The sequence below is a fragment of the Chroicocephalus ridibundus genome, chromosome 22, assembly GCF_963924245.1.
Source record: "Chroicocephalus ridibundus chromosome 22, bChrRid1.1, whole genome shotgun sequence".
Lineage (NCBI taxonomy): Eukaryota > Metazoa > Chordata > Aves > Charadriiformes > Laridae > Chroicocephalus > Chroicocephalus ridibundus.
In genome coordinates this window covers 5,056,571-5,288,183 of record NC_086305.1, presented here as the reverse complement: position 1 = coordinate 5,288,183, position 231,613 = coordinate 5,056,571, and the positions used below count along the sequence as shown (strand labels likewise).

The window sequence follows — 231,613 nt, the reverse complement described above, 5'->3', positions numbered from 1 at the left end:
GGAAATGTTAACGTAGAAGAGAATCACTGGCCTGGGGTGAGTTTTAGCCATCGCTGGCCAGGCTGGGAAGGACTGGGAAGTCTTTGCAGGTATCGGTTTTTCCAGTCACCAGCTCCCGATTGACCTTCTTGAATTTTCATGCCACGAAAATTGCAATCAGCATAAATTATATACATTGGCACGTGGGAAAAGAAAAAAAGTCGGGGGGGAAAAAAGCATTAAATACATGTCTTAGTCCTGCATTTGTTGGCTACAGGGAGGAGAGAGGCAAGTGCAGAGAAGTATAATAATATCTGCTGTCTGCATAGGCATTTTCAGTCTCTGGGACTTCAAAGGGAATAAAGGCCAGTTTCCCATCTGGTGCCCGTTGCCAGAGCTCTGCAGGAGCCGCCGTGCCCTGTGCCGTGCTCCCTGCCAAGATCAACATCCAGAGCCGAGCCGCGTGTTTTCCAGTAAAAGGAGCAGATGAGCAAGTGCGGTGCCTCGGGGTTGGCTCCGCAAGGCCGACCTAGCAATAGAAACGCGTTGTCTAGATGATCAGCCCACATTAGAGTGTTACTAGAGATTATCCAAATCAAATAAATTGCCAAATACTAGTGTAAAAGTTAGAATTTTAGTTTGGCAGAGGTTTGAAGAACTGTCCCGTCTGCTGCCCTTAGAAAAGGCAGGTCGCGGCGTGAGAGCTGGCAAGGGGTTTGTGGTGGCAGAGTCTGGCTGTGGACAAGCTTCCAGAAGATACCAGGCAAATGGGGAATATTCAAGAAATCATAGAATCACAGAATGTGTTGGGTCGGAAGGGACCTCTAAAGGCCACCTAGTCCAACCCCCTGCAGCGAGCAGGGACAGCTTGAACTAGATTGGGTTGCTCAGAGCCTCATCCAGCCTGGCCTTGAATGTCTCCAGGGATGGGGCCTCCACCCCCTCTCTGGGCAACCTGGGCCAGTGTCTCACCACCCTCCGTGTAAAGAACTTCTTCCTCATGGCTGATCTAACCCTGCCCTGCTCTAGTTTAAACCATTCCCCTTTGAAGATGCCTTTCCATCTTAGAGTCGCTCTTAACAATCAAAGCTTGACGTTACCATTAAATTGTGCTGGTGACGGGAGGTTGTTGGAGGGGGGCAGTTGGCTGCAGGTTAAGCAGCCTCCAGCTCTGTTGATGATAGGCTCGACCTCGAAGGGAGGACCGAAAACTCCACAGAATCCATTTTGTTCCTGTCAGCGAAGACACCCAGATATCGCAGCAAGTTGAAAATGCAGAGGTATGCATGATTTTGCTAAAACCTCCAGCTAATGGTCTGCTTGGATCCCTCACAGTAGGACCGCAGCACCTTGGCTGTCTATGCCTGGGAAGTTGCAGCCCGTTGACTACTACGATGTAAGTCACCTTTTCCTGAGTGTCAACACGCTCCTGGAGGGATTTAAAAGACGTGTAGACGTGGTGCTTAGCGACATGGTTTAGTGGTGGACTTGGTGGTGTTAGATTAACGGTTGGACTCGATGATCTTAAGGGTCTTTTCCAACCTAAATGGTTTTCCAATTCCTTCATGTTTCTACCCTGCCTTGACATCCGCAGGTATTTAACATGCTGCAGCAGAAGATGAAGGTGGAGAAGAAGATGAAGGTGGAGGAGGATGCCATTGAGGACAGAGGCATCCCTGACAAGACAAGAGCGGTAGGATCAGTGCCTTGTCAAGGCCCAGGATAAATGCAGATTGGGGCCGTGAATTTAAAAGATGGGTCTGCGTGGTGCCGAGGGACGTGGTTTAGCAGTGGTTGTGGCAGTGTTGGGTTCATGGTTGGACTCGATCTTAAAGGTCCCTTCCAATCTAGAGGATTCTATGTTTCTATGTCAAATCGCCCAACTGTGGTTAGAAAAGCTGGTGAACAGACAACACGCTGCTTCCTGAGAGGGGCTGGTTGGTCGGCGAGGCACAGGCTGTCTCTGCCGAGAGCTGCGTTCTTCACCTTGGCCACGGGTTTCCTGTCACCCACGGAACATCACTCTGCTTTCTGCTGAAAGAGAAGTTGTTCCATTTGCAAGTTCTTTCCCATCTCAAGCAAAGAATCGTCTCTTCGTACAGCTGTGGACACAGAGAGAGTGGAAATACGTTTCTTCTTCAGCTTAGTCATTCCCCGCATGGAACAAGTCCTGACCTAAATGACCCACGAGAGTTTACACAACTTTTCACTTTTATCACCCTTCCCCATCCAGCCCTGGCATTGGATCTGTAAGCTATTTTGGGCCACCATTGCTCCGATAACGCTCACGAATTTCCAATTCCAGAGTCACTGGGAGCCAGTGACTCAACCCGAGATGTCGTTGCACTTTGGGACATTGACTTGAGAGATAACAGGGCCGGGGCCGGGGTGGGGGGCAATACACTCGTTCAGAAATTTCCACGTGAAGCGCAACAAGAGGAGAACGAACGCACTGAGGCAATACGCTGGTGAAGACGCCGTGGCGAGGAAGGAGGGGAGGCAGAAGAGTCTGTTTATAGCGTAGTAATTTCTAAACTAAGCAGCTCACGTTGTCTTTCCCACCACGGACTCGCAGCATCTTTCTGGCCGTGTGAGAGGGTCTACAGCAAAGAGGTGTAGGTGTCGCTGGAAAGAAAAAAAACAAACCCCAAACCAAAAAAACCCACACACAATAAAAAAAGACAGACACGCACACACTAAAATCATCCTCCACCCCCCCCCCAAATTAAGTTCTAGATTCCGGTCCAACTCTCAGCTGTCACAAATCAACGTAACGTCAGCAAGGCTGAGGAGTCCTCACCAGAACACGCCACCTGATAACTGACCTGTATCTGCCTCAGTCTGTGATAACGCGACTCTTCTGCGGTTTTCTTCTCATAAATAAAACTGGAGCAAACAGTATTTGCTCTGTCATAGGCACAAACACTTTTTTGTTTTGTTTTGTTTTTTAATGCTCACTAAAACCCGCGTGCTAGTGGATTTTGAAATGATGCGGTACAGGCAAAGGCTGTCCGTTGTTTTACGCAACGTGCGAAGTTTAGTGTGTGGCATACGCATTTATAAAGTGTGAAGGGCAGCGGAGAATTAGAGTGTCTACCCTATAAAATAATTTAGTTTGATGCTAGGTATCACCTCTCTTCAGAGGTCTTGCCTATGTCCTCTGAACGTTAAAGCTAAAACCAAATCGCGGTGCTATTTATGTGCCCAAATTCTTTTGAAAAAGAATTTGAGGGAAAGCCGTTTGCTCCGAAACGGGACGCACACGGAAATCAGACGTGCAAGAGGGAAGTTGTTTCCGGCAGCTGAGAAAAAACCAGCTGCGTCTCCAGAACTTCAGTAAACCGAAGAATTACATCTTTTTCTCTTGCTGCTGGAGGACGAGGACGGCGGGTTTGCTCCCCTGTCCCCAAGCCCAGGGGCTCTGTGGCAACGGTGTCACAATATTTACCGGGCAGGTCTAGCCCGAAGCAGAACAAGGCTGTGCCCTGTCTGCCCTCCCCCTTTCACCTGTGTGGTAACCGGGAAAGGGATGAATGTGTAACCAGAGAGACAGCAACACGTGAACACGCTCTATCGCTTGATTGCGCCCAGTCCCGATACCGCCCCGTGCGCCGTGAGGAGACGACGAGAAGTTGCTGGTGGTGGTTGACTGTCGCTGGAGCGCGGCGCAAGACCCGCGCGCCTGCAATTCCGGCTGAAATGTTAATAATCCACGGGGCTACTTAATGTTTTTTTCTGGGGTTTTTAAACATCAACTCCCTGGAGTAAAAAAATTACAGAACTCTAAAATGCTGACGGTCGTGAGCGCGTCCACCTTCCCCGCACAAACCTTTCTGTTTTAATATTCAGGTTCCAAACTTCCGTACGACTTTTTGTCCCAGTTCAGGATGGAAGAAGTGACCTGAAACACTGAAAACACTCGCGAGGTAGGCAGACAGAAGGCGGATGTCCTCCCACAGTCTGGTTTTCAGCCTAAGTCCTCCCCAGTTACCTGGTCAGCAGACGAGTCACACTGCGTCCAGCCCTGTGGCCTTTGTCCCGTTGCTCCTCGTCCTGAGGACGGCCAGCGCTGCCCATACAGCCTCCGCAGCACAATTCCCAACCGGGATTTATTTTGTAGAAGACAACTGTCCCTCATCCGATGGCTCGAGGAAATCATGCTATAGCAGTTGAAGTAGTCATTGCCTCTCACTGTCCCCAGGGACTCACTTCGCTGCGGGTTGAAGCTACAAAGCCAGGCTTTGCATCGAGGTGGCCAAAGCAAAAGCACCTGTAGCTTTCTCTTGGCTTTTGGCAGAGTGTTGGGATGGAACGGTGAGGACAGGCATGGCAGTTCTCTATGGCCTGTCCACCAAAACCTTAAAAGACTCAGCTACAGCTCCCTTAAATACAGCTGAAAGGGTTTGCTGCCCTCCTTCTTCCAGCAGGCCACTGGTACAGAAACACAACAGCTCTTCCCACCTTGCCGCGTGCAGTCAGGCACCTCAGACAGCAAATCACACCGCTGCCAGATCCAGCAGATGAGGAGTGAAGTTCTCATCCCAGGCTCCAGGAGATGAGGAGCGAAATTCTCATCCCAGGCTCCAGGAGACGAGGAGCAAAGTTCTCATCCCAAGCTCCTACCTGCAGCCCTGCAGATTTGCTGATGCACAAACGTTTGCTAAATCATCGCAGGCAAAAGCAACTAGTACAGCTTAAATCATGTAAATAACATGTCTAAATTGAGGTAGCTGGTTTTGCCCAATAGCCGTTTCAGTGATCGTTTCTCAGTTTCGCTGCTGGGAACATTCACCTCCAAAACGCACGAGAAGGTGGTGGGAATTTAGGGCAGTGATCTTTCCACCAGCATATCTACATCTGGGAGGCAAACTGCCTTAGCGCGAGCCACCGAGAGAGGCGGTGACTGACTTCGCTGGCTGCAGCCTGGGCAGCGGTCACACACGCTGCTCCGCCAGGAGAGACGTGGGGAAAATAACCCCATCTACCAGGGATCAACAAACTGATGAAGGTGTAACATCTTCGACCACAAGTTGTCTGTTGCTAATATGAACTAGAAGAAAGAACCCCCAAACAGGGCTGGTTTTGCCATCATGCCGCGTTCATGCAGTGCATTTTTGGAAGCAGAGGCAGGGACAGCTCGGAGGTCAGGGGGTTGTGTTTGGGGTTTGTTTTTCTGCGCTCCCAGAGAACGTGGCTGCACCGACTGAAGGTGGAAATATAAACTAGGTCCTCCTTGGCCTCACCCCTAGCAGGTGTCATTGATGATGATCTCCAGGAACCTCCTGCCTGGCTTGTGCCCTGCCGTGCCGTGCCTCCAGCAGCTCTCAGGACAGTTGAAGTCCCCCATGAGGACCAGGACAAGGCGGCTCCTACCTGTCCGTAGAGGTCGTCAGCCGCTCGTCCCTCCCGGTCAGGCAGCCTGTAACAACCACTACGATGCCACCCTTAACCTGTCTCCTCTATAATCCTCACCCACCCGCAGGTGCTGCAGAGCCTGTAGCCCCTCGTGCAGCGCTCTGGCGGTGGGAGCCGTCCCACCACGTCTCCACAGCCCCAACCAGAGGGTAGCCCTACAGCCCCTGCGCCCCACGCAGGTCTCCAGCTCCTCCCGTTTATTCCCCGTGCTGCTGGCATGACAGGACACTTCAGAGAGGCACCCCAGCACGCTGACTTCCTAGAAACAGTTTTGGGGATTTCTCCACGACGGTGCCTTATAAGCAGATGTTGAAGGTGACAGCGCTTAAGCCATTTTGCCGATTTTGTGATCCCTTCCCCTCACATCACCCAGGCCCTTGTCCGTCACCCCCACCCAGGCTGCGGGTTCCTCTGTCCCTCCCCATCATTCGTAGTGCCCGTGGTTATCTGGGAAACAGGAGGAGACTCATCCAAACTCGCTGCACAAGAAAACAGCCTCGTCCCATGTAAGAAGATAATGGATTTTGCAATAGTGGATTTTCTTTTAATACATCAGCGATAAAATATAACTTCACGATGATTTTAAATTGTGATGCATTGTCCGGAACTTCCATTGAAACCTGACGCCAAGGCTATTCAGTCATTGAGAGTTTAATTGCACAGATATTGCCTCCATACAAAAGTCGTGTTGACAGATGGCATATTGATTTAGTTGTATCAATATGACTATCTTTGATTACATCCAAGTTGTGGACACAACCTCCTCTAGCTCCTGTGAGCTGAGCAGGTGCCAGCTCTCTGCAGGGAGTGCCTCACAAAAACCCCACAGCCACTGGTTTTTCCATGACCGTACCCAGTGCTTTTTGCAGAATTTCCAGACGGCTGTGGCCAAAGCAAACAAGTAACGCTCCAGATCAATGCTTAGTCCTTTAATTCTGCGGAAAAAAAAATGTCCAGGGTTGGGAGGGAAGAGAGCATTTGAGTTTCTAGCTGTGCTAAAAACCTGTGTAGGGGGAAGACACGAAGTTGAGAAGAGTAACCCCGTTAAAGTCCACGTCCTCGAAACGTCGAGCGGAGAAGCCTTTGCGGGGACTGTTGTGATCCTTGCTGCCACCCAAGGGAGACAGAAGAAAGGGCAGGGGAAGAGCTGAACACCCTTTCTTCTTTCTTCTGCACCCCTGTCTGCGTTCGGGCTGGGTGAGGCTGAGGGGGAGCGGAGCTCTGGGATGCTCTCAGGACAGGACACGGCATCCCAGACCATGGGAGCAGCGAGAGGCAGCCTGGATTTCATCTTCCCGCTGCAGAGACGCGTGGGCAGAGGAGGATCTTTGCCACCGGGAAATTCCCGCATGGCCTTGGCACAACCACACTCGACGGATTTCTCCTCTCAAGCCCAGCCAAAAGCACTGGAGAGGGCTGTTGTCTGACCGGCAGCAAATTCAGAAATGTGTAATGTGGAAGACAACGCTCCTGGGGCCGTGGCTGGAGCAGGCTCCCCTCCCTCAGCAGTATCCATATGCTCCGGTGCTTGAGGGACACGGAAAAGCCATCGCGTCAGTTTGCTTCAGTCCCTCTGAAGAAGTTTCCTCAGGAGGAGGTGGTGTGGACATTTACTCTGTTCTCAAGAGCTTCTCTTGAGCAACCACCTCAATGTAGGGTTGAGGCTGCCCCATCCCTGGAGGTGTCCAAGGCCAGGTTGGATGGGGCTTGGAGCAACCTGGGCTGGGGGGAGGTGTCCCTGCCCAGGGCAGGGGGTGGGCTTTAAGGTCCCTTCCCACCCAAACCAGTCTGTGACTCTCTAATTCTACCTTCCTACACAACCAGAACCTATCCCATCTGCATCACGACTTAAAATCATTGTGAAGTTAAATTTTATCGGTGATATATTAAAAGAAAATCCATTATTGCAAAATCCATTATCTTCTTAGCTTGCGTGGGATGATGCTGTTACCACAGTGGTAGAGTGGGCACAGAGAGCCACCGGTCCAGGCTCCGTGTATTTTCCACCGGACACACTGAGATGTTGAGGGATGTTGGGTTGTTTAGCATCCATATTATCACACCATATTATCATCCTAAGTAATTTATTCTAATTAAAACACTAAACAACTAATATCCCTCAACAGAGATCACTCGGCAATAAAACACAGCACGGACAGGGGGAACCCGACACAGAAAGCTTTCAGGTAGGGAAGTGCTGTGTGGGTTGGTACCTGTATAAAAATAGGGATTTTCCCCATTAAAACTGGCTGAACACAAGCAAACTACTTTTTTTTTTTAAGCAAAAAAACCCCAAAGGCAATTTTTTGGTTTGGTTTGGTTTGGTTTTAATCTTCCGGGCATTTTTTTCCTTTTTTTCAGTAAAACAATTCAAGGGAATAGCTTCGGTTAAGCTTTCATTACCAGCAACCAAAACCAACAGTATTTTTCAGGGATAAACATGACATTCCAAAGGATCCCACCACCCTTGCAGGGCATTTGACTAGTTTTTCTCAAAAGACTAGTTTTTTCTCAAAATCTCCCTTTAGCGAAACCAAGTCCAAGGGGTGGATCGTTCCAGCGGCGTTGGATTTTAGCTGAATTCCAGTTTGCTTTGAGGACCGTGCCCTCCTGTGGGTATCTGCTACAGCTGCAGCAAACGTCCTGCTTTGCGAGCAGCCTCCCTCTTTCTTCACCAGCGGCTTTCTAAAGAAAAGATGAAGATTGAAAAGACTGAAGATTTAAATCAGGCTCCTTCCCTCCCCCAGACCCACCCCGGTACGGCGCAGGCTGAGAGGGATGGGACCTGCTTCATGCAACAGGGTGCAAAAAAAGGAGGAAAAATGAATTCCGGTGATCAGCTTGACACAAGAGGTGACAGGCGGGTCCCTTGATTTAAAGTATCAGCCCTGTGATTACTCCTCAGGTTCCCAGGAGGGAACTGGCTAACTTCTGAGGTTTGTTTTATCGAGGGATTGTGTGTTGGGCTTTATGGAGAATTTCAGGATATTGCTGGCAGGTTAAGACAGGGAACCTCCGCTTCGGGTTTCGTATAATAAATGACATCTTGGAAAGAATAAGGGCACATCCCAAATGCGTTTTACATTTCTTTTGCAGATGCCGTGCAGTGGGGAATCGTGCCCTGAAAACGAAGGCGGTAACAGATCCGCAACACCGGGCTGCGGGTGACGCTGCGCCGGGAGGGACCGCAGGCTCGTTAGGCTCTCGGTCAACGTGAGCGATGACTCAAAACCAACATGATGCAATTCAACATGGCCAAACGCGACGTACGGTGCTCAAGCAGGAACAAGCGACCACAGCATCGCAGGACCCAAAAGAACTATTTATGTAGCACCTCTGTAGGAAAGGCATAGATTTTAGAAAACAAGAGATTGAGAGAAGAAACGAGAACAACCCTCAAACAAACCAGAAGGAGCTATTAAGATATTAATCTCATCTCCATTTCCCAAGGTAAAAGCAGATGTTTCTGTGCATTAGGTGACGTCTCAAAAACTATTCAATCCCTATTTTCTATTTTACTGTTTATTAAGCAATGCCACCCTCACCTAAAGGCTGATCTTTTTAAATATCCTTAGCCTTAAGGGTCTGCAACCCATTAAGAGAGACTCATTTTTCTTTGGGGCTTCTCAAAATCTCCCCCGGCACATCCTTGGTGCTCAGACACACAAGTCTGTGAATTTTTCCCGTATAAATCTCGTAGTAACCTCTGGGAAGCCGGAATATCAGCCCCAAATCTGCGACAGACCAAACGCTAACCAGCCAGCCCAGTCTCTCCAATTTATATTTTCTTGCTCAGTCACTTTCTCTCCGCCTCTCCCTTTTCCAGCCACTCCTTTCCTGATATGTTAGGTAAGAAAACTAATAATCCTGTGGGATTTGGAACTGGCTGTGTTATTGGAGTCTCCATGGGTACGAATTCCACACACTTCCTTGGCTTAGGCTGGGACGTACTTTTCAGAAAACGCTACAGCAAAATACATCATAAAAGCCTTTTATTGCAGGTCAATGAGGTGATCCTGGAAATCCTGAAGTGTCCGATGGGGGTTTTTTCAAAGCAATCGAAACGTGCACGTGGTGATTCTGCTGGGTTTAACGCGGTGGGGGGGTGGTGCGGGGAACCACCGCCAAAATCCCTCACAAATAAAAGTATTCCGTAAAGCTCTATAAAAAATGCAGCTTTCCTTGGCAAGCATCTGCCTTCCAAACCCAGAGAGAGGAGCCGGGTCCGACCTCGAGCACGTGTTGGTTTTCAGAATTCAAATAAACAATTAAAGCAATTAAAGCAAGTGTCTTAAGCCACCTCGGATCTATACATCATTTTAAACTTCCGAAAAATGTCCGGAATAAAGGACCGGGTTAACTCGGTGTGGGGCAGCCCAGCTCCGAAGCGGCGAGGTTGGGGGGGGTGGGTGGGAGGTGGAATTACCCGCAGTAAGAGGCAGGACACATCCCCACTTGGGTTTTTTTATCCCTCCATTCGTAATTTCTTTTTTAGGAGCAAAAAAATGAATTAAACCTTAACCGCAAAGCCATGACCAGGGCCACCATCATCATCATCATCCCATGAAGACAAAGAGAAACTTCTTAGACTTCGAACGACAAAACCATCTTAACTTTCAAATATGTTTAAATTCGTCACCTGTTACAAAAGCGAGGTGAAAAAGAGAAAAATCATCACCTGAATTGCAATGGCCGTGTTTTCCTCACTGTCTCTACCTTAAGGCCAGACACAAAACCTCAGCCTGCGTGAAATGCCCGAAAACAGGAGAATTTGGCCATTCTTTGCAAAACGACCAGGAGAAGACGGCTCAGCAGGAGCTGGGGTTCTTGCAACTACTTAATATTGATTTCCAAGGGAATTGCTTTACCTGCCTGGAAAGGTTTGTACGTGCTGATTTGTTTTTATAGGAATCTGTATCCAGAGGAGCATCCCAACCCTGCAGGGGCAGAATTTGTGCTGCCCGCTACCAAAAAATCTCTTTTTTTCCCCAAAAAAGTGAAGGAATAAAGGCTTTCCTTATGGCTTGATTTAAGTCTGCATGCGTTCAGGACAGCTGCCACTGCCAGGGGGAGTGCTGGCATTCCAGGTGTCCGGACTGGAAATGTAAACCCAAGGCTACAAATCTCCTTCTTCACCCAGCACCATGTTTCCAGTCTCTCCTGGACACCCAGGGAAGGGATTTCAAGGAAACCCCACCTGAAATCTGCTGAGCTTCCAGCCTGAGCCTCTCCCAGGGGTGGAAGCAGGGTGGATGGATAACGTGGATTCTCACCGAAGGCAGAGCCGGGGTGTTCATTTAAGGGCAGAAAGAGCAGAGCCGAGGGACGAGCTGCTTTTGCATTTCTCTGCATCCAGAGGCTGTAGTTTAGGCTTCATTTTCCCTCCACCACCAACATAAAAATATCAGGTTTTCCGTCCCACCCATGAGCAGGCGCTGTGTGGGTTTTCCCTGGTGCAGTATAGAATCACAGAATCATGGAATCGTAGAATCCTAGAATGGTTTGGGTTGAAGGGACCTTAAAGCCCACCCAGTGCCACCCCCTGCCCTGGGCAGGGACACCTCCCACCAGCCCAGGCTGCTCCAAGCCCCGGCCAACCTGGCCTTGAACCCCTCCAGGGATGGGGCAGCCACAGCTTCTCTGGGCAACCTGGGCCAGGGGCTCACCCCCCTCACACCAAACAATTTCTGCCTCACATCTCAGCTAAATCTCCCCTTTTTCAGTGTAAAACCCTTCCCCGTCATCCCATGGCTCCCCTCCCTGATCCCGAGTCCCTCCCCAGCTTTCCTGGAGCCCCTTTAGGGACTGGAAGGGGCTGGAAGTTCCCCCCCGGTACCTCCCAAAGCCTTGTCACGCCACACACATGCCAGTACTTGTATCTGTGGGGTGAGCGGATCCTGTGGATGTTCCGGGCGGGCACACGGAGCCGTTCCCTGTGGCAGATGTCTCCTCCGGCTGCACTCTGGCTCGGCACGGAGCTCCCTGGCAAACACGCCAGGCTTTTGGGGCTCGAGCCCAGCTTTTTGTGGACTTAACCTGTGCTTTAAGACCCGTGACCGAGGGTCCGTCAGGAGGCGTTTGCTGTGAGACCCATAACTCTGTGTCACGGGACAATGACGCTGCTTCCATCCTCGCCCGTCACATCATCCCGGGTTTTTGGGCTGCAAGTGGTGCTGGTGCCTCATTCCACTGGTGCTGGGGCGGGAATCAGGAGCGTGTGCCTGTGCGTAAGGCTGCTGAGCAGCAATGTACTTATATTGCTATAATTTGCACTAAACCAGGCCCCCAAGCCCGCTTTTTCCATCAATTCCCCCCCCTCGGTCGGCTGTGACTTCACAGCCGGTCGCTATGGAAACGGTTCGATGTCACGGGGAACCGGGAGCTCAGGTAGGGAGAAACTCGGAGAAACCCCCCAGCGCGCCCGAGCCCACGGGAACTTTTTAATATTAAATATGAATATTTAATATGAAACATCAATATTTAATGGCGGGGGGAGAAATTAACTTTTTTTTGTTGTTTTCCGCTCTCACAGCGCCGCCGGATGGCTACGTTGTACCCCCCCGCCCCGCCGCCCTGTGTCCCCCCCCCCGCGTCCCGCCCCGTGTCCCCTCCCGTGTCCCCCCCGTCCCGCTCCGTCCCACGGCGGCCCCACGCCCACTTCCCCCCCCCCCGCGCCCGCCCCGCGGCTGAGGCGCCAAAGCGCGCGCCAACTCTCCGCCCCGCCCCTTCCCCGCCGCCATTGGCCCGTCCGCGCCTCTTCCCGCCCCCCCGCTGACGGACAGCCGCTCCGCCAATGGTCGCGGGCAGGGTGGGCGGGGCCGGGCGGTGACGTGCGGGGGAGAGGGTAGCAACAGTTGCCTCGAGACCCGGCGGCAGGCGCCATAGTGACCGTAGCCCTGGAGACTGTTACTTGCCAACGGCAGCAACGCGCGGCCCCGGCGGCCGGAGCCCAGCGCAGCCCGCGGCGCCCGGCGGGGAGGGCAGGTGAGCGGGGGCCCGGCCGCGGGGGTCCCGCCCGCTGAAGGGGGCCCCGCCCGCTGAAGGGGGCCCGCGGCGGGGGGGGGTTTGGGGGTATGGGGAAGGAAGAGGGGAAGGGGAGGGGGGTGTGAGGCCTTCGGGGGTCTGTGAGGCGCCCCTGGGCCTCAGAGCGGGTCCCTCCGGGTGTGCCCCCCACACACTCCCCCCCCGTGCCGCCCCCGGAAAGTTGGGAGCGGCGTCGGGGCCGGGCGGAGCGGGGGAGGCGACACCCCCCCCCCCCCCCCCCCCACACACACACACACACACACTCCCCGGGGGCACCGCCCGCAGCCCCGCTCCGCGCCCTGCCCGCCCAACACCCATCCGAGCCGGCGGGGGGAGCGGGCAGCACACACACACCCACCCCCCTCCCCAGTCCCCAACTTCCCCCCGGGTCGTGTTTTCCCCTTCCCCCCCGCCCCGCGCCGAGCAGCGAGTCCGGTTCAGCAACAAACCTCGGCTGGCGCAGACCCCGCGGGCTCCGGGCCCCCCCCGTCCGAGCTGGGAAGGGGGGACACAGGGCGCCCAGACCCTCTGCCTGCTCCTTAAGAAGGTTCTCTACCATTTGTGTCCTCTCCGTTCCTCCCCCCCCGGGCACTCCTCCCTGTCCTGACGGGGGTGTGGGGGGGTGGTTTCAACTCCAGCTCGTCCCTTTAGTTTGCCGGAGCTCTGAAATCCCCGTGCTTGCTTTCTTGTTGGAGCGAAAATTGCGAGGAGACCTATTTTGAAGCATCTGCCGTCTATTCTTGACTCGGTTTCTCCTGTTTGTTTTGAATAAAGTACGTTGTGAAACAAAACTCGTCTCCTGTTAAAGCAGGATTTTGTGTATGTGCCTATTTCAAGCATGAGTTCCTGCCGCCTGATTAAATCTTTCCATTCTTTGACTTAGATACTACTCTAAAGTCTTTTTTTAGTTTTGCTATTGAAAGAAGCAGATCTTACTAATCAAAGAGCAAAGTGGAATAAATGTTCCTTTTTAAAAATTTACTTTATGTTTTTGGGCTTGGAATATCCTTCAACTGACCACGCTCAGCTTCAGATTTGTTTGTCAGACAAGGCTTTTCTCATCCGCTCCTGCCCAAACTTTTCAACTCTCCATCTCGGTTACAAATCATTTGAGGATAGAGAGTAACTGCTGGCTTAAAAAAAAGAAAAAAAAAATTCAGTCTCAAAATATAAATAAGCCTTTAGCTCCCAAGGAGTGGGGGGGTTCCTTCTGTGCCTCTGCTGTTTGGCTTTTCGGTCTGAGTTTGCTTCAGTTAGTTTAAGACTAATTCAATCTTAGGTTTTATTTTAAAGTTGCACATCTTGTGGAAGGTGGGCAGTGTGGAAGGGAAGGCATGACGGGAGGCCCTCTCATGGTTACCTCTGTCAGGATGGGTTCAATCAGGCTCTGAAGGTCTTTTTCTGTGTTGAGGGAGTTGAGGATGAGCAAAGTTTGACTTCTAGAGGGCTGAAGTCAGGCGAGGAAAAGCCACAATTTGTGGGTGTTGGCGATCTGACATCGTGACTGGGATGTGGTGGCTCCTGCATTGACGCTTACTGTTTCATTTAGAAACTCTTAGTTCATATTTTAAAAAAAAAAAACAACACATCCAACTGGTTCTTTACCTCTCAATATTGCTGTCCCGAGGGACGTGACATTTATTTGAATTTTGTGAGATGTTTTGCATTTGCCTTTCGGCGTATACAGATGTTGGCATGCTCCGTTTGTTTGGTTGAAGCCTGTAGAGTTCATGTTCTCAAAGGTGTTCCCATACCAGTGAGGTTGGGAAATACTCATCTTTTTTAAATGGAATCTGGGTTCTCAGGTAACTGCAGCACCTTGGCCTTAAGGGTGGAAGCACACACAAAAGCAAGCGGCGGGGGGAGGTTGACAACTGGAATTTCTTTGTCTCCCGCTTGCTTTCCACAAAACAGGAATGATCTCAATGCGTTCAATGATCCCAATGTGTTCGTGGATGGTGATAAGGGCATCCGCTGCCACAGAGGAATGCAAGAGCCAGGTCTCTCGGACTTCATGTGGGGCTTCCACAGACAGTCCCTGCTTTGCATTTCCCTGCTGTGCCATTTGCATCTCATGAATTCCTCTCATAGCACCGTGTCCCTGTCCTGGGGCCCTGTGTGTCCCTGTCCTGGGGCCCTGCATGCCGGCTCCGCTGGTTGTGGAAGGGCACCAGTGAGTGCAGAATCCCAACGCTGCGCTGCAGCAACCGGAGAGGCCACAAGACCAGCAGGCAACGCGCTTGGGGCCGTGGCCACGGCCCAGTGCAGCAAATTCTCCCTTAGCATCAGATCTGCCCTCTCAAAGAGCACTTTGTAGGTTTGGCCTATAAATTTGTAGGTTTGGCATATAAATGGAGGTGCATCTTCATCAAGAGACTGGGCACCACGTGTCCCATTGAGTCCCCCGCAGCAGGGGTGGGAGGGAGGGACTGGGTTGCCCATCTCAAAACTTCAATCTGAGTGTGGTCTGGAGAGAGCCGCAGTTAAAGCATGTGTTATGTATGTGGAGGTACATTAAAAATACGCTTTCAGTATATTTTTGCATGTGTAAATCTGAAATGGTAATTTAAGGCTGTAATTGTTGAAGACGTGAGCAGCCAGTGCCACTGATGTCGTGTGTCCTGGCTATCTCTTGGGGTAAATTCTCCAGTTGAGAGTATTCTTTGACGCTAAAAGTCACCTCTGTACTTGTTACCCTCTCTGTGACAACTTCGGGGCTGCCATAAATGTGAAGCCTCAGTCAGTGGTTAATAACTGTAGCTTTTCCTAGCTCGATCGCAGTAAAATAGATGGCGCCAGTCATTGTCTTTAAATAGTCTCATGCTTGTAACACCTCAGAGCATTGACAGCTGTTACGTTTAATCACAACATGTTTTCGCTTTTAATACAGGCCTGTAAACATAGCTGTTTTAACGTATTCTAGCATATTTTCCCTGTTCAGTTTTAGTACTCCAGAGCTAAAAGCGTCCTGCGGAGTCCCAGCGCAGGCCGGGCAGTGCTGATTCAACAGGCGTCTCTTACCACCCGGCTTCTCAGCCAAAGTTTCTGCTGGAGGCTGCCGAGTTATATTTAAACCAAGTTTTTCTCCCCCTCCCTCCAAACAAATGCCGGCGCGGCTCAGGGCTGGCTGCCGGCCAGCTGGAGCGAAGCACTGCACGGCCCAGCGTGCCAGGGCTCGCCGTGGGTGCCGCCGAAAGGAGCGCCTAAACCTCCCTGTGTGTGTCAGCGCCGGGATCCGGGATTATGTTTCTTGATATTTGAAACATATGCAAGGTTTCCTTCTGTAATCTGTGCTTTCAGACTCGGTATTTTGTCTTATTTGGACTGGCAGGTCTTTATTCTTGTGTTGAAGCCTTCGCAAATCCACCTTATTGTCTAAGAATGTGCTGGCTTTCTTATGTTAGGCTGTTTCCGTCTAAGTAGCATATGAACTAATCAAGCCATAAATACATAAATAGACAACAAAAACATTTATTCAGTGCAAGCCATGTACCCCTTAATACACTGAACAAAGAGGAATCCTTTTGTACGGCGCACTACCTGCAGAAAACCACTTTTCTTAACACAGAAAGCACGGAGGAAATTATTTCAGGGCACATCAGTCCACAAACTGTTCCCCGTTAGGGGGGAAAGGAAAAAAAACAAAAACGAAACAAACCCACCTTCAGCTTTGGGTCATGTTTTCATGAAAGGCGGCTATGTCTGCATTTCACCAGCTAAAACAGAAGGACTAGAAAAGTTTAAATTTCCTTAAGTCAGCTGACTTGTTAAACCAATATATAGTTATGTATAGACATGTGGTTTCCTGTCAATGAATGCAGAAATCTTCCTCTTCTGATCATATTCCTGCTTACTTATGGCACAGGGTGGGTTAGGCAGTATCTATCCAGCAGTAAATTACGAGGAGTATTTTAAATTGCAACAGAAGCGAGAGTCTTCCCAAACCGAACTTTATAAACTTTTGTTCTGTTGAACCCGTATTACACAGGAGCTAAGAGCTGTAGAAATGCCAGATGAAGGCATTTGAAAAGTAATTTAAAGGCAACTGATAAGCTTGCCTTTTTCCTAAATTAGATTTCTGTTAAGAAATTAAGAATTTTGGAGCTTAATAAATGCCAAAGAAGTCTCAGCATAGTACAAATGTCTCGTAGCGATGAAGCTTTGAAAGAGATTAACAATTGAACACTGCAGTTGCTTTCAAAGAAACGGGGGTCAGAATGCTGTGCCAATGATGACTTTATATAGCCAATGGAGAAAAAATAAATCAGATTCTTTATTTTCTTGTCACAAATCCATACTCTGCTGAAGGAAGTCCTCAGGGTCTCTGGCAAGAAGCTGACAGAAGAAATAATTGCATTGACTGCAGCGATATTCCTCACTGCTGCATCGTTTAGTTCATTGATGCATATTATGACCGTCCAATCTCCACAAATGATTTTTTCTGTTTGAGGTGGTTCTTCCCTGGCTTTATGTGCGGGAATGTCTGAGTGAGGATGAGGACAATAGACAGCGGGTACCTGCGTGTAGGCTGGGATGAAGATGAGTGGTTTGAGACACGTCCCTGTCTTCTGTGGCAGAGTGACTCCGTGCTCAGACTTCTTCAGGGCATCTCTAGTTTTTACAAAGTCACTAGTCCTTCCAAAGAAAATGCAGAACACGACCAGAAATAAGAAGGCTTCTGTGGATGCCCCTGTCTCCAAGATATGTGTAGCAGCATCTCTCCATGGAGACCAGCACCTGCCCTTCAGGAGTTGTCCTGCCTCTCGGGGCAGCCCAAGGTGAGCTGACAAAAACACTTTTCTGGTGCTTGCTGCACCTATGCCGTGAATTTTGCTACCATACGTAGTGCCGAAAGAGGGTGTTTCCTCTCTGTGCCCTTGCCAGCTGACGCTGTTCTGCTGTGAGAAATTCGCAGTGTGGCTCAGGGTTTCCAAAACGTTGCCTGCTGATAGGAAAGGACTGGGGTTGTACGATGGTATGCGTCAGCAAGCGCCAGGGTTTGGGGCAGGAGGCCTGCCTCTGGTCCTGCTGCCGCCTCTCTTAGCTGTCACGTGGCTCCTGGTGTGGTATACAGATGGAGATGTTGGGGTGTGAAATTATATTTTTCCCCATCCCCTCTAGAGAAGAGGTTCATTGCTGGATTTACTTTTCTCCTGTACAGCTTTGACATGCACATTTTTGCCTTTCCCATCGGGAACTGAAACCATGCTGGTACGCGCCTTGGCGGGCTTATTATGGATCAGTGAATCCTTGTAAAGTCCATGTGGCATGAGTGAATCTGGGTGTGAAGAAAGATCATTCTGTCTCCATAGCTGAGTTTTCTAAGTGCCAAAGTTGTTCGGAAGCGCTAGGATAGAATCAGTGTTGAATCCATGCGGTGATGCAGCAGTTATTCAGGAGTTTGGAATTACATGGTTGGTGGTTCGTGGAGGTTAACGCAAGGCAAAGGGCCCCACTGAACTGAGCCCATAATTAAGGATACTCCTTCTTTTGGAGATGTCACTAGCTAAGACTGACAAGAAACATCACGGGAAGAAGAGAAAGGAATAGGCGCAGGTGGAATGATTATAAGCAAACAACCTAAGCATAATAAGCAATTTCCTTAGCTGCCACCTAGTTAGTCATTGTGAGACTATTCTTTAGTATCAGTTTAAGATCCCATTGCCACCATGACAACCCTGGAACTCTTCTGGGTAATTTCTGTCTTAACACACAGCTGATCAAACATTCACCTTGTTTGGGGAATTATATTAGTTATTCTGTTTCTTCTAATCTCTGGTGTACGGCATCTGGGATGCTGGGAGTTCAGCGAGCTTTAGAAAAAGGAACCTTGTGCTGACAGATAATACCCTTACCTGTGCTAGGTAAGGCAACGTTTTAGGAGGGACCTAAAACTTCATCTTTACGAGCATAATTGGGAGTGTAAAAGAAAATTCTGATGTGGTATGTTAGTCCACAGCTAGCCAGCTTTGAGTAGAAGGTGTCACCTCCGTCATACGCTTCGTTAGTGTGCCTGTGTGTGGATGGTGGGGAACCAAGCTGAGGAGCTGCCTGACCTCAGTGTGACCATTGTGAAATCGCAGAGCAACTGCCTGTGAAGTTCCTGTTCTGCTGGTCTGTCCTGAGTAGCAAATATACTGTGTTTTATGAGTCTTTTGAGTTAGACTAGCCTGCCTTTGTGTACCTGAGCGTGTAGACAGTGGGACACTTTACAAGGACTCTTTTTTCCCTAAAACAGTGTTATAGTGATTAGAGAAACCAGGGCACTGAGCATTTAGTTTTCATTGTTGTCATATATAGGCATCCAGCAGCCCTACACTGTGATGCAGTGATGGCCTGACACAACACTGGTTGAAAGTATTATGTTCGCTTGATTTGGAAAGGTTATTTGTGCTCGTTATTATGCATACGTCTTCTAGAATGGCACCTTTTGGAAACAGTGTTCAAAGGCACAGTCCAGATGATCTGAGCATGTTGCATCTGATGATCGCTTCTGCACAAAGGATTTCCCATGTTGTGTTGCTCACAGGACTGGATGCCATCGTAATGGAGCTCTAATCAATCAGCTCATGGGGAAAAGGCCTTTTTCTTTTCCCTGCTTGGCTTTCTCCAAGATCTGATCCTGAGCTGAACCAGTGCATGATGATGTGTGGGTTGGATTAGTGTTTCTTGCGGCTGGGGTGGGTTGACTGGCTGGTGGCGGACAATTTCACTAATCTTCAGCATCCTCTACTCGGTGTATAAATGAGGCTGTGGGACTGGTTAACAAGGCACAGGGACAGTAACTCCAAATGCAAATGGCATTCCTCTCGCCATCGCCCCGTGGTGGTGGTGGCGGCAGAGGGTTTCACCCGTGTCCAAGAGTTGAGTTTACACCTGGACAAAGCAGGGCTTTGCTGAGAAGGGTGGAGAATACAGGTATCCCTGCCTTCCTCGGGCAAACGTGCCTTTTCTTTGCTGCTTAGCCAAACCTTTCCAGTTTGCTCCAACCCAGGCTACAGCTGGAGAAGGGAAGGATTTGGAGATGTATGGATTAGACGGACAAATAACCCGTCTCCATGCAGCTTGGGGATGCTCATGGGAAACGAGGCTGATGGATGGATTCTGCACAGTTACTCCAGTTGGTTCAGCCAGCTCTGGGGCCTGTCTGGCAAACAGGCACTAGTCTTGTATTCTCTCTTGTCTGTACTGTATTCTTATTTGGGCAGCAAAGAGAATTCGTGCATAGCCTCTGGTAAGATGAAGCTTGCAGAAAGCTGGGAGGAAGCAAGTTCTGAGATAAGGCCAACCTCTCGGTGTGTTGTAGGTAGGCTGTTCATCAGTGTTGTCACCTTGCGGTTCTGCAAGGATATCTTTCTCCGTCTTTCTCCTCCCCCAAGCTGTTTTGGATGGTACAGTCAAAAAAACAACTTGAAATCCATCTCAGGGCTGCGAAATGCGGGGGTAGATGTGAATAAGTGCATGCGGGCTAGTTCTGTCTAATTTATCTTCAGTCCTTGCATTTAAATAAAATATTTTATGTGCTATGCAAGCCCCCACCCCCTTCCCCCTAAAAGAAGATCTTTTCAAATGCAGATCTTTTTAAATATTCATGACCTTAAATGACCAATCATGGGAGGAAATTTTTCTTTAATAGGTACAGATAATAAGCGAAATAATGACTTCTGGTCACCAAGCTAATCTTCAGAGCTTCCTTCTTCCTAGCAAATATTTATTCTTCTTAATATGATAGATGGGCACCATTGTTCAGAAGACTTGCACCCAGCAGGAAAGTGAAATACCCTCCACCCAGGTCCTAAAACCCTTGAAGAAACAGGGGCTTTCCTGCAGGCTACTTCTCCTCCGCAGTTGTTTGAACTCAGAATGTAGATTTTTCTAGATTAATTGCCTTCCCCCAAAATACAAAATTCACCCTTCGTGATTTAGGTATCAGCTTATGTTCACCTGCTGAGGCTGACAACTGCTGCAGCTCGAGCTGGGCAGCTTAGCCTGGAGATCTGTTGGTGTCAATGTTTTCCTTTAGGAATAGCATTTCCTATGGTAGTTCCTGTAAGATTGCTCCCAACACCGTGATCAGATAATACTCACCAGAGAGGAGCCACTGGCAGGCAGGAAGCACTCAGATGGTTAGAACTGCTGCTTGCTGTGCTAATAAATGGACTTATTTAAATTTCAGAGCATTGTCTTGTATGCTGCAACCATTAGAGATAATTGTGTAAGGTAAGGAGTTGCAAGCCAGATAATTCATGTTTCAAATTATACTTGAGCAGCAAAAGTGCTTTTTGATTCTCACCACTGCTGTCTTCTACATTTTCATTCTTCCCAATCTAGATGCTACTCAGAACTTTAAAATCTTTTAAAAAAACCCAATCAAACAAGCAAAACACCCCCCCCAAACAAAGGAAAAACCAAACCACCAACAGAACAAAAAAACCCAACTGGTTTTTAGATAAAAAGTGCATTCAACATTTCTGTAACATTTAATAAACTATGTGTTCCTGGAGGTTTCCTGGCTGCTGAAATGTTGAGTCAGTTCATCATTTAATCTTTCTTGAGGTGGAGGCACTAAGTAGAAGTAGCTTCTTTTAGACTTATTATCTAATATCAGTTAAAAACCATGAAGGTTTGAGCCGTTGCAGTGCCAGGAAGCCCCAGTGCACCCTGATAACCCATTATCCTGGGTGCGGTACAGCAGAGCAGTGAGGCCGGTCTCTGCCCCGAAGTGCTCACAGTGGTTTCATGGGAGAGGCAGAGCAAAGATTGTCTTCTGACGAAGCTGGGGGTTAATTATTTAGTGCTGGCAGTGTGTTTTATCCGTCACAGAAGCCTCCTCTGCAGTCCCCATCCAAGACATTCCAGTGCGGTGCCTCATCAGCTGCTGCTGCGTCATCCCGGTGCTGTTGGGAAGAGCCGTAGCCACAGCTGCTCGTTACTAGGGAAGAGCCCGATGTGCCTGGAGTGAAGGATCTTCAGGCTATTTGAGATACATAACCCTTTTAGAGATCAACCTCACTGAGAGCAAACAGCCTCCTTTGCCCTCACGGAGGAAATGCATGATGTGTGAGCTATCATGTTGGTGCTCCATAAACTACAAACTCCTACTTTTTAGAGTTGATTTTTGGGAGTCAGTATCAAATTGTATCTCTCCCGGTGTGAGGACAGAGCATACGCGAGTGTGGGCCAGGCAAAGCCTTTCTGTTTATTCCTCTGTATCTATTGTCATGGTGGATTTCAGCTGAGCCAGGTAGCGGATTGCAGGGTAACTCTCTCCTAAATACAAACTGTGGACCAGGTACTTTTCTGCATCTTTTTCATGGATGCAATCGCTGATAAAAACATGATCTGCCCTTATTGTAATGCTCAGGATTTTTGAAGTCCCCTACTGTTGCCCTGGAGGGAAATGTGTTTTGTCTTTAGCTCCACAGGTACCCTGCAAGCTCTGTCTTCCTATCTCATTTGTAAAGAGCGCTAATCATCACCTCCTTGATCAGGACTGAAAGGAGACATTTTAATATCAAAACATCTGAGGGGCTGTCTGTCGCAATAAAATCTCTCTGTATGGTTAGAAAGGGTCTGGGGTTATATCTATATCTGTGTATGTGGAGATACATGTATATTTTATATATATACACACACGCACATATATAAAAATATACCTGGATACGTACATCTATATACATTATGATAGAGTGTAGTTCCAAGAGTACACCATGCTGAAGGATGTTGATTCCAGGTTTCTGATGCAGCTCCTTGCCTCTGGACCTGGTCCTTGCTGGGGTTTCCGAGCCACCGTAGACTCTCCTGTGGGACTGTGCTCTGAGGCATGAATTAGTCTCTGATCTAGCAAGTTCCATCTTTTTCTGATCTGGAATCCACATCTAGTGGTACTTCTGAGTTTGTTTGGGGAAACCTTGCTTTATTTGCTCCGTGCTTTCATTTCCATTTTCCGTTAGGGAAAAATTCAATACCTGCTTTTTTTTCCAGGAGCCAGAAAGTTGAGATGGGTAGACTTGTAAGGATTAACATTTGTGAAGTGCTTTGAAATCCTCAAGTGATTGCTGCTTTACTTGCTGATCAAAATCACACATGCATTTTTTTGGATGGTGTCGTTATTAAAGGTCTTTTCCAACCTAAATGATTCTACGATTATCCTTTCTCTGGACGCTGTGAAGGGGGACACGCTGCACGGCTGAGGCTGCCCTGTGTCCTCGTAAGAGAAGCTCTCGATGCGGTTGCTCCCCGGGATGTGCACGGGAACGGTCCCCTAGCAGAAGCACCTCCTTGGAGGATGTGACCCCACCGGTTTGCTCTGCCGTCTTCAGAGGGCTGGCAATCTTGCAGGGGCTGGCTGGTGAAGATGCGGGGACCATGCTCAGAGCCATGTCTTGCTCCTGAAAACCTGAGAGGGGGAAATCAACCAACCCCTCGAGAAATTATTTATTTAGAGAAATGCGTCTGGGGAAAAGAGCGATTGGGGCATGTCTTGCAGAAGTGACTCCAGTGTCATTCTGTAGGCTTGTTACGATTGTTACAACTCTTGTTGCAATTCAAGTGAACGCACAGGTAGAGCGCTCTCAAAAAGTGAATTTTGGAACAAAAATATTTGGGAGCATGAACTGTAAACCAGCTAAAACTGTTGTTCCGTGCTGCTCTGTTTGCAGCACCCGATGAGAAACAGGAGATAGCTTCAGCGACACTCCCTCTCTTTGCACGTTTCAAGAGAGAATTTAAATCGAAGATTGATTTTTTCCAGCTGTATTGTAACCTCACGTCCTTAAAACTCAAGCTTTTTTCTTAAATGCCACCAAATAACTGAATCAATACATCATACATTGCAATTCTTATTCATGTTCCCCAAAGAATTACTTCATACTTGGGTGATGAGCCTCTTATTAGTGTATCATTAAGGAATTCTTGTGATAACTTTCATTTTGGCAGCTACTTGGTTGAATTTATATTCTGATGTTGGACAACAAAATGTTCCACAGTGAACACTGTGAATGCATCTCCTGGTTTCTAACGGCTTTCCTCATATATGAGAGTTGAATTACGTGATTCGATAGAACATTATGCAATAGTTCTGCTGGAGCAAAGTAAATTGTCTATGGATTAGCTTCTACTTCACACTTCTGACTTATAACCGCCCTAGGCTAATAGCGAATTGAAAGTTGGTAAGAACTGATAGCCTGTGGCCTCTATGGCCTTATTTTTATACCTTTTTCTCAGGTTTATGAAAATTTTACTAATTTTCTTGCATCAGACAGTTAAGATAAGGGTTGAGCTACTGCCTGTTCCCTGGAAGTCTGATTTTTTCCCCCAAACCAGCAGTAGCATATGCTGATGAGTTAGAGAAGGTTTGTAATAACATGGTCCAAGGATGTAATAACAGAGGATTTTATTTTTAAAAGTCTAGCCCCCTCTCCACCCCCAGAAATCATTCTCAGCTGGGTACAGCGAGTTGACTGTGTTATTCCTTTGAGACAACAGTGTGTTGAAAATCTATTTTGGAAGGTAAACTGATCTCTGTACTGATGCCATTTTATGAGTTTATAACAACAGTGGGTGTTTTCCCACTGCAGAAGCACAAACAAAGTTCTCCCTTGGACACACGTGTGCACACACCCGTGGAACTGGAGATTAAGGCTGCAAATACAAATTTTTTTTTAACTTTTATTTTATTTTCCTTTTTGCAAATGGCTTCTGGCATCATTGCTGTATCATTCCTAGAGACAGCAATGTCTCTCGTGAACTTAGCATCAACTGCTTGTAGTATTCCTTTGGGTCCGTTTCTTGAATTGTATTGTTGAAAGATCCCTCTGTAGCTTCACATCAGGGTTGGAGGGTGAACCAGCTGACTTTTTTGGCATATAGTGATTGTCGGAGGAAAAAAAAATAATCTGCTGTGAACGCTCAGCTGAACAATGTGCATTATTTCTAGTGGAGTGCTTTTTGCCTGAGCAAGATAACTGCAGATGCAGAGAAGATGATGGTGTTTTCTTTTTTCCCTCCATTTGCAGAAAGTAGAAATTCTCCACTAAGAAAATTAATGTCATACTTGATTTTTAAAAACTGCTGTTAATGTCTTGATTGTATGTACTCCTCTGACCTACACCACGGAGCTCAGCCCATTCCCTTTTGGTTTACAACACGCTGAATAAGAACAGGAACCGACCCTTCTGTTTTGGAAGATTGAACTGGAAATTCAGGATCAACAAAATCTACTTTTCTGGCTTTGAGGCAGGCAGATGGGCTCATTTAACGTATCATTTGCTGAAGTTTATTTTGACTGAAGTCTGATGTCAAGTAGCATCCCAAGCAAATATTCAAGAATAAAATACCATATTGCTGACTTACAACTCTGTTGCTGTTGGTTTAAACTAACTATGGTTATAAAATCACTCGTATTGGCAAAGGTTCTGTTAGCAGAACAGTAATTGTTTGTATATAGTATTTTAAAGCAGTTTGTTTTCTGCTATTACGTTAATGGAAAGCATGTTTTGACATCTTCCCCTTAGCTCCCTGGCTAAACTGTCTGGATTTGGAATTCCATCTGGTTGCACTGAAGAAACTCTTCCCTCTATTCCCCACTCGAATCTCTTCTGGGTACCTAAAGGAGCCACTGAAAGGTGAACTGTTTTTTACGAGAACAAAGCATTCTCCTTTTAAAATTGGCAGTGCAATGGCCCTTACTGGCTACCTGCTGAACTGAGCCTCTCTGGAGGTATTGGAAGCTTTTTAAAAATGCTTTGAGTTGTTTGAAGCACGTTTGGCACGTAAATACCTACAGATCGTAGCCCATGAGAGACGCGTGAGTCAGGGAGCAGGGAAGGGTGAGTATGGATGTTGTAGAAACCCCAGTCCAATACTTTAGGGTAACAGAATAAACTGATATTTCATTTGACAGTACCAAAACCCATCCATAATTGATGCTCTTCGACCTGTCCTCTCTCCCCTTCATAAATGTCTTTTTTTTTCTTCTTTGTCTTTTTGGGGAAGAATGCTGAAAACAGGGGGGTTTACCATATGGAATGGTGAGATTCATGTTAGCGCGTCTCTTCTGGTTTTCTTTTTAAAGACTGGTTTATGCAATTCAGTCAATGAAAGGAAAATTAACAGAGAGCAATAATGGGTCGATGGCTAGACAGTTCATAATTTATAAAGGAAAAAAAAAAGTGAATCCCCAATACCACTGGAAAATATGAATGCTGACTGATTCCTCCGATGCTTTTGAAGTTGTGCAGCTCAGACAGGAGAATCGGTTTGAGGTGATTTAATCAAGACACCCATGCATCTCTGGCATGGAAAAAAAATCCATTGAAAGCTTCGCAGCCCACGCAGAGGAGCAGGGTCTTGGCTCTTAATGTCTCAGACCATCTCCCTCTGCTTCCTATAATGACAAATCCTCATTGTTCGTTGCCGCTGATGGTTCGGAGCAATTCAGTGCTTCTTGCACTGTGCTTTGTGCAAAAAACCAGAACGAGTCGATGCTTCCGGCAATTCTGGAGGATGCTTAAAGCCGCAGTATTCAACTGGTGCTCCTGGAGGCATGGCTGTCCAGGTGCTACAGCTCCTTGTACCTCCTCCAGAATTCCTGACAGCAAATACCTGCTTTTTACAGAAGTCTTTTAAGTCAGCTGGGGTGTCACTGTGAGAGAGGATGACCTTGCTTATAACAATAGCGAGTTTTGTTAATCCTTGCACTGTTAATTAAGCTCTTCGTGTGAATTTACAAACATCTGGGTGGCCGAGGGAATACCACATTCCTCCGGGAACCTGGCAGAAGAGGCCCGATTCCTCCTTCCCCTACTCCATCACATTCATATGATTTAAGAATTAAAAGCTGTGCAACTCGTACTGGGGAGGGATGGAGCATGCGGGGGTCATTGCTGTGAGATGAACGCAAGAGTGTGGTGCGGGTGTTTTGGGGATGGAATGGCACAGGACACTTAAACTCTGCCTGATGAACACGCGTGGCAGGCTGTTGCCATCTGAAATATCTATTAAAAAAAGAATAAGCTGGGAAAAAAGGTCCCAACCACTGAGCCTGCGGTCACTTGCTTTGTCATGTCAATTCTCTGTCCTGTGCAGTCACCCAGGAGGAGATGGCGATGCTTAGGATATTGCTTCTCACTCGGCCCTTTCTGCTCCTTTGTAAAATGTTGTATCATATAAAATGTGCTCTCTTACAAAATTCGGTTCGTATTTTGGACTGCGAGAGTATTCCTAGAAAACTTTTCTCATTGCTAATGTTGCAGCACTTTTCTTCTAGTATTTGCTTTGCTGATTATTTGGCCTTAGGAGGGTAGTTACTTTGTTCTCAGCAGCTGACGGCTTTCCTTTCTAGAGGAGATGGATTTGTTTTTTCCGTCCCTGAATAATTTAGATACTATTGATAGCTTAAAAACACTCTTTTGCAGAGTAACTAGGTACTTGTGTTAGACTGCAAATGAAAACTCTTCTGTATTTCCACCTGCAAATTACAAAACTGCTGCCAGAAGTTTACCATAACAAAGCTTTAGGGACTCCAATTTAATTTTCATTTAATCAATTTATTTTGTGGAGGAAAATTCATATCAAATCTGTCAGTCCTTTTAATAGGTATGTTTCAGAAATGAAATGATGTCTGACTCCGGTTCCAAATGTGCTGTGAGATTAGTGTTGGAAAAAAAACCCAACCAAACCAAACAACACAATTATTGCTTCTCTTAATTGTGAAATGGGCAGAGTCATTGTGTATAAAGAGATTTGTTTTAATTTTAAAAGGTTTTGTCATCCTCAGCTGTAGCCCACTGTTGTTGCTTACGGGTGCAGCCCCAACCCAAGAAATGTCTCATAATTTGAAAAACAAACATTTTCTGGCTGCCCTGTATTAAAGAAAACATTTAGCCTGAAAATTTGAATTAAGATGGTGACATAAATCAATAGGATGCTCTCAGTTGAGGCAAATACTAATTTCTTTCTTTGGAGCACGGCAGAGTGAGGTGTGATACAGAGTGGTACCCGTCGTCATGGGCTGTATTGGGAATAGTGTGGCCACAGGACAAGAGGCAATGGCCTCAAGTTGCTCCAGGGGAGGTTTAGGATGCATATTTGGAAAAAATTCTTCCCCAAAAGGGTTATCAAGCATAGGGACAGGCTGCCCAGGGCCGTGGTGGAGTCGCCATCCCTGGAGGGATTTAAGAGCCGGGCAGACGTGGTGCTGAGGGACATGGGTTAGTGGGGGTTGTGGCGGTGTTGGGTTGATGGTTGGACTCAACGATTTTAAAGGTCTCTTCCAACCTAGACAGTTTTATGATTCCCTGAAAGGATGCGCGTGTAGGGGAGGAGCGTGTAAAGATGTGAAGCAAAGCGCGCCTGAGCTTCTCATTGCTCGCTGGCTGGTGGCTTGGCTGAACATTGCCATTGCTTGGCAGTGTTTTGGCTGCAGTGGGGCCTTCTGCATCTGAAGAGAGAGTCTGATACCAGGACCTTCTGCTGCTGGGACCTGCTCTGGAGCTGGACTCCTCCCCAGGCTCTAGAGGTGTGTGGCTGCTCCAGCTCCTGCTGTTGCTCAGTTTGCAAGTGGAGGCATTCTTAGCATTCCTTCCAGTCTGCATGGTAGCTACACAACATCTAATTACACTTCTCCACAACAACTAGACAGCAAATTAACATTATAATGGATCTTAAGGTTTGGTAATTACTCAAAAATGTCATTGGGCTGGAAGAGAGCTGGGCCCTGCTGTCAGCAGCCTTTCCTCCCAGGGCAGTGGTGAGCAGCCGCTTCCTTCTGCCTTTGGAGTCTTCCTGCAGGTGAAAAATTTGTTGTCCTGAGGGCTTATAGTCCATAGCAGCATCTTCCTCCTCTATTGCAAAGGGTTGTTCTGGTAATTACTTTGGATACAGGCTTGTCACCAAAGTTTGGGAGCAGCCTGTCGAGGGGAGCCGAATACATCACTGAATTTCTTTGCTGACCTGAAGTGTCCCTGCCATTTCTAAACACTGGCAGCTGCTGCTTTCTTTTGTCCTGTCCTGACTGATTTTTTTTTTTGTTGTTTCTTCGGGCAAAATGTCTACTGAAATTGCTGGAAGAGTTGCCTTTGGCAAAGATGAGGGTGCTGCTTGCCAAATGGTAGGAGAACTGACTGGTTCACCTGAAGGGAGTGGAGCAGAAAGCCTCGCGCACTGTGTAGTCTCTCAAATTCTACCTTAGCTTGCCCTTGTGCAGGGCAACAGCATCCTTTTGGCTGTCCATCTGCCCTACTTTACAGCTTTGTGACCTGTCCTGGCAGAATCAAGGCCTTATTATCCCAGGAGGGATTATCCCCTCCCATGGGATGCCTCTCCCTATTGAAGGCCTGGATGCAGCAAGAGCAGTGGGGATGTTTATATTGCTTCCCTCCGAACACTAAACTTAAATCAGGATTTTAGGCTCCCCTGCATAGGCAACGCAGAGGCAGTTACCTCCAGGGGTTGGTTCAGAGCTGCGTCTCCCAGTATACCAAAAATTAAGGCTTCAGCCCCTAATGAGGGTGCTTGGGGTAGGTGGTGGGTGCTGGAAATCCCATGCATCCCGTAGCACCTGCGTCGAGAGCATCCTATAGGTCAACTGGGTATGTTCAACCCTTACACGGCTTTAACTGTTTCCAGCTTAGTTTAGCAAGCCCTCACTTTTGGGAAAAGATCCGTCTGCTCTGAATTGAGGTTGCTGCCTTTTTCTAGAAGCGGTGGGGGGGGGGGGGGGGGAGGATCGAAATAATAGTTAATACTTAATGCATATGAGCAGCAATGCTGCTCAGGTTGCCTAGCAGCCAGTTAGACAAGCAAGAGAATAAAAAGGGCTGTCTGAGTGAATGTGGCTGGAGCTGGTTCCTCAGTTTGCGGGTGGAATCTGACCCATGCAGTCCGTTTTTTTGGGAGGGGGAGGAGATGGTGGAATTTACCACTAATGGATATTTTAGCTCTGTCGGCTCATCTCTATCCACTCCCCCACCCCCATCTGTTTTTCCTTTTTGGTTTTTCAAGTGTAACTTGGAAAGCTTTAGCCAAAGGGAGGTGTTAAAGTTTTGTATGGTTTCTGGAGATGGAATGGGTAAAAAAAATCTCTCAAAGTGACTTTTTCCTTCTATTTAGGACTGTAGCTCTAGCAGTCTGGAGATCATTAGCATTTCGCGGCCTCTGCAATGTACTGCTCAGCACATGCAGTAAATGCTGTATAGACTGGAAATAGCTCCTGCAGTCACACTTAACGCTTCTAACATTGCTCTTATTCTTGCAAGAAGTGGATGTACATTTCGTTTTCTGGAAAGCAAAAGTCGAAAGATAGATACTTTGAAAAAAAAAAAAAAAGGGGGGCTTGAGCTGCTGTATGGCGGCAAATAACTTCTCCCTCCCCCATGAGGCCAGAAATTCCCCAAAGTATAAGGTTGGATTAAAAACCACTATGAGATAAAAATAAGGAAGGCTGACTGTTTAAATAACGACTTTCTGAAATTGGGCTCCTCTTTTTACTTTTTCAGTAAAAGTTGGAAAGCTTGAAACCCTTTTTCTTGTCAGGCGTAGCTCTGGGGGGGTAACAGAACTCCAGCAACGAAACCCTAAAACTCCCCACTTGAGATGAGAGATGTCAGCTCTCAACTTTAATGTGTTTTCCTCATCCCAGGGGTAACTTTTTTAGCATATTAAAGCAGGAATGAGGGCACTTAGCAGAAAGGAATGGAATGAGAAGAATCTTGGACTTCATTTGCCCATCTTAAAAAGGAATAAGAAGTGTCTCTTTCAGGGCAGCTAGTTGCCTTTACACTCTGCAATGAGTTGATAGGTCTTGGGTCAAGGCCAGCAAAGACATGTAATTTTGGTGGACGGACCAAGGAGTGAGGGGGTTTGGGCTGGCCTTGCGCGCTGGCGTTTGAGTAAGACCAGAGTTATCAAGAGGTTGGTCACGTTCATCTAGACTTCTGCTGCTGTCGTGGCCGAGGTGTTCCTCTCAGCCAGGGTTATCTTTTCAAGTCCTTTGCTTGGCCAAATATTGCAATGTTAAAGCATCTTTTAACTGTATTTCACACACCTTGGAGATGCTGACGCTGAAGCTTACCATAAGGCAATAGGTAGGATGTGCAGGGATTCCGTGAAGGAGCTTATTTTGAGTTTATTTTTTTTATGTTATGAGTGCAAATGCTACCAGATCACCTCAAATAGCTGCAAATGATGCGTATTTTATCCCTTTGCTGGGGAGATTCTTCACGTTCTGATATTTCTTGATTTTTTTTTTTTTTTTTTTTTTTTAGTTGTCATTTTTAAGCTGCCAGGCTATGCCAAACTCCTGGCTGTCTTGCATGAGTGTCTGCACGCTGTTGAATGCTGCTCTGAACATCACAAGAAACAGATCAGCTGCCTCCTTCACAACGTTCCTGGGTCTGCTGCTCTCATGCAAGAGGTGTGTGAGCCCCCCCGGAGAAGGAGATAAATGCAGCCAAATGCTAGAAGATGAAGGAGCAGTCTGGGGGCTGAGGTCAGCAATAGTTTGAAAAAAAAAAAAAAAAAAATCCTCAAACAAAGAATTTTTGAAAGACCTTATTTTAAAAGCGGCCAGTGCTATGACTTGTTATTATTTATCCAGTGGATGAAAGATTTCTGCTTTTCATGACATCTGCCTCGGGGAAGTGGATGCCTTGCTGCAATTGTGGCGCAGAGCCCTGGAAGACTCTGCCTTTAGTAGAGAAACGCCAAAGGAAGCACTAAAAGCACGTGGAAATCAGCAACTTCAGTGATAATCTTTATGGTTAATTGCTGTGAAGGTGAACTGATGTGATGCCAATGCCTAAGCTTAGATTTAAAAGTTGGAGGGACAAATTCTGCCCAAATTCTGCTCCTATTGAATTTGGGAACCTGTGACAGCAGCATGTGGCCTTAATGACAATCAGCCAGCACAGCAGAACTTTTATGTTTTAGATCATACCACTGTACCCAGGACAATGATCTGTTTCCACCAGCCCAACAAAAGGCTGTCCCTATTTTTTATTTCCACAGAGAGAAAGCTCTCCCTTAAAGTCCTCAGAGTGTTTCTAATTTTTTTTTTTTTATGATTAGTTGCCTCAAATTTTAAAGTTAAAAAAAAAAAAAAAAGGCAAAGCAGAGAATTTAAACGAGTTTCCCGTGTTCATGAAACTACAAGAAAACATCTTTCTGGTGAGTTTCTCCTCTTCATTAAATCGGAGGACGCTCAAAAACCACACACGCCCTCTCGGAAAGCTTATTTCCCAGCCAGACTATCTTTCCCTGGACTCATAGATACCACCAAGAAAAGGAAACCTGTTTTAAGTAAGCTAAATCCAGCTGTAAAGGGATCAAAATTCTGCTGGGAAACTTCTAGGAATCTACAAATAGGTGGAAAAAAAAAAAATTAGTTGAAAAATACTTGCTCAGGGACTCGTGTGTTTTTGGGAAGCTCTGGCCGTGCGCTGCTTCCCTGGGCAGCAAACTGGGGACGTGGGGGTTTGCGTGATGACGGGTTACAACTGCCTCCAAAAGAGGTTAACTCCTTAATAATATTTTTAAAAACACACACAAAAAAAGGTTCCTTTCCTGGGCATCTGCTTTGAGGAACGCTGTCGAGCCTATTAATCCGTTTAGCCTGAACTAACAATTAAATAAAAGAAAATAAAACCAAAACAAAGCACCAAACCCCGCAGTTCCCTCCCCCCCCCCCCGTCCCCCCCCGCTTCGCAGTTACTATAGCAAAGAAATTATTTGTCAGTCCTCCCGGGCTTCTGAAAATACCCGCTGACATATTTAGTGCGCGTTCGCGGCGGGCGGGGATGGGGATGGGGATGTTTGGTTTGGGAAGCGCTCCCCGCGTTGCCTAGCAACGCGCCCTGGACACGGGAGGGGACCGCGTCGCTCATGGCAACCGCTGTTGCTCCCCAAACAGCCCGGTCCCCGCATCCCTCCCCCCCGCCCCGCCTCCAGCATCGCCTCCTCCACCGCTTCGGGTGGGCTCCGGCTCCTCGGTTGCGCCCTGCGGGGGTCCCCCCGCCCCCGTAACCCCTCGGAGCAGTCTCAGGATTAGGGCTAAAGCCACCCCTCCACCCCCCCCTCAATTAATTTATGATTCAAAAGGACTTAAATCTTCCCACTCGGCTTGTTGGGCTCTAAGCACAGCCCTGAGCAGCGCAGCGCTGGAGGACGAGCTTTTAAAACTGCAGCTTTGCTTTGCACGCTTACTGAATGGGGAAAAAAAGTTGTTTTCTAGGCATTATCTGACCCCCCCACTCTGGCCACACTACAGACAGAAGGAGCTGTCTGTCGGAAAGCCACCCACTCGTGTCTCCGGGCCAAAAATACTGCCCACAGGAATTTGTTGCCTGGATAAAAGATATAACTCGGTTAAATTCTGGTTCGGTAACAGTCAATTGTCTTTCTTTGGGAGAGCGCGAGCTATTAGAGCGGTGTGGGATTGTTGCAAGCCTTTATCTTCCCCATTCCCCTAGAATCCGGGCTGTCCTGTTACTGTCCTCACCAAAAATACAGCGGTGCAGAATATTCAAATCCATATTCCCAAACTGCATTTCTTGGGGATCTAAAGCAGCCTTCTCATTTCTTTGCCTTTCCAGGATGAATTGCGTGTCTCTAGATAGTTCGTGTCTTCTCTCTGGGGTCTTGTTTAGTCCTGGAGCCTGCAGTCCCGGTCACCGATAGCTGTATGAACCTTCAGTTTTTCACAGGAAAAAACCCAGCTCGTTCCCCCTCTTCACTGGTAGCGGTGCGCTGGTTTGCAAAGCAGTCGCTTCTGTGCCATTACTTGCTGAAACATGTGCTGAATACTGTGCTGGAACAGTTGAATAACAACTGTGAGGTTAGTGTTGGGACCCCCACCCCGTGCCAGCCTGGGGCTCTGCTGAGCACACTTGTGAATTCACATAGGCAACGCGGATCGGGAGCTTTGTCCGGTTTTACTGCACGGGTAGAAGCAGAAGCATCAATAAGCACATCCCAAACTCTCGTGAGAAAAGTTTGCACATCCCCCTGAGGTGGTTTTGGTGGGGCACCATCACGTAAAGGGCGGGACCCCATTTTGCCCCCCGTGGTGGTTCCTCCCCAGTAACACCAGTCCCTTGTCAGGGCAATGCTCCCGGCGTGTGCCGAGTCAGCACAGCCTGGAAGAGCATCTCCTGTGCAGGTGGATGGATGGTGGAGTCCGAGCTCATGCAGACGTTTGAGAGAGACAAAGAAGCTTGCCCTTAGAGTCAGGAGAAAGCAGACAAGCCCTCCTCCTCCTCTTCTCCTCCTCCTCCTCATGCCCGCCGGGGCACTACCTGCCTTTCAGAGGGAAAAGTGACCACTTCTTGTTTCTCCCCTTGCTCCAACTCTCCTTTCTGGCTTCTCAAACTACCCACTACAAACCGGCAGGAACGCTAATGCTCGTGACTGCTTGTTTATCCCCTCGTGCCATGTTTCCCGTGGTGGAATCTCTCCCGGAGGCCTCCAGAGCACTGGCTCAGATGCTGCTGTAAAATCCGAGATGAAGTCGTCTCTTCTCTGAACTGCCACAGTTTATGTTTGTGGCTTGTTCTGCTTAACTTCATTAAGTACCACAATGCTTGTGAATGGTGCTATATAAATAAATAACAATATACTGGACTGTGTTGGCAGCGGTTACTTCTGTATTTGCTGTTCGCCGGGTAGACATGATGGAAACAGCTGCTGCTGCCGCCCCACATCTAAATGAAATACTGCAGCAATCTCCCACTTCACACTTAAATTGCCAAAAGGCGGACTGGTTTTAATACCATTGAAAGGATCATCTAGTCTAAACAAGTAAAAAGCGATGGCTGATGAACATACAGCTTTAAATTAAGCTGATCTCTTGGGATTAAAGTAAGTGACACATTCCATAGCTTTCTGCCATAGGATAAGCTATAAAAGCGAGCCTTGCAAAACGCAGCCGAGTACCTAGGTTTGCAGTTCCTTCTTCCAAAACGAGCCCGGTTCAGTCAGGGGAGGATTAGCTGTACCCAGGAACCTGGGATCGTCCTGGGAGCACGCAGGAGCAGAGCTACAATCCACAGGGGCAAAAATAACCAGATGTTCTGGTTTGGTTGACAATTGAAACTTTAGGGTTTGCCCTAGGAAGGAACCTTTGAAATGCTTTTGTGCCAGATTTTTGCTTTAAATACTCTTTTTCCCCTGTTGAATCACAGCCCTGGGAAACCCTTACAGTGCACGTTATGAAAAATAAAGGAAAATTACTAATTTGAGCTCAGAACTTGTGCTTGCTTTCAGCAGGTAGCGCCAATGCATATGTTGCAGCAGTTAATAGGGAAGAAACAAGGGGTTTTGAGCAACTTGTTGACAGGCTTTTGCTGGGCTGGAAATCTGGAAGCTGTTGGAGTTTTTCTTAAGAGCAAACAGCTGGGACGGGTGCAGGTGGGTCTGTGGGAGACGGAGGGGGAGACGCGGCACGGCAGTAAATAGGCCCTGTGCTGGCCCCTGTGTTTCTCAGCACCAAAAGGGATGCGTTTAGAGCTGAAGAAATCCAGTCCTGGCTTTTGACGCTCAGAGAGTGTTCGTATTATTAACCCATAAAGAAAACGGGACAGGTTTTTGTACGGGTGGGAGGTTCGCGACGTTACTTTGCCCGTGTTCAGGTCCGAGATCCGTGCACATGGGATTTGTCCCCAGGCTGCCCCCAGCAACGTTAAACCATCGCGGCTTCTGCTGTTCAGCCTCAGCTGGCCCTTAAGGAAACTCCAAATTATCCGGCCAGCACAGATACATTCCTCCCTCTCTTCTGCCTCTCGGAAAGTTACTTTTAAAGAAACAGCAAAGATTAGTGAGCTGCTGTTACGCAACAATTATCTGTGTGTGTATATATCTATTACTTGACTCGATTCCATGAAATCTAATTAAAGACTAAGTGTGTGTTTGTATTTTGGTATATTATTAACTATTGCTAATAAAAGCCATTTCCAAATTTGTATTTTTCCATGAGGACCAGGTTTCTGAAAAAAACCCCCAGCTATACTGCCTGCCGCCCTTGAAACGCGTGTTTTGGGTTTATCTGTGTTTCCAGGTAACTAGAGCTCTTAGACAAGCAGCATTTGCCTCTGGTTTAAATTAATTTAACCTAATCAGTGGAAGGCTCTGGTGCCTTCTCTGTTTATAGCATTTGGAAGCAATGTAATAAGCAGCCTCTCCAGAATCAGCTTTTTATCAAGTTCCTTCTCATGTTTGCTTCCCCCTTCCATCCCCTCCACTTACCACCGCTTATTAAAAGGCTAAAGGTTGTGACACGCAGTTCAGGACGCTCTTTAGCTCCTGTTAGTCTGGAAGAGCTCGCGTTCAGAGCTCGCGTTCTCCTCCTCGGAGAGGCCCAAACCTCTCCCCCAGCCTCTGCTGGGAGGGGATGCTGGTTTATGCGAAAGGCGAGTGTTGCTCCAGCCTTCAGGATGCAAAGGGTACAGGATGCTTGTTGCTGCTAGCGGGGATGCCGGGCAGCATCCCACAGCATCCCGCAGCATCCCAGGCTCTGTGGGGCACCCGCGTGGCTGTGGGCGTTAGGGGCTGTCCTCGGCACGGCATGAGGGGTTTTGGTGCCAAAGCCAAGGTTTTGATGAGCCAAGACTCTGTCCAGTCCTAACCTGCTCCTGCGTTTCTTGGCTCCCTTTGAAAGCCAGAATAGCAGGCTCTTCTTCCAGGGCTTTTAGAGCATTAAAAAACCAGGCAATACCGTAGCTCTCCTAAGTCAAGCTGGCATCGTGATTGCCAGTTGTACAGGATTTTGGACAAGGATGAAGTTCAGGTGCTCGGCACCCAGACTTCTAAACGCTTTGAGCTGCACCCGCTGCTGACAGCCGCGTCGGGAGCTTTGTTCTCCAGCCATCGCTTGTACGGTCTGAAGGAAAAGATAACTCCCAAACGTGGATGCTGGTAGAGCAGGTTCTCTTTGGCTCAGCAATCCCAAAGCGAAGAGTTTCTTTTGGAACCACAGATGGGTGAGCTGGAGTCATGTTTTTCCAAAGAGGGTGCAGAGTTGGGGCCGTACTTGGCCCTTGGTCTCAGCTCAGAGCCGCGTTCTGGCTGCCTGCAGGTCACCGCTCCGGTGCTTCTCCGGCTTCTGCAGTTCATGGGCGATGGAAAAAAAAAAAAAAAAATTCCTGATTGGAATTTCAGGGGAATGCATGTTTTTTCTTGGAGATGTCGTGCTTTGGAGACGTGCACAGCGGGGATAAAGGCTGCGTGCGGAGGCAGGGAGCACGCTGGGTGCGATTTTGTGCTCTAAGGGGGTGTCGCTCGCTCCATGGTGTTTTCATTCACATCAGATCAAACAATTTCTTCTTCCAAAAAATGAAACACTTCCTTTCTCTGCTCTGGCTAAAACACAACTAATGCCTTTTCAGGCAAGGCAGGTTATTAAATAGAGACCAAGCCAAAAATGTTGAATGAAATGGAAAATATTTAAGAAGGTTTTCTTTAGTAAAATAAATGCGGCGTAGTGTGGTGGATAAAGTTGATGGATAGTGTGCATCTACTAGAAAAGAAAGTCAAAATCTGCAATTCCCTGCATTCCTATTAGTATTTTCAGTCCTTTTGAGAGCATTGAGGATTCTCAGGAGTGAATGTATTAAATGTAAAAACCAGAGTTCCGTTTTCTGTAATCAAGGGAAAAAATACCATTTCGAGCCCACATAGAACACAACGGTTAAATAGCATTTTTATTTCTTCTGAATTCAGTTATTGCTGTTCTGGTTTGCCTATTTATCTAAGCCCCAAGCCAACTAAACCTGAATAAAAGTTCCAGAAACTAAATAACTATTTTTAAATGTAAGCCTTCCTTTCAAAGTATGCAAAAAATGCATGAAACCAACCCAAAAAAAAAAAAGGCAAAAACCTGGGTTTGAATTTTGATCCTACCAGGTCAATGTTAGGGATGAGATTTTTTTTTTTTTCCTGAAATTAAACTACAACCTTCCCATTATTTTCAGTAAAATACCAGATACCAGGAGATTTCTGTAACAAATTCCTAGCTTGTGTATGGAAATGTGACCGTGTGGGATTCCCTGGTTATTTTCCCCCCCGGGCAGCCCGGGAGCCCCTCAACAAACAAAATTCGGAGCAGAACCTGCGCCCAGCTGGGCGCCCTGGCTCTTGGGGGTACTCAATCTCATTAATAAAAAAGCAAGCGTAATTATAGTAGATTCACCTGGAAAAAAGAAACTTTTCCCGCCTGTATGTTTTAATTTGAAAGGAAAGCCGTGAAGTACATCCTTCAGTCGTCAAAAATCTGAGTTACCACCGCGTCCCGGACTTCCAAGGCAGTTGTTTTCCTGGCCGATTTTTATGCCATTTAAATCCCCTGTGTGAAGAAGTTGTTAAACCCATTTACAGTGTTGGTGGTTTGTTTTTTTTTTTCTTGCCAATTTACAAACGGCAAGTGGAGGGGGGGTGGAACTACCTGTCCAGTAGAGGTAATAACACCCACCGGGGCTTACTGGGAAGCTTAAATATAAGTAGCTGTGAGCAACTTTGTCCCATCGACTGTTCTTAAAAACAACAACAAACTCCTCATTGGAAGATATTTTCCTTTCCCTCCTTTATATCCCAGTATAATATTCTATTTCAAAAGTTCTGCCAGAAAAAAAAAAAAAGGATGTAATAAAGGAATTTAAAAGGTTTAAATAAGATCAAAGGATGACCAAGTAAGCTTTGAAAAGCAAATTGAATAAAATAGTTTATGATCTGTTTCATCTTCGAATGAGCAAGTGATTCACTGAAACAGTAACAACTTTAGTGCTTTGAAATCAACACTAGCATGATTGTATGATTATTCTGGCTTTAAAAAAAGCAGTCACTGGTTGCTGGTGTAGGGTAGCTGATATGTTTTACAGTTTCACCTTCAAAAAATAAAGATATGTAAATACAAGAGAGCCAAGACTGTGCCAGTCCCGCTCCAGATTTATGTAAGGCTGCTCTTAAAAAATAAAAATAAGGTGGGGGGGAGAGTTATATTCACTTCCAGTGGTGTCATTTTCTTCTAGAATAACACCCCCAAGTAGGTTGGCCCCAATTACAACAGAAGCGACCCTGGGCCTGAGGAAGGCAGGGACTTAAATCCTCTCTTATTTGGAGTCTGGGAGCCGCCTGGGGTGCTCGGCTCAGCCCCACGGAGCGAGGACCCGAGAAAAAAAACTCCAAATATTTCCCTGGGGCAGATTCCCTGCTCTGGATCTAATCAGCAGCAGTTATTAAGACAGTTTGAGGTCTCGGCGTTTAGCTCCCAACCGTTTTTGTTTGAGCGTCGAGGAGCTGATAGTTTATATTAAAACATTCTGTGGAAAAATAGTTGCAGTTCCTCCTCGTCCCCTGGCTGGGAGAGCTCGTGGGCTGCAGCGGCGGCGAGCACCCAGGGGCACCCCTCCTGCTCCTGGGGGCTCTCGCGGAGCCCCCCCTTCCTCTCCCAAGCTCTTTTTGGGAGCCTGGGGAGCGGTCCAGAGGATGCTGCTGCATTCCCTTCTCGGCACTGGAAGGCAGGAGAAAGCTGTGCCATACCCTCCTGCTGCCCCCTCCTTTTCTCCCCCCGTCTCGCTGCGAACTTCAATGTGAAAAATATTTTGAAATGCTCCTCTTATCTCTGTTTTCCCAGCATTTTGGAGCTGGTTTAGGCAGGAGAGCTTAACAAAGGCGAGGCTATTTACATGAAGGTAACGTGGCTTATGAATGAAACAGTGACAATTGGAGTTTTTATCAACCCTCGAGGCTTGTAGTATTACTACTTGTCTTTCTCAAACGCATTCAGACTTTGACAGCCCTCTGAGACCGGTGCTCAAAAAAAAACCTTACCTAGGGGAGTATTGTGGCTTTTTTAGGAGTGGGAATATTAAAGTGCGGGGAAGGGGAAGCATCCTGTTCAAGGTCACAGAGCAAACTGGTGGCAGGACCAGAAATAGCACCCAAAAGTTATTAGTTTTTTCTGTATTTCCTTTCCTGTCAAGCTGTTTGCTTGGATACCGAGATAGCTGTGTGTAAACAGAAGGTTTCCAGAGCGCAGCAGCCTTGTTATCTGTCTGATTCATTCAGTGATGATGCAATCTGGGAGCTGGATTTCTGCAGTGCCTTCCACGGTCATGATGCTGCACGTGACATTCCCGGCCGCGTTGAGCAACCAACTGGAGTTTCAAACTTGTCTCCACCTGAAACGCCAATGTCTGAGTAAGGCCCTTCTCACCGGGGTTTTATTTTTTATACGTGGTCAGGTTCTGTCTTCTCATTCCCCGGCAAAAATAATGGACTTGGCTGAACCTGGTAAGGAGCCCTGGAGCTGAGAAAGATCCTCTCTGTGACACCGAACTGACTGGACACAGAAGTGTGTCTGGTTCTGGGCTCCCCGGTTCAAGAAGGATGGACAACTGCTGGAGAGGGGACAGCAAGGGGCTGCCAAGATGACAAGGGGACTGGAACACCTCTGTTATGAAGAAAGGGTGAGGGACTTGGGTCTTTTCAATCTGGAAACAAGATGACTGAGGGGGATCTTATCAACGCTGATAAATACTGAAAGGGGGGGTGTCAGGAGGATGGGGCCAGGCTCTTCTCAGTGGTGCCCGGGGACAGGACAAGGGGTAACGGGCACAAACTTGACCATGGGAAGCTCCATCTCAACACGAGGAGGAACTTCTTTGCTGTGAGGGTGGCAGGAGCCCTGGCACAGGCTGCCCAGAGAGGTGGGGGAGTCTCTGTCTCTGGAGACATTCCAAACCCTCCTGGATGCGTTCCTGTGCCACCTGCTGTGGGTGACCCTGCTCTGGCCAGGGGTTGGAGGAGATGGTCTCCAGAGGTCCCTGCCAACCCCGACCATTCTGTGATTCTGTGACCCACCGTTGGCTCTGTTGACTGCTAATTAGGTTCTCAGTGTGTGCAAACTCCCCAGTACCATGGGGGCTGACGAGCTGTCAGGCTTCCACCGGCTGTCAGAAACCACGGGACACCTTTTAATAGCTTCTGTCCATCACCTGTGCTACGAGAGAGGTCCACTGTTCTCCCCCTGCCAGGAGTGGGAAAGAAGCATGGCTGGGATGAACCTCTCTTCCTTAGACCACGTTTAAGAGGAAGGCAGCAAATCTTAGATCTTTGGGAAACAGGAAGGCTCGCTTTTGAGCCACTGAGTCCTTGTTGGGAGAGGGTGATCAAGAACCCTGTAAAACTTCCTCCCCCGTGGGAGGTAAAAAATGAGATGGAAGAAGAGCGGTGAGTCCTTTCATGGACATTTGCCTTAGGGATGTGTCAGAACTGCCAAAGAGCTGCAGAAGCAGAGGGCCGTGCTCCGGCAGCCGATGTTCATTAACGACCTACAAGAGTGTTCCTTTACATGCACAACTCCCAAGCAGAGGGAAGAGCAAGAGTTCGGATGCCATATTTCCTCTCCTGCTTGAAAGCCGATGCTTTATCCATACGCAGCCTTGGCTCGGGTGCTGTCACTTGGCAGCTCTGCTCCCGGGATGTCGGCAAAGCTTTGTAGCACCTTGTGATGGTTTCTCGGAGCGTAGGAATTCTGTTTACGTTGTTCAGCTTTTCGTCAGCGCAAGTTAATGTTAGCAGATGGCACGCACGTATCTGTCTCCCCAGTTCTCAGGAAATGCAGGATGGCTTTAATGGGAAATGAATTATTCTTTATCCAGGATGTTTCACTGATAAACAAAATAATAAGTAGTCTTGTACATGTGCCTTGGGGGACCAGCACTTGCGTGGCTGTCTACCTTGTCTGGAAGTACCAGCCACAGATTTTGTCGGGGTCTTTGTGTCTGGCTTGGTTGTCATCATTAACAGAGCCTGCATTTTGTAACAAACCTGGAGATAGTGTTGGTGATTTATTTTGGCAGCAGACAATTCATCTTCCACCCTGCAGACCCTGCTCTGGTCTCTTTTGGCCACTGAGGGAAACCAGAAGACAAAATTTATCAGCAGAGATGAGTAGGTGGTAATTTTGAGATAGTGTCCTTTTCTGATTATAACCACACTTGAGAAGAGACCTTTCTGTAGCCCTGAAGTGCCGAGATCTCACCCTCCCGGAACCATTCTCAAATAGAACATTAAAATAGATTTGACATCTTACCCACCTTTCTTCTGTAACCTCACCATGCTATACTTTTCCACTCGCAAAACCCTAGAAAGCTGTGAACCGGAGCCCTGGGCACAAATAATAGACAATAAAATGCCCTTGGAAAAGTGAGGAGAACATGTATGGTAAAAGTGACCCCTCTCTTCTCCTCGAGCATCTTCACGTGAGCTTTATAAACCCGCCTCCTTTGCCAGCAGTGCTGGCCAAATCTTTAGTTGCAAATAATTTTGGGCTGGGACAGGCGGGAGGCTATTTCGTTAATTTACTGCGAGAATTATTATTTTCATGATCCCACAGCGCTAATTGCAACTGGTGTCTTCTCTCGAATTGGTTTTGGCTAAAGCCCACGGGGAGGAGAAGTGGAGCTGCAGGGAGTGGGGTTGGGCACGTCTGCTATGGGCTCGAGGGCCACGAACAGTGATAAATAGTGACTAAATTTCTTTACCTTGTTTCTGGGTCGTTAAATTAATCTGGTAGCTGTATTTGGAGCAGTGACTCTGTGGGTTCTGTGTCTTCTCTTTCTCCTGGATGCAAGAAAGAAAATGGGAAAGAAAATTACTTGCAGGCTATGGGGTTTCGGGGGAGTCAGGAGAGTAATTGGTGTAATTTGCTAATGGGTAACATGGGAATATGGGTCAGCACTGACTGGAAAAAAGTCATAAAAACCTGTTTTATGAAGAATCTAAGTATTTGGGGTTTTTTTCAGTGGCTGAAGGAGAACAAACAGGTAACTTTTGTAACTTCACCTCCCCCTTGCATTTCTTTTTTCACAAATGAGCAGGGTCCAGCGTCTCTCGGTTTCTCATTTTTCCTTTTGCCTCTTAACTTGCACAAAGTTGAGGAAAAAGTTTAAATATTGGATGGAGAAGGGAAATAAACCAGAAAAGATTTCACACGGTTATTTGGAGGCTATATTACGCTCAGCAGCGAGGCTGAGAAAGGAGAAATGACACTCATCAAAATCTGGATGTTTCTGAATCTTTTGGTTGTGAGGTGACAGCAGAAACCCTCCTAAAATAGTTTTCTAAACAGGAACTTTCACAAGAAATGGAGAAAAAAAGGCCTCCCCACCCCTCCATATTACATCAAAAACCCCAAAATGACATTATCTGCTCTTGGGAAGCACCACTGCAGCAACCCTCGGTGTCCCTGGGGTGGTCGGGCTGTAACATGCCCCGTGGCCCGTGGGGGACGGACGCGGGGAGTGGGGACAGTGCCCTCAGGGAGCGAGGAGCCCCGGGGGATGGAGAGCCTGTGCTGCAGGGTAGGCGCTCGGCCCTGCTCCCCTGCCACCTCCCCGTCCCCAGGACATCCCCGCGTGGCCCTTGGGATGCTTCCCAGGGTGGCTGAGTGACGCTGGGTGAGTGCTGGGGACCCGGTGATTTGAAGGTGCTGAGGGCATCGGCCCCGTAGGGTGGCAGGGAGGGAGCTGGACTGGAGGGCGATGGCGTGTGTGTGCTCGGGGACCTTGGTGACACTGATGGGATTTTGGGGCAAGGACACGGATGGGAGAGTAGAGGTAGTTCTTTGTGGGGTTGGTTTGCAGGTTTTAATATGATGCACAATCGCTGTTCTTCTGTTTGTGTTTGATTATCAGTTGTGATTCTAAGCCCAAATTGACCGCCCCACTTTCCAAATGAAAGCATTTGACTTGGAGGGGTTCAGCCTGGAGAAGAGAAGGCTCCAGGAAGACCTTAGAGCCCCTTCCAGTCCCTAAAGGGGCTCCAGGAAAGCTGGGGAGGGACTCTGGAGCAGGGAGGGGAGCCATGGGATGAGGGGGAAGGGTTTTAAACTGGAAGAGGGGAGAATGAGATGAGATCTGAGGAAGAAGAAATTGTTTGCTGTGAGGGGGGTGAGCCCCTGGCCCAGGTTGCCCCAAGAGGTGGGAGATGTCCCACCCCTGGATGCATTCCAGGCCAGGTTGGATGGGGCTGTGAGCAACCTGATCTAGATGAAGATGTCCCTGCTTATGGCCAGGGGTTGGACTAGATGACCTTTAACGGACCCTTCTATGATTCTATGAACTCAAATTGACGACCCCAAATATCCAAATGAAAGCATTAGCCAAGCTCCAGGCATGTACTTAGATTTGATTAATTTTTTTTTTTGCAGTAGTTAAAACATGATAAGGCAGAGAGGGAGAAAAAATGATTTTTAAAACATGCTCTTAGTCTTCCAGATCTCAAGTTATCCTCACTGTGACACAATAATTTTCCAACGCTACTTTTCGGTTATATTTAGAAGTGCATTTTCTGTTCCTTCCCTCTCCTTTCTGTGGAACAATTGTGCAACTTTCTTTTTTTTTTTTCTTATTATAATACCGTATTAAAATTAGCTGCAAGACTAAAAAGAGTCCTGTGTAGGAAGGTAGCTACCTTCCTTCCTAGCGATCCTTCCTTGGATCTTCCACTGGGATTTTGTTCCTGATTTTGTTCCGGCAGGTTGCCGGGGCGTTCGCTGCGGCGTGGGGCTGTGCTTTCCCCGGCTGATGTCTCTCTGCTCTCCCCAGCAGTGAGCATGCAGAGTTCAGAGCCTGCGTCGGACGCAGCAGCTTCTGTGGCACTTCACACTTCGGCAGCAGCCCAAGCTCCGGTGGTGCAGCCCGTGCCAGCGTCGCAGCAGGTAACGTACGCACAGCTGGGAATGCCGTTTCCATGGAGAAGAGACCTGGTTTACTGGCAGATGTATTTTAATCCCAAGGTTTTTGTATGGAGGAGAGGATTGTTAATCAGCTCGTTGAGGTCGTGGGGAGAACTTGTTGCTGGACGTTGTGTTGATAAAGGCCGTAGATATTTCATGTGTTCGCCCTATGAGCATGTAAACTTTAAAACACAGGGTTTAGATTTTAACTTAGCTACCCAAGGAAGTCATTTCATGCCAGTTTGGTGTTTGCTTCCAGTATAATATCCTCTTGTCGTTATTCGGTTTGTTAATAAAAGCATGAGAAAATGAAACTCTCCTTAAAGGCATCTCTGCAAATAAGGTACCGAGCTCAACAGAGAAGAGGTGGGGGGAGCACTCATGGAGTGGGTGGAGGTCTCCTCCTGTGGTGGGTGGATCCTGACATTTTAAATTGGGGAGGAGGGATTCGTGATGCGTGATTCATATACATGAATATGATGCGCTTGGGAGGTCTCCTGATAGGAGAGAAATGATAACTTCTACTGATGAATGAAAACTCTCTCGTGCAAAACGGGAAGGGTTAAGTAAAACTGGTTCCTTTTTATGCCATTTGGGGAACTATCAAAAGAAGTTTCTGTCACAGGAAGCTGGAGGGATAGGAGGATGGGTGGGTGTAACTTAGCTACACCCTTCTCTGATTCCCAAGTGAGCAGAAGTAGCTGCCATTGGATGCTGATGAAAAGGAACAATTGAAAACTGTGAATTAGTAGGAGCATTTGATTCACCAGGAGACTTGGACATTCACGCGGTGGTTGGCCAGCTCGCGGTCGACTTTCAGCCTTCCCATCTTCCATTGCTCTGGGTGACATTTCTTCTTCGTGTTGTAATGATGTGGGTATCGCTCATCAATAGTGCCAAGTATCTTAGGGATCTCCAGTCACTCGTGTGAATTTGTCTGTGACGACCTGTTAAAGAAGTTCAGAAAACCTATCGGCTTTGGATTATGGAATTACCCATCCAGCCTTTGCCAGTGCTGTCGTCATGAATATCGAGTGGAACTCCATGGATTAAGGAAGACCCAGAGGATCATGGAATATTGCTGAAGAGGAGGAGCATCCAGAGCCTTCCCTTCTCACCAGCAGCACAAAGAAAACACTAGGAATGAACTGCTGGCAGCATGACTGGTGCGAGGCGGAAGCCTTTGGTGTTGTTGATCACTGGTCTACCTTTCAGTGTGAGCGAAGGCTGTATGAACAGGATGGCCTCATCTTACAGGTTGGGGATGGTTAATATTTTTGGTTGGAAGGTTGTAGGAGCAACCGGTCAGGCAGTGACAAATTCCACAAGCAGCTGAGCTGGGCAGCTGTTCAAAGGAGATGTGTCGCTTGGTAAAAGCAATGACAGCGAATGGGTAAAAAATAGGAGAAAGGAACGGATCTCTCTGAGCCTTTGGTGTAGGTGGCATTGCCAAGGCCTGGCCTGAACAAGGGTTTTGAATGTTGCCATCGTGCACTGACAGCCTCTTTTGGAGAGAAAAGGGACATGGTGATGGCTGGCCTAAGTGTACGTGTCCTTATCTCAGCTGCAGGAACTCCAGTCTGTCCAGGCTTACTGAAGGTCAGTCTGGGGACTGGTGTTGTAGAGGCTGCCTAGAAATCTGGGCAATTACCATATTCCTATAATTCTGCTAGAATAGAATTTCTGGCTGGTTACAAAGGGCATGTTGGGAAGGTGCCAGAGGGCTAAAAATCATGAATATATATGTATAAGGTAAGCCAGTAATTGGCGAGGTCTTTTCTAGTATTCACCTGGGGTCGTTTTGCAGTTTTCGTTCTGTTGGCCCAGTCTGGTGGGTATTTTTAAAGCCTCAAGCCACAGAGGATGACTGTCTCCTCGGAGAAGGTCCTCGGCAGTTTAAAAGGCCATACTGATCTTTGGCTTGAACGTTTCCTTTCTTACGCTCACACCGGTGTCCCAGGCTCTGCTCCCACAGGCCTCACCGAATCCTTTCTTTCCATCCACCACGTCCCCACGCTCGTTTGGCTGTACCTGCAGGGTGCTGGGCACTCTACGAGACCTGTGTCCAACCTCAAACTGAATGCCAAGCGTAACACGAAGAGCAGGGGACGACGGAAATGCCAGGGGAGGGGTAGAGGACAGAGCTGGCCACTGCAAGGCAACACAGAGCATTTCTGTGCCCTTGGTGGCACTGAAGGGAGGTGCAGAACCATCCGAGCTTCGGTGCTGGTAGAACCCGTAAGGGCTGTGGTGCCTTGGAGAGCGCGATTTGATGTTGCAGGAGGCAGAGCGCGGTTTGGTGTAGCAGCTGTGAGAAGAAAGTTTACAGCCATAGGAGGAAAACGTGAATGTGTGAGGAGTGGTTCTTCTTTAGCTGCGACCGAACCTCATGTTGAGCTCCTCTCCTCAATCAACTGTTTGCTGTTATTTCCTTTAAGATGATCCGTGTTAGAAAACGTGGATCCAGCTTTTCCCAGGTTCAGGGTACTGAGTTGAGGCTGGCGTCCGGTGCAGATTGCATTGGAAGGGTGGGGACACAGGGGGGCCAAGTAAGGGTACTGCTACCTCTGGAGAAGGAGGGAGGCTTTCCATGAAAGTTTGAGAGAGAATGCCTGACTCCCCTGTGTTACAGACTGAAAAGTAAGTGTTTGTTGCTGTATTTTCTTCTTTCAGAGGGTTTTGGTCCAAGCAGCAGGCTCCGCTCCCAAAGGAGCGCAGATGCAGCAGATCTCTGTTCCCAGAGTTCAGCAGGTTCCACAACAGGTAATATCTGCGGGGTGAGACGCCACGCAGAGACCCCTGCGTCAACAGGACCCCGTGTCCCACGTGGCATTTGAACCTGTGCCAGATACCTGCTTAGGAAAATCATAATTAGAGGGTTGTGTGCAATTCGAGAACTGGAGATCACTGCGAGAGCAGCTTTCTCCGTCTCTCTCTTCCTTTCTAAGACTGATGGCAAAAGAAACTCTCAAGATATTTAAAATTTAGAAAGACCCTTTACTGTAGCAGTTGTCTTTCATACATTTGAAGATTCGATGGGTGCTTTTAATTGCCATTTAAAAGCAGTCCTCCTCTCTAAAGATGTTTTTAGAGGCGCAGTGTTTGGGATTTTTTTTAATTGCACAAATAAATGTACTGACTGCATGTGGCTTCGTAGAAAGGTTAGGTGACAGAGAGCCATGCAAGTGTTTTTCTTTATCTGAACTTTGCCTTTTGCAGTCCTTGTTTCCTAAGAAACCAGGCATATGCGGTGCTGCTTCATGTGGACAGTGAGTCTGACTCTCTTGCCTTTTTCCTCTGGCAATTTTTTATTTGGTTGCTCAGTTTCGAGAAAAAAAAAAAAACCCAAAAAACTTGACAGAGGGCATCTACATCCCGCCCAGACCAACGAAAAAGGGGGCCGGGGTGCAGACGGACGCTGCCAACCTCCTCTCTGAAGGACAGGCTGCAGCGTGATCTCACCCTCATTAGTCAGCGGAGAACCAGCCCTGAGACACGTGTGCAGAGGAAACCCAGCTCCATTGTTTCCACTGCTCATGGAGCAACTACTTATTTATTTATTTTAATACGACCTTTTAAAAGAAATACGTCCTTTGGGATTCCTAAGCATGCGGGGGTTTTGTTTGTTTTGTTTTTTCTTTTTTCTGTTAAAAAGAAAGTCTAAATGTCAAGGTAAGGTTGGAAGTTGTTTAAGGGTGTAATACGCAATTTTTCCTGCTGTTCCTGGGCAATAACATGCCCCTAACTCAAGTTTATGCTGCTCGTTGCAGGTGCAATCCGTGCAGCACGTATATCCATCCCAGGTCCAGTATGTGGAAGGAGGAGAAGCTGTTTATACCAATGGAACCATGTAAGAGTCTCTTCTTGGCCATGTTCCTGAGCCCTTGGGTCCTCCCAGGCTCCTTCCACCCGGTTGCTGCTGCCCGCCATAAAGAGGAGGAAGAGGAGGAACAACCATTTCACACGCTACGTTGTGTGCATGGGGGTAGTTTCAGCCAGCCTCCACCCTTGGAGGAGGTGTTGTCCTCACGGAGGGGCTGTTCGCCAGGGAATCCTGATGCATAAATGGCCTGATATTTCCCTGTGCCCGTTGTGTGGTGAGGTGGGGCGGCTTTAGGAACCAGAGCATAACTGCTAGAGGAAGAAGGGGGGTTTGTAAGGTTTCCTCTTCCTCCTCTCTGCTGTGCCCCCTGCTTTGAGCATCCCCTGCTGCCCCCGGGATGCTGTCAGCCTTCTGCGTGGAGGTGGCCGCAATGGCTGCAGAGCGGCTCCTGCGCTCTGCCCTGGCTGTGGCTGTGGCCTTTTGCTCCAGGGCCCTCACAGGACTGATTAACATTGTCACAATTAACGTTGTGACTTTTACAGCACAGGGTGCCGTTTCAATGGCGCAAATCCCACCGACAGTGGAGTTGAATTTTTTTTAAAAGGTGGTTCAGATTGTGGAAGCTGTTGTCCCTGAGGTTAGCTCTGCAGGCTCCTCTCCGCCTCCTGACCCTGTTGTTCCTTTGACAGACGAGCCACCTACTCCTACAACACCGAAGCTCAGATTTACGCCCCCAGCAGCGCAGCGTCCTACTTCGAACCGCAGGGAGGTGGAGCTCAGGTGACTACAGCGGCATCCTCTCCTACAGCCATTCCCTCTCACAACATGGTGGGCATCACCATGGACATTGGGGGAAGTCCGATCCTCTCCGGCTCGGGAGCCTATCTCATTCATGGGGGGATGGAAAACACTAGACATTCTCTGTCACATACTTCACGCTCCTCTCCAGCAACGGTATGTAGCCTTGCAGATGTTGCAGCTCGGGGGCCAGGAATTATTCCAAGGGAACTGAAAAACCTTCAGAAAATAAAACTTCCTATCGTTCTCACTGTCTATATGTCTGTATAACATGCCGTGCAAGTGCAAGGGAGAGAATAGACACTGGTGTACTACAGATATTCTTCAACGGGAGTTTGGAATGTCTCTCTTGCTGGTGGGCAGAGGCTGGTCAGACTTTCCGAGTGGATCACTGAAATGACGCAGCAGGGAGATAAGAGAAAATTCTCGGGGGGTTTGGTTTTTTTCCCCCGAGCAAAATGTTTTGGCTTTCCAACTCAAAAGAATTGTCTACATTTACGTTTTCTAAGTAGTATAACATCTGAACACGGGTCTTGGCTTACCCAAAACAAAGAAATATATAAATACATTTTTAATTATGAAGAGACCTGAAAAAGCCATTATTAACACAGCGGATAATTAGCACATAAAGTATGTCAAGCTGAGCGTGCCAAACGCACAGTGATCGAAAAGTCTTTGTATATATCTCCTACACCATTGTGTATTCTGTCCATGCCATATGTTACAGAAAATGTATTTTAGGGATAATACTTATCAAACAGAAATGTTTTAGAGCTCTCATTGTTTTTAATGATGCCGGGGTGCTACAAGCACAGCTGGACAGCTGTGTGGGACGCAGGGGGACACAACTGTTCACCCAAACCAGCCTTTCTGCAGCCAGAGCTCCCAGGGCTTTTCTCTGGGAATCTCCCAGGCTCAGGAGCGGCTGCTGCCAGGAGCGGGTTGTTCTCTGGGACGCCTCTCACCTTCCTTTCCAGACTGACTTACGTGTGTTTCTACGTTTGTATGTAAACATAATTACAAATGTAGGTGTAATTCAGCCCATGTGGCCAGATTTTAAAATGTGAACAGCACCACCCAGGGAGAAAAACAGGAGCCGTTTGCTACCGAGTACTCTTGAAAATCTGGCTGGTTTGGTCATACTTTCTTTTCCCACTGTGTTTTAGAGTCTAGACTTCACGTTTTTTGAATCCTTATGCCTTGAAAGGTTGGTTGCCTTTGATCCTGGAGTAAATGTGCTCTGCCTTAGGTAGAAGTAGGGGAAAAGTCTTCAGCTTTGGGCGGAAAATGGCAGATGCCTCTGGATTAGCTGGGGTTCGTTTCTTGTGAGGGATTGTGTGTGTGTGTATTTTAACTGTTCATCGTTAAAAACTAGCATTGGACCATCTTCTGATTTTTGCTCAAGCTGGTTATTTTGAAGGAAGTAGCTGCTGACCTTGTCACCTGCGTGGGACTGCATCTTGCAAAGCTGCACAACATTACTCTTGGGTTTTGGTTTTTTTGGGTTTTTGGTTTGTTTTGTTTTAAATTTCCAAGCCGGAGTAGAATATGTGTCAATAGAAATGCCCCATGAACAGATTTAGTTTGTAGCTGTCTACCACGTGAGATAAAGCTGTTCAGCAAAAAGAAAAAAGAAAAAAAAAAACCAAACAAATTTAGGAAGTGACCTTTCTGAAGATGCATCTGAAATAAATTCCCGCTGTTGCATGTAGGGATGAACTTTCTGAAGGTATTTTCACACAAACTGTCTGTGACCCTTATGGAGGGTGAAAATGGTGTGTGGAAGACAGGATAGGGATGTGTCCGTGGGTGGATTTCAGTTCTTTCAGCGCAGACCAGGGTCGGAGGGGGACAGAGCAGAGCCGTGATAACTGCTTTGGATATCACATAACAATGGGTGGATAGCGGAAGGCTTAAGGAGAGCAATGACTAAATCAAATCAATGGGTAAGAACGTTATTTTTCATTGCTACGTCTTGCTTAAACAGAGAATAGGAAAGGCTGGTGTTGAAGAGGCCAGAGAGGCTGTAGTTCTGGCAAAATGTATTTAGGGCAGGATTAAGAGCTTTGTGGAGAGAAAGAAAAGTACAGCTCCTGCAGAGGCAGCCGAGGAAGCCGTAAGGTTTGCTTTTGGTTTGGAGGTGTAGTGCAGAGGGGACGGATGGATGGATGGACAGACGGACGGACAGATGTCAAAGTGGCCAGCAAAGTGAGGGCTTGGCAACGTGAGAGGCAGCTGCAAGAAATGGAGAAGCGAGAGGGCTTGAGGCAGAGCCGCCTCTGAGACCTCGAAAGCAGGGAGAGTGTCTTCGGAGGAGACGGGGAACGAGGTAGCGCTTCAGAATTAGCAACGGTGTAAGCGCTGCCTCAGGAGGTTGAGGGATGTTTGGTAAAGACCATGTGTACACTAAAATAAAATCTTCAAATATTTAAAGAAACCCATCTTCCATATCTGCTGGAATAATGAAGTTCTGCTCCATTGAAAGGGCTAAAACAGCACACGAATCAGCCCCATTCAAAGTCTGTGCCAATAGAGCACTGTTAATCCTCATTTAAATTAGGCTATCCCAAGAGAGGAAATCCTTGAGACCTCCCATAAGTGGGTCCTCAGAGCTCCTTGCCTTCGTGCGGGGCTGTTTAAGAGCTTTGGTCTCCATAATATTTTCTTCTGCAGACGCAAGACGTCCATTTGTATGGGACACTTACCAAAATGCCAAAGGAGAGGCGGCGTTTCTGGGCTTGTGTAAGAGGCGTTGCTCAACGGGCACCGCGCTGCTCCTTGAACAGAGGAAGGAAACGGTGTCTCCCTCTAACACTGACTCATTTCCTGAAGGCTGCCTCAGCGATCAGTCTTTGGTTCCTCCTGATACATCACGGTGTGGCAGTTTTCTCAAAAAGCACTGACATATAGTCTTAGACTGACCCTTTTTTGCATTCACTGATAACTTCTCGAGAAGTGCTGCGGTGCTGGCGCTTTTGGATAGAAACCAAGGGAGGTTCTGGAGGTGCTTGGACAGAGCAGCACCTTCAGACACGGGCCTGGCACAGGCTGTGTCTTTGGTCGTTGAATGTGACTTCAGAACTTAGATGGGATTTGTTCCGTCCTATCACCTTTCTGACAGAGCTGGGGTTTGTAAAGGGCTGGTTTTATCTCTACCACTATCTTCACCCTGCTGGGAGTCGGTGCAAACCGGAGTAGAGGGAGCAAACCAGTCTGTGAAGGAGGCCGCTGAGACATCCTTGTGCAGATGCAATGCTTTGTGCGTGTGCCTATGGAGGAGCGCGGGCCCGTGCTGTTAAATGAGGCCAGATGCTGGAGATAGCTGCTGGCTGCTGGTTTCCGTGGCTGATGTGTGCCGCCTCGTCCTGCCTGCACCAACAGGTCCCAGATAACAGGCCTTTGAGAACATCTACTGGAGAGAAATGGCAGGTTCTGCTCCTGCCACTCCCTTAATGGGGGGTGGGTTTTTTTTTTTGGTTTGGGGTATTTTATTTTTTTTTCCTTCCTCCCTTGCAAAAAGCTTGTGCTGAGGAGCACTAGAGCTCTGGGGCCCGCAGGCATGCGTTAAGTAGTTTGCCAGAGGTTGCCAAGGGAGCCCCAGCAGCAGAAAGCAGAAGCCAAGAAGGGTTCAGGAGAGGGTCCGGGCACGGGGCAGCAGCCGCAGCTGGGCTGAGTGTAGAAGAGAAGCCAGAGAGCGGAAAGCGAGGGGGCTCTTCAGGGACCATGGCTCCACTTGCAGGAGCTCTGAGATCCGTGGAAATGAGCACGAGTAGCATCCAGATGTGCCAGCCTGTCATGGTGGGAAGAAGGTCACCTCCTTGAAACCTCGCTTCTTCCTTCGGAGTCCCGTTGCAGTGCTCCTCAGGAGCAAAGAGCTCTCACCCATTCCAGCTTACGCATTCTGTGTGTCAGCCCTCCTTGTGCCCCGGTTTTCTTTAGTTGCCGTTAGTTTTTTGTCAAAATTTGAAGACATAATAATAACCAAAGTAATTACTTCCAGTTTTTCTTGAAAGGTCTGGGTAAAAATGCACCTTCTCTGGAGCAAACCTTTGACGTGCTGCGGCGTATCTGGCTGGCGGTGGTTTGGTCTAGGCTTGAAGGGGAAAGGAGAAGGAAAACTGCTTTTCTTTTTTATATATGGGCAATGGATACAGTGGAAGATCAAAAGCCCCCTGGTCTCGCTCTTTCACCCTGGTGGGGATTCTTGCCGGGGTGTTACCTTGCATGCCGTGCCATAACGTCCCTGCAGCTTCATCCCATAAGGACTGCGCCTCATCTGTTTGCCTCTTTTTCACAAGCTTGATATAAAGCATTAATCATTCAAATATTAAAAAAGAAATAATAATCCTGGCTGTTGCTAACTGTCTGATTTCCTTTCTTTTTCTTTTTCCCTTTTTTTTTTTTTTTTTTTTCCCTGTGCACATTTTCTTTAGCTTGAAATGGCGATTGAAAACCTACAAAAAAGTGAAGGGATTACATCACACAAAAGCAGTTTGCTCAACAGCCATGTAAGTTGCAATCGGAATTTACAACCTCTTTCCCGCTTTGGTAGGAGCATTATTTGTCACCCTTTGGTATATTCCGCAGCACGAGCCGCTCAAAGCAGCCCGTGATTCAGCCGTGCTGCCTAAAGCAGCCCAGTCCCAAGAACCTGCAAAAAGTGCCACGACGTTAATCACGTTTGTTGATGAGCTGCTCCGGATTCTGTTAACTGCCTCTCCCCTGTGTTTATTGATTTCGTCTGCCTTGCAATGGAAATTGCTGGCAATTAGATGAACGCATTTGAGGAAGTTCTTTCCTTTCCCTGGAATTGAAAGACAGCTGGAAAATAACGTGGAACTCCACAGCAGTAGCTCGGAGTGAATCATGAGAGATATCCCTTAGATAGCGCGTACCAAAAGCTGCTCCGGTGAATGCCTTTGTTGCCTCTCTCTGTGCCTGAGGAAGACCGTTATGTTACAATGCTGCGCTCAAGCCATTTCTAGACCTCTCTCTTCTCGCTATGCCAACAAATTCCCTGCTTTGTGTGAAGTTCCCACTGTTCTACTGGGCCTTCTGCATCCTGGTTTGTGGCTCCCATGCAGGAATGCTTGACGGTGAGCACATGCTTGTGTGAGATTTGGAGGGTCTAATTCAAGTCCCGTTGAAGTCATCGGACTTGCCTTGACTTCGTTGTGGTTTGGATTAGGCTGGAGCATGTTCTGCCCTGATAAATCACAGTGCACAAAGTGGTGCTTCCTTATTCTAACAGATTTCCTTTTGCTTTGCGTTTGGGGGCAGATCTGTTGTCATTCTTAGGTCCTGCAAAAAAAACCTTTGCCCTTTTCACCCTAGAGAAACAGCCTGAGAAAATGAAAGGAACGTTAAACCTAACGACGTGGTTCTCTTAAGCTGGTGTTGAACTCCAAGCCAGGGCTCCTGGATGAGCTCGGTTCTTATTTCAGCTTCTAGAAATGGAAGGTTCCTTGTTGTAGTTGAGGAAACACAAACCTGCAGGGTCAGGCCGGTAGTTGCTGTTCTCAGCGGCTCTGCGCATCCTTCTGTCCCGTGCTGTGCCTCGGGTGCCGCGCAGGTTTGTCTAAGGACGATGTTGCTCTGCAGTATTTTTCTTGTTCCTCCCAGTGCAGAGAGGGACAGAGCGGAGCAGGACGGGGTGGGTCCTGATGTGGTATTGAAGAAAAGCAGGAAAAGGGCAGAGGAAAGGAAGTGAAGGTAGAAAAGCGATTTCAACGGGCCGCAGGCTGTGCAGGATGGCGGTGGGGCCCGATCCAGCCTCTGATCGGATCTTCCCCACACTTGTCTTGCAGGGTAGAAGAGCATAACGTCTTTCTTCTCAGGCCGTGGTTCATAGTTTGGCATAAGGCTTAAGTTGTCTTACAAATTCTAAAGCAAATAAAGTACTTGCTGAGCACGTGTGTACACATCAGCTCGCTGCTGAGGGTGACGGTCCACACACAAGCGATGTGCTGCTGCCCCGGGCAGCTCTGGGGCTGGGTAATTCCCTCTGCCGAAGTGCAGAGCATCAGCCAAGGAAACCTGCGGGGCCTTTTCTGCCCTGTGCAGCTCCAGTGTCCTTGCTCTGCCTTCCCGGAGCATGGAGCGGTGTCTGCGGACGTAGGGAATAACGAGGAGGCGATGGTCCGAGCAGTGCCTGTAGGGAACGCAGTGTGTTGCAGAACCGGATCAGGCAATCTCTTTTCAGAGCTGGAGGGAGGTTGGCGCCGGTGCCCGGGGAGGCTGCGCAGCCTCTGCCGGGACTCGACCGAATGTCCCATTCCACTGGAGTGAGGGACCTGACCTCCCTCGGAAGTGAGCCCTGGTCTGAGGCGGGAGCTGGGCTGGAATCACAGAACCATCATCAAATGGTTTGGGTGGGAAGTGACCTTCAGAGGCCACCTAGTCCAACCCCCTGTCCTGAGCAGGGACATCTTCGACTCCATCGGGTCCAAGCTGACCTTGAATGTTTCCAGGGATGGGGCATCTCCCACCTGGAGACTGGAGACTGCTAGGGCTTGCTCCCAACCGCAGTGTTCCCACCTCTTTACGTTAAAAAAAAACACAACCAAACAAAAGGCCAAACAGAATCTATCCCAAACGATGGGTGACTGACACACGATGTTGTCAGGCTTGTGCCTGAGGACCAGAAAGTGAAGCAGGAGGTGACTGTGGTTTGTCAAGGCTGAAAGGAAAATACGAGCTTGACAAAAGCTAGTGGCCCAGGAAGCTGGTAGATAATGCTAATTGCCCTGTTAGTTGGGACTTAATTGCTTTTAGTCTTAAGGTTGCAGAGTCTTTCATTAAGTGTTCCATCCCTTGTTCTGAACTTCACATTTTGCAAATCTGTTAATCCTCGGGATAATGGTTTATTTTGTTGCTGTCAGCAGATGTTTTGTGCCAGGAATCTTTGGTTTGGTGTTTTCGTTTGGTTTTTTTTTTTTTAAATAAAAGGAAGACTAAAGGTATCTCAGTCAATAGGGAATTTTTTACATAATGCTGTTTAAGCAAAGTCAATGTGAACTGGAGCCACGCTTGGTAACTTAATTTAGCCTCAAAAACCCTCTGAGAGGTTTATTTAAGTGCACTCGAAATATCAAATTTAGAAGCCCAAGCTAATGGTAATGCCCCAGTGACACACACCGTGTTTCTAATGAAATTACGTCAATCTATTACTGTTACCGAAAGCGCTCTGCTCATGAGTGTACTCCGGAGTCTCTGGGTCAGAGGATTACTTCTTTGCCAATTAGGAGCTTGCAGGTGATGCAAAGAAATTTGAGAAAAACGACTACAATTTTTGTACGCGAGTGCCTGATGCTGGGCGCATCAGGAACCGGTCGGATGCTGTAACCTGCCTGATGCCCTGCAGCTCCCAGCCCAGCCATAGAGCTCCTAGGGGCAAAATCTATTTTTTCCTCACTGCCTATAAAACCAAAAACCCCCCAAACCCTTCGAAATACCAATCAAAAAACCATAGGACTTCTTCCCTGTGGGTGAGTGGCTCTTGGGTAGGTGCTGATGGAGTTTTTCCCCTGAGCAAAAGATCTTACCCCCAAATGGCGTTTAGGTGGAAACACCTAAAATGAGACTGAACAGAGAAATAGGAAAACTATTAAAGGGAATAATTCTCCCTTGGCCGGGGGAGGGACGTAATGACCTAATGAAGGGTGAATCTCCTGCTCGGGGGAGAAAGGCAAGCTAAAGATGATTTTTTTTTTTTTTTTTTTTTTTTTTAAATCCAAACAAACAGTCCATAGAAATACAGTTAAAGCAGAAACGAGGTGGCAAGGTTCCCCCGTAGCGCCTCGAACAAAGGCAGCAGCACACGGCTGCACCGGGATTTTATTGGAACCTGATTGTAATCTAAACAGAAAGGAAACCGTAGAATATCGTGTCATTGTCCCAACTGAGCAAAATTCAAAAAGTAAACGGAATAAGGGACTCAGATGGAAAGAATCTTTAACGTTCTCGTTGTAAGTGCCCGGTCTGTTATTACTAATGCAGGAAGAGCAAAAATAACGTTTGGAAAATTATTTATATTCTGACAGATTTCTTTTTTAAGCCCTTTTGTGCGTTTCGTAATGAATTTTGAACTCAATAGTGGGAGTTCATATTGTGAAACTCGGTAATGTTTAAAGCAATATAAAAAGACACTTGCAGAAAAAGAAAGCTGGAAGATGAAGGGAATATTCTAGAAATATCTGGCACTAGACTAAAAATGTCCAGGATCAAATGTAACCGAGACAGTTTTACCTATTTCTCAATTTTCCATAGTAACATGCAACTTTATTTTTTTTTTAAGGCTTGGAATTAGAACAGGTTTAGAAAATAATTAGCTGATCCACATTCAGTATCTCTCACGGGATAAATAAAATAAATTTTTAAAAAAATTTAAAGAGAAGAACCTTCTTAATCATTAATCTTTCTTCTCCCAGCCCATGGTCTGCTCCAAAGGCCACCAAAACCGACGGATCCAGGCGTTTGAACTTGTGGTTGCTTTGGAACAAACCCAGCTAATGAATGAAATAAGATTTAAGTGTACGGCTTGGGATTCAGCGCATTTTTTACGCAGCAGAGGTTTCAGTTTGGATATGTGAATGGCAAGCGCGGAACAGAGAGCCGTGGGTGCTGAAAGGCCTTTGTGTCAGAGCAGAGTCGGGTACGAAATGCCTAAACTGAAAAGAACTCAATGGAGTGAGGTGTCAGGGATGTCCTCGCACTTTTCAGGTCGTATTTTCACGGAGTTACTGTTATAAAACTCGAGTAAAATAGTGGTGAACCGGGACCCCACGGTTTCCCCGAGAGAAAAGGGGAGAAAAAAGCCAGGTAGCGGAGTACGGGCGGGGAGGATTTAAGCATGGACCAACTTGTACATCCGCCCGCGTGGTTCAATCCCGCTGATTTCTAGGCTTAGGTTTGTGCTTAATTATGATATGCAGTTCGTTGTACGGAGATGGTGGGGCTAATATTTTGGCAGCCGTAGCCTGAGTGTGTTTTGCCCCTGCTCGGGTGCGAAGGCGGCTGCTGGGGGTGGAGCTGAGCCTCCTCCGTTCACAGGGACCCGGGCCTGGGCGGAGGGGGGAGTCCTGAAAACGTGAATCCCAAAGGTCCCTAAGGACAATGAAAGGGCTTTTACCAAAGCTATTGATTTTAGTCCATTTGTACATCCGGTTCCTTCAAAAATTCACTTAATATAACACTTGCTTTATTGATGCTGAAGTCATTTAGCCAATTAAAGGAGATTGAGGTTTTTGTTTTTCTGCATTTTAATTCCGGGCTTGACATTTTGTGCCGGGCCTGCCCTTTCCCATCGGCTGGGTATAAATATTTTATAGCTAATTGCAAACTTTAATCAATGGGAAAGTCAGACAGTCCATTTTGAAAAATAGAGGGAAACACTCGGATTTTTAAGGTTGCTTTGGTAACCTTTCATTTTTATTGTTAAGGAAACGGTTGCAGACGTGCCAATCTTCAAATTAATAAAGACTTTGGAGCATGTTTGGGGCTCCTAAAATTTATTGCTCTTAGGCTGTATCTTAACTTTTCCATCCTTGCATCAAACAAGGCCTAAGTTTTTGCTGAAGATTTATTTTTAAAAACCAAAACAGACAGTCAATAGAAATAAAGTTCGTAACATCTTTATCCCTAACATCTTGATTCTTGGAAAACACAAGTTCTTACAGCTTTATTTTGGCTCTGCAGGAATTCATCCCGATCCCAGGTGGAGGCTGAGATGGCAGGCGCGCTGTGGTCTAAGGCTTTTGCAAAATCTGGCGGCATTTTTGTTGGGTTATTACTTGGGCTGGGGATCCTTTTATCCGTATAAAAACGCAACCGGTGGAAATGATACAAATTAACTCAGCTAAATTAACTACCCAGCATTAAGGTCTCACGAACTCTTCGTGTCAGATGGGCTCTCCTGGTGTTGAAGTGTTGACAGTTTGACGCAGCCCGTTCCAGCCCTCTTTAGACTTTCACGTGTTCTTTACTTATTTGTGCTTTCCATACCTAAAGCTCCAGTGGTTGTTGGACAACTACGAGACGGCGGAAGGCGTCAGCCTTCCCAGGAGCTCTCTCTACAACCATTACCTGCGGCACTGCCAGGAGCACAAACTGGATCCGGTGAACGCCGCTTCCTTCGGAAAGCTGATCCGCTCGGTGTTCATGGGGCTGAGGACGCGCCGCCTGGGAACCAGGTTGGTATGAATCTACATTTAAATAGAAAAAACCAAAAAACTCCTGCAACTTCGCCTACGCATACTGAGGACCTACCGAGCATCATTTAGCAGGCGTGGGTCTTTCTTCCCAGATCTACAGAAACAACCAACCGTGATGTTGTGGGGAAAAAAAAAATTGCTGTTCTGAGGCAGAGCAGTAATTTCCGTGTGTTGTTGTGAGGCAAAGCTGCTCTCTCGCCGTGAGTCAGCGGTGCGAGAGGCTGGACAATGCAGTTCATTTCAGACGCGCTCCAGGTCTCTGATGACAGCGCTTTCTCCAGCCACATTTGGTCCGAGTCCATTTCCTACAGAGGCTAAGAATATTTCATTTGAACCTAGGTTTCTAATCATTCTGTTACCGTCTCAAAAAGGTGAAATAACTCGTCTTTACGATTGCTGCTGTCAGCTCCAGAGCCCAAAATTCTGGTGCGGTGAAACGGTTTCTCCCTTTGGATCCAGTGGAGTTCCTCCATCGCGGATGAGAACAGAACCTGTGCCTGCCTTTGATGCAGAGCGGCTGGACAGGTGTTACAGGTGTCACGCCTGATGTCTTAAATTCCCAAAGCGGCTGGCTGACTCTTGTGACAGAATTTTTTTCTTTTAAAACATCAAAGGTGCATATGATGTTACAACAAAAGCGTAACATAGGAAAGCATTTACATATGTGTCCTTCAAAGGAGCATCCAAAGTACCTGCACAGCTCGCACAGCTGAGTTTGCATTTTATCCCAGCTTCTAATTTAAAAAAAGGCAGCTAAGACACTAGAGAAACAGCGATTGCTCGGATTGTGGAAGATTTTATAATAAAATTCTAGCTTAGATACCCGGGCTTCTAAACAAGAACAAAACCAGATGTGTCTGGGGCATTCCATGGCTGGAATGTGGAGGCAACAGCCGTAGGAAGAGCAGGGGAGAGTTTGGATTTCCGTAGATTGGTTCAAGTGCAAGAGCTTCGAAATCATTTCTTTAGAGGAGAGAAATTCTTTAATCCCATCAAGGATTAAAGAAAAAACCAACAAGCCAAAAACCCACTTAACGCTGCAAACATGCAGGCTGGGAAGGATACAGAAAACCTCAATAAATATGGAAATAGCTGTCCACCATTATTTTCTTATTCATTCATTTAGATTATAAACGCAGCCGTTATTTAATTTGCAGGCACTTAAAATCACTTAAGGCATGGCTGAAGTGTACTTCGTACCCGAGCCCTTTGGCGACAGTGACAAAGACCGAACGATTCAAAGAGAAAATGCCCCCAACCAGGAAGAAAGGGTTAATTCTTTGACAAATATTCCTCTCTTAATTTTCTCTATGTAATTTTCCAATGGGAGCCATCACAGGATTTAAGGTGCCTTCAGACCATGTCGTAGTGACGCGGCAAAGGAAGTTTAAGTGTCCCCAATATGGGCTCTGGAGACGCGGCTGCCGCTCCCTGGCTCCGGCTCTTCTCCCGCTGAGGACCGGGCTCAGCCCTCGTTAGTGACAAACTGGCTAAAGCCGAGTTGGACAAACTGTGGTCACGTATCCATGGCTGCATAATTGCCCTTCTCGCTCCCAAAAGCAAACGCTTGGGGATTGAAAAATTCCAGTTTGGTGGAAAAAACCTGAACTGACACATCTGTCGTAACTGTGATGGAAAGACCTTGTCCCAAGGAGCACCGCAGCAGCTTTGCTGACCAGCAAAGGGAAAAGAATTACAGCCTCTTCTGCTCGCAAAAAGCTTCCCGTTTTTACAAAAACTACAAAAATGAGCGGCTGCAAGAGCAAAGCCACATCAAAGCCTGTTGCCGGTGCTGTGAAAGCGCTGGCAACAGAAAGACATTTTTCTTATCATAGTTGACTATTCAGTCAGGCTCGTTCTATCCAAGTCTAGATAAAGATGGAAGTTTGTTTTTATGGAAAAAACAAATCCTTAAACCCTAATCAAATAGCAAAGCGTCCCCTGAGGCCTTTCTGTCATTCTGTTTAATCACACTTTGTATTGTAACACTTGTCTCCTCTTCTCCAGTTACCATGGGTTACTTGGAACAAACCTTGCCGGGTTTTAAATGTGGATGTCACTGAACTTTGGGACATGTGGTTTTAAATTTTATAGGGGATGATGGCATTCGTTAGTTCATTAGTTCAGCCATTCAAATAGCGCTTGGCAGCGAACCGCTGTGTGCTGTCAGAAGTAGGGTGTATTGTCAAAACAAGCCTAGGAGTAAATTGCAGGGCTACGATGTCCCTTCCATTGACTGGCTTCCACTGAGCAATCTCACCACTGGTACTTCCAGGGGAAACTCCAAATATCATTATTACGGGATCCGACTAAAACCAGAGTCTCCGCTGAACCGTTTGCAGGAGGACACCCAGTACATGGCAATGCGGCAGCAGCCCATCCACCAGAAGCAGAGGTAGGTGCTCCTCGGAGCCGCCGCAGGCACGGTCCCTTCCCAAAGGAGGCAGCAGACCCCGGCTGGGGAGTGGGCTTTGCCTGGGAGCACAGGGAGCGTGTGGGACAGTTCAAACCCTGGAGCTGCAGGAGTGCCAGAGCTGAGCGGTGGAAGAGGGGGCTGCAAGTCACTGGCCACTCTGAGCAGGGGAAGGGTCCAAACCCAATTCTGGGGGAAGCCCCATCCCTGGAGGGGTTCAAGGCCAGGTTGGACGGGGCTTGGAGCAACCTGGGCTGGTGGGAGGTGTCCCTGCCCAGGGCCGGGGGTGGCACTGGGTGGCCTTTAAGGTCCCTTCCCACCCAAACCAGCGTGTGATTCTGTGAAATGGCCTTTATCTGCCCGGTGCTCCAGAGAATGCCACCACGTGTGCCCCTCTTCACTGCCTCCCCCCAACTGTTTTAGGACCTCGGCTATGGAGGTATTTGTGCCAAATCAGTGTAAAGGACTTGGGGGCTTGTGTCGTGTTTAGGTGGGTTTTCGGTTTTGTTTGGTGTTTTTCTGTTGGTTTTTTTTTTGGGCAACAGGGCAGGTTAAGCAGTACTGTGGTTACTCTTGTGTCTGAGGGATTTTGAATATAAACCACAATGTGCAAAGGAATTTGGAATTGTCTCCTGGAAGCACAGCCACTTCTGGTTCTTGCTGGAGTGAAGAAGGAGCAGAAGAATTTATTTCTTCAGCTCCCACAGGGAAAGGAAATATAAAAGTCAACTCCCCCAACCACTCTGCTTCTCCTTTTCTTTTTCTTTTTTTTTTGACGTCACCTTGAGCAAACTTCTTAACCCCTTTAATTCTCTCTTGGGGAGTGCTTTTCAAAAGGAGGTGCTCATTTTCCTCCTCCAGGAGGTGATATAAATGGTCGGCCCTCACAACGCTGGCCTTGAGTGCAACCTCCTGTATTCCATGATGAACGCAAAAGCCTGACTGTGTTGCAAATACCACGGGCGCGTTTGCTCGTGCCCACGTAAATCCCAAACCGTGCTCTCGATGCAGGTACAGACCGGCCCAGAAGATGGATGGCATGGCGGAGAGCGGGTCCAACAGTAACCCGCACGCGACGCCCGAGCAATCGGTTGCTGCTCAAAGTCAACACCATCAGCAATTCATAGGTGAGGAGACGGCCTTAATGTATGAGATACATCATGTTTAGGCTTAGAGCTTTAAGAGGAAGGAAGGTCTTGTCCAGCAAGCCTGGCTGTTCTGCATTTGTTTGCTTTTCTAATAAATCTACAGTATTATATATTATAATATCTATATTATACATAGTGTGTGTTCTGATAAGCTCTTGTAACATCAGACTCGCTAAGTTTATTTGCTAACTCCCATACCCACAGGAAGCCTTTTTCCTTGTGCCGTCAGGTCTGTCCGTTCCCTCTAAGTATGTTTTTAATCCGACTGGCTTTATCCGTATTGGACGGGAGAGGCGGAGGTCCTGACGAGCCTCCTGAGACAGGCAGCCGGAGGGAGAAGAGCCATCCTCTTCCTTGCAAAGGCTGCAATACGCGCCCGACTGCAGACCACCCGTACGGACCTTCTCCTTGGGAGACAAGCTCCCTGGCTTTGCCCATCGTGGATCTACGTGTCTCCATCGTTGGAGTAGAGACACCAAATCCCAGCCAGCGCTGAGCCTTCTCTGAAATACAGTCGCTCCTCTCCAATTTTATTTTCCATTGTACTCTCAAAATACCAGAGAGACATTTGTCAGGCTTCAGAGAAAATCTAATGGGAAGCGTGGTGGATGAGGACAATGTATTCTTGTTTCTTTTATTACAGAGAGAAAGAAAACATTTTCCTTTCCACGCTGAACAAATGGGCCGCAGTTGCCTGCTTTTTTCCCGGTATAACAGCCTGAATTGGGAAAGTACAAGATTATCTGTCTCATTTCTCCTGTTTCATCCCCGGTTGAAACACGAAGGGTAGCAACCAGCGACAGCAGCGCCTTGTGCTCATCTGTAATCCTGCAGAACAGAGCGCTCCGAACTCTCACCATCTTTCCCGATTTTTTGCTTTTCCCTAGATGTAACCCACGTCTTTCCCGAGTTCCCAGCCCCGGATCTAGGTAACGTGCTCTTACGAGAAGGGGTCACCATGAACGATGTGAAAACTCTGCAGCTTCTTTACAGGCGACACTGCGAGGTGATTCCTTTGAATATTTTTAATGGATTTATTAGTGGATGTGGGACATAATGCACATGCTTATCTCATGTCCTGCTCATAGGAAAAGCTGGAATATAATAGGGAATGCTTGATTTGCTAGGTATTACAACTCAGGTATCGCACGTGATGTTATTTTTTCATTGTGTGACCTGGTTTATGTCCTGTTGATTATTGAAACAATGCCCTTTCCTTTTTTTTTTCTTGTAAATGACTTCTTCTAAATGGCAGCACGTGAAATTTATGCTTATACTGTGTGACAAAATGCTGGCAGAGCAGCTAATGAGTTGTGGTCTTTGTTGTTAGGCGACTTTGGACGTTGTGGTGAATCTTCAATTTCACTATATTGAGAAACTGTGGCAATCCTTCTGGAGTCCTAAAACACCCTCTAGTGATGGCTCTGCTGCCCTGCCGCCCAGGTACGCTGCTGTGCTTCGATTGTTTCCCGACGCTCTGCTCTACGGTGCTATTTCTTTTAAAAACGCATAAAGTGTTTTCACCTTCATTAAGCATTTTGAGGGCTCCGTAGGACTTGAAAGTGTTAACTTCCCTGCAGAATCGGCACGAAGAGTGTCAGAAGTCTCTAAGATCGGAACGACCATGCGAATTTCAGCCCTCCGAGGAAAGCACCTGCTCTGATTCTCTCCGTCTGTGTGCCTTTTACCTCCTGCAACAAGTGCTCATCCAAAATGCCGAGCGCGTTCGGATGGATGAGGACGGGGCGATGCTTTCCTCAATGGCCAGCAGGAGCAGGCAGGAACGGGTCTGTGTCGTTAGACGTCAATCTTGAGTGACGTCCCGGCCTTAGAGGCTTTAGCGACATCCAGACTGAGTCGCTGCTTTGCCCGGCTGTCCAGATCTTGAAAGTGCCTCGTGTTTTGAGGCAGATAATGGCAAACGAAGCTGCTCTGATCTTTGTACTCCTGCCTGGCTCATTGTTAACTGCCTTTTCTTCATCCTTTGTGCGTTGGTAGCCTGCTGCCAGAGGGATGGAAATAAGTGAAAATAGAGAAAATTGGAAAGGTGAAGGTTTCTTCTGAAAATCTGTATTGTAAGTCTGTGTTGTCCGCTTCTACTGATTCTATAAGGACTTCCGACACTGACGTTTTATACTCAGAAGAAAAATGGTAAAAGTTGGAGTAATAAGCAAATACCCCATAATAATCTGTGGAATATGTCCCTGTAGATGTTACCCAATGGATATTTTCCCACAAAGAACCACTGTAGCTGCGTTTGATTGTTTCAAAACCTCTTTTACTTAAGCGTACACCTCCAAGGCGCATCGCAGCCCCGCGGGGAGAGCTGTGCTAGGTCCAAACGGGCTCACTCGGGTACCGCAGGCAGCATTTCTGCAGGGCTCTCTCTAAACTAACCCCCCTTGCTAAGGCTGCCTGCTCCCGTACCTCTCTGTACCGCTGCTAATGACCAAGATGACAGGTAAATAAAGCACTCCCTCCCCCTGCTCTCTCTCTCTACAAACATAAAACCAATGTGGCAAACGGAAAGTATGGTAAAATGCCGAATATGGTTCCACTTAACAGAAATTTTAGGTACTTGATGGCCAATTTCTCCATGGGAGTGTTCTAGGGAGTATGTCTGGGGAGTTCATTTGCTAAAACCCCTCGGGCAGAGGCTATAACTACCTCTTTATAGTATGTCCAAGGCTTGGCTTTGGGCGTGGGGAATGCGTAATGCGTGGGGAAAGTCCCTTGCAAATTCCCAGTTCGCAGTGTAACGTCTTAGCAGCTCTGCTTTGATGCTCTGGCAGTGCATTAAGGCTTCGGTTTTCTCTGCTTGCTCTGTAACTAAATATCTTATGCCTTAATCATGCACAAGAAGTTTCCATACATCTATAAAGTGAAAATAGCGCAAGCTTGATTGACCTCCTTCAGTTAGAGACGAGATGTTCTGTTCTCAGCGAAACACCAAATCTTTTTCCTTCTGAAAACATGCAGCATTTGAAGGTGTTAAACACCCCAAAGTGTTGGTAGGAGCCGTCAATACCGGCTAATCTGCTTAAACAATATTACATTTTGTCCCCACTGCTAGAGCTAGGGATGGTTAGAGCACGGGGAGGGATGCGAAGGTTTTGGACACAGCTGGGTGTGTGAGGAGGCAGGGGCTGCAGTGACCGTAGTGCAGCACAATGCCCCGGCGCGTGAAGCGCGGGCCAAGCACAGGGAGATGTGGGTTTGAGGGAAAACTGGTCAGAGCTCTGACCCCACGGACGGAGAGGAGTTTGCAGCCTCAGAGAGGACTTGTACAAACGATCAGGTGTTTCCTTCTGAAAGAAACATGAAGGGCTTTTTTCTGCTGAAAAGTTGGGTCAGGGATGGAGAGGGAGGGTGAACGCCCTGAATGCAAACCTGCAGCTAACGCCACCTCCCTCCTCCTCCTCCCGCAGCGAAGAGGAACACGAAGGGACCCTCCCCAAAGACAAGCTGATCACTCTGTGCAAATACGAACCCATCCTCAAATGGATGAGGAGCTGCGATCACATCTTGTACCAGGCGCTGGTGGAGATTCTCATCCCAGACGTGCTCAGGCCGGTGCCCAGTGAGTATCCTCCAGCGTGGTCCAGAGCCCAGGGGCGCTCCCGGCTCCGGCTCCGCTCCTGCTCCTCGCAGGGCTGAGTCACGGGATGCTGTGTCTCACCCACAGCGATCCACGTCACTCACTCAGTCTGGCTACCACTTGCCACAAAGATTTCCATTGTAAAAGCTGATTTAGAGGGGTTTGTTTTGAATACAAGCTCAAATATTGTGGCAACAGCAATATCGCTCCTGCGGCATTGCTCGCTCCGCGTCACCGGTGGCCCCTGGAAATTCCCATGCTTTTTCAAATTGGGTTTATTGCATATCACATCTCCTGACGTTGGCGAGGAGTCGAGGTAAAATCAGGGGCTGAAGGCACAAGTCAGCACGGCTAATCCTTGTGAGATATTCCTTGGAGGTGCTGTCTTTGTTTATGTAGGACCATCCTGTCCTCTACAGCACCTCCTGGAAATGTGGGGTCAACCGTTGTTGGGGAGATCAGCGATGGGATACCGAGGGTTTTCTCTCTGATTTGGCTTTTCAACGAAGTGCCTGCGTCGGTCTCCCCCCGGCCGCAGCTCAGCCCCGGGCTGGGTTGAGCAGTACGGGAAAGCCACGTCCCTCTGAGCTGTTGCTGTCAGGCTGCATGCTGGGGCACACGTGTGGCTTTAAAGAGCGTATTTCAGCATTTGGAAAATGCTCAGAAGGACCATGAATAAGAAAAGGATAAGAAAGAGTAAGGATAAGAAAATAAGGATAAGAAAATAAGGATAAGAAAATAAGGATAAGGATAAGGATAAGAATAAGAATGAGTAACAACATTAGAGAATAAGAAAAATTTGAATGTGTCTCAGGACCCAGCTGATTTCCTTGTTGCTAAACCAAGATCGCAGCTAACAGACGAGAGGCTGCGCTTTCCGCAGCAGGCCTAAGCTAGAAAGTGATGTCCAGAGATGACAGGGAACAGCCTTTCTAACTCTGCAGGCTTCTTTGCAGGCACCCTCACACAGGCGATCCGTAATTTTGCCAAGAGTTTGGAAGGGTGGCTGATGAATGCAATGAGTGAATTCCCCCCCCACGTTGTCCAGACGAAGGTAAGCAGAGGAGCACGGCGCCGGTCGGGGCTAGGAACTGAGCGCGTGTGTGTGTGTCCATGTTGCAGTTTTCCACAGCGACTGGAAGTCGCTGGCGGGGTTTGTCCAAGCGTCCTCCAGATTAGCGCGGTGTAATGAATAATTATGGACCGGTAAGGAGTGGGAGGACGCGTAGGGCAATTCCTTTGTACCAGAAGCTGATGCTGCTCTGTCCATTGAGCCATTCCTAGGTCCTGAGATTGTGGATAAAGCTTTCTAAGAAAATCTCTGCACTGGGATGAAGCTGGCCTACTACTAGAAAGTAGAGGGCACCTCAGGGACTGAGGGGCATTGCAGAGATTGAACCTCAGGCTCCCTCTCCTAAAGCCGTGGATTCTTGCAGCCTGTTCTCACCTTGCTGGTCTCTGCCAGAGGCAGAGTGTGAAAACCTGTTAGTTTAAAGAAAAGAAATGCAGAGGCTGGTTTGCAAGGTGCAATAGACGCTGCAGAAGTGCTGCTCGTGTATGCTTTGGAGGGCGGCGTGGGTGGGACTGCGCCTGCGACCCCAGCTGATGTGCGGTGTGTGCTTGAGCTCAGCATCGAGGAGAGTTTGCCTCCGAGCCCCGCGGCCTCCCGCTCGCGGTGCCCTGCGTGCTGTCTTACAGGTCGGGGTAGTGAGTGCCTTTGCGCAGACGTTACGGAGATACACGTCCCTGAACCACCTGGCTCAGGCCGCCCGGGCCGTGCTGCAGAACACTTCCCAGATCAACCAGATGCTCAGCGATCTCAATCGGGTCGACTTTGCCAACGTGCAGGTAACTTACGGTAGCTTTTCCTAGGTCGTGTTGTCTAGAACTGGGACTCTCTAATGAGGTTGTCCCCTGGTAACCAGCACCTTATTTCCAACACTAAGGAGCAATTAAATGAACAATATTTAATGGGTTCGGTGTTACTTTTCCAGGTAAGTGTGCCATCTCACTGTGAATAGTGGAGAAGGTAGTAAGGAACTTCTGTAATAGGTTCCTTACCAACAATTAATCGGTTCTAACAATAATATTGTACTGTGGTCTGGACACATGGGAGGAGACGTGGTTCAAAGCTGGTTTGGAGCCCTTGTCTACTAGAAATGAAGTTGAATTCCTGGGTTGGGATGCACCAGCCATGCAGGCTTAGCATAAGTAACCGTCAAACCCTTCTTGCCGAGCAGGAGCAAGCCTCGTGGGTGTGCCAGTGCGAGGAAGGCATGGTACAGAAGCTGGAGCAGGATTTCAAGCTCACCCTGCAGCAGCAGAGTTCTCTGGACCAGTGGGCTAGCTGGCTGGATAACGTTGTCACACAAGTCCTGAAGCATCACGAGGGCAGTCCCAGCTTCCCCAAGGCAGCCCGGCAGTTCCTGTTGAAATGGTCTTTCTATAGGTACATTTTCTTTCTCGTTTTGGAGATATTTCTGCATCGGGGTTAGGGCGTCTAAATAGCTCCTTGAAAAGCCGAGGCCGAGTTCTTTACTTCCATGCAGCTCTGGTTAACTGTTGCTTTGCCCTGGTACAGAAGGGAGTGTTGTGTCTCCTGTATCCTTTCAGGATGGGGGTAGGATACTCCATCAACTAATTTCTTAATGTGCTTTGATACTCTTGGGTTAGAGGTAGAAACAGGGCACAGTGTCCCACAATACCTTCAGGGTCAAGATTTCACATCGGCCATCGTGCCAACATAAAACATAACCCAAATATTTTGTTTCCCGGCCATTTTCCAGCTCCATGGTGATCCGTGACCTCACCTTGCGCAGTGCTGCCAGCTTTGGTTCCTTCCACCTGATTCGCCTGCTCTACGATGAATACATGTTTTATCTGGTAGAGCATCGTGTTGCCCAGGCAACAGGGGAGACGCCGATTGCTGTAATGGGAGAGGTGAGAATTGTTTATTCCCTAGAAACAAACCCAAACTAAGCGGCGCTTAAAGAGACAGGCTTGGTTCACAAACCGCACTGCGTCCTGGACGTGTTTTTCTAACCATCTTTGACAAAGGATTTACTGAGTTGTTTTGAGCACCTGGCGCAAGGATCCAGCTCCTTGAGCATCCTCCATCCTGGCTCGTGGGTTTTGGGGCAGTCGAACGTCAGCTGGGCTTTGGGGGCCTGGAGGAGGGAAGAAAAGCATCTCTCCACTTCTCCCCATAACCTGTGGGTACCAACCCTGACTTTGGGGGTCCCACCAGGGCAAAGTCCCATCAAACACAAAAACTAAAGCAAGCGAAAAAAAGTCCAGAACTTGCTTTCCCTGCAACTTTGAGTGATACCAGTCACTGAATTTCTTCAGCCCTCTGCAAGCTCCAGAGTTACATGCTCAGTTTGCCACTCTCTGTATTTGACTTGAAGAAGAGAAGTGATGGGTTGTTTGTGGTGGTGGTGGTGGGTTTGGAGGTTTTTTTTAACAAACCAGGCAGCGAATCTGGCACCTGGCTTGCAGGCAGGTCCTGTCCTGCCCAGCTGAAGCCACTTCTAATATTTCACCCTGAATCGCCCAGATTTAAAAGGCCCCCATCGACCTGTGACAGCAAGGTAGAAGCTACTGGTGAATTAAAACTGATCTCATTTGTTCCTTGAAGTTCATAACTGTTTTCTTCCCTCCGTGGAGCTCGTGTGGGGCAGCCAGGGAAATCAACTGCATCCCCTCCCTTCCCATCACGCCCGTGCTGTTGCCCCAAGGCGCTGCGAGTTCCACTATTCCCTGCAAAATTTCTGTCTTTATTAGGAATATGAAAGGCAGAGAGTGGCTTCCAGCAAAACCCAGCTGTGGGAGCCTTTCATCCTTCAGGTTTTGCCTTTCCTTTAAACTCTTGCAATATTTCGGTTCTCCAGGAGGAGGCTGATTCTTCCCAGCAAAAGGGGGTGAATCGTGTCCTTCCATTCCCAGCTCGCCTTGTAACTCCCGCTCTCCTCGGTTCCTTCTGCTGCCCAGCTTCACTTGACTTTTCAGCATTACCGTTAGAGCAATTTAGGGTTTCAAACCTCGTCGTAGAGGGAGAAAATACATCTCCAGAACCCGATATAGCCCCAGCTCTCTGGTTACGCGTGGCACCGTGGCCTTGCCAGCCCAAGCGCTTTCCTGACGTGAATGCAAAGGCTTTGTAGAGGGGTGGGGTGATGCTGGAGTGATGCTGGGGTGATGCTGGGTGATGCTGGGGTGATGCTGGAGCGATGCTGGAGTCCCAGGAGAGGGGAATTAGCTGCCCTACAGGCGCAGAGAGCTGGAGAAAAGGCACCATCCTTTGGAGATAATGTAGGGTGATATTTATCACTTTGGGAAGTCAATTCTGTAAAGGTCGTACTGGCAGTGAGATGATATAAATAAGGAAGTATTTTTATTTTTTTCTACATTTGTTATAAAAATGATAGATGCAGCTAGAGCTGAAGGGGAAACGAAGGGGATAAGAGCAAAAGCGTTGAACCTAGAAGCAGAGAGGAAGGCAGGGCCAGGAGGTTTGCATGATAACTGCAAGCCTGACGCGGGATTTCCTTCGGTATTTCCGTACGGTTTTGTTTTAGTCGTCGCTGTGGGAAGAACGGCGGCTACGGTAAATGAGACGGAAGAGTCAGTGGCAGCTGAACGTACTTCGGTCATACTGAGCAAAATTATCTAATGGCCTGGTATGTCCCTGGCCGGTGGCCCAGCAGCAAAGTGGAGGGTTTAAACGGAGACCTGATAAAATTACAGCCGAGCTCTGGACCTGCTGAAGTCTGTGCCAGATTTACCGTTACTTTAAAGGGTGGCAGGCTTTCAAATAATTCCTGGTGAATCACACAAAACTATTTCAAAAGCCCAAGAAATATCTAGGCTGAATGAATGTTACATTCACAAACCCGAAGATGTAGCAATTTTTGGCCAGATCTGTCATCGCTGTGGTACTACGTGAACTGTGTTTAAATGACTACGAGATATAAGCCTGAGAAAAAGCAAAAAAAAAATTAAAAAAAAAATCCCTAGCTAGATATATAAAAGCATCTTGAGTCCCAGATGATGTGGACACTGCCAAGTTAACGAGGTTGGTTGGCAGCTGGGTCTGGGCACTCAAATTAGTCTAAGAGCAAGTTTTCTGTGACTTGGGAGATGGAAAAATTTCTCCCTTTGTTCCAGAGCTCGATCCTGCCCCGGATTGTTCCGTGTGGTGTTTGCCCAGAGGTTTCAATGCCAGCGGCAGACTTTTCCCCAAAACCTGCGCTTGGTTTTGCTTTCTGCCCTTCGCCGCCGGCCCTGCTGACGCTTGTGGTTTCTCCCAAGCTTAAGCTGCTCCTTAGAATTGCTCGGAACTAGATGCCAAGTTGCAGGTTTGGGCGCCTCGGGTCTCCCCAAGCCTCACTAACCTTGTAACTCCTTTTTTCTTTCAGTTTGGCGACCTCACGTCCCTGTCCCCAGCGCTGCTGGACAAAGGTACCTCCTCTCCCTCCAGGAAAGTCCCACTGGGTCGGGGAGTGAATGGCTGCGGGAGGGGGAACCTCCTGCTGGCTCTTCCCGGAGGAAGAGGAAGGGAAGAAGGACCTCTTCCCCGCCGGTCCCCACTCTGACTGAGACTTGTCCTTTGCAGATGACATCAGTGACCTGGGCAGCGAGGTGGACACGGACTCCCGGAGCGTGGGGGAGCCGCTGGTGAAACGGGAACGCAGCGAGCCCGGCCACTCGCTGCAGGAGATCTGAAACGGGGATTGGGCTTTTCTCCAGCTGGACGAAGACATCTGGAGCCAGGTTTGACGGTCGCAAGCCTGAGTCTCCCCGTATCTGCGTTATTAGTGCCTCTTAGTTTCTCTTTACGTTTACTTGTGTTTGAGGACGGGCTGCGGGGGTGAGCCCGGGCGGGCGGTGGGACGGGGCTGGTTTGGCCGCCTGCTTTCCTCCAGCGTCACTGCTGGCTTGAGGGCCGAGGTCCGAAGTCTACTACCGAGCGATGGAAGCCTCCGTGGTCAGCAGCAGATGGGATGTGCCTGTCCTCTCCAGCCTGAGCGTGGCAGGCAAACGGGGCTTTCTCTTTCAGGGAAAGTGGTTTGGGTTTCTTCCCCACTTCTCAGACTTCACTGTGATACAAACTTGAACCAATCAGTGCCCAAGAAGAAGGAAAAATACCTGACCCGTCTCCTCCAGCCTTTCAAGACAAGCTGTCCTGGCTCTGACTTTGCCAAATCATTCGTGCCGGGGAGCGCAGGACAGTTCGTCTCTGTCCCACCCGCCTGGGGAGAGGGCTCCAGGCTGCACATCCATCTGGTCCCGGCAGAGTTGGTGCACGTGTGTGCTCCAGGACTGGTACGTGCACGCTCCGGGACTGCGGGACACGCTCCGGGACTGCAAGACACGCGTTCCCACCTGCTCCCGTGTCTCCCCAGCCGGGCGTTTCATCGCTGATCCACGAGTGCTCCTGGGACACTGTCAGGCCAACTCAAGATACCAAAGGACTCTGAGGAAGCGGCAGCTGGTCGCAAAGCGTGTTCGTTGCCCCCTGCGCTCTGATGCCCACAGGCCATCCCAGGGGCAATCCCGTTGCCCGGGCAATCCCCATCCTCGCCAGGGTACCCAGGCAGAGGGCAACTGGTCCCGTGTCCTGGGTTTTGTAAAACTCTCGCTTGATGTCCTGCTAAAACGTTGAAGGTCGGGTGCAGCTGCCCGTGGGGCTGTGTCCGGAGCACGGGCGAGGGTGTGCGACCGCAGTGCCTTAGGGTGGGCCACCGTGCCCGCTCCCCCCGCTCCGGGCGAGCCGGCGCAGCGCTGCCTGCTGCTCCGAGCCCGATGAAAGAGAAGAGCCCGTCCCGTGTAGCAGCGAGGGGCTCTCCCGGGCCCCGGCTTTGCTCGGCGCTACGGTGCCGTTTCCCCTTGCTCTGTCGCTTTGCCTCCTGCGGCGGCGTGGGGGCGGCTCCCGCGGGGCTGCGCTGGGGGAGCTTCTGCCCCGGGGCGGGGGGTTTATTCTCCTTTTCCGTGTCCTGTGCGTCGGGGCTGACAGGGACGACAGGGCAGAGCTCAGGGGGGAATCTGCCATCAAGCCAAACCGCAAAAACAAAGCCCTGGGGCAAATCTTTTCTGTGAATAAAGGCCGTGTCATAAATAGCTTTTATTATCATTATTATTATTATTATTGTTATTATTATTATTTCTAATGATACAGTATTTGATGTGAGCTTTTCCAGGGGCCTTGTGTACATTTGCATCAGAGTATATTCTACCCAAATATATTATTTACTCTTTCCAAATGGTACTAAGGTAGCTGTGACACTTTATTGCTAATGGAGAGTAAAAAGAAAGCGCGTGTAGTGGCACATCTTTCCCTCTTACTGTCCCGTGCTGTTGTCTGTCAGGGTGATGTTTGTCTGTAAATGCCTCATATCAAAGTCGCAGGAGACAAGTGAGAAAGCTGCATTTGTCTGTAAATAACGACAAGTCGATACTCCCGGGGTCAGAGTCCGCGCTTCGGATCCTGCTGATGCGATAAGATGGTCTAAAAAAAACAACTGAGCAACCAAGTCTTAACCTCCCCTGCTCCCACCGAGCGCCATGGTATCTTCAGCTGGTGCGTTGGCTCTTCTTTGCCCCAACCCAGCCACCTTCTGCTCACCGCGGCCGGGCAAACGAGATGCTCCGGAGCTGTGCAGCGCCGTGCGAGGAGTCTGGATAACCACCTACACCCGATCTGCACAAAATTCCCGGCTAAACCTGAATAGCAATAAACATGTATCCAATGCTCAGGCCTGTACAATAATTGTTGTGGTCCCGCTTCTTCTTTTAATCGCTGAAAGGAGACGTCAGGCACATGCTGCAGCTTTGCAGGGAGATGCGGGAGCTGCGCAGGGCGGTCTAATTAAAGCAATTTTGGCCGAGGACCCGGTGTCTGCGGGGAGGCAGAGTCACCGTGAAGCGGTGGCTGGTTCGTAGGGATAACGTGCCCATCACACCGGAGTTCACGGAGGGGAGAAGAGGCTGAAAGATCAGGCTGCTGCTAAGCACGGAGCTGCAAGAAGCATATTCTAATTACGCTTCCAGACTAATTGTGGAGGATGGGAGCAGTGAGACGGGGATGTGACGAGGGACCGATCATTCCTGCTGTGACCCCTCGGGAAGGGGGAGGCTTGGCCTCAGCCTCTCTCCCTCCGCGTCCTTCTCGCTCCCTTCACTCCCCCTCTGGATTACGCCCAGTCCTGCGGGGATGGGGGGTCAGGCGGAGCCTCCTCCTTCGGACGCTGTGTCTCGGGGCTGGAAGAAGGGGGTTATTCCCCCCTGGGGAGCTGAGCAGTCCCCCCGGCCCCGAGCACACCGGGCTGGAAGTGGAAAGCAAAGCACAGATTGAAAAACACACGCATGCAGAGATTCCGGCTGCGGGGCTCGGCCGATGGGAGCCCAGCGAGGGACGGGGAAGCCGGGGTGCCCACACCCCCCTGCTGCCTACACCCCCCCTGCTGCCCGCACCCCCCTGCTGCCCGCACCCCGCCTGCTGCCTGCACCCCCCATTGCTGCCTGCATCCCCCTGCTGCCCGCACCCCCCCTGCTGCCTACACCCCCCCTGCTGCTCGCACCCCCCTGCTGCCTACAACCCCCCACTGCTGCCCGCACCCCCCACTGCTGCCCGCACCCCCCCTGCTGCCTACACCCCGCCTGCTGCCTGCACCCCCCACTGCTGCCCGCACCCCCCTGCTGCCCGCACCCTTCTGCTGCCCGCACTCCCTGCCGCCCGCACCCCCCTGCTGCCTACATCCCCCCCGCTGCCTACACCCCCCCTGCCGCCCGCACCCCCCTGCTGCCCGTATCCCCTGCTGCCTGAACAGCCCCCGCTGCCCGCACCCCCCTCCGCTGCCCGCATCCTCCTGCTGCCCGCACCCCCTCTGCTGCCTGCACCCCCCCGCCTGCCCGCACCCCCTCCTGCCTGCACCCCCCTGCTGCCCACCCCCCCCTGCCGCCCGCACCCCACCTGCCGCCCGCACCCCGTCTGCTGCCTACAGCCCCTCCTGCTACCCGCAAACCCCCCTGCTGCCCTCACCCCCCCCCGTTGCCCGCACCCCCCGGCTGCCCGCCTCCCCGCTGCTGCCCGCCCCCCCCCGCTCCCCCGGGACCGGCGGCACCGCGCGGGGGCAGAGGGTGGTTCGCAGCAGCAGCATCGACGCGCGCGATTCCAGTTGAGGGAGAAGTTGCGGGGTTGAGGGGGGGGTGGGGGGGGTGTCAGCCCCGCGGCGTCCCGGCGGGCAGTGGGTCTACCTCCCACCCAAACCCCGGTGAGGTGTGTCCTCGTTGTCACCCGCCACCAAGTGCCACCCCTCTCGGGGACGGCGGCTGTTGCCAGCTCCCCCCCTCCCCGCGCAGCCCTTGGCCCCCTCCCTCCTCCCAGGACTTTCCCACCCGCCATCTCACCCCCCCGCAGCTCCCGACCAGCAGAGAAAGCCGGGAGGTGGCAGAGGAGTGACACCAAGTGCGACAACCCCCAGGGAAACCAGGGGAGTGTGACATCCCGGGCGCCGTTTGGCATCGCTGGTCCCTGTGACTCGTCCCAGAAGGTCAGTGGTTCCCAGTGACAGGACGAGGGGCAACGGGCACAAGTTGGAACATAGGAAGTTCCGATCGAATGCACGGAAAAACTTCTTTACGGTGAGGGTGACAGAGCCCTGGAACAGGCTCCCAGGGAGGGTGTGGAGTCCCTTCTCTGGAGACTTTCAAGACCCGCCTGGATGCAGCCCTGGGGGATGTGCTCTGGGCAATCCTGCTCTAGCAGGGGAGTTGGACTAGATGATCTCTGGATGTCCCTTCCAACTCTGAAGTTTCGGTGATTCTGTGATTCTGTGAGCTCCAGCCGGACGGTGCGACACAGCGGGGACCCACCGGCAGCGGCTGTGTCCGGCCGGGGCAGGGGGCTGGGGCAGGGGAGGCCGCAGAGCTGCCGCCGGGGACCAGCCTGCCCGTCCGGGAGCTGCTGCCAGACTGGTGACAGTTTTGAGAGCTCGGGGTGATGCGTCACCAGCCCTTGGCCGGTCCTTGTCACCGCAGGGCACAGCAACATCAGCTCAACCCCGTGCCCGGATGGAGGGGCTGAGGGGCAGCCGGGTCAGGCCCCCGGCATCCCCCCCTGCAGGCACAGCCCTGGTTCCCGACTGCCTCCGCAGCCCCCTGTGCCCTGGCATCGCCCCCCACCCAGCAGAGCCACCCCCACCTGCCCTGTATCCCCCCCGCTGCTGCTCCACCAGCCCTGTCCCCATCTCCACATTGTCCCTCCCGCTGCTGCCCAATGTGGGGCTCAAGTAACGGGGGTGAGTTTCCTTCCAGACCTCCTTCCGGATGCGGGGAAGGCGGTGGACGTTGTCTGTCTGGACTTTGGCAAGGCCTTTGACACCGTCCCCCACAGCATTCTCCTGGAGAAGCTGGGGAATCGTGGCAGAGACAAGGGTACTCTTCGCTGGGTCAAAAACTGGCTGGATGGCCGTGCCCTTGGCGTGCTCTTGGCGGCCGGTCACCAGTGGTGTCCCTCAGGGCTCAGTTTTGGGGCCGGTTTTGTTTAATATCTTTATCGATGATCTGGATGAGGGGATTGAGTGCACCCTCAGTAAGTTTGCAGATGACACCAAACTGGGTGGGAGAGTTGATCTGCTTGAGGGTAGGAAGGCTCTACAGAGGGACCTGGACAGGCTGGATCCATGGGCCAAGGCCAGCTGTGTGAGGTTTAATAAGGCCAAGTGCCGGGTCCTGCATTTCGGTCACAACAACCCCAAGCAGCGCTACAGGCTTGGGGCAGAGTGGCTGGAAAGCTGCCCAGCAGAACAGGACCTGGGGGTGCTGGTGGAGCCAGCTTGACATGAGCCAGCAGTGTGCCCAGGTGGCCAAGAAGGCCAACAGCATTCTGGCTTGTGTCAGGAGCAGTGTGGCCAGCAGCAGCAGGGAAGTGCTGGTGCCTCTGTGCTCGGCGCTGGTGAGGCCTCACCTCGAGTGCTGTGTTCAGTTCTGGGCCCCTCTGTACAAGAGGGACATTGAGGTGCTGGAGCGTGTCCAGAGGAGAGCGACCAGGCTGGGGAGGGGTCTGGAGACCAGGGCATGTGAGGAGAGGCTGAGGGAGCTGGGCATGTTCAGCTTGGAGAAGAGGAGGCCGAGGGGAGACCTCCTTGCCCTCTACAACTCCCTGGAAGGAGGGTGCAGAGAGGTGGGTGTTGGGCTCTTCTCCCAGGTGAATAGTGACAGGACCAGAGGAAATGGTCTGAAGCTGCGGCAGGGGAGGTTTAGATTAGATATCAGGAAGAATGACTTTACTGACAGAGTGGTCAGGCACTGAACAGCCTGCCCAGGGAGGGGGTTGAGTCACCGTCCCTAGAGGTGTTTAAGAAACGTCTAGATGTGGCACTTCAGGGCACGCTCTAGTGGCACAGATTGGAGGGGTTGGGTTTTATTTTGGTGTGTGCATGGTTGGACTCGATGATCTCAAAGGTCCTTTCCAACCATGAAGATTCTATGATTCCCCATCTCGTACTGAAGCTATGGGACCACCCTGCCCCACAGCGTCACCCCCTCCCTGGGGTTCACCCCATCCTTGGGGCTCTTCTCCTCCCTCTCATTGGGGTGGGGGGCGTTTCTGCAGGAAGAAGGACGTCCATCGGTCACTCGGGCAGCACCAGGAGCCCAGGCAGTGCCCTGGATCGAGCCGTCCCTCCACCTCTGCGTGACTGTTACCGTCCCTGCGTGAGGCAGAGAAACTGAGGCACCGACCGAGATGCCTCATGGCAGCAGTTCACTGCCCTGTCGGGTACCGCTGGGTACCAGCATCGCTGGGTACCGGTACCGCTGCCTCTGCCCCCACTCTGCCCGCCCGGCCGGGCTCCGCAGCCCCGGCAGGAGGATCCCGGCTCAGCTGGGGCTGTTTAACCTGCAGACAGGTTCCACCTGGTGGGTCTTGGTGGGGGTGGATCCGTAACCACCCACTGGGGCTCTTGCTGGGAGGCTGCTCTTATAAACCAGCAGCCTGCTTGCCCTGGAGAACTTTTTCTTTCTTTCTTTTCCTTCCTTTTCCCTTTGTCTTTTAGGAGCCTTACTTTGGCAGTGGGGAGGGCGGGGGCCTCCAGGTCTCTAGGATGTAGTGCCAGGATTTTCTTCCCCCTCCCAGCGCTGCCCAGCAGGTAAGGGCACAGCAACGAGCTGCCTGCGCTCCCCGTCCCTGGGCTTGGGGGCTGCAGCCCAGAGCAGGGCTCTGCCCCAGGGGCTGGCTGGAGGCAGGAAGCCTCCCAGCGGTGTCCTTCTCCTGTCCCAGATGAAGGACAATGTCATCACGGAGCTCTGGGGTGGCTCGGGGGCTCGGTTCCCAGCCCAGCTGCAGCACCTCTCTGCCGGTGCAAAGGAATTCCTTCCCAGCTCCACATCTCCGTCTGCCACGGAGCAGCTCGCTCGCCCTGCTCAGCCAGGAGGACTTCTTCCAGAGCTTCAATGGGTACGTGGCCGCTGGGATGTGCCTAAGGGCTGAGCCCTGGTCTTGCCTTGTGTTTGTCCCCAAGGGAACGTGTCCCTTGTCTGGGATGGGTTTAAGTTCATGGTCTAGCACCGGTGCTCCCAGCACGGGGGGGTTTGTAGGGTGCAGGCTGGTGTTGCTCCCCCGCAGACAGGACGAAGCCGTGGGTCTCCCCGGTGTCTCTGCCACTTGCACCACTGCAGCTGGCGCTGGGCAGTGCTGCTCATCCCAAAGGCCACCAACTCACGCCTGCGTCCCTGCTGCTCTGCCAGGAGACTCTGCAACACGAACGATGTTTTGAGGGCTGATCTGTTGGACCGCAACTACTCCATCCCCGACCCCCAGCTGGTCCGGAGGATTGTGTCCCAGGTGGAGTTCTACCTCTCTGACGAGAACCTGGCCAAGGATGCTTTCCTTCTGAAACACGTCCAGAAGAACAAGATGGGCTTTGTGAGCATCAAACTGCTGACGTCCTTCAAGAAGGTAGGCAGCCCATGGCGCCGGCCAGCCCGGGTGGGAAGTGGCCTTTGTGTGGAGGATGTTTGGGTGTCTGGGTGTGCTCTGGGTGTCTCTGGTGGGGTGTCCAGGGAGGTCCAGCCTCTTCCCAGGCTGTGTCCCACTGAAGCACCGGTGGAAAGCGCCACTGAAGCTGGGCTCTGCTCTCTGCCCCCGATGGGGAGCTGCTGCAGCTCCCCAGCCAGGGAGGGTGGCTGGGGAAGTGGTGGAGAGTCCTCAAACCACCCCCAGGGCTGGATTTACCTCTTCAGCCCGCGGCTTCCCTGGGCTGCTTTGGGAGAGACCATCCCTTAACCAAAAACCTGCAGGGAAGCGCTGGTTGTGCGATGTCTGGGGAAGCTGTAGCTTGTTGCCCCGGTCCAGGGGGCACCGGGGACCTTCTGCAACCCCCAGAGATGCTCACATGAAAGGGTGATGCTGCCTTGCCATGACTTCAGGTTGATGGTGTTGCAGCCCACCTGGAGGATGGATTTAGGGTGGTCCCTGCCTGGAGAAACTCATGGGGATGCAGTGACCCCCTCTCTCCCGCAGGTTAAATACCTGACGCGTGACTGGCGGCTCACGCTCTATGCCCTGAAGTTCTCGGAGCTGCTGGAGGTGAACGAGGAAGGCACCAAAGTCAGGCGGCGGGTCCCCATCCCCGATTCCCTGCTAAGCATCCCCCCCAGCAAAATGCTGCTGGCCTGGGAGCTGCTGCCGCCGGGGCAGGATGTGCTGCCGCCGCTCCAGAAGAACTTCCTCGAGACCATCACCAGGATGTTCAGCCCCTTTGGCGCCATCGCCTCCATCCGCATCCTGCGGCCGGGCCGCAAGCTGCCCTCAGATGTGCGGAAATACACCTCGCGCTTCCCCGAGCTGCTGAGCAAGTGCTGCGCGCTGGTGGAGTACGAGAGCCTGGAGAGCGCCCGCAGGGCCTTCGAGGGCCTCGGCCGCCAGAGCCGCCTGGGCGGCGAGAGCATCAGGGTGGTCCGGCTCTGCGGGAAGGGCTCCAAGAAGAAACCCGGGGCTGAGAGGGAGGCGGCGGAGGAGCTGGTAGACCAGCTGGGTTGGAAGGCGCAGGCAGCAGCGGTGGCATTCCCCTACGGCATCGGGGACTCCGTGCTCTGCAGCTCCCCGGAGTCGGATGGTGCCCTGGCATTGCCATCCCTCTTCCTGAACAAGGATCCCTTGGCACCCACCTGGCCCAGCAGCGACTTCAAGCCCGGCGACTTCGGCAACACCTTCACCACATCGCTCCTCACCAACAAAGCCTTCCCTCCGCTCGGGACAGGCTTGAGCATCGGCAGCTGCTATGGCCTCCCCTCCAGCGCCGAGAGCCCCCGCGGCAGCGGCTGGGGCAGCAGGGAGGGTCTTTGGGCACCCTGGCCCAGCAACCCCCCTCCTGATGCCAAACCTCCTCCTGGTAATCCTCTGGCAGAGAAGAGGGTGCCTGAGCACCTCGCCATGCGGGACGGGGTGCTTCGCCTGCCCCACGGCCCCGACGGCACCAAGGGCTTCCCCAGCAGCTTTGGGAGAGGAGAGCTTGTCCTGCGGCACTGACACTCCTGTACGTTTGGGTTTGGGTTTTTTTTTTTTTTTCTTTTCTTCCCTTTTCCGCCTTCTCTGGCGCAGAGCAGCTCCCCGCGGCCCCCGGGAGCTGCGGGCAGTGGCGGTGCAGCTGCTGCAGGGGACGGGAGTTTTGGGTGCAGGAGGGTGCTCGGGGCGGGGGATTGGGAGGCCGGACGCGGAGCAGCAGCGGTGCCAGGAGCTGCGCCGGGCCCTGCCGAGGCCAAGGGGACTGCGCCCGCCCGGGGCCCGCAGCGGCGCCCCCCGATGCTGGGGGTGCCCTGACGGGGACCGGGGACCTCCCCCCACACCTTCTGCGCGCCGGACCCGCAGAGGGGCTGCCGCTGCCCGAAGGCGCCCTTGGCTGCGTTGGCCCCGGGCTGTGGAGCTGGGAGGGGGAATGGGCAATAAAGAGCTGGGGTTTTCAGGCACTTTTGGCCCCCGCCGTCATTTCTTTGTTTATTTCTTTCCTTATTTCCCCCCCCGGCTGGTGTCGGGGCTGGCCAAGGCGCAGGCAGAGAAGGGGAGGAGGGTCCCTGCCTGGCCGGCAGCTCCCCCCTGGCCGTTGTGGGGGTGATTTGGGGTGATTGGGCAGCGCAGGGAGGCAAAGCCGGGCTGCGGAGCCGCGGACGGGGGTGACTGTCCTGAGGCTTTGGGGGCTTTGCCCCGAGGCCTGTCCCCGCGGGAGGGGACGCTGGCCGGGGTCCAGCCGAAGGCCTGGCAGCCCTTGTGGTCGTGTGTGTCCGTCCCCTCCCGCTCCCCAAGGTCCGTCCTTGTCCCGGGGGCTCCGTGCTGCTTTCTGCGTGGGGCCGTGTCCGTGGGTCCGGCGGGGACCCGTCTGTCCTGGCTGCCCCTGGGGAAGGGGACAGGGGAGTCCCCCCCCCGCCACTGCCACCCCGCTGGCCGTGACTCGGCCCTGGGGGGGGGGGCTCGGTGCCCTTCGGGGTCCTGTGTGGGGCTGTGGCACCTGGTGGGGGCCGATTCCCGCTGCCCCCCGCGCTCCCTCCCCTCCCAGACAGGCACGGAGCGGGGCTGGAGAAACAACTTTTAATGGAAAAACATGAGAGAAAAGGCCCTATCGAAGCTACTCTAATCCCCCCTCCCCTAAACACATCCCTCCCCCCAACTACACTGCCCACCGCAACCTCTAATGGAAAAAGAGAAAAGGTCCTATCAAAGCTACTCTAACCCCCCCTCCCTCAAATGCCCCCCTCTCCCATAAACCCACCCCCCCATCTCTCAAAATACACTACCCCCCCTTTAAATAGACCTGCCTCCCCTAAACACACCCACCTCCCCAAACACACTGCCCGCTACGACTTTTAATGGAAAAACAGGAGAGAAAAGGCCCTATCGAAGCTACTCTAACCCCCCCTCCCCTAAACGTGTCCCTCTCCCCACCCCCCCAAACACACCACCCCCCCAGATACAGTCCCCTCCCTTAAATCTGCCCCCCCACCCCCTTCCCCTAAATACAACCCTCCCCCCACCCCCCAAATGCCCCCCCTCCCGTGCCCCTTCATCTCCGTCTCCTCGCTGGGGGGCGTCTCTTCCCCCCCGCCACCCCCGGCCTGTCCCCCAGAGCCCTGCGCTTCCTGGGTGGCAGCGATGGAGAGTTCGTCCAGCGCTTCGTCCCCCGCTTCATCCCCTGCTTTGTCCCCTGCTTCTCAGCCATGGTGGGCTGGGCTGGCGGCAGCTCCCTCCCCGTGTCCCCGCACGACTCCTGGGACTTCGTCCTGGAGAAGATGTCTTCCAGGACGACGACGGCCTTCCGGGTCACCTCCACACCAAAGTCGTTGACAGGCACCTCCTGGGGCACTGCAAGGTGGCCGGCTGTGTCCCCGAGGGCTTGGCTGTTGGGGACAGCAGAGGGGCTCCTGGGGACATCGCTCTCAAGGTAGCCGGCCGCGTCCCTGAGTGCTTGGCTGTTGGGGACAGCAGAGGAGCTGCTGGGGATGTCGCCCTCTGTCCCGTAGAGGAATTCTTCTAGGATGCGGGCACCCTCCAGGAGCTCCTCCATGCTGTAATCCAGCATTAGCAGGTCCTCGGGCAGCGAGAGGGAGTCGATGTCGCAGAGGGGGGCGGCTTCGCCGGTGCCACCGGGGTCACAGTCCAAGAGGCTCAGGGCCTCCTTGAGGGACACCTCATGGGGCACGGCAAGGTGGCCGGCCGCATCCCCGAGGGCTTGGCTGTGGGGGACGTCGCTCTCCCAGGAGTTGTCGCTGCTCGAGGAGGTGTCATTCTTTAGGGAGATGGTGTCGTAGTCTGTGATGTCCTGCTCTGAGTAGGTGATGTTCTTCGGGGAGAAGGTGAGCTCTGGGAAGACGTCGCTCTCGGAGGAGATGTCGCTCCTGGGAGAGATGTTGCTCTCTGGGGAGCTGATGGTGCTCGAGGAGATGTCGCTGCCCAGGGGTGTCTGCGCGGGGGAGGCCCTGCTGGAGCTGTTGGTCTCTGAGGACCATTCCTTGGTGTTCTCCAAGGCAGGGATGGATGTTGGCAACTCAGTGGGTGCTGGGGCCACTGCTCTCCCCTCTCTGATGGTGCCACCGGGGTCCCCAGGTGTGGTGATGGTGGTGTCGGGGTCCTGGGAGACCTCCACCGTGTCCAAGGAGGAAAAGAATAGCCAGAGGGGCTCTTGGAGGAGCGTGTCCTCGGTGACATCAATGTTGGCATCCAGGTGGCCAGGAGCTTCGTTGTGGGGGGCAGCAGCAGGGCTGGGGGGGAAGTAGGTGCCCGTGGGGACGCAGCTGGCAGGGGGTGCCCCCGTGGAGGTGGCCTCGAGGTGCTGGCGTCCAGGGATGGAGTTGAACAGCAGCGGGGGGGCTGCGGGCACCGCTGTGCCCTGGTGGCCGTATGCTGGGTGCTGTGTCAGTTGGGGCGGTGTTGGTTGTCCCTGGGGGGTGCCAGGGGCTGCCCAGGCCGGGAGGGTCCCCCAGCCCCCGGGGCCCCACAGGGCAGCGCCTGACGGAGCAGCAGCGTCGTGGCCGAGGGTGGCGGTGGCCGGCGCAGGCACGTTGGTGACGGTCCAGTTGATGTTGAAGCCGCATGGGGCCCTGTGCAGCCCTGTGTGGGTGGGAGGGAGCCGTGCTGGGCCGGGGGCACCCTCCGGGGCACCCTCCGAGCCACCCCCCATGGCCATCAGGGCACTGATGGTGTCAGGGTGGCAGAGGGGACAGGGGTGCCATACCTGGTGGTGGGGCCTGTGGGGCCGCCCGCACTGGGGGTGCCCAGGCTGCAGGGAATGGCTGCTGCTGCCCGGGCAGTGGGAACAGGGTGGCTGCGCCTGGAAGAGAGACAGGAGCCATGGCCGGCGGTCACCTCCTGGGCTCTTGTCCCCGAGAGGTGGCCCCAAGTATTGTGGAAATTCTCAGGAACTGGGATTCACTGGGCAGGCGAGGGCAGGGACACTCAGCCGGGCTTGCTGAGCCCCCGTGCCAGAATTGCCGGGGGGGGAACAGGGGAGGTGGGGTGGTGAAGGTGACCGTGGAGAGGGGAGGGGGAGGCTGAAGGTGCCCAGGGTTCTTGAACACCAATGGTGTCGGGGTGGCAGAGGGGACAGGGGTGCCATACCTGGTGGCGGGGCCTGTGGGGCCGCCCCCACTGGGGGTGCCCAGGCCGTGGGGAAGAGCAGCTGCTGCCCGGTCGATGGGAACAGGGTGGCTGCGCCTGGAAGAGAGACAGGAGCCATGGTCACCTCCTGCGCTCTTGGCCCCGAGAGCGTCCCCGGGCTGCGGGTCGGGGTCGGTCCCTGCCTTGGGGGTAGAAGGTTTGCGGGAGCATTAAAGCCTGATGGCTCTGGGGCGCCGGGGGAGCACGGGGGCCGCGCAGTGGGAGCCACCAAGGTGGCAGCGCCATGGTCAGTCCCCTCAGTCTCTCCGCTGCTAAGGACTCTTTGGCGTCTCCAGGATGGAATGTTGGGGCTCCCTGTGCTCCGCCCCCTCCCAACGGCCCCCCCAACAGCCCCCCCAGCTCCTGCTGGGGAGGGAAGGGGCTCGGGGGGGCTGGGTGTCCCCGGCTCCTACCGGGGGCTCTGTGTGCAAGTGCTTTTTGCTTTCAACAGTATTTTTCAGGGGGCAAAAGGACCAAGTTGGTTCAGCCGAGCTTTGTGGGGACGAAGCTGCACCCGCAGCCTCCTTGTGCCACTCGGCAAATGCCTCTGTGACTGTCGCCTGTGCTGCGCTGCCTGGAGTGACGCAGAGACAGGAACAAGGACCTGGAGGGTGCGAGGGAAGGTCACGCAGCATCCCTCGGTGGCACGCTCCCCTGCCCAGCCCTCCCTCAAATCCTGCTCTCGGGTCTTTTAGTCTCCTCATTGGGAAACAAGCAGCTCTGGGTCCCCCTCGGAGGGGGCTGTAGTTCCCCTGGGTGCGTGACACCGGGAGGAGACGGTACCCACCGCTGCATGCTCCCAGAAAAGGCCGGGATTCTGCACAACATCCCATGACGAGATGCTGGGTCTCTTTGTGCTCTGCAGGACCCCAGGGACTGGGTTAGTTCATCCCCTCCTGGCACTGGGGAGGATTTGGCACTACCAAGGACACCCCGGTAGGAACAGAGGCCTCTCGCTCCCGCTACGTGAACAGCGTGTGGCGTGGGGGAGCCGGGACAACTGCCGTGAGCTGGAGGCCAGAGATCCCTCCTGGCCTGTGTCCTGTTCATTAAACAGATTGCTCTCTGTTAGCGAGGCACCTCTGGCTGCAAGATCGCGTGAGACCATCTGCTGTGTAACTTGTGGCAGGGACCGATGCTGGGGGCGTGAAGGCAACTTCTGAAAACGTAAAACTTTTATTTCATTTCAGAGCGCAGCTGAACAACCCCGTTCCTCGACACGCATCGTCCTAACGCCTCCTCTTGACCCAACGCCACGGGAAAGGGCCTCCTCAGCCCTATCTGTAGGAATTTGCCTTGTGTTTAGGCAGGAAGGTGAAGTTGGTAGGTACGGCTCCCAGCAGCAGCTCACTAGAAGAAAGAAAAGAACAAAAACAAAGCAAAAAATAAACAAAGGAGAGGTTTGTGTCCAGTACAATAGAGCCACCGGTACCCTGTTGTATGGCCCTGTGGCTCTACAGCGAAGGTGATGGCAGTCAGATGTGTCAAACCAAGCCTCTACCCTCCCGAAAATTTAGGGCTGCTGCACAAAACCGCCTCCGGTGCTGAGCTTTAACCTGCCCCTGTCATGATATAATGACAGCCTGCGGAGGCATAATTTAGCCCTGACCTGAAGACGCCTGCTTTAAGGTTAAAAAGTCCTCCCAGCTAAACTTTATCCAACAGCAGCAATGAAAAAATGAACTTGTCTGGTATTAATTTGGGTTCCTCTCATTAAGGAAGCCATGCAGGATCCCAGCCCGGAGGGTCCATCCTTGCTTTATCCGCTGCAAGGTTTAATTGGTTTCATGGCACCGGATCCCAACAAGGATTTAAAATGATCCGGTTGCTAACAGACCTGGTTGCTTTAACCCTGAACCCCAGCACTGGAGGGACGCAGCCTCCCGACAAGGGCAATGCCCCTATTGCTGGGCAGTCACCCAGAATCGGTGCCAAAACGGGTTCTGAAGTTTGGTGACCTGAAGACCAGCCTCACCCCTGGCAATGCCCTGCCGAGAGTCAGCAGGAGCCACTGAAAAGCTCCTCCCCACCTCTCGCCGTGCCTGTGCAGAGCCAAAACCCTGCCAGTGCCAGAAAGCATTAAGGGCAGATCCTAAAATGATGGAAGCCAGTTCCATTGGGATCAGATCTGTCCTTGCTTAAGACTTCAGCTATTTCACCCTCTGGAACACACATTGTATTTTCAGTGCAGAGCCATTTTCTTTACAGTCAAGGAGGCTTAACTTATTTCCTGGAGGCTGCTTCAACGCAGCATCACGACAACTTTCCGTAAGACATGTCAGAGAGAGAGTAGCCCAGCAGGGCACAGAACGGCACAGCAGGAGCCTGGATCTACAGCCCAAAAGCAGAAATGGAGTGTGCTCAGAGAACCCGGCTCCTGGTTAGCGTCTCCTTCAAATGAGAGTTAAGGAATAAACCTAAATTGCTTTGAAATGTTGAGTTCTTACGGCTATAAATGGCTGTTACCTGGCACTGTAAAGACCACAGGTTACAAAGCTTCGTGCAGCCTAATGCGGGCAGGTTCCGCTGGAAAAACGACATTTAAGAATCCGGATCCCACTCGATGTACTGGTAACGTGGTTTCAGGCAGCTGTTGCCAGCACTGACCAAAGGGATGAGGACTGGCAAAACCAGAGAAGGCCGTAGCCATGCTCTATTTCTGCTAGTCTCTGTTTCCGTGAGACGGGAAATAGCAGCTGGCTGCTCCAGCTCTCCTTTTAGCTGCCTTTGAGCTTGCGAAGTCATTTCAAGGCAGTGCCTGAGGACTCGTAGGTGGGGAGAAAAACAGTTCCCTGCACTGTGTTGCGTGAACTCAGAAATCGGGTAATGAAAAATGGGGAAAACGCTCATCTCTCCTAACCTGGGGATGGGCACCGCGTCCTGCTTGGCATCTGCACGGGCCCGGCAGGGTGGGACTGTGCGGGCAGAGCCCGGAGGGACGTGATGCTGAAAGCCTGAGACATCCCAGCGCTGCGCTCTCCTCTGTTGCTCCCTACGACTGTCCTGGGATGAAGAGCGTGTCATGAGAGAGGTCAGCTCGTCTCGCTTTGCAGCGGGCACGGGACGACCTGCTGAAGCAGATACAGGGACCGAGCCAGCTCTTTGTGGCAGCTTCAAGCTCAGTTAAAACCTCAAAGTGAAGCCCTGGTTAACCCTCGCTGCTTCCTCACAACCTCTCTAACCGATGGGAAAGCGTCATCACCCTCTCTCTGGAGGCTGCACGCAGGCACAGGGACTTTGTGGGGCTCTGCGACGTCCCTTCCTAGCAATTTAAATGAAATTCTGTGCTTTATTACCTTATTCTAATCCAGTCGTCCACGTTTTGGCTCGCCATCAGTGTCTCCAGATAGTCTCTCCCCACGTAGTAAGGCGGCCGCTCGTTAATTTTCTGAGGTAGGTGTTCTAATAAGCCAACTGGAATATACCTGCAATGGAACGCAACGGCGCTGTGTGCTATTGTTCAAGTGACACAGGCTTGCTGGGGTAAAGCTCCTCTCGGCTCCTCTCACCTGCACAGGAACGAGAGCCATTCCAGCAGGAACTTCCTGGTCTTCTCCACTCCCTGAGTATCCGACCCCCAGTGCTCAAGGCCATAGTTGGTGAAGTCTTTGAGGATATCAAATCTCTCGCTGGAGGAGATATCCCAGTGCCTCTGCTCCTTAATTTCAGTGAAAAGCCACGGTTTGATGAGTGCCCCCCTGGAGACAAAAAGAAACGTGCTTTGTTATTCCCGTGACTGATGCTTCTGAAGACGCCAACTCATTTAAGAGACCTTCCAGCACTTATTTGCCAGCCAACGCTGCTCTAATTTCCTTTTCCAATTTCAATAGGAAGCTGCTGTTAGTTCCCCCAGACGCAAACTGATTTTACCAAGTTTTAAAGAGTAGTTTCGCAAGGAGGAAACTTCTCGTGTGTTGGGTTTGTTTAGGTCTTTTTTTAAATTCCTTTTTTCCTCTTGCACCAATAGAGCTCAGAAGCAAAGGGGAAACACAGGCACTTGCCTTGCAATCATAATTCCCGACACACCCATCTGCATGGCCCGATCAGCATCTTCGTAAGACAAAATATCACCGTTTCCTGTCCGGAAGGAAGGGAGAAGGCAGAGGTCAAAGCGCTACACGAGGACAAGTCACAATGAGTTAATGCAGGCATGGGATAAAACTCAAAATGGACACAGGGTCCAAAGGCCAGAGTGTCCAAAGAGGCTCCGGGGCTCACGTTTGGAGGCTCCCAGGGATGTTTCGGATTAATGTTCCCTTACGAGGAAAAGGAGAGGTTTCTCCTCTCTTCTGCTCCACTCCCAACTCCTACCCGGCAGGTTCAGCTGGGGCTGTCAGTGCCGCGGTGCCCAAGGGAGAAAGCACCCGCTAAAAACCAAGGGGTTTGTGTCCTGCCTGTCCCTTCCCTCCTGCTCCGCTCAGTGCTGTCCCGCCTGGCCCCCAGCACACGGGCAGAGCTGGGCTGCGCAAGAGCTGCTGGTAATTCACTCCATCGTACCACCACCAGCAATACGGATCCTCCAACCTTTCCCCCAGGTTAAATGTCCGTGGGAGCCTGGTTTTTAATTTTTTAAAGTTTTTTCGAATGAAACATGTGGCACTTTCAGTCCACGTGACCAAAGAACAGAAATACCCACCAAAAAGGGGCATGGGGCTTGCGATTTTCGCACATTCTGCTATGTAGTCCCAGTCAGCACCCCTCGTGTACCGCTGCTCCCTGGATCGGCCGTGAAGCTGGAGAAGAAAGTCACAGAGAGACCTCAGCGAACGCCCCGGAGGAGGCAGGGCAGAAGGGGAGCACCGGAGGAACGTGCTCCAGCAAAGGCAACACCACCAGGTAAAGGATCCCTTTGGATGTACAGCCCGGCCAGTGGCTAACAGACCAGGCTGCAGAGGTGGCCAGCAGAGCCGAGAAAGGGCTGGATGCTTTCTGAGTAATGTGTTGGCTATTTGCAAGCCAGAGCAAGAAATGACTGTCCCAAGTGAAAGCGAATATTCACTGTGGGCAGGAACAACTCATCCCCATGCAAATGAGACGGTCCCATCGCTTCCCCAGCCCTGCTGTAACAAGGCTCATTTGGCCGAAGTTTCTGTTCCTGAGCACTGCAGGAACCATCTCCCTTTGTAACGGAGACAAGGCTCAGGAGCACCTCAGAAAATGCTCTCTGCATCTGAATTTGTCTCCATTATTAGCAGAAAGCACTAAAAGGCAGTACGCAGCTGGGCAAAGGTGTTTGAAAGAGCTGCTCAGCTGTGGGGAAGGGCAAGGTCACCCCCACATCGTGCTCTGGGCTGACAGGCAAGCGGAGTTCCCCGGGCACCACCCACCAAGCTCACGCCACAGCAAGGATCCCTGTACCGTGACCATGGACGCTCCCCACTCCCGGATCTTGGGGATTATTTTATGAGCCACATTAATCTTTTCTTGCACCCCCGTCCGTATCTTCACAGTCAGTGGGACGTCCAGCACCTGCAGACATGGGAGAGGGAGGCCAGGCTGAGGCAGGAGTCGGCCCCATCAGCTCATCCCCTGCTGCCGGCAGGTGCTCCAACTCACCGAGTTCATCCCTCGGACGATCTGTTCAAACTTGTTGGACCGAGTCATCAGAGCACAGCCTCCTCCCTGGGAGACAAAAAGGGGCAGAGTCAGGACTTTCTGCCTCCTTGCACAGTGAAGAGCCTCCTTGGAGCTGCTCAACAGCAGCCCTCTCGCTGCTCAGGGAATGCAGGTAGGACTCAGAGCACCTCAAGATTTGGAGAAAAGGGACCCTTCAACAAAAAAACCCACAGCCCTTTTCCCTTCCAACTTCTGCCTGCTGCCAGTGAGACACAGCTCACCATTCCCTGCTCCTTGTACAGCTTATTTGCCTTCTCGCTGAGGTCTAGTGCCCAGAAATGAACCGGGAGCTCTGGATCAGACTGGCAGGAGCAGATCGGGTAACAGGAGATGAGGCAAAAGACAAGCATCTATTGAATGAGGGAAAATGCGCTGCAGAACGTCTTCTTACCTTCTTGTAGACCAGGTCAATGGGACACCCGACATTGATGTCCACAAAGTCCACTTCAATTGTCTGGTTCAGGAGCTCTGCGCATTTGGTCATCGTGTCTGGAAACGCTCCCTCCAGCTACCAGAGGGGGACAGGTTGCATGAATTCAAGCAGCAGCTTTTCTCCTCAGAAGCGAGTTATCATTTCTTTGGTTCTCAAGATGATAGCACCCACCTGCACCCCAAAAATATCTTCGGTGTGATGCCGTTTGAGGAGAGCCCACTCGGAGGACTGGCCCTGAAGCAGGTTTGTGCACACAGCCATCTCTCCACAGGTGACGTCTGCCCCAAAGCGCTTGCATATCCTTCGGAAAGGGAGGTTACCGCACTGACAGAGACAGCAGAGAGATGGTTTGTCAGGAGATTTGCTCTGTTCCAGATGTGGCAATGGCAAATTTGGACAAAAGGAGAGAATTATCCACCTACCGTGGTCAGCGGAGCCAAGTAGAGCTTGCCTTGGATTTCCAACTGGAAAACAAGAAGGATGGAGGAGCATGTTAGGAGAGCTGAAGCAGCAGTGGTTAAACAGAAGGATATTCCAGGTAGCAATTGTAGCACTTGCCTTGGCTAAATGTCAGTGGGAAACCCAGGAAATCACTGGTTTTTCTTTGAGAACCCCAACTATTCCAAGAGAATGTATCACTTGGAGAAAAGAACCAGAAACTTGAACCGCTCCGTTTGTTTTCACTGCTCAGCTTGGAGAAAACTCAAAGCAGTTACAGATATAGAGGGATGCAAGACTGGCTAAAGGATGCAAGGACGGAGGTGACGAGGAGAGGAAGGAGGCAATGCTCTCACCCCAGGAGAGCACTGTGCAGTACTCACAAACCAACCAGCCCCAGACTAAGCTCTCCTTGCAGATCATTTCCACCTTCATGACAACTGAGCCCCTGCTCTCCTTCCCGTGCAAGGGGCGGCAGCTTCTCTTGGTTCTCACCCCTCCAAGGACACCACCACAGCCCCAGGAGCTCACCGTCCCGCATCCTTCCCCTCTCCTGACAGTAACACGGTCCCCAGGCAGCTCTGTCCCCTGTCTGCCTCTCACCCAGCAAACAGGTCTCTTCTGCCTTCCCAAGCACAATCTCAACCACTCGGCAGGGACACGAGAGACGGCAGCCCTCAGCCAAACTCTCCCTGCTCACCTTCTTCTTCTCACATGACCGCAGCTTTATAACATCTTCATCTGTCAGCGGGCCCACCGTTTTCATGGAGGAAGCCTCCTCACCGGCGGTGGGACTCTGCAAGGCGTCTGGTTTGGGATCTTCCCCCTGCTCCGGTAGCGCAGGACATTCAGGACCGTCTCCCAGCCCCTCCTGGGCTGTTGTGCAGTTGGACACCTCTTGCTCCTCTGTGGAACGCTCCGTGGCTTTGCCTCCCTTCCCACCATCCCCGTGGGGCTTGCCCAGACCACGGAGGTACTCGTCAGCCTTCCTGAAGCTAAACTTCCTCTTGCGCAGCTGGTGCTGGAGCTCCTTGGAAAGGTTGTTCCTCACCAGCGACTTTCCTTCCCACTGCTTGGCCAGGTCCGTGTTGACGATGTTCTGGTAGCCATCCCCGAGGTGGGCCTGGGCAAAGCGGCAAGTGATGCCGTAAATGCACTTGCCGAAGGTTTCGAAGAGCACACAGCTGCGCCCCAGGTCAGCCGGCTTCGTGGCCATGTACTCGCCGATGTCGTGAAGGAAGCGGCACCGTGGGCCAAAGTAGCACTTCTCCACACACCCCTTGAAACAATAAAGAGGAGGTTAAAACCTCTGCCCTCCGCTCGCCTGCCCGGGCACGGCTGTGCCCTCCAGCACAAGCGAGATGAGCCTGTGTCTGCCCCGGCCCAGAGAGGAGCCAGAACTACTCCAAGCACCCACCACTCCCCGGGTGATGTTGGGTGCCCCACAAAACGCTCCCAGGAAGCCGACTGCTGTAACGTGCCGCAGAAGGACAGTCACATACCCACTTGAGGGGACATTTTAGCACTACCGCTTCAGGGAAGCTGACACTTTACTTCTCCCGCTCAGCTCATGCGGCATGTAGCAGGGCCCGTGCACCCTACCTGCGTTACCGACGGGCACAGCCTGCTCTGCTCGTAGTGCTTGGGCTTCATACACGGCCTGCTCTTGTTCTGCCCCCGGGCCCGCTTCCGCTCCGCGGGCTCCTTCTCCGCTGCTCCCACATCCTCTCGGCTTTCCCCGTCCTGACCGAGGTCCTCTGACTTCACCCGTTTGGCGGGGGGCTCGCTCTGGCAGCTGCCGACCTCCTCCTCCTCCTTGACCTTCTCTTCCTCCTCCTCCTCCTCCTCACCCCCGCCGCTGGGCTCGCCCCGGGCCCGCAGGTAGGCATGGAACTGCTCCTTGGAGGTGAGGAACCTGCGGAGACACCGCACCCCTGTCACCCCAGCCATGGGGGGAGCGGTGTGACAGGGCCATGGGGGACAGGGGGCTGCTGGGGGGACAGCGGGGCTGGGCATGTACTGGGGGGGTAATGGAGAGGCTTGGCATGTACCGGGAGAGCGTTATGGAAAGGCCATACATGTACCTGGGGGGTTATGGGGGTTACTGCATGTACTGGGGAGGTTATGGAGGGGCCTGGCATGTACCAGGAGCTATGGGGGGTCTGGGCATGTACTGGGGGGGGATTGTGAGGGGGCCTGGCACATACTGGGGCATTATGGGGGAGCCAGGCATGTACCGGGGGGTGGTTATGGGGGCCTGGCACGTACTGGGGCGGTTACGGGGGCTTCAGGCACATACTGGGGGGTTACTGGGGGGGCCAGGCACGTACCCGGGGGGTTATGGGGGGTCTGGGCACGTACCGGGAGGTTATGGGGGGGGCAGGTAAGTACCGGGAGACCGGCGGGGCAGGGTCAGGGCCGGGTGGGACAAGGGCCGCCCTGGGCCCACACTCACCGGGCGCGGACCGGCGCCACCCCGGACGCCGCCGCCGCCATGCTGCCGCACGCGGGGATGACGCCGGGGGCCGGGCGGGCCACGTGACGGGGGCGCGTCTGTGCGGGGCGGGTATAAAAGGCCCGGCGGCGGCCAGGCCGCCTCAGAGCGGCGGCGGGGCCGGGGTCTGTGTGTGCCCGAGCGTTGTGTGTGTCTGGACCGGGGGCGGCGGCCGGCCGGGGTGTGCGAGGGGCCGCTGAGGGCCGTGTCCGTCCGGCTGCGGGAGGCTCTGAGCGCTCTGCGGGGGAGCAGGGCCTGTGGGCTGGGGGCGGCCCTCAGGAAGGGCCTGGCCGTGGGGGCAGGACCCCCGGGGGAGGGGCTGTCCGTGTGGGGAGGGGCGGCCGGTGTGTGGGCCTTGCACCGGGGAGAGGTGTCGTCCCGTTTTGGGGCACCTCCTGGGTGCTGACCTGTGAGGCGTTCGGGATGAGCAGCAGCTGCTGTGCCGGGGGAGCAGGGCTCATCCTGGCTCGAGGGACAGAACACCCCCCCTAGAGGCCCCCATCTGGTGACCTCTGAGGGGTTCTGGGCTTTGGGGCTTTGGCTCTTCTGCCTCCTGCTGGCTGTCAGCTGGAGAAGGTGGAGCTCTCTGCAGACATGCAGGGCGCTTGCTGTGGTCTTTTTTAATGTGGGGTTTTCTTAAGCAATAAATGCAAGGCCTGGTTGCTCAGGGCTCAGCCGTCTCCCGTTGCACAGAGGTGTAAATCTGCTTGAAGCCGTCCCGTGGGCAGAATTCTGTTGTGGCTGCTCCGGCAACAGGGTTTTCCACATTACCCCTTGGAAGGATTTTCAAGCTCAGCCCAGCTGAGGTGTGAGAGGGCTTTGTGTTTTGGCTGCTGGTGCCCCATGGGAGGAACTGTTTTTTGCTCCTCCTTTGGTGCAGGCCGTTGTGCCTTCTTCCTGCTGTGGGCAGGCTGCAGGATGGATGGAGGAGCCGTGGGACAAAGCCCCCTTGTCTCTGGGGGCTGGGGTCGTTCTCTGGCATGGGCTGTAGCCAACACAAAACTCACTGCAGATGTTTGGTGCTACCACACGTTCCTGGTGGGTGTATTAAGGAGGCTGTGCTGCTAATGCAGCGAGCAAGGGCTGGTGCCCATGAGAGTGCAAAGTCTGCCCTTGTGTTTGGTGTGTGGGTGGGAGTTCAGACTGAAAGACAGAGTGATGTGACAAGTGTGGGGTGTTTGGTGTGAGATGGCACTTGCTGACCTCTCTTTCCTCCCCTATAGCTGCCACATCTTCCCCATGTGTTTGGGACCCTGGTTACAGCCTTTCCTGGTCCACAGTCATAGAATCACAGAATGGTTTGGGTGGGAAGGGACCTTAAAGGTCATCTTGTTCCAACCCCCCTGCCCTGGGCAGGTACACCTCCCACTAGACCAGGTCCCTGCATGCCAAAAACAGCCAGTGCCTTGCCTGTGATCCTCTTGGCCTGTGATGGGTGTGCATGGGCCTTGAGCAAGAAAGATCTTCTAGCAAAATCTCATTGATGTGTCATGGGGTGTTGTGTTCGGAGCTCTCGTGGATGAGGTTTCCTGTCCAGCTCAGACTCGCATCCCTTCCTTTGCAGTTATGCTCCATCATCTGCACAGCCTTGTTGTTTGACTCATGCTTGGCCTGGACAAGAGGGTGAGAAATAGCTGTGAAGTCCAAATGAAGAAAGACCTGTGCCCCGTCTTCTTTCCTGTCCCCTGCCCTGAATCCAAGGGCTTTGCCAGGCCCTTTTATCTAAAGTAGAAATTGCCTCTTTGTTTCCATGCATACAGGGAAGTAGGCTGGAGCGCAGTTTCAGCCCTACGTTGTAGCGTGGGTACCAACAAGGGGAGGCAGATGGTAACTTGTGGTTTTGTCTTTAGGGGCTGCGAGAAGCTGGTGAAGAGCAGCTGTGCTTGTGGTGTTGGGGAATTAAAACAGCATGAGTTTGTTCATGGGCACGTAAGAGTCGTGTGTGCACGTGGGCCAGAGGTAAGACTGCATGTGGAGCTTTAATTTCACTGTTTTCCTGTTTTGTGCTGCCGTAGTGCAGTTTGCTGCAGCTGCTCCATCAGAAATGCCTTTTGGGAGGAGCTGGGAGCCCCGTAGAGTGCTTTTGCCATTGCCAAGGGTGGGCAGGTTGCATGATCAAGCCAGGCTGTTGTGAGAAGAGCTTTTGGCTGATTGGGTATTAATTAGTTTTGGAGTGAAATATGAGGAATGCAAAATACTATTTTAAGCTTCAGCTTGGCTGAGAGAAGGAAGGAAGGAAATGAGGCCCTGGGGATTAATGAAATGATTTCACTGATGTTTTTGTGGGGCAATAAGCCTGGAGTCAGAGTGCTTTTGACTCACTGTACTCAGCTGAGGTCACAGACTTTTGCATCTAATCCCTTCCTAGGGCACTGGCTGGGTGGTTTTATGAGGCTGAGCCTCGGGCAGGCTTCCCAACAGACCCTGGCGAAGGGTCTGAGTGGAGCACAAAGCCCCTGGGATTGCCAGCTCTGCCACAGCTTCTTGGGTGCGGAATGAGAGCCAGCTGCAGTGTGTGTGTGTTGTGTCCCCACAGCTGCTCCTGCCCGATGTGATGGGGCTGAGCCACACAGCTCAGCAGCTTGATGTTCAGCTGTGGTGGCTAAAGGATGTATACAAAGAAAACTGGCAATCTGTGAGGCATGGAGAGGTGCTGCTCTTGTTTGGCTGCTTTAGTTCTTACACCCCTTGTCGTAATCGGGTCATACCAAGGTTGGAAGCGGGGCCAGGGGAGTGAGGAGCTGTGAATCCTGTGTTGGGGCTGCCGGAGCTGGATGGCTTTCATGGGCGAGTATAGTGCTTGGGTCGCCAGAGCTGTCGCCTCAACATCCTTCAGCAGCACTAAAGCAGCTTTGAAGAAAACCAATACCCAAGAACTTGCTGGGAAAGGCCAAGTCAGGAAAAAAGGGAAGGTTGATTGCAGGAAAGTGTGATACATATACAGGGAGAACTAAGTCAGAAAAAGTTCAGCTGCTTCGATGTCCAAGTTAAACAAAGCACATGTATTAATGAAAATACCCCTTCCACGGGCTCCTGCACAAAAGTCGGATGTGTCAAGCCCCTGGTTCTGGCTACTACACCCAGGCGTTAGCTGAAAAATGAGGTTCTGTAGCAGCCCAAGAGGTCACCTCTGCAGCTGCAGCGGAGTGAGAGCAGGGATAGAAATCTGGGCTGGTCACATTTGTTTGGATGCCTTTCATAGCAGTGCAGTAGTGTTCTGACAATCTTTGCTGGTTAATCATGTAAATAGGCAAAAGGCACAGAGGGCAGGTGTGAGATTTGCCGCTGATGTATGGGCAGGGTAGCTGGAGTTGGAAGTGAACCATCGGGTCCTATCCATCTTCTGGTCAAAGCAAAATCCATTCCTCTTGTCTATTGTCTACTCTCTTATCCGGTCTTGTTTTTAAAGCCCAGTGCAACAGAGCTTCCAGCCTTCTGCAAAGGAGACTATTCCCATTGCTCATAAATCTACTATCAGGAAGCTGTTTCCAAGATTAAAGCTTAAATATTTCCCCTCTCCAGTTTCATGCCCCAGCTCCCAATTCCCTCCCTGCTATAATCACCAGGTTTTGGTTTCCTACCAGCAGCTGGCGCTTGATGTGGACACATGCTGGGGTCTCCATACCCCACACCAAGACCCCAGAAGCCACCGTGCCACGTCTGTCCCAAGAAGATCTGTGGTGGGACGCTCTGGAAATGGGGTGTGCTCCTCAAATGCTTGTAAATGGCTCAGCCAGGCTTTGGGCAGGCAATTGTATAATGGCGTTTAGAAAAATATCCCTTGCCGTATTTCCCTCTTGGCTAGTTTAAGAGCTGCTCAGAGCGCTGACTTAGCGTTTGGCCCATGGATGGAGTAGTTAAAGGTCATTATCTGGGCAAGGCTTGTGTGGTTTTTGGGACAAACTGTCAGTGCACTGGAAGTGGACTGGAGTTCAGGGTCTGCTGTGGATATCGTACCACCTATGGCAGGAATGGTTGTTCCTGAAACTGCAATAATAAACCATGGTGGTGAGCCCTTGGATCTGCAAAATCTACATGGTGTGCGGGCAGGGGTTTCTAACGGAGGAGTGAGCAAGGGAAGGAAACACACAGGATGTCTGGGAGCAAGGGAGCAGTGTAAGATCCCAAGTCTCTTGGCTGTGGCACTCAGCCCTTCATTAGTAAAGCTTGGAGAAGACCCCAATTCTTTTCATCAGACCCTAAAATAAGATGAAGCCAAGGCACCAGTCACGGGAGAGGCTGATTTCTTGGCAGAGGCAGCTCTGTGTGATGGAAGAGGCAGGATGTAGCTTTCCCCAGCGCCCCTGGGCACGGAAGCAGGGGAGGGTCCCAGTTGTCCCATTCTGGGAGCTCTGGGGGGCTTTTCACACCAGCCTTTCATGTCCCTCCCAGCCTTCACTGCCCTTGACCCTGCCATTCCCAGAGCCATTTTGGGGCAGCTCCTTGAGTTGGTAGGGGGAGAGGCTCCTGTGAGCAGCCCTTCTCTTCTAACCTCTCCTGTCACCTGAAGTCACCCCATCACTTCTCCCTGCAAGCTGGCTAATTTCCAGGGTCTCAGTCCTCTGTTGGTACTTCAGGGGAGTTGAGGATCTGGACAGGAAAGGTGCTGGCCTCTTCTAATGCCCTGTACCACTGGATAAAATCTTCTGTACATTCTTGATTTTTATTTTTACATGAAAAAGCAACACTGAGATTTCCTCCTGACATTTAACTCAGTCAGTAAGTGACAAAAGGAATAAACATTCCTGTTTCACTGGGACAAAGGCTCCAAGATCCTGCTGTGACTAAAATGTTTCATCATTTCCGAAGTGAAGTGTTTCAGTGGGGGGGGGGGAGGAATAAGAAAAGAACTAAAAATGACACGTTTCAATGTTTTTCTAATTATTTTCTCTATTTTGGCTGAAGCTATTAGTCAAATTTGGCCCCACTTCACAAATAGCTTTGGAACCTTCCAAAACGTTTATTTTGGTGACTTTTCCCGTCATTGGTTTGATCTCTGCCCTGCTCGCCAGTGCAGTGCGTGTTTCCGTTCACCCCTGAGCGCTTTCCTTTCAGGTTTACTGCCGAGACCTGCTTTGGCACCCCAGCACCGCGCGACTCCCGCAGCCGCCAGCCTTCCCCCAGGCAGACTGGGGCTGCCTCTACCCTTTCCCACAGTGGAGGTATGTCGAAATGCACACGTGTGCACGTTGGGTGTTCCCATGTGCTCACACCACAAGACTCTTGCTCATCTCTGTGTCTCTCTCTTACATGTGGATGGAGCCTCAATGCCACACGGTGATGGTGCAGGATCTGTTTCAGAAGGCTGATCTGGTGCTGTCCAAGGAGTTCCACCCCGTGACATACCTAGACTGATCCTCCATTCCAAGTCCTTCCCAGTCGCTGGCACAACATGTTTGTTGGATTCCAGGTAAGCAATGTTTTTCTCCCCAAAACCCGGCTGCTATGAGCGTGTTGCCTTTGCAGCTCAGCAGCAGTCCTGGAAACGAGCTGGAGAACTTGCAAACCAAGGAACGGCGCACAGGCTGGGATCTTTGCTGTTGCCTCTGTTTGTCCTCATGCCTGCTCTGCCTGCATGAGTCAGAGGAACAACATCTGTTGATTTTTAGGGTCACAGATGGCTTTGTTTATCTTGTTAATCGTGAGCGTGGCCTGTGACTGACACATGGCTGCTTTCAGTGGTGGGTACTGAGGCTTAGAAGGGACATTCTTCAGTTAGTCAGTTTTGGACCTTATGTTGCATCCACTGTGGCTTACTCCATGCGTGGCCCAGGGAACTGCTCTGCTCAAGGGTGGATGTTGCTCCAGGGCTAGTGGAGAGGTGGCAGAGCCCCATCCCTCTCCTTACGCTTGGGCACTGCCCAGCCTCAGGAGGAGGGCTCTGCAGCACCATCTAAAGCACAGTGCTCTTCAGGTCGCTGAATTTGTGTTGAGCCAGTTGTTTCTTAGCATCCTTTTGCTCACCTTTCTTCTCGAGGCGCCTCAGTGAAGGGGCTGCTTTGAATTGCCTCTATCCTGATCCCTTCTACGTATGAGTTGGTTGTTGAGCCTGTAACTTTGGGACAAGCAGATACTCTAAAGATAAGCAGGGTGGGTCACTCATGCCACTTCTGTCACTCACTCAGTCGTCCTCAGCATCCTGCTCGAAATACAGATTTCCAAGAAAAAAGTCCTGCAACTTCATTTAGTTTTGGAAAAATAAAATCTCAGTGCTAGTTTTACCCAAAGCCCTTCTTAGCATCTGATTTTTTGCCAGCTAGGGTAGATGTATTTTTTTTTTTTCCCCCTTCCTTCTCCTGACTAGAAGGTAGAGAGGACTGATGCATTGTCACCTAAACTTGGAGCAGCCTATGCTGCAGCAGCTGATGAGGTTTTGCAAAATTAGAACCATCCCCAGTTTTTCCCTTGTCTCTTGGTATGATGGTGTGCCAGTTTTTCATCCTGCCTTTGTTTCGGAAGAGTCACCATATGCCTTAAAAAAAAAAAAAAGTGTTGGAGTGAGTTGTCCTTGCCTGCCTTGAGTGAGAGATACTCCTGTGTGTGTCAAGGACCTTGCCCAACTGATGGTGGGGGGAGGTGTGTCCCCTTTGTCTTAAGGGATTTATAGCCACACAGTTTCATTTCTGTGGCACTCCAGGCTGCTCGGGGGATCACACTAGTGCAGTGACTGCAGCGTTTCTGTGCCAGTTGCTTGCATTCAGCTCCACTGCAGGGCACACGCTTGGCCAGTATCACTGTAACTTAAAGGCTGGCTCAGCCCTTTCATGACAAAGAGGCAGCTGTGGACATGGACCCATGCAAACGAGTGGGAAAAGAGGGAAGGAAACAGGCAGTATTTTCCCCAGGAAACTTTGCTGCTTTTTGAGATGGAAAGATGTCACTTCACTCTTCCTTCCTGCAGCACAAGGGAGAGTGAGTGAACCAGCTTTGGTTTAGCAATCCTAGTATCGTATGTGAGCTTTAGGGTGCTCATACAGGACAAACCATCCCTTCTGGCTTTTTGCTGCACTTCAACAGCTGCTGGCAGCTCTGCTTATGCTGTTGGAGGGTGAAGGAATAGCAGCACTGAGAGCAGCCATTAGCTTTTTCCAACTAGACCTTGGCAATCCCTGGGATATGAAGAGTCCAGAAGGAAGCAAATGGGCTTTGGCTGGGGTCTTGGAGCCTGAACGTGAGCTGCGCTAACAGAACTCACTGTACTGGTAGGGAAGTGAGGAGATTGCAATGTTTGCAATGAGCCCTGACACTCCCCTTCCTGAACTGGAAAACTTCCTGCCCATTTCTCTCTCCCCCTCTACCCCCAAATCCCTTCTCAGCAGGGACTAAGACACTTGCTTTCTAGGCTGGCTTAATACTGACACGAGATTGCATCCGCGTGTGTCAGTATGTATGCTTCCTCCCCCTGCAGCCTTCCCCCTGCTAATGATAGTTGAATCCCTTGGCTAATTTCAGCAGCATTTGGCAGAGAGGAGATGTCTCAAAAGCACCGAATTCCTGCAAGTTTCACAGGAGTGGCTGGTTTGGTTTAGTACCCAGATATGTGCCCCCTGTCAGGGGTCTTGGTCAGTTGGCCAGCTGGCAGAGTTGGGGCTTGGTTGGCACATACAGCTCAAAGCCAGCTGCAGCGTACTCCGGTTCCTCCACGTTATGGTGGGGAGCAGATATAGGGTGATAGAGGGCACTGCAGGGGAAGAGTAGGGGATACCTGGGGGGAATGTGTGTGGGAATATGCATGTGTGAGATCTGGCATTGCTGCAGCGCAGGGGCTACCACAGGTATGGGAAGGAGCTGTGATTATTGATGTGTGAGGAGAGATAGGGGATCTATAGGACATCAGTCCATAAGGGCTTCTCCCACTCCCAGTACAGCCCCTGCTCAGCAAAGCAGTGGAGGACACGTTCTGTGTTAAAATGTACAAACAGCTCGATGGAAACACTAAGAATATAACCTGGCTTTAAATAAAAAGCTGAAAGCTGACCTAAAGTGAGTCAGTGATAGGTAGCCAGAGCCTATTCGTGCTGGTTTTGACCTACAAGGCAGGATTGCTAGCAGAAGCACTCAAGCAATGCAAGTCTGCCCAGCTGTAAAACTGCTATTCCATAGTGTCATACAGTTTTAAGAACAGGTGAAGAGTTTTCCAAAGCTTTAAGGAATGTGGTGCCCTTTCTTGGTTAAAGGGAGAATCATGGTTCTCTAAGTAAGTGCTATTGAAAAGCTCAATCCATTTCTCCCCACAAAAGCTCTGTATTTTCCCCCTCCTTTCTCCTGCCCCAGGAGGTGTTCCGCACCAGGCAGCGTTTGCCGAACTTGGCTTTGGAGAATCCGTCTCCCTGCAGCTGCTTTTGCTGCTGCATCTCTGCAAATCATCAATATTCATGTGCTTCATTGGCAGAGCCTCTGAAGGGCTCTGGAAATCTGGAGCGGGATCCAGCGCTGGAAAAGCCTTTCCTGCATGGGGTCAGGGAGCAGCGGGCTGTGTGTTTGCCACGAGAGGGGGTTATGAGCCTGCAAGAGCCTGGGAGGAGTGGGTGCTGAGGGTGCTGGGACTCAGGGCAGGGTGCCCTGACAGGTCCTGGCTGGAATGGGCATCACCCTCCGGCGGCACCAAGCAGCTTTGTTGTGTGCTTCAGTCTGCTTGGGCCACCCTGGCGTGAGGTCTTGCCGCAGGGATGGGTTGCAGAAGGCGACTTTATCTCACTCTGCAGGCTTTGCCACAGCTTCATCCCATTTTCCCTGTGGAGGATGGGATGACGGTGGATTAAGATGCGATAAGGCCTGATAAGCGCTGAGGGATGGTTAAGTGGGGTGGTGTTTAGGAGGAGTTGTGGCACCTGCCGCAAGGCAAATGGTGAGGCAGAAGCACGTTTGACAGGGAGGAGCTCAGTCCTTGTTTGCCCACAGGGTCTTGCTCCTGGATGACCTAGTCCGTGAGAGCTAAAGCAGAAGGTGATTTTCCTGACTGCAATCTGGATAAGAAAGGCTTCGCACACCCTCCCTCCTCTCGTCTGGATAAAAGCATCGCTTACCTTGAATGGATTTTCCCGTGAGCTGCCTCCACTGCCTCGTACCATTCTCTCCTTTGCGTTGATGCAACTATTTGTGTGATTGCAGAAAACCAGTTTGAGGAACTGATCTGTCTGATCCTGTTTATTTTTGTCCCCCTTTCCCAGGACAAGAATACTTCCTTCGCAGGAGTTGCTTGAGCGTGTTGTGTTCTGGGGTCTGAGCTAACCTTCCTGCAGCCAACAGAACTGAAACTAAATTACCCTAGCATATTCCCTTGTACCTTTCTCTGCTGTAATATTAAAAGCCCTAATTTCTCCTGCGAGGTGATCTCCAAGTCATTGAAGCGGATACGTGTACAAAGAGCTTAAAGATGTTTGGTTTCAGCTTGAAATACTGACTGGGAATTGAGAGGCCTGCAGTTTATTCTGTTGTTTTCTGGGGTTTCTCTGTTGCTTTCTTCCACTATTTTGCAGCCTTCGTGCCCATGTGCAAAGACTAAAATGCTTGAGCAAGGGCTTGGACGTTTGAGTATCCTCCTGGGTGGGGTATTCTCTTCCACCATCAGAGAAGGTGGGACAGAGAACGTAGAAAAGGACACTAATTAGGAAATCCTCTTCTTTCTTTGAAGGGGGAGGGAAATATTTAACATTCATAGACTTAAAATTTCGGACTCAGTTTTGTGGTTTCCTCTCATCTATGCCTGTTAATGTGCCTTTGTGACCCCAAGGATTTTTCAGTCAATGAACCACCTTAAAGCAAGGACTAGTCCAGGGAGGACTATCAATGGGATCAAAAACCAGCCTAGTCTGTGAAATTTTTCTGTAACAGTTCCCATTTAAACCTCCTGTTTCTGCCCTGAGGCCGCTGCCAATAGCCCCAGTACAGCATGAAGCGTTCGGAGGCTACATGGTGGGCTGGACTGGTTCAGAAGGAGAAGAAACCTGCTGCCAGACAGGGATTATTAGCCCTGACAGCATCCAGCCTCGGTCATCAGGTAGCATCGCAGGCAGTTGTACTGACACGGGATCACAGGTGTGAGATACTCCATCAGGTATGGAGAACCTGTAGAGGCTTTTTAAGTATTCATAGTGAAACAGAAATTGGACGTGTTGGTTTTATTCAAAGTCCTGCTTTTTCCTCCTCTGTGCTGCAGCCTCTGTGATTTTTTTTGGCTCCTGTGTTTAATTTGCACCTGCTCCAGAGTTTAGATTGCCTCCAACGATGTCTGAGTCTGTGGCCCTGCAGTTGCTGCCACAGCAAAGTCCTGGTCTCATTTTGGATGTCAGGACACTAATTGGGTATTTGCCCTCCGTGGCCTTTTGCTCAGGATTTGACGCCTTGGGAACGGTAGAGGTTCTGGGTCTGTGGAGTCAGGCTGGGTACATGCTGTGCAGCTGCAGCGTTTGCAGTTGAATTCTTCTGTTGAGGTATCCTTCATGGTCTGTCTGCTGCACGGAGATGAGTAATAGTCCCTGGTCCCCATCCATCAAACATAATTAGGTCCATTTCCTAACGAGCCCTCAGACTGCTCAAGTGGGAGCTGAGAGGAAGACAGAGCACCTTGTCAACAGGCATCGCCTCCAGGAAGAACCAACAGCCTCTTCCACGGTGCTGGGGCTGGCTCTGGGGTGGGTTGCAGAATCCCAGTTTGCTGGACCAACAAATAGCAGGAGCCCAAATATCTACCTAAAAAGGTTAAAAGCCCCAAGCGATGAAACCCTTAGGGGGCAGGATGAAATTAGGTACTCGCTGATGCTTTGTGCTCTTCTGGGCCAGCGTGTTCAGTGTTGTGGTCCTGACTAGTGACCTGGACTCCTGCTTCCCATAAACTGGGGGATCCTGGGCAAATCTTACAGTGTTTTTCCCTGAAGTGACTATGGTTTGTATTTCCTGAGAAATGATTTGTTTTTTAGATGGTATCAATTAAAAAATCTGAAGCTGTTCCAGAGGGGGTGTTGGTTGGATGAGTGTCTCGATTTGTTTGTTTTATTAGGTTTTGTTGGTTTTTACATTATTGACGCATCCATTCGGCCACATACCAAGGAGAATGTGGAGGGGAGGGGTTAGACTAAAGCAACTATGTCTTTTGAAATGTCCATTAATCTCCATTTATGCAGGGAATTTTTTTTCCAAAGGTTGCAATTAAAACGTGTTCCAGTTGACCTGGTAAGTTGTCCTCCGCTCTCTGATTTAGCACCTTAACAAAATGTCCTGAATTTGACTTTTCATGTGGTGTGGTGAGTTGGTTTGGTTTTTTTTACATTCGAGATCTTGAAGTGGGGTGACAATTGTGTCCCTTCATGAGTGGACATGCGGTAGCTCGGTACTGTTAGGGTCTCCGCACATTTTCCACGTGTGCTTCGGATCCTGTGTCTTTTGGTCTCGTTCATCACCATCCCCTCCTGGCCAAGGCTCGTACCCTAATGCACAGACCATGCTATCATTGAGCAGGTCCATGCAGGCTCTGCGGAATATACCCTTTTTGGAATAAAGTTTTTGCTGAACGGCATGGAAGCTGAAGTAAATTGGTTTTTTGCCAGTTTAGCTTGCTGAAACAGTTTGGCGCAGGGTGTGATGAGTGCGTGGGCCAGGGCGGATGGCCAGCCAGGAGGGCAGGGCTGGGGCAGCCAGCAGTTGTGCTGTTTAGGATTCTGTGGAATTGATGCTGTTGCTGCTCAGGTTTGAGCACCCGGCTTTGACCTGCCTGCGTGCCCGAACAAGTTGGTGCCATGTGCGGCATAAGAACCACTGTCCTGGTCCTTTAGGTCTTTATTTTTTTCACGGGACAAGTTATAAGTGAGCCTGACTTTCTCTTTTGGCTTTGCAGTCTTGGGTCTCTGGCTGGCAAGTATAATTAACAAGGGCCGGGGTTTGTAATTCCTGGCACAGATACAGCATTAATGGATTTGTTCAGTTCCCTTTTATCAGCCTTTCCAGCCTGCCTCTTATCTCATTACTTTGGGGAGGGCTGAGATGGGATTAGAAGAATGTGAAGGCCTGATAAATGGAGATAGAAACCAAAGAGCCAGGGCAGATCAATACAGGTCCATCATGAAGACTTGCGGAGAGCTTGTGGGGCTGACTAATTGAATGGACCTTCGTTCCTGGGGAACGAGGCTGCTAAAGGATGGCGCTGGAGCTCAGGGACCCCAGCGGAATGTGTCACAGCAGTCATGAAACCTGTTGGCCCGGGTGAAAGTGGAGCACATGTGAAGGCATCTGGCACTTTGCTTCCTGCAAATCAATCCTGTGCTTCTGTTCTCCTGACTCAGCAGTTCCCTGTAGTGCTGATTAGCATCTTGGCTGGATGAAACTTTCCCAGGCTTCACAGCGCTGGGAAGAGTTGCTGGTGCCTCCTGCATCTAAAGAAGCCACTTATGTTATTTGTGCTCCTCTCACCGCAGAGGTGAACTGTGATATGTGGAACATATTAGTCACTGCGGAGGGCTCTGGGTGGGATCCGGAAGAAAGAGAGGCAAATGGACGGCTGCTGTTTGGTATGGGGATAAGGATGCAGAGTTTGGAAACTTCTGCAAGCCATCTAACACACCTGAGGTTGCCAAGGGAGTGGAAAACAGGTCTTGTGGGAACAGGTATCTCTGCACCTGGAGCAATACCACGAGAGTGACCTTTATTCTGAATGCTGGGCAAGCTGGTGCCTCCTTATGCATCCTTCTTTTTTCTTATCCTCATCAGCTGAAGGGGAGTATGTGCTTATGGTGGGGCTTGTAGGCAGCCTTGTTGTCTTCCTGTTCAGATGGAGGCAAAGAGTAAGTCTCCCTGCTCAGCACAGAGTCATCCGTCAGCACACGTGGTCTTGGGAGTTTTGCTTCAGGAGCCTGGTTCCAGCATGGCCACTGACACAAAAACTAGCTTGTCCTCTGCGAGCAGGGGAGGGCTCGTAGGGTCCTTCCCCTGCAGGGCTGCTCTCTGTCTTTCTTTGCTGGGGTTCGTGAGGCTCCTAGCCTGCAGGAAAGTGGGGAAGGGGGAGTTCTGTCCTTCCTCCATGCCTGCTGGGATCAGCGTGTCAAGGACTTTCTGGTGGATGTGGACACTGAGTAATTTCTGTGCTGCGTGACTGTGCTGTGACTGTACTGCGTTCCAGCTGAGCTTTGGCACAAACCCAGCCAGGAGTTGAGACTGAGCTTCTCAAATTGGCTCTTGGGGCATAGCTCTTCTCCCTGTTTTCATTTAAACCAATTCTTTCACTTCTGCTTGGAAGCTCTGAAAAACATCCCAGGACTCTCCTGGGGACCCCTCTTTTCGACGCCAGCTCTGCCGTCCCTCTCTTGCTTCTTCACACGCTTTCTCAGGCTTCTGTTTCCTGTGCATCTCCAGCAAGAACCTGGGAAGATCTCTCTCTTCACCTGGCATTGGTCACAGATCTCTGCTCAATCTCTTTCTCCTCCCTGCTGCCTTTCCCTTCCCCTGATTCCCTCCTTTAATTTGCCTTTGCTTATTTTGAATACAAAGCTCCTCCATCACAGTGTTTATAGTTTGTAAAGCCTTGGGCCCATTGCTTATTCTCCTTCTTATATCCCTACTTAACCGCCTTGGCTCCCTGTGCCCTTTCTCTGCTTCCAAAGTATCCAGGATGAATCACAGTCCCTGTCCCCAGCTGTCTGCTGCATAGTTCCCATATCCCAGGAACCCAGTTCCCAGACACTGCAGCAGTTCAGTCACAAAGTCCTCCTCTTTCTCATCCCTTAAAAATTGCTTTCTCTGGAGTCAGCTGCAGACGTCTTCGCCCCTCTCATGAGCCTCCCGAGCTAGGAGCAGCCTTGAACAAGATCTCTCTCGTCTGCACAATGCCCAGGACATACCCAGTGTGGGCATCTGCCAACTCAGCCGGTCCTCGGAGCATCCTCACCTAGTTTGGAAGCTGCTGAGTCGATGCTGGCTGGCACGTGCTGGCACTGGGCTTATCTCCCTGGCACTAAGTAAATGTCATCAGCCTGCTTCGTATTCACTTTTCCATATCAGCTTTTGACATGGTTTCCCTTCGTCTCTTCCCAAAATAGGCTGGTCTGCTCTAACGCACAAATACCCCGGTTCCCATCTTTTCGAGGGTGTGGTGAGGAACGAGTATTGGCCACATCCCAGCTCTGTTCTCCTCCAAGAGCTCCTGGATCAGGATTGCTTGGTTTTTTTTTTTGGGTGAACTGACTCTTCAAGCCACATTTTGTGTCCAGAGAAGCAAAGTGAAGCTGATGTTCACGTGCCAGTGGGGACTGACGCAACTGGAGAGTGAGTGTACAGTGAGCAGAAGACAAGTGGGACAAGGATGTGGGATACGGGACTGACGCAATTGGAGAGCGAGTGTACAGTGAGCAGAAGACAAGTGGGACAAGGATGTGGGATACTTCGGTCTGAGACCAATTTTGTCAGCCAGTCGTGGAACCTGGTGTCAGGGAGACAGATCCACATCCTTGAGTCAGGGCTGGTGGAGAGGAGGGGCAGGAGAGCATGGTTAGGCCGTTGGAGCCATACTGGAGCAGGACTGGAGCTGTAAGGAGCCAGGGATGCGACACATGCCAAGCCTGTGCTGTGGAGCAGGAGCAAGGCCAACCAAAGGGCAGGGAGCACTGGGGGTGCGAACAGCAAGGCAGGGACCAGGGTGGGAAGCCAAGGGGGTGACTTGCTGTAGTGAAGCCCTCCTTGGTCAGGGTGCTGTGGTAGGAGCCAAGTGGGTCCACCCAGGTGGGTGAGAACAGTCTGCTCTTGCTCTGGGTGGCCTCTGGATGAGATAGCATCTCTGCCACCAAGGTGGAGCGTGGGTAGACTGAGCTTAGGCCCATTTGCTCCTCTCTGGAGAAGAGCACCCAGAGTTTAAATTTCCTGACTGCCACATTTTTCCTGCCTGGGACTTGTGTCTTCCTCCCCTTCCCCAGGCAACAGCATCCGAATTGAAATAATTCTGCGGATGGAGACCAGGATGCTGTCACTCGAAGTCCTTCCCGTTGGGCCAGGGTCTCTCAGGTAGAAACCTGGGACTCAAAGCAGCCCGCAATGCGGGCGAAGGCTGCCAAGCCAGCCATGCACAACCACTCACCAGCTCTGGATGCTTTTCCTTGGTGGAAATGTTCTCACGCACGTCAGAACCCGCTGCTGCCTTCACTCACCTCCTGTCAAAGGGGACAGCTTGATCTCCTCTCCTGTCCTCCAGAGACGCGAGGTTCAGCTTGTCCCATGCCTGTGCATGGACAGTGGCCGGCAGGAAAAGCGAGCCAGGCCAGCTCAAAATAGACTGCTTCTTGGAGTTTTCCATGAGACCTTTGAGACTCCTTATCTCCCCGCTGCCGTTCTGGCACAGGACAAGTTGCAGATGGAGCAGCCTCCATAAGCAACGTTACCTCGGTCACCCCAAAGCTTCCTGCTGCCTGGGCAGGACGCGAGGCCATTGTCCCGTGGGATAGCGGCTGCTGCAGGGTGCACAGCAGCCTCTTGTTTAGCAGGATTAATTGGGTGGAAAAGAAACCTGCCCAGTATTGTGGGGATGGGGGATGTTGAGAAGCCTGGCTTTGGCGAGAGCAGCTTTAGCGGGGATTGGGCGTCCAGGCTTTGTAAGCCGCTGAAAAGATGCCAGCGTTCAGAAGGTGGGTCTTGTACCTCTCCTGCCGTAATATCTGCCTTGCTTTCAGCAATGCAGAAGGCAGTGCAGACAGCCCAAGTCACCCGAAGGTCTGTGATCCTCCTCCTCTGTAAAAACAAGAGTATTCCTGCTAGGAAGCAGGCAGAGCTGCTTCTCTGCTTGATGGGAGGTTGGTCCTGCTTGCCAGGCTCCTCCCGCATGAACCATGGGGTTCATGGTTCCGTGCTTGGGTGTCACCAAGCTGTAGGTTTGTTTGGAGCCCCAGGGAAGGTTTGGCAGTGTGACCTCCTGCCGCTTTCCACAAGTGCTTTCCTGACCCTGTAGGATTTTCCTGTGGCCTTAATGAGACATCTGGGGGCAATTAGTTTTCTGTTTTATGACATGCCTGGCTTTTCTCATTGAGTGTGGCATGGTGGGGCTATGCTGGTTCTCCAGCCACATCTGGGATGAAGGGAGGGGAGGCAGGAGGTGCTGAGTCAAGCTTTGCATCCAGCCTTTTCCTTCCTGGTGCTCGGTGCTGCTCAGTGCCTTGTGTGCCTGTACAGGCTCCGGGTCTCGGCGTAATCCTGTACGCGCTCTGATGCACAGCGATGGAGGATCAGTCCTGCTGTGACCTGCTGCTCTCATGCAAGTCCTGAGATTAAAGTTGAGCCTGTTTCCCACCCGCAGTATCCTGAGGTTTCCTAGAGTAAGAGGTTACAGAGAGGATTAGACAGAAGTCTTTGCTGCGGTAAACCATGTTTTTTCGCGGCTGCCAATTATGCGGGGAGGAGAGGCAGCGTAGACTGGCGTTTCCCAGGGACCATGGCAGTATCGCTGACCCCAATTATTTCCAAGTGATAAATCACCACCTGTCCCTGGTCTATCATAAACTACAATACTGTAGGTTAAAGAGGAAATAATGAGCATCCTTTATCATTGCTTTTTAGTTCTAGGATTTTTGGGGGTGATGTTTCCGAGGTTTTTCTCTATGACCCCGAGACCGTATAAACTTCACCTAGAGGTGTGTGATCACTTAGGAACTGAGGCTTTGAGAGTGGCGCTAAAACTCACGAGACCTCCAGCGTGTTTGTGAGGGCTTCCATCGCCAGCAGGGACCAGCTAAAGGGGACCCCTCCATTGCGAGGCTTGAATTATTTTGGACAGAGTTGCCATCATTTTTATTTTACAGAGGGGGAAACTGAGGCACAGAAGAGCGATGTTCCTTCCTGCTAGAAGCGAGGATTTCTGGGGCTTCGTGTGATGTTTGGCCCATAAGGTCTCCCTACCCTGACCAGTACCTGTGCTGGAGAGGATGCTGACGCTTCCTGATGCAGGATTTGCAGCAAAGGTGAGCCCATACTCGGTGCTAGGAGGAACCAAAAGGAGAAGATGATGCTGGGCAGCTGCTCCATTATGATTTCTGAGAATGAGGGTGATTTTAGACAAGTTCTGATGATCCATCACTTTACTAGACTAACACATGTGCAGATCTGCAGAAAACACTCTAAGAAATCTATTAGAAATCCTGCACGGAGGAAAAGGCCATTGAGCTGTTGCGCTGGGAACGACAGGGCTTTTTTGTCTTTTATTTTCCCCTTGTAGTTCATTTGATCAGCTAATGGTCTTTGCTGACAGGTATTTATCAGCCTGAACATGCTTTCCCTGGTCTTGGAAAAATAGAAATCTTTACTCCTGGCTCCAATAAAAAAAATCAGCTCAATATCCCTGAACGAGCAAGTCTGAATATCAATCCTTCTCTTGGCATCTCAGCTCGGGGAGTCGTTAAGAGGAGAATGGCAAAAGCAGAAAGCAAAGCCACCCAAGGTTAGAAACAGGCCTGACTATTATTATTAATTTTTTTTTCAGCCAGAAATTTCACGTGTTTAATGAGCTGAGGGGCATAGCGTGCTAGCAGCTATCCCCAGGGCTGGAAGCAAAGCTGCCCCAGCACAGCTCACTGCAACGTGTGAAACAGCCCCGTTCTGCCGTGGGAGAGGATTTGTGGAGCGAGGACCCGGGACTGCAATGTGGCACTGGTGCTGCCGTGTCCCCACAAGCTGTTACAGGGACCCGGCTCCAGCCTCCCTCGCTCTCTTGCCCATCAGAAGTCATTTCCCTCAAGAAAAAGGGGCTCAGCGCCCTGTTAGTGACGGATTGCTCTTGCTCTGTGCGTATCCCTCCCTGTCTACAGAGCTACTCCTCTTCTCCTTTACACCCTGTTTGCCACCCTGTATTGATTTACTCCTTTCTTTCACCAGTTCAGGATGTTGAAAATCTGCTTTCAGCCCTGTCTGCAGCAAGCGAAAATCGACGGAGACGCCCCTGTTTGGATTAACCGAGTCTGGCCTTAAGAAAATACCTGTTAAGCATGGCTCAGCAAAGCAAAACATCCAAGATATGTTAGATCGTGATGTTAGATTTATTATCAAGGAAACAACCCGTAACTTGTGAGATGCTGCTCTCCATCATAAATGCAGTCAGACGTTCTTTCAGCGCTAATGAGGATGAAGATTGATGTCCTCGCCCGTCCTCTCTGCCGGTGCCAGCAAACGCTGGGGTCGTCCCGTCTTTTCTTCTTGAAGCACTTCACGGTTCTGAAAATTACTGAAGTGAAATTTTACAATGAGTGCCTGCTGATTTGTGACTTTTGTACATCTAGGGAGCCCGAACAGGTTTGTAAAAGCTCTCTTGCTCTCTGTATATATGACTGTATGGATGTACATATATATATTTATATTTTATATATATGTGCGTGTGTGTGTGTATAGACTAAAAGGAAATCAGCCCCCACTCTCTTGCTCCTCAGGGGTGGGATCTGCACATTCTCTTTTGAGTATTTCATGCCAGATAGTAGCTGTGACTTATATTTTGAATAAAAAATTTAATTAAATTGGTGTTTGTGAGCTGCTGGGGGGCTTTGACCACTATCTTCCTCAGGAAATAAAGTGACCTCATTTGTGAGAGTTGCAGGGTGAAGGAAACCAGCTTCCATCCCCGCCCGGTAGTGAGGAATACATGGAAGAAGGCAGCATTCCCTATGGAAAGGGAGGTTCGGCTGGTTCAACCAGGAAGAGGTAACTCCAAAGCTCCTCTTCAGCGTGGATCAGGGGGGTGCCCTGGACCAGCACTGACCAGCACGCTAAGGGACTTTGACCTTGCTCTGGTGGCTCAGTTTGTGGGAGGAAAACATCTCTTACGCAGCCCCAGTGCATCGTTTAGGATCCTTTGCATGGCTAATGTAATCCAAACGGTAACGAAGCCAACAAAGCTGTGTTTTCAGCCAGCCCAGAGGCATTTGCCTGGGTGCTGGGCTGAGTCTGGCCATTGCAGACTCTCGTGAGCTGTGCAACACTTGCCAACCCTCTGTCTGTTTGCAGAGCTGCCTGCTTCCCTCCATGCATTGTCACTGCCTAAAGTGCAACATGCTTCATTTGTTTCTGTCCAGGCACAAGGTTTCAGGATGTGAGAAGATTTGAGGAAAGATTTATCCCTGCTGATTGGAAGTGAGAGCAAGTTTTCCAGTCCCAGATTTCCCCGCTGCTGTCAAAGCCTGGCTGAGAGGTACACCACCATCACCGTGCTGCTGAAGATCGTATCTTCTGCTGTGCATAAACGGGAAAAACATTGACCTCAGGTAGCAGCCCCGTGACCCTTGGTCTGGGAACAGGTAGGAATGACTGGAACCAAGAATGATCTCCCTGGAGATGGTGTTAGTCCTACAGTAACACCCAGCACTGTTTGCTGTTAAGGATGGGCTGTTGTAGCTGGACATACAGCTCTAAAGCACACGTTTCTGTCCTAGCAATGAAACTGGGTCCTCAGTGTGGGGTAAATCAGAGAATCTCCCCCGGAAGTAAGCTCTGGCAATTTACACCTGCCGAGGATCTCCGCTGTTGTCCTGGGAGATGATAAAAATGAAGCAGACCCTTCCAGCCCTGCTCTGCAGTGATTGCCGCCTGGCTGTGAATAAAAAACAGCCCCAGCAGCGCTTCTACTTACCCAGCGTTTCTCTCTCTCGCAGCTCTCTGTGCATTTTGCACTGGCTTGGGAGTGTTACGAACTGGGAAACCTTGAGCAATGTGTTATTCAAAACACACTGGCTTTCACTGCGAAGTTTCAATTGTGGTTTGTAGAGTTGGGCTGAGATTATTGCATTTAAATTCAAGGCAGATTTCATTCACTCGTGGGGAATGAATGCTAGATCCTTGCTTCCCTGCTAGGAAATAAGCCCTGGCCGAACAGATCTGCACAGAGGCCCTGGCCCCGGGTCACCTGGCTGCTCTTGCACTGCTCCGATAACAGCTCTGCCCCTCGGCTGGGCGGCCGTGTGCTCCAGAAGCCTGCTGAGATGTTGACATGTTGCATTCATAGTAGCTTCTGGATGTGGGAGAAGGACAAAAAGACGGGTGAGGGAATGCAGAACTAAGGAGAGGTTTGTCCTTTGTGCAAGTAGCCTCTGATTTTGGCAGGGTGACAAAGGGAACCACCACAAAGTCTTCTCCTTGTCCCCAGGGTCTACATGACCAAGGCGAGGCTCCCATGGATAAATGCTTGGACTCGGGGACCACCGTGCAATCTAAGCCTGACCTTGGTTTGTTGTTTAAACTGCTGCAGCCTTGATGTATGGTAGAGGCTGAGCAAACCTCAGATCTTGTTTCAACTGAAACAGGAACCTCTGCACAGCCATTGACACCAGATGGTCTCAGCTGGGTTGAAGTCCAAGTAGATGAGGAAAAGCAACATAAAATCCGTTAAGCAGACGTGGCCTTAGAGTGTCCTAAAGGGAGCAAGGGAACATCAGTGCTTGAGTTGCTTAAAATCAGACTATACAAACTTCTGGGGAACTCGCGGAGTGAAACCTGTGCCTCTGAGGCAAAGCGCCATCAATGAGATGCATTAAGATTTTTATCCTGTCATCTTATCGTGAAGCTGTTGGCTTTCATTTCACTGATTAATGTTGATCAGATGTGAGGCACCTCTGTTAAACACTGCTTTAGCAAAAGTGATCTCACTGCCTTCGCAAAAAGTAATTAACAAGTGAAAGGCGTGGTGTGGAAGCATGACATGTGTGTGCTACAGCACAAGAGCAAAGCATGTGGCTCAAATGAGGATGCTGCTCCTTGTTCTTTTCTGTTTAATTTTGTATGCCCCTTGGATCTATATCTTGCTTGTTGTAACGCACAGAGAATTGGGGTCAAGGAAATATTTCTCCTGGAAAACATCTTTTTTTTTTTTTTTTTTTTTTTTTTTTTAACCCTGGCCCTGGGCTTTGCTGTTTGACAGCAATGGGGGAGGCCTTCCCCCGGTTGGACTGCAGTCGCTCCAGTATAAGTTCCAGGAGAGCTGATGTTTGCTCCTGACTTTGACAAATGCACCAGTAGGTCCGTGCCCTCTCCATCCTTATCTTTTCTGACCAGAGGAGAAGGTGGACCCATCTTCACCGGGGTGTGTGCAGCACCTTACACGCTGTAGCTTTGAGCTCAGGCGGGACCGTCATGCTGTGAAATGAAAGCAGAGTGTGGGAGAGTCCCTGGACAGGACTGGACACAGGCAAGTAGGTCTCCGTGTGCTGGGCTGGCCGCAATCCCATTGCTGCGGGGCTTGCAAGGCAGCAGTGGGGAAGCAGCTGGAGGTGACAGAGCACTGAGACTCTGGCACCCCTGCCTGATCCCTCTGAGCAGCAGCCCCAGGCAGCGGCAGGTCCCAAAACCCCAGCAGATGCCATTTGTGACACCGATTAGCAAGGCTTTGAGCTGTCGTAATAGGACAGGCCCCTTGCCTGCAAGCCTTGGTGGTGATTTCTGCTTTGGTTTCTATTAACAAATCTCTGCGGTTATGTGCTCATGCTGCGCAGCGAGGGGCGGAGGGTTCAAAGCCAAGATAAATAGTCTTGGGGTCTGGCCGGGGCTCTAGGAAAACAGAGAGTGCAGCGAGTAATTTGGTTAATACGTTCAGACACAACCATTAGCCCGTCAGTGCTTCCTGCGAGGGAGGTTCAGCCAGAGAAAGCTGTACCGCAGCGGGTTAGGCACAACGCATGTGGCTCTGCAAAGCCACCGTGTCACAGTGCAAGGGCTGGCCTGGCACTGGGACAGCCGCACATCCCCCTGCTCTGTCCTGGAGCCAGCTGTGGTGGGGATGGCAATGCAAAATCCCTGCCTTGTCTTTGCTCCCGCGGGTGATTTGCGGTGTCCTGGCGTATCATGGAGGACAGAGGCTGTGCCTGTCCCTCTTCCCACCTTCCCACATTCCCCTGCGGGAGAGCAGCCTTGGCTGCTGGAAACCAGTGAGCGGGATGGGAGAGGTCTGTCCCAGGCAGGGCTGCAACTGAGTCCCCTTCATCTGCAGTGGTTCCTCTTTGGCTGTGAGGGGTCTGGATCAGGCTCGTTCAGCGCATCAGTATCTGCGAGCTGTGATGGAGAGGGGAGCCCAGACCTCCCGCAGCCTCCAGCAGACATTCAGACCCTCAGCTGGGTTCTGCTTGGTGATGGATATTATTTTTCCCCATTGTGACATTAATATTCCTCCCTCCTGTTTGATTCCCAGGTGCGCCAATGTGTGTTTACACTGCCCATGCTACATATTCAGGTACCAAACCGAGTGTGAGCAGGGTCTACAGCTAAGAGTGTTTATAACCTTTGGCCAAACAAGACCTGGGGCAGTTCTGGAGGTCTGGTGGTGTGGGAGTCTGCTCTGCACGCAAGTTCTGCATTAAAGGTCCCAGGAAAGCGGCTGGTTTCTGTGTCCTTGTGCCCAGGCATTCTGCAAGGCTTTTAGCGTGCGTCTGAGAGAGTAACAGCTCTGTCAATCCTTGGAGTGAAAGCTTGTGATGAGCAAGAAAGCCGGATAATCTGCTGTCACCTTGAGAAGCAGTGCTGAGGTGTTCGGCTCCTTTGATTGTCTCCTTTTGGCAGAGGAGAAGGAATAATCCCAGAAACAACGGGCTTCTCTGAGAATCTAAATTAGACTCCATCCATTACAGCACCTTTTCATTACTTATTTATGCTTTTTCTTCTCTTAGCAAATGTCTTCAGCCATCCTGGTCTGTCCTGCTGACACCACAAGAATGAGAGTGAGGGAAACCTCACAGCAGAAGACCCTCCCACCTGCTGGCTCTCTCGCTCCCCCCTTGCTGGCGTCAGGAAGCAAGAGCAGATGGGTGCCAGCCAGCACGGTGAGATTGGGTTCTTGGGAGTCTTCTGCAATGGCAACTGACTCTGAGGATGGCAAGACTAGCACCTTCAACTCTGATTCCATAAAAAACAGCCAGCTTCAGCAACAAAACAGTGGCAGCTATTGGGAAAAGCCACTCGCCCTGCAGGCATCCGAACGGTTCAGCTCTGAACCTCCTGGCCCTCGGCGTGCTGTAATCTCTCTGTTCATCAGCAGCTCCAAAATCTGTATGCTGCGCTGCATCGCTACCTCAAGTTAAGACTTATTGCGTGCCAAAGGGTGCCTTTTGCTTGCAGAGCGATGCGCCAGCTGCAGCCGTACGCAGCGCAGCCTCCTCGGCTCTCTTTGTATAAGGTCCAATGTGCAGGTGCATTTTCCCAGTCTTGCAGAGGCTACTGGTGCTCGCAGGACCACACGTTGGGGAGCTCGGCTGTGTGTGCTGGAGGCCTGCTGGGCCACGGATAGCACAGAGTCCAGCTTCAAAACACGCAGGGGGAAGTCTCCAGCTGGGAAAAGACAAACTTACTCTGTTGAATGTTTTAGGTCCAATTCCCCTGCTAGTGCAAGCAAACAAGCATCTACTCACTTTAATCCCTGTCTGTACTAAGCAAGGATGTTGCTGTGCATTGTCCAAACAGGGTTTTTGCACAGGAAGGAAAGTAAAACCCGGGATAAATCTATCACTAATGGCGAATCCTTTGAGGTAGCCAAACAACACTCCAGGAGCTGCGGTGAGATTCGGGGAGTGTCTCCCAGCTGCAGGCTCAGGAGCAACCCCAGCTCCAGCTTTACTGCATCCTGCCCGCACACAGGGTGTCCGAGCCAGCCAAATACTGACCGCTGCTGATGTGCGAGCAGCCAGGTCCTACCTGTGCTACGGGCTTCCCCCGCCTGCACCCGCGGCATTACTTCCACCCTTCTCGTCCGCACAGGCTGGAGGCTCTGAGAGCACTTGCGGTCCCCGAGCCCTGTCCCAGCATCCAGACTGCCACGCTGCTGGCTGCCAAAAGAGATGGAGAACACAAGTAAAAAGGTAGCCTGGCTCATCACAAACTGTAAGTAGCCAAGCCACCACCTGCGGCGGATCACGGGCTTGTATTAGACCCATCTCCATGGAGATTAAACCGCATTGCCACTCCAGAGGATCAGCGGGAGAGCTCTGCCGACGGTGGGGCGCGCGGGGATAAGAGGAAGTTTTGCTCGTGCTGCCTGCCAAGTCTAATCAGGATCTTTCCACACCAGCTCCTATCTATTGGCCTCTCTGGAACAGACAGACCCGTTCTTCTTGTGCCCCAGGGAGCAAGAAACATTTCAGGAGTCTTCTACGCTGATTTTGGAGAGTAAAGCAAACCTGGGATGGTGAGTTCCAGTCCCCTGGAGAGGAGGAGACGTTGGGAGCAGCTTGATATCCACCTGGAGCTCACAGAAGGGCTGTTGCACCGCTCCACTTCGTTGTCTGCGCCCAAAACAGCGAGATGCAGCCGCCTTCACATCTCTAGTCCAGCCCGGTTTTTCCTCCCCTGTGTTTCTACCTTGCATGGTTTTCTCTGCCTTTCGCTAGCCGCAAGGGCAGAGGGTTTCCCTTATATTTTGCCCGCTGAGGTTGCCTGGGGCTGCAGCAGGTTTTCCAGCTGCAAAGCCCAGTAAATCATGGCCGAGGGAGGCTGCCTCCCAGCTGCACAGAGGGCTCTAAGTCCGGGGTCACTTAGCTGCTGCACAGTAGCTCCAGAGAAGTGATCTGTGGATTAAATTTCCAGGAACTGGTGGGGCCCGACTCAGTTTTGAGCCACCAATTCACCCGATTAAAAATAAACACAGAGTTATAGATGGGCTGTGCTCAGTTACAGCTGATTTTTATCGACCCCGGCTGGGTGCTGGGATGGAAAGAGCGCTTGGTTGGAGTCACTCTCTTTCCATTCCCAATCCGTGCTGCCTCGGGAGGATTTGGGAAGCAGAAAGTTCGAGTCGGGGCCTCTGTGAAATTCTGGCTGCTCTGAGACTTTCCCACACGTTCATTAGACATACAGCTCATTCAAGTTTATTTCCAGAGGTTTTAAGGGCTGAAAGGCTCATTGTGTCTATCTGGTGTGATACCCAGTTTCTGCGGGAGCTTGAACCTACAGCGTGCAAAGCATAGAGGCACTAAACACTGTGGTGCTGCACTGGTTAATGGCTGGGTGAGGGGGCTCTTTTCTGTCCCAATTTAGAAGGTGCAGGAGCCAGCAGAGAGGCAGAGCCATCGAGGAGCGCAGTGGAGGGATGCCTGCCCTGTGCTGCATCCCTTAAGGATGCTTTTTAGCTGAGGTGCCCATCCCTACAGTCGGAGCCATGAGATGCTATTGCGACAGAGGTGAGCTGTGCCGGCAGCTCCGAGGGAGCAGGGTCCTCCCTGGCCCCCACCAAGGAACCTCACGGTGGTGGGAACAGCAGGGTTATCGGAATGGGGTGGCTCCTCTCTAAGATGGAAATTTCTCCTCTGGCCAGAGGCAGCGATCTTGGCTTGCATCCCTGCTCCCTGTCACTGAGCCTCGCCACCTTCCAGGGTTCACTTTGTTCACAAAGAGCCTCAGATAAGCTTCTTGGCAGGGGTGCTCTGTTCTGCCGCGGCATTAGCATGGCTCAAGACAGGTTTCTTTTTTTTTTCTTTCTTTTTTTTTTTTTTAAATATTAACTGTTTGTGTCCCTTAGAAGATGCAGCCCAGACACAGACCTTGGGGCTGGGGCAGCAAGTTGAGGCTCTGCGTCGGTGGGAAGCATCGGCATCACCGCAGGGATCGGTTTCCTCTGACTGCCATCACGGACCGAGGGGATGTGGCCTCCTTGGATGGGCAACATGAAGGTAATGGCAGTGCTCACCCGTGGGTGAGCCCCGTGCTGGGAGCACCCGGCGAGTAGGAGGAACCTCCTGCCTAGTAAAAACAGGCTTTGGTCCCTCTCCCATCAGAGCCGTGGGAAATCTCGCCATGGTTATGGGCTCATGTGCCTGAGGCTGCGTCTGTGAAATGCCTAAGGAATGGTTGCAACTTGGGGAACACTTTTTTTTCACGGGAGTTAGAGTATTTTATGTGGAGATGTGTTTCTCCAAGAGTGAATTTTTTTTGCCAGTCTGAAAAACCACCTTAAAGCCCCTGCTCATGCTCTTAAAACAAGTGGTCGGTGACTGGCGGAGTGGAGCCAGTTGAAGGCATTTCATAAAGCACTTCATGGGATGCTGTAGTCCCTAACCAAAAGTGTGACCCTGGAGCCCTGCAGCGTGCCCTGATTCACAGGGAAGGACTGGCTGGCAGCCGACGTGCTGCCCTCCCTTGCCACTCAGCCTCATTTATCTTCATTACTTGGGCTGTTTACGCAAGCAAGAATTGGCCAGAGGCGCCCGGCACTGCTGCGTGCCAAGGGAGGAAGCAGGCACCAGCGCAAGCTCTTGTGGCTGGCACCCAATTGCCTGCACGCTCTCTTTTGAGAACAAAAGGCCAGGATGCAGCCTCCGTGGCCCAGGGCGAGGGGTGGCTCTGGCCCCTCGCATGGCTTGTGCCAGGGGGTGTTGGCAGCACCCACTGCCTTGTGCTCTGTGCTGGTGACCCCAGGGCATCCCGCAGGCAGAGATGCTCAGGCATCTCCACCTGAGGTCCCCGAGAGCAGAGCTCTGAGTGCCTTTGCTTCCAAAGCTCGAGAGCGTTGTCCTTGGGTTCAGTCCTTGCTTAATCCTTTATCATGTGGGAGCTGCTGCTGAGCTTGTGGTTGGAGAGAGATGTCTTACAAACAGGGCAGTATCTCCTCTGGTCGCTGAGCTAGCACAGCCTCTGGCGCCTTCCCACTTTCCTTCTCTTATTCAAGCAGCTCCCAGAAACCTCAGCTCACCCCATGACCCCGCTGCAGAGAGAGGGGCATCCTCCCTGTCCGTGGGGCTGGAGGGGGCCTGGGGCTCCCCAGGGCAGAGCCAGGGTTTAGCACCGGGCTGCGCTCACCCGGAGGGCTGCCGCCTGGCCACAGGCGCTGTTCACCAGCCCAGAGCTCAGGGTTGGAGATCAGATGAGTGCCAAGCTGCTGACAGACAACTGCCACTAAAAAAAAAAAAAAATACGCACACTTTTCCAGAGCGTTTGACTGGATTTCTGTGTAACAAAATGCTTTTTTTTTTTTTTCTTTCTCCAGCAAACACCGTCTGATGTAAAATTGCCAGCGAGAAAACCACTTGCTGCAATTCCGAATAAAGGAATGAACGGGATGGTCCAGGGACGGTGTCATCTCAAAAGCTTCTCTAAGCCAGCAGCAACAAAGGGAAGTCTAGACCTGGCAAAACCCCTTTGACTCCTGCCTCGAGGTAGCCAAGTCCCCCCCGCCAGCAGCTTCCCGTGGTGGGCGGCTGTGCCAGCGCATGCCCGGTGCCAAGAGGATGTGCGAGACAGAGCATGCTTTGTGTCACGCCTGGCCTGGGCTTGCCTGGTGAGAAGAAACACAGCAGAAATATGCTGGGGTCTGACACGTCACCTCGACGGTGATGCTCTAGCCCTTTGGTCCAGCCCCGGCAGCTGAGACCTGATGAGGAGCTGATGGAGTATCAGGACTGACGCTGGTGGGTCCTTCTGCTGTTTTGTTTTAATCCAGCTTTGTGTCTTGGCACCTCTGCTGTGACAGTGGTCCTCTCCTCTCCTGTCCATACATCATGCAGGGGAGAAGGTCGGAGCCCATCACAGAAGTTGGGGAGCTGGAGGTGACAGCAGTGCCTGGGCTGGCTGCAGGTTTGGTCAGCAAGCCTAGATGCCTTCAAGGTACTTTGCTCCTGACTCCTTCCAAAGCCATGGAGGTTGCCCACTCATGGCGAGATCACCCGCAGAGTCACTCGGGGACACTGACTTTTCTCACACCTTTTCTTTCCAGGTGATGGGAAACAAAAGAACCCAAGATATTTAAGAGCAGGAAGCCAGGTTCTGTAAACTGTCTAAAAATGTATCCTCCGGAGATGAGATTTCACTCTGGCTCCAAGCCCAAAGGAACGATCAGTGCTAATGAAAGAGAGAGCGAGGAAGGGCTGGCGGCGGGGGGAGCAGGCTGTCCTGCTGGAGCATCCTTACTGTGTCCCCCTGCCTGGGACTGGGACACCCCAGACTGGATGGGCACAGAGAGACATTGGATCTGAACCTGCCTCGGGGTGAGTCTGCCGTCTGTGAGGTGGGATGAAATCACTTTAACTTGTTACCCCTGTACATTTTAGGTTTATAGCCCCAGGGAATCAGTTAATGCCGCAGGAGAGAACAAAATTCACAGAAGAGAAACAACTACCTGTGGATTTTCAGCTGCTGGTGACGCTTGGGACACCAAGATCCCCAAGGTTTCTGGGCAGTGCAGGGCTTTTGTGGCAGGAGTCCTCGCTTTCTAGCCTTGCCTTGCTCAAACCCTTTCACAAACCAGCTCTATTGCTGGTGCCCCTTCGACTGACTTTGGTAGCTAGGAGTTGCAGGAGTGATGAGTTCTGCTGGTTTATTTCCCAATCGTTGTTTCCTTGAGGCTGACACATAATCAATGAAACCAAAACCTTGGGGTGGCTCATCACGCACGGTTGCTTTCTGCATCTCATCTGTAAGCACTTCATCCACCCTCCGAGCCTTCCTCACCCGCACGCCGGCTGTCTCTGGCTGATTTTTAACATCTGCAATGCAAACATCTCATAAAAAAAAAAAAAAAGTATTGTTCCATAATTGATCTCTGCCAGCTCTTTGGTAATTCCTGTTGGACTCGAAGTCACCTGACTGGGTGCTGGTCCGTCTTTGGAGGTGTGGGAGCAGATCAGCAGTGCAGGGGCTGTTGGCCAAGAAGGGCATCTCCTGGAGCAAAGAAGATGTTGCTGGAGAGGAAGATGTGGGATTTGGGAATGTCTTCCCTTAAAACACAAATGATGTGACTTCTAGGCAAACCATCCTCATCTCCTGTGACCGGCCTCAGGGCGAATACCCCCTTACCGCGGTGGCTGCCAGCAGCGAGGCAAAGCCTGTCATCACCGCTTCGGACAGAGAACAGATCCCAGAGAGCACGGGCTGAGCAGCCAGGAAGCCCAGACAAGTGCTCTCCTGAGGCAGGCACTCACAGACATCCTCTCCCTTGTGACTGGACTCTTCCTGCCTTCCTGATCCTATTTAATTCCAAAAAAAAAAAATCCCTGGGAAAAATAATACCCCCGGTCACTGGCTGCTGGACTAGAAAAGCCAAAGAACTCCTGGGATCCGAGGGAAGGGCGTGAAGGCAGCAGGGACCTGCCTCGCCGTTTTGGCTCTGTACCCTGGAGAGGGGTGGTGGGTGAGCTCGCTTCCGAAATGGCAGCGGCAAGCAAGGAGAGTTTAGCAAGACGGGCTGGAGAGCGGAACAGCTGCCGGTGGCCCTCTTCAGGCTCCTCCTCTGTGCCTGAGCAGCGCTGCAGGACGAGGGGGTGATGCTGGAAGGGGTGCAGGTCTTCTAAGTGACAGCAGTAATTTGCAATTAGCAGTGGGGAAACGCTTAAAAAATCTGGGAATCCTGGGGAAGTGGAAGAAGAGAGAGGACTGAAGAGGTGGGCTTTATCCTCCCCAGTAATAATAATTATTAGCCCAGACACCAACCCTGGGGATGGCCCATCTCCAGGCAGAACAGGGCTTGGATGTCCTGCCCCAGGACAGGCAGGCTTGGATGACACTTGCAGCCTGGCAAAGGGAATAAATCCCTTTTGATTTTGACCAATGTAACCGCGGCACACGCAACATCGGGGCTCATGCAAACTTGTCTAGAAAAAACAGCCAAGAGACACGGCCGGGGCTGTTGGAGAGCCAGGCTCTGCTGGGGAAGCCAATGCTCCTCTCCTGGCCCATGATGGCACGTGGATGTCTTCGTGTCGCGTCATCCATCCCTGGCATCCACGTGCTCCTCACTTTCGTGGATCTGCCAAAAACCTCAGATTAGTTTTTTTTTTTTTATCTGAAGAAGTGAGAGCAAGAATTGACTAGGATGAAGATGTGGGTAGCAGCAGTATAAACCCCCCAAATACAGCTGCTTTTCAACAGGGGCTTCCCAAATGCTTATCAAAGCACCTGATTTTAGAAATTAATTTTTTTTTTTAATTACCAGCTTTATTCTCACCTACTGAGTTTTGGAAGAGATCTGTTGACTTTGGGATTATTTTTTTTTTTCCCCTTAAAGATTCAGAGAAGCTGCTTTCCCAAATGAAAAGGCTGCTTCTTATTTTCAACCGAGCCTTGAAAGCACGGAGGAAGAAAATGCACATGTGTTTATCCACAGTTTTTGTGGATGAGAAGTGGGGTTTTTTTTTTTCCCCTTGCTGCTGTCTTCAGCAGCCCTGTACTGAGCTTACTTGAAAACCTGGGTCTTATTTAAAAAGCTCAAATGGGAACTCTTTTGAAAATCAACCTAATACTTACAGACTTTTCTTTGATTTCTCAGGAGTAAAGCCAAGTCAGCTTGCTGCAGGGAAGGAAGAAAACTCAGGATGAGCTTGTGTCTCTGGACTTCGGTCATGGTTTTTTTTTTTTTTTTTTTACCCCATCCTTAGTTGGCAGTTCTAGATGCTGCACACACTCAAAAAGGTGAGTTTTGACCCTGCTGAAATGCTTGATCCCACATAAACATGTTTACAGGGAGCAAGGAGGAATCACGTGAGTGATGCCCCCACCGGTCTGTACAAACCCATTAATTGCTGGGATGGACCTGGCTGTTGATTCACAACTAGAAGGTGCAGCGTGGCTGTACCCTTCCCCTTGACCGCGTGTGTAAACACCGCAGCGCTCCCAGCTTTCCCATCCAGCATCTCATCCAGGGGGGAACGTGGGCCAAGTTGGCTGGCGGGGTTGGGGAGGGGGGGGGCCTTGCCCTCCTTCTCTCCTATTTTCCAGTTTTGCAAACCTAGTGGCATGTTAATTTTTGTGCTCCCAAGGTTTGTCTTGGCACATGGCTTGGAGAGCAGGGGGGCCCAGAAGCTGAGCAAAGTGATTCTTTATGTAAACGAGCGCTGATTATAATTATGCTGCTATAATTACTGCTAAGCAAATAAACAATAAAGGGCAGCAGCATCCCGGAGGCACGCGGGGCTTATGCAACCTCTGCAAAACCCCGGCAGCAGATCGTGTGCATTCCCCCCGAGGCTCACAGAGGGAAGGACGGAGTCAGAGCAAATGCTTAATTTTATGGCATCCTGCTTCGGGCGAGCTGGGTGACACAGGAGCAGCCCGGGAGGAGATGGGGAATTGGGAAAGCAAAGCATCTCTCTGTGTATTTTGCACAATGAGGACACCCTCCCACTAGGCAGAAGTCTTCCTTGCTCCCTTTCTGGGCCATTTGGATCCAAGCGGATCTGCTGGGGCATCTCTGAGCCTGCTGGCGGAGCAGGCAGCAAGTTTCTCATCTTGTGAAACCAGCCGAGCAGCCAGCCACCTCTGCCCTTCTCCTGGGATGGTCCAGCAGCGGCGCTCGGAAGGCAGGGCATCGTGCAGGGATGCAGGACAGGAACCGGCTCCTTGCCTGCAGCCTGCCCATAGCCAGGTGGAGCAGCCCGGTGCCGGAGCAGCCCAGCCTGGCTCCCACCCAGCCTCCCCTCTGGCAGCACACCCTCGCCGAGGAAGGCCAGACCTTCATATCTTAGAGAGAGACAGGGCTTACGCCCTCATTTGCTCTTAATAGAGTAAGTACGGGCTGTCTCACACCTGGCACTGCGGTGGTGCTTGTGCTTCGTCCTTGCTTTTATTTGTGTGCTTTAAATTTGGGCAGCGCCCAGCAAAGCCACAGTTTGGGAGGGACTGAGGTGCACATAAACCAATTCCCTGCTCCAGAGACATCCCCCATGAGCTTTTTTGATGCCCCCATGGCATGGTGGGGGTTAACACCAAGTCCAGGCCGGACTCCTATCCCCCTCCGTTGAGGTTGGGGGGTGGTGGGATAGGAGACCTGGGAGGGCAGGGGCAGAGGTCTGGCTGCCCCCAGGATGTTAAGGTGGGGAAGGGATCTGCAGGGAGAGATCTGGTGAGCCGAAGGAGGCTGGCTGATGATGGGGGACAGGGAGGAGGTTTGGGGCTGAGCTGGGGAGGGCTGGGAGCCCCCTGAGCTGCTGGAGGGGGATGTGACCCCGAGGAGGGCAGGGCTTGATGGAGATGCTGCTCTTCTGTCTTCCTAAACCCGGTTCTTTCCAGCCAGGCTGGGACAGCGCTGTGCTGGAGGCCAAGAGAGAGGCTGGAGTGAAACCGGGGAATGCCGGCTGCGGTGGGACAGCTTGGGCGCAGGTACTGCCGCAGGGGAGCACGCTGGGGCCAGGCTGTCTATGGGGCGACGCGCGGAGGAACCGTGGAGGGGAAAGGGCCCTTGTACAGAGTTCATATATTGCATGGTCTTACCCCAAAGCAGCTGGGCTTTTGCTTAGCAAAGCTGCTTCTGTCTCCCTAATGACTGTGAGCCATTCTCCAGGTTTATACACAGCCCGTTTATACCAGAGCAGATGCTCTTCTTTAGCCTAAATCGCCCCCCTTTATCTCTGCAGTCTCCCCTGCCTGCAAGGGTGCTTACAGAGCTCCGTCCTACCTCCTCGCTCCTTGGTTTCCCAGGCTGAAAAGGCCAGCTCCTGTAGTCCTTGCCTGCAAGCTGGACACTCTATTTCTTTTGATTCCCAGTTCCTCTTCATCCATCCTGGTTTCCCCTCATTTTTCTTGAGCGCGAGTGGCCACAACTCTTCCCCCTGAGCCTTCCCAGGGACTCGGTCCCGGCTCTCCTGCTCCTCTTTTCTCCTCGGCAAGTCTGTACCTGCTGTAGCCTACAATCCTGCCTGCACACCTGCCTCCATCAGCACGCAGGGCCGCCGGCTGGAGGTGGGAAGCAGCCGTCCCCATGGAAGAGCAGGGTGTGAGCACTAAACCCTGCCCGTGACATGTCGGCGGAGCTGGGAACATCTATCTTGGCCCTGAGTCAGAGTCCAGCGCTCCGAGCTGCTGCTGCACCTCCATTCACTGCTGCTGGTGATTGCTTCCAGCCTTCGAACAACATTTCAGATGCAGCTGTTTGGTGGAAAAGAGTTTTTTTTCCTCCTGGGTTGCTGTGAATGCGCCACATCGTAATTAAAAGCCAGTGAGTTGTGGGTACTGGAATTAGCAGGGGCGTTCGCAGCCTGGCGGGCTGCTCGCTGGCTGGAGGCACAGCGTTCGCACGAGGTTTCTGCTCTGCTTTGTTTCACACGGCTTTCTGTAACAAAATCAGACTTTGAGTGCTAAGCAAACCATCTGCTGCTTCCCAAAGGTCTGCAGGGGCATTAACTCCCTCTTTTACCCTCTGCAAAACCCCTGCCCTGGTCCCGGATGGTTTTATGGTGGAGGGTTTGAGTCTTGCAGCTCTGTAACTAAAGGAGTTACGCTCTTGTAGGAGGCTAGTGGAGCTCCAGAGCCCTGGGGAGACGCTCCGGCAGGAGGAGGTTTGAGCCCTGGAGGGGAAAAGGGGAAGAGCATCGACAGGGAAAAACCATCTCCCTCCATCCCCTGTCTCCAACAGCTTTTCTGCGCTGCTCAGACTCTCTGCTCCTCTCCAGGGTTCCCCCCACTTTGCTGCTGAAGAGCCGTCTGAGTGACAACGGTGAGCGGATTAATTAATCTGCCTGTCAGTCCTTGGCAGCAAGAAGCTCTGCCATGCCAGCTCTAATTAAACCGAACAAAACCTGCCTTTATCTCCAAACCTCACCGCAGGCTGGGATAAGGCAGGAAGCCACCGGGAACTGAACTCAGGCAGCTTCATCGCACCCAAGAGCCTGGCACCCACCCCTGCTCCTCGCTGAGCGTGGAGGGGCCGGGGGACGCGTATCCACGATGGCTCTGCCGCCCCATCCCATGTGCTCCAGCCCATCCCATGGCACCAGACCTCACACCTCCTGGGGGCTGGCAGCCCTCTGGCAAATTCCATGCTGAATGTCTTGCCCATATCTTGTGCCCAAGGGGGGAAATTTTTCCACTTTAGCTTCTAATCCTTCTAGCAAACCCTTGGGTGGGCTCCGGGCATCGCTTGTTGTGGGACCACTCACGGTCTGTCAGGAAGGTCCTGGGTGAAGCCTGTTGGTGCTCCAAACAGCTGGAAGGCAATATTTAAATCAGAAACAGATGTAAAAATATGCAGAGAGGAGACAACCTGCTGGGAGGGCACGTGCCACGTGGGGTGTAGCTGCTCGGAGCCTGAAGCCGGTGAGGGGTGACCCCCAGCCCGGGAGCTGCCCGTGCTTGGGGTGACCCTGCCTGTCCGTGCCCTGGGCCACCAGCCCCAGTTTTCCCTGCGGCACAGCCTCGGGGCTGCGGGGAGTTGCTTGCCTTGCATTTCTGTTTCTCCTGGCAGAAGACGACTGATCTTACTTAGCTGAGGAAGGCTGATAAGAGCATTATCAGGAGGTACGGCCAGGATGAAGCAGTTGTTTGCAAGGCAATAGCCTTCTCCCGGTTCCCTAACGAAGGGGAAAAGCAAGGCTAAGCTGGGGTGGGTGTTATACAAATCCATGTACACATGGGCCTTCAGCTGGTGTTTTAACTTGGGTGAGCATCGTTCACAACACATGCTGGTGGTCCTGTCCTTCTAGGGTTTTTTTTTTTTTTTTTTCTAGCTATATAGTTTGGGGAACTTTAATTGCTCTATGATTAAGTGACTTTTAATTTCCCTCTCGTCAAATGTAATCCCATTTGCTCCTCCTTCTTTTCCTGCCTTTCTTTTTCTTTCCCCCTCCTGGAAATTAAATTAGCATTCCATCTAATTACTCAGCCACTTCTCTAATTGCTGAGGGGACTGTGGTTGTTGTGCTCGCTTAATTAATTGAAGCTCGCAATGTTTAATGCAGAAGAGGATTTATTGGCTGTGGAGCTCGTGCGCAGGGCTCGTCTGGCAGGAGCAGCACGCTCCGTGGAGAGGGAGGTGGATGCCAGCCCAGAGGGCTTGGTTGGAAAGGCTGGATCTGAAATGCGTTTTTTTAGAGTATAAATATGGAGCAAATTGCTTTCCTGACTGGTTCGGTTGCCTTTCTGGGTGCGTCCTTTTTAATGGAGATGCGTATTTTAAAATGCATCGTGTCCAAAGACCTTCCTACGGTCAACAGTGATTTGCCCTTTGAAGGTGACCCTTGGGATGCTGGTCTGTCCCTGCTACAGCAGCAGCGATCCCCGAGGGCTGCTGGCCGTCTCCTGGAGCGAGCGGCGATGGCTAAAAGCCGAGGAGCAGGAGCAGGACGGCCTTGCCAGTGTGTCAGGAGCGGGAAGCAGAAGGCTGGCCACACGTTGGAGTTCTTGGGCCTTGGTGGAAGACTCTGCTGGGAACAGAGGCACATTCAGGAGGGGAGATAACAGGCTCCTGCTGCGTTTGTCCTGGGGGCAGGTTGCTTTGGCTTCGGTCTGTGCCGGGGATTTCAGCAAATCTATCCTGTTTTGCATTGGTGTTGACTAGGAGCACGCATGCAGCCTGCTCCCATGTCTCTGCTAAGGGCAGGCGGGATCTCAGCACTGCACTTGTGCTTGAGGTTCTTTTAAATGTCTGCAGCTCAGCTGCTGGATACCTGCTGCGATCCCTGCCTGTGTCCCCGGCCCTTCTTTCAGGGCTGATCCCCACCACTGCTCTGCGCGTCACAGCCGGGATGTGGCTCAGTTCAGCTTAACGGCTGGGTTATTCCTCCATCCTGATGCACAAGGACCTTCTCCCTGTCTGCTTTGCGTCTCTTTGGGGCAAAACCTGCCTCTGTGTGTGCAGTGCAAGGCTCCACTCTAAGCTGATGCTTCCATATGTCACCATAATATCAACACTTAAAAAACCTCCTCAAGCCAGCCAACTGCTCTGAACGTTTTATTTCCAGACCTGCCAGGCATCTGTAAATTCCAGGCATCCCCATTTCCATGGCAGGGGGATTTTATAAGAGGCAGAACGGCTTTGAAGTGAACCCCCTCTGCCCCAGCAGCTCTCCCAGCACCGGCAGCATGGTCGGAAGCCTGACTGTGGAGGCAGCTCCAGCTGCAAACCCTCAGCCGGAGCTGGAGTTGCCCAGCAGGTCCGTAGTGCGGGATGGCAGCGTGCTGAGTCCAGCTCTGCGCCTTTTAAAGGATTATACCCCGCTGGGATGTAAAGGAGAGGGAGGAGTGAGCAGCGCTCCTGGGCTGAGCCCTCCCGGGCATGGCCAGGGCCAGGTGAGTCCTTCACACGCCGCTTTGCCAGGAGGAATTAAACCAATTCTCCAACCCCCTCTCTTTGTGCTGGAGCAGAGGATGTGGCTGGAGCATGGATGTGGCCTGAGGAGCTGCCAGGGCTGAGGCACAAGGATCCCCACGAGGATCTGCAGTAAGGACACAGATGGATGTTGAATCGCTCTGGACCTGCAGCTCCCAAACTGAGCTCCCCAAAGTCACCGTGTCACTTTGCTGTCAGCCCGAGCCAGGCTGAGGGCAGTATGGAGGTCACCGCCTGCACAAGGGATGTTGCCCAGGTATCTGGCGAAGGCAATTCTGCAGCAGAAGCATTGGAGGGAGGGAGGCAACTCTTTGGTCTGCGCCATGGCAGGACCTGAACGTTGGAGCATGTTTCTGTGATGCTCTGACCTGCATGAGAGCGCCCTGCTCCAGACCGAGCTCCTCCTGATGCCAGTCACACTGTGGCTCCCGGTCAGTGTTCCCAGTGAACGGGACCTCTCCCTGATCTTTGATTCTCAAAAATATGTGACTTTCCCTGAAAGAACCTGCCCGTCTCTTTCTATGTCTGGCTAAACGGTCAATCGAGAGCTGGCAGCCGCTCCCTGCTTGGGCATTCAGCACGAGCACGGTTTCTTTACAGGCAGCACAAAGCAACAGCTTTGGTATGAGATAACAATCCTGGAGCAACTCCTCGTGCTTTCGGTACAGGATCCCTCCTCTCCGGAGTTTGTCTCGTAGTTGGTGACCGGGCTGTCTGATCAGGACTTGGGTTATTTCTGTGCAGGCTGGAGGAAGCAGAGCCCAAGCGGCCGGTTCAGCTGCCTCGGGTGAGGCTCGGGCTCGGGGCTGCTCTTTGAGGTGTTTCCCGTTAGACTGGTGAGAGCGATCCTAGTGCAGCCCTCCTTGGAGGGCACATGTCCTGGAGATTAGGCTATTGTGTTCGACAGCGTTGAAGGTATTAGATAAATCCTCCTGCGAGAGCGGCCCCTCCTCTGCCTTCCCTGGGCAGCCCCAGGACAAGGTCCTTACGCTGCTCCCTGTGACACCGGCGCTGATCCTGTTGCAACCCCCATTCTGGTTTGCGGCGGTTGACTGGTAGCCCCCAAGTCCATGGCTGCAAATGGGTCTATGGGGCTGATGGCTGCTGCTTGAAGCTCCCCGAGGGATGTCCTGCTGGGAGCAGAGGCTGCTGGTGTCTGAAGGGATAGTATCCAAAGCTGTTCCTCCCTCCTGGACATGCCTGTGGGTCACAGACCCGTCCTCTCTCCCTCTGGTTTGCTGCAGTTCCAGCACCAGGGATGAAGCTGGAAGATGAGATCCTTAGGGTCCCTGTGGGTGGCTGGTGGCAGAACAAGGACCGCTCCTGGTGGTGGTCCTCCAGCAAGGAGCCCACGAGCAGCTGGGCTGTTTCTTGTGGCATCGTAAGAGCTCAGCTCCCCGTCAGTGTGTCGGCGGCTGAACCTCTGAGCATCCCTGCTCTGCCAAGGTGGGCGATGATCTGAGTTTGTGTGCGGTACCCTGAGGCGTGCTGGCTGCTCAGGGCAGCGTCTTGGCTGCCAGCAGTCAGGCATCTCTGGCTGTCAGCAGTTATTTTGGAAGAGACCTTGGGAAGGCAGGCTCTGCTCTCTATCCCAAGGATCGCGCTCCTTGTGCATCCACGTTCATCCCTTTCCCTTCCCAGCCAAATACTGCTCAAAGAATGAATATCGCTTCCCTCTGAGAAAACGAAGGCGATTTGACTGCAGGGCTTAAATCCCGTCTAAAATGTATTAGGCTCTGACTGCTGATGGAGAACATCTGGTCTGTGACCTTCACGCCCGAGGAGGTGTGAAACAGCCCTTTGGAGATAGCTCTGCAGCAGGCAGGGTGCTGTACAGTGACTCGTTATTGCTCCGGAGCGGGGCCCTGGGCAAGATCCTGGAAAATTTGGGGGATTGCCGGGGGCTGCCCGCTGTGGCTCGGTGTCGGTCGAGGGGTTCCAGGTTCAGGTAGAGGTGGGAGAAATGCAGGCGTCTGGGACAGTCTTGCTGCCAGGGGCTGAGACGGGAGCACCAGCGATGTAACGGCACTTCTCTTCTTGCTTCACTTCTCAACAACCCTGCTCAGCCCCCAGGAGTGACCCACGTGGCCTGTGTTCCCCCAATAGCTCCGCACCCCGGTCCCTTCCAAGCATCCCGTCTGGGCCGCGTTAGAGGGAGAAGGTGGAGGGACGCATCCATGCCCCTGGAAATCACATCTGTTCTTCTGCCTGCCCGTCACTGCCCAGCCCGTGGCTGCAACTCGCTTTTGGGGACTCAGTTTATTACAGCTTGAGTTTTTAATCTGTTAATAATCTAACCGGTCGCTCAAAGGAGGAGATAGATATGGAAAAAAAGGCAAAGCAACTGCTCTTCTGCTGCACAGCGTGCGCCCAGAGCTCAGCCCGTGCGAGAGGAAGAGGGGCTCATAAAAATATGATTAGATTTACTCTGCCTCATTTCAAACCAGAGCAGGCTCGTAATTCACGGTGACAGAGGAGAGTTCACCAGGCGGAGACCCCACTGATAGACATTTCGGTAACCACTTTCAATTAGGAATTTCTTGGCGGGTTCCCAACTTTGTGTCAAACTCTTCTGGGCTGCGTTTTGGCCGGGTCAGCTTCATGTGTGTAATTGAGTCCCCGCTGAGCAGCGAGGCGGGAGGGAGGGTTGCCTTTGCTCGCGGGGGAAGGTGGAGGACTGTCCCTGAGAGCCTGCGAAGGTGGAGCGTTTCACACCCAGCGCAGAAAACTGCCTTCGAACTGAGATCGCGCCATTCAAAAATAAAACAGCAGTTTTTTCTGGCAACCGCTGGATTTGGGTTTAAAAGAAAATAGCTTTTCAAGATGTATGCCAAACAAAAAAATAGGATGAATCCAAGGTGTCCCTCTCCCACCTCTCCAGGCTGGTATCCGAGATCCAGCCATCCGTAGGCTGCTGCAGCCGGGGTGAGATGGCTCGAGTGCAGGGACTGGCACAAACCGCCGCATCCCTGCCGGCTCTCCCGGCACAGCGGGAGCACAGGACAGCCCGTGCCCGTGGCTCCCCCAGCTCCCGCTCCCCGCAGGCTGGGTTGTGGCTGAGCTGGAGCAGGCTCTCGCCTTAGCTCCGCTTCGGCATCCGCTGAAAAATTTTAAAGCCTGTTTTATGGCAGGCAGATCTGGCCTGAAAACCTTTCCCCCTCCCCTGAGATTTCAATGAGAAAGTCGTTATTTTGCTGATTTTTGTTGACGCTCTGTGTAAGAGTTGCCATGGCTCTCACCCGGCACACCTCTCCTGGCCGGGAAGTCAGGGGACTGGGACGGGGAAGGCGCAAGACACGGCTGCTGCCATCACCGGCCAGGGCCAGGCAGGGACGTGGGGACACGGCTGAGCCCAGAGTGCAGGCACCTCCGCAGCCGTGGCCGGTCCCCTGCACCGAGGGCAATACCGGTGCCCCCCACATTCCTGTTTCACCCCTCTCTTGCTGTGATGCGTTTTGCCGTTTCCCAAGCTGTTTCACACCGTTTTGCCACAAGCCTCACATTTGGGTTTTTTTTTCCATATCTTTTCCCAGATGGGACTCAGGGTATCCTGAGCATGCTGAAGTTTCACGGACCATTAGGATATAGAAAAGACGTCCCCATCGGCCGGGTTCACCGCTCCGGGCTGCCGAGCAGTGGAGAGTGAGTTACGAGCAGGCTCGGAGCCGGGCTGCAGCCTCCAGCGAGGGCGGGATTGCTCGGGATGCAGCCGGTGAGGAAGCGCGGGGGATGCAGCTCTCCCGGGGATGCGGGGACCCCGATCTCAGGTTGCTGCCGCTCCGTGACTCCTGTCCCGGGGGACCATCGCTGCAGAGCTGAGGTGGCTCTTTGCTGCACTCGAGGGACTGTTCTCCTTGTACGGGGTCTGTGGCCCATGGGGGCGGCCCCTAAACTCCCCTCTGCCCCTGGCACCGCCCAGCACCCTCCTTAATTAATTTTGCAGACTACACAGCCGGTTTTGATGAAAAACATCCCACAAAAAGCCAATGAACAGTCACCAAGCAACGCTGCGGCCTCTTTTAATGATATTTTCTTTGTGGCTTTGGTTTGGAATATCTTTCTCTTAAATGAAGAATGAAGCCTCCTCTTGGACTGAAAGGATTTGACTTTATCCCTTCATTTTCTTGCATTCCTAAATTCTCAAATCCGGCACCTGGGGCTCAATAGGAGTTTTAAATTGGCCGCAGCAAGGGCCAGGGTGCTGACCTCTTTATCTGTTTCCTTTCTGCCATCTTCTGCGCTGTCCTTGCTTGTGCCACCACTGATGCATCCACATCCTCCATTCCTTTGGCATGTCACGCTGGCGTTTTACAAGGGGACAATGCCCGGCTCGTCTCGCGTGCGGCTGTTCGCAGCAAGCACGGGGGAACCACCGCTGGCAAGCAAGAAGGATTTGTCCCATCCCGAGCTGGGACATGGCATTCACGTTCACCAGCACTTTCACCAGGTCTAATCTTGCAGTCGCATCCTCTGGGAAAGGTGTTTTATCCAGCGCGATACATACGAACCAGCCCCAGGCGCGCTCCTTCCCTGGACCGTTCCAGCTCCTTCCAGTATGGTTGTATTTTATCTGTGGAGCTCTGTAAGGATTTTGTTCCGTCATCCTGGAATTTTTATGACTCCTTTGTGTGTATATAATGCGATTGCCCTGGAACACAGAGAAATTAATCATTGTTCCTTTGTTAGTTTTCAGGAATTTTTAATGTCTATGTTTTTGTTCATCTGTCATGTCCAAATGTGGGGTCCATAGGCTATTTGACATTTAAAATGACTTAATTGCTTAGATTTTCCCCCTCAGTGTTTATGGACACTTGTTCATAGTAGATTTGGTGTGACATCACGTACCACATATTTTCTGACCGGGTCCAATTTTTCACTCCATCCCAGTGGTTCACAGCATCTCCTCTCGCTATAGGTCATGTCTCTAAACTCCGTCATCTCCCAAAGGGTCGACGGGGCAAGCGAGGCTGCGAGTGGTAGCCTAGAGCAACATCAACCTGCAGCGCATCCCTCCCTGTGTCGAGTGAGGTGGGAATCCAGGGCCTTTAGTGGCTCTTTGACAATGTCTGCCTAAGGAAGATATCTGAGGTGTCATTGCACGGTGTCCCATACCCATTCCATGGCCGGGCTGTAGACGCCACTTGGGATCCTGCTCTGCCAGGGGGGTTGGACTAGATGATCTCCAGAGGTCCCTCCAACCCTGTGATTCTATGATCAGGGCGAGGTGCCCATGCCATGTGGTGGCAGCTGGTTTTGACCCCAAGCCTGGGAGCAGGCTCGCTCAGCAGCTCTCCTCTGTCAAATCTCTCATTTTGGGGGATTGCTGCCCCTTTCACAACTCTTTGCAGCGGGCAGAGCGACTGGGTGCTGCTCCTCTCTGTGCCTCCCCACCTCCTGCATGAAGGACCACTCCGGGTAACCCTGCTTGGGGCATCCCTGTCTGCACTGGGAAGGCACGCGGTGTGGGGACAGGCGTTGCCCCCTGGGGCTCTGAACTGCCCCTGGTTTGCCAGGGTCGCTGTAGGCAGGTTGCTTCACCACAGCAGCCTTCGTCTCCATGGGGCCACCACGCCGGGGCTGGCTTTGATCAGGAGAGACTGGAGGTCACAGGTGATCCTTTCTCACCTTCCAGAGGATGCACAGCGGGATGGGCGGCCAAGTGTATGGTGGAAATGAAGTCTGGCTTCATCTCCCCGTGGAGACAAGGTAGAGCTCAGCCTTGCCGGTTCCCTCCCCATCTGCCCGGTGCTGGGCTGCTCCGTGCACCCTCCCGCCTTGCAGCCAAAATGCTCTTGGAAAACATCTTGTGCTTTGAGAGCCTGCTGCTGCGAGGCCAGAGCTGGATGGCTGCACAGCCCTTTCCCTGTGCCCGTCGTCCGTCCCCCGCTCACACAGCTCAAAGGCAGCACTGAAAGCTGCAAGTCCCTGCTGCTACGGGCAACAGTGTGATTAGCATCCCTCTTAGTCATCTCATGGAAGGGTTTGGGTGGGAAGAGACCTTAAAGGCCACCCAGTGCCACCCCCCTGCCCTGGGCAGGGACACCTCCCACCAGCCCAGGTTGCTCCAAGCCCCGGCCAACCTGGCCTTGAACCCCTCCAGGGATGGGGCAGCCACAGCTTCTCTGGGCAACCTGGGCCAGGGGCTCACCCCCCTCACAGCAAACAATTTCTTCCTGAGATCTCACCTCAATCTCCCCTCTTCCAGTTCAAAGCCATTGCCCAAAGTCCTGGCACATCCCTGTGAGATGCCCAGATGGGCATCCTTTTCAGGTACCCAGACGTGCATCCTGCTCAGGCTCCTTTTGCAGCTGCAACCAGGAAATGCTGGAAAAGCAAAGGGAAATGTCCAGGCTCTGCTCACAGCTCGCTGTCAGCCGGCAGGACATCAGCTTGGGGCCGGTTTAAACCCTGGTGGATCAATGACAGCTTGACTGGTCAAGAGGAGGCAGCCAAGCCAAACACGAGCAACTCCCAAACCTCTTCCACGTGCCAGAGGCTCCCTGTTACGCTCTGGATTTCACTGCCTTGTGGTTTGAGGCAGAAGGTGCTGGTACCAACCCTGCCAGATACAGCAGGGCGAGGTGTGGGGACAACCAGCCAGGCTGACCTTTGGGCTCTTAGCAAACACTGCGGGATAGATGGAAACTACATATCACTAACCGTATTACACACGTCATTAGGAAAACGTTAGTTAAAAGATGCAAATTGTACCAGGCTGTGCTTCCTGAGCGCTCTGCAAAGCCTTTGCACCGTCATGTGCTTTTGCTGCGCCTCTAATGGCTTCGACGCTTTCTTGGGCACGTTTGCTCCTGTTCCATTGAGGCTGGTTTGCATTAAATTGTTTGTTTAGCAGCTACTGGGGTTTTGGCAGGACGGCTGTTGCCTTCTGCGGGTTGCGGAGCAGGAGGGTGTCATGCGATGCGGTTTTGCAGCGCAGCCAGGCACGTCAAGGTGAAGCCTCCTCGTTTCAGAGAGAAGACCCACAGCACCCATCACTGCTGCTCGCCCTGCTGGTCCCACCATCTCGCAGCACCCTGTGGGCTCCGGCCAGGTGGTCTTTGTGGCGGGGGCGCCTCTGTGGCTCCTGCCGGGGCCATGGGGACCTGGGGCAACCATGGGCCAGGCTCTGTAGACCGCTCCTGGGAAGGTCTTCCGATGGGGCAAGGTCACCCAGATCCCAGACCCCCAGTGAAACCCTCCAGACCTGACGTGCGCTAAAGAAAACAACCCCAGCATATTAATGCTTGCAAAAACAAACACTGGGAAGACAGGAGAAGGAGTGAGCCAGCCATTAAGGGAGCGCTGAGCCTCTCCTCTCTAAAACTCCAATCCCTCCATTTCCTAGGGCCATTCCCTCCCGGAGCACCCCATGCCAAGAGCAGCCTCTGCAGAAGTCTTCAGCTGTGCCCTGGCAGGTCTGTCCCAGAAGGGCTTGCTTTCATAGGGGCACCTACACCCCTCCCAAAGCCAGATTTGTCTCTTTTTTGTGGTCTCTACAGCATCTCCAGCACTCACATTGCAACGCAGCATCCTGATTTCCAACAGGACAAAGCTGTGCTTGGATGGGAGAGAAGCCACCACCAAGAGAGACACGGCATGGCCATGGGAGATGCTGCAGCACAATGTACCTCCTGGGGCCTTGCAAGGGTTCTCACCTCTCCTTCTCAGCACTTCTCATTATTATTATTTTTCTTTTTAATTTTAGGTGAGGTCAGCAACTGATTTTACGTGGTTCCTGAGCCCAAGTGCAATCAGACTAACGTTGCAGCCGGTGGCAGCTGGAAGAGGTTAGCCCCGGCACGCATGTTGGCATGGTGTTCCTCCATGCTTAGGAAGAGGAGGTGGTGGAAACATGTATTCAGCCCAGTCACCCTTGGAGCACTCGTGGCACCGGGTCCTGCAGAGAGGCACCTCTGAGGGTGTCCCTGGGTGTGCAATTCACCGTGGGACTGGGTGGCAGGTCCAGAACGACAGCAGAGGTGGCTGGGGAGAGGATGAAGGAAATCCCAACATCCCACGGCAAAGAAAGCAGCCGATGAGCGGCACAAAAGATCCATGCACTGTGCCCAACTTCATCCCAAGGTAATGCTTTGCCAGAGCCAGAGTTTCCTGCTGAGCTGGCTGAGGATGGTGGGGTGGTGAAGGTCAGAAGGGACATCTGGAGGTGACGGATCCAAACCCCCGTGGTGGGCAGATCCTCGCTTAGGTTGCTCAGGGCCTTATCCTGGGGAGTTTTGACCATCTCCAAAGTTGCCCGGCCTCTCGGGGAAGTGGCCGGGAAGGGCTGATGGAGGAGTGGCTGAGTTAGTCCTGGCTCCAGCGACTGCCTGGTCCTCAGAAACGCCTGGAGATGGCCCAAGGGTGCCTGCCCATGGCTCTGCCTGCTGCTGCTGAGGATGAAGGACCTGCTTCCCGCGTCCAAGCAGGCGGGAGCCGGGGGCTTCAGCCCCTCCACACAGGAACCTGCCGGGTGCAAGCCGATGCTGAGCATATCCCGAGCACGAGCTGCCAGCGCAGGGTTGGGGGTGCGGATGTGATGGGGAGCACTGGGAGGCTATCTCCACCCCAGTTTGCATCTTTATCTTTAAGGGTGTTTAAAGGGTATTTAAGAGCGTTTAGGTATGTCTAAGAGCTCACCCTCCTCCCTGGGACTAGACCAGGCAGGGGAGCCCACACAGGAGATGCTCCCGGCAGAGTGGTCCCAAAGCTGCCCTGAGGTGGGTGGCACGGCTGGAGCCGGAGGGGACCCATGGCTTCCCTGCATGTCACCCCACGGCGCCCCTGAGTGCCACCGCTCAGGATTTGCCGCCAAGGAGGAGTCACTGCATGTGGCGAGCTGTGAGCGTTCTCAGCTGCCGGTGGCATGCGGGTGGCGCTCTGCTCACCGGGCTGTGTTGGGGACGAGCCACCGTGCTGCCATGCGCCTGCCCCGTGTCCTGCTCAGACACCCCTGGCGCTGATGCCGTCGTCCTGGGGAGGTGAAGGCCTTTGTGCGGCAGTATCCCCCCAGCTCTGCACTGGAGAGGCGTGGGGAAGGCCTGAACATGCCTTGGAGCCCCAGTCCTGCAAGAGGGGTCCCGGAGACGCACAGCTGGATGAAAGCAGGCACATCTGGGTTGTATTCCCCGCTCGGCTCCGGCCCCGCTGCTGGGGCTGGGCTCCTTCCTGCCCGCTCCAGGCTGCTCCGTTCCCCCCTGCTGAGGCCGGAGGACTTTTGGAAGCAGAGACAAGCTTGCTTCCCGTCCTCCGTATATACAGAGCCACCCCTGCAGCCCCAGACTTCTGTGGTGCAGTTGCACCCCATTTGGGGATTATTATTGTTTTTCCTTTTGGTTGATTAAATCCAAGCGTGGCTAATGTGCTCGCAGCCCTCCCTTGCTGCCCAGAGCACCGGCACCACTCAACACACCGATCTCCTCCGGGCAGAGCCGGCGGGTCCCATACGGGCTGGGTCCAGCCCCAAAACTGCCCCAAGGGCTGGGGATGGGTGTTCCTCCTGCTCCGCTCCGGTCAGCCCTGCCACCCCCAGCACGGCACCCACCGTCCCCAGCAATTTATCTTGGCTTTAATCTGTCCCCAAACCCAAGCAAGTCTCCCCCGTCCAAGCTACCTCCCGACCTGTCAGTCAATTTGCTTTATTCTTTGTTTTCTTCCTGGTGCTTTTCCCACAAATATCTGTATAAACAGGATTTCTCTTTCGCAGTTTTCCAATCGGAACTCTTCTATTTTGGGATCTTTGTTTGTTTGTTTGTCCTGTGAAATTTGTAATGGTTTCCAGGATAGCTGAAACCTCTCCAGCCCGCAGCGGGGTGCCTGGGGTGCCCCAGCTGGGCTGCACGTGCCTGCCCCCCCCTGCCCCCCGGCACCCCGGCCGGCACACGCCGCCTGCCCCGACCTGCACCCCTCCGACTTGCACAACAGCGAACGGAAGACCCGGATCACATTTCTTCCAAAACCTGCCACAAAACAAACCCAATGCCACTTCTAGGAAACTGGAGAAAGGGAGGGTTTAAGTGAAATATTTCTGTGCGATGGAAAGAAATCATTACGCTGAGCTTTGCGGTGGTGTCTTGCTGCACCTATTGCCAGTTTCCCACATCAGAAAGCTTCACCCGGGTCAAAATCTGGGAATACAGCATCCACCGGTGCTTGCAAAGAGGCTGCAGCGAGAGCACAGAGAGGTGGGGGCTGGCTGTACCCACAAGATGGCTGTTAACTCTGAAGACTAGTGATGTCAGGGCAAACTGCAGCAAGAACTGTCTTGTTTCTAACTAAGCCCACATGAAGGAGTGATGATACTTTCCGGTTTGTTCTATAAACTGAATTGCCTTTCGGTGGTCATGCCCGAGGTGGCTGCCATTACGCACCTGCGAGGAGCCAGGGGAGCAATGGGGATACTTGAATCAGTGCCGCCGTCCCTGGGGTGAGGATATGGGGATGAATGAGGCTGGGGAAGTGTTTGTCCCATTAGGAGACAGCTGACAAGTGGAAAAGGTAAAGCAGGGGGATGTCCCTGGCCCTTTTCGAGCATCCCCGCCAAGGCCCCGAGGTGCACAAGCATCAGCCGTGGGTACTGCCATGGCCCTTCCCACCAAGGAGTTCGGTTCCCCCCCGAGACGGGGCCACCACAGGGCAGCCAGGACAACCCCTCTGATCTTGGCTAGGCTGAGGGACAGCAGCCCTTTGAGTGTGCCGAGTCCCGGATTTGCCTTAAATTAAAAGTTGTTTCTTGTGGGATTTAAATTCCTTGACATTGCTCTCTGTATAGCTGACCTGGATTTATTTATTATTAGAAATAACTTCTCCCAACTTTGCCATATTAGAGCATCACTGCAGCCGGGGCTGGGCACCGGAGCTTGGAGCTGGGGTGTTTGTCACCCCAGTCCCTCATTGTCCCCAACCCTGTCTGAGCCCTGCGTGGCCAGGACAAATTGCAAGGATCCGTTCCACGTTTGCGTGCCAAGGCTGGGAAAACCCATCGTCTCTGGGCTGCGCCAAACTCTTTCTTTCTCTTCTGCAAACCAAGAAGTTGCCAGAGAAAAGAAACCTTTGGGATTAGATAAAGTGATACAAATGAAAAATAAAACACCCTGCACATGAAGAGCATTAGTTTTTAACTGATAATGTCGTGTAATTTAATAAGAATCTTTTGGGGAATGTGATGCACTCCTGGGATTTTTAGCTTTGACCAACACAAACGGCAAAGTTTCAGTTTTTCTGAATGTACCCTTTTTTTGACTGGGACGAGGGTTGTGATTAATGGAGCAGGATCAACTTAATGATCAGAGGGCTGGAGCACCTCTCCTATGAGGACAGAGTGAGAGAGTTGGGGTTGTTCAGTCTGGAGAAAAGAAGGCTCCGAGGAGACCTTATAGTGGCCTACCAGTATCTTAAGGGGGCCTACAAGAAAGCTGGTGAGGGACATTTTAGGATGTCGGGTAATGGTAGGACTAGAGGGGATGGATTAAAACTGGAGGTGGGATGATTCAGCCTGGACGTTAGGGAGAAGTTCTTCACCATGAGGGTGGTGAGACACTGGCACAGGTTGCCCAGAGAGGTGGTGGAAGCCCCATCCCTGGAAGTTTTTAAGGCCAGGCTGGACGGGGCTCTGAGGAACCTGATCTAGTGGGAGGTGTCCCTCCCCATGGCAGGGGGGTTGGAACTAGATGGTCTTTAAGGTCCCTTCCAACCCTAACAACTCTATGATTCTATGACTTGGAGGCCTGTAACCCGTGGTGTCCCCCAGGGGTCAATCCTTGGACCAGTGTTGTTTAACGAATTCATCAATGACCTGGACACGGGGACAGAGTGTCTGCTCAGCGAGTTCGCTGATGATACCAAACTGGGAGGGGTGGCTGACACCCCAGAGGGCCGTGCTGCCATCCAGCATGACCTGGACAGGCCGGAGAGCTGGGCAGAGAAGAACCTCATGAGGTTCAACAAGGACAAGTGTAGGGTCCTGCACCTGGGGAGGAAGAATGTCAGGCACCAGTAGAGGTTAGGGGTGGACCTGCTGGAAAGCAGCTCTGAAGAAAAGGATCTGGGGGTCTCGGTAGACAGTAAATTATCCATGAGCCAGCAGTGTGCCCTTGTCGCCAAGAAGGCCAATGGAATTGTGGGCTGCACAGGGAAGAGTGTGGCCAGCGGGTCAAGGGAGGTCATTCTCCCCCTCTGCTCTGCCCTGGTGAGGCCACAACTGGAATACTGTGTCCAGTTCTGGGCTCCCCAGTTCAAGAGAGACGGAACTGCTGGAGAGAGTCCAGCGTAGGACAGCAAAGATGACTGAGGGGCTGGAGCATCTCCCTGATGAGGAAAGGCTGAGAGAGCTGGGACTCTTTAGCCTGGGGAAGAGAAGGCTGAGGGGAGACCTTATGAATGTTGACAAGTATCTAAAGGGTGGGTTTAAGGAGGATGGAGCCAGACTCTTTTCAGTGGTTCCCAGCAACAGGACGAGGGGTAACGGGCACAGGCTGGAATATAGGAAGTTCCAACCAAATATGAGAAAAACTTTATGGTGAGGGTGACAGAGCCCTGGAACAGGCTGCCCGGGGAGGGTGTGGAGTCCCCTTCTCTGGAGGCAGCCCTGAGTGATGTGCTCTGGGCAATGCTGCTTTAGCAGGGGAGTGGGACAACTCCAGAGGTCCCTTCCAACTCTGAAAAATTCCGTGATTCCGTGATTCAGGCATCTCCAGCAAAGCAGGTGACTGGTCCCGAGATGCTGGGAGCTGTGGGGCTGTGCAGCCAGGCTCATTTCTGTGCTCCGCCTGAGCTGAGCTAGTACCTGGCGTGGGGACCACGTGTGCGGTGTGGGTGAATCCAGTCTAACAATTTGGTTCTCACACAGAAAGCGCAAAAATACCCGTCGTGCCCAGACACATCTTCATCAGCATCGATCTCCAGCTCTCGGTGTGTCCTCGGTCTGCAAAGCAGGTGTGGGAAAAGCCCTGATGAAAAGCAAGAGATTCCTGTGCCGCAAAGCCGTTGACAGCCACAGCGTGCCCCTGATAAGACCGCTCCGAGAGGTGACTTAAATGATGCCCTCAATTAACACGGAAGGGATGCTTCCTGCGGCCGGGGGTTTGGGTACCACTATGGGGAGGGATGCTCCCTGTGACAGGGGGGTTTGGGTGCCGCTATGGGGGGGGTGCTCCCTGTGACAGGGGGGTTTGGGTACCACTATGGGGAGGGATGCTCCTTGCAGCCAGGGGGTTTGGGTACCACTGCGAGGAGAGTTTTGGGCACTGGGACCGGGCTGGTCGCTGCCCACAGCGAGCCCTGCGTGGTCGGTGCCTCCCCGGCAGGTTGAAGCCTCCGGTCCGCACAACCCCCCGCGGGCACCGGCTCCAGAGGCAGCACCGAGAGGGGCCGGGGGTCGGGAACCGGGGGAGCAGAACCGGGGCTCCGGGCTGGGTAGCACCGGGGATGCGGGGCAGGACCGGGGCTCCGGGGGCCGGGAACTGGGGGAGCGGATGATGCCAGGGGCAGTACCGGGGGCGTCCGGGCTGGTAGCACCGGGGGTGCGGGGCAGGACCGGGGGGGTCCGGGGGCTTCCGGGCTGGTAGCACCGGGGATGCGGGGCAGGACCGGGGGGGTCCGGCTGCGCCCGGGCGGGGCGGGGCGGGGCGGGGAGGGGCCGGGCAGGCCCCGTCGGCTCCGCTGCCAGAAGCGGCCGGTGCCTCCTCCGGGGGAGCCGCGGAGGCGCCTGGCTGCGGGGCGCGGGCGGGACCGGCACCGGGACGGGCCTGGGACGGGACGGAGCGGGGCTGGACCGGCACCGGCAGCGGCACCGGCAGCGGCACCGGAGCGCAGCCCGGTTCGGGACCGGCGGAGGCGGGGGAACCGGCCGGCTCCAAACCCGCCCCCCGCCGCGGGGAGGAGGCGGTGGCCGAGCCCCCCCGCGCCGCGCTCCAGCTGCGCCGTGCCGAGTCCCGCCGTGCCAGACCCCGCCGTGCCGACCCCCGCCGTGCCGGACCCCCGCCGCTCCGCCTCTCGCCCATGGCGGCCCCCGGCCCCACGCGTGTCCCGGCCCCGCCACGGAGCCGTCGCTGAGCGCTGCGCACCGGCCCGGCGTCCAGGTAAGCCCCGCGGGCGGCCCCGACCCCCGGCCCCGGGCACCTGCCCGCCCCCGGGACCGACCCTGCCCTTCGCCCAGCGGTGCGGGGCCGGGGGGCGGCTCCGGGAGTCCCGGCGGAGCCCCTTTTCCCCGGGGGGGACCGACCGAGCGCGGTGGGGTCGGATGCTGTCACCCCGCAAACGGGGCAGAATCGCGTCCTTTGGGCTTCCTGGGAGGATGCGAGGAGAGGGGAGAGCCAGGATCGGGCCCCCGGCCGCCCACCGCCCGCTCGGTGTCGGGGCGGCCTTTGCAGCCGCCGAAGGAGTTTGCTTCATACTTGGAGACCGTCCCGCCACGCAGAAACACAAACACGGCGAGGGACAGCTCAGGGTGCAGTTTGTTCACAGGAGGGGGGGAAAATGCGTCCTGTCTAAATATTAGTTTAAGAAACGGAAGGATCTACGGCCGGGCTCTGTCTGCATCTGCAACCCCGTCACCTTCTCCCCGCTCTAGCCGCCAGCTTTCGGCCACCGCCGGGCTGTGGTAATAATATATCCAGAGCTTAGCAGGGGCTGGGAGGCGAATTTCACCCCCGGCGTCAAGGGAGGGAATTTCCCACTCTTGCTGCGGTCTGTACGAAGGCTTTAAAAAAACAACCTAGACCTCGGATGTCTTTATTGCACATATATGGTAGCTTGTAGCCAGCACTGATTTAAATCCTATCGTTGCTTCGGGAGCCAATCCGCAATTAGGCGCTGGGTCGAGGACATGGTTTATCGCAGCGGGAGAAAGGACTGATGGCTGTTGGAAGCAGCGTGGGAGTCATGGGTGTGTGCTGAAGTCCCGGGTCTGAAGGCAGGATCATCCGTGGATCCCAAATTCACACTCCCACCTTTGTGGGTGCTGCTAGATTTAATGGCAGAAGCGGCTGGGATGCTGCATGGCAGAGGGCAGAGAAATCAAGCAGGGAAGGGGGGGTGTCTGAAAGATTTTAGGAGGCTTGAGCACTTGGTTTTGGTTTTTTTAGCTGTTGGGTTTAACTGGGCCTTTGGTTCAGACCCAAATCCGCCCGCTGCGGCAGTGGCTCCAGGTTGCACAGCAGAGCTAGAGATGCTGCACGTGAGATTTGCTGTGGGCTGTGGCAGTGCCCCGGTGTGAGCATCCTCGGTGTCACCACGCAGCTGCCCATCAGCCGGTGGCAGGCTGCGGGCTCATCCTGCGCCTCCGGGGACGGAGGGCTGGGCTGGCAGGGGGGGAAATGAGATGTAGAAATGATCTCGAAGTGTTTTCTGTCCTTGTCCAGCTCGTGTCCTGCCTGGAGGAAGGAGCAGAGGAGGTGCAGTGCATCCCGATGCCGGGAATGCTGGGCTGTCCCTCCCGCTCCGCAGTCGGTCTGCGCGCGGTTGCAGCTCCTTCGCCGCAGGATTCGGCACCGGGGCCAGGCTCCTCCTGGGCTGCACGGCCACGGGATTTGCAAGGGCAAGCGGAGAGCCCAGCACCTTCCAGGCCTTGTGGCATCCAGTCCCGGGGCTGTGAATAGGAGGAGCTGGTCCAGCCTGCTGTGACGCAGCTGGGCGACGCGTGCGCTGCCCTGGTGTCCCTGCTCCCTGGGAGGTGGGCACCCCTGGGTGGGCTGGGGGGGTGCTGGGTGCTGGAGCAGAGCTGGCTGCGGCTGCACTGGGTGCCCTCCCACGGTGCAGACGTGAATCGCAGCTCTCAGCTCGGCCACGTCCCCGCTCTCCCAGCGAAACGCCTCTCCTAGGGCTGCCCTTGGGCTGCTCTCCCCATGGCCGTGCCAGGCTGGGGGGCACCAGGCCGTGCTTTGCAGGTTGATTTCCACCTTTGGGGGACTGCAAGGTAGGATCTAAGATTTGCAATATCCATATTTTGAGGTCAAGGTACTTTTCATGTGGCCCTAAACACAGCCCAGGCAGCAGTGTGGCCAGAGCAGGTGTCGCCTCGGCTGTCCCCCGCGCAGCGTGCCGTGCACACGCCTGGTGCGGTGGCATTCGGAACGCAGGGCAGGCAGCTCCCGGTCCAGGAGAACCCCATCCTGAGCCACACCGTGCCCACGCAGGGGTGGGCTTGGTGGGTCACAGAGAGCCATCAGCAGCCTGTTGATGTCAACCCCTTCCTACAGAGCATCTCAAGGTACCCAGCGGGGCCGAGCCTTGGCGGAGAGGGAGATGCTGAGAGGAGGGAGGCTCCAGCAGCCCCGCGCAGGTGCCCGTTGCGGTAGCGCAGCTCAGGGCTGGCGTGTGTTTTACTGATGTGGGTTGGTTGGTTGGTTTTTTTTAACCCTGGTGCCACAGGCAATTTCATTGCTGGTCTAAGCTAAAGCACATGTGTACAATCCCACTTCCAGGACCCTTGCTAAGCCTGGCTGGGGCATGTGGTCCCGCTCCGGCAGCTCCCAGGGCTCGCTGCGCGTAGGGAGGGGGTGAGGACCCGGGTACCAGCCGGCCCCTCCGATCCCACCGTGCCAGGCATCGCTGGGCATCCCAGGAGAGCTGCCGCAGCGATGCACCCATGGGGTGGACTGGTCCCACGGTCAGGGTGAGCAGTCAGGTCCAGCCCCACCATTAGCTGGACAGGAGAAATCCCACCCGACCCAGCTTTTACTGGGATTTGGCCAGTTTGGAGTAGTCTTTCCCCATGAAACTTGGCGGAGAGGAAGAGAACCCCAGACTTGCTCCCTCCTGGTTGTGCCGGGCGTGCTGCAGAGATGCTCTCGTGTGAAGGAGCATCCCGGGAGCGCAGGAACAAAGCGACCCCCTCTGCGATCGCCCTGGGAAGGGAAATGCCGCGAGCAGTTTCATTCCCATTGCTTCTTCGTCACGAAACCCGAAACGGGCTCACTTTGTAACTCAGCATCCAGAGAGCTAAATTAAAACAATCTATTTGCCACCGCGTTGTTCTCGAACGACGACAAAAAAGCATTTCCTTCCGCAGCTCTTCAAAGGCCATGTTGCCAGCATGTCAGTCCCCTAATAAGAAATGCCAGTCGCATCAACGCTGGTTTTCCTGAAGTGTTTTGATTTTGATGGAACCACTTTTTTTTTTTCTTTTTTTTTTTTTTTTTCCTTCCCCCAGCAGAAAAGATTTCCTTTGAACCTTGTCCAAAGCGAGTGTGTGTACGGGGATGGATGGTGGCAGCCGGGAGGGAGGCAGGGCAGCCCTCGCTCCGAGGAGCCGGCGTCCCCGCACAGCCCGAGAGGGGAAGTTCCTCCTTTAGCATCACTCCCAGCTTGCGATAATCCAGGGCAGGAATTGCATTTTTCTTTATTTCAACAGCTTTTTTTTCGCAGCGGAGGGACACCTGGCTGCGTGGTGCCCGGGGCAGGGTGATAAACCCCATCCGTGAGCCCTCCCAGGCGATGCCCGGCGCTGAGCGGGGAGATGCCTCCTGAGCAGGCTCCGGGCTGATGGGGTTCGCTGTAACGGTGCTCTGCATTTAGGGAACCCCCTGATTTCATCGTGGCTTGTTTTTTTTCCAGCCGCAGCGGAGGGTTGAGGTGGTTGTAAGCCCACCCCTACTTCTTCCCAGGGAGAAAAATATGTCCCCAATGGAACCAAATGAACGGCAAATTTCGAAACCTATTTAAAGCAAGCAAATAGGCCAGGATTTGGGGATGCCTAGAGCAAACAGTCATCATCGGGGACTCTCGGGGGCTGGGGAGGGCTAGCAGCCCACCCCCCTTGCTTTCTCCGGGCCGTGGCAGCTCCAGGGGCAGCCAGGCATCGACAGACACGTTTTGGTCAAGTCTCAGGGGTGAGAACCACTTTTGCCCCATCTTTCTTGTTGTTGCCTTGCTCGCAACGGCAGAGCTGTTTGCAAAAACACCGAGGGCTCGCATCGCTGACCGGGCCAGGGGCTTCTGCACGGCTTGTGGTGCCTTTTTTGCCTTTAATAATGTTGGTTTTGGCTGGGCTCTGACAGAGCTGGCTGGGAGCATGGCGTGTATTTATTGCTGGCTGTTGTTGCTCCCTGACCCTCCCCTATAAAACACCGGGGCTGTCGGACTCGCTGAAGGCGGCTGGTGGCCGAGGACCTCTTGGCACCGTAAAACGGGGCAGAGCCCCCGCTCCTGCTGCCCCGGCGGCCTCGTCCTGCGCTCCCGGAGCAGAGCAGGGTCAGCTCATCCCTGTCCCACTGACCGCAGGGCTGCAAGCCAGAATCCCAAATCCCCATGGGGTCCATCACACCAGGGTGGTGGTCCCTGAGCAGCTCTGGGTTGCAGCCAGCAGAGCTGCGCCCGGAGGAACGGGCAGGGGATGGTCCCAGAAAGGTGCTGGAGTGGCCTTTTGGATTTTCCCTCTCTGCTGCCTTCCCTGCGCAGGGAGGGATGCCGTGCTCTCGCACAACGCAGGGGGACCAAAGCCAGCCAAAACCTTGGGTACGAACCAAAGCATCTTCATCCCCTCAAGCAGGTGCCGCGTCCCACCCGGGGACACCAGTCCCATCCCTCCAGGGTGTCCCCGAGGAAAGGCTCGCCTCTGATTTAATAGGGCAGCTGCTGTCTTCGTTAAGTGGTGCTGGCTTATTAGGAGCACATTTTTGAGGCTTAGCAGCTCCATGGAACCGTCTGGGAGGGACGGTGCCAGCGGTGGAGCTGCCACACGTGGCGGGAGGATGCGGGAGGCGGCTCCTGGCAGCGATGCTCCGCCGAGCCGGGCTGGGTGACGGTGACATTGCCCCGCTGCCCCACACCAGGGGGGACGCGCCTGTTTAGTGCCCCGAGTCTGGGGGGGGCAAAGGAGAGGCTGGAAGGACCTAGCCAGGATTTGGGTGGCACGAGCCCTCTGAGCACAGGCGGAGGGAAGACCTGTAGGCATGAGGGGACGGTGATGTCCGGCTGTGCCCTGGGAAAGCATCGCTTGCAGTAGAATGTCCCCGGCAGAGGATTACTGGGGAGGAGAAGGGTCTCCAAGAGCAGGTCTGAGGACAATTGACCTCTTCCACCCCTAAGCGCAGGCACGGGAGCTGCGGTGGGATGGATTACACTGGCCACGGGTGATGGAGGAGAGGTGGCACGGGCACACCAGCCCAGGGCTCCCCACCGGGACGGGGACAACAGCGGGGTGCAGGGTTGGCTGTGCCTGCGGCTCCGCTCCCGCAGGCAGCAGGAGAGGAGATGGGCAGCGATCGCAGCAATCCATCTTCTTGCCGGAGCTCTTCCTCCAGCCGCCCCGTTATCTTCCAGCAGCGCCTTCTTTAATTTCCTGTTGCTCCGAGCAGCGCCGGCGGGTCCCACTGCAGCAGCTGGGCTGGGAAAGGTGGAAACCCTGCAGAAAACGGGGAAAATTGCCCCTGCCCACTGCCCTCACCTCGCTGCCGGTGTCAGCTCCCCCACAGGAGAACGGGCAGGATTTGGGTGGCCGCGCTTCGGTTGCAAATGCCGTTTTGTGGCAGCGCAGAGTGCACCACACCGTCAGAGGGGGGCAGGAAAATTGCTCCATATTTCTTATCCACAAGCTCGATCCGATGCGAGCTGGAGTCACGGGAGATGGGTGGGAAGGGCAGTGCCTCCACAGCTCTCCCAGGCTGACGTCCTGCGTGTGGTCAGACGGCTCAGAGGGCAAAACTTGGCTTTTTCAGAAGCTGTGAGGCTCTTCCGTGTGGAAAACCTCTGGTCCCTGAGAGCATCCCAAGTGGGTTTTCCTCGTAGAAAACGAGGGGGGAAAAAGCTTGGGGGACAGGACCATCTGCGTCGGTGTGATGCTGTGCCACCGTATCGGCATCTCTGCATGCAAAGGTCCAGGTGACTCTGACCCGCTGCCTTTTGGAGACCCTCCAGCTCTTCCCATCACCTCCATCCCTCTTTATCCCAAGCATCTCCCAGTTTTGATCTTCCTCCCCTCAAAATCTCTATTCCCAGTCCGCTGCTATTGCCGTCTCGGGAGGAATTTCTCATTTGTTCGCTCTGGAGCAGGACTAAGTGGTTCAATATGTCGGCAGTTGCTGCTGGAGTCGGACAGTAAATGCTAATGGGATATTAGTCTGTGCACCGTCCAAAACCCACTGGAAGGGTTTAGCGCAAATTGGATTTGCAAACCTCTCTCGGGTCTCTCTGCCCTTAGCAAAGCGCTGTAATCCCCGGCGGGCGCCTTGACAAGCCGGCTCCTTCTGTGCAAAAAGAAATTAAATATATATAGGGAAAAGGGCAGTGAAGATCCGGGGGATTTCCCGCTGCCGGGCTGGAGGTGGCATCGGCATCACCTGCGCTTCTTGGTCGGGATGCTGGTTGAGGGCTGCTGATGGGTGCTCATCCCCCGCGGGGCGCCCGGGGGTTGTAACTCCTCCGTCCTGCCCCCGGCACGGCTCGTACCCCGCTCAACCTGTCCCGCTCGCAGGGATGCCGAGTTAGCGCAGGATCTGTTTCCCTGAGGATGAGAAGGGGAGTTATGAATGTGGGAGCTGAAGGGACCACACCAGCCCACCAGAGACACGGGGAAGAGCCAGAGGCGGCCGCTCTGCTCCCTGGAAAAATGTGTGCGCCTTGGAAAAATGGGGAATTAATACATGAAGGTCTTTAAGGGCCATCGTGCTCCCGGGGCATATTTGAGAAGGGGAAACTGAGGCACGCTGCGGCACAGTGACACCCCCCACGGGAATTTGTGGGGACCGGAGCGTGCTGCGATGCCGGCCAAATCCGCAAAGAAGGAAAACCCTACAAAACAGGGAAGAAGAAAGTGGCCAAAGCCACTGGGTGGGAGGAGGTGATGCTTTTCCGGCAACCTCTGTTGTGGTTTTCCCCCCTGGATCCCACCGAGGGCTTTTCCTTTCTCGGGAAAAAAGGAGGTTTTGCCCCCAGCGTACCCGTGGCAGCTCACAGATACCAGCGGTGTCGAAACCAGCCCAGGAGAAAGCGCATCTGGGGCCTGGGCTCCATCTCGCTGCCAAAATTGAAGCTTTTAACCCTATTTCCCGAGGCACTGGGATCGTTCAAACAAGCCACAGTAATTAGTTTCCTCCAACAAACCTCCCCTTTTTGGCATCGCGCGGTTAGTTAGTGCGTGCGGGGGGTGCTTTGTCACTCCAGGAAAAAAAGAATTTGACGTTCAGACTTCAGGTTTCGGCATGAGTGGGAAATTTTGGGCTGGAGAAACGGTGTTGAGTGGTGGATGAGGCTGCTCTGTGCCGGCACACCAGCACCCGGGGGTGCCCGGCGCTGGGGGGGTGTCTCATTTGCACGTTTTTTTTTTTTTTGGCTGGAGTTATCCCCGATTTCCTGCGAGGTTACGGAAACCGTCCTGGGTTTGGTGGGATTTCAAAGATGTGTTTTCTTTTCTTTGCCCATCAGCAAATGGTTGTTTTCACGGGGATTTGGCTGCATCAGTGGGGGGGGTTTTTGCCGTTTTTTTTTCCCCACCTCGTTCCCCGTTACGGCGTTATTTTGCACCGTGCCGCGAGCCGCTCTGCTCCAGCTGACACACCGAGTGATACGCTCCTGAAGCACTTTATCGTAATTTTATCTCCAATTACTCATCTCTTATCGTAAAGGATGGGTCTCGCTGCCGCTTAGAACTGACTGAATCAGCTTAGAAAGGTTTTTGGGTTGCCGTAGCCTTGCCGACCTTGGCGGGGGGGTCACACCTCGTCGGGGTCAGCAGGGACGTGCAGCCGCCGGGCTGGGGACCACCCGGCCCGCGTCCAGCCAGCTGGGATTTCCAAACGCTTCGGCTGACTTTTAGCTAGGAAGAGGAATAGAGATCCCCAAAATCTGATGTTTTCAATGATTTTTTTTTTTTTTTTTTTTTTTTGTAGACATGGCGGGGGTGAAGGGTGTTGGGGGTGCGGGTCTCGGCTGGGTGCCCCCGGCCCTCCCTGCAGGCGCCCCCCCTGGGTGTCCCTGGGCTGGCCGGGCAGGGTGAGCGCTGCAGTGACTCCCGCTGCATTTAAACCGCTTATTTTTTAATTTTTTTTAATGCTGATTTCTATTGCAGCTGCGTATCTGCCTCCGTTGCGCCCCGGCGAGCGATGGAGAGAGCGTCGAGGACGGAATAGGCGGGGTGGGAGAGGAGGGCAGGCGAGGCTGGAGGGAAAGCAGCATCTTCCTTTGCCCTCGCAGGGACCGGCCAAGCCCAGCCGGGGCTGAGCCGTCCCCAAGGGGGACACCCGGCAGGATGCCGCGGCAGGAATGGCCGTACCACCGCGCTCGGGTCCGCGGCTGCAGCAGGATTCCTATCCCCTGTTAATTAACGACATGAAAGGCCGCGCGGGACCTCCGGAGAAGGAATCAAAGGCCCCGGCGCTGCCTCCCAGGGCACGGATGCGTCCCGGGGGGCTGCCTGGCTCCCCGCGCCGCGCACGCGCCGGACGGTGAGAGCAGAAATCCCGCGGGAGGGATGGGAGATTGTGAGATTGGCCGGCACCATCCCGGCATCCAGCTCATGAGGACCCCTCGGAGGAGTCCGGCCCCAAAGTGGGTCTGAGCGGGGCTGGTCCTGCTCCAGGGGAGCCGGGGGAAGGCCAGCGGGTCGTGCCCCCGGGTTGTCTGCACTGGGGGCACTGGTGTGGAGCGGTGCCGGGCACTGCACAGGGCACTGCCGCTGGGTTTTCCATACTGGTGATTTTTGGCTTCTGTCCGTGCAAGCCGGGATCGCTCAGGGCGGGAGGGTGCTGTACCCACCACACAGGGATGGCTCTGCAGGGCGCCGTGGCACAGATTGGGATTTTCCTCCCCTGTGCTCCATCCCCTCCTGGAAGAGCTCCCAAACCCACTCACGGGCAGCATCTGCTCAGTTCCTGCCGGCGCCGTGGGCTCCCCCGGCTCGGGGACGCGGGACAGGGCACCTCCCCTCGGCGCAGGGCTCTGGCCGTGCCGTGGGGGCTGCGGGGGTCCTGTGCCTGCTCCCTCCCGGCTCCATGGCCCACGGGGAAAGGAAGATGCTCTTCAGTGAGGCACATGGTTGGAGGTCTCTAGGAATATGGGATGCCTGTACGATGCGGATGAGTTGATGTACCCAGCTCCGAGCTTCCCATCACCTGCTGGTGCCGTCTCCGGTGCTCAGCCTTTGAGCTGCTTTGGCTCCCCAAAGTCCGAAATGAGGGAGATGGTGGGAATATGGACGGGGACAAGAGCAGGGCTGCTCCGTCTGATGGCAACTGCCCGGGCTCAGCTCAGCAGGGCTGGAAAGCTGCGTCCCAACCGTGCTTCTTGCTTTGACATGCAGCGTCCCGGCTGCGTCAAAGCCGTGAGATCTTCTGTCTCCAGCCAGGACCTGGAGCACGGTGTGGCCATCACCCCCCCCTCCCCCGGCATCGCCCGCGGCAGAACAGACCCCGGCGCAGCCCCTCGCAAACCCTTCAGCTGTGTCGCACAGGCTCGGTGAGGACTTATTTTTCTTATTATATTTCTCGTGATGATGGGGTGGTGTGGTTTGTTGTTTTGTTTGTTTTGTTGTTTTGTTTTGGTTTTTTTTTTTTAACCCAGCTGTTTGGAGAGATGTAAACCAAACCTGCCGTAATTCAGCCCGAATGTAAATGTCATGTCAGCGTGGGAACGGCGCAGCGTGCCGATGCTTGGCGTGTTCAGCCCAGGGGCTCACTGCGCCGCCGGGAACCGATGCTCCCCCCGCCCAGCTGCGGCCCCTTCTCCCCCTCCGCCATCCCGGGGGTCCGGGACCGGCTCTGCCGCTGCCGTTTCCTCACCGGGGCTGCGGGACGGGCTTTGGCTGTCACCCCAAAAGGCTTTCCCGGAGGAGCCGGGCTGCGGCGGGGAGCCCAGGGACGAGGGTCTGTCTCATTTGTAATCACCCTTTTGGGGGGGAAGCGGGGGAAGCTGGAGCTGCGGGAAGAGCTTTGGAGTTTCTCGTGTTGGGCTGGTTTTCACTTCGGCAAAGCAGAACCATGTGTCCCGCGCTCGGCTCTGGTTTTGCTTACGGGGGAGCGGGGAGAGCCGGGGAGGGGTTGGAGGCGGCGCAGGGACCAGCCGCGGGATGCGCCGGGGCCGTCGCTGCTTTTGGCATACAAAGCGCGGGGCCATGCCGGGTGTGAGAGCCACCGGAGGGGACGCGGGTGCCGCTGCCCCACATCCCCTGCCACAGGGATGTCTGCGCTGAGATGGTGGCACTCCGTGTCCCCGGCGCAGAGCTGGAGATGGGGACGTTGTCTTTCTTCCCCTCCTTTGTGCACCCACTTACTGTCAAAAGAGCAGGAAAATCCAACAGTTCAACTCAGATCAGGGTTTGGGGCTTTTTTCCTTTCAACACTCCCCATTTTGGGGCCAGTTGTGCCATTCTGGGGCTGGTTTGCCCCTGGGGCATTGGCCACCCCGCTGCGGGCTGCGGTACTCGCAGTGCAGCATCCGCCCTGGTCGGGGGTGTCGGACACACGGGTGCTCTTGGGGGCAGGTTCAATTCCCAAAAAACCCCATGTCAGGAGCCTGCTATAAGTTTTAGGGAAAGTCTCTCTGCCCCCCCGTCCCCTCTGGGACTGTCCGACCGTCCTTCCGAGCGGGACCAGGCCTGGAGCCGGAGGCTGCTGCTGGAGGAGCCGCTTTTCAGCAGCCCCTGGAGCTGCTTCTCCGTGAGCCTGGGTGGAAATTGTTTAATTCCTGCGGGGTGAGTCATGAGGAGCCGGGATTTCAAAGCAGCTTGGCTCCCATGTAAGGCACTAAAATAAACAGTGTGTGGCAGGTGGAAGCTCTCTCTGATGTCCCGTCAAGGCCTTCGTCTTTCCAAGTGTTTCGTGTTGCCAAAAAAACCTCGGCCACGCCGTGGCCTCATCCATTCTTGCGGCGTGGCTGAGGCCGAGCGCTTGAAAATAATGAATCAATGCCCGGAAGCATGAATCGACTGAAAATTTATGACACACTTACAATATAATGTCTTTTGGGTTCCCTGCTTTCTGGGCTACGATGCGTCAGGACTGAAAGTTTTCGCCTCTCCTCCTTCCCCCTCCGGCAAGGAGGATTTAGGGTAAAAAAAAAAAACCAAAACCAAAACTCTGCTTTTCCCCCTCCTTTATCTCGTGACTCCAGGAGCTGAGGCTTTAAGGAGTCAGTGGATATCGGAAACAAACCCTAGGAGCGTGCTTGAGGAATTGGAAATGGGTTAGAGAAAAAAGAGCTGTGAGAAAAAAACAAGAGCGTGAAAAGCGAGGGAAGTCCAAGAAGCCCAAAATGCTCAATTTTGGGGAGCGAAGGTGATGCGTCTGCGGGAAGGGATTGCGGCTTTTCGGTTTAGCAGGAAAAGGCAGAGAGAACATCGACACTCGGGAACTGAAGCAAAGAAAAATAGAAATGTGGCTCGATTGATTTGACTTTTTTTTTTTCTTTTTTTTTTTTTTTGCTGACCAGTGAGGGTAATCAAGCCTTGGAAAAGTTTACTTAGGGCCGCGGGGTGGATTTGTTAGATCCCCTTCGAAAATAAAGGCGAGAGGCGCGAGGAGCTCACGGAGGATTTTTGGGGAGGATCTGCAGCGGCGGGGAGAGCCAAGACAATCAACTCCTTCCCTCCAGACTAAGCGGTGGGAGTTGGCTGCGCTGCTAATTGTTGTTTTTCCTTAAGTTTTCCAATCCTTCAGGACACGGAGTGGTTTTTCCTCTGCCTGGAGTGCGGTGAGCCCCGGCAGGAGCCGGTTACAGCAGGGACCAGAGCGGGGCAGGTAACAGCGGAGGAGGCTGATGGAGGGACGGCTTCGTGCCAGAGCGGTTTTAGTGCTGGGCTCCCACAAAAATGGGGCAGGTTTTGGGGCTGGCTCGCAGGGAAAGGTCTTCTCCTGCAGGATTGGGTTTCCCCGCTTGGCAGCAGGCACGGCGCGGCTGGACGGTTGTGATCGCGTTAATGGATTATCAGGAGAATGCAGGAAAACAGGGAGCTTTCGGGCTGCTCTCCAAAAGAAAAGCTGAGCGCAAACTTTGGCCTTTCATCAAGGCGGGGAGGATCCCTGCGTCCCTCCCCGGGGTGTATCGTGGCTGCGAGTGCCCAAACCCCGCCAGGACTTGGCCCAAAAACCCCCTTGGAGCAAACCCGGGGCACGGACCCGCGGACCATGGGTGGTGTGGCTTCAGTGGCAGGGGGTGACTCGTGAAGCTGTGATGGCTCGGTGGGTTTAGGCTCCCAGAGACGCATGGTAAGAGCCAAGTGGGGTGCCCGACACAACCGTACTTGCCCATTTACCCTGAGAAAAGAGGGATTTTTGTGCTGGCAGAGGAGGCTGTGCGAGCACCGGGCATCCTTGGGTGAGATGGCACCTCTCTGCGAGCCCTCCTGCCCCCTCCGCTCCCCGTCAGTCCCGTGGCGCACCCTCGCAGCCGCGGTTTTGCACCTACGGCTCCTGCGGCATCCCAAAGCCCCGGGTTTGTTTGGTTCCTCCATCCCCACCAGAAAGAGGAGGCAAAGCTGGAGCAACCTCGTCCCCCCCCAGCCCCATGTTTTGGCCGCCCACCTCTGCCTCGCAGCCAAACCCCGTCCTCACCCGTGCAACACACTCTGCTTGTTCTGACATCGCTTTGAGCAAGAGGGACGAGCCCCCAGTGCGGATTCAACGGGCGATTTTCCAGGTCCGGGTGCCAGTCGGGGTACGCTGAGTGGCGGAGCTGCCTCCCGGCCCTGGGGACATGGCATATCCATCCCAGCCTGCCGAGCCCGCAGCTGGCGACGCGGGAGACGGCTGGCGTTGGGGAGCAGCTGCGGTGAGACCGGAGCAAAGAGCAGCAGCAAGAGTCAGCGGCGACCGTGCCCAGCACCGCGTGGTCCAGGCTGGAGAGACCCCGTGTTTCCTTGCCGGAGGCTCACTGTGCCAACAGGAGCAAGACTTGGACCCATCAACACTCAAACTAAATATATAGGAAGACATTTATTACGATGAGAAACACTGGCCCAGGGTTTCCCGGAGAGGTGGTGGGTGCCCCATCCCTGGAAACATTCCAGGTCAGGTTGGACGGGGCTCTGAGCAACCTGATTGGGGTGAAGATGTCCCTGCTCGTGGCAGGGGGTTGGACTCGACGGCCTCTAAAGCTCCTTTCCCACCCAAACCGTTCTGTGAAGTAGTTCTATGAACATAGAAGTGTTCTATGAACACTTGCCCCACCAGGTCCTGAGCAATAGCCACGGGCGGCTTGTCCATGGCATCGCCGGCAAGCGCTGGAGGTGTGGAGGTTTGGCCCTGGGTCCCCTTCCCCGCAGGAGCCCGGCACCGCTCAGCACGGCTGGAGCCATCATGGGGTCTCGCCGGCTGCTGCTGTCGCCCGTTTTGGCTCCTTGCAAACGCTCTGCAGGCTCGTGTGCGAACCGATGTCCCCGGGCAGCTCAGGGTGCGTGGCACATCCTGGGGCACGGGCACAGCCGGGCGCGGGCCTGCACCCGGGGCGGTTTTGGGGATGGGGGATGCGGGATGTACCCGATGTGTCTGAACAGAGCGGTGGGAGAGCCCTTGGCGCTGCCGGCAGTGGTCGTCCTGGGGCAGCACGTGTCAACCCCCTTGTGGTTATTTGTCCTTGTGGGGAGGGGGTTTATGGTGCGTGGAAACCAGAAGGTGGGAGGGTGCAGCCGGAGCATCATCCCGCGTCAGTCCCGGCCGTGAGTCCCGTGTGCCCCTGTGGGTTTTTCCTTTCCCCCCACCCTGAACTTCAGCTTTCCCCGCAGGTTGGCACAGGCGTCAGTGGCTTTTTAGAGGAAGAGAAACCAAAGGCAAAGCCCGGAATAATTTTTTTGGATTGTTTTGCACGTCGGAGACAGGGTTTTAGCCTTTTGAAAGGTCACCGGTGAGCGGGTGGGGGCCAAAATTACTGGCTGCTGAAATAGGAGGCGTTTTCATGGGACGTGCAGCGAGGCCGAAACCGCGCTCCTAAAATTTTATGGGCTTGCAACGAGCCAGGGTCCCTTTCTCAGGTGGATGGACCGAGTGTTGCAGCCGCGGCAGCCCTTCCCTCCCTGGCGCGGGGCGAAGGGGGCTGAGCCCCCGGGAGCAGCTCGGGAGGCGACGACGGAGGTTGAGCTCTGGCTGGGGTGTGATCCCATGGCTGGTTCTCCACCGCCGTATTCACCTCCCGAAGTGCCCAAACAGCAGCTGCCCAAAGCTGCTTCTCGTCCCAGGGCGCCAAAGTTCCGCCATCCACCTCGTCACCACAGCGGGGTCCCTTCCCCACCTCCAAAACCTGTGCTGTCTCCTTCACCTGAGCCTGCTCGGTCTTCACGAGTCCTTCATCCATCCGGCCTTCCAGTACCCAAAGGGGACTACAGGAGAGACGGGGACAAAGTCTTAGCAGGGCCTGGTGCGATAGGACAAGGGTAATGGCTTTAAACTAAAAGAGGCGGGGATTTAGGCTACATTTGAGGAAGAAATTTCTTATGCTGAGGGTGGTGAAACTCTGGCCCAGGTTGCCCAGAGAGGTGGGAGATGCCCCATCCTGGGAAACATTCAATGTCAGGTTGGACGAGGCTCTGAGCAACCCGATCTGGTTGGAGATGTCCCTGCTCGTGGCAGGGGGTTGGACTAGATGGTCCTTAAAGGTCCTTCCAACCCAAACTATTCCATGATTCTACAGTTCTCCGAATTTTGCAAGCTCTCCAAGGGCGAACTGCAATTTCCTCGGTCCTTCTCCAGGTAGCACCTGCCCCCGCTGCCCTCTTTGATGCCGTTGAACGTTTTTGGTGCGTGTTCCCCGCTCCCGCTCTTACCTCAGAGGGGAAAGCTGACCTTAAAGCACCCAATTCTGACGACGCCAACGCACCCAGCGCCCTCCATCACCCTCCCCGCGGCACTGGGAGCGGGAGACCGGCTCAACCTCGGCGGAGAAGCAGAAGCAGTTGGGGACAACCCCGTCCCCTCCCGCTGCTGCCTCCGCCAGCCGCCGCAGACTCTCCTCCCGGGGCAGGTTTTGCTGCCGGTGCTTATCGGCGCGGTGTCTCCGCCAGCTCCGCCGCCTCGAACCCCGGCGGGATTCCATGATCTTACCTCCTTATATGGCGAAACTATTCTTTTTCTAGCTTGGCATTGTTTATAGCCCGCTTGAAAATATTTAGACTCTGGCTGGGTTCTGCAATTATCTTGTAACCTACGGGGCATATAATTAGCGTTAGTTAACGCGCCAATTATCTGCATCCTGTAAAATAAAGGGTTGCTGGCGATGAGGCAGCGTCCACAGCCCTTCGTGTTGTTTTCTGCAGTAACACTAAAAGCAAACCTGTCACATTCTGGTTTAAAATAAACTTTTTTTTTTTTTCCCCCTAGTAAATTCTATTTGGCAAATATTGCGAAGCTGGGATCGGGTTTTTTTTTTTCCTTCTCTCCTTTTTTTTTTTTTTTTTTTTCCCTCTGTGGAAAATTTATTTTAAAAAGGAGAAATGTTTGGAGTTTGCAAGGAGCTGAAATAAAAAAAAGGGGCCAGGAGGCGGCCACGAGGCCATGCCGTTTTCCAGAGCCCGTCTTTGATGGGGATTTAATGGCTGGCAGCCCATGGACGGGAGCACGGACCCGATTCCCCACTCCAGGGTCAGATGTAAAATCCCACCAGATCCAATCTGCTTTGGACGGAGAAAACTGAATGGTGCGAGGTAAGGGCTCGGCTGCGAGGGAAGCGCCGAGGGGGGGGTTTATGCTTTGAGGAGCTGCCGGGCTGCAACCCCGAACTGCGGGGACGTGACCCCTCGGCACAGAAGAGACACGGAGCTGTTGGAGCGGGGCCGGAGGAGGCCCCGGAGATGCTGGGAGGGCTGGAGCCCCTCTGCTGGGAGGACGGGCTGAGAGAGCTGGGGGGGTTCAGCCTGGAGAAGAGAAGGCTCCGGGGAGACCTTCCAGCCCCTTCCAGTCCCTAAAGGGGCTCCGGGAAAGCTGGGGAGGGACTCTGGAGCAGGGAGGGGAGCCATGGGATGAGGGGGAAGGGTTTTACACTGGAAGAGGGGGGATTTAGCTGAGATGTGAGGCAGAAATTGTTTGCTGTGAGGGGGGTGAGCCCCTGGCCCAGGCTGCCCAGAGAAGCTGTGGCTGCCCCATCCCTGGAGGGGTTCAAGGCCAGGTTGGCCGGGGCTTGGAGCAACCTGGGCTGGTGGGAGGTGTCCCTGCCCAGGGCAGGGGGTGGAACTAGATGATCTTTAAGGCCCTTTCCAACCCAAACCCTTCTGTGATTCTATGATCCGTGTGGCCAAGGTGCCCGGTCCCACCACAAGCCTTGCAGCCGCACTGGGATGGTCCAATCTCCCCACTCTTTTTTTTTTTTTCCCTGAGATTTTCCTTATTTGTGTTGGTTTTGATGGAGCTGCCACATTGGTGCGTGGGCAGGGAGGAATTCAGGCTCCGGTCAAGCATCCGGGTGAGCAGGTGGCAGGAGCAGACTCAGGGTGCTCCGTGCACCTCACCAAAGGATGGGGACACCAAAGCCAGGCTCAGTGAGGGAACGGGGAGGACGATGGAGCCGGGGGCTCCCTCACTGCCCACCCCGTCCCGAGGAGGGGATGTGCCAGGTGAAGAGGTGTCACAAGCTGGCATGGCATGAGTTTGCCCATCCTTTACTCGCAGCCAGCCACTGCGATATCTGTCCCCAGTGCGAGGAAACCCATCTGGAGCACAGGGAGGTGGATATCGTCCTGCCCGGCCAGGCTGCGTGCTGTCGGGGATGGGTCAGCTGAGGACACCACCTTGTCCCCATCGCCACCACGAGCCCCAAGCCACCCTCACCCCCCGCGGCCTTTCCCCTTTGGCACCGTATCTCCGTGCCTCAGTTTCCCTATTGCAGCACTGGATCAGTCTCAGGGGGGAGCGGAGGGGATGAGTCGAAGCCGAGGGGCTGCTGGCGGTGCCACGGGAGACGGCCAGCCAGCCCGAGCCGTGGGGACGGGGAGGTGGGAAGAGGGGGCCACGGGCGAAGGCCGCGTAATAAGGATATTTGTTTTGCCTGTTTTGCAGAGTTTCAATGTTCTGACTTGCTCTAAGATGAAGGTATGGAAGTTTGCAGCCATTGCATCGATGCTCCTCAGTTCCATGTTATCCATTTTAGTTTGTAGAGACATGTTCAACGGAAGCCGGAAATACAGCCCCTTGCCTTCCTCGCCGTCTTCCTCACGGGCATCCTCCTCTTCCTCCTCCTCCTCCTCCTCTTCCTCCTCGCTGCCGGCGGCTCCGCGGAGATCCCCACGAGCCCTGCAACGCCACAGCTCGCTGCTCGCCCAGTGTAAGCCGCTGCCCCGGGGTCACCGTCCGTCCCGTGCCCGCAGGATCCGTCCCCACGTCCCCAGCGGGACGCGTTCGGGCTCGCGAGCCAAGCCCCGCGCAGCCCGGCGGGTTCATTCCCTGCTCGCTTTCCCCACCGCCCGCCCCTGCTTCTGCGCGTCCCCTTTACCGGTGTTTAAAGAGGAATTTGGGGCGCAGCGGGGAGGGCTCGGGGTGGCGAGCAAAAATCATGGAATCGCAGAATGGTTGGGGTTGGGAAGGACCTTAAAGACCATCCACTTCCAACCCCCGGCAGAAACGCAGCCACCGGGCACCAAACCTTGGTGCAAGCGCGTCAGCTCTCCGCGTGGGGAAGCCGAATGCAAAACGGCTCCTCTTAACGCAAAGAAGCTGCTTTTTGAGCTCCAAATGCGCTTTTAAATTTTTATTATTATTATTATTGTTGTTATTACTTTTATTTTTTTTATTTCCGCACTATTTTTACAAAAGCGAGACGTCAAACAGGAGCTGAAGCGCAGGGGGAGCGGCTCGGCTCGGCTCGGCGCTGGCAGCCTGCGGGGAAGCGCCCGCGTGTTTGTTCCGATTCCAAACCAGAAGAACTTCTTTTTGGGTTGAAATTTGGAAATCGATGACAAGCTGTCAAATTAGGCTTTCCTCCGTCTTTCCGGTGCCTCCCCTGGCGCTGAGCTGGACTAAACCCGGCTTTACGGTTCGGGCAACGGGACTTGGACGTGGCCAGCAGCCTTGGGGACAGTTTGCGCGTTGGCTGCTGGCCCGGGGGTCCGGGGGGGGGGGCAGCCCTTCCACCCAGGCCATAGGGAAACACTGCAAATATTTATTGCTTTTTCTCCCCGATCCTATGGCGGCTTTTCCGCAGCATCAGGATCAGGTGGGTTTTTTCCACCTTTTTTTTCCTACCACCAAGCAGCAGCACCGGCGTCTTTAATTCCTGCCGGGATGCTCTTTCCAGGCGCTTCAGCCTTTCGACATCCCAACCGCGGTGCCAGCGCCCGGCCATGCCGGAGAAGCACGGGCTGCCCCGTTCCCCGGCTGCAGCCATCTGGAAACCATGAGCGTGGCAGGAGTTAGTTGTAGGAGGGTTTTTTCCCCCCCCTCACTAAATAGTTGATTTTTAAGCACGCACTTGGTGGTGTGCAGTGGAAGGGGCTCCCCAGGGTGGCTCCGGGCCGGGGAGAGCTGGTAGGGAGAAAAAGAGAAAATAAGGGAGAAGAGGGAAAGGGGATGAAGGGAGTTTGGGTTTTTTTTTTCACCCTGACACCTTCCTGCCCTCGCGGGCTGGGGCTGGCTTGGCCGTGGCCCCCCCCTGCACCCACCCTGGGCTCCTGAGGCCAGGGGGATCTCTGGCCGTGGGGTTTGGGGTTTAAAGCCTTGGGGCACCTCGTGCACATCTCAAAAGAAGGCGTCTGGGAAACGCTGCGGTTCGGCCACGTGTTGTCGTGTGCCTCTGGGGGACAGCCACCGCCCCAGGGGACCTCCATCCCGGGGGACATCTACCCGGCCAGGGCGACCTCCATCCTGGAGGACATACACCAACCCCAAGGGACCTCCATCCTGGGGCACATCCATCAGGCCAGGGGGATGTCCAGCTGCCCCAGGGGATTTTCATCCTGGGGGACATCTACCTGGCCAGGGGGACCTCCATCCTGGAGGACATACACCAACCCCAAGGGACCTCCATCCTGGGGCACATACACCTGCCCCAGGGGACCTCCGTCTTGGGGAACGTCCACCTGGCCAGGGGGACCTCCATCCTGGGGGACAGTGACCTACCCAGGGGGACACCCACCTGCTCTAGGGCACCTCCATCCTGGGGGACAGCCACCCACCCCAGGGGACCTCCATTCTGGGGGATATCCACCTGGCCAGGGAGACCTCCGTCCTGGGGCACGTCCACCCGCTCTAGGGCACCTCCATCCTGGGGGACAGCCACCCACCCCAGGGGACACCCCCTAACGTCCACCCCTTCTCTTGCAGACAGCAGCTTGTTGGAGAGCTACACGGAGGGGGAGATCCGGCAGCTGATCTCGGCGCTGGTGGAGCGCTACAGCCAGGCCATGAACTCGGGCGGGCACGAGCTGCCGCTCTTCCCCCGGGCGGGCAGCCGCAGGAAGCGCGCCCGCGCTCGCCACAAACCCTGCGCCCTGAAGGAGCTGGAGGTGAGCGTCAGCGAGCTGGGCCTGGGCTACGAGTCGGACGAGACGGTGCTTTTCCGCTACTGCAGCGGCACCTGCGAGGCGGCCGTCCGCAGCTACGACCTCTCGCTGAAGAGCATGAGGAGCAGGAGGAGGATCAAGAAGGAGAAGGTCCGGGCTCGACCCTGCTGCCGGCCACTGGCCTACGACGACGACGTCTCCTTCCTGGACGCCTACAACCGCTACTACACCGTCAACGAGCTCTCGGCCAAGGAGTGCGGCTGCGTGTGAAGGGCCGGGGCGTCCCTGGGAGGAGCCGTCAGGAGAGGCGATGCCCCGGCCCCAAAACCCCGCTGGCCACCGGGCAGAGGGACAGGGGGCTGCGGCAGGGGGCGAGGGACGAACCCCAGACCTCTGGCTGGAGGAGGAGAGACTGAGCTGCTCGCGCGTCCCTCAGCGTCACCGTCCCGCTCGCTGCACAGGACTAGAGACGTGGCTGTCGGCGCTGGCGGAGGCTGCGGTCGTTGGAGCGGTGACAGCTGCTTGCGGCTGTTGTCCCTGTCACCCCTCTGGCAGGGTGACAGTGGGTGCGCGACATGACAGGGTGTGTTGTACACTCGGGGTGCGTTATGTGTGACACCTAATGGTCGCGGGTACCGGCAGAGGGGGTGTTGCAAAGCGGGTGTCCCCTGCGCAGGGTGTCCCCTGAGCTCGCAGCAGAGGTGACGGGTGCGCTGCCCGCCCCGGGCGTTGCATGCTCGGTGTGTCGCACGGGAGGAGTGTTGTTGTCCAGGGGGTGTTGTGGATGGGTGTGCTGCACACACGGGGTGTGTTGCAGGGTGCGTTACATGCGCGGGGTGCGTTAGTCAGTTGGGGGTGCCCCGTGCCACCCCAGGACGGGGGCTGAGCCCCGTGGGCTGTAGCTGCCTTGTGCGGGGGTTTCCCAGGGTTTGTGACCACCGTCCTGGGGTCCCTGCGCTGCTGGGGGCAATTCAGTGCCCCAGATCCCCGTGTTTGGGAGCAGCGATGCGCCGATAGTGGTTTGGGCTTGGGGGAAAGGCTCTGGCTCCGCTCCCCGTGTCCGCTCGTGCCCCCTTTGCCGTCGCCTCGCTCCCCGCGGCCCCTGGCTTTGCTTCTTAAAACTCGCGATAATCTGAAGTAACTGGATTAACCTCCCGTCCCCTCCTGTGGGCAGCTGGGCTGGAGACCTGCCACCTCCAGGGAGGTGACAGAGCCTCACGAGGCCACCAGCGAAGCCACGGAGCTCGCCACCCTCCGCCGGCTTCGCAGCCCGGGCAGGAGCATCCGCAGTTCGGCATCTCCCAAAAGCTGGATCCACTCTCCCGGCCGCGGCACGGGAGCAGTGCCCATCGCCTCGGCGGGGCCTGAATTGTGCGGGAGAGGGGACTCGGGCCTGGGGTTTGGCTGCGGTTCGCATTTACAGCAGTGTCACTCTTGTTTACTCTGCGGAGAAATAAATGAGACCGCAGACTTTTGCATTCTCTGGGCAGGCTATATTTGTTGCCTGGGATTGATGGGTTTTCTCCCCTTGGCCCTCTTCCCAGAAAAAGCAAATCATAAACAGAAGGAGAATATTGGTGTCATGTCCTGGGCATTAACCAACGCGAGGGAAAAAAAAAAAAAACGCTCTTCTTGCCGCCCCCCCCCAGTCGCGATGGCATCCCAGCTCCTCCATCCAGCTGAACGGGGGGAACAAATCCAGTGCGTCTCCATCCCGGCGCAGTAGCGATGTGGAGGTGAGCGCAGCAGCCGAGGGATGCTGCTGCAGGATTTCGGGGGAGCAGGTCAGCATCCCCCGGGACGGGACGGCTCGGTTTGGGATGGGAGACAGCTCTCCCCACCCCGGCATCTCCCGCGGGCGACCAGCAGCGCTCCCGACCTCTGCAAAGGGCCGGGCTGGTGGGGTATTTTTTTTTTCTTGCTTTTCATCCAAACACCGCTCTTGGCTGAGCGGAGCCAGGATGTAGCGAAGCAACATAAACACCATCCTTCAGCGGGGCTGGCCGCGCACCCGGCGTCCTTGGGGAAGCAGCCTGCACTCTGTAACACCGCGTTTTCCCCTCGCTGTTGGGAAAGGGAAAAGGCAGCCACGGCCGCAGGGTGCAAACCCCGTCTGTGGGGCATCGCGCGCACCGGCGACCCGGCAAGGGTGGACGAACCTGCACCCCGGGGATGCAAACGCTGCTGAGACCAGACAAACTCGAGCCAGGTTGCAGGTGCGCGGAGCTCCCAAAACAGCCCTGCGAGGTGCTGCAGCACCGGGAGGGAGAGTTTGCGCCACGGGGTTTGGATGGAAATTGGAAAAATGGCCCAAAATAAGCAGCCGGGGATGGGCAGAGGGAGCAGGACGGGGAGAGCAGATGGGCGGCCACGGCGTGATCCGCGCCGGGCTCACGGCAGATCAGCGGCTCGCTCTCCACTTCAAAAAAAAAAAAAAAAGCACCCAAATCTAATAATAATAACTGCACTCTCAAGGGCTTGGGTGCTTTCCAGTTCTCACTACTATAAAACTAAAATTAGTTTTGTTGCAGAAGCCTCCAGTAAAAAAAAAACAAACCCAGGAACTAGAGCAATAAAGGAAGGTAAGGTGTCGCGGAAGCAGCGCAGGAGCAGGCACCGCGGCAGCAGCAGGATTTGCAGCCGGGTTTCCCGGAGTTGCCTCCGCTTGTGTCCCCCTGAGCCCGGGGGAGATGTCGGGGCTGTGGCGTTGCCCCAAGTAGCTGTTTCCACCCTGGTTTGGGAAAGTTTTTTCTGCAAGAACTGAGGATTTCGAGCGCCGTGATTTGCAGGGACCCAGCGGAGCGTGGGAGCGGCTGACGGCTCTCCCGGCCCAAGGCACCCCCCAGGGTCTTGCTGGGAGCAGCCGGGAGGCAAGGGGGGGAGGGGCGAAGGGGCTCAGGAGGGGTCAGGAGGGGGCTCGGACACCCCAGACCTGCTCTTGTATCTTCCACCTGCAAAATACCCCCACGCACAGCTCGCACCCCCAAAACACGGGCGCCTAGGGAAAAAAAAAACCAAACCATGTGATGCATGTTAGAAACCAACCAATTAATCTTTTTTTTTTTTTCCCCCTCCTTTTTTTTTCCTTTCACCCTGCCGGCAGCCGAGCACCGGCCTGTGCGGAGGTGATGGGGAAGCGCCTGACGTCTGCCGCTGCCGGCGGCGTGGCGGCCGAGCCGCCTTATTCCTTTTGGGTTGCAGCTGGGTCGCAGCTGGGATTTGCAATCGCAAAACTCCCCCGAAGTCTGGGGGTAAACCGGGGCGGCGCAGCCGGGGCCGAGAGATGGCTTTTGCTTGCGCGGCTTCTTCCCTGTGTCCCACTCGGGGTCGTCTTCGAGCTCCTCAGGCTCTGCTGCAGCGGCGTCGCTCGACCCGTCACCGCCGTCCTGCACCGCTTCGCTGCTGCCCGGGCAGGGAAATGTGGTTCCAATAGAAAGGCTGATATTTCCCTAATGGTTTCCATTTCTACAGCCCTTTCTGCTGTAATAGGAGCTGGAGCTGCCCGGAAGAATGTCTACAATGCAGAAAGGGCAAAAAAAGGATGGAAAATTCCCTACTCAAAGCTACAGCAAAATCTCATCTGGCTCCTTCCTCCTCATCCCATGCGTTATTTATTGTTAATAATAATAAATAGCGTGTAACATCTGTCGGGGGGGGCGTGTTTTGAGGTCGGGGTGTTTTGCAGCTTGCCTATCTGCTGAGCAGCTTTCCTCTCCGCAGCGGCAATCGCTCCCCGGGAGACGAGGGTGTTTGAAAAAATCAGGCGGTTTGGAAACGGGAGGAGATGTTTCAACCTCTCCTGGTGCTTGTGACAGCACAAACTATGAGTGTTGTGTTATTCCGGCTCTCTGACAGTGAGTTATGGGAGGTTTCACTGTGTTTTACTATACACATCTAGATACGTGCGCGCGGTGTTTGTGTCAGGCCGGCCGGTGCCGGAGGCGGCCGAAGCTCCGCGGCTGCGGCGCTGGCTCCCATCCACCCGTCGCCCGCATCCCTTGGGGTCCCGCTTGCTGCCACGGTCTCACTCCCGACTTGGTGTCTGTGAGGGGGGAAAAAAGGGTCTAAACCGTCATTGTTTCCACTCAGTGAAAGCCCTGGCAGAGGCAGCGTTCCGTACTTAAACAGGTCCAGAAACTTGCTGGGAAGAAATCGCTTTCCCGATTTATCAAGAGGAATTATTTGTTGGCGGTATGCGAAACCTCAGCCCTCTCCCTTCATAAATAGGGCTACCACATGTTTTCGCTCTGGGTTCAACAAGGCGTAGCCTCAAACTTGAGGCCCAAGAGGAGAGGTTAAAAAAAAAAAAAAAAAAAAAAAAAAAAGGAAAAAAAAGGGGAAAAAAAGAAAAAAAAAAAAGGGGAAAAAGGCGAGTTGTTTCAGCGCCGGTGGCGGGAGCAGGGTGGGAGCGCAGGGTCCAGCCCACGGCTCCGCTCGGCACCATCCGGATAATCCCATTCCGGTATTGTCGGCTCTGACCGACCATCTGCAGAAGTTGATGCAATGCATCTATATTTTAGATACTCTCTATTTATTCAAAGTAACTTATGTTATTTATTTAGATACCATAGTGTGCCATCTACGTAACGCGGTCTTTCTCTCTCTTTCTTCTTTTTTTTTTTTTTTTTAATTTTATTTATTGATCCAAATGGTGCCAAGTGCGGTTTACATTTATTACATTTTTACCATTTATTCTGACCGTTGTGAAAAAAAGATGCAGTATGATATTATTTTTTTTAAACAAACGTAAACTCGGGTGTGATGCTCTTACATACTCACGACAAAGTGAAAATAAAAGGAGGATTATGTTGATTTCTCGCTGGGTATCTTCTTTCCCTGCCGATGGGTAAGAGATGGTTGAGTATGTCCCCGGCTGGGGATGGGGATGGAATGGAATAATGGGAAATTTGGCTTTTCTTTTGGGAGCGCAGAGACGGACGAAGGCTGGCAGGAGCTTGACTTTATCTCCCAGTTTCCTGCAGAAACCTCCCCACACACCAGCAAACAGCCCCATTTCTTTCCTTTTCCTCTCCTGCACAACTGTATTTACGCGAACCAACCATTCCAGACGTGACCAAGGCCGGGTCGGTGCCTGCGTGGGGTTTAGCCACAGAAATAATCACCTTTGTCCCCTTCTTGTAAAGGCGCTTCCAGTTGGGTTGACTCAAAGACATGCTGATTCTGGAAAAAGAAAAAGAAAAAGAAAAAGAAAAAGAAAAAGAAAAAGAAAAAGAAAAAGAAAAAGAAAAAGAAAAAGAAAAAGAAAAAGAAAAAGAAAAAGAAAAAGAAAAAGAAAAAGAGAAGAGAAGAGAAGAGAAGAGAAGAGAAGAGAAGAGAAGAGAAGAGAAGAGAAGAGAAGAGAAGAGAAGAGAAGAGAAGAGAAGAGAAGAGAAGAGAAGAGAAGAGAAGAGAAGAGAAGAGAAGAGAGAAGAGAAGAGGAGGCAAGGTTTTGATAAGGTCAGCCAGAAAAAAAAGTTTCAGTTGCTCATCTGGAAGCGGTGCTGAGGTTAGAAACGTATTTTATTTTATAGGGCAAACACCATTCAGCAGCAGGCACTGGCTGGGGGGTTGTTCTTCTCGTTAGGGTGATTACAGCGGGTAAGGTTTTGTTTTGGGTGAAATGTCACCATTTGAAAGCCCGGCCAAGGTCGGGACACAAACCCCTTTGAAAGCTGTGGCAAATGGAAGCGTTGGCACCGGCGCTGCCGCCGCACCAGTCCCACCCCAGCTCCTTCTCCCCGTTACTGGTTTCCAGTAGCTCCCCAGGGGACAAAAGCCAGAGGCCAAGGATGACTCGTCCTGCCCGGACTGATCTGGTTGCCCAGGGACCTGCTGTTCCAGCCCCATTTTAGCCAACATTAACCCCATTTCACAGCCATCGACCCTGTTAGACATGCACTGCCCCCATTTAACGTGAGCTCCCCCCACTTCACACACATTAACCCCCCCCCCCATTTAACACGCATGAACCCCACTGAACACGCATTACCCCCAATTAACACATATTACCCCGTCTTAAGACGCTTTACCCGCATTGAACACACATTAGGGAATTTAACGTGCAGAGCATCAGTGCCCTCGACGCAGGGAAATGCCTGCATCCCTGTCCTTTAAAAGCGCTACCCTCCCATCTGTCCGGAAAAATAGGACTTTTTTTTTTTTTTTTTTTTTTTTTTTTCTCACACTGAAAAATAGGCTGAAATTATGGCGTGCCCATGGCGAGAGCGGGTACAAGTTCCTGCCTTCGTTTGCAAAACACTCCGTCTCGAGCGAAGGCAGCGAGCCGCCCCGCTGCTCTGCCGGGCTTGGCACCCGTCAGCGGGGAACAACGGGAGGGGGGGGGGGGAAAAAAACAAAAGGAGAAGCTGAAACGCTTTTGAATCACAAAGGTTTATAGTGTTTTTTTGGGAATGGAAAAAAAGGTCTGTTTATATTCCCCCCTCATGCCACCCAGAGGCCCGACAGCCGTGGCCGGCTCGTGGCCGAGTCAAACATTCGCGCTCGAAGCTCCGCTTTGTAAATATTTTATGAAGCATCTTTTGAGACTCATAAATCTCCGCGTGTGCGCACGCATGCGCCTATGTGTGTACGTGTGCGCGCACACGCGCGCGCGCTCCAGAAACTAAGAAAAGCTGCAATGCTGCTGCCAGCCTGTCCAAAACAAAACAAAACAAAACAAAACAAAAAAAGCGAAAAAAAAAGGGCAAACTGAAGTTTTAATGACCAAATTGGAGAGGGCTGCTCGGAAAATCTGACTCTTCCAGGAGCGCAAAAAAAAAAAAAAAAAAAAAAAGAAAGAAAACAACATTCGTGGGCAACAGCGTGAAGCCAGGACGTGCTGCCGGGCTGGGGCCGGGGTGATTTTGGGTGCAAGTTTCTTGGAGATGAGGTGCATTTTGCCAGCTTCCATGGTGTTAAGTGGGAGATTTTTGCTGGCTGGTTCTTGCTTTAAAGCCCCAGCTTAAAAACCCCAGCTCTCGAGTGACATTCTCTATTCATTTGTTCATTTTTAAATGGAAAAAGTACCAGGCGGGAAACGGGGGACGCTGAGAGTGCTCAACCCCACCGCTCAGTTTGAGTTTCTCGCAATTACCTCCCCGTATGAAAAACCACGGGAAAATAAACCCAGCCCGACTTCAAACTGGGAAACACTCAATAAAAGTGAAGACAAGAGCGTGGAGTTTGCAAGTCTTAAAAAAAAAAACACAAAACCGCACCCAAACCCACGTACATGGTGATATCTCTCCCAATATCTCGGCTAATCCTACCAGAAATGTGAAGCCCGGGAACAACAATATTCGTTGCTCCAGCTGCCGTTGGGGTTTTGCCACGAGGGAAGGCGGGAGCTCGGTGGGGCTGGACAGGCGCGGAGAAAACACCCTTAATAATTTCATATTCCCCCAAACAAGGAGCAGGTTTCCAAAGCACGAGGTGGGGGGGATCTGCCCGTCGGCTCAGGAAAAACTGAAATAATTGCGTTTACGGGGTTGGTTCAGGCGCCTCCGCGCACCCAGAAGGACAAAGCCAGGGAGGATGGAACTCTGAGTCCTGTAAGGCTCCATCTGCCTTTTTCGGGATTTTGGTGTAACTGAGCCTTTTCTCTTCCCTTCCCCAAACGCAAAGCTCTGCCGAGCCGGGTTGGTGAGGATTTGTGTTTCTCCCAAGCTCTGTCTCTCCTCCTGGCTCCCCTCCGCCCCCGGTGTCCCTGCAGAGCAGAAGTCAGACACTGCTCCAAAAAAGTCCCATTTTTCAACATTATTATTTCCCTGGTTTCCCGCAAGGACCAGCATGTTTCTCACCTCTTGGGGAAATGCCCCAATAAAGCTCCCCCTTCTCTGCTTTTCGGACCACGTCAGCTGGAAACACGTCAGCCTGCCGCCTACCACCTTTGGGCAAAAAGACGAGAGGCTTGTGGGCAAACGGGGTGTTTCCCCATCTCTGCGAGGGTATCTCCAACCGGGTGTTGGAGGGGGGGGACCCACTTCGGCGAGAAGGCTGCGCAGCACCGGCGTTTTGTGAAGAGCTGGGCCATGACTTCCCCACACGGTCTCCCAGCCCCGGGCCCCCACGGCGCAGACGTCCAGATGTTTCCCTCAATGAAGTCCCCCCCTTACAGAGTTTCCCCAGCGCGGTGTCAGCTTTCCCATCCCCTAACCAAACCAGCCTGTGTCGCCCACACGCATCCCTTCCCCAGGCCACGGCAGCACCGAGCTGCCGCTTAGAGGAAGGGAAGATTTAATAAAATATTTTTATCCTGCCCACCCCATGTCCCCTCCTCAAGGACCATGGCTTGAGCCTGGGTGCAAGCTCCTAACACCGCGTGGTCTGCCCACCCCGAATGCTTCAGCAGAACTAAAATTCATATTTTGGTCGCCCTCTGGAGGGCTGCAGCACAATTTGGGGGATAAGGGTGAGGTCAACATTCATAAATCTGTCCCCTGTATATTTATTTTGCCTTTGCTGGCCTTGGGGCCAGCAAGACCCCTGCTGCTCCGCCCAAGGCTCAACCAGGTCCCCAAATAGTCCTTGGTCCCAGGGAAGGGCTAAGGGTGACCAGCCCGGCTGGCCTTGACCTGCCGAAATAACCCCAGGCTCAAGTGCAAAAGGAGAGAGCCGATCCCCCTGGTGCTGCCATTCCCCAAAAGAGTCCAAAAACTTACTGGACTTAAGTTTTTTTGATAAGTGTTAAATGACTCCAGGTCCTGGAAGCAAAGGGAGTCAGGCTTGGGAGGTTGGCAAGGGAAAACTGGGGATTCCTTGCAGCTGTTTTGCAGAGCGGGGGCTCCCAAAACGCTCCTGGAGAGGCTGCAGCAGCAGGAGGCATTAGCAGGGATGGATAAATTATGTTTGACTTTCCCCAGAATTGGAAAAGGTATTTTCCACAAGGGTAAATAGCCCAAATTTGGGAGAACTGGCCCTCTCTGCATGCAAGATGTCTACTAAATGGATGCGTCAAGCCCTGTGCTCCCCCACGCCCAGGAGCCCAAGGCTCTTTCAGGTGCTCTCCTGCCATTCAACATCCCCCTCCATCTGTGTCCCAGCCCCCGCGTCACGGTGCTCGGCCACCTCCGGGCTGGCCACGCTCTAAGGTGCGTGTCACCCGCCTTTGGCTGTGGAGACTGTTCTTCTTTGCGGAAACGCTCCTCAGTCTGTTTGAGAGAAAAACCTCCCTAGCCTGGGGAGTCGTATTAAAGTCTTAAATTTCTCCAGCTGCTCTGAACTGGACTGGTTCTAAAGACGGGAAGGGCACCAGGGTTGGTTGATGAGATCCCGGGAGCTAAAGGAGGAGAAAGGCGCGCGACTGCAGGCAGGCGAGGCACAGGCAGAAGCATGGACAATTATTTGGCAATAAAAATTGACACCTCACAAATTCATTGCTCTTCTTTGAAGCAGCTGACAAGCACATGGCTAAGGAAGACGTGGCACATTTGTCTACCTGAATTGCCAAAGGGGTTCGCTAGGGTCCAGCAAGTTCGTCAAGGAACTAAGCGGCCTCAGGAAGGTCCCACCTACACAGGTACTGTAAGGACAGGGAAGGCAAGGGAGGGATAAAGGTTCAGCTTTCAGAGGGAAGGATTTGTTCTTAGGCTTGTGCTGACCAACGTATTCAAACCACTCTGCAAAGCAGGGAAAAAGCAAAAGTGGCAAATGTTGCTAATGAAAATAAGGGACTCGCAATGCTAAAGACAAGATCTTGCTGGTGGTCTTTGTACGGAATGACTGCAGGAGGAAACGCAGAGGGAATTCTTTGGAAATGTTTGCTAAATGCTGCTGATGGAGAAAACAATTGCATCTCTGTATGCTCTGCTGGACTCGGAGCCGATTTTCCTCATGGAAACATCCTGGGGTCAGGACAGACCTTTGAAAAGCTCAGCTCAGGGATCAGTAGTGGTCAGGAAAACAAGCTGATGTCCAGAGGTACCGGCAGGGAGCCTGGGAGGGCACGGCTGTGTCCATGCAATGGGGCTCCCCAACCTGAAAAGGCAACAGCTTCCAGCGATACGACCTGAACAGCAGCAAGAAGCTCAAGAAAGGCCGATTATCCACTGCTTTATAAACAGGTGGCCCAGAGGCATCAGCCGATAACAGAAGTTGTGATGTTTGAGGCACAGAGGAGGAGGTAGCTCATCACGTGCCGGTCCTGAGCGTCTCTTTGCCACAGGGGGCTGCGGGCACTACAACTTTCAGAGGTGCCCTCAGCACCCCACACCTTACCTGCACCAGCCTGCTGCTGTCAGACCCCTCCTCAAACCCACACCGGCTCGCAAACCTGTGCAAAAAACAGCCCCGTAAAATAAACTGAGCTGTTTTCAGCCTGTTCAGGCTCCTGACGCAGCAGCCCGAAGGTGGTCAGGGAGAGCCCGAGGCAGAGGAAGGGCAGGACTGGGGCTGGGAGAGGGGAGCACGGCCAGTTCCTCGCGGCCTCGTGGCGTGGCCGCCCCTTCAAGCCGCAGCTTTGCACAGTACAAAGTCCTTGAAACAGATTTATGATAATAAGTATGGCTGTTTCTTCTTCCCCTCTTGGCCACTTGCTTCGGCTCTCCAGTCTGTGGAGCTGATCCAGAATTGTTTGCAGAGACTGAAGGTGAAGTTCTCCAAAGACCAAGCCGCAGCCAGTGTAACAAGTTGTTCAGGTAACTAATAGATCAGCAAAAAACCCAACGTACTACCCTATCTGACGGTCTGTTCTCCAGCAAGACAAAGACGTACAAACACCTAATTGCTTCCTTGTCCTTGTTCGCTTCAAAGCTCCTCTTGTCCCTCCCTTTCCATCAAGTTCAATCATCCTGTGAAATCGCAACCCTCCAGCAAGGACAAAGAGATTGCAGCAGGGCAGAGAGCTGAGCAAACAGCAGTTACACAAACCACTCAGACAGATCGGGCACAACCCTGTACCCGACCTCCGTTGTCTGCAAGAAGTGACAAGCTCTGCAGACGTGCAGGGCCCAGCCAGCCCCCACCACGGGTTTCAACCACTTGCGCCACTGGAAGTAGCGCTGGTATCTCTCAGCGTCCTCGCTCAGCTCCCACAGGTACCGCGCCAGGTCCCCAGCGCTGGCGAAGTCATCAACATGGATGAAGGAGTCAGGGGGCAAGAAGCGCTCATAGTTTTCTCGAGGAGGCCCCAGCACAACAGGGACGGTGCCGGAGGACAGGGCATTCCTCCAGAGCTTCTCGGTGATGTAGTCTTCATGCCGCGAGTTCTCGAAAGCCAGGTAGAAGTTGTACTGGGACACGGTGGGAAGGAGCTTGTCCCAGGGCAGGGGCAAGTGATGTTGCCCATAGACGTCCACAGCGATGTGTTTCTTCAGCTCCTGGTAGTACTTTACCCGGTGGGAGCCTGCTCTCCAGTTGCTGACTACCCAGGCCACCAGCTTGGTCTTGGGTGGGATGCTGAGGGGCTGGGGCTGGCCAAGGAGCTGTAGCTCCCCATAAGGGGTGAAGATGTCCGAGTCTCTCCGGTAAGACATGGTCAGGTTGAATAGGTTGTCCATGGCGTCTAAGTTTGGAGAGTGACTTGGGGACTCCAGGTTGAACCAGATCCAGCGCTGGGAAGGGAGCCTGGGGAGCTGGGCCAGCCTCTCCTTGTCCCCGCACACGTCCCTGTGGTGCATAATCACAGCATCGGCCTTTTGGGACCAGCTGCGGTTGACGGTGAAGTGGCAATCTGGGGTGCGGTAGAGCTTCGAGCAGTTGATGAAGTTAAAGTGGTGCCCAAAGGGCCACTTCCACAGCAGGATGGTCAGCCTGCGTTCACCCTTCGGTGGGGTGCTGCTGTCTCCAGCATGGGCTGTTTGTGGAGAGGGAATGGAACTGTGATGCTCTGGCCCAGAAGTCCTGAACTGACGAACAGAAACAAAGAACCAGGAGCTGAAGATGAAGCTGAAGAGCAGGAAGGTGAGGAGTTTCTTGCAGGAGGCCTTCTTCCCTTCCACGAGCTCCATGAATGGATCTGCAAACACCACAGAGAGGACACCGAGTGATGGAGGCACAGCGGCCCCAGCAGGGAGGAGATTCAGGGGACAGCATGATGACCTGACGTACATCTACCTCCAGCTGCCTCTTTGCAGAAAGAAAGGTCTCTGGAACGCCGTACACCCACCCACCCGCCAGGCGCAGCCACCCCTCCACAGGCCCCGGGCTGCCCTCCATCACCACCCACTGCCTTTCCTCCTCAGCCCCATTTCCCAGAAGAGCCACAAGCTGCCCGCGGTGGGTTCCTCAGGACACAAGGACGGTGGCCTGCTCCGTCACAGGGAGACCCGTCACCTCAGGGACAGAAGGGGCAGAAGCACGACAGCCACCTCTTCTGTTCACCCAGAAGTACACCAGACCCGGACATGGGGCTGCCATCTTGTTTTGGCCACCATTTTAGGGCAGGGTGCCACCCCTGGATGGCAGGGAGCTGCCCGCTTCCTTAGACATCAGGCTGCTCCGCGACTGCCATCAGCCATTTCTCGACACCGTCACACCCACACAGCCCCAGACGGGACCAGCCGCCAGCGCAGCCTGAGGTACATCACGCGAGGGCCGCCACCTCCTCCTCCATGGCTGACTGACACCTGAGACACTGCCATCCCCCACGTGTTCTCAGGCAGCCCTGTGATTGGCTGCCTGCCTCCTGTGGACCAAGACGCAGCCCTGTGATTGGCTGCCTGCCTCCTGTGGACCAGGAAATTTTCATATATAAAAATATATAAATTTATATACTACATATACTGTATATAAATGTATATTTTGTACTTCTGTGCAATATATAGGAGTATACATAAAGGAGTGTACAAATGTGTGTATATTTTTTTAATTTAGATATATGTTCTGTTTAGATATGTATTAATTTAGATATATTCTTCTATATATGTATAGATGTGTATATATTTTATATATATTTATATATATATTTTTTTAGAGAGAGAATATATATGTATTTTTATCTAGATACATGTTTATGTATATATATACATACATAAATATATACATACATATATATAAAAGATATTAAAAACATATAGCCATAAAAACCCAGATATAAAATGGCCAGGGTGGGGTTCCCCACTTTACCATGTCTAGGATGGGAAGGAACTTCTGAAGGGCAGAGGGGTACCAAAAGGGCCAGGACACGGAGAAGGCGGGACGTGCCCCAGGGCTACAGACCCCTCCACGGAGGCCACCAAGGGTCTCCCAGCACAAATCCCGTCACGTGCAAAGACGAGCCCCCCGCGCCCGAGCGCAGACTCTGGGCTTCACACAGGGCTGCATAACAAGGGCTACGCTTCCTGAGAACGTGGGAGACCAGAACAACATGCCAAGTTCAGAAGAACAAGTGTGTGGGCACAATAAGACCTTAAAAAAGATGACATGTACCAGACGAACGGGCCAATGGGCCCATGAACCACAAACTGGAATTTGCGGTCGGTGTCACGCTGAGATAGCAGGTGGAGGAGCCCCCATGCCCTGGGGCTGGGGGGGGACCTGACCTGTAAACCATCCTGGTGTGCAGGCTGGTGCTCTATGTGTTTCCTTGTCTTTCGGTTGATGGCCTCATTGAACATTTCAAAGCAGCTTATCTGTGGTAATTAATGGCCTTTTTTGTGTGTCTTGCTCCCGTGTCCTGTGAACAGTAGCCACAGCCAGCTCAGCACAGCCAGCTCCCGTATGACCACCACCCCCCAGCTTCCAACTGTTTCTCCCGTAGACCGACCGCCAGCGCTTTTATCACCGGCATCCTGCTGGACACTCCTCTGTATCAGGTAATAGTCACGGACTTTCAAGTTTTGCAATGCCCCATTGCTTTTACTGACCCACTTGCTGTGGTCTCTAAGAGCACGGGGTGGCTGCCTGTGCCCCAAAACCTGGATCTTGCTGCTTTTGCTTTTACGTGCCTTGATTGCATGCCAACATTGACCTAAGGACTAGGAAACCCATATAGTACCAGCCTGCACTCCACCATGGTTGTACAGGGAGCTGTAAGATCCCCCACAACAGGATTTCCAGCAGAAGCTTGTGGGTGCAGCACCTATCACCTCTTATCTTGTATATCATTGGTACCCATACTGCTGACAGACACAAAACAGAGAGGGAAGCAATGCCTCCCTGCAATCAGAGGTGAAAATAGATGACTACAGACCCCCTCCCTCCTTTACCCGGTGCCTTTCTCTTGCAGCCCGAGTCGGGTTCCTCCTCCTGTAGCTATCAAAAAAAGGACTCTTGCAACTCACCTCCAGGCTTGGTCCTGGTGAGAAAGTGCGCCGTGAAGGTGAGCACCGAAGTGGATGACACAACCAGGAAAAGAGGAGAAGAAAGGAGAGCTCAGATGCAGGGAGGGATCAGCGGCTTGTTTCTCTGCGTCTTGTGTTGCGTGTGCCAGTTGCTACCACCACAAACATGTCACCCAGTAATGAAAGCTGTAATAAAGCCAGGACAGATTCTTCTTTGACAAATTAAATAAAGGTCAAATGAGGCAGCCTGGACGTTGTTTGTGGTTAAAGCATACCTTACCATTGAAAAGACCTCTGCACATGCACGTTTGCTTCCTTTGCCAGTCTCAACCCACAGGATTTGCTTGTGATATGCTTTCTTCTCCACCTTGCATCACAGGAGGACAGCTCTCTTTGGGAAGGATGGGCAAAGCAGGCATGGACTGAAGGTGTAGGCATCAGGTCTGCAAGTCCCTCTGCCAGCTTACAGTCTTCATGGCACAGCTGCCTCCATCCCCACGCCAGGCCGCATCTCCTCGTCACCTTTCCAGGACCTCGAGCTAAAGCACATCTTGGGACTGGTGACTTCAGCAATCACCATGAGCTTCAGAGTAGACGAGTGCTTGAACAAGACTGTCTAGGGGATCCTTCTGTGTCCAGCACCGCAGATCATGCTTTGGAGCGTCTCCAGCCCAGGTGAATAGGCATTGTACATCACGGTCTGTGGACATGAAGAAGTTGTTTGTTTGCTACGGCCGAAGTGAATTGATCTTGCATCGAGCTTGGCTGCACTTGGCTGGGATATAAAAAAGCCATTATGTGTTATTATCAGGCTTAATTATATTCAGCTGTAAATATGGGTTGTTGGTCTGAAATTAAATTCACAGAAAGACTTTTAATGCGGGTTTGGGGTGTTTTGGGTGGGCAAGGGGATTGCAAATGGGCAACATGGGGTGGAAGGTTTTACATTTCCAGCAGGTGTTTCCTGGGACAGAGCTGGAGGTCACCTGAAATGTACCCAGGTGCCTCCTGCAGACTTGGGAGCACTCCAGCACAGGTGAGAGAAAAAATATACCATGGCATGAGGGATGAGGGCCATAACTCACAGCTTTTGCACCGCAGGGTGACTCAGGCAGCCCAAGGTCTTACGGCTCCTCACCTGGGCCAGAGAAGGTACCAGCCATTCAACTGCTCTGCCTAGAAATTCCACACTTGAGAAACTGTGACTTCTTGCCCTTTCCACATGGCACAGGCTACACCTATACTAGTAACTTAAACAATACAAGGGCACAGGTTCTGGATTTAATTCAGCTAGAGGCTGAAATTTGGAATGGTCCATGGCCCAGCTTTTGCCTGATCCAGCTAGCGCTACGCCAAATGTGACCCAGGTGCAATTTGGGAGTTACCTGGGCAAGGAACCATTCCCTACAGGTAGTCTGCATGTGGCCACTCCTTGGTGGCAAAGGGGTTTCTCTGACATGAACGTGGCCCAGCCACGCTGGTTAGCCTCAGGAGAACAGACTTGTCCTACCAGTGTAGATGCAGCTGTGAAGTTCAGACACTAGCCAGCTTTCCTGCTGAGGGTCCGTGAGCTCTGCAGCCAGCAGAGCAAGTGAAGACTCTGCGTGCCCACATGTCCCCAGATGCAATTTTACTCAAGGCTGTGGACAAGAAAGACTTGAGTTTCCCAGCACCACAGGAAGCCCTCTGTTGAATGATCCCTTAGCACCAGATAAGAGGCTTCAGGAGGGTGGAAAATTCAAAACTCTCGTAGCCCTGAAAACCAAGACCATAAGGAACTTAAGCTCAGCGGGGGTAACTAATGCAAATTAAACCAGCGATCAAGTGTGAGGAAGCCACAGAAAACACTCGCAAAGCTGTGGATTGAGAATTGTTCTGAGTGGCACACGTGGTATGCAGTGACAGATTGCTTGGTCCAGAAGGTGATGTGAGATTGTAGCACGGACAGAACAAAGAACCTGTTCAGGTAATAGACCTGGCAGGACCAAACACAGTTGACACGAGGTCCTATTGTTATATGATGAATAGTCTCAGTAATCTCTACATCTGAAGACAAATAATGCTGTGTTTTGGAGAAGCTTCCTGCTTATTGCCCTTGCTGAACAGCAAGTGATGGCGGAGCTTTGGATGCTGAGCTCTTGCCCAGATGAGCACGGAAAACGCAAGGGCTGAACCTCCCCATGCCAACGGGGCAAACGTCGCTCACCCAGGGATGCCGGCAGGTGAACAGCTGAGACCATTCGCCTTCAAAGGTGTCACCAAGCACAGTTGTCCACAATGGATAAACCACAACAAGGGATTTGCAAACACACCGGATTTGTCTACATATGCTAAATAAACGGGCCAGAGATTAGTCTTTGTCCCTGAGGCCAAGTGACCCAGCTTGACTCTCATCCCCACTGCTTCTCAGTCGACTGCAGCCACAGCCAGGCTTTTTGCTGGCAATGGTCCCTGCCCTGGGCTATCCTTGGACCATATCTAGGTGCTGTTTGAAGGGTGCTCTTCGGCATGGGCTAAAATCATGCCAAGGTGTGTGCAGTACAGATGATAACGGGGTGATGTTTAGACCTGTGCCCTGGCTCCGTATGTAACACGTGAGGCAAAGCCACAGCCCAGGTCTACAGCTCAGGGGTGGATTCTTGGAAGCACTTGTCTAATCAGACACCTTGTCCCAAGAAGAGAGAGAGATTCCAAGAGGACAGAACACATGTCTCACAGCCCCATCAACGATGTATATCTGCTAGTATTAAGGCATTTAATATTTGCATTAAAATTAACTGGAAAAAGTTCTCTATGTATCTCCAATTGCTTTGAAAAGTTTCTGCAGAGTCTACAAGGGATCAACACTACATTTCCCTGCTCCAGTCACTTTGGACACACTGCAAAGAGTAAGGAGCAGTGGGAGGAACACAGAATTCCTTTGCAAAGACTCACCAGGGAGCTCTGCCCGGGGCACGCACAGCTGCAGTCTCCAACTGCTCCCTGCTCATCTCTTGGAGAGCATTTTGTTGAGGCTTTCCAGGAACAAAGATGTTTTGGGAGATGATGATCAATAGGCAAATATCAGCGTGGATCCAGGGCTAATCCTAAACATGCAGCTGAGCTTCACTGGGTAGGATGAGTAGGTGTTGTCCAAACACGATGGCTGTTGATGGTCCCCTTCATCACCCTCAGCCTTTTTTGCCTGCACAGACATAAAAGAAGTGTCAATAGGCACCCTCACTCTGCTGAATTTCTCATGTGGGTTTCCAATATGAAGGAGAAGGATTAGGGAGATGGGAGGGGCCCAACCCCCAAATGTACAGCAGGTTCTAAGATGCTGAGCATGTTGTTTGTGCCTTGTAGTATAACCACATGCCCTGGTTGGCATCCCGTAATGGGTTTCTGACCTTCTAGGCTCAACCCACCTCACGGCACAGCCCAGTAACAGCAGAGCAGAAAGATGCAGCCACCAAGAACAAATTTAGCAATGCCTGATGCAGAGCCCTTTCATGTCAGCAGGGAGACTGGGATGGGAGCGCAGGGCTGGCAGCCAGCCCTGAACACCAGCAATCCCTTAAACCCCACATCCCCTTAGCCATCTGCCTCCCTGGGTGGGCCAAACCTCACCACCACCGTGTCTCCCCAGACCTCCCCGTGATTTTGCTCTGTCTATGTAATATCACCAGTCCTGTGCATTCGCTGGGAGCGCAGCTCCTCCCAGAAGGCAACACCACCCTTTGGCATGGGTCTGACTCCCTGGGGGACCCCAGGCCAGGATGCCCCATTGCTGCTCCCTACAGGCTCCAGCCTCCAGGAGAGCGGCAGGGAGTGGTGCAGGAAGGTTGTGAACTGTTTGTATTCCCAAGAACGTGCTATTTCCTTCTAGAGGAAAAAAAAAAAAACCCCACCCAACAATTACCTGTGCTGCACCCAGAGCTGAACCACACCAGAGGGATGCCAGCACTGATGGCCCCGCTTGCCCAGGCCAGGTTCACACACAGCACTGAAAGGCACCAGTCTTCCTCTGGAGAGGAAACAAGTTATTTTTTTCCCCATCAGCTTTGGGAATCAGAGACGTTATGTGTCTCCAGCATGCCCAAATGCATCTGTAAATTCAGCAAAAAACTCTGTTCCCTGTGACAATTTATGCAGCCCAACACGTGATGTGCTGCCCCCGCCCCAGCTGTCCCCGTCCTGCCCATCCCTTGAAACCATCAAGCGTCTTTCCCAGGTCAAGAGCCAAGATCCTACATTTCTCAGCATTTAGTAATCGGCACGTGATGGCGTCAGGGTAGGATTTCAGCAACTGCAAATAGTAACACCTCCGAAATCCATCTTGGTACGAGCAATCCAAACAGACAGACCCAGATATTTAAGTAGAACAAAAGCTACATGGGAACACAGAAACACCCCTGGGGGGTGAGGGAGGGCCTGATTTTTAAAAGTGATCGTTCCTAGCGCACATGCAATCTGAGTGCTGCCAACAGGCAGCTTTCTTCTTTAAAAACACATGAACCCATCCCATGCCAGGCCTGGAGAGAGGAAAGTGGGAGCAACCGTACTCTTGGCTCTGGGAATTTGCTTTTCTCAGCCTTGCAGAACTAGGTGGTGAGGACAATTTTCACTCACCCTTGAAGACTTTTCCAGCCTGTGCCTGGATCTCTCCAACGGCTTTTGAAATGAGGGATGATCGCTGTGAGATTTGTTAGGGCTCATGGAGTCCCAACAACTGCTTCAGCCCCAGTCTCCTCCCTGGCGTATGCCCAGCACCTACAAAGTACCCAGAATCTATATGCTGGATGCCACCACAAATCTGCTGACTGGAGCTCAGCCAGCTGCCCGCTGCCAGCAGCTTCCAATGAGTTTCATTATGTCGACCCTTCTGTTCCCATTCCCAGCCCAACTGGGACTCCCAGCATCCTATAAGGATATGGACTTGAAAAAAGGGTACTGTGAAGTTATATCCACAGCTGCACCGCAGCCCGCAAGCAGAGGGCTCTCTTTGTTGAAGATGTTATTAATAAAACATCAGCAAGTTTGGAATCCCAACACCTCATTCTTCAGTTTGGTTATGGTTTGCTTTTTGCCACATTTTCTAAAGAAATGCAGTCTGTGACAGTGCTGCAGTTCGGTGTTTTGCCTACCCAACATCCACGTACCTGCCGGTTCCCTGTGTCCCGCGTGCCTGCCTTCCCAGGGAGTCACCACCTCTCCTCTCACGTGAAAAGTCCTGCAGCAATTTCACCACTGCTATATCTTCACTTTCATCTTCACTTCTTCTCTGCCTTTTTTCACATCCAACACGGAAGCTCTCCAAGACGGTTTCCACTGGAGAAAACAACATTTGACCACCTGTGTGTTCAAAGCTACGCTCAACATCTGGGGAAGGCTCAGGGGAGCTCACAAGACAAGGGCTATTTCATAGGTTTATACTTTTTAAGACCAGGAAAGACCACTCCATCCTCCAGCTGGGCCTGGAAGGACAGCATCCACACAGGCACCAGCTGGCTAAAACACACCATCCCAGGAGGCATCAAGGTGGATTTGGGAGCTTTTTGTCTGGTTTTAAAATTCAGCAGGTGAGGATCTAAATTATTTTTTTCCGCCTCTCTGAAATCCTTCCGCACCCACTGCTCTCGTCCCACAACATTAAGAACGTGCTATAACCCAGCCGCGAGCGCGGATGGCAAAACAGAGCACGTCAAGGCATTTCGGGGGCAGCTCCAATGCTACCCATAGCCCTGCCATCGCCCCAAGCCTCCACTTCAAAACAGAAGGTAGATAAGATATTGCCTGCTAATGGCTTTCCATATAAATATTAGGACCTTCCCTCTCAACTAGTTTACTCTGTGCACTGACCCCCTCATCAGGGTCATGGGGAATGGGAAACTGTGGGAGGTCCCCAAGTTTTATAAATGAGAGGGTTTCCCCGCATAGACACGTACCATGAGGCACCCGGGAGCCAAAGACACTGATTAATGGTACCAAGAAGGTCTGTTGCAGGGGAGCAGCGTCTGAGCAGTGCTGGGGAGGGATTACGGAGAGATTTAGCAGTTCAGGTGGATTAAGGGTGATTTGTCAGTTGTCTGCCATGGGTCTCCACAAAAGAATAAAAAATTTAAAAATGGCGAAGGGCTGAAAATCATTTAGCGTGAGAGCAGGAGAGAAAAAAAATGGTCATTCCCTTTGGGTTTGATGAAGTTGAGGTTTGAATGTTGGCCCAGGTACCTAATATGGACTGATGGGTGGATGCACAGTTGGTCTGGGCGAGGCAGACCTTACCTCCAGCAGTAACTTGCCATCTCCTCCACTGCAGCACATGCAGCTCAGTTATAGTCACTGTGTGGGCACCCCCCTCCAGTCTCGGGGGCTGCAAAGGCAAGTTGGAGCTCCCCACATGGCAGATAATGACCCAAAACAGAGAAAAGGAAGATTGGGTCTTACCAGGCACTGGCCACACCCTCGCAAAGCATCCTTTGGGAAGGCTGAGCTGCACCCCGGAGACAACCCGCTTGCAGCTGATTCCAGGTCTCCAGCTGCACACTTTGGTTGCCAGAAGAAAGCAGATTTGGGCAGTGACCCCCCCATATGCACAGCATGTATTTTTCCCAAGAAAAAGGGGAGGGTTTGGAAAGGGAAAATGTAATAGACAAGTAGCTGCAAATGTAACTGGTAAAACCATAATGAAGACCATGCTAGCAACACATCTCTGGCTTCAGAGGAAATCTAGATCGACAAATAACGGTGCAGCTGAAGGACCACAGGTCTCAGAATGCAAAGAGTAAAACAGGACACACCACTCTATAATTTGACTCTTGCAGAGAGGACCATTTTGGAGTTCCCCAAGCATGCTTGACTCAAGTTATTTCCTTGAGCTTTCCCTACGGATGGGGCAGACGCGGAAGAGCCAACAAGGCAGCAAACCAGCCTCCCCCAGCTAATGAAAACCAGTGCCCCAGCAAGGATTTGTCAGGAAAGCACAAAACAAACCCCAATGGAATGGGAGCGACTCAGGGAGCTGGGTCTGGGACGGCGCATTCCCACGCCGGGGCAGCTCCCAACTGCCATCTGCTATAGGCAGCCCTTGATTAAAACACCATTTCTCTACAGGGTTGACAAGTCCATGGTAACTCCAGGTGAGCACCATGGGCTCAGCCTCCAAAATCCTGCCCAAAACCAGCTGCAGAATCCACCAGGAGATTCCCTAGGAACGCTTTAGTACAGCTAAGGATCAGCCAAGGTGTCCATCCCACTTCCTGAGATCTCATTTGGGGCCAAGCAGGGGACTCTTTTTCATTTATTTCAAAAACCTTCATTTTGGGCTGCCATGAATTGAGCTGTTTTCCTGTTTATTTTTGCATTGTACTATGCTGCCTTCAAGTTTCTAAACACAAGTCACTTCCAACCCCAAAATGGAAAATGTTCCTCTTGCAAATGGGAAAAATGCAAACATTTCCATTGTGGTCACACAGGTTTTTTATCTCCCCACCCAGCTAGAACCTTTCTGTGTTGAGAAATCCATGTGCAATGACCCTTGGCTGCATAAAAGGGCTCAAACCGGCCTTTCTAATAACAACTTCCCAAAGCCGAAGCTCCAGGTGCCTGCTCCCAAGACGACCACCTCTTTGCAGAGCCTGAGGAAAACACACTGCTCGTGGTGCCCATCTCGGGTTTCTGTCAAGGACAGGACAAAAATTCAGGGCATACACAAGATCTAACAAGCAGCATATCTTTCCAACATTTGGCCACTGTTGGTTGAGAGAGATATGAAGAGCCAAGAAGAAATCTGAACCTGTTTTGACCATTAAAAAATACACAGTGGCCTTTTCTGCTTACAGGTTGACCAAACCACTCTGTTTTTTGATGCTTCCACTGCCACCATCAATCTCAACCAAGCTTCCCAGCCCAAGCAGGGCCCCGTTCGCACGCTCCCTCCCGAGGACCATGCTCAGACCTGGCGGCTGTGTGGAAGGAGGCTCAGCTGGTTCCCATCCCCGTCCTCCCAGCAGCTGCCCCCAATGAGCTCCAGATGCGGGACTGGGCGTGCAAGGGCGCGAGGCGCTGCGCTAGAGGGAGAAGGCGGAGGCAGCCGAGGCTGCTGCTTTTATCTCCTTCGCTTTGTTTATGAAAAGAGAATAAGCGCGTGGTTGCCAACAATTTACTCTGGTGAGGGCGCTCCTCCAGAAATACTTTTACTGCCGTCACAGCGAGCGGACATGGCTGGCCTTCCATCAACTTTCTCACCACCAGCCAGGGCTGCTGAGACCTGAGACCCTGGAGTGGCCACTAACTGCTGGAGAAGCTGCAGCTTGAGCCCATCCCAGCCTCTCACAGCAGGTCCGCATGGGTGGGTGGCCAAGCAGCCAGGAGCAGCCGCTCGGACAGCAAAGCCCAACCTGCTCAACCATCTTCCCAGAGGTTTTCTCCTCCCCAGGCACAGAGGGTCCAGCTGGCTTTGCCTTTGGGGTACCCCGAAGGCTGTAGCATCCCATAAGTCACATCCCATCTGGGATGCAAAGCCCTGCAATCCTCTGCGCAGGGAGGGTGGCTGTAAAATGAGCGTGCTGGGCTGCGACAGGCTTTTCCCCGTGAACTAAGAACTCAAGAAGGCATCACTGTGTCAGCTGTGGGGAAGAGGGATTCAAGATCTAGAGCAAAACTTCACCCTCCGACAGCTTGGAACGATACAGAAGGCAGGTGACAAGCAGTGCCCTTGAATGGGGACCTCACCTGTGCTACTGTGCCACTCATGGACCTCATGTTTCTGGAGAGCTCTGCTGGATTTGGGGCAGGGTAGGAGTCCAAAACCTGGAAGAAGCTGAAGCCCCGTTTCCCAGCAAGATGGGGTCGGTGTGTTTTTCCTCCCAGCACTGCGTAGGCCTGCTGATAGATAATTGGATTAAGAGCGAGCCAGCATCTGCTCAAGGTTATTTATTGCTTTTAAGAGGCGAGCTTTATTTGGAATGATTTTTGTCTTATCTTATTTTTGGTGCCTGTGTTGGGTCTGAGTTATGGAAACGTTCTGGATACACCAGCACCCCCTCTGCGTGGTGTCAAATGTTTGCCAGGCAAAGGCAAGCCCCTTGTGAGCCCTGGGGAGGCTTTGGCAGTCAGCTCTACCGCTGACGCGAGCATCCTCCCGCGCTTCCTGAGCTGGACCACCGAGCTGTTTGCCAGCGTCCCAGTTTATCGCCCTCCCCAGGGAAGGTGGCGTGGGACGAGGTGCCCCATGGGGGACGCTGGCCACCTGCCACGCCGCCCTTGCTATGCCACCAGGGGTTTGCAGGAGGAATTCCTCTTGCTCCACACACCCATCCTACTCATGTTACAGATGTATTTGGTGTGCTCCAAAGGTTCTGCCACTGCTTTGCGGGCTCGTCTGGGGGCTGGTTTTGTACAGAATAATAATTAAAAAATAAAATCAAAGCTGGATTGAGTGCAAATGACAGGAGCTGTCAGCCAGGGCAGAGGGCTGTGCACAGCCCGGCATTTGTCCCCAGCTCCTGCTCTCATGTCCTCTGCAGCGAAGCCTCCCCGTCTCATCTCTGCTGCTCTCTTGCAGCTCACATTCAGCTTCTGATGGCCCGGCTTCAATGGGGTGACCCACAGATCTGATTTTGCTGTGCTTTTGTTTTCTGGGGGAAGTTCATGAGGTTCTTGACCTGTTAAAAAAAATAAAATACAAAAAAAAAAAATAAAGAGAGAAAATTAAGGTGTCACCTTGCTGCCAGGCTCCTTAGTTAGAGTTTCAGCTGTACCTGCACAAGTGGGTCCGAGTTGCCACACATGGGTGCTCTCTCCAGGGATGAGGTGGCACCCAGATGGTTGTTTTGAACCATCACTCATCCACAAGCTGTGTCAGACCAGGTTTGCCCCTGCTTTCACACGGCCAAGGCGACAGCAAAGGTTGAACTCTGAGCCAGGGAGGTCTCTGGTGTCCCCGGTGATGCTCTGCCATGGTCCCTGCAGCTGAGGACTCACCCCAGCTCTGTTCCCGGCAGCCCCAGCACAACAGGTCCCCATTTTCACAGGCAGCATTGGCCACACGGATGTTTATCCATCCCAGCCACCCTGCAGTTTCTGGAGAAATGAGCGCTCCTGGCAGCCAGGGGAGACTGGCCCTGGGAGAGGAGAGCCCAGGCTGGATCCGGGCACCGGACACCTCGACCAGCAGTGGAAACACATGCATGTAATTTCCCAGTGCACAGAAACACCCTTTGAGGCCATCCTCTTCACAGAGGCATTTTCCCTTACTTCATCAATCTAAATATTGAGGATTTTTAGTTTTTTCCCCCCACAATTCAGCTGCAAGCCCTTTTCCACGACGTTGCCACAGCACTGCTGGGAATGAGCTGGGCCAGGAGGCTCCCCCCGCCCTTCCCCAGGAGGCCGGGCCAATTTTTTTTACTCTCTCTTACTCACCCCGACTCTGCCAAGAAGGTGCTCAGTATTTTACAAGCCCCACAAGAGTCCGTCTGCCCGGAGGTATGATTCAGGACAGCTTCTTGCACAGGCTGGCATAAACCCAAACTTTTCTGATTTAAGCCTATCTGTTTGGAATGGGATTAAGCAGAAATAAGCAGCTGTTTTGCAGAATAACAATGAGAGCGCAGGATCTGTGCTCTTGCTTGGCTCGGGGAGAGCTTCCCGGGGAGACGGGTCCTAAATCACAGCGAGGAGAGCCCATCCCGCCGGGAAATCCTCCCCCGGCACCGGGGACATTGAGGCAGCCATGGGAGGGAGGGCATTGCTGTGCGTTTGTTTGGGTTGGTTTGGTTCCCCCCCTTGCTCCAAGTGGATTTTAGCAGAAGTATTTTACAACCCTTTAAAAAAAAAAAAGCAAGCCAACAGCCACCACTAAAGCATGTTTTTCATCCTGGGAAGGAGCAGCCCCTCTCCCTGGGAGAAGGGGTGGGAGAGAGGAGCTGGTTTAAGTCAGGGCTCTCCGGGATGCTATGGGAAAGACTTCCTGCTCCGAGCTGGGTTCTCCCTTCGGAAAGGACTGCGCAGTGCTACCCGAGCTCAAAGAAATCCCTGGGTGAGGAGGGGGTGACGTTGCCACCCAGATTTAAAGCAGTTTTGATGCAGTTGCGGCACCTGGTTTTGCAGGGATTAAAGCAAACAAAGAGCAACTCAGTGCTGGGTGGGTGTTCAGGCACCAACAACACCAGGGCAAGTTGGGCTCCTCCGTGTCAGCTGAGCAAGGGTAACGGCTGCGGCTTTTCGGAGCTCAGAGTGGGGTTATCTAAACCCCATCACCCAAAGGGGCCAAGGACCTGCATGGTGTTAAATTTAGCAATGTGGTCTTAAACCGCGAGGGCTTGCCTGAGCATCTCCATCGGAGGAGCATCTTCAAAGGTGGTTCCTGCAGCTCCAGGAGCTGAATTTATGTTGCCTGCTGAGAGCTGGGGTGCTTTTTGCTTGGGCTATTCCTGAATAAACCAACAGCAGAGCAGCACGAAACTACAAAGAACAGAAATTGTCACTGCAAAAGCTGGAAAATGCCACTTACTTCCCACTGAGCATGAATGGGCGCAAAGACCTGAGCGACGGAAAAGCAGCATCTTTCTTTAAATAGCTGACTATAATCGTCACTGCCTCGGTCTGCTCTGTATCGCTACTGGGAAAAGCTCATGCCAACGCCAGACCATCGCCTGTACGTACATCTGTGGTATTTGAAGGCTGCAGCGAGGCAGAGCTGAAAGAATAAAAACCCTTTGGAAGGGAAAATATATTTTCAGATTGTCAGCTGCACTCGCTCAAAATCAGTTATAACCTCCCTCCACATGTGGTGGCGTTTTAATGAATTCCCCCTTCCTCCCGGGACCAGGCTCTAACCTAATTCACACCAGCGAAGGGTGTTTCTAACGCTGCTCCCCGGGCGCTCCTGCCTGACGTCAGGGACACCATCCCAGGCCTGGTTCTGCACAGCCTCTGCTGCCGTTTGCGCTCCCAAAAATGGGGCCAAGATGCTTCTCCTGCTGGCATCCACCGCTGCTGGGTGTGGGCTACGCAGGCTCAGGCCCTCAAGGAGTCTCAAGTTTTACTGGGGTATAAAAATGTGGGTAACTTGGAGCAGAAAGACAGCACACAATGTCTCTCCTTTTCTACTTCTTTTCCCTGCCTTGAAAATGTCAAAGAGTGAAGAGTTACACACCGCCCTGTCTTCACAACGTGCTGCTCACAGGACTGTCACTCGGGGTTTTTCTCTTCCAGTTTGGGGGATATAACTTTTGCAAAATGCGCCACCAGCCCATGGCCAAGGATGCTGTTTTACCTCTTAAAAATGTCTTCTGGTCCAATAGCCACGTCTCCAGTGAGCTTAAAACAGCATCATGAGCTCTGCAGGCTGCAGGAACCTCCCTGAATCACTTCAGCAACCAAAAGCACTCAAGTCCTCCCCAAAAAAACCGAAGGACCCTCTGCCATATCCCTCTCACCCTGAATTCATCAGCCGGCTTCTCCAGTAACACACTCACTCACATGTCATCAGGAAGGAATTTGTGCTCTGTTTGATAATCGGAGATGAATCGGTGCAGCAGCGAAATCCTCAGACCACAAAGCGTTTCAGCAGGTCTTTTAAGCCTCCTGCTCTCGTGTGTAGGCTGTCCAAGGACCCGCTCATTCCAGGGCATCCCCGACCCCACTCATAAATCAAAGCATTCCAGTCCTGGTTTCCTCTATGCGTCCATGAACACTCACAGAGGTTTCTTCTTTAGCAAACTTAATCTGGGCAATTGTTCAAAAATGTTAAAATTACCTGCTCCTTTTATGATATAATGACAGCCTGTGGAGGCATAATTTAGCCCAGACCTGAAGACGTCTGCTTTAAGGTTAAAAAGTCCTCCCAGCTAAACTTTATCCAACAGCAGCAATGAAAAAATCAACTTGTCCCGTGTTCATTTGGGTTCCTCTCATCAATGAAGCCACGCAGGATCACAGCCCGGACCATCCATCTTTGCTTTAACCGCTGCAAGGTTTAATTGGTTTCACAGCACCAGATCCCAACAAGGATTTAAAATGATCTGGTTGCTAACCTAACTTCATTCCTATTGCCATCACCTGCTCTTGCCCTCATGGAGACCATCCATCTCGAGTCTTGCATGGCAGGAGGCCCTCCTTGGCTGTTCTCAAGGTCATGGTTCAGCCAAGGGTTGGACAACAGTTTAATTCCACCAAAACCCATCTGTCTCTGCCACTGGCCATGCATCACCACAAGGTCCTTTAAAACCTTAAGTGAAAAGGTCTCAGGGAGGCCAGATCAATGGTTAAAACACATTAGTTAAGCAAATGTTACTGAGAGACAGTTTCTATTGATACCCACCTACCACAGAGCCCAGGAGCCCCATCCCCATGCAGGTCCTGCTGCCCTGAAATGCAAACCCTGCTTCACCCCTCAAAGCACTCAAAATCCACATTCAGGGCTGTAAATCTTGGCTGGGACTCCCTGGGGAGCCCCTCGAGCCCCCCTGGCAGCAATGACTCCAAGGGGAGCAGGAACCAGCCCCACTTGCTGGGGCACACTGAGTACTCCGGGGGCTGATGTGGGCTTTTGGCTTGTTTAACCTGCACTTCTCTGCTCGAGTGGCTCTTGGCAGCCCCCGGGAAGCAACGTCCTCGTGTGCCATCAATGCACAGTGACGTTTGCCGTTTCACGGCTCCTTCCCATCATGGTATTTACAGGGAAGTCCGGTGCTCTTCCACCGGGCTGTCGCAGGGAGAGGGTCCGAACCAGGACGCTGCTCTGAAACAAATGCAGGGGGAATAACTCTTTCCTATAGGGATAAAAAGGAAAAACCTGTTAATCCAGCCTGTAGGGGATAGAGACGGGTATTCCTGTGCTGTCGGGGCAGCTGATGGGTTTTACATTAATGATCCCTTTCTCAGGCTGGCCCCAGCATAGTGTGGGGTCAGTGCCGATCCCGGTGCCCCGCTTGGTCAGAGACCCGGGGCCAAGTGAACCATGGGGAGCAAGTGACATTTTCCCAGTCATCTCATAACATCCCCTCCCAAAATCTCACCCAGGGAGCACATCCTTCTCCAGCCTCATGGTGCCGGTGAGCAGCAAAGGAGGCTCCCAGAGACACAGGGAGCCATAAGCCCCTGCAGTGCCTGGTGTCCTGCGTGGCAGGGGCAGAAGGGAATGGCTCGCTCACCATCTGAGGGGGGTCCTACAGAAAACCCCCCAATCCCCCGAGATGTGGGATCCTGGAGCCCTGACTTCTGCCAGCAGCCTGCCCTGCGCAAAATGCCTCAGATCGGCATCCAGCACAGCAGGAAAGCCCTCCAGGAGGAGATTTCACGCCGTCCTACTGTTTTGGATTAGACCCCAGCTGCCTCCTGAGCTGTTTAAATTTACGGGTCTGAGAAGTGAACTTTCCACCCAAGGCAGGGGCTCGCCTAGACGAGGGGCTGAGCAGAGAGCAGAGTTCAACGCCTCTCCGAAAACAGCCAAGGGCCCATCACAGATCTGATTCCAGCCAGCGCCAATCAGAAAGTGACCTTCTAGTTATCATCTGCCCTTCGTTTTACTCTCCTTTGCATCCTGGATGCGAAGAAACACATTGGAAATGCACATTGCCCATGGAAAAATGCCTTGCCGTGGTAAGCAATCCCGAACCAACATCCATGCACCAGCCCCCAGGAACCGAGGTGGAACCCTTTGCAATTAGCTCCGCCAGGGTTTCATTTAAGTTTTTGCTGCCTCCCGGCAGGGAAATCCATCAGAAGTCCGTGTTACAGCAAGAAAACCTCGCAGGCTGGCATGGGAACCTGAGGGTCCCGCACAAAAACCAGCCATAGCACAGGGATTTTTCAGCATTTAAATGTTTTCTGCTAGTGAAATGGGAATGAACAAGCACCTTTTCTCCCTATTAATTTTGTTAAGGTTAGGGTTGCTTTCTTTTCCCTTACGGACACTGCCCGCTGGAGATGAAGAGCTGCTGGTGGCACTTCTTTGTAGCACGTGCCCACGGGTCTGGCACCCTCCGGCTCTCAGCAGGGACCCAGGGAGACCCAGGGACAGGGACGTCCTCAGGCATTGATGCCACTTTCATAGCAAACCAACCCATGAATGTGGAACAACCTTTCCATCCAAATCACATCCACCTCTTTAACCAGTTTCTCCATTTCTCCCGATTTCCCCAATGACCTAAGTCAGAGATGTAACCTCTACCTGCAAATCCAGCAGCATTTAACCCCACCTGGAGGGCCAATATCTACAGAAAGACAGGCGTGCACCATCCCTGGGCTCAGCCGGTGGCTGAGGAACAGGGGCAGCACCCTGGGGAAGGCAGATTCGCATCCAGCGCCGAGACCCAAAAAGCCCCAGCATCCGTCCCACACCAGCACCGCCACCATGGGCTCCCATTGCAACATCTTCTGCCCAGCAGAACCTCTCCACAGGTTTTTGACAGTAACATGGATTTCTAGCACAGCCCAATTGTCTGAAGGGAAAATTCCCAGGGAAAGGAGGACGTAAAGAGGCAAGAATGTAACCAGCTCCAAAACAGGATTAGACGTTTCTGTGGATGTCAAGAATGGCTAGAGTTAGTACAATTAATGATAACCATCTTGGCCAAGATGGAAACCAAGTGCTGCAGGACTCCCAGCAATACCCATCTGCTGGAGACCAAGACAAGAGCATCTCTCTCGTCTCCGCACACGACGTGTCTCCTCTGCTGTCCCTTTCGGGAAGGTCCTGGTGGGGCTCTGGCTCTGCCCTGGCCAAGAAGCTGCAGAGAGCAGAGCAGGGAAGGGGCTGGCTGGGCAGCGGGAGACGGGACGGGATAAGGGAATATCCACATTGTGTGCCTTTCCCTTTGGATTTGCAGCCTGGGCAACTCAAAAGTTGAAAGCAAAGAGGCAAATGTGCCTCCACACCCATGTAACTTATTCTAGCAGCCTCAGTAGAAATCCCATGATTTCTAGCACAATCTCACAACTATTCCGTCATTGCTCGCTCCCCACTTGTGGTGCTTTAGCAGGGAAAGGGGGGCAGCATCCCCACCACCCCACAGCTGCCACGCAGTCACCAACCTCGCCGGCTCCGGCCCTGAGGGAGTGCAGCCAGAACCGCAGTGCTTCGCAGGCATCTCCCCAGATTGCTCCCATGTGGGTGCCACGGCTCCAGCAGCCACCCGGAACCCTAAGTGCTTCCAGGCTGGAGAAGCCCCGGCTGCTGCTTGGCGTCACTCACACCGGGGAATGGGAGCCAGCGTCTCCCTGCTGCCTGTGCAAGCACACCACAGCCGTCCCAGAGGGAGCATTACAGCCTTCAGTTACTCAATTAAAAACGTGTTTGAGGGGATTTGATTATTCAGTTTGACAGAGGGAAGAAAACCCTCCGGGTCCTGGCAGCAGTGAGGATTTACGAGCTGCGGCTTTGCTTCAGGTCGCTCTGCCTCATCAAGATAGGTAGCAAAGGAGGAAAAAAAAAAAAAAAAAAGACAAAACCGGGGAGCGATGGTGTCTGCATTCCTGCTGCTTGAATCAGATCTCTTTCCTGGCAGCTCCAGTCCCCCCTGCCTCCAGGGACACAGGGAAGGTGCGGGATGCTCTGGAGCAGGTCGTCCCTGCCATCCTGCACCAAGGACTGCCCGTGACATCCCAGAGAGCCGCATCCTAAACCAGCTCCACTCTCCCACTCCTCTTCCTCAGGCAGGAGGTGACTGGGGGTGTAAATGCTTCCTCATCACTTGCAAACACCTCCTAGGAATGCGGTGAACGCTTTCTCCCCATCTTGCTGAAGGGCAGAATCTGCCTTCTTTCCGATTCAGGGTAAACAGAGGCCTGCATTAACCCTGCTGTGGGGCGGGGGTGCCTGGTCCTTGGGCACCCCTCAGCTCCCTCCCCTTCATCTCCCTGTAAAAGTATCACCCTCAGGCTGGGAAATGGGGGAAGACAAATCTCTCAGCCATCTGCCTTACTGCAGCATGTGAACAGCGTCCAGGAATCCTCCAGACAAGATGATTACTAACAAGATTTGGGAATCACATATATTTATTGCCACAGCAGTGAATGGGGAGACATGTGGCCACCAAACCCCAGTGTGGGCTCAGAGGAAGCCAGCCCCGGGCCTGAGCATCTCCCTTAGGGCACCAGGAGCATCCTCCTGCTCCCCTTCCTTACCTGCTTCAGGCCACGGTCAAGGACAAGATGCCAAGTTGACTGTGCTCCCACCTTTTCCTCACTTGCCTTCGTGCATAGCACCAAAGTGTCTGGTGTTTCTCTTTAAGGCAATATTAAAACAAAAGGAGTAAAAGTTATAAGTTATTTCAAAGGTCTTTGCTTCAAAAACTTTCAAACCAAATTTACGCACCAAAGCCATAAATGTTCCTTTTATTGCACACACAAAATAACCCTCTGCAATATGATTCCTCTAAATTTATGGTTCTTCCAGAGCTATTAATTCAGCCCAGGTCTTTTCTTCTCTTTTTTTTTTTTTTTCCCCCGCACCTTAAGTCGAATAATTCATAAATACTTCACGCTGGAGTGTACTTTATGAGCGTTATTATGATCACTTGAATGTGGAAATGCCTGTGAAGTTACTACAATAGTTTTAATACACCACAGACTCCCCAGCAGTATGGATAGCGAAGTATAAAGCAACTTCATCACACATGGGAGGGAAGAGCTCTCTTGAGAGGCTGTTTATTTGGCCAAATAACATGGACCCTGCAACCCATATATGTCTCTGAATTGAGTCAATGACAATGTCTGGGGTGAGTTTTAGTTTGCCGCACTCCAGCTCAGGCAGGTTATGTGCATCGCTGGCCAGAGTGAGACACGACTTAGGTTCACAGGCCTCCCTACAATTTTTGGACCCAAACCAATAAAAAAATTTAAAAAAATTAAAAATAAAATAGTCAGGGGTGCATCAGCAGGGCAATCATAAACGCATTTAGAAGAGCAGGTAACTTACTTGGAGCCCCCAGGCATGCGGGAAGGCACGGATGAGCCAAATTGCCCTCGTCGGAAAGCAGACACTTCTTTCTGTTATCCTTGCACACATCACAGGATGGCACGCTGCTGAAAGACAGAAATGAAGAATCACAAGGCAGTACCCCCCCCAAAGATACAGCTGAAAACCACTGGTTTCTTTAATGGAAAGAAGCAAACCACTACATTGATTACAGTACACCTACGTGGAAATAGGAACTCACCAAAGTTAAACATCTTTTCCAGGGTTGCTGAGCCATACGAGGCCTTTCCTCAGGGTATCTCAAGGAAGAGGTTTTGCACACGCTTCCGGATTCTGCATTTCTCCTCCTCATTCTCCCATGTAAAATGGATCGCTGGGGGCAACCACGGCCCAGAAACTGTAAAGCCAAAAATCAGCGGGAGCATGTTTGAATTCCCCGAGAGGTGCTGTAGGATGACAACCCCTCCAGCACCCAAACCAGCTGCCCCGTGACCTTCCCCAAGACCACCCAGAAAGAGCTGCAAAAAGAGCCCACAAGTCCTGCCTTCCTCTGAACCACCACCGCTCCTCAGGAAATCAGTCTTTTTGTCTTGTAAAGAACTCCTACAGTAATTGCCTTCATATCTCAAAGGTGTCTTACAGCTACAGAGGTGCAAATATTTATCCATACTTGGAATTGCAGAGTGAAGCCTAACTAAGTGTTCCCAGACACTTCAGCAATTGTTGTTTTAAGACCTGAACCATAGACACCTGGCTGGAATTAATCAGCAGATGTGAACACGGAGGCAGAGCAAAGCCCTTATTAACCCTTCACACATCAATGTCAAGGTCATGGGGAGTTTCGCTGGGGCTGCCTGTACCTAGATGTCAGCTGTCAACAGCTTGGGAATCCCAGAGCGAGAAATGTCCTCTACTGATCAGGGCATGAACCAGTAGCAAAATCTATCACGCTCCTGTCACCACTTGAAGACTCGCTGCGTTGAGGCGCTCACTCGTGAATAGCAGCAATAATAAATGTTTACTACTAGATAATAAAACACAAGAGCAAATCACCTTCTGGATGGGCTCTGTCTAAAATCAATAGGAGTTTAAGCATCTCTCTAAGGGAAAGCGTTCACTTTGCACCAGGTAGTTTCAGGTAGTTCACATCATCAACAGCTCCCCATCAAGATCAGAAATCCAGGCCCTTCAGAAGTGATCAAGCACAGACCCGGGAAAGACCTGTAGCCTCTCTCATTCCAGCTCCTCTCCAGCACGCTGGCTGATCCCTCTGCCATGGCAGGCAATCAAGCCACATTGTCCCAAGCTCAAGCCTCCAAAAAATACACAGCATCAATGACTTCTCCAAAGCCACTGTTCGAGAAGGGTCAGGGCAAGGCGATGCCCCCCAGCACTCCAGCCAGGGTGAATTCCCTGGAACCCTCTATCCAAATGTCTTCACTGTCATCAGTTCCTTGCCATGAAGGGACAAAAGTCAACGAAGCTAAGGACAAACAATGGCACAATGTTCCTTCTCCCCTACACGGGAGAACAAATAGGCCCACAATAAAATGCAACCTGAAATTAGAAGGCAGCTCCTCAATGACTGCGGCATTGGGTACCAGGACAAGCGCAGCTAAACCTGGCTTAATACAAAGCTAGAGCAGAGTGAGGTCCCAAAGTAGGACCCACAAACTGTAACTGAAGACACCTCCTTCATGGTGGAACGGGCTGTGCTTTTATGTCCAGCTAAACCTCCCAGCGAGACCCCTGAGACGAGGCACTGTGGAATTTATCTTAACCCTAACCCATACAAACCCCAGGTGGGGATGTGGTTGGCATTGATGAACTACAGCAAGATGAAAAGAAAGACAACCTCTACCCTGTTCTGCTGGCCCTTGTCATCATGAGACGTCTGGTGATGGAGAGCTCGCCTGCTTTGAAGTGGAGACGGATCCAAGAGCCAGGCAGGTGCAAAGTCTTCCTCAGCAGACAACGTGCCACAGAGCTCACCCTGGAAATCCATCATTTGCAGCTCTTTTGGGGTGGGGGATATTTCTAAGCAGATTATAAACCTCTGCATGAATCACGCCAGTCAATCCATTTGAATCATCTTCCATCCTCCCCAAAAGACATGAGGGAGAATATCTGTTTTCTCTGCCATTGACCCATGACATCCCTCTGCCACTAAGCAACTCTGATCGTGGGACTTAATGCAGAACAAAAAAAACCAACCCAACCTCACATTTTACAGCAGAGGAGAAAAACCTTCCTGGATCTGTCACTATAGATATTAGCCCATCACCAGCTGCAGAAAGCTGCATTCTTGACTGATGTTGGTTTTCGCAGCCCATTTGCTTGTTTGCTTCAATTTCCCCTCCTCGACAACTCCAGGAACTGGCAAACTTTAGAGACTGGCTTTTTTAGGCCTGCTGGCAGACTGGGAGCTGCTTCATACAGCGGATGAGAATGGGGCAGAATGAGCCTGGAAGGAGGATGCAGAAGAGCAAGGGCTCTGTAGGGAGAGGGAAGGTCAGAGTTTGAGTGCAAGGGAAGATTCGGAGAGAAATTAATGAGAATAAGGGGCTGAGTTGAGAAGAGAAAGTGGGTGGGATGAAGGAAGGGTCAGTCTCAGCCATCCATCTCCCTTTTGCCCCCTGCACCCGAGCAGGATCAGACCTTTCTTCTCTTCTCTTCTCATTCAGTGCCGAGATGGAAACAGCTTGGGCTTCCAGTTCATCTACAGAGCAGGTCTAAAAAACAGCCTCCCTGGTTCACAGCTCAGCCAGCAACAGAGTCCAGCATCAGCTCCCTGGAGAGGCAGCTGGTGCCAAAGCAGCAGAAATTGACCCCGTAAAGAAGAGTCAAGGGACAAGGTCCTCACACAGACCACCCCACCAGGTCAGGCCAAGGACTCAGTTTGCCTCATAGCTTCTCTTTAACAGTGACCATAAGAGGATGCCCAGAGAAACGTAAGAACAAGACAAACTTATATGATATTCCTCCAAGTCCTCTCCCAGTATCCAGCTCAGAGGAACTCTTGATCCAGATGTACTTAGTAACCCCTCAGCAATTTCTCCTACAGTCTCTTATTAAACCCATATAAACTGTCAGCATCCACAGGCTCCTCTGACAACCAGGTGACGGGGCAAGATCCAGCGCTGTCTGGTGACATTGCTGCCTCCAGGTCTGGAGGACTCCCCTGCATGTCGGTGAGCTCAGACAGCTTCGCAACCTCTCTTCCTCAGACCACGCAACCTTTGAGCAGCTGCCCAGGGCATCAGACGATGCCTCCCTCTCCAGCCAGGAGCTGGGAAATGAACAAAGACCACGAGAGACGGACTCATCCTAGAGGAGCTAAAAAAACAACAAGGAAACTTTGAAAATCTGTATCCTGCTGCACTTGAACAAAGAAAGTCCCACCCAGCCAAGCAGGTATGAACGCAGCCAAGGACCAGCATGATTTTCACCACGGCTACCTCGACACTAAACAATCCACTCTTCGAGCCAGAGCCGGCCCCAGTTCAGCCAAAAAAAAATAATAAAAAAAAGCAGGTTGCTGGACAGGACTGTTTACGCCTTTCTGCGCGTTTTTGTACCCAGGGAAGGCAAGCAGGCAATCAGCAGAGGGAGGACTTGCTGCTGATCACCAGGCAGGAGGGTGCGGGTGAAATTTTCCTGTTCATGAGATGTAAACAAGCCTTGTGGAGCAGGTCAGGCCATGCGATGCCCTATTATCACGAGCCATTTCATTTGGCATAAACACCAGCCCCCAGGTCAGGGCTATAATCTCTCCCAGATGCTTTTGTCCATGGGCATGATCTAAGGCTTCAAACCTAAAGTGGGGGATAAAATAATCCCCACCCACTGCCTTCCTTCTCTAGCATCTCTTTTCTACGCCAAAACATATTTCCCTGGTGCAGGAGGTTGGAGAATGGTTCCTACAGGAGGTGGCCATGTCTCTCCTCCACACACCATCATGGCATCGCAGCAAATGCAGAGCTGCTGTACAGCGCTGCGGGCAATGAGACTTCACCCTGGTGCAGAGCCTGGGAAGGGAAGGCTGGGCCAGGGTCTGCTGCCCTGAAGAGCATTTTGGGAGGGAGCCACAAGCCCTCAGCCTGTCAGGGAGTTTAACCCGACCTGTCAGTCAAGGTCTCCCCTTCCCAGGCTCCATCCCATCACAAACAAACTTGTCTCACAAAGCCCAGTCCAACGTGACAAGTGTTTATACGGAACTAATGAGCGTCTACATCCCCAAGGACGCCTTGGATCGCTCAGGTGCCGAGGTCCAGGCACACGTGCTGTTTCCCTTGCCACGTGCAGCCTTGCAAGGATCTGCATCCCTAATTCTGCCCTGCTGCAGGGAGCAGCACAGCGTGCTTTGGCCTGTGCTTCTTCACACGGGGAACCTGCACGTGCCAGGAACCGCAGGTCCCTCTCCGGAGGGAACGGCTGTCCCAACAGAGAGGCTCTTGGCTCCTGCGCGAGAACCATGAACCATCCTCCCAGTTGGATCTCTGCAGGACTGCCCACCAGACCAGTGAGCAAGCACAGGATACTTGCCTTCATGGTTTAGCCATGCAAACCATCTCCTGAGAAAGCCCTGAGGAGAAGGACTTGGGGTGTTGCTGGATGACAAGCTCAAAATGAGCTGGCAATGTGCGCTGGCAGCCCAGAAAGCCCCCGCAGCCTGGGCTGCATCCCCAGCAGCGTGGGCAGCAGGGCGAGGGGGGGATTCTGCCCCTCTGCTCCGCTCGGGGGAGACCCCCTGCAGTGCTGCCTCCAGCGCTGGGGCACTGACAGCAGAAGGACACGGAGCTGTTGGAACGGGGCCAGAGGAGGCCATGGAGATGCTCCAAGGGCTGGCGCCCCTCTGCTGGGAGGACAGGCTGAGAGGGTGCAGGAGGCAGCAGGTAGGAAAAGAGACAGAGGCTCCCACTGCTGCAGACCCTGCACCAAACAACACACTCTGGTCCACCACAGGTTCCATCCCTTTGGACCAAATCCTCAGCAGTACCTCATCCCCCCACACCTGAAAGCCCTCAGGCAAAGGGCCTGATGCTACAGGGATGGGCAGAGAACCTCGGGGCAGCAGGAGGTGCATAACAGCACACCGACTTCTTTCACACCCATGCCCAAACAGGGGTTCGCTGGTAATGACTTTCAGCAATGCCACCCCGGACCGGGAACTCCAGCAGCTGTCCTATAAAAACCTCAACCGGAGAAGATAAACCTCCCAAGATGAACTGGAAGACACTGAGAGGAGAGGGTGTAGGGGTTTCCACATGTTTATCCCATGGTCTCCAGCTATGCCAAGACCAAGTTGAGCTCAATAGCATCAATGAGAGGGTACGGCCATGCTCATAGAATCGTTTAGGTTGGAAAGGATCTTAAAGATCACTGAGTCCAACCATAAACCTAACACTGCCAAGTCCACCACTAACATGGCCCTAAGGGCCATGTCCACACGTCTTTTAAATACCTCCAGGGACGGTGACTCCACCACTCCCCTGGGCAGCCTGTTCCATGTTGAGCTTAAGCTGCCCAACACACACCCAAGCCCCCCCCAACACTCAAGCAAAGGAGAATTCGGATCTACAACAACCGCTGTCATTCGACAGGAAAGAGTCCAATCCCATCCCACATTTCAAAGACCTACCAGATCCCAACGTTGTCCCTCCTTCCACAGCTCTTCTTCTTTTATTCCTAGAGGTGAAGCCTACACCTGTGCAAACAGCTGGTCTGTCCTTTAAAGATCAAATTTAAAAATTAGGAAGAGGAAGATTTTTTTCTCTTTAGATCAACACAGAATAAAACCTTCCTATTTGTCACAGCAAAATATTTTTTTTTCCTTAAGCAGAGACAATGAAAACATTTTGTTCTCCCCAAAATAAAACCTTTCTCTGTGTTCAAACGCATGTTTGAAGGCACTTGCAGTCCCCAGTTTTTTTAATTAAAGGCAGGCAAATTTCAAATGGGGAATGTCACAGTGCAATAATAAGTTAAAGCGTTTAATTTCATGCATATCTTGAACAAAGCCTGCAGTTTTTCATCCCCAAAATACTCTTTCTTTTTTTTTTTTTCACTTAAAACTTTGGTTCAAGTTGTAAATAATTTCAAAGGAACCAAAATAACTTTTATTTACCCTGCAAACAAATGTTTCATCTTAATTTCAGGCAGGCTAGCTTAACGTGATTGGAGCCAGACTCTGCTCAGTGGTGCCCGGTAAATGGACGAGGCAAGGGCCAGGAGTTGAAATACAGGACATGTCCTTTAAACAGAAGAGAATTTTTTATATTTTTTTTTACTGTAAGGGTTGTCAAATGCTGGAGCAGGTTGTGCAGAGCAGTTGTAGGGTCTGCATCCTTGGAGATAATCAAAACCTGACTGGACGCAACCCTGAGCAACCCCCTCTGGCTGCTCCTGCTTTGAGCAGGAGGTGGATCAGATGATCTCCAGAGGTGCCCTCCAGCCTCAACCATCCTCATTATGTGCCATTTTATCAGGAACTCGAAAAGGAAGCATCCAGGCCCTGTGTTCTCCTCCTTGGGGATGCACAGGGACACACCAGCCCCCTTAAACCACCGCGAGCTGCAGCATCACCAGCCCTGCCGAGCTGGAGAGTCGCACACAACTTCGTGGTATTTTCAGGCTCCAGTTCCTGGGATTTTGCAATTGAGCGTTTAAAATAAAATGCACATTTGTTACCCTCATAAATGAAAACCTGTAACCTCTGCCTGACCTGTAAGGGGGAAAAACAGAAGGCAGATATGTAAAATAGAAACCTGCAGGCATTTAAAAGGAGCCATCCTCTGAGCAGCCAGTCTGAACAAGCTGGATTTCTGCAGACCGTGCACCTCCTGCTTGGATCCTCTGGTGTCCAGTAAGGTGTAAACCCTGAAAAGCTTCTCCCAGAGTTGGGTATTCAAAAAGTCCTGGGACCACGTGGAACCTCTGGAGTTTAGTAAGAGATTTAGCTCGTGCTGGAGCGTTGCACTCATAGGGCACCCATTCCTTTCCTGGCCACCTTGTAAGGCCTCGGTAGCCCCACAAGCTCGAGTCCACTGTCACCTTGCACTGAAACTGGCCACCATCCGCACCCAGCATTTGCTGGGCACCACCAGCTGCGTCACCGCAGCAGGCTTCATAGAAATTACTTTGGAAAAATTTGGGAAATACCCAAGTTTCTCAAAAAGGGGTGGAAAGAAGAATAAACAGTCTATGGATATTTCTTATTTGGGCCTTTGGAGAGTGTTGGGATCTGTCGTCTTCTCCATCTAAAGACCTCTGATGGGGTCAGGAACCAGCAGTGTGAATGGAGAGAGTATGGAAATCTCAGGCCCCATTCATCCCCTGGACCTCCCTCTCTGGGACGCTCTGCCAGATGCAAACCTTTTAATGTCCTGGCCATTAAGAAATGCATTTAAAATGCCTTAAATTTCAACAAGACTCCTAGAAACCATACAGATGTGCATGGAAACCTTGCGAATGTGCATGCACACGAACAAGCCGCAGCCCTGCGGTGTGCACGCTGTGGTGAGCTCTCAGCTCCAGCAGCCTGGCCCGCGCAGCGTTTGGGGAGGGTTAGAGTTCAGCTGCCAGTGAAGTCACAGCTCCTCAGTTTGCCCAGCGAGCATCTCTCATCCCTTTCCCTTGCAATATTGGCTTTCGAAAAAAAACATCTCAGCCCGTCTTTAAAGAGCCATCAGACTTAGGCTGGGGCTAAATTTTGCTTTTCCCTTGGAAAAAGACACGGGGACTCTGTCACTTCTCAGCCCCAGCCATCTCCTGGTGCAAAGGGACCTCTACAGCCCGTTTCGTGCATCTCCCGTGGCAGCCAGAAGCGATTATTTCCCGCAGGCTGAGGGGGGATCCACTGCCCTCCCGTGGCAGACCCCAAAACAGGTTCCTGGCTTTGACTTCCACCAGTGTACCAGAAACAGCTGCATTTGCCGTAATAATAACATCAGCACTTTTGAACAAGCCAATAATTTCTATCATACAGGTAGGAAAGTAATCTAGAGCCTCTGGGTTGCTGGTGACCTGCAGGATTGCAGAAAGTCCCCATCAGTACCAGCTCTCACTGCCTAAAGATGAGCATCATGTTTAGGGAAATAAAAGGGAGATGCTCACAAGACAGTCAGTGTCTTTCCAAAAGTCACATACCGACCTTGTGTCGCCCTCATCTGAGTATTTGGCTCACAGATTGAAAAAAACATGCTATCAAGTAACATAAAAACATGTTGTTCCAGGTGAGAGGAGCATGTGGAGATAGGAGACGGACTGGAACAGGGTAAAAACAGCTGCTTGGGAAAACACCCAGCACCAGGAAGGACCTGATCCTGCACAACCCATTCCCCTGCCTTGCTATTGCCTCCTCCAAATCGGCAGGACTCTGCAGGAGCTGGGCTTAGCACTGGAGAACTGGAGGAACTGCAGTGCTAGAAAATCAGCTTCGTGCCGTGCTCACTTTATACACCCCAGCATACCTAAAGAAAATGGAGTCCAAACAAAACCAGTTGGCCTGGCGAGCAGAGATGGGCTAACTCAGCCCATCAGTATGTGCTCAATGAAATATCCCCGTGACCAGACTGATGGGGTTTGGAAAAAGTGCACTTGCTCCAAGTCCAGGGACTGCAGCCAGTAGATGGCATTCACATGCTGTCGTATGCATACGTATGCTATCATGGGCCATGGGGCTTAAACTGCCTTAGAAGACATGGAAGAGCATTTTTCATATAAAAATGAAGGTAACAGGCAAATACTCACCTTAGCCAGAAATGACCCTGCAGACTTTGATAATTAACTTTAGAGCCATCAAGTGTTACAGACTTCCTGGCATCTCTTTCTGTCCCCCATGGATCTTCTGTCTGCTTCTACTATAGAAATACAGAATATATATAAGGAAATAGAATCATAGAATCATTTAGGTTGTAAAAGACCCTGGGGATCATCGAGCCCAACCATCAGCTCCACTCTACAAAGTTCTCCCTTACACCATATCCCTCAACACCACATCTAAACGAGTCTTAAACACATTCAGGGATGGTGACCCCACCACCTCCCTGGGCAGCCTATTCCAGTGTCTGACCACTCTTTCTGTGAAAAATGAATACAATGCATCCCTAAAGCATCCATAAGTATCTTGTGTGTCCTGGACCGCAGGGATGCCCAAAATGTGAGATGTGAGTGAGGGATATCCCACCATCCCTCTGAGGTCTGACCCTGCATCTGCCAGGCTGATCATGCACGTGGCTAGGAGCTGACGGTGTTTGGCTAGCACCAATTTGTGTCACATTTTTACAGTTGCATCCACTGCATTGAGGAAATACTGTCCTCAGCACCTCATCCTGCAGGAGCCACTCATCCTAAGAGAATCCATGTCTGCATGGAGCTACACCACTTGTCTGTAAGGTCCCGAAACCAGCCACCTCCCTGCTGAGGTACCAAAGGTCCCTGTGCCCAACATGTGGGACGTGGGAGCACCCAGCAAGGACACGCGGTTACAGGAGAGGGATGGAATGGGTGAAGTGATGGGAAAGGCATGGTGTGTCCTAGGTGGGCAGGCAGGGACTGTGACTTTACCTGCAACACAGCACATCAGCCCTTCTCCTGAGCCTGCAGACCTCGGCTGGCGCCGCTGGAGAGCCCCAGCCCCACGCTGAGACTGCGTGAGAGGGCCGCAGGACAGCCAGGACCAAGACAGGGCTCCTCTTCTTACCGTAACAGAAAAGGAGGTGCAATAGGTAGACTCCTGCTTCCACCACACAGCACTCCTCTATCTCCCCACCATCTCCAGATCACCGCAGCCCCTCTGCCCACTGAACAGCCCTGAAAAAAATATCAAATACCTTGTTAGCAGAGGGTAACAGGAAAACCCCAGGGCAGCAGGCACAGGCAGAATACACAGTCCTGCTCTATCCGTTGATATAACGAAAGACGTCCTCTCAGACCATTTCTGCTAAGGCTCAGACTTCCTTCACTGGGGGGTCACTACCTTCATCTTTGTACAGCACCAAGCACATTGGCTGAACAATGCAAACACGAGGGGGATTTCTGGCAGCACACAGCATCAAACTAACCCTGCCTCTCCCAGAAGCTGTGTTGAGGCTTAGACCGGCATCTGAAGGCTGTTTGCTGAAGCCCCGGAACCAGGGGCAGGTGAAAATCACTGCTTTTTCATTCACTTTTAGATTTCCAAAGGAAACCAGCAAAGGTCTCGGCCTCTAATGCGGTTACAGACATCCTGGAAGCAAGGAACAGGAGCTGATCCCCCAGCACAAGGAGGACCATCTGTCAGGTCTGTCTGTACAGCTCCTGGCACCAGAAGTGAGTCCGGTGCCTGAGATTTAGCTACAAATCACCTTTGCATGTGCAAGGCAAGATAGACCATTAAATCCTGCATCCTACCACATGCTGATGCCAGCTTTTACTTTCTCAGTGAATAATGTGCTGTATTAAAAAGCCCTCCCCTTCCCACCCACCCCTCCCCAGCTCCCACGCCTCCTCTAGGACCACATCCTGCTGGATGATGGGCAACCCTCGCTCCCATTGAAAGCAGCAAGGAGACAGTGTGCTCAGCCCCTGGCAGCATCATTCATCCGGAGGAAGAGTGTAGGGAGATATTTGGTACCTCGCAGCCAATTGGAAGAGAGGTGACACTGCCAGGGGGGTGCTTCCAGCTCCTCTCTCCACCCATCCTCCATAACACCCCTCTCCCTGTCACCACCACCACCGCCATCCTCCTCACACACAAAAAGCAGTGCAATTAGCTGACTTAAGAGAGCTGAGGCTTAGCAAGCTGCAAGCGGAAAATAACAATAAAATACCTTGGAGAGGAGGGAGGCAGCAGAGGAAGCAGCAGCCATGGAAGAATACAAATAACTGCCCTCAATTCCCCCCTCCCCGCCCCCGCCCAACAAAATCCAAATCACAAAGCAACGACCGCTGTAAGAAAGGCCGACCTAGATGCATCCCCACACTCCTCCGCTGAGAGAGCCGCACACGTCTGCATCTGGATACAGGCGCTGGACCTCCTGAGCAGCCTGTCTCCGTCGGGAGGAATGCCTAGCTGGGATACAGGCAGCATCCTCTTTGTTCCTCATTAGCCGCAAGCATCGGTGAGTACAGCATCATCTGGGCTTCTGTACCGCTGGGCAATGCTTGATATTAAGAAATATCAGAGTCCAGTCTAGGATTTGCTTCAACATCTTTCCTTTCTCTTCCTCCCTCCATGATGCCTTTGGGAAAGCAGATGACAGCAGTGGGGAGGAGGGAAGGACGGTGGGATGTCTCTGAGCCCCAAGGTATCTCCTTTGCCTGCACGTAGGGAAATCAAAAATGGGGACATGTGTGACTGTGTCATGGCCATCGCATGCAGCCAGGCATGGGGGTGAGGACAGAATACATAATGTCTGTGCCGGGAGGAAAGGCTGAGAGACACTGGGCAGGGAGAGAGCCCTGCGATGCTCGCAGCCAGCTCTTTGCTCTGATTCCTGTCTCTGGCAGCGCCCCTAATAAAGACCGATGATGGATTTACTCAGGCCCTACATAGCTTCATTCCTTTAAAGCAGATACACAGATTTATCTCCCTCCAGATCATCACCAGCGACACCCTCTGTAAATACAAGCCTCCAAGGGAAACAGAAAAGGCCCTGGCTCTCTAGAAAAGCCTTACAGCGATGGGTCAAACTCCGCCAGATGCTGATTTTCCTGGCACCAGGGGACAGACAGACTAGCCCCATCCACTTGGGAAATCACCTGTCCTAAAAAATCCCATATCCTAAAACTAAAAATGTTACTGCCGGTGCCTGGGTACTTTCGTAGTGTAAAGACTGAGCTCAGGAAGAACACTCAAAGCTGTCCTCCAGTTTATGAGTTACTGCATGTGCCCAACATATGAGCTGATGTCACTTGAACATTTTCTGTATAAGGACTCACTCTGTCCCCTCCGGGCTCAGGTGCTGCTAAACTTGGCCGCAGCAGCATCCAGCTGAGAGCAGCGTATCTGCTCTCTCTGACCACAGCTGGTCCTGCAAGGACTGGTCCTGAGCTCTCAGCCAGATTCTGTTAGGATTTGCAGGTGCGGTCCCTGGGAAATAGCTACAAAGGTCTCATTTTTTCTGGCTGGCAGCATAGGAACCATCTAATGAAGACAAAATAACATACACAGACCTAAGGGCCCCTCGCGCTGCTGGGGCGTTAGTATGAGTGAGAACAAGGGTCGTTGGATCTGAATTTCTCCTGTTCATACCAGTGCAGGAGAAAACCCAGACTGGGAACAGCACACCCACCTTGCCTCCATTTGATGTGCTCCAGCTTTTTGGCATCTGCATTTCCTTTTGGCAAGGCAGAGACAAGAATTCTTCAGGGGTGTGGAAGGACATTCAGCATCCCTGTGGAGGCCTCCTCACCCTCCTCCCTTTCTCTCTGGGTGGGGGGACAAGCATGGGGATGGAGCACAGACCAGGCAGCAGCAGGCAGGAATTTCTCTGCAAAACCAAAGCCATTAACTTCTGTCCAGACCAGCAAAATGGAAACTGGTGCTACTGCCAAACCAACCTGAAACCAGCCTGGGAGGAGCTCGCTCTTCTCTTCCCTTTCAGCCGCATTTCATTTCCCTCGGCAGAGGTGCTTGTTTATGTTGAGATTAGTATTGCAAGAGAAGTAGCAAGGGAAAAACGGGTGGGCATCAGCTGAGACAGTGCTAATCCTCAGGGACAAGAGCTAAGGTCACAGCAGAGCAGAGATATACCTGTTGCTTTGATCCAGGGCGAACCTCACCTCCTCTTTCTTGTCCAAAGCATGACAAGTGGCCACAAAACCCCACGTCCTTGCCTTCTTCCTTTTGCAAAAACAAGCAGCTATCATGCTGCTTCTCTGTGGAGCGCAGCATGGACATACCTGCTCTGAACAATTCAGATTAAATATTTCCCGGTAGCAATGCTCAATGCCAACCTCTGCCTTCCACCTTCCAGCCTGAGCCCTTCCTCAAGGGAACTACTGCACAGCCAGACCCTGTCCAAGCACGATGGGAACCACAGAAGCCACTTTGCGGATGGAAAACGTGGATGTGAAGGAGGAGTGGCAAGATGAGGACTTCCCCAGGTTTGTTCCCTGCAAAAAAGCCAGGGAGAATTTTATTTCTTCCCATAAGAAACCAATAGGGCATGGAGCATGCAGGTCCCTCCCACCAGCCCCAGAGGCAACAGGAGTCTTAACTCCAACAGGGCAATTCTGGCCAGAGAAAACAGCTTTTGTAGCAAGGCTGCCCTCAATGCTTAAAATTTTTTTGGCTGGCTTTTGGCAGCCCCCCATGAGCATGCAAGGAGAGGGTAAGGAGCAGGGTGAGGAGGACAGGGAGATTAGCATGGATGGATGCATATGGGGATGGATGGATGGATGGATGGATGGATGGATGGATGGATGGATGGATGGATGGATGGATGTCCAAATCAAGCAGTGTCTCCCCAAACAGAGCATCTCTCTTATCTGGAGCCCCTCTGCTGTGAGGACAGGCTGAGAGAGCTGGGGGGGTTCAGCCTGGAGAAGAGAAGGCTCCGGGGAGACCTTCCAGCCCCTTCCAGGCCCTAAAGGGGCTCCAGGAAAGATGGGGAGGGACTCTGGAGCAGGGAGGGGAGCCATGGGATGAGGGGGAATGGTTTTAAACTGAAAGAGGGGAGATTGAGATGAGATCTTGGGAAGAAATTGTTTGGTGTGAGGGCTGTGACCCCCTGGCCCAGGTTGCCCAGAGAAGCTGTGGCTGCCCCATCCCTGGAGGGGTTCAAGGCCAGGTTGGCCGGGGCTTGGAGCAGCCTGGGCTGGGGGGAGGTGTCCCTGCCCAGGGCAGGGGGTGGCACTGGGTGGCCTTTTAGGTCCCTTCCCACCCAAACCACTCTGTGATTCTATGAATCAGAGCAATGCTGCTTTGCCAGGAATTTGCCACAGAAAGCAGAGTCGTTGGGATACAGTGACCGCTGGCACTGACATGCAGAATCTGAATGGTTGCAAACCTTGTAGGAAATGACGTGTGGGTGACAGAAGGTGCTGAAGTCACAGCTTTCACCTTCACAGACACTTAATTAACTGCACAGAATGCCAAAAAAAAAAAACAAAACTCCCTGTAAGCTCAATGTGCGCTGAACTCCCTGCATCCCCCCCCCGAGCGTTGCCCCACACACCCAGTGCCCGTGGCCCACAGTTCACTGGGGCACATGCAGCATCGCCAACACCAAGCCTTGCTGCTGCTGGGGTCTGGGCTGCTGAGGGGCTTTTCAGGGCTGTCTCGCTCTGTCCCAGCTGCAGCTGAATTCCCCCGAGCAGCCCACAGAGCCCCTGTATTCACAGACAGTGGGGCAGTGTGCTGTGCGGGTGGGCATGCAGGGATCCCGCCGTGTGAGAAAGGGTCTCCTGTTTCCCTTGGCACCGGCAGATGAGCTTAGCTCTGTTTAGCGCGGCTCCAGCTGCATCGTTAAACTAAGCACCTCTGTCTGCCGGCCCAGCACCCGCTCACAGGACACGGCTTGTGCTTCCGCTGGCCCCAAAGGTGGGCTCAGCCAAGCCCTTGAGACTCTAGGATGGATTTTTCTTTCCTCTGAGAGCAGAGCTGGGCAGAGATTTGGGCTCATGGACCTTTGCCAACCTAAGGCCCCCCCCAGAGTGCTGTGATGACAAGCTTTTAATTGAGTAGGTAGGAAAGCGGGGTAGAGAAAGGAAAGTGGGGTAGGAAAAGGGAAGAGTTGACACAAGGGTCCCTAGAAAATCTGGGGACAAAGCTGTTCTCGTTCCTGGACACCAATGCACTAACCCACACTGTCACCTTGGAGCAGGAGCTGCCAGACACCGTTTCACACTTACCATGCAAGCAGCAAACTTACCCCAGGCACAGCCAAGCCTTCAAGGGGCATTTCTTCCGCAGAGCCCTCAGCACCACCCAACACGGGCATCATCACTCCTGCCTGGAAAACGAAGCGCAGGGAGAGGCAAAGGGATGTGACCATGGCTGGGCGGCAGGCCGGTGGCAGGGACAAGGCCAGAGCCCTACAAACAAGCTCCCCAGCCTGCTGATAGGCCGCTACAGAGGGATTAAATCAGGAATGATGCAGGTGAAATAGAGCTCGAACAGCCACTAGACAAGCTAGCTGAGTTTAACTAGCATTAAAAATAAATAAATAATAATTTTCAAGACACTTCCCCCTAGAAGCATTAAAATAATAGGGCAGAAGCTGCTGCATGTGGGACAGTAGCTCTCTAGCAGACGGTTTGCTGCATAGCTATTTTTGCTTAGCTGTGATTAACCAATCTTGCCACAAAAAAACCTATATCCTAGACAAAGATCTGGGCTGGGGGAACTGAATTCAGCTGCTCATTAAGGACGCCAGGCGAGATTCCCATCCCTCCCCGAGAAGCTGATCTGCAGAACAAGCTCCTGCCTTGCAGGCTGCAAAGGTGCAATGGCAAGGCACCGAGCGAGCGGAGAGGAAAGGGTGTCCCCCCCCTCCTGCTGCTCCCCGAAGGTTCAGCCTCCTGCTGCCAGTCTGTCTCAGCTGCTTGTGCAAGTGCTGTCCTGCCATGATGCTGTAGCCGTGCCGCGGGGCGGATGCAGGAGCATGCTCACTCCATCACGCATCCATCGGATCAGGGGCGGTGAAGGCTCGGGCCGGTTGGGGCCCAAGAGAAGGTGCTTCTAGAGGGAAGCTGGGCAGCACGCTGTCAGCGGAGAGCAAAATGGTGGCACCCGACCCTTAGAAAAGCTGCTTCATTCAGAAAATTTGGCATCTGGGGCTAGCTGTATTTGGGAAGGAAGATTTACACGGGAGACTGGGAGGTAGTGATTCAAGCATCCTTTGGGAAGGTAAGAAAGCTCTTTTCTTCACCCCTGATTTTTGAATTGCTTTTCTTAAATGAATCCCAGCATCAGAGAGCAGAGTGCCTGACTGCAGCACGTACTCGGTACAGCTGGGCCTTTCTCCCCCCCCCTCCTTTTGCTGCTGTATCACCAAGTTGTGCCAGGCGCCAGCTCACAGTCAGATAAACAACCAGCCAGGCCCCGTGCACGACAAAAGCAGAAGGGAGGAGGAGAAGATGAAGGGGGGCAGAGGGATCTTTCTGACTGCTCAGGAATATCATGGCAGCCCCCAGGGTCCGTGTGCTGCACAAGCGAGCAAGGAGCAAGCGCCTTTGATCAGGTCTCCAACTCTCATAAATATACAACAACCAGCTATGAGAGGATTATCCCTTAATCTAAATATTTATAGGGTTTAATTTGGCTGGTGGCTCTGGTGTCATGACAGCACGAAGAGGAGCCTTTGTAGGGCAGAGCTAGGCTGCATCCTCCTGCGGACTCGGAGGTACCAATCCCCATCATCTCCCTCCCTGCCATCGCTGGACTGTAAGGCCAGCAGCCCCTGGAGACCAGCCCCATCCCCATTCTTACAGCACTGCCTTAAAACTGGTGGGTTTTCCCCCACATTTCACTCAAGGACTGTCCCAGCACCCAGGATTTTACACCTGGAGGCATGAGCTCTTCCCTCTGTTTAGGGGGAGCTTCCAGCAAGGGGCAGATGAAATAAGGATGGTCCCTTTTAAATGGATCTTCGACACTGTGAACATCGTGGGGTCGGTGGGGTTGGTGGGGTTGGTGCTGCGCAAGAAGTTTCAAACCCAGCTAATGCCAGAGGACAGGAACGAGTCCCAACACAAATTAAGGGGAAAAGTGTCCAGAAAGTGTCCAGCTCAGGGTGGGCAGTGTGCTGCTCAGCCACCAGCTAGGGTTCCTCACCGCAGTACTGGGAGCCAGCTTCTGACTTCACTTACCCCAGTAATGAGATTTGGCATTAGTATGAAACGCAACATTTAAATCAATTGATGCTTCCAGCCTCTGGCTGGAGCTGTGGTCATTTATACCAAGAGAGTGCAGGAGCCAAACACAAGAAGCTGCAAATCCTGACCTCTGCCATCAAGCCCCAGGAGGGGAGCAGTGGGTCAGCCTTTGGCTCCGAATTATGCGTTTGAGTGCTGGTGCCTGGATCTTAGCTCAGAATGAATCTGCTTCCAAACATCAGCAGGGTTTGGGTATCACCGTCAGCTTTTCTCACATGAGGGCTGAGGTGGGGATGGGATGACAATTCTGGGATCACCCTAAGGTTTGATCCTTGCCTTGGACACCGACTGCCTTAGAACAAAGTCACTCTAGACCAAGGACCAGCTGCCTCCCGGGAGAGGTGCTTGTGGCAGGCGCTTTGGATAAAGTTCTGCTCTGCTGCAGCCAGGGCCTGAGGCAGTAGGCAACTGCAGAAGATGGTCCCTGGTACCCTTGATGAGGAACTCTAGAGCTTGGCACTGCCTGTCGAACTTCTGACAGAGATAAAAATGGGGATAATATGAGAAACTGAGGATGTTACCAGGCTCTTCTGGGGACAGGATTTGCTCCCGTGTCCCTGGATGGATTTTCCAGCCTCTTGGCTGAACGGCTGCATGTGGGACGTATCGGGAGGGTAAATGCAGGGATAAGTCTGGAGGTTACTGGGGATTGCACAGTGCTCCAGTAAGAAGGCACAGCTGCTGGGTGGCTCTTGGGCAAATCACCTGAGGGCATCCCTCAGGCTGAGCTCACAGGCAAAAGGGAAAGAGCAGAGCACACATGGGGTTGCATGTTTTTCCCTGATGTCCCCAGTTCTCTCCACTATCTACCATGGAGGGACTTTTTCCTAAATATCACCTGTTATCTCCTGTCTTTCTACCTCCTCATCTTGGCTTCCTGCAGACCCCTGCCAGAAGAGACAGGGATGGAGTCACTGGGCAGCCCTACGGAAGACGAGAATACATCCTGTAAGTACCAGACTGCCTTATCAGGAGTTCAAAGGAAAACAAGCCTATGGGAACGACAGCTTACAGTTAGGGCGATACCCTTGGAGTATCCACAAAAATTCCCATATGGGAGAGGAAACCAGCAGAGATTTGAATTTGCTAATATTTCACAAGAAGCTGGGGGAGGAAATAGGTATCTCCGAAGTGTGGGCACTTTTATCCAGCCATACCTGCAGGCACCCAGTACCTCCCAGCTATGATCCAGCACCCTTCGCTTACAGGACCATAGCCTGAAATAATGACAGCCATAATGAAGCCATAATGAAAGCACCTTGTCTTGCACTAAGGATACAGGATGAGGACAACATGTCAGTTATTTTCCTTTTAACTCCAGCTCCCCCAAATACTTTAAACTTTAATGGGGCACATCGTAAGCGGAAGACACTTGTTGCACCTGAAATCAACATTTCCCTGGACCAGAGTGAAGGCTCCATTCTCTCCGATGACTTCCTGGACACACCAGATGACCTGGACATTAATGTGGACGATATTGAAACTCCTGATGAGACAGATTCCCTCGAATTCCTGGGGAACGGGAATGAACTGGAATGGGAAGGTAAAAGGCTGGTTTGGGGTGAATGTTTGTAGGGGTTGGGGCTTTTATTCAGCCTCATTTTAACCACTTTTGACATCACTCACCACCAGCAGCTGAGTACCAACTTCCTCATCAGTGAAGCACAACACACACAACCAAGCCCCATCTTCCACACATCTGCCCCACCAGGACCCCAGCTATATCCCAGGAGTCTCAAGTGCTGCTATCTCAGCACTTCCATCTGGGGATAGCGTGGGCAGAAGTAGTTCAAGGACTTGCAAACACCAGTCTAGCCATAATTCAGGATCAGGCATAAGGCTGTGGACACACATGCCCTTCCAGCCACCACCCCAGGCTGGAAGGTGCTGCCTGCTCGGCTCTGCCAGTAGAGCTGTCACATGAACATTCAAACATCTTGAATAATGAGGTCTTGGCTAACCTGGCTGATTTTTACTGAGTCGGGCTAAGAAGGACTCATGCAAGCAGCTCCACTAGCAGATCAGAAGACAACCGGCACAGGTGGTACCCTCTTCAACCAGTAGAGATGGATCTGAAGGAGGATCCAGCAAAAAGTCCGGTGCCCGACCTGTGATTGCAGGTACTATAAGCAGCATGAGATGTTAAGCTTATATCTATTACGATCTGGCAATACAGCAAGATTATTGAGACCCACAAACTTACACACATCAAAGCTGCAGATTAAACACAGGTCATCCTCAGTCTGCGGTTGTTGTTTTCTCTTGTTGCACACCAAAGATCTTGCAGAGTTTCTTCGTACATAATATTAAAGGCAGAAATGTTTGTCCCTTTTCCAGATGACACTCCCGTAGCCACAGCCAAGAACATGCCTGGGGACAGTGCAGACCTGTTTGGAGATGGTGGGACAGAAGATGGGAGCGCCACTAACGGACGGCTCTGGAGGACTGTCATCATTGGAGAGCAGGAGCACCGCATTGACCTCCAGATGATCAAACCCTACATGAGAGTGGTGACACACGGAGGTGAGGGAGCGGGACGCCTAATCCTGGCTTGGTGGATTTCTTTCAGTACATCTTTGTCAAGCTGGAAGGCATGCCGTGGCTGATCGTTTTGACTGTCTTTAGGGAAAAATTGCTATTCATTTCATACCACTATGTGGCGGATAAGCACAAAAGCACCCAGCTCACACTAAAAAACATACAGTCATTGTAGCAGTCTTTCAATAAACCAAAGCAGTGATAAAGCTGGCTTTGAGCAAGACTGAATATAGCACGATCCTCAGCCCCGGGCGCAGGCAGCATGGCCAGTGATGAAGGGATTGCAGGTGCTTAATCCCTCTGCAGCTCAGTGCCTGCGATGTCCCTGGAGGCACAGCTAAAGGCCACATCCACAGTTATTGACCATTTCTGAAATCCAAGCAAACCCAAGCAACGACCCAGGGCAAAGCTCTCAGCTCTGGGCTTTGACACACACAAATTCCTTCCCTGAACCCTGGCTACGTGTTGTAACCAAAACCAGGATCAGAGGCAAATCTAATTGTGAAAGAGGGCTGTAAGAGGAGCAAACACTTACCTACAGCTGAACAGAGGCACAAAAACCAGCCCAGGCCCAAATTTGGCAATACATCTTCACTGCTATTTTTCCTTCATCTCCCCCTGGAAAAAGTCACTGATGTTGCCTGTGTCTTTCTTTCCCAGGATACTACGGAGAAGGTCTCAACGCCATCATCGTGTTTGCTGCCTGCTACCTCCCAGACAGTAACCTGGCTGATTACCACTACATCATGGAGAATCTCTTCCTGTAAGTGGCTGGTCAAGGTCTATGAGGGAGAGGGGGGCAAGGAAGGTAACCCGGGCCCTGGGGAAACAGTTTCTGTGCATTCGTTGCATCAGGAACCTCAGCTGGAAGTAGTTTGAATCCAGGCCAAATGTCCCCAGTGTGCAGCTGCAGACGGGAGTGAGCATCACTGGATGAGACACTGTCCGCAGCATTTGCATCCAAGTCCAATAAGTCAAAGCATTCAAACATTCAGTGTTAATTATGCCAGTGATGGACTCACAACCAGGCTAGAGCATACGTACACAATGCTGAACAGCTGGTAGATGCTAGTGCTAGGCAGAAGAACGGTGCAGGGATGTCCATCAGCGTATGCACTATGCTAACAAGCACCAGCAATCCCTGAGAAATACCCCTAGGCATCCTGCAGAGGTGTCAGGAGAATCTGAAACCTATTCCAAGGATAACAGACAGGCACCTGAAGAAAACTCCAGGGACCTTTTTTGAGTCTGATGTCCCCATTGCTTTTGATCACCACTCAACAGGTATGTGATCAGTAGTCTGGAGCTGCTGGTGGCTGAGGACTATATGATCGTGTACCTAAACGGAGCGACGCCCCGGAGGAGGATGCCCGGCCTTGGCTGGCTGAAGAAGTGCTACCAGATGATAGACAGAAGGTGAGAATCCTGTTGGTGTTGCCTCTTCATCCTTCCGTCCTCTCCCCACATCTTTTCCACTGCTTCCCCACGGCCTTCCCCAGCCACCCCTTCTTCCTCACTCTCCACATTCTGTAATTCCTTCCTCTGTCACAGCTTTCTGACTTACTCCAGGCTCTCTTCATCGCCTCTTCTCCCTCCTTCCCTCACAAGCAGCTTCACAGAGATCAGGCTAATGCAGCACCCAAAGCAGTGCTCCTACAGCCCGACGGGTCTGAGCTTAAATAGGGCTCCTGAGGCCATGGGCAGGGCTTTTGTCTGGAGACACCCAGATAAGGCCAGTAATGCTTATTAGTGCCCTGACACGTTACAGGTGAGTTTAAGAAAAGGTACTTTGAATCTGACTTTCTGTCCCATGGCTTTTCCACAGGCTGCGTAAAAACCTCAAAGCATTGATAATCGTTCATCCTTCATGGTTCATCCGGACAGTGCTGGCTATATCCAGACCATTCATCAGGTAAATATAACGTGTTCCCAGACAAAGCTTGTTTTGGAATGGAAATTTAATCTCATGAATCAGTTCTTAAGCTCACCTTTAACTAGTAGTGACCACGGTGAGCCTGTTCGTCATTTGTCCTACATCTCTCTGATACTGCCAAGGACAACTCTAGAGGTGGTTTTAGGAGACACTGTGCTGGTCGGGATCCAGATCAAAGCTTGTCCCACTGGGTAGCACATAAAGACTTACTGGGAAGGGCAGGAATGATGGTCCTCTTTCCCTCCTACAGATATTGAGAGGCGGGGGCAAAGCAAAGTGAGATACAGTAATGTGGCATCTCCCCACTATTTTTAGTCATCAGCATATTAGCACTGGGAGGAGATGGGTACACTCAGACTACAGAGGATACAGAGATGCCGAACTCCTCATTTCCACCAGGAAAATTCTGACTTCCTACAGAGAGAACATCAAAACAAGACCTCAAGCACACACTCTTTCTCTCTCCCTGCCAGTGTGAAGTTTATCAATAAGATCCAGTATGTTCACAGCCTGGAGGAACTGGAGCAACTTATCCCAATGGAACACGTGCAGATTCCAGACTGTGTCTTACAGTGAGTATCAGCGGGACCCTGGGGCACACATAGCTCTAAGGAGGTGCAGGACAAAAATCCTATAGCAGGATATTGTATTGAGTCAAACCCCATGTACTGGAAACACAGAGCCTGGGGCAAACCTTATCTTACTGGTGCCAAGCAGAAGCCTGCACACTGTTCTGGTTTGCAGCTTCTGTCCCCTTCACAGCAAACATTGCATTTTGCTAAAAGTGAACGGTCCTGACTGGGTAAGACGTAAATAACTTTTCCTGTTTGTTGCAGATATGAAGAAGAGCGGATCAAGGCCAGGAAAGAAAGGTAAAATTGATTTTGGGGGGTGATGGAGGGTGGGGTCATTTTCTTGGGATGTTGTTGCTTTCTCTCATCATCACGTGTGTTATAACAAGTCAATTCCGTGCTCCTCCTGCCCTGGTATCCCACACAGACTACACTTATTTTCTACTGATTTTCCCAAAAGAAGCAAAAGCTGCAGGAGGGAGGAGAAGCTTGATTAAAAGGTTATTTATCCTCTTAACCCCATGAGTGCACACATCCTGAACGTGCACTGTGTGTGCTAGCAAAGGTCATCAGAAATCACCCTATGTATAAAAATGGCATATTTTCCCCATATGACCATGCAAATTGACCTTAAAGTGAGAGCTAGAGCTTATTTTAAAAGCTACTTCATTCTGCTAGAGGGTCATAAAGATGGCCATTAGTTTACAGTTTATTTTGTTTCATTTTCTATGCCTGTTCCATCACCGGTGATTCTAGGTAGAAGTGCTGGCAATAATCAGTGATAACAGTTGGCTCTGTTCAAAGCAAAAGGCAATCATGGAGAGAGGAGAGAGCAGCTGGGTCAGCACGAGAGCGATGTGCTAATAACACCTCCTCGTGCTGGGGAACTGAGCGGGAGATGCCAGTTTGGGAGGATTCAGTTCATTAGCTGTTAAAAAGCAAGTCGTCCAGCCCAAATTAGTCAGCGACATCCCTCTAAGGCCAACAGAAGCCTCATGAAAGGATGAGGATTATCAAGGTTGCATATCACAGGGACTAATAGTCATTTCTGATCAGACCTGTAAACTCCCTCTGAGCTCCAGCTATCCCCCTAGAAATGCCTTAGATATGCTACTCTTTCACACTGCTCGCCCCTAGATGGTAGATTTCAAATGCAATTTGTGTTTACAGGGCAGAAGAGAAACAAGACATGGCTGAGAAGGAAAGGTAACTGCTCTTTTTTATTTATCCTTTGCTTACAAAATAGTTTGAACAGTCTCTGGCAAGGAGAATGGCCCTATTGCTTGGTAGCACCCCCAGGAACCAAGCTCTGCTTGCTCAGATGTTTGGACCCAACAGGATATTTCTAAAGTGTTGGGAACTGATAAAACTTCTCCTCTCCCTAACAGCTCCCTGTGCCATCACTTTTGTGGTGTTATTGACCTTCACCTATGTGAATGGATTCCTGACGCTGCTTTTTACCTCTGTAAAGCTAGTGAGCCCATTCGGTCATGGACCAGAGCCAGAGGCACCAGGGAACGTTCTCCTGACATTCAGTTGTAGCATTTGTACGCTGGTGCAATGCAGAGAGCCAAATACTGCTGTCAGGCACAGCTTGGGTGTGCGAAAAGGCAAGATCTGAGGCTGTAACATTAGACGGGAAAGAAAATTCTAGGGAGGTTTGGAAGACGGTCTCAAAATCTTATGCCAGGATAATTTGGCCTGGTTTTGGCTCTGCTTCAGAGTGATATAGCCTCTCTCTTTTTTTTTTTTTTATTATATCTAACTAGCACCCAAGAGGGGACAGTGCATATTTCTGCTGTTCTCTTCCCAGAGAAAAAGGACCTTTGACCAAAATTACCGAGGTCCACTGGGTGAGTCTGAATTGTTCTGAGAAACAAATGGGACCCCAGGGCCAGAATCAATCACAAGAGAGGGTGATTAGTTTGTGGTGGAGATTGACTTATTGTTTTGCTGGTTCTCTTCCAAGCAGGCCTGTGCCCCCAGCAGAGGATCAAGAAACCAGGTTTGATTTGTACCTCGCTCTTTTGTCTGTCTCTATGTGATAGATCCCATTGCGTTTGCAATCCACTAACAGTAAGGCAAGACGGGGTTAGACCCAGGACCTCTTTAGCCCAGCGCCACTCACCTACTGCAAAAGAGGCATCGGCCACTTTGCAGAGGTGGGGACAAAGCCTTCACCCCACCGCCGTGCGGCTGCAGTCGCAACCACAACCACTGGAGCTTCTCCCCATGCACGGACCGGGCACAACTGCAGCTGCCACAGGGGCACTTGAGAAAAGCTGCCCCTCGATAAATGACCTGGTGTTTGCCACATGGTAAAGGCGTGCAGATAGGCTTTCACTGCAGAGCTGCCGTTACCCTGCAGCAACTTTTCACGGTCCTATACACTCGGGAAAAGTCCTTAGGGAAGAATGAACCCCATTAAACCTATGAATGACATTATCTTTGTCCCTGATACACTTTTGGGGAGGATTACAGACAAACTTACTCATATTTTTCGACATAGCAGGAATAACAAAATTTTTACTACAATTCGGTTTCTAAAAATGACCCTGCCTTTCTGTTCCTTCCCAGTATGTCATGAATTGAAGTAGTGGAATGAATGGAGTAGAAGAAGGACGCAGCCTGGCAGTCACCCACGTAAATGACCTTTTGGTATAAGACCTTGTCGCCATCTTATTCCGAGTTCTGTAAGATCACGGAGCCTGCCTCCCCTGTCTCCAAGATGCAAAGTCCTTTAAACTTTTTGAAAGCATTTTACTTTAAAAAAAAAAAAAGAAAGAAAAATCAACAAAAAAACCACAAAACAAAACAAGCCAAGAACAGCACTTTTCAGGACAGGTTCCAGTGTGTTTCAATAACGGTCTGTGGAGAGCTATTAAGTAGTACAAATAGATACCATGTTCCCTTTTAGTAAGTTAAGAGCATCCTGTAGTCCATTAGTCACCAGCCCAGAAAGAGATATATTTTTTGTTTAAATTATAAACCCTGCCCCTAACTTGCTGCTGGCCAGCACTGAGACATTTTGCTTTAAACTGCACACCCAGTTTCCTCCATACAGACATTACAACAGCCGTTGCTCCGGGGATTAAATAACACAGGCAATGAAAAGAGTGCATTTTCGTCCTTTCTATAGCCAGTAGATATTTCTTCCTGAAAATACCAAGTGTCCACCAGTCTAGGCACCTCTTCCAGCCTGGACTGCCTCAGTTAATTCAATGCCTGTTCCTTTTATTAACTCACACTGAACCATTCCTACGAGTAAATGCCATGGGTTTTTCCTGGTTTGTTCTGTCTCAGTTTGTAAGGCATTCAGAATTTGAAAGAGGGTCCCCTATGGCATGGCAGCCTCCACAGAACCTTCTTAGGAGCATCTTCTTATATCAACGCACACTCACCAAAAAGGTCTGGTTTTAAGAAGGAGCCTTACGGACAGGAAAGTTTTTCATGCCTTGTCTTTGTATTGATTTCATGACACCGGACAATCACTCACTATTAATACCTCCTATTGCGGAGAAAAGCTGCTAAATGTTTGAAATTTCCTACTTGCCACCCCTGGGTAACGAGGGCCTCATCTATAATCATACCTGCCTGGGAAAAACCCCAGTGGAGAACGCTGCAGATGTGGAGGCAGGACACTGGATCTGGGTTCAGCTTCTCAGCCAGCCAAGAGATGCAGACGCGGTATGGAGACTCTGAAATTTGTATTTTGGACTCACGAGGATTCTGTGAGAAAAGGAGGGAAGAAAATTTAAGAAACAACTATCTGCCCAAAATCATTTGGAAACTCCCGATTTCAGCAGAGCCACCTTACATAAACTGCCTCAAGTGGATCAGGTAAAACCCCCGGCAGATAACAGCATATGAAGAATTACCTGCATATTTCACCACTTAAGGAATATCGCAAGCCTGGCAAGCCATGGCTATCTGAAATCACCACCGCTTCACTCGGGTCTGACATCCCCTGCAGGACAATTCTGGCAAAGCAAGATTTTCCTCAAGATAGAGATGTCTCCTCTGTATAGATAAAGCTCCTCTTTTTTTTCTTTCAGTGAGTAAAACTGCTACAGGTGAGATCTTTATTTCCCTGAATGCTACAAAAGAGCACCAAATACGCTTTCTAACTTTACTCCTCATTTGAGATAAGTTTTTCTCGAGCACTTCTGTCACGGATGTATTTACCGAAGAGACCTTTGCATGAAAAACAGAGCACTGCATCCACAGCATTAACCCTCGAAGCTGAAGATGGTAAAAACTCCACATTCTGTCTCACCGGCATGTTAATAATAAGCACGAAGCAAGCATCGACCTCCACGGCTTTCTAGAAATGTCATGATGAGCCTGTTATTGGCAAAGTGAATTCTAAACCACAAGGAAAAAATAGCACCTCAGGGTTGTTTTTTTTTTTCTGGAGTTAAGGTTTTATGCCAATATCACCGCCCCAGAAAAGGCATGCTGCCCCCAGCTTCCCAAACAGTCAGCAGACATCTGTTCCAAGACACAAGCAGCAGTGGGAGATTTTCAAACATCAATGCGTTAACCCGATCTGCAAAGCTGGGCATCCTTTTTCACACATGGTCTGTCAGACGGACCAAACACACCCACAGGAACTAACGAAGGACTCTTCTGATCAAATTAATTTTGGCTCAGATTATAAAAAAATCACAAATGTCCTTGTAGTATATGTGAATTCACTGTCTCCCATTGATAATATTTAAACTTAGATTTTTCCTTTGAGACCCTTTTTATGCATTCAGATAAAATATCATCTGCTGTGCTTTCCACAAAAGGATGCCATGCAGTTGGACACTGAAAGGGAAGTTCACAGTTATATAATGAATAAAAATGATAGAAAGTTTAATAATGTTTTAAAAGTACAACTATAGGAACCTTTAATGGATCTGTAGTTACCAAACACTTCAGTGAAAAACGTTCACAACATCATGGAAAACACTGCTGGTATGGAACACATGGAAGATAAACCTGGATTATGTTTAGTCTTGGGACCTGAAGACACAGACTGCTCCCTGATCCTCAGCAGTGACCAGAAGAATGTGGGGTTTGGTTTTTTTTGTTGTTTTGGGGTTTTTTCCAAAGAAAAGACACTGTGTCGACATTTTCAGAAAAACTACAGAATGATCAGACCTGAAGATGAAACTTCATATTTTTTTCAAGCAATTCCTTCAGGGCAAGGTTAAGAGTTCGGCTGTGAAAAGGACAGATTACCAATTTCATTTCAAGATACAAAGGAAGTCATTTGTTTGAATACAAAAGTCAATTTGTAACTTCTTTGAAACAATTTTTCAAAAAGTGCACTTTCTGATAGAGCACTCTAAGAAATATGCACTATATTTTAATTTTTAACAAAATTTTATGAGTGTATAAATTTTATGTTCCTGGATGGATGGATGTCTATATATCTTTTCAACATAGAAAAGAACCTGCAACCCATAATGGATACACTATAGGTAAACGTAAAAAGTGCATTTTTATAGCAACAAAAAAACAGTGTCATTAACTTCTTTCAGACAGTGATGGTAGACGCTACTTGAAACCAAAGTAGCTACAAATTCTGTGATGGAAACACAGAACCACTCAAGTTGGCAGTGTCCCTTTACCAAATACGGAGCAACATGTCGCAGTTTGAGGTTGATAGACCCGTGCAGGCTTCGAACACAACCAGAGCTACGTGCAGCAAGAAACACACCGCCAAAACCGCTGCATTCACCTTTAGAAGACCATTACAAATGGAGATTCACCTCACAACGGTGAGAGACCGACAGTACAGGCAGCCGACGGAGGTTTGGAAGGCTGCAGATACAACTGCATTGGTGGGGAGTTGTCAACCGATGGCTTTACCCCAAGGACTTACCTTGAGCACAATTCAAGCGGTGACAATAGTCCAAACAGAAATCTGAGGTGGCCAAAGCCATGTTACAAAGCTCTTTGCCTGTTCCTTAAAGAGAGCTGCTCTCAAAGCCTGTTTGCCAAAGGGTTCACCAGCTGAGCTCTACATTTCCACTGGAGGCGCAGGTTATGAGAGAAATATGCTATACCAGCAAAAAAAAAAATTAAAAAAAATTAAAAAAAATGTTGCTAGTGAAAGTGCATTTACATTAGAACTTTTGCCAGTATATATACATATGTTTAAAAAATAAAATGAAATAAACTACATCCTTTTAGCAATACTGCTATACTGGTCAATGTTCCAAATGTACACCTGGCCCTGTTTCTGCCTCATAAAAACATCTCGGAAGGATAAATATTTTGACTTATGAATGCAGTGTGTTATATCAAACAGCAGGTATTACCAACAACATTTTTTTGGTTTTGGATTTTACCATTCGTGAGATTTTCTAATGACGAATCCACAGATTGCCACATTTTAGCTGCAGAAAACTTTATTTTACACCCACGATAGGGTATTCACAGAACCCGTGGTATTCTTACTCACAGTCTAATTAATGGCTGAACTTCAACATTCACCCAGCATCAGCCTACAAACAAAAAAATCAGATCCCTTCCGGTACGGTCGATGACAGATTAGGAAATACCTTTCCATCTCTTTGAGGTAGTCACAGGACTTGATCCAGCCTTCAGAAATGCAGGCGCTTGTCCCTGCGTTACGCAGCAACCGTCAGATTCATACAGTTAACCTACTTCGTTTTGGCACATTTAGGAATCCCCCAGATTTGGGACTGTCCAGTAATTTTCATTTTGATTCACAAGACAGACACAGGAAATAAAACTGAGATGCTGCTGTATATTCAAGGTGGATAATTAATACAATTTCTTCTGTACAGTACTGTGTAAATGTGAGTGGATATTTAGAGCATACCTCATTGCAATTTTTCCATCTATTTTTCCAAAGATTATTTGCTTACAGGCGTGCATACACACGTATGAGAAAACCTAAGTGGTAAAGGTTTTAAAAGCAACAGATCCTCTATTTTACATATCAAGGGACGAAAAATAAAAAAACAAAAAAGTTAATGAAATGCTGGTGGCAATAAGCTCAGATTGGCCTGACAGCAGGTGAACCGTACAGGCAAAATTGCTATAAATACAAAAGCACATGTTTTCTCTTTTGTATTTCCATATTTACTGGCAGTCAAAACTACAGCATGCTACTGGTAAAGTGAATTTTAAAAGGTCACCATGACAATATAACATAATCTATCTCAGTTTTTTTTTTTCCTTTGTAGTGGGCCCTTTTAACCCAAACCTACATGTAAAAATGTGTGAACTGTCATTTTTCTAAAGTGTTTGTAATTAGGTGGTTTATGCTAGAAGACATAGATTGCTGTTAAGTATGTATTATTATTTTTGCTTTGTATTATTCCATGAGAATCTGTGGATATTCGATTAAAATGAGACTAATCCTTAAGCAAAAATGCATACCCCTCTTTTTGTCAGTATCTTTTATTTAGACTTTGGCTCCATAAGGAAAATATGATGAAAATTTCTGTTTGGATGCCATTCCCTTGAACAAAGCAAGTCAAAGTTCTCCCTGGCAATTATGATACTGCAAAATGGACCTCTCAGAATGTTTTTACTAAAATAACTTCTATTCTAGCACTATAGCGTATGATCTTTCCAAGTTTCCCTGGGTGTTATGCTTTAGAAAAGAGTCACGGAAAAAATTGCTTCCCTTGGGTTTCTATCAACCTGTACAGAACCACACTTGTCTCAGGTTTTTTAATCTTACATTATCTTTACATATCTTTTTATGCTCAAATTGATAACATGATTGGGAATTAAATTGTCAAAAAAAAGACACACACACACACAAAACTCAACCCAAAGCTGCTTAAACAGAGAAGAAAAAAAAAAAAAAGAAAAAGAAAACAAACAAAACAACCAAGCAAGACCAAACCCTTATAAAGAAGTATTTACAGGAAAATGCCTGAGATGACTAATTTGAGTGGGCTTTAGACAGATTATTAACATATTTCAATTAATGAATTGGAAGTATGAATACATACAAGCCTAATCCTATAACAAGCATTACTGCATTGATGCTGTGAAATAACTTATTCAGGAAACGCGTGTTTGTTTGAATGAGAATATATACATACAGCTACACTTTTGCTGTATGAAAGAAGATTTTTTTCTGTGATTTTATTTTCACCAAAAAACTTCTACCCCAATCACATTAGCATTGACAACATTGTTTTTTCTGCTCATCCTCCCTGATTTTTTGTTAAATTTATATACAAAAGTTTGTAGAAGGAATTGCAATGCTGTAACTCAAATATTAAATTTGTGTGGACAATAAAAATGTAGGAACCTGTTGCTCCAGGGGTCTAACAGCAGGATGCTGCTAACCTCAGGCAGCGTACTATAAAATCCTGTAGCGACTTGCTTTTGCAGCGCCTCGGATGTAGGTGATGAGTGAAAGACTTAAAATATTTCAAGTGGCCTTGCACCAAACTGCCACTGCCATCAGTAGTGTGTCACAAAGGAATCTGGTCACTGACGACAAAGAAAGGAGACAGGGAGTCGTGGCTGAGGTGTGCCAAAACCCACTCTAAGCACAAAGAATGCAACCAATACAGCAGACAAAGTTCAAAAGCTCATGGTGTTATGACTACACCATGCCACAAGAAATAGGATTAGCTGCTACCCTACCAAAGCAACAAAGTTTCCCAAGCAGAAGACAAGATGTCCTTCCTCAAAAGAAAACATACCCTTTAATCAGCCTTCACTGTAGTTTTCCATTAGCCGTTCTTCTATTTGGCTGATTGAAATTTTATAATATTATTATTTTCATTTAGCAGTCTCCAAAAGCTACAAATGTTCACTAGAACAGATATTTTAGAAGACCTCTGCAGCAAACTGGCTGCTGTCTAAAAGATAAAGAAAAGAGGCACTCAAAAAAAAAAAAAATCAAACCAGAATCTTTTAAACGTATTAATACATTGTTGGTTTGAGGGGTTTTGGCAGAATGGGAGAATGAAGTTAAAGATTAACTGTTTACTGCTCTTGTCACCACTTAATTTACCTGTGCTATGTTTTTCTTAAGCGCGTATCTGCAAACCTCCGCTGCAGCACTTGGTGTTGGATGCATCAGCTCTGCCCTGGAGATAGCAGGAAAGGCCTTTCAGAGGATGTAGGAGTTGGGACACATACTGCACTTTTCTTGACTGGATCTGTGATCCAAGTATATTTCTATTCCTTTTAACCAAGATGGTGGCAACAGTGATTAAGATCAATAGCAGAACATCAGGTAAATTTTCTGGAGATTTTTCTAAGGAAAGTTTAGACGTTATAGATGCTCCATCAGCTGCACAGTTCATTTTCATGGCTCTTTATTTTTTATTTTTTTTTATTAGGTTCCTAAAACCCACCTAAATTGCATGCTACCTCTCACATCTATTCCACAATCAGCTTTAATTTTAAGGCAGAAAAAACCATAACATCGTCACATCGCATGATTTAAAAATTAAAAAAAAAGCTTGTCTTTCCTCCAAAACAAAATCACTTTCCACCTAGACCTCACTTTGGCAGTTCAAATGAAGAGTCAGTATTTTCTCACTCCTCAGTATTAAAATGACTTCTGTCACAAGAGTTGTGCTGAAACTGCCAGCCAAGTGGAAATCTTTTCTCCCACGTGTGTATTATGCGACTGTTCTTCCCTTTAAAATGACTGAGGTTCCTGAATGAAGCAATATTCAAGAACATGCTAATTACTGCATAGGCTACTCTGGGGCATTTGCCATTGTCGCTAATCATCATGAACCACAGATAGAAACCAAGATTCCCAGCTTAAAACAAACAGAATCCTCTCCAAACAATTAACCTCAACGAGGAATGAGATTCATTAAAAATTAGATACGGAGCCTAAATTCGTTTTAGGTTCCCTCAGACAATGAGAAGAGATGATTTCACCTGGCTTAGGATGGGATGAGTCACTCTGTGGTGAGGCCTCTCTCTCTCCACTGACAAGAGATGTAGCTAAACATCCAGCGTCACACCACGCACAAATCGTATGGACTGCCAATGAAATGAATCACAACCTAGGGGAGGAAAATGAAGCAATCATGCAAGTGAAAAAGAGAGAAAGCAATAGAACATTCCTTCCTTTTTTAGCTCAGGGGAGGTTAGCACTTTGATCATTCGACTTGTCACCTTGGGTTAACTTCTCAGGATGCTTGAGACTTTTTGTGTACTTGGCCTTTTGTTTAACAATCGAATATGATCAAAAGCAGCAAGTTTCCCTGAGTAACATAAGGCTGGAGATTAACAAGGGAATGCAAGCTGAAGAGCGGAGTTTTGAGAAGAGATTTGAAGCAGAAGAGAAAGACAATACATTCCAGTTAAAATTCATTTTAGATTGGTTGTATTTTTTTTAGTCCACCAGAGAGCAGCTACAAAGGACAACTCAGCCTCTGGATAAAGTTAATAATGCCCAAACATCAGCTGTAAGAATAAGATTTTTTTACCTGGAATGGAAAGAAAACAGAAATTACGGGCAGGGATTGCACAATATTGCTAATATGTGCTCAGAACATAGCTTTGAGAAAAATTAATTTTGAGAGCACTTGAGATAAAGATTGACTTGAACGTAAAGACAGTGACTCCTCATATCATTTTAAGCAAGAGCACAGCACCAAAATCAACTTGATTCTGTTCTCAGTGTCCCCATCCTGCCCCAAACAAGCTGCACTCTCCCAAACCCAGATAAAAAATAAAAATAAATTAATTGTATAGATCTATAATCAAAACAGAGTTTTTGCTAAACTCATAATATCAAGCACCCAACTTATTTTAACAAAAACTTATCAAAAACCTGAGGCTGTCTCTCAGCACGGGAAATTTCAATATGAAGACAGTGTGTGTGACCAAGTTTTAACCTATTACCAAAAAAAAAAAAAAAACCAAAACCAACCCCAAAATAAAACTGGTAATGAAAAATAACTGGTCTGTGTATGGTGTTGCTGTCACTGGTTTTGACTAAAATTGAAGATCAGTATCCTTTTTTCCTCTCTGTTTGTCTTTAACAACAAAAATAGTCTCACAAAATGTTAGTTACATCAGGAAATCTAACCAAGAGAACTACATTTTTATATAAAATGCCTCTGCTGCAACTTAATTTATTCGGTGAAGATTACCTCCCAGCACAGGATCTCTCCCCAAATCTTCAGGTTCCACACACAGTCTAAGTTTGTGCGGTCACTGCAGTGGGCCATGGTCAATAGGTGGAAAAGGCACCTCCAGAGGATGACTCAGCCTATCCATCCCACCGCCAGCTCTGGATGGCATCAGTCCCTGGCCCTTGAGGTGGCCGAGCAGAACCAACCCCATCCTCAGGGTGGCTCGGGTGGAGGTAAGAAATGACCGTCCTCTGTCACTGGAACTACTCTCCCTTTGGGGGCAGAACTGGGCTGTCAGCTCCTCCTGGCATCTCGCAGCTGTGGCAGGTGCAGCCTGGCCCCAGGCATCTCCCTGCCCCTGAAATGAGATCAAATATACAAGGACTAACACTGAGAGCACACCGACTCCAGAAAACAGGAGGTAATTGTTCTGCCCTCCGATTTGGATCCCACACCCACGTGCCACAGTGACCATGAAGGCAGGCGGTTCAGTCCTCGGGAAGGGAACATTTTGTTCTTTTTTTCAGATATCTCTAGCCAAGGCAGACGAGGGGAGCACAAAAAGGCAGCATGGGCTCTGTCCCTAGCACAGCACTGAACTTCCTCGGTATGGCTGTAAGCGAAGAGTAACAACACCGGTATTAACAACATCCAACAGGAGAGATCCACAAAGAACAGAAAAGAAATGTCCGTTCATGGAATCGTCTTCTATTTACAGCATTTTCTTTCTAAAAATACATTCAGTGTCAGCCCTGCACACTCTGCTGAGTGTACTTAATTGCTTTTTACCCCAGGATTGTATCTGGACAAGCAACTGCATCACACTGAAGCACCCTGATTTTTCTTAAGTGTTGTCGGAAGAAAGAGTGGATAGTAGAGTATATACTATATATATATATCCTATATCAGGATCAGAACCGATATTCTCTGTTTCTTTAAAACAGAACTCAAAATAACCCAAATTGAAGTCAAAATAACTCAGAGGACAAGTTACCCACCGTAAACTCTGCAACAAGTGGCTTTCAAGGCTGAGGCTGAAAGGCTGCAGTACAGAACACGCTTCGTCCCTTCTGTTTGAGTGACACAGGGGATTAAAGTGCGCTGTGATGTTCTGACAGGGATTGCACCGAAGCATCTCACAGGAACCAGCCACGCAGGAACTGGAATAGTGCAGGAGGAAGGGTCAGAAAGACGCAGCGAAGAATGCTGAGAAAGCAGAAGAGAGCAGAAAAAATCTTTGGTAATGTTTAGAATTGGTAGAAGTGTTTAAAAGAGACAATTTACCCAGAAATGCACCCCACGTAGGTGGCATGGTAGGGACAAAAAACACACAGAAGCTAAAGAGAAAAGCGGGAACCCTGTAGTTGCCTTTCTTTCTCCTCTCCCCAACCCCAGCTGAACTCTCTGCTCTCTTGAGGCTCCTTTTCATCAGCTGTACCAACACAAAGGGCTTCTCTATTTCCCCTTGTGAAACCCCGTTGGGTCAGAGGTTTTCCCCAACAGGTAGGTGAAGCGTGGTGGAGCGGGAGGATTGTAGCCTGGGAACATCACGGGTGACGTGGTAGCAATGGACAGAGAAAAGGGAAGCCTCAAAAATCCGCCTGCTGAGAGCTGGCTTGGCCCTGCCAACCACCGAACGAAGCAGCATGGGCAAGGATGAGCTTTTAACAGCAAGAAAAGGAAAACTTCCCTTTGCTGACAGTGTATTACCTATTCAGACTGATTTTGAAGAGTCTGTCAAACATACCTGAAAAACTGTCAGAATATTTTGGAGCGCTGGATGAATCATCACACATCAGCGACATGCCTTACAGCTCAGCTTCTTCACTCTGTGCTTGCTGTGGAAAATTTGAACACTTATTTCATGCACTTATTCATTCTCTACCCTCCTTCATTTTCCAAACCACCGTCGGGTTTTGCTTTCTTCCTCTCTTCTCATCCATCAGTACAGCTTCCATTGGCCAAAAGATTCAATGGAGCGGGGAGCAAGGTGAGACACTATCTGGGATTCTATTACTTTTTAAAAATGTTTCTAATTTGTTGCTACTGAGTATACAATTTATAGTAACACGGAGACCAGGAGTAACTAATTTAACAATGTTACACATCTACAGACGTAGGCCAGCTGTCAAATGGCACTGGAAACGCCTGGCATCTGTTTAAAAATTTATTCCTGGAATTACTGCAGTTGTTACCTGGCATCACACAGACATAAAACAGAAGCATTTCTTGCCTATTTTACACCTTTTTGCCTCTGTATCCACTAATCTCATGAAAGAAATTCCCCACATAGACCACTGAAACCCAAAGAGGATCCTTTGTTGCGGCATCATGAGCGACAGCACCAAAGGGCTCCAATCAGGAAAAGTTTGGGAAGTGCAGTGTGGGGAGTGAAACAACTGCAGACCGTGGCACTTCAGGAATTGGAAATTTCGAATAATTTCTCCATCTCTGATTGGACTTCTTCAGTAACGAGCCTTTTAGCTCCAGTTTTCCTTTCCATCAGTGTCTCCACTTCGATTACCTTTCAATCTGTCCCTCTTACACTTACCCCCCCGTCCTTTCACTCAGGCCCCATCGCTTTTCCTTCCCTCTAGGATTTTTTTTCCAGGTTAATCCCATATCCCCGAAGTAATGATATACCAAAACGTTCTCAGCTGTATTTTCCTTGCATGCACAGCTGCTTCTGCCCGATCCCCTCGTGTCTAAACTCTCAGAGCGTGACTCGCCTACCAGTCTGTCCCTGCCTCCTCCACGGGACTACAGACCTGCTGCCATCGACGGCAGCCGTGGGATCAGCTGCAGCAGCGGCTGCAAATATCACCACTGACGGTGGCAGCTCCTGGCCGCGAGCCACCCCACATATCACTGTGATGAGATGCCAGCTAGTTAAGCATTACACTATTTAAGCTTATTATTCTGGTAGTCTAATTTTCCTTACTATTAGCTGTTCTAGTTACTGGCAGCTAACAGTGAAGCACTGTTCCGTTTGTGTTCTCTCCCTCATTTTTGTTGAAAATAAAAGCCTGCCTTCCTCCAGAGGGGGTATGGCAGGTTTTTGCATTGTCGAGACACAAGCAGCCTCCAAAGCCTCAGAGAAAGACTCTCTCTGGAAAGAATAAATAAACCCACGATTTAAAAATTCACAAGTGAAAATTACGCCCATTCCTTTGCCCGTTCTTCCACTAGCTGGTGTGCCGTCCCATCCGGCCCCCTCCCCCAGGTCTCCAGCACAAGGAACCTTGGCATAACCTTGCTCATACCATAAACACTGTCTTATGATTGGTGAAGGATTTAAATTCTGAATTAAAGCTTTAGAATAAATGAGTCATATTCTGCCACAGAAAGGTCAGTGGACATGCAGAAACTAAACTGTACCAGGGAAGTGATGTCATCGTGGCTCCACGAATATTAAACTGGCTTCTGCCAAATTTATCTTAGTTTTAACGAAGAAGATGAATATTAAACATTTAGTAAACATTAGTATTCTAAAAATAATGTGAAGAGAGGGAACATTTTCTATCTTTGATTGAAGCACACTGTTGAATGGTATTTGTATTAGTAAAGTGTCAAGTAGATAACTTATCTGCAGGATAAACAAGCCCAAAAAAAAAAGGAAGTTTCAGATGACCAACACATAACTCACTGAGAAATGCGGCTAACATAACTTGCTAAAAAAAGCATTTATGAACACTTGGCATTTGCATAGACATATTTTTACGGCTTGGGTAAAGTTTGTTGTTAGCTGGTAAGTGTAACTGTCACCATTCATTTCAGACAGTTTTTTGTACGAGGGTTTTTTTGTTCTTCAGGAAGCAGGCAGCTGAAATGCCGGAGATCTCCAAATACAGGCAGGCACATGCCACCACCTAAAGGAACAGCAAGTCTGAGGCAACTCAGGAATCTGAGAATTTGAGTTATGTGGGTG

The 231,613-nt window shown here is 51.7% G+C and overlaps 7 protein-coding genes and 3 long non-coding RNA genes across 37 annotated transcripts; 5 read left to right on the top strand and 5 right to left on the bottom strand.

Moving 5' to 3' along the window:
- The first annotated feature begins 12,244 nt into the window (after positions 1–12,244).
- Positions 12,245–73,887, top strand: RFX2 (regulatory factor X2). The gene is made up of 18 exons (XM_063357897.1): positions 12,245–12,378; positions 44,016–44,128; positions 46,820–46,909; positions 47,917–47,996; positions 48,659–48,923; positions 53,201–53,275; positions 58,776–58,957; positions 61,254–61,373; positions 62,403–62,518; positions 63,427–63,545; positions 63,870–63,982; positions 65,968–66,119; positions 67,094–67,191; positions 67,836–67,985; positions 68,378–68,586; positions 68,924–69,077; positions 71,555–71,597; positions 71,752–73,887. Exons 2-18 carry the CDS (start codon positions 44,024–44,026, stop codon positions 71,859–71,861), a joined length of 2,181 nt encoding a protein of 726 aa, XP_063213967.1. The 5' UTR covers positions 12,245–12,378; positions 44,016–44,023; the 3' UTR covers positions 71,862–73,887.
- A 4,540-nt stretch (positions 73,888–78,427) lies between these two features.
- LOC134526402 (la-related protein 6-like) lies at positions 78,428–80,719 on the top strand. The gene is made up of 3 exons (XM_063358250.1): positions 78,428–78,594; positions 78,885–79,095; positions 79,660–80,719. The coding sequence occupies exons 1-3, from the start codon at positions 78,428–78,430 to the stop codon at positions 80,665–80,667; spliced, it is 1,386 nt and encodes a 461-aa protein (XP_063214320.1). The 3' UTR covers positions 80,668–80,719.
- A 1,153-nt stretch (positions 80,720–81,872) lies between these two features.
- LOC134526485 (uncharacterized) lies at positions 81,873–84,713 on the bottom strand. The gene is made up of 3 exons (XM_063358406.1): positions 83,861–84,713; positions 82,264–83,736; positions 81,873–81,886 (listed from the first exon to the last, which is right to left on the bottom strand). Exons 1-3 carry the CDS (start codon positions 83,976–83,978, stop codon positions 81,873–81,875), a joined length of 1,605 nt encoding a protein of 534 aa, XP_063214476.1. The 5' UTR covers positions 83,979–84,713.
- Positions 84,714–84,941: 228 nt separating this feature from the next.
- LOC134526386 (tRNA-dihydrouridine(47) synthase [NAD(P)(+)]-like) lies at positions 84,942–93,280 on the bottom strand. 3 transcript variants are annotated; one of them, XM_063358216.1, is made up of 13 exons: positions 93,225–93,280; positions 92,372–92,684; positions 91,470–92,048; positions 90,754–90,795; positions 90,503–90,655; positions 90,290–90,406; positions 89,839–89,904; positions 89,641–89,751; positions 88,919–89,015; positions 88,284–88,359; positions 87,792–87,980; positions 87,579–87,707; positions 84,942–85,632 (listed from the first exon to the last, which is right to left on the bottom strand). In XM_063358216.1, the coding sequence occupies exons 1-13, from the start codon at positions 93,263–93,265 to the stop codon at positions 85,560–85,562; spliced, it is 1,986 nt and encodes a 661-aa protein (XP_063214286.1). In that variant the 5' UTR covers positions 93,266–93,280; the 3' UTR covers positions 84,942–85,559. The 3 variants fall into 3 exon arrangements, with proteins under 3 accessions (XP_063214286.1, XP_063214288.1, XP_063214287.1); XM_063358218.1 differs by having other exon boundaries at positions 91,470–91,892; XM_063358217.1 differs by lacking the exon at positions 89,641–89,751.
- A 1,803-nt stretch (positions 93,281–95,083) lies between these two features.
- Positions 95,084–133,856, top strand: LOC134526403 (uncharacterized). 14 transcript variants are annotated; one of them, XR_010073965.1, is made up of 17 exons: positions 95,084–95,222; positions 98,319–98,425; positions 98,526–98,673; positions 110,033–110,191; positions 110,710–111,010; positions 111,102–111,515; positions 111,814–111,917; positions 112,289–112,404; positions 115,865–116,017; positions 116,949–117,375; positions 118,705–118,855; positions 120,169–120,589; positions 120,686–120,785; positions 120,895–121,165; positions 123,442–123,584; positions 125,185–125,270; positions 132,747–133,856. It is a non-coding gene; the product is annotated as an uncharacterized LOC134526403 (long non-coding RNA). The 14 variants fall into 14 exon arrangements; XR_010073964.1 differs by having other exon boundaries at positions 120,169–120,459; positions 120,622–121,165; XR_010073966.1 differs by lacking the exon at positions 120,686–120,785.
- An 8,252-nt stretch (positions 133,857–142,108) lies between these two features.
- LOC134526292 (neurturin-like) lies at positions 142,109–165,393 on the top strand. 5 transcript variants are annotated; one of them, XM_063358033.1, is made up of 3 exons: positions 142,109–142,235; positions 160,119–160,383; positions 162,378–165,393. In XM_063358033.1, the coding sequence occupies exons 1-3, from the start codon at positions 142,161–142,163 to the stop codon at positions 162,824–162,826; spliced, it is 789 nt and encodes a 262-aa protein (XP_063214103.1). In that variant the 5' UTR covers positions 142,109–142,160; the 3' UTR covers positions 162,827–165,393. The 5 variants fall into 5 exon arrangements, with proteins under 5 accessions (XP_063214103.1, XP_063214106.1, XP_063214108.1 ...); XM_063358036.1 differs by having other exon boundaries at positions 142,148–142,235; positions 160,210–160,383; XM_063358038.1 differs by lacking the exon at positions 142,109–142,235 and adding an exon at positions 143,018–143,288.
- A 6,618-nt stretch (positions 165,394–172,011) lies between these two features.
- LOC134526331 (4-galactosyl-N-acetylglucosaminide 3-alpha-L-fucosyltransferase FUT6-like) lies at positions 172,012–177,089 on the bottom strand. The gene is made up of 3 exons (XM_063358116.1): positions 177,056–177,089; positions 176,776–176,961; positions 172,012–174,509 (listed from the first exon to the last, which is right to left on the bottom strand). The coding sequence occupies exon 3, from the start codon at positions 174,499–174,501 to the stop codon at positions 173,413–173,415; it is 1,089 nt and encodes a 362-aa protein (XP_063214186.1). The 5' UTR covers positions 174,502–174,509; positions 176,776–176,961; positions 177,056–177,089; the 3' UTR covers positions 172,012–173,412.
- Positions 177,090–185,694: 8,605 nt separating this feature from the next.
- On the bottom strand, positions 185,695–204,495 carry LOC134526459 (uncharacterized). 6 transcript variants are annotated; one of them, XR_010073981.1, is made up of 8 exons: positions 204,384–204,495; positions 203,432–203,541; positions 200,322–200,409; positions 194,922–195,077; positions 194,681–194,787; positions 193,888–193,987; positions 187,180–187,307; positions 185,695–186,419 (listed from the first exon to the last, which is right to left on the bottom strand). It is a non-coding gene; the product is annotated as an uncharacterized LOC134526459 (long non-coding RNA). The 6 variants fall into 6 exon arrangements; XR_010073980.1 differs by having other exon boundaries at positions 204,248–204,486; XR_010073983.1 differs by having other exon boundaries at positions 194,681–194,784; positions 204,248–204,486.
- Positions 204,496–205,259: 764 nt separating this feature from the next.
- On the top strand, positions 205,260–223,987 carry ATCAY (ATCAY kinesin light chain interacting caytaxin). Of its 4 annotated transcripts, XR_010073930.1 has the most exons (14): positions 205,260–205,782; positions 207,640–207,769; positions 212,427–212,491; positions 212,865–213,086; positions 213,881–214,066; positions 214,742–214,844; positions 215,366–215,497; positions 215,907–215,993; positions 216,488–216,586; positions 216,851–216,886; positions 217,757–217,792; positions 218,356–218,439; positions 218,559–218,591; positions 219,164–223,987. XR_010073930.1 is itself a non-coding variant. In XM_063358032.1 (13 exons), the coding sequence occupies exons 2-13, from the start codon at positions 207,693–207,695 to the stop codon at positions 219,171–219,173; spliced, it is 1,086 nt and encodes a 361-aa protein (XP_063214102.1). In that variant the 5' UTR covers positions 205,261–205,782; positions 207,640–207,692; the 3' UTR covers positions 219,174–223,987. The 4 variants fall into 4 exon arrangements, 2 of the variants coding, with proteins under 2 accessions (XP_063214102.1, XP_063214101.1); XM_063358032.1 differs by lacking the exon at positions 218,356–218,439 and having other exon boundaries at positions 205,261–205,782; XM_063358031.1 differs by lacking the exon at positions 218,356–218,439 and having other exon boundaries at positions 205,262–205,782; positions 218,556–218,591.
- LOC134526290 (uncharacterized) lies at positions 205,781–207,439 on the bottom strand. The gene is made up of 3 exons (XR_010073932.1): positions 207,224–207,439; positions 206,956–207,153; positions 205,781–205,981 (listed from the first exon to the last, which is right to left on the bottom strand). It is a non-coding gene; the product is annotated as an uncharacterized LOC134526290 (long non-coding RNA).
- Positions 223,988–231,613: the final 7,626 nt, after the last annotated feature.

Excerpts from the sequence above, each read along its gene's own strand:
- LOC134526485 (XM_063358406.1), bottom strand. The coding sequence starts at position 83,978 with ATGGCTCCTGTCTCTCTTCCAGGCGCAGCCACCCTGTTCCCACTGCCC. Across the intron at positions 83,737-83,860 it reads CCCACAGGCCCCACCACCAG|GGCTGCACAGGGCCCCATGC; the intron begins GTATGGCACCCC and ends CCACCCACACAG.
- LOC134526386 (XM_063358216.1), bottom strand. The coding sequence starts at position 93,265 with ATGGCGGCGGCGGCGTCCGGGGTGGCGCCGGTCCGCGCCCG. Across the intron at positions 92,685-93,224 it reads GTGGCGCCGGTCCGCGCCCG|GTTCCTCACCTCCAAGGAGC; the intron begins GTGAGTGTGGGC and ends GTGTCTCCGCAG. Across the intron at positions 89,752-89,838 it reads TCGTCCGAGGGATGAACTCG|GTGCTGGACGTCCCACTGAC; the intron begins GTGAGTTGGAGC and ends CCATGTCTGCAG.
- LOC134526292 (XM_063358033.1), top strand. The coding sequence starts at position 142,161 with ATGAAAAGCAAGAGATTCCTGTGCCGCAAAGCCGTTGACAGCCACAGC. Across the intron at positions 142,236-160,118 it reads TGATAAGACCGCTCCGAGAG|AGTTTCAATGTTCTGACTTG; the intron begins GTGACTTAAATG and ends CCTGTTTTGCAG. Across the intron at positions 160,384-162,377 it reads CAGCTCGCTGCTCGCCCAGT|ACAGCAGCTTGTTGGAGAGC; the intron begins GTAAGCCGCTGC and ends CTTCTCTTGCAG.
- LOC134526331 (XM_063358116.1), bottom strand. The coding sequence starts at position 174,501 with ATGGAGCTCGTGGAAGGGAAGAAGGCCTCCTGCAAGAAACTCCTCACC.
- LOC134526402 (XM_063358250.1), top strand. The coding sequence starts at position 78,428 with ATGTCATCACGGAGCTCTGGGGTGGCTCGGGGGCTCGGTTCCCAGCCC. Across the intron at positions 78,595-78,884 it reads TTCTTCCAGAGCTTCAATGG|GAGACTCTGCAACACGAACG; the intron begins GTACGTGGCCGC and ends CTGCTCTGCCAG. Across the intron at positions 79,096-79,659 it reads TGCTGACGTCCTTCAAGAAG|GTTAAATACCTGACGCGTGA; the intron begins GTAGGCAGCCCA and ends TCTCTCCCGCAG.
- RFX2 (XM_063357897.1), top strand. The coding sequence starts at position 44,024 with ATGCAGAGTTCAGAGCCTGCGTCGGACGCAGCAGCTTCTGTGGCACTT. Across the intron at positions 53,276-58,775 it reads GCAGTTTGCTCAACAGCCAT|CTCCAGTGGTTGTTGGACAA; the intron begins GTAAGTTGCAAT and ends CCATACCTAAAG. Across the intron at positions 61,374-62,402 it reads CCCATCCACCAGAAGCAGAG|GTACAGACCGGCCCAGAAGA; the intron begins GTAGGTGCTCCT and ends CTCTCGATGCAG.
- ATCAY (XM_063358031.1), top strand. The coding sequence starts at position 207,693 with ATGGGAACCACAGAAGCCACTTTGCGGATGGAAAACGTGGATGTGAAG. Across the intron at positions 207,770-212,426 it reads CAAGATGAGGACTTCCCCAG|ACCCCTGCCAGAAGAGACAG; the intron begins GTTTGTTCCCTG and ends GGCTTCCTGCAG. Across the intron at positions 213,087-213,880 it reads GAATGAACTGGAATGGGAAG|ATGACACTCCCGTAGCCACA; the intron begins GTAAAAGGCTGG and ends TCCCTTTTCCAG.